We start from the raw sequence: 288,358 nt of genomic DNA, 5'->3' as shown, positions 1-288,358 counted from the left end.
ATGAGGCTGCGGATGCTGCAGCCAAGGCTGCAGTCCTCCAGCCTCGGCCAGCCTCCCATTGTGTCCCGTCATCTGACGTTTGTCGGGATGTATGTAAGAGGCTTGTGTCCTTGTGGTGGGATGCTTGGTCATCCCTCCAAGGAAACAAGCTCCAGGCAGTAAAACCGCTCCCAACTGCTTGGACAACTTCCTCCCGACCATCTCGGCGCGAGGAGGTCCTTCTGACCAGGTTGCGGATTGGGCATTGCCGGTTTAGCCACCGCTACCTGCTCTCTGGTGACCCAGCCCCGCAGTGCCCTTGTGGTCAGGCATTAACGGTGCGCCATGTTTTATTGTCGTGTCCCCGTTTTAGTCAATTTCGTGTTGTCCTGTCCCTGCCATCTACCTTACCGGATGTTTTAGCTGATGACGCTCGAGCAGCTGCTCGTCTTCTGCGTTTTATAACTTTAACTGGCTTGACCAAAGACATTTAACCTTTTTACTTATTTAATCTGCATCTTTGTCGGGTCCTTTTGATGTCCCCCCATCCCCTTGAGTTTTAGCAGGTTCCTTGTGCTCTAACACCAGTGACTGGGCGCTAATGACCTCAGCAGTTGAGCGCCCTTAAACCCTACCAAAAAAAAAAAAAAAAAAAAAAAAATATATTCAGACAGCACCATAAGCTGAAGTTTACGATGTGTAGAACAGTCACGTGACCTCAGTCGCTTGATTACAAGGGATGGAAAATAGGACGTCTGTGAACGTCAGCTAATGATGCTGTCTGCAGATGCCTAAGACTAGGCCGAAACCAGTCATTTTAATAAAATAACAATCGCGACCTAGACATCCTTTTTCACTGATTTTACTCAAGACTTTGTTTCCGAATAGATTAGCGGTACCGGAAAGCAATGTCATTTTGGTGCATGTCGATATTCGTTTGTCGTTTATCAGCTCATTGTGTACATTGTGTACTTTAGAGTAGTGCTAAAGACATTTCAAAGTTATTGACATGGTTACTCGTAAATAATTAAATCTGTTTTCATGATGAAAATGCCAGATATGTATATATCCGGCACTGTATGCTTAGAGTTTCGTGAGAATAGTAACTCAACATTCTCTGTCATCATTTACGATGTTCACTGGATTCCACTAGACGTTCGTAAATGCCGAAAGTGGTTTTCTAAGTTCAATTCCGGTAATTTTGATCCTTCGACTCGTATCGACCAGGAAGACCAACTTCATACAATGACGTGTTAAGGGCGAAAGTGGGAGCAAGTCTGTTCCTGAAAATTCAGGCACTGTTAAACACACTTAACAACTATGGTCGATAATCCAAGAACATCTACAGCGTATTGGTAAAGACAAAACTAACCGCTGCACCGCATGCAACTTTCTGCTTCAGCGGCACAGTACAGTAGCGTATTTTGATTGCTTGATTACTAGGGATTAAAAATGGGTCGTCTGTGATAATCCAAAGAGCAAAAGGCAGTGGCTCTCTCCGAATGAATCGCCCAAAGCACAACTATGCCAGGTTTACAGCCCAATAAAGGCGCTTTTGTGAGTTTGGTTCAGTGTTTAAAGTGATGAAACCTCAACAAACCGTGAATGCAATTGGATCAAGTAAATCAATCTTTAATTGAAACGTACCTAGCTATTGTGAACAGAAAAGGTGTTACTCTGCGACACAATAATGCAAAACGGCACGGCGCAAGACGAACGCTAGAAAAAAATGAATTGGACTGTGAGGTATTGCCTCACATATCACGCTCGCCAGGTATTATTCCATCGGATTTCCATTCATTCCTGTCACAAAAAAATTAAACGCGGCAAGAACTGTGAAAATGTTGATGACGCCCAAAATGCCATCTTCAGTTATTTTTCACAAAAACAAATTGATTTTTATGGACACGTCATTGAAAATTTCTACACTAGATGGCAAAAGGTTGCTGATAAACAGTGTGAATGCATCACTGACTAAAACTTCTTAAGAAGTAGATTAGCACTGTCTCCTTGAAGAATATGTGATCCCATAAACACGTTCTATATGTCCGGTAGGAAATCGACCTGCTTTGTATATAATACTGCTGAAGAAAGTATTGTAAGGGAAGACATGCTTGCTCAAAGACGACGTCTGATGATATGGTTTTGAAGACCTAGCTAAAATGTCACTCCTGAAGTTCTCGCAGCTGATACAAACGACGATATTGCTGTCAGATTATACGGCATAAAGTAGATAAACAAACGAAGCGCATATACTCATATATTCCCTGATCATATCAGTTACTTCAATAACATTAAAAATAAAAGAAATGCACCCATCATTTTTATGTTCGTATATTGTCAAATTCCTCGAACACTCGAAAAAGGTTTCGCTTGAAATTCTCTTTCTGTATAGCCAAATGCAACTGTGTATTGCCTAATGAATTTGGCTGTCCCTTTTACGGAGAAATTTTTATGGAAGGTCGTGCTGCTGCTTTTCCTTAAAGGTTTTTCTAAATAATCTGACATGATAGTATGAAAACTTCATTTGCGAAGCTTGTTTCCTGACTTTGGAAAACTGAAGTGAACGTCTGTGTATAGCACTTCTACTGTAACACGTCTGGAAGGGTTCTGTGAAGCCAAATTGTCAGTTGTTATGTTTTTGGATTCATATTGTCATGTCGGAACTTCACACGCTCCCAGTGAGGACAAATTTATGGTGTCAGCTTGGTGCATCTGTGTACTAGAGGTGTGTACAAGTACTGCATCTAGTGTCATAACGTTCTGAGCTAATGTGGGTAAAAGGCTGTTATGCACAATAATGAAACAAAAAATCTAATTAGCTGATAAACAGGCGAAGAATAAATATTTAGATCTCTACTGGGACGACCTCTCCCACGAAAGTGGCTATTGGGCGTTATCTCCGTCTAGAGAACACAGCGTCTACAGAAAAAGGCACAAGCAAAAAGCGCTTAATGGAGCTGCTCTTGTTAAACTTCTTGTACACGATGTGGATACGAAGAAATATTTGTGGTGACAGCAGCACAAATCCAGATGTCCTATAAGAAGACGTACTTACGAATCACAAGAGGAACGTATACTCCAAGCAATCTTAAAATTACAAAACAATATTTCTACCAGGTAATGTTCTGGGTGTAGGTATCGTGGTTTTCAGTGGTCATCATGCTCACATTGAAAGTATAGCCTGTTAAACCAGTCCTAAAGCAGTTCTCATTTGGCGGTGTAGACATTGATGAAAGAGGACGGCACCATCCTCCACTCGGCACAATCTTTCCTGCATGGCTGAAAAAGTCGTATCAGTAAGATGAATACGAAGGCTTCCATATAATGCTTAACTTCTGACACAAGAGCATACTTTTTATGTTCTATAAATCAACTACGTGCTTTGGCGTTTCACGGCCCACAACGTGGATTGTTTTATTGTAGGTGTCAGTTTGTGACCATTGGCAGTATTTCGAAGTGAAAAGAGAAATAAAAAGGACAGTTTAGATATTCAGAAGTCACTGTTGTGCCTAATATCTAATATTCAACTAAATATCTTAAAGTTCTTCGAATACATTTACTTGGTGGTTGGGCAGAGGTATGAACGTTCCTTACACCATTGCACAATTTCATTGGAAATGATTTGGAGTGAGTGAGTGCAGGCTGTGTATACGTATTTGCGTAGAAGAATTCTTGTTGACCACTTAGAGTTTAAACACGAAGTAAACAAATTTGTTACTGTGTTACACATTCTATCAGTGTTTTTAAATATTTGTCCATGGAATATATGATGCCCATTAGAAATGATTTCAGGTTATATTCAAAAAATTTGCTTCGCTACCTGTCAGACTTTAGTGACGAGTAATTGTTTTTCTCTTCATGTTGCAACTGTAGACATAACTATTCTTCTCAAGTTATAATGTGCTATTATAACTAATTTCATTATCGGATGTATAAACATTGCGAAAGTGGAATTACAGTGACTAATTCCTTGAAGTAGCGCGTAGGCTGTGACTGTGGACGAATACCATATATTCCTCGCTGCTCGATTTTGTGCCGTCAATAATTTCTTCTTACTAGTTACCCAGAGGCTATTGTGCAATGCAGGCAACATCTGATACATCACATGTAATCAATCTAAAGGGCTCAGCTAGTTTTGGATTACATCTACAACTACATGGATGCTCTGCAAATCACATTTAAGTGCCTGACAGAGGGTTCATCCAACCACATTCACAATTCTCTATTATTCCAATCTGGTATAGCGCGCGGAAAGAATGAACATCTATATCGTTCCGTACGAGCTCTGATTCCCCTTATTTTATCGTGGTGATCGTTCCTCCCTATGTAGGTCTGTGTCAACAAAATATTTTCGCATTCGGTGGAGAAAGCTGATGATTGGAATTTCGTGAGAAGATTCCGTCGCAACGAAAAACGCCTTTCTTTTAACGATTTCCAGCCCAAATCCTGTACTATTTCTGTGACACACTCTCCCATATTTCGCGACAATACAAAGCGTGCTGCCTTTCTTTGAACTTTTTCGATATACTCAGTCAGTCCTATCTGGTAAGGATCTCACACCGCGCAGCAGTACTCTAAAAAGGGACGGACAAGCGTAGTGTAGGCAGTCTCCTTAGTAGGTCTGTTACATTTTCTAAGTGTCCTGCCAATAAAACGCAGTCTTTGGTTAGCCCTCCCCACAACATTTTCTGTGTGTTCCTTCCAATTTAAGTTGTTCGTAATTGTAATACCCAGGTATTTAGTTGAATTTACGGCTTTTACATTAGACTGATTTATCATGTAACCGAAATTTAATGAGTTCCTTTTAGAACTCATGTGGATTATCTCTCACTTTTCGTCATTCAGGGTCAACTGCCACTTTTCGCACCATTCAGTTATTTTTTCTAAATCGTTTTGCAGTTGTTTTGATCTTCTGATGACTTTATTAGTCGATAACCGACAACGTCATCTACAAACAACCTAAGACGGCTGCTCAGATTGTCTCCCAAATCGTTTGTATAGATAAGGAACGGCAAAGGGCCTATAACATTACCTTGGGGAACGTCAGAAATCACTTCTGTTTTACACGATGACTTTCCCTCAATTACTACGAACTGTGACCTCTGTGACAGGAAATCACAAATCCAGTCACATAACTGAGACGATATTCCATAAGCACGCATTTTCAATACGAGCCGCTTGTGTGGTACAGTGTCAAAAGCCTTCCGGAAATCCAGAAATACGGAATCGATCTGAAATCCCTTGTCAATAGCACTCAACACTTCATGTGAATAAAGAGATAGTTGTGTTTCACAGGAACGATGTTTTCTAAAAACATGTTGACTGTGTGTCAATAGACCGTTTCCTTCGACGTAACTCATAATGTTCGAACACAATATATGTTTAAAATCCTGCTGCATATCGACGTTAACGATATGGGCCTGTAATTTAGTGGATTACTCACACTGCCTTTCTTGAATATTGGTGTTACCTGTGCAACTTTCCAGTCTTTGGGTACGGGTCTTTCGTCGAGCGAACGGTTGTATATGATTGTTAACTATGGAGCTAATGCATCAGCATACTCCGAAAGGAACCTAACTGGTATACAGTCTGGACCAGAAGACTTGCTTTTATTAAGTGATTTAAGTTGCTTCACTACTCCGAGGATATTTACTTGTACATTACTCATGTTGGCAGCTGTTCTTGATTCGAATTCTGGAATATTTACTTCGTCGTCTTTTGTGAAGGCATTTCGGAAGACTGTGTTTAGTATCTCTGCTTTGGCAGCACTGTCTTCGATAGTATCTCCATTGCTGTCGCGCAGAGAAGGCATTGATTGTTTCTTGCCGCTAACATACTTCACATACGACCAGAATCTCTCTGGATTTTCTGCCAGGTTTCGAGAAAACGTTTCATTGTGGAAACTGTTTAGGCATCTCGCATTGAAGTCCGCGCTAAATTCCGTATTTCTGTGAAAGATCGCTAATCTTGGGGATTTTGCGTCTGTTTAAATTTGGCATGTTTATTTCGTTGTCTGCAACAGTGTTTTAACCCGTTTTGTGTACCAAGGAGGATCTGCTCCGTCGTTTGTTAATTCATTTAGTATTAAATCGTATATCAAATACTTCACTAACAGGTTTTGGTAATTTGCTGTATGACCTGAACTTGCGAAGACATCGTCAGCGCTACCAGTGAAGTGGTGCCAATTGGTACGTCCTGGGTGGGCTCAGTGCTGGAGGTTGGGGTGGGGTGGGGGGGGGGGGGGAGTAGTGAAACGCATGTACGGTGCTATGGCGGGAGAGCTTTTATCAGGGGACTACAGTGAAGTACCTCTAAGAATGAAACGCCGTTCAGAGCACGCGAACGTGTCGGGGTACTATGGAAAATAAAGCTAACAAACCGTAGCGGCTGGAGAGTGGAGAACTGAAGACGACGAGAGAAAACCGGCTACGTCGAAAGCTTTGCAGGAGGGAAGAATTTTGATTACGCGCAACAATACAAGCGTCGGAAACGACTACAATTTTTAGTACGCGTTAGCGAAACAATAACAAGCCGAAGCGTCGAATCGGGCGGGTACTTTCACGGAAACCCGTTATTAGAGTTTCCTCTCGCCGCGTCATTAGCTGTCTCCCAGTCCGCTTCCGCTACGCCCCGCAGCTACTGCTGCGGATGGCTTCCTCTGTTATTGCGAAAGCGGCAACAAGATTGTTAAACAACGGCACAATTGAGTATGTCACATTCCTAACCCGTGACTCTGAACTGAGAAATGACATTTATGTTGAACTACCGCAATCCTTTTTAAACTGTAGTCATAAACTTGGTGCAGTAACAACTAACAACTCGAACACACACACACACACACACACACACACACACACACACATTAGCAGAGACACTGTGCACGTTCCATTGGTGAATGCTACGGCGCGTAATCTTGATATATTGCTAGAATACTCGCATACTGCGAATTATGAAGAGCCTTAAAAGGGAATATTTCAACTTAAGTTAAGTCTTCATCACAACACTTGTGTCTCGATAACATAGGTCACCGATTTCGGTTATATTTATATAATCATCTTCAGACCTGTGAATTAATTTTAGAAAATACTAGAGACCAGTCTTAAAATAAAATGAAAAGTGTCTAATGAAGACAAAATTTTTAACAAGATAAAATGAAACTTGTTATACCCGTAGCTTTTTTGGAAGCTGGTAGGCGGAGCTCTCCTCAGCTGCTACGAAGTCAACTGATGGTTATGAGTGCTGAGCATGAGCTTAAATAAGCACTTCCTCTCACACTACTTCATAACTGCCAATCAGCGATCATAATATGACCCTATCGTCAAAGTATAAAAGTACAAAATACACTAATAATATAAAATTGATTCATTTAAAATGTCTGATTAACAGATAGTTAGTATGTGTAAAACTTATTTGTATTTTAGATCAAAACGGTAAACCACAATGTGTAATAGCTGTGCCCTCTATGGGCAACCTTAATACTATTACAGTGTCAGTTAAATCAGAGATGTAAAAGTCCTTGCAGTTGTGGTATATATCGATTATACCGAGTCGCCTACATCACAATTCCATCTTTGATGGATGTTGCAGAATCGTCTTACTTTAACTGTAATTTTCATGGTGACATTCTTTATAACAGTAGGGTAGCAGCCAAGGGTACGTTCCGCATTACGTATGACTGAATAACTGATGAGACCGCTGATTAAATATTTAGAACTCATCGATCTAATAGTTTTTATAATAATCAATCTCAATTTAATAAAAGTTTTATGTTGTATAGCATATTTTTCATACTTAGCTTCATCAATTCGATCTCGTTATTTTTAGAGGAGAAACAAAAACACATGAGCTAGATGTCAACACCAGCAATCGATCTCACTCGAAAATTTGGGCCATTATGCAGATACTACGCAGATACTAGCTTCTCAACGTACAGCTTTTGAACGGTTTCGCTCGGTCAGGTTTCTTGTCACGCGCACAGCTTCACCGCGGCCGCGTAATGCCCGAACGCGAAGTACTGTGCAATGAAGTGACGACAGCGAGTTCCCCAAAATACTAAATGTGAAGAGTTAGGGAACTGAAGGAGGGAATAATACTATGAAATCCAACCCTTTACTCCACTTCGATGTCAGCTCTACATGTCAAAGAAAATAACGCGCATCGATGATATTCAAAATTAAATTACACTACATTAGTTGTTGAAAAAAAAAAAGTCTCATTCGTTTCCACTGCAGTTATGAATGGCAATATAAAATGTTCACTGCAAAGAGATCTTTAACACCAGCCACACGTTAGAAATCGCGCACTTTGACATAGTGAACATAACACATCACCAGTGCCAAAAAAGCCGGCCATGGTGGTCTCGCGGTTCTAGGCGTGCAGTCCGGAACCGTGCGACTGCTACGGTCGCAGGTTCGAATCCTGCCTCTGGCATGGATGTGTGTGATGTCCTTAGGTTTGTTAGGTTTAAGTAGTTCTAAGTTCTAGGGTACTGATGACCACAGCTGTTAAGTCCCATAGTGCTCAGAGCCATTTGAACCATTTTTGAACCAGCGCCAAAACAATATTTCACCGATCGTTCAGTCTTCTGGCCGGTCGCTAGTGTAGCCGATTCGATATCACGCGTGCTGGAAGACTGACCTAAACACTCGTTCGCGTAACTGCCTGTGAAGGAGCGATTGCATTTGCAAGATGATGATCAGCTGACCGAAATTTACATCTACACCCAGAAGTCATAGTGTGTTCGTAAACCTCTGGACAAAGCCTTGAACCTGCGGAATCCAAATACGTCTAGCACTTACCAGTATCTTGTGCCAACTGGTGGTATTATCGATGTGGAAATGGCTCTGTCTTCTACTCCATGTCCTTCATGCACTTACAAACTTATGTGACCAGAAAACGAGTCTACTATTAAAACTAATGTTATATCGGATGATTTTATAAAACACCTCTTCTCGTCACTTCTGTAACTGTTCCTTCTTCACTTTCCTAGAAGATGAGGCGACAACTGCAGTATTGGCCGCGTGAAACAAATTTTTTGACATGCAGCCCAGACGGTCCGGTCGGCTCTTTTAAAACAATAAGAGGTAGTTGCAAGTGTCCATCTCCAGATATCGTGGGCATTATTGTGTAGCCATGAGTCGTGTTACTGACGGACTGCACAACTGTGACGACATAGTTTGTCCATTTTTTTTTTCGCAAGAGTTCGACCTGATGTCATTTTTAAATTAAACCCACTGTGATCCATATTGTAAACATACTGCTTCCCGAGCTCTTCCGTAACTGCTCTGGTGTCGACGGCGAATTTTTCACACACAGTAATTACAGCTGTTCGTTACGTAGTTGTAACATGGTTTATCTTTCGTGAGACAATACCATATTTCTTCTTGCAATCCACCCAGCAGACGCCTTGAAATTATTTAGGCCCACATCCACTGCGGTTGAACGCCCCATTGCCGTACGTTAACGCCGCGGATCGGTAAGTTCTCGCTGTACGCATTGTAAAACTTATCTACACTGATTGTATTTACTTTTGCAAGCTTTTATCGATGCGTACCACGGTTTTCAACATATATATTCCAAGCATACAGATCCCTTTTCTATTTTAATAATTTAAAGCTCTAATTGATAGTCATGAAAGACCGATTTCTCTTCTTTCCACTTTCCCGAAAGGGAACGGCCCGTTGCATATATTCTTGTGACGGCCAAGGGCAAAGTGGCATTCGACAATTTTACATCGTCAAAGCCATGACTGACGTCGCAGGTTGCACGCCCCAGCCCCGTTGAAGCAGTGAGTGTGTTCGACGAATGTGACGGTTGTGAAATGGCAGCTTCGTTATCGCCGTCGTCATGCTCTTGTACACATGCACCGAACGTCAACCCACTATTTTCTTCTGTATCTAGCACGTCTTCGCCAGTGCAGTTGTCTATTATATCTGCAACGAAGTTGAGAGGTACCAGGAAAAGGATAAAGGTGTGCTTTCGCTTGCCGTGTATAGAATTTCGTCCAATTCGTCCAATAACCGCAAATATTGATGCCTACCGGTCACCAATTTGAAGAGTTCTAGTTCTTTGACATGTAATCGTTGCAGTTTAGTAGTCATTTCATACCGTTCCCGGAGGCGTCCAACGACAGTTTGTGGGTTCACCGACATCCCGAACACAAATGCCTTACAAAACTCCTCCCACGGTACTTCGCGTTCGGGCATTACGCGGCCGCAATGAAACGAGGCGCGTGACAAACAACCCGAACTCTTGAATGTTTGTAAGCTGTACGTTGAGGGGGCCCATATCTGCGTAGTACGTGCTTAATGGCCCGAATTTCCGTGGGAGATCGATTACTGGGGTTGATACCTAGCTCATGTGGTTTTTTCCCCCTCTTAAGAAAATAAGAGGTCTAGTTGGTGAAGTTCCGTTGTTAAATACAGTCTCTTCCGTGTAATGTAGATGCCCTTATTATTTCATAAACGGTTAAAGTAGCGTTCATCGAGATCTAATTCTCGATCTAAAAAACGCTCAGAGTAGAGGGCAAATAATAATTACTTTTTAACAACTCTGAGTAATTACTGGTTTTTAATTATAGTCTGGGTGTACCGCAGAGTTTAAAGTGTTACCATATTCATATGGTGTAACGTAGTGTGTTCCTTGTAATTCGATACAACCAGTATACCCTATTTGTTCAGGTACCTTTGCAAACTTGAAAATGATCTTGATTAGGGTCGAAAGCGCTAGCCGTTCTGTTAGTAATTGGGATGTTCCAGTAGTTTTCATGGTCAGCATTGTACTTTCTTTGTTTTACTTTCGTCTTAGCAACCGATAAATTTGTCGCGTGATTGTGACAGCAAGAATTTTGCGATTGTTCCACATAACACCTACTGTATTGATAGTGTGTGCTTCGTCATTGGCTCGTGTCTGAACAAAAATACCGGATACTGACACCTCTTTACACTTTCACAAAATTTTTGTATCTAAACTGGCTGTATGGGTCTTTGCTTGAGGCCAGTTATAAAACATTAAAATTACCTCGCGAGGACGAACTGTAGAAGTGCTAGGAAGTTAACCTGTATTGGAGAGGCCTGGTGACGATAGAGTCGTAGCATTGACAAACCAGGTTTGTCCGTCTCTTCCGCGGCAACGGTAACACTTACCAATAAATTGGTGGTTCACGTAGTTGCCTCAATGGCATCGTCGGTGCGTTACCGTTTGTTGTTGTTCGTGGGTGTTCATTGACTAATTTGCCGACCTCCGCTTTCTTTGATGTCTTCGCGCTACCCTCTCTGGGCCAACACCCAGGGGGACTGGCGCAGAGTCCGTCTGAGCTTTCGGCATAATCCTGGCGGCTCCCTTTACCTTTACAGCCTCTACCTTCTACCCCAAATCTCAAGGGACGCTTTGTTGTTGGCGACCGACTGGCGTCTGGAAAATAACACTAGGACACAGAGGTTTCCCGTTAAGGCGTGTTTCCCGTTAAGGCGTGTGACAGTTTTCTTCACAGTTGCTATAGATTGGAGCAGCAGAAACTTGTTTTCTGAGTAAACATATTGACTTCCAACAAATACGCGTATAATTGTGTCCGTTGTAAATTAGTAGGCTTCTTTTGCTACAGTACATGGCTCTTACAAATAAAAATGAAAATTGACGTCACTGATTTTAAAAATTTCATCAACTAAAATTTTGTAGGGCTTAATTTTTAGTTGGAGGTTTTTTGTTTCCTGTTGCAGAATAATATAACAGTGGCGTGCACATTGTCAACTTCCGAATCACTACACGTCGAATAATCAGTGTTGCCTCTCATATTTCTGAATTCACGGGCATGATTAGGTTAATCCAGGGTAACTACAGCATGCTCAGCGTTGCAACGAACTTAATCGCGCAGCGTGCTTAGTTGCAAACACGAAGAAATTTGTGCTCGCATTGTCCAGCACTTGAATATAGCTCTTCACAACAAACCTCAACAAATAAGCTACGTGATAACGGATGTGTGATGTAACCTGTACATTTCTAATATCTCGTAAACGGTATAAAATATCAAACATTTGATTGATACAACTACGCACTAGCATATCACTAAAACTTGCCCCCGTCTTGGCTCATACAAATTTTACTACTCAAACTTCGTATGAGCCAAGACAGTGGTAAATCATAGTAAAGTGCCATTGTACCGAAATATAAGTGTAAATCATCTATGTTTACCTTTCCCTTTAGTAATGGCGGTTTTATGAACCGAAACCGGTAGAGGAATAAACTCTGTTGGTACAGTTGATTGGTTTGTTATTTAAAGTGCTTGACAGCTGGTTTGCATTATTTCATATCACAGGTTTCTATTAGATAATCATCTCGGTCGTGGAATACACAATTTTAGTGGTATTGTAACTGATTTCAGACCCTGCTTTCAGATGCTTGCACTAGACGCAAACATAAACGTTCATCAGCTCAATGAAGGTCGTGCAGGTTTATTCCTTTAACATCTGTTCGATCTTTGTTATCCCAGATTTCCTCTAGGACTGCTGCATAAAATTCCTGCACGACACCGTGTCACTTAAAATTGCATGTAGTTATTGTAGCACCAGTGTTTTCGCAAATGACACGACAGAGGCGAAATATGACTCCCGGCTGTGTCCATAGGAGACACGCTAAGCTCCAACGCTAGAACAGGAAAAACAGAGACATAAATTTAAATCTCGTGTGTAAGACAGTGCTATAAATTGTGGTAAATTCTGTCGGTACTACGATTAGAAAACAAGCTTATACAATATAACAGCAGCCGAAAATGAATCTGCTGAACTCTCTTGCCGAGATATCCTGTTCAGGAATGGTGATAAGTTTCAAGAATTGTGTGAAAGTACAGTCGGTTGAAATCTTCCTATACAGTAGAACGTGTTCTGTCGAATTTGAGTTGCTTTGGTTATTCATAGATCCAACTCAACGGTATCTAATATAAATGTTATAAAACTTGAACTATAGACCTTTCCTTTCCTTTGATGCATGTTATCTGGCATTCAGCGTCACCTGATGGGCAACAGAGCCAGTAGAACTACGTATCTCATTATGCGATCATAAAACCTTCCAAAACACAAATTTTCTGCAAATCGTCAGATTACAAACGTCGTGCCAGTTTTGATAACTTGCAATGGACGAAGAATTTGCGTGGTGTTTAAAGAGAGATTTAGATGTCACAAAAGGTTGCCTCCGGAAATGTCGATAGGATTGGCAATAGTAAAATTGTGCACTACGATGCTCCACTGCTCGGAAACTTCTAGAATTATCTGAATATGTCAGAATGAACCACTCAAGGAATTCCCTAGCAGCACAGATCCACTGCCAGTCCTGCGGGGAAATTTTACGACAAAAACTTCTCAGAGCCGTTCTTTCTCCAACCGTCACTGCAAGTAACGCTACTATTCGTACAGTACAGAAACTAGTGGACAAAGACCAGTATGTGGCTTTTCAGCAGCACGTTATGCAGACGAGTCTACTGCGAAGAAACAGCTTTTTCTTTCGCCTCAGTCAGACTTGCATCTTTCCGAGTAACTGTCGTAGAGTGGTTATTAGTCGGTTTATTAAGTCTCTGACTTAACAAAACTTTCGCAAGAAAGATTTTTCACCATAGAAGTGAAAATTGTATCAACCAAAAATCACACAGCTTATGTGTAGATACATTGTCTGTTTACCGAGCAAACAACCGGTGTTTTCAAAAAAAGCACTTGTTGACATGGCATCTACTACTGGCATGCGCTCGGTCTGTTTCACAGCTCAAAAATATAGGCTTTAAACTGAGTGTGTTTCCTGGAAGAGAATCTTCAGCAAGATTTGTTATGTCTGTCAGCAAAGAGTGCGGTTCGAAGTCAATATCAGCAGAAACGTTGACGCAGGACGTGAAGAAACGTATCTGGTTTCTCGTGTTGTATTCACTCTGCTACAACATCGTAAGCCGAGAGGCAGAAAATGAGAAGCATTCTCAGTCTCACTGCATAGCTGCACACACTTAAAATATACCTGACATCGGTGTATGAGACTTTGTTCACTCTTCGCTAATTTCCTTCAACGGAAGCTAAACTGTACATTCTTGCAGAAGGTTCGCGAAATCGTTGTTTGCAGCTTTCTAAAACTTTCCTTAAAACAACTTGTTTACTAAGAGTATGAGCTGTTATTCCAGATCACGCAATAAAAAGAGTATTATGTGATCTGGGCTGTTAGTTCAATCGGGGAAAAACTGCTCGAGGGTACTCGTATTACCGCAGGACAGGAAACATTTCTTTTTTCTTCTGTAATAACTTTGTTAGTACTTCATAGTAGTCGGACGACGGAGTACGTAATTAATTCCTACTTTGTATCTATAGCACCATGTGAAACTATTGGTATTTAGTCGATATTAACCCATACCAACCTACTTTAAGATGTTTCTAAAAAAAAAAAAAAAAAAAAAAAAACTTTCCGATCCTGCAGCCGCTGTGAATCAAGACAGAGAAATTAAAGACATTGGCTGCCAGTGGGTATTGATTTATATCAATGGGGCAAGTTAAAAATTTGTACTACACCGGGATTTTTGCCTCGATTCATAATGGCTGCCAGATCAAAATGGTGTTCGTTCTTTCGGGCATGTGGTGAACACTGGGTCTGGATGGCATAGTAGTCAGCGCATGTGCCTAGTAAGGGTAATATGTCAGTGCCTGGTGGTAATTAATGCTTTTAATTCCTTTCTGTCTTTACATACACTCCTGGAAATGGAAAAAAGAACACATTGACACCGGTGTGTCAGACCCACCATACTTGCTCCGGACACTGCGAGAGGGCTGTACAAGCAATGATCACACGCACGGCACAGCGGACACACCAGGAACCGCGGTGTTGGCCGTCGAATGGCGCTAGCTGCGCATCATTTGTGCACCGCCGCCGTCAGTGTCAGCCAGTTTGCCGTGGCATACGGAGCTCCATCGCAGTCTTTAACACTGGTAGCATGCCGCGACAGCGTGGACGTGAACCGTATGTGCAGTTGACGGACTTTGAGCGAGGGCGTATAGTGGGCATGCGGGAGGCCGGGTGGACGTACCGCCGAATTGCTCAACACGTGGGGCGTGAGGTCTCCACAGTACATCGATGTTGTCGCCAGTGGTCGGCGGAAGGTGCACGTGCCCGTCGACCTGGGACCGGACCGCAGCGACGCACGGATGCGCGCCAAGACCGTAGGATCCTACGCAGTGCCGTAGGGGACCGCACCGCCACTTCCCAGCAAATTAGGGACACTGTTGCTCCTGGGGTATCGGCGAGGACCATTCGCAACCGTCTCCATGAAGCTGGGCTACGGTCCCGCACACCGTTAGGCCGTCTTCCGCTCACGCCCCAACATCGTGCAGCCCGCCTCCAGTGGTGTCGCGACAGGCGTGAATGGAGGGACGAATGGAGACGTGTCGTCTTCAGCGATGAGAGTCGCTTCTGCCTTGGTGCCAATGATGGTCGTATGCGTGTTTAGCGCGGTGCAGGTGAGCGCCACAATCAGGACTGCATACGACCGAGGCACACAGGACCAACACCCGGGATCATGGTGTGGGGAGCGATCTCCTACACTGGCCGTACACCACTGGTGATCGTCGAGGGGACACTGAATAGTGCACGGTACATCCAAACCGTCATCGAACCCATCGTTCTACCATTCCTAGACCGGCAAGGGATCTTGCTGTTCCAACAGGACAATGCACGTCCGCATGTATCCCGTGCCACCCAACGTGCTCTAGAAGGTGTAAGTCAACTACCCTGGCCAGCAAGATCTCCGGATCTGTCCCCCATTGAGCATGTTTGGGACTGGATGAAGCGTCGTCTCACGCGGTCTGCACGTCCAGCACGAACGCTGGTCCAACTGAGGCGCCAGGTGGAAATGGCATGGCAAGCCGTTCCACAGGACTACATCCAGCATCTCTACGATCGTCTCCATGGGAGAATAGCAGCCTGCATTGCTGCGAAAGGTGGATATACACTGTACTAGTGCCGACATTGTGCATGCTCTGTTGCCTGTGTCTATGTGCCTGTGGTTCTGTCAGTGTGATCATGTGATGTATCTGACCCCAGGAATGTGTCAATAAAGTTTCCCCTTCCTGGGACAATGAATTCACGGTGTTCTTATTTCAATTTCCAGGAGTGTATATGCGTGACGCAAAACTTTTATTGAAATTTTCATTTGGTGTTAATTATTACTACACGCGCGTAATACGAATATGAAGTTGTTATATGGTAATTGACGTAGTGGTTTAAGAGTACTTTGAGTCATTTAAGGTGTACATATTTAACTTTTAAGTAAACTGTGTGCTTCCGCTTGCAGCCTCCATGGCCAAAGACACTAAATTCTCCAAAATAATCCGGCTTCGTTTTTGAGCGCATCAGTCACGGGGCCCAGACGCAATCTGAAATGTGTAGATATAAGAAACTCGACGTAATTAATATGAAACAGTTACACAAATCCAGTTGTGGGGAAGGTAAATGCTCTATTGATGAAGGTCGCTCACAAAAAAGGTAAAAAGCAGTCATGGTTCGACCGATTCTTCGGTACTGTCAGTGTGGGACTCTTAAGAGTGCTGATTAGGAGTGGGGAGGGAGGGAGGGGGGGGGGGAGAGAGAGAGAGAGAGAGAGAGAGAGAGAGAGAGAGAGAGAGAGAGAGAGAGAGAGAAGGGGAGGAAGAAAAGCAGCACAATCGTTACGGATCCGTTTAGCCAGCGCTGGAGCGCCACGTAAGTGCTTAAGAAATAGCAGTGAAAGCTGCAACAAGATGATGCTGCATTTTACGGAAAGGCTCCCTCTGAAAATTACGAGAAGGAATGTTGCAAGACGAAGCACGGAACTTACTTCCTTCGACAAACCTCTCCAATGACCAAGGTAGCATACAAGAGAAAGTAATAGTTATTGCGTCAGTAACGTTTTTTAATACACGCGATGGGTTTCGAGGGCTTGCACCCTCGTCCTCAGATGCATGTATGTGTGTCACTGTCTCATCAACCATTCATCTGTTTCGAAACAGAACGTAAACCAGACGGCCGGCTGAAGAAAACAGTAACATACATGCAAGTCGCTATAAACACATGAGGACGAGAGGTCAAACCGTCTAAATGCATCGCGGACATTAATAAAAAAAATGACTGACGCAGCTAACTATTTTAATATGTCTTACAGTCTTTCCTGCATGAGCGAGACGCAATGACGGCGTATGTAGAGATATTGTGACATACAGGGAAGTAATTAATCATCTGCGACTAGATTCGAAATTTTGACGGAGGGGGATGGTAATTGTTCGCTGTATACATTCCGTCACTCACCATATGGCGGACTGCAAGTCGCAGAAATTTACGTAAAGCACCCTAGAGAGATAACTCCACACCTGGAGAACCCTGTTCAAATCAGGAGTGTGGCACTAATTCCCATCTCCAGACTTGCCCGGGGAGGGATGCAGAGTTATTTACTGCGATATGAATTACATGTTAACTCTGTCCTAAATACACTACTGGCCATTAAAATTGCTACACCAAGAAGAAATGCAGATGATGAACGGGTATTGATTGGACAAATATATTATTTCATCAAGAGTAGTGACTGGCGTATTGTGCCGAGCCAGTTGCTCGACCATCACTGACCAGACGTTTTCAATTGGAGAGAGATCTGGAGAATGTGCTGGCCAGGCCAACAGTCGAACATTTTCTTTATCCAGAAAGGCCCGTACAGGACCTGCAACATGCGCTCGTGCATTATCCTGCTGAAATGTAGGGTTTCGCAGGGATCGAATGAAGGGTAGAGCCACGGGTCGTAACACATCTGAAATGTATCGTCCACTGTTCAAAGTGCCGTCAGTATGAACAAGAGGTGACCGACACGTGTAACCGATGGCACCCCATACCATCAAGCCGGGTGATACGCCAGTATGGCGATGACGAATACACGCTTCCAATGTGCGTTCACCGAGATGTCGCCAAACACGGATGTGACCATCATGATGCTGTAAACAGAACCTGGATTCATCCGAAAAAATGACGTTTTGCCATTCGTGCAACCGGGTTCGTCGTTAAGTACACCGTCGCAGGCGCTCCTGTCTGTGATGCAGCGTCAAGGGTAACCGCAGCCATGATCTCCGAGCTGATAGTCCATGCTGCTGCAAACGTCGTCGAACCGTTCGTGCAGATGGTTGTTGTCTTGCAAACGTCCCCATCGGTTGACTCAGGGATCGAGACGTGGCTGCACGATCCGTTACAGCCATGCGGATAAGATGCATGTCATCTCGACTGCTAGTGATACGAGGCCGTTGGGATCCAGCATGGCGTTCCGTATTACCCTCCTAAACCACCGATTCCATATTCTGCTAACAGTCATTGGATCTCGACCAACGCTAGCAGCAATGTCGCGATACGATAAATCGCGATAGGATACAATCCGACCTTTATCAAAGTCGGAAACGTGGTGGTACGCATTTCTCCTCCTCACGAGGCATCACAACAACGTTTCACCAGGCAAAGCCGGTCAACTGCTTTTTGTGTATGAGAAATCGGTTTTGAAACTATCCTCATGTCTGCACGTGAATGCTCTGAAAAGCTAATCATCCTCGTGGTTTAGCAATTTTAATGGCCAGTAGTGGTATTTTTTTCGGTTTGTTAAGAAAAGCTGAAATGTCGCAAAGTTACCAATAGATGTAATACACTCAGCGTGAAACTATGTTGTGCGAAGACTGTAGAACGAAGGTCCAGATCTCAGTTTTTACCAGGACAACAGAAAGTACTCTCGCAGCACCTTCGCGCCCCAAAGAAATAGACGGGAATTCATACAGCTAAGGCATAGCGTGTGTAAGCTGTTTCCAGCAATAAGTGGGCGACAGGCGAGCGAAGCAACATTCTTCAGCCACGCAACAGCTTCTCCGTCGCTGCGCCACGGTGGGCAACTCGGCACACATCGTGGCTTCTGCTCGCGGGATGGCAGGAGGGAGACTGCGGAGATGAGATGTTAGAGACAAGGCGACAAGAGCGTCCCTGACACGACGAAGATAGCTCTGAAGATGAAGCAGATAGTCTCGCTTTCTTCTTGCGCACGTTTTTCTGCCTAGGACACTGTAATCTCTACGTGAGTTTCACGCGACGCTCTTGTAACGGAGTCCTACTAAGACGTTTAAGACTCTCACGAAAGACTTGTTTTCAGGACACCTTCTGTTGTTTAAAAATGAAAGTTCTGCTGATAATCACTTCATTCTTTTCCATGCAACTCAGTTCAAAAGCTGTAGTTTCTCACACAGCATGGAGATTACACCGTTTATCGCTACCGTAGACATTTCGAAAGAGCGGATGAAAGAATTATAACCGTTGCAGCTTCGCCACAGGGTATGACTAATACAAACCGTTCAAAAAACGCTTCGCCCGACCTGAATATCTGCGAACCTGTATGTATTAGTCTCGAGGGTACTAGGAATGAAATAATAAGCCTTACAAAAATAGGTTTACTGTGAAATAAAAATAAAACGGTAACCGAAAAAAATGCAGTCCTTTCGAAACTGCATCTCTACGAAATCAAAATAGCTGGTAAGAAACAATGAATATTTTGTTGTTACTCCATCTCGTGCGTTGTAACATGCTTAGATCCTGTTTGTCGTGCTGTCCACAAGCTGGTACAGAAAAAACTGCTAAAGCCTGCCCCGCTCTTAAACGGCGGCTCTCCGGGGGTCATAGAGTGCGACAGGAGAATTCCACTGAAACTTTCAATGGGTCCGAAGCATGCTTAGACCAGAGGGTGCGAACAGAGAGCAGCCTGACGATTCCTGCCGCGTGGCGAAAAGTGTTCACGTGGTGTCACAGCATTGAGCGGCCGACCGAGATCGGGCAGGTCTGCACGACCTTGTTTCGATGATGACAGACCCCTCGCCAATGACGCACCGTGCTTTCCTTCACTGTCAGGTCTCCGTAGACATGCTGTAAGCGCCTATGAATATCTGCGATGCTCTTGTTTCCCGCAGAAAAAAAAACCTCACAGACAGTTGTCTGCTTGGAACGCACCTCGACGGCCGTTGTGACCGAGCGGTTCTAGGCGCTTCCTTCCCGAGCCGCGCTGCTGCTACGGTCGCAGGTTCGAATCCTGCCTCGGGCATGGATGTGTGTGCTGTCCTTAGGTTAGGTAGGTTTAAGTAGTTCATAAGTCTAGGGGACTGATGACCTCAGATGTTAAGTCCCATAGTGCTCAGAGCCATTTGAACCATTTTGAACGCACCTCCTTTACAGACGGAATTTCGAAGGTCATGTATAGAACCACCAAGTATTGGAACTTCATGAAACTACAGGGCTTGAAACAAAAATTTTCCACGATTTCCCACAAAAAATTCAGCATTTTGTGAACCGAAATTGACAGAAAAAAAGTGTTTCATTACTTATTGAACGCTCCTCGCATAAATCATTTTTCGAGTAGTGTGTGTAAATTTGTCAATTTATCTTCAAACACTGCACGATTTCAGCCATGCATAGCACTGCAACGAACAAATAGTTGGGCACTCAAGAGGGGAGACCCAGTCACCTCATACGTTATTGACCAAGAAGTCTAGGCAAAGAAGCATCATCCGTAAAATGGGGCGGCGTTCGGTGTGAGAGGTCCAGCCACTTCGCGACAAGAGATCACTGTTAGCCATCTACGTTTCAACAACATTCTATGGCGCCGTGCCAGTTGACCACCGTCCAGAATGCTGGTCATCGGTTAACAACAATCGACCAGTTTTAAACGTGTTAACCTAGTCACAGGTTCACCTGTCACCGAAAAAATCCTCGGACTTGCCATGCATTCTTGCAACACCTCCGCAGATACTTTTAATGAATGTTTAGGAATTTTTCCCTCAGAGACAACTTTCGGTGAGACACAGAAAAGGTGTCCTCGCGAAGTAGGAACGAGAAGGTTGCGGGAGAAGAGAGCCATGGACAGTACAAAAAAGTATTCCAGCATTCGTCTAAAGAGACTGAGATGATCAGAATGACCAGACGGGAATTAAAACTTCGTCCTTGCCGAATACCAGAGTTTCCTAACCACTGCCCCACCTCGCTTGGTCACGACGCATTAACTGGTGGTGACGCGCACCTTCAGTCGATAAGTCATGTTAATATCTCTAAACGGTCGTTGCCCAGGGATTTAAAATACTGTACTTCTGCGTGTGTTTAGGGAAGTGGCACAATGATAGTATACTGTTCAGTGTTCCCAGTGCCAGCTGGGAGCTCGAAAAAGTAACTGAGAATACGAGAATGTAAGTGCTGAGGTCCCATAAACTGCAGACTAGGTAGGTAGAAGGAATGTCAGGGGAGTGTCGTCTTTCGCTGGCATTGTAGCCGTTGGCTCAGCCACTCAGAATAGGCCGGCCGTGGGCGCCGAACCACCTCCGCTTGTCAGTCAGCTCGCACCGCATGACTCACAGACTCCATTGGCTTCATTCATAGCGGCATTCCGCGGTTAAGCACATGCCCAGCATTGCCAGGGGCAACGAAACACCGAAAAACGAAACCTTGCAGTTTTCTGTACACCTTCCTCTCATTCGTTTATTAGTATCTTCATCTGCGGAGTTCGAAGGCACACACACATCCACTATTGTGGCGTGTGTCGCTTTTCTGAGCATCTTGGCTACGATGAAGTCTTCAGTGTACTGTTTGTAGCTGTTCACGCATATATGTTTTCCTATGCAATAGAAATCCTACTCGTGCGTTATTTCTCTCATCTTTAGTTGATATCCCTGTACTCATGTTATCAGAATTAAGTTCTTCCTGCTATCACCCTTATCAAGCGACGTGGCGCAGTGATCAGCTCACTGGACTCGCATTCGTACGGCCACGAAGCGTTAGGTTTTCCGTGATTTCCGTAAATTGCTTAACGCAGATGCATGGATGGTTCCCTTGAATGGGCACGGCCGGTTTCCTTCCCTAATATGAGCAGGTCCTGCGTCCTTAATGACCCCGTCGTAGCCGCGAATTTAGACGCTAATCTTCCTTCCTTCCTTCCCTACCGCACATCATCAGTTCCACTATACCAACTGCAGCCTATCTATTTCTCGTATAAAGGTATCTTAGCCTGCCTGCACGATTAAGGTATCTAACTTTCCACGGTCCAACACGTAACACGCCAAATCTATGTATTATAATAACCTACTATGGAGTAGTTGCCGCCTGGAGACCGGACTGGGGAACTACGAGGGTCACTCCAGAAGAAAAGCACACTTTTTAAAATCCATCTTTTATTCTACATGTTTGAAAGTTTTACAGTGCGTAGATACATCCTTTAGGAAAAATATTTTCATTTCTCCACATAATTTCCATCCCTCTCAACTGCCTTACACTATCTTGGAACCAGCGCCTGTATACCCGCACGGTAAAATTCTGGACCAACCTGTTGGAGCTAGTGTTTGGCAGCGTGCACAAAGGGAGTCATCATCTTCAAAATGATGGAGCCATGTTTCATCACCTGTCACAATTCTTCCAAGAAATTCATCTCCACCATTCTCGTACAGTTCCAAAAGTTCGCTGCATACCGTTTTTCTTGTTTCTTTGCGAGTCACTGTCAACATCCTGGGAACCCACCAGGCACAAACCTTTTTTAACGCCAACACTTTCAGTATTCTGCAAACACTTCCTCTCCTATCCCAACGTAGCGTAACAATTCGTTCACTGTGATGCGTCTGTCAGCAGTCACCAATTCGTGAACACACCGCACATTTGTCTGGATTGTGTGCAGTACGAGGCCTGCCGCTGCGAGGACAATCCTCAATATTGCCGTGCCCGCTTTCATCACGTAACCTTCTTGCCCACCGACTAACTGTACTGCGATCGACAGCAGCATCTCCATACACCTTTTTCAACCTCTTGTGGATGTTTCCCACTGTCTCGTTTTCACAGCACACGAGTTTTATGACAGCACGTTGCTTCTGACGAACGTCAAGTGTAACAGCCATCTTGAAGACATGCTGTGACGGTGCCACTCACGGGAACAGGTTGAACTAAGTTTGAAAACAAGCGGGAATGATGTATTTACACACTGTAAAACTTTCCAAAAAAAAATGTTCAAATGTGTGTGAAACCTTATGGGACTTTACTGCTAAGGTCATCAGTCCCTAAACTTACACACTACTTAACCGAAATCATACTAAGGACACACACACACATACACACACACACACACACACACACACACACACACACACACACACACACACACACACACACACACACACACACACACACGCCCGAGGGAGGACTCGAACCTCCGCCGGGACCAACCGCACAGTCCATGACTGCAGCGCCTTAGACCGCTCGGCTAATCCCGCGCGACAAAACTTTCACACATGCAGAAGGAAAACTATATTTTTACAAAAATAGTGTGCATTTCTTTGGAGTGACCCTCGTATTTACAAACTGGGTATTTACCGAGGAGGATTCCAGCATCATTGAATCATTTAGCAATGTTGCATGACATTGGGAAATACTCTAAGACACAGAAAAAGACGCACCACGAGGGAATTACGCGAATGGGACGGAAATCGGTAGATATGATGTACATGTGCAGGCAAACAAATTATCAGTTTCAGAAAAAATTGGATGACCTGTTAAAGATCGAGCGTTTCGCAAACTGAGCAAGTCCGTAACACATTAGTCCACCTCTAGCCCTTTTGCAAGCAGTTAATCAGCTTGAGATTGATTGATAGTTGTTGACTGTCCTTCTGAGGCATATCGTGCCAAATTCTGTCCAATTGGCGCGTTAGATCGTCAATGCCCCGTCTAGTTGGAGGTCCCTGCACATGATATTCCAAACGTACTCATCTGGGGAGAGGCCCAGCGACCTTGGTGACTAAGTGCGAAAACAAACAGCAGAAACTCTCGCCGTGTACAGGCGGGTATTATCTTGCTGAAATCTAAGCCCAGGATGACTTGCCATAAGAATTAACAAAACGCCGCGTGGAATATCGTCGGTGTACCGCATTGCTGTAAGGTTGTCGTAGATGACAACCAAAGTGGTCCTGCTATGAAACGAAATGGTGGCCCAGACAATCACTCCAGGATGTCGGGCAGTATAGCGGGCGACAAGCAGGGTGGTGTCTCACTGCTGTCCGGGGTGTCTCCAGACATGGCTTCACTGGTCATCCGAAGCGGGACTCGTCACTGAAGACAATTTTGTTCCAGTCAATGAGATTCCAGGCCGAAGACGTGTCTGGAGACGTCTCGTACAGCGATAGGGAAATCAACCTGACAGTCGACAGACATACCGCCAGACAACCAGGAATGATGGTCTGGGGTCCGATTTCTTATCATAGCAGGACCCCTTTAGTTGTCATCCTACAGCACGACGACTGTATCCTACGCCCCGTTTGGTTGCCCTTCGTGGCAAGCCATCCGGGACTTCAAATTCAATGAGATAATGTCCGCCCGCAAACTACGAGAGCTCCTACCGATAGTCTTCGTGTTAGCCAAACCGAACTCTGGCCGGAAAGGTCGCACAACTCCCCCCAATTGACAACGTTTGGAGCATTGAGGGCAGGACCCTCCAACTATCTTAGGATTTTGAAGATCTAACGCACCATTTGCACTTGTGAAGCTTTTTCTCTTGGAAAAAATCATCCATTTTTTCTGAAATTGTGATTGTTTCTCTGTTCAAGTAGTTTCGGGATGCTGTTGTTTTTTACACTGATGGCTCTAAATCTGCTGATCATATTGGGTATGCCCTCACGTCCTCTGTTGGAACGGAAAGTCATCTGCTGCCACCTACATGTGGGGTGTTTACTGCGGAATTAATGGCAATTTCCCAGGCCCTTACCTTTATTAAACAATCCCAACACAACCGCGTTTTGTTATGTACGGTCTCGATGAGTGGCCTTCTTGCTATTGACCGGTGTTTTTCGCGCCATCCCTTGGTCTCTGCCATCCATGACCATCTCGCTGATATTCACCGTGCTGCTTGTTCCATTGACTTCCTTTGGGTCCCTGGCCATGTGGGTATCCCGGGTAATGAGCTCGCTGATCGTTTGGCTGGGGGAGCAGTTACCTATCCCCCCGTTTTCTGTAACCCCTCCTGCAGCGGATTTACGGCTTCACATCAAATCCCACTTCGCACAGTCATGGGCCAATTCTTGGGAGGCTACTCCCCTGTCTAATAAACTTCGTGCAATTAAGGTGACACCGGGCCCGTGGCGTTCTTCCTTTCGCCTCTCCCGAAAGGACTCGACCACACTGTGTCGTCTCCGCATTGGCCATACCAGCCTGACCCATGGTTTTCTTTTGCGTGATGAGCCACCCCCACTATGTGGTTGTGGAGCCTTCCAGTCAGCAGCCCACATTTTGGTTGAATGCCCCCTTCTTTTGGCTCTGCGTGCTAAGTACAGACTCCCCCCCACTTTACCTTTGATGTTGGCTGACGATTCCCGGATGGTCTCTCTGGTTCTCGGTTTCCTCCGGGAGAGTGGTTTTTATTCTCAGTTTTAAGGTTTTTAATCTCTCTCTGGTGTTGGGGCAGGGCGGTGATTGTTTGGGTGACTCCCACTGTAGGCAGTGTTCGGAGATTCCCGATTCACCTCCCTGACCGGAATCCTCTTTTCTTCCCCTTTTACTCTGTTTTTACCCTTTTTTTAAGGCTTGGTTAGTCTTTCTATTCCCATACGTACTTTCTACATTATAGCAGTTGTACCTTTTAAGTCACAGGTGGTCTTGCCTATGCTGCTTCAGCATAGTGTTGGGTTCGTTCTCTTGCCGACTTCCCTCATTTTGTTTTTTTTACCAATGACAACGTGACTGCCCTTTTACGTTTTTCCCTTTTTCCGTTTTATTGTTCTGACTTTACTGAGATGTCCCATTAGCGGAATGGAGCCTATTTGAAACAAGGGACTGATGACCTTGCTGTTTGGTCCCTTAAACCTCAAACAACCATCTGTTCAAGTACATCACATCTACAGATTTCCGTCCCATTAGGATAATTCCTCCGTGGTGAGTCTTCTTTTTTTATATAAAAAGTTTATAAAGGCTGTCGTTTACTCTTTATTTCAGCCTTGCCAAAGTAGCAAAATACAAAGGCCTTCTTGGCTAGTGTTAAAAGGTCAGATTTTTCAATTACACAGACGGTTGCCCCTCTTTTAGGAACAACATACACGACATGAAAGCGAGACAGTAATGCAGAAGCAAATGAGTCAGGATTGCAACTTATCCCCGTGTTTCTCAAACGGTACACGAAGCAAGTGTTAAATGAAACCAAGGAAAAATTTGGAAAAGGAGTAAAGTTTAGAGAGAAGAACTTAAAACTTCGCGAATTGTCAGTGACTTAGTAATTCTGTTAGAGACGGCAAAAGACGGAGACGATCCACTGGACGGAATGCGTAGTGTCCTGAAAAGATGTTATTGGATGAACGTAAATAAAAGCAAAACAAGAGCAATGAAAGGCAGTCCAGTTACATCAATTGATGCTGAAGGAATTTAACTAGGAAATGAGACACTGACAGTATTACACGAGTTTCACTATTCGGCCTGCAAAGTAGCTGACAGGGGGCACAGTAAAGTAGATGCAAAATGTATATTGGAAATAACAAAAGAAGCTTGCCTGCAAAAAAGTTGAAACATCAAATACAAATTTGTTAGGATGTCGTTGATAGGACACACCCAGAGGCAAGAAGGAGGAGTGAATTTGGAAGTGGAGGCTAGAGTGGGGATGAACATTGTAGGTGATGTCCCAGGCGTGACAAAAATAATAAAGTTAAAATGGAAGTACTGTGCAGTAGTTACACAGATACGAAAAATACTTGCCCAAGACAGATCAGTATCAAGGAATGTGTTTGATCAGGCGTCGGACTGATGACCAAAACAGCAGCAGCTTGTATTAGAGACAACCAAAAACAATATCCTATATAATTACAAATTTGGTCGCACGTCTCTTTGCATCGCGAACCAAACTGTACTGGACCAAAAGAATCTATTATTGCTTGTTATCAAATATTAAGTTCATTGTATTGGGTATTACTTCCCAGGTTGGTCCTACAATTTGTTTCTGGCAATAACTTAACGTTGAGTTTGAATTCCTTGTTAAATTGTAGTTTTAAATCCCTTCGACGTTTTACTTACTTGTCTGGATGAACAGACATTCATGACGGTAGACAGCCGTCCGAAATTAAGTCGAAATAAATCCGCCGAATGTGAAATACTTGGCCTCAGCTGTGTTAGGTATAGATCTACCACCTATTAGTGACGTACGAAAATCTGTGCCGGCCTGTGACTAAAAGCCGTATTTCCCGCTTATCGCGAGCAGTCGCCTGTACCATTAGGCTAACTGTGCATGCCTCCCTGACCGACCCAAACTGCCACATGTTACATTGCCTACATCCCTATACCATATTGTAGTGTCGGTGAGGCAGAGTTATTCACATTCAGCGAATTTATTTCGAATTCCTTTTACTTTTAGAGTGAGAGTTCAGACACTTGAACAGTGTACTGCTGATTGTATAACTATTCGGGAAGAGGCTAAAATATTTAATAGAGTTCCATTATGTTGTATGTGGACGCAGCTGTTGTGTAATACAAAGGCCACTCTCAGTTCATGTTGTGAAGTTGTCGACATCGCTGCCGTTGGTTACAGAGGGCAAGCTATAATTGAACAAGAATGGGGAAGGAAATTGGCTGTAGCCTTGATTGCAAAACCGTCCCGGCTCTCAGCTAAAGTAATGTAGACACTGTTGTGTGCTCCACCGTAAACATGAATCAGAGCGAATAGCTGTGGAAACAGAGTTGTAATACTGTCACATGAACACTGATGTCAACTTGTGTACTGCTAAGAGAAAATTTACATTAGTGTATGAAGGATAGGTTGAGATGATGCGAACGGATGAAGCTGTCAGTTGGTGAAGAGACAATACAGAATAACGTCGGAGTACTAAGTGTAGTTGTCACTCCAAGCACCACTGATGTCCTGAATAGTTCCAACATCAATGGAAATTCTTGCGATGATGTTATCTCCTGATACGCTCATTGTTTCATACTATTATACAAACAGCTTGAATGCCCCATAGGGATAAAAACAACCCTCGGCGCCAATACCGTGTTCATCAAATGTCACATTTCACATTACTGCTGTCGTGGGAAGACAGCAAATAGGGTTCTAAGTTTAATTTACGTAAATCGTTCCGCCATTATAACAGAGCTTTGAGTAATACGCTATATTTTAGTTCTATGAGGCGGACAGGAAGAGTGCTAGGTTTAGAAAATTCGAATAACTTCATCTGTGTGGACACAGTAGCCGCCATAGATTTAAAGAAACCGTTTCCACCAGATTGTCAGTTTATAGTAGTACAGTACTTAATGAAGTACGATTAGCTGTGTCGAGTGTGTGTTCATACTCACGTGTACAGTGGATGTGGGGACATCGTCCTGCTAAGTAATGTGAACCGGAAATTGCATACTATGCACTCCGTTTTACGTTCCGACGGTGATGCATCACATCCGTTGGACAATTGACAATGAACTGTGCTCTTGACCAGCTAGTAGTGCTTAATAAAGTACTAACTTAGGAAAACAGGTATGTGGAGACGGGACATTCTTTAAGCCTTAGAAAAAAAATGGTGAAGTACAAGCGAACTCCACAGATAACCAACGCAACTGGCAGTTGACCTCAATGTAAGCAAAAAATGGCTCTGAGCACTATGGGACTTGACATATGAGGTCAATCAGTCCCCTAGAACTTACAACTACTTGAACCTAGCTAACCTAAGGACATCACACACATCCATGCCCGAGGCAGGATTCGAACCTGGGACCGTAGCGGTCGCGCGGTTCCAGACTGAAGCGCCTAGAACCGCTCGGCCACACTGTCCACCTAATGCAAGCAAAAGCAAGGCAATCACTCAATAGAGGGAAGTCCACTGGGCCTGACGGGATACCAATTCGATTCTACACAGAGTACGCGAAGGAACTTGCCCCCCTTCTAACAGCCGTGTACCGCAAGTCTCTAGAGGAACGGAGGGTTCCAAATGATTGGAAAAGAGCACAGGTAGTCCCAGTCTTCAAGAAGGGTCGTCGAGCAGATGCGCAAAACTATAGACCTATATCTCTGACGTCGATCTGTTGTAGAATTTTAGAACATGTTTTTTGCTCGAGTATCATGTCGCTTTTGGAAACCCAGAATCTACTATGTAGGAATCAACATGGATTCCGGAAACAGCGATCGTGTGAGACCCAACTCGCTTTATTTGTTCATGAGACCCAGAAAATGATACAGGCGCCCAGGTAGATGCTATTTTTCTTGACTTCCGGAAGGCGTTCGATACAGTTCCGCACTGTCGCCTGATAAACAAAGTAAGAGCCTACGGAATATCAGACCAGCTGTGTGGCTGGATTGAAGAGTTTTTGCAAACAGAACACAGCATGTTGTTATCAATGGAGAGACGTCTACAGACGTTAAAGTAACCTCTGGCGTGCCACAGGGGAGTGTTATGGGACCATTGCTTTTCACAATATATATAAATGACCTAGTAGATAGTGTCGGAAGTTCCATGCGGCTTTTCGCGGATGATGCTGTAGTACACAGAGAAGTTGCAGCATTAGAAAATTGTAGCGAAATGCAGGAAGATCTGCAGTGGATAGGCACTTGGTGCAGGGAGTAGCAACTGTCCCTTAACATAGACAAATGTAATGTATTGCGAATACATAGAAAGAAGGATCCTTTATTGTATGATTATATGATAGCGGAACAAACACTGGTAGCAGTTACTTCTGTAAAATATCTAGGAGTATGCGTGCGGAACGATTTGAAGTGGAATGATCATATACACTCCTGGAAATTGAAATAAGAACATCGTGAATTCATTGTCCCAGGAAGGGGAAACTTTATTGACACATTCCTGGGGTCAGATACATCACATGATCACACTGACAGAACCACAGGCACATAGACACAGGCAACAGAGCATGCACAATGTCGGCACTAGTACAGTGTATATCCACCTTTCGCAGCAATGCAGGCTGCTATTCTCCCATGGAGACGATCGTAGAGATGCTGGATGTAGTCCTGTGGAACGGCTTGCCATGCCATTTCCACCTGGCGCCTCAGTTGGACCAGCGTTCGTGCTGGACGTGCAGACCGCGTGAGACGACGCTTCATCCAGTCCCAAACATGCTCAATGGGGGACAGATCCGGAGATCTTGCTGGCCAGGGTAGTTGACTTACACCTTCTAGAGCACGTTGGGTGGCACGGGATACATGCGGACGTGCATTGTCCTGTTGGAACAGCAAGTTCCCTTGCCGGTCTAGGAATGGTAGAACGATGGCTTCGATGACGGTTTGGATGTACCGTGCACTATTCAGTGTCCCCTCGACGATCACCAGTGGTGTACGGCCAGTGTAGGAGATCGCTCCCCACACCATGATGCCGGGTGTTGGCCCTGTGTGCCTCGGTCGTATGCAGTCCTGATTGTGGCGCTCACCTGCACGGCGCCAAACACGCATACGACCATCATTGGCACCAAGGCAGAAGCGACTCTCATCGCTGAAGACGACACGTCTCCATTCGTCCCTCCATTCACGCCTGTCTCGACACCACTGGAGGCGGGCTGCACGATGTTGGGGCGTGAACGGAAGACGGCCTAACGGTGTGCGGGACCGTAGCCCAGCTTCATGGAGACGGTTGCGAATGGTCCTCGCCGATACCCCAGGAGCAACAGTGTCCCTAATTTGCTGGGAAGTGGCGGTGTGGTCCCCTACGGCACTGCGTAGGATCCTACGGTCTTGGCGTGCATCCGTGCGTCGCTGCGGTCCGGTCCCAGGTCGACGGGCACGTGCACCTTCCGCCGACCACTGGCGACAACATCGATGTACTGTGGAGACCTCACGCCCCACGTGTTGAGCAATTCGGCGGTACGTCCACCCGGCCTCCCGCATGCCCACTATACGCCCTCGCTCAAAGACTGTCAACTGCACATATGGTTCACGTCCACGCTGTCGCGGCATGCTACCAGTGTTAAAGACTGCGATGGAGCTCCGTATGCCACGGCAAACTGGCTGACACTGACGGCGGCGGTGCACAAATGCTGCGCAGCTAGCGCCATTCGACGGCCAACACCGCGGTTCCTGGTGTGTCCGCTGTGCCGTGCGTGTGATCATTGCTTGTACAGCCCTCTCGCAGTGTCCGGAAGCAAGTATGGTGGGTCTGACACACCGGTGTCAATGTGTTCTTTTTTCCATTTCCAGGAGTGTAAAATTAATTATTGGTAAGGCGGGTACCAGGTTGAGATTCATTGGGAGAGTGCTTAGAAAATGTAGTCCATCAACAAAGGTGGCTTACAAAACACTCGTTCGACCTATACTTGAGTATTGCTCATCAGTGTGGGATCCGTACCAGATCGGTTTGACGGAGGAGATAGAGAAGATCCAAAGAAGAGCGGCGCGTTTCGTCACAGGGTTATTTGGTAACCGTGATAGCGTTACGGAGATGTTTAATAAACTCAAGTGGCAGACTCTGCAAGAGAGGCGCTCTGCATCGCGGTGTAGCTTGCTCGCCAGGTTTCGAGAGGGTGCGTTTCTGGATGAGGTATCGAATATATTGCTTCCCCCTACTTATACCTCCCGAGGAGATCACGAATGTAAAATTAGAGAGATTAGAGCGCGCACGGAGGCTTTCAGACAGTCGTTCTTCCCGCGAACCATACGCGACTGGAACAGGAAAGGGAGGTAATGACAGTGGCACGTAAAGTGCCCTCCGGCACACAACGTTGGGTGGCTTGCGGAGTATAAATGTAGGTGTAGATGTAGATGTAGAATAATCGTAGACAGGTGAAAGGAGCCGACATAATTCAACTACAGCCGCACAATCACTGAAATCAGTCGACAGAGAAAAGGAGGACGTCTGTTTAACATTAAGCTAGCGTCTTAGTCTCATCATTCGACGAAAACCTCATAACAATATCTTCTGGCAACCATCTGGACGGAGGTAGCGTAAAAAGCGCTCGTCTCAACGGTTCTCGGATTTTGAGCTCTACCAAACTGGATTACAAGAAAATAGAGATCAGAATGAGATTTTCACTCTGCATCGGAGTGTGCGCTGAAATGAAACTTCCTGGCAGATTTAAACTGTGTGCCCGACCGAGACTCGAAATCGGGACCTTTGCCTTTCGCGGGCAAGTGCTCTACCAACTGAGCTACCGAAGCACGACTCACGCCCGGTCCTCACAGCTTTACTTCTGCCAGTATCTCGTCTCCTACCTTCCAAACTTTACAGAAGCTCTCCTGCGAACCGGGCGTGAGTCGTGCTTCGGTAGCTCAGTTGGTAGAGCACTTTCCCGCGAAAGGCAAAGGTCCCGAGTTCGAGTCTCGGTCGGGCACACAGTTTTAATCTGCCAGGAAGTTTCAAATAGAGATCAGATTCAAAGAATTAATGGGACTAAAGTAATGAGATACCTCCTAGTATGGTGTCGGACACGATTTTGCTCGGCGTTGTGGAGCATCTCGACGAGGTATGAACACAGCGTATCGTTGGAAGTCCCCTGCAGAAATATTGAGCCAGGCTGACTCTATAGCCGTACGTAATTGCGATGGTGTTGGCAGTGCAGGATTTTGAGCACGAACTCACCTCTCGATTATGTGCCATAGGTGTTCGATGGAATTCATGTCAGACTATCTGGATGGCCAGATTTTTCGCTCGAATTGTTCAGCATGTTCTTCAAACCACTGGCGAACACTTGTGGCCTGTTGACATGGCGCACTATCATTGATAAAAATTCCATCATTGAACGGTTGCATATGGCCTCCAAGCAACCGAACATAACCATTTTCTTCATTTTTGTTGCCATAGTGTGCGTAGTTGCTTTATAATTCATGAGGGTATTTTTGATCCGTCGTTGCAACTACTAAAATGCGTGATTTTGTTTCACTAGACGCGTTTCGCTTTATTGTTTTTGTGTACAGTACACAGAGACATAAATACTGTGTATAAAAACACAAGTTCACAATAGAAGAAGAAGAAGAAGAAGAAAACACAATTTTTTAGACATAACCACAAGAAAAGACAGTAATAAACACACATTCAACATACACAGAAAACCCACAAGTGTCATTATCTTAAATGAAACTTCAAACCACTCACAGAACGACAAACATGCAGCAAGCACATAAATGTTGAACAGGTTGAACAGGATCCCCCTAAACACTTCTAATTACCAAAAAGAATTAGCCATTATAGAACAAATAGCATTAAAAAAGGACACAAAGAAACTATGGTAGACAGACTAAACAAAAAATAAAGGGACAAATAAGGAAGAAACTAACCAAACCACACTAACTCTCACACTTGTACTACAACAAAAGAAATGACAAACGGTGACCTATCACAACAAATTCACTCATAAAATAGGAAACATATTCAAAAAACAAGACATAAACATTGCTTCCAAAACAAACAATTCCATACAAAAGCACATCCTAAAACTAAAATCAAAACTAAAATCAAAACTAGACAGATACCAACTATGTGGTATCTTTCAGCTCAGTTGCAGAAACTGTGAGAAGATATACATTGGAATGAGGGGCAGGACATTTGACACAAGATATAAAGAACACATCAGAGCATTCAAGTACGGTACAAATAATTCAACATTTTCGGATCATCGAAAAGAATACCACCATAGACCAAGCAGTATTGAAAACTATATGAATATCATAAAAATCAGTAAAGACCGACACCTCCTTCCTTTCTAAGAAAATTTCCACATACAAAAAGCATTAACACAAAATAAACAGCTGCTCAATGACAAGATAAATATTGGAAACCAGACTATCTATAGAATAATTGATGAAATCACATGAAAAAGAAAAGAGCCTTTTTCATCTGTAACCCCCTCCCCCCCACCCCAACTCAGTTTCATTTCACTCCTCGCTCCTTACCTTCTCTGCTAACCCACACTCCATTCCCCATCCCCCCCCCCCCAAAAAAAAAATCTCCATCGCTATTCCTTCTATACTCCTACACTGTACATAAATACACAAACCTACTTAAATAGAATTACACACATACAATAATGTAATTTAAAAGTTATATTTGTAGGTCAGAGACAAAGTAATGGTTCGAGTGGCTCTGAGCACTATGCGACTTAACTTCTGAGGTCATCAGTCGCCTAGAACTTAGAACTAATTAAACCTAACTAACCTAAGGACGTCACACACATCCATGCCCGAAGCAGGATTCGAACCTGCGAACGTAGCGGTCGCTCGGCTCCAGACTGTAGCGCCTAGAACCGCACGGCCACTCCGTCCGGCGACAAAGTAATGGAAAGGTTATGTTGGCAACACTACAAAACACAACTTAAAGAACGAAAACGAACATAATACAGTGGTGTGCATAAAAGTGAGTTGTGAGAAATGCATAGTGCTGCAGAACATCTAAGAAGTAGACGAAAATTCAGTGTCTAACACAACGATGTGCTAGCAGACGGCATTTCCCGATGTAAGCGTGAAATCAGCCGAAAAATCACCGAAAGTACAGACCAACCTATTCTTAACGAACTGTTCGTCGATCTAATAAGCTAATCAAAATGTAAATAAGCTTAATTACAGACCACTGATGATGCTTTACCCCAATAAAGCGAAACGCGTCTGTTGAGAAAATCACGCATTTTTGTAGCTGTAACGACGGATCAAAAATACCCTCATGAATATCCATTTCCAGTCAATGATTGGTTTGGTTGAACCAGGGGACCCAGCCCATTCCATGTAAACACACCATTATGGAGCCACCTCCAGCTTGCACTTTGCCTTGCTGACAACTTGGGTCCATGGCTTGGTGGAGTCTGAGCCACATTCGAAACCTACCGTCAGCTCTGACCAGACTACTGTTTCTCACTTGTCAAGGGTCCAACCAATATGGTCGCGACCCCAGGAGAGGCACTGCAAGCGATCCTGTGCTGTTAGCGAAAACACTTGCGTCGGTCGTCTGCTGCCATAGCCCATTAACGCAAAATTTCGACACTGTGTCCTTACGGGTACGTCGCACATTTGTTTCTGCTGTCATTTCACCCAGTGTTGCCCGTCTGTTAGCACTGACAAGTCTTCGCAAACGCCGGTGCTCTCGTCGTTAGGTGACAGCCATTGGCCACAGCGTTGTCCTTGGTGAGATGTAATGCCTGAACTTTGATGTTCTCGGCACACTCTTGACATCTGAGTATTATTGAATTTCGTAGAGATTGCCAAAATGGAATTTCTCATGAGTATAGCTCCAACTATCATTCCGCGTTCAAAGTTTTTGATGAACTGCTGTATGGCAACAGTGAAATACCAGAAATTAAAATAATTCAAAATTGTATATAATACTGCCCATTCTCGCAAAGAAATTATCATGGATCCGCAACTGACAGTGTTTCAGGAAACCAATCTTCCATAGTTAAGTTTAACGTTTTCGTTTATTGTGCAATAACTAGTTCAAAAATGCAATCAAATCTCAACCACTGCCGCTACCAACACCACCACCACGGCCATTTCATAATGAGTCTGGTTACGACTTAATAAGTAAATACATAAATTAATTTACTGTAGATAAGGAAGATTTATTACCGAAAAAATACACATTGCATACAGTACATGCCCTGTGCTGCAGTCTTGTCACCTGTGGAACCAGAAGAAACAGACTGCAATCCCCAGTAGCCAACGTCTTCACCATAAGGTTCTATTCTAATGTGTTGTGTTGGTATACTCGTTTTGCCTACTTTGCTGAACTGAACTTCGTTATTGCTTCTTTCAGGAATAAACTCTCGAAGTTCATCCTATAGCAGTCATAAATATGTGATAAAAATGCAGAGTGGCCTGCAAGCGATCAACGCCAGTTGCAAAGATCGGCGGCCGACTCTAAACATGAATAAATGTAATGAATGCCAGTAAATAGATGAAACGGTCGTGTTATCTTTTGACTAGGCAGTCGACAAACCGCCGCTGGAATCAGTCACCACTTTGTTGTCTGGGAGTTTGTGCCCTAGCAATTAAAGCAGGCAGGTAAGGATTAGGCACAGCTTTATTATAAAATTCCCGAGGAAATGTAATTTAAACACAAAACAGACCGCTTACAAGACGGTCGTTCTACCAGTTCTTCAGTATTATCAATCTGGGACCCTTAGGAAATTTTATTAAACTAAGAGATACGAAAGATTCAAAAGATAATCTGCACGATTGGTTATAGTTTTTTTAGTCATAGTGTGAAGGTGACGGAAATGGTAAACGATAATGAGACACATCACAATAAGCATCGGGTAGAGTTCACCTTGCAAAATAATGCAACAAATATAAAACTTCCTCCTTGGGTGTCACGTGATGGTCTGTGGTCCAAACGGAGGTACACTCTCCAGCACACAATCCGTGAATGGGTTGTGGTGTTGACATTTACTTACCTTCCTCCACCGGAGGCTCATGGAGTGCAGATACAGATATACAGTAGCGCCCTATGTAATAATGTCTATTGTATATACAAGCCGGAGGAAAAAAAAATGTTATCACCTGTCTACGATAATTCTACATCTACATCTACACCTACATTTATACTCCGCAAGCCACCCAACGGTGTGTGCCGGAGGGCACTTTACGTGCCACTGTCATTACCTCCCTTTCCTGTTCCAGTCGCGTACGGTTCGCGGGAAGAACTACAGCTGGAAAGCCTCCGTGCGCGCTCGAATCTCTCTAATTTTACAATTGTGATCGCCTCGGGAGGTATAAGTAGGGGGAAGCAATATATTCGACAACTCATTCAGAAACGCACGCTCTCGAAACCTGGACAGCAAGCTACACCGCGATGCAGAGCGCCTCTCTTGCAGAGTCTGCCATTTGAGTTTGCTTAACATCTCCGTAACGCTATCACGGTTACCAAATAACCCTGTGACGAAACGCGCCGAAATCTTTGGATCTTCTCTATCTCCTCTGTCAACACGACCTCGAACGGATCCCACATTGATGAGCAATACTCAAGTATAGGTCGAACGAGTATTTTCTAAGCCACCTCCTTTGTTGATAAACTACATTTTCTAACAAGGGAACCTCCCCATCGCACCACCCCCCCCCCCCCCTCAGATTTAGTTATAAGTTGGCACAGTGGATAGGCCTCGAAAAACAGAACACAGATCCACTGAGAAAACGGGAAGAAGTTGTGTGGAACTGTGAAAAAATATGCAAAATATACAAACTGAGTAGTTCATGGGAAGATAAGTAACATCAAGGACACTTGGAACGCAGGAGTGCCGTGGTCTCGTGGTAACGTGAGCAGCTGCGGAACGAAAGGTCCTTGGTTCAAATCTTCCATCGAGTGAAAAGTTTAATTTTTTATTTTCAGTTTATGTGACAAACTCTTATGTTTTCATCACTTTTTTGGGAGTGATTATCACATCCACAAGAAAACCTAAATCAGGCAAGGTAGAAGAATCTCTTTACCCATTCGCCAGGTGTGCAAGTTAGGTCGGTCGACAACATATTCCTGTCATGTGACGCACATGCCGTCACCAGTGTCGTATAGAATATATCAGATGTGTTTTCCTGTGGAGGAATCGGTTGACCTATGACCTTGCGATCAAATGTTTTCGGTTCTCATTGGAGAGGCACGTCCTTTCGTCTACTAATCGCACGGTTTTGCGATGCGGTCGCAAAACACAGACACTAAACTTATTACAGTGAACAGAGACGTCAATGAACGAACGGACAGGTAATAACTATGCAAAAATAAAGAAAGTAAAATTTTCACTCGAGGGAAGACTTGAACCAAGGACCTCTCGATCTGTAGCTGATCACGCTACCACGTGACCACGACGCTTCTGAGCTCAAACTGTCCATGATGTTGCATATGTGGCCCATGGACTACTCAGTTTGTATATTTTGCTTATTTTTTCACAGTTCCACACAACTTCTTCCTGTTTTCTCAATTGATCTGTGTTCAGTTTATCAAGGCCTATCCACTGTACCAACTTATAACTAAATCTGAGGGGGGTGCGATGGGGAGGTTCCCTTGTAAGGACTCTCCCAATGAATCCCAACCTGGCACCCGCCTTACCAACAATTAACATTTTGCCTATTTTGGCACAGATAGTAATCGTAACAGTAAAGAGCAAAATCACTAAATTAGCTGAAGGTAATGATTTCAACAAAAGTCAAAGCTAGGAAAATTGTAAATTACTATCCATGACTTGATAGTCTATGTATGTATCCAAAGCCACTGCAAATTTCTTAAAGAAAATCATTTTCTTCAGGGGCAGGTGGCGTTGTTCTTCAACAATAAGTTAGCATAATCACAGAAGTGGAAACACGCATGTCGTGGTTAACTTGTTAATGGTGGACGTGCTGTGGTACTGTCCCAAAATCCACATAAGAGTTGTACTTTCCTATATTTTGTATGCGGACTTACTATCTGATAGTTGTTCCCGTACCTATTATGGCTGTGCGAAACTCTTGCTAGGGATTAGCCACATGTTGTTTTACCCCCACATTGATACGTGGTATATAACACAATGTAAACGTAACATACTTCATTATGATGTAAACAGATAACGTCAAAGAGTGCAAAATTAGCTAACTGCTAAATGATAAAAAACACAGTACCTCTTTTCCTAGCTTGCAAACTTGACAGTTGTCCTGCATACCTTGCGAGGTTAGCACCACCGGAAGGAAGGATACTGCGAAATAATGGCTTACCCATTGCCTTGGTGATTTGTTTAGTTTCTTTATGGCATTAATTTTCACTCCGCAGCAGAGATTGTGCTGATATGGAAGTTCCTGGCACTTTAAAAATGTGTGCCAGACCGGGACTCGTACCTGGGAACTTTGCCTTTCGCGGGTCGGTGCTTTACAGACAGGGCACAGGTAGCGCACTTGCACGCGAAAGGCAAGGGTCCCAGGTTCGATGCCTGATACGGCAGGCAGTTGTAGTCCACCAGGAACTTCCAAATCACAATGAAATAAAGTGTTTATCGTGTGTCTGGGTGTGTGTGTGTGTGTGCGTGTGTGTGTGTGTGTGTGTGTGTGTGTGTGTGTGTGTGTATTTGTTTGTTTATAAGGCGTTTGTCCGACCTACTCTCGAGTATTGTTAATCTATCTGGGATCCCTACCAGATAGGGCTGATGTAGAGAAGATCCAACGAAGAGCGGTACGTTTCGTCACGGGAGCGTTTAGCTGGCACAAGAGCGTTACGCAGATGATCAATGAAGTCCACTGGCAGGCGTTAAAAGACAGGCGTTGTGTATCACGGAGAGATTCAAGATTTAAATTTCGAGAGAGCACTTCCCAGGAAGAGTCGGAGAACATATTACTTCCCTCCACGTAAGTCTCGTTTAATGACCACGAGGAGAAATTTCGAGAAACTGGAACCAATACAGAGGCTTACCGACAACCATTTTTCCCACGCATTATTCGCGAATGGAACCGGGTCGAATGCCTCAGTTAGTGATACCAAAATATCCTCCGCCACAAAGCATTAGGTGGCTTGCGGAATATGATGTAGATGAGCCTCGTGAAAATGAAACTGTAGGGCAAAATTCGCTGAAGACACAGGTGAAATATGTATACAAATACGTGTGAAATGCGTTAAATACAACAATATGGTTCAAATGGCTCTGAGCACTGTGGGACTTTACATATGAGGTCATCAGTCCCCTAGACTTAGAATTACTTAAACCTAACCAACCCAAGGACCTCACACACTTCCATGCCCGATGCAGGATTCGAACCTGCGACCGTAGCGGTCGCGCGGTGTTAAATACATGTGAAATATATTTGACGTGTGTACGCGGTCAAAGCCACGGCTAAACAGCTCACTCTAAACCACTGGAACAATTTCAGCCAATTCTGCTACAGACATTAGTTACGATCTGGAAAGAAATACTGTGGGAGTAAGAACCTCCAGTCTCCTACTAGGGTGGGGGTGATAGTGTGGAGAGAGAAGGGGGAAGGCGGCGATAGACAGACAGAGAAGGGAAGAGGTAAGGGATAGAGATATGGGCTGGAGGAGATGGAGAGAGATTGCGGGTGGAGGGGAGAAACTTATACAAGACCGGAATAAATACGTACTCGGCCAGTTCTGCGGCTAACACGGCGGCACGCACCCAGTTTGTGAATAACAGAACAACCTACGTAGAACAATGTCTTCCTTTTCGACATCGTTGATTACTTTACACGCGAATTTTCTGTGACATTCTTCAGAAGAAGCTTGTCCAGTATCGTAATGCCATTGATCGCTTAGTCTGACAAATGCATTCAGCTGGACGCAAATAAATACGGGAGAGACGTCCACCCGCTCGCGGCTGACTGCCTGACGTTTTATATCTGTAAATCCACCACGGTGCATTCGCTAAGTTATCTGGAAATTTTTGCCCGATTCGACGTTTCGTACACTCTCCCGCTGCGCTTTCGTCAAGCTGTTTTTTTTCTCCATCCAGTTTTTTTAGCTGTTAGTGACATTCGGGTAAGGGGTGAGAAAGAAGAGGAAGTGGGAGAATACAAGGTCTACCTGTCAGGAGTCAAAGCTGGAATAGCACAATGGGGTGTAGGGCTTTACATCAGGAAAGAAATGGAACCCAGCGTAGTTGCAATAAGGTATGTAAACGAACGACTGATGTGGATAGATTTGACAGTGTCTAGCAAGAAAATTAGGATTGTGTCAGTATATTCGCATTTTGAAGGGACAGATCAAGATAAGATGGATAGTTTTTATGAGGCACTCAGTGATGGAGGCCAACAGGAACGGGAAACAACTCTTGGATTTCTGAGCCAGTATGGGCCTAGTAATCACAAACTCCTTTTTCAAACATACGAACATTCACCGGTATGCTTGGGAAGGCAGGGGAACCAGATCTGTCATTGACTATATAATAACAGATCAGGAATTCAGGAAGGCTGTGAGGGACACACGTGTATTCAGGGGATTCTTTGATGACACTGATCATTATTTAATCTGCAGTGAAATTGGGATTGTGAAGCCGAAAGTGCAGGAGGTCAGGTCCATATGTAGGAGGATAAGAGTGGAGAAACTTCAGGATAAGGAAATCAGGCACAAGTACATAACAGCGATCTCAGAAAGGTACCAGTTAGTTGAATGTAGTCAATTACAGTCATTGGAAAAGGAATGGACAAGGTACAGGGACACAGTACTAGAAGTGGCCAAAGAATGTCTTGGAACAGTAGTGTGTAAAAGTAGGATCAAGCAAACAGCTTGGTGGAATGACACAGTCAAGGCAGCCTGTAAAAGGAAAAAGAAGGCGTATCAAAAATGGCTACATACTAGAACTCAGGTAGACAGAGAAAGTTATGCTGAAGAAAGAAACAAAGCCAAACAGATAATTGCAGCATCCAAGAAGAAATCTTGGGAAGACTTTGGAAACAGGTTGGAGACTATGGGTCGAGCCGCTGGAAAAACATTCTGGAGTGTCATTAGCAGTCTTCGAAAGGGAGGTAAGAAGGAAATAACTATTTTGGACAGGTCAGGAAACCTGCTGGTGAATCCTGTGGATGCCTTGGGCAGATGGAGGGAATATTTTGAAGAGTTGCTCAATGTAGGTGAAAATACGATCAGTAATGCTTCAGATTTCGAGATAGAATGGGATAGGAATGATGATGGAAATAGGATCACATTTGAGGAAGTGGAGAAAATGGTCAATAGATTGCAGTGCAATAAAGCAGCTGGGATGGATGAAATTAAGTCGGAACTCATCAAATACAGTGGAATGTCAGGTCTTAAATGGCTACACAGGATAATTGAAATGGCCTGGGAGTCGGGGCAGGTTCCATCAGACTGGACAAAAGCAGTAATCACACCAATCTTTAAACATGGAAACAGAAATGGTTGTAACAACTACAGAGGTATCTCTTTAATCAGCGTTGTGGGTAAAATCTTCACAGGTATTGTTGAAAGGAAAGTGCGAGTATTAGTTGAGGACCAATTGGATGAAAATCAGTGTGGGTTTAGGCCTCTTAGAGGTTGTCAGGACCAGATCTTTAGCTTACGGCAAATAATGGAGAAGTGTTACGAGTGGAACAGGGAATTGTATCTATGCTTTATAGATCTAGAAAAGGCATATGACCGGGTTCCTAGGAGGAAGTTATTGTCTGTTCTACGAGATTATGGAATAGGAGGCAAACTTTTGCAAGCAATTAAAGGTCTTTACATGGATAGTCAGGCAGCAGTTACAGTTGACGGTAAATTGAGTTCATGGTTCAGAGTAGTTTCAGGAGTAAGACGAGGCTGCAACCTGTCTCCACTGTTGTTCATATCATTTATGGATCATATGTTGAAAACACCCCCCCATGAACCATGGACCTTGCCGTTGGTGGGGAGGCTTGCGTGCCTCAGCGATACAGATAGCCGTACCGTAGGTGCAACCACAACGGAGGGGTATCTGTTGAGAGGCCAGACAAACGTGTGGTTCCTGAAGAGGGGCAGCAGCCTTTTCAGTAGTTGCAAGGGCAACAGTCTGGATGATTGACTGATCTGGCCTTGTAACAATAACCAAAACGGCCTTGCTGTGCTGGTACTGCGAACGGCTGAAAGCAAGGGGAAACTACAGCCGTAATTTTTCCCGAGGGCATGCAGCTTTACTGTATGATTACATGATGATGGCGTCCTCTTGGGTAAAATACTCCGGAGGTAAAATAGTCCCCCATTCGGATCTCCGGGCGGGGACTACTCAAGAGGATGTCGTTATCAGGAGAAAGAAAACTGGCGTTCTACGGATCGGAGCGTGGAATGTCAGATCCCTTAATCGGGCAGGTAGGTTAGAAAATTTAAAAAGGGAAATGGATAGGTTGAAGTTAGATATAGTAGGAATTAGTGAAGTTCGGTGGCAGGAGGAACAAGACTTCTGGTCAGGTGACTACAGGGTTATAAACACAAAATCAAATAGTGGTAATGCAGGAGTAGGTTTAATAATGAATAGGAAAATAGGAATGCGGGTAAGCTACTACAAACAGCATAGTGAACGCATTATTGTGGCCAAGATAGATACGAAGCCCACGCCTACTACAGTAATACAAGTTTATATGCCAACTAGCTCTGCAGATGACGAAGAAATTGAAGAAATGTATGATGAAATAAAAGAAATTATTCAGATTGTGAAGGGAGACGAAAATTTAATAGTCATGGGTGACTGGAATTCGAGTGTAGGAAAAGGGAGAGAAGGAAACATAGTAGGTGAATGTGGATTGGGGGACAGAAATGAAAGAGGAAGCCGCCTGGTCGAATTTTGCACAGAGCACAACATAATCATAACTAACACTTGGTTTAAGAATCATGAAAGAAGGTTGTATACATGGAAGAACCCTGGAGATACTAAAAGGTATCAGATAGATTATATAATGGTAAGACAGAGATTTAGGAACCAGGTTTTAAATTGTAAGACATTTCCAGGGGCAGATGTGGACTCTGACCACAATCTATTGGTTATGACCTGTAGATTAAAACTGAAGAAACTGCAAAAAGGTGGGAATTTAAGGAGATGGGACCTGGATAAACTAAAAGAACCAGAGGTTGTACAGAGATTCAGGCAGAGCATAAGGGAGCAAGTGACAGGAATGGGGGAAATAAATACAGTAGAAGAAGAATGGGTAGCTTTGAGGGATGAAGTAGTGAAGGCAGCAGAGGATCAAGTAGGTAAAAAGACGAGGGCTAGTAGAAATCCTTGGGTAACAGAAGAAATATTGAATTTAATTGATGAAAGGAGAAAATATAAAAATGCAGTAAGTGAAACAGGCAAAAAGGAATACAAACGTCTCAAAAATGAGATCGTCAGGAAGTGCAAAATGGCTAAGCAGGGATGGCTAGAGGACAAATGTAAGGATGTAGAGGCCTATCTCACTAGGGGTAAGATAGATACCGCCTACAGGAAAATTAAAGAGACCTTTGGAGATAAGAGAACGACTTGTATGAATATCAAGAGCTCAGATGGAAACCCAGTTCTAAGCAAAGAAGGGAAAGCAGAAAGGTGGATGGAGTATATAGAGGGTCTGTACAAGGGTGATGTACTTGAGGACAATATTATGGAAATGGAAGAGGATGTAGATGAAGATGAAATGGGAGGTATGATACTGCGTGAAGAGTTTGACAGAGCACTGAAAGACCTGAGTCGAAACAAGGCCCCCGGAGTAGACAATATTCCATTGGAACTACTGACGGCCGTGGGAGAGCCAGTCCTGACAAAACTCTACCATCTGGTGAGCAAGATGTATGAAACAGGCGAAATACCCTCAGACTTCAAGAAGAATATAATAATTCCAATCCCAAAGAAAGCAGGTGTTGACAGATGTGAAAATTACCGAACTATCAGCTTAATGAGTCACAGCTGCAAAATACTAACACGAATTCTTTACAGACGAATGGAAAAACTAGTAGAAGCCAACCTCGGGGAAGATCAGTTTGGATTCCGTAGAAACACGGGAACACGTGAGGCAATACTGACCTTACGACTTATCTTAGAAGAAAGATTAAGGAAAGGCAAACCTACGTTTCTAGCATTTGTAGACTTGGAGAAAGCTTTTGACAATGTTGACTGGAATACTCTCTTTCAAATTCTAAAGGTGGCAGGGGTAAAATACAGGGAGCGAAAAGCTATTTACAATTTGTACAGAAACCAGATGGCAGTTATAAGAGTCGAGGGACATGAAAGGGAAGCAGTGGTTGGGAAGGGAGTAAGACAGGGTTGTAGCCTCTCCCCGATGTTGTTCAATCTGTATATTGAGCAAGCAGTAAAGGAAACAAAAGAAAAATTCGGAGTAGGTATTAAAATTCATGGAGAAGAAATAAAAACTTTGAGGTTCGCCGATGACATTGTAATTCTGTCAGAGACGGCAAAGGACTTGGAAGAGCAGGTGAATGGAATGGACAGTGTCTTGAAAGGAGGATATAAGATGAACATCAACAAAAGCAAAACAAGGATAATGGAATGTAGTCTAATTAAGTCGGGTGATGCTGAGGGAATTAGATTAGGAAATGAGGCACTTAAAGTAGTTAAGGAGTTTTGCTATTTGGGGAGCAAAATAACTGATGATGGTCGAAGTAGAGAGGATATAAAATGTAGGCTGGCAATGGCAAGGAAAGCGTTTCTGAAGAAGAGAAATTTGTTAACATCGAGTATAGATTTAAGTGTCAGGAAGTCATTTCTGAAAGTATTCGTATGGAGTGTAGCCATGTATGGAAGTGAAACATGGACGATAAATAGTTTGGACAAGAAGAGAATAGAAGCTTTCGAAATGTGGTGCTACAGAAGAATGCTGAAGATTAGATGGGTAGATCACATAACTAATGAGGAAGTATTGAATAGGATTGGGGAGAAGAGAAGTTTGTGGCACAACTTGACCAGAAGAAGGGATCGGTTGGTAGGACATGTTCTGAGGCATCAAGGGATCACCAATTTAGTATTGGAGGGCAGCGTGGAGGGTAAAAATCGTAGAGGGAGACCAAGAGATGAATACACTAAGCAGATTCAGAAGGATGTAGGTTGCAGTAGGTACTGGGAGATGAAAAAGCTTGCACAGGATAGAGTAGCATGGAGAGCTGCATCAAACCAGTCTCAGGACTGAAGACAACAACAACAACACATGTTGAAAACAATAGACTGGCTGGGTGAGATTAAGATATGTGAACACAAAATAAGCAGTCTTGCATATGCGGATGACTTAGTTGTGATGGCAGATTCAGTTGAAAGTTTGCAAAGTAATATTTCAGAGCTAGATCAGAAATGTAAGGACTATTATCAACAAGGTTGAGGTTACGGACATGAAAGTAGCTAGGATGATTGCAGGTACTAGTAGATGGGAACAATGGCAGGAGGGTGTCCACAATGAGGAAATCAAAGAAAAACTGGGAATGAACTCTATAGATGTAGCAGTCAGGGCGAACAGGCTTAGATGGTGGGGTCATGTTACACGCATGGGAGAAGCAAGGTTACCCAAGAGACTCATGGGTTCAGCAGTAGAGGGTAGGAGGAATCGGGGCAGACCAAGGAGATGGATTCGGTTAAGAATGATTTTGAATTAATAGGTTTAACATCAGAAGAGGCACCAATGTTAGCACTGCATAGGGGATCATGGAGGAATTTTATAAGGGGGCTATGCTCCAAACTGAATGCTGAAAGGCATAATCAGTCTTAAATAATGATGATGATGATCCTGTACAAAAATCTCTCGGAAGAAATTTTTGTCGTTCCACAGTGATACCAGTTAGAGAGAAACACGGGACACACAGATTTAGAAAACATCGTTCTTGTGAAACACAACTAGGTCATTACTCACTCGATGTGTTCAATGCTATCGACATGGTTTTTGAAATTGATCCCGTATTTCTAGATTTCCAGAAGGTATTTGATAGCGAACCTTGCAAGCGGTTCGAAATAAAATACATGCTCATGGAATATCGTCTGTTACACGACTGGACTCGTGATTTTCTGTCAGAGGTCACAGCTCTTAGTAACTGCCGGAAAGCCAAAAAGTACAACAGAAGTGGTTTCTGCTGTTCCCCAAGGTAGTTATATAGGCCGTCTTCTGTTCCTTATCCATATAAATGGTGTAAGAGACAATCTGAGCAACCGTCTTAGGTTGTTTGAAGATGATGCTTTCGTTTATCTGCTAGTAAAATCCTCAGATGATCAAAATGAATTCTAAAAGGTTTAGATACCTGTGTGGTGCGAAAATTGGCAACTGACCCTACATAATGGAAAAGTGAGAGGTCATCCACATGAGTGCTAAAAGGATTCCGTTAAACTTCGGTTGCACTATAAATCCGTGAAATCTAAAAGCCGTAAATGAAACTAAATACCTAGGAATTACAATTACGAACAGCTTAAACTGGCAAAAACGCAAAGGAAAATTTTGTGGGGAAGGTGAACCAAAGACTGTTTTGTTGACAGAACACTTAGAAAATGCAACAGATCTACTAAAGAGACTGCCTACACTACGCTTGCCCGTCCTCTTCTGGAGTGCTGCTGCGTTCTGTGGGATCATTAACAGATAGAATTAACGAAGCACATCGTGAAAGTTCAAAGAAGGGCAGTACGTTTTGTATTATTGGGGAATAAAAGAGTGTCACGGTCATGATACAGGATTTGGGGTGGAAATCATTAAAACGAAGGCGTTTGTTGTTGCAGTGGATCTTTGCACGAAATTTATCTCACCAATTTTCTCTTCGGAACGCAAAAATATTTTGCCGACGCCGACCTAGACAGGGAGAAACTGTTGTTGTTGTTGTTGTTGTTCAAAAATGGTTCAAATGGCTCTGAGCACTATGGGACTTAACTTCTAAGGTCATCAGTCCCCTAGAACTTAGAACTACGTAAACCTAACTAACCTAAGGACATCACACACATCCATGCCCGAGGCAGGGTTCGAACCTGCGGCCGTAGCGGTCGCGCGGGTCCAGACGGTAGCGCCTAGAACCGCTCGGTCACCTCGGCCGGCTGTTGTTGTGGTCTTCAGTCCAGAGACTGGTTTGATGCAGCTCTCCATGCTACTCTATCCTGTGCAAACTGCATCTCCCAATACCTGCTGCAACCTACATCCTTCTGAATCTGCTTAGTGTATTCATCTCTTGCTCTCCCTCTATGATTTTTACCCTCCACACTGCCCTTCAATACTAAATTGGTGATCCTTTGATGCCTCAGAATATGTCCTACCAACCAATCCCTCCTTCTAGTCAAGTTGTGCCACAAATTTCTCTTCTCCCCAATTCAATACCACCTCATTAGTTACGTGATCTACCCACCGAATCTTCAGCATTCTTCTGTAGCACCACATTTCGAAAGCTTCTATTCTCTTCTTGTCTAAACTATTTATCGTCCACTTTTCACTTCCATACATGGCTATATTTCATACAAATACTTCCAGAAACGACTTCCTGACACTTAATCTATACTCGATGTTAACAAATTTCTCTTCTTCAGAAAGGCGTTCCTTGCCATTGCCAGTCTACATTTTATATCCTCTCTACATCGACCATCATCAGTTATTTTGCTCTCCAAATAGCAAAGCTCATTTACTACTTTAAGCGTCTCATTTCCTAATCTAATTCCCTCAGCATCACCCGATTTAATTCGACTACATTCCATTATCCTCGTTTTGGTTTTGTTGTTCATCTTACATCATCGTTTCAAGACACTTTGCATTGCGTTCAGCTGCTCTTCCAGGTCCTTTGCTGTCTCTGAGAGAATTACAATGTCATCGGCCAACCTCAAAGTTTTTATTTCTTCCCCATGAATTTTAATTCCTACTCCGAATTTTTCTTTTGTTTCCTTTACTGCTTGCTCAATATACAGATTGAATAACATCGGGGATAGGCTAAACCCCTGTCTCCCTCCCTTCCCAACCACTGCTTCCCTTTCATGCCCCCTCGACTCTGATATCTGGTTTCTGTACAAATTGTAAATAGCCATCGCTCCCTGTATTTTATCTTCATAAAGTAACAGAAATCAGGGCTCGCACGGAGAGATAGTTGTTATACAGGGTGTTACAAAAAGGTACGGCCAAACTTTCAGGAAACATTCCTCACACGCAAAGAAAGAAAATATGTTATGTGGTCTTGTGTCCGGAACGCTTACTTTCCATGTTAGAGCTCATTTTATTACTTCTCTTCAAACCACATTAATCATGGAATGGAAATACACAGCAACAGAACGTACCAGCGTGACTTCAAACACTTTGTTACAGGAAATGTTGAAAATGTCCTCCGTTAGCGAGGATACATGCATCCACCCTCCGTCGCATGGAATCCCTGATGCACTGATGCAGCCCTGGAGAATGGCGTATTGTATCACAGCCTTCCACAATACGAGCACGAAGAGTCTCTACATTTGGTACCGGGGTTGCGTAGACAAGAGCTTTCAAATGCCCCCATAAATGAAAGTCAAGAGGGTTGAGGTCAGGAGAGCGTGGAGGCCATGGAATTGATCCGCCTCTACCAATCCATCGGGCATCGAATCTGTTGTTGAGAAGCGTACGACCACTTCGACTGAAATGTGCAGGAGCTCCATCGTGCATGAACCACATGTTGTGTCGTACTTGTAAAGGCACATGTTCTAGCAGCACAGGTAGAGTATCCCGTATGAAATCATGATAACGTGCTCCATTGAGCGTAGGTGGAAGAACATGGGGCCCAATCAAGACATCACCAACAATGCCTGCCCAAACGTTCACAGAAAATGTGTGTTGATGACGTGATTGCACAATTGCGTGCGGATTTTCGTCAGCCCACACATGTTGATTGTGAAAATTTACAATTTGATCACGTTGGAATGAAGCCTCATCCGTAAAGAGAACATTTGCACTTAAATGAGGATTGACACATTGTTGGATGAACCATTCGCAGAAGTGTACCCGTGGAGGCCGATCAGCTGCTGATAGTGACTGCACACTCTGTACATGGTACGGAAACAACTGGTTCTCCCGTAGCACTCTCCATACAGTGACGTGGTCAACGTTACCTTGTACAGCAGCAACTTCTCTGACGCTGACATTAGGGTTATCGTCAACTGCACGAAGAATCGCCTCGTCCATTGCAGGTGTCCTCGTTGTTCTAGGTCTTCCCCACTCGCGAGTCATAGGCTGGAATGTTCCGTGCTCCCTAAGACGCCGATCAATTGCTTCGAACGTCTTCCTGTCGGGACACCTTCGTTCTGGAAATCTGTCTGGATACAAACGTACCGCGCCACGGCTATTGTCCCGTGCTAATCCATACATCAAATGCGCATCTGCCAACTCCACATTTGTAAACATTGCACTGACTGCAAAACCACGTTCGTGATGAACACCAACCTGTTGATGCTACGTACTGATGTGCTTGATGCTAGTACTGTAGAGCAATGAGTCGCATGTCAACATTACCTTCCTTCAATTGGGCCAACTGGCGGTGAATCGAGGAAGTACAGTACATACTGACGAAACTAAAACGAGCTCTAACATGGAAATTAAGCGTTTCCGGACACATGTCCACATAACATCTTTTCTTTATTTGTGTGTGAGGAATGTTTCCTGAAAGTTTGGCCGAACCTTTTTGTAACACCCTGTATATTTTCCGGATGCTGTTAGTGGGTGGAACAATAGAGAATTTGTGTGAAAATGGGTCGATGAACCCTCCGCTTAGCACTTCAGTGTGACTTCCAGAGTAGCCATGTAGATGCCAATGTATATTAGAGTTGTCTCTGCGGATGTGCAGAGTGGTAGAGAGCATTTCGGGGTGGAGGGAGTTGGTCAATGCATATTGTATGGCTCAGCTAAAAGTGGCGGCGCGGCGGGGATGCAGGTCGCAGGAGTGTGATTCAGTGGGCTGCTCCAGATTTAGACTCAGTACAAAGACAGCCTGCGACGCGGACGCTGCGCCGCGGCCGGCTCCATCCATCAGGTACAGCAGCAGCCTCGCCGCGCACGCCGCACTTTTTCCCGCACCGGAGGGAGGAGGAAGCGATTTACTGCTCCATTGGTCTCCCTCCATTGTCGCTCCGCAGGTGTCCGGACACTAAACAGGTGACTCCAGTGATTTCCGCGGAAAAGGTGCGAACTGTGGCGCAGGCAACATCAGTTCAGTATCGACGTGAAACAGTGAGAGAAACGAATCGTTTTTTCAGGATGCAGTTGAAACATTTTGATCTAGTCCCGATACCGGTGATTGATGTTTTTCTTCAGTGCATAGACTAGGTGGAGAGATGCATCAAACGAGTCTATGCTTTGCAGACGTCTTTGCATAACAAGCACAACCTACATCTCTTTTGAACCTGCTTACAATATTCGAGCCGTGGTCTCTCTCCACCCACACAATTTCTTCCATTACCAAAAAGATCATTCTAAGATGACTCTGTCGATCAGTCGAACCTTCCTTTTAACAGGGTTCTGGCATAAATTTATTTTTTACACCAATTCGATTCAGTACACGTTGATTAATAATCCGATCTACCTACGTAATCCTCGGCACTCTACTGTCGCACCCCATTTCAGAAGATGATTCTTGTCTGAGCTTTTTATCGTCCACACATAGCTTTCGTTGAAAGCTGCACTCCAGACAAATACCTTCATAAAAGGCATAACATTTCAATTTATACTCTATTTTAAAAGATTTGTCTTTTTTCGGAAATACATTTCTTGCATTTGCCGATTCAGCATTTTATATACTTTCTACTTCGGCAGTCGCCATTTATTTAAATAATCTCTTTTTAACACACTTTCCATTCCATTCAACTAATCTTCAAAGTCTCTTTACCTATGAAAGCAAAATTTTGTCAGACTTCGTTTCTTCTTCCTAAAAATGAATTTTGTTCCCATATTTCTCTTTGGTTTCGGTTACTGCTTACTCGATATTCGGTCTGAAGAGCATCGTGGATAGGCTAAAACCCTGTCTCTCTCCCTTATCAGCTATTGCTTCCCTTGCATGTACTGCACGACAATACGTTACTGAGTTTCTTGCAGTAAGTTAATGCTAAGAACGTGAGCTAATAACAGGATGATCATGGCGGTATACTTTCTAGATGTGACAAAAGATAACGATGATTTGGATAGAGCAAGGGCACAAACAACTGTTACATTAAAATTTCATTTTATGCATCCCTGAGAAATATTGCAATTTTTTGCCGCATTCCCAACTACTTTAAATATGATTGTTTTGTTGAAAGCTCCCAGAAATCGCAGTAAAAACCTATTGTGAGGAGGCAACTATTGTTAGCAACCTTTTCTGTTTTTTGTTTGTTTTTTGTTTTGTTTCGTGCGATGTAAGGAAAAACTCACTATATCCGAATGCGGTTCGTATATAGAAACTACTTCGTCTCTAGAGAAACTGATGATAAATGGACAATTGTGTTAATGTATGAAACATGTTAGGTGCAGTAACAGTAGTTGTAGCAGCAATGATCTGCGGTATCTACGTACACTTACACAACCTCCAAGCGCAATGACTATGTGAAAAATATCGGCAGAATTTCTTATTTGACATAAAACACACAAAGCTACTTCCGTATCAGTCTAAATTTTACTGCAGTTGACTTGTAAACTTGAGCTCGGGCATTACTAAATGAAAAAACGAAGTAATTACACATCAGACGTTCAGTGTTAGAATCCGATTCGTTCTCTTTGTGCTCTGGCAGCTCTGTAACCAATATGTAGCAACTGAAAAGCTGTAAAATTGAATTTTGGGTACAGCTATGCGAAATCAAATGTTTTATGTGATTTATGAAACTTTCTTACATGCACTGTGTGTGTTCAGAGTAGCAGCTGCTGCTTCTGTCTGCACACATAAAAAACTACTAAATAAGACAAAAATTATTATTGAACTATCTTTTATTGCAGTCTAACCTGGCAGTCTTTCTCTTTTCATTTTCATTCCTAGTATCTGTTTCGTTAAGGTACTCGGCACTTCAGATCAGAGTAGTTCGGAGATCAAGGACGGGCGTTCGTGATCCACTAGTGGTCGTATCAACAGCACCTGAAAATGACTTGCTTCCCTGCAGCTATGATCTGAATTGTCCAGTACTTGAATAAAACCGGGAACCAGTGTGAGGAAAAGAATGCGAGAACACAATGCTAAACATCAGTTTAGTTGTAAGAAATTTCTTCACTTTGTGGCGTTTCTACCTTTCGTAAAATTAATAACCGAGTATTCTATGATCCATTCTAGTAAAATTAACGAATTTCATATTCTCTTTTCATATTATCCTCTTTCCATATTATCCTCTTTCCATATTATCCTCTTTTCATATTATCCTCTTTTCATATTATCCTCTTTTCATATTATCCTCTTTTCATATTATCCTCTTTTCATATTATCCTCTTTTCATATTATCCTCTTTTCATATTATCCTCTTTTCATATTATCCTCTTTTCATATTATCCTCTTTTCATATTATCCTCTTTTCATATTAATCTCTTTTCATATTAATCTCTTTCCATATTAATCTCTTTCCATATTAATCTCTTTTCATATTAATCTCTTTTCATATTATTCTCTTTTCATATTACACTGGCATAACAAAATTCTTATGCGCTTCTACACTCACTGAAGTCGTCCAATTACCAACGTACATGGGACGAGTATGTTTAGAATAATGCTTTGTAACGGTTTAAACATCTTTTTTAAGGCATAAGAATGGTTGGCGAAAATTTTATTGGTTTGCTTAAATATTTTATGTCAATAATATATTTACTACCACGTGGAATTCGTGTTTAATTCAGCGTGTTCTTCCCATTGTTATTTCTTTAGGAATATAGTTCATGAATATAGCTGGTCTGTTGGATGCGTACCAGAGTTTTTCTTTGACTTACTTCAATCCTTCTGTGTTTGCTAATTAAGTGGTTAGTAGTACGTGAATTCTTCGGCTCTGTACAACCAGATTACTTACACCGACATTACCAAGAGTTTGTGTAGAATTTTGTAAGGGCAGAGGAAAATGTCACTGTAGATTCGTGTCGGATTCGCTGTAGAAGAAATTGTATGCAAACTAGAATATAGCAGTCAGTATATTTTGTAGTATAGGCCTACCTATTCAGAATCACGCATATTGAATTTTGAGCACATTTGAGAGCTGGAAGGCAAATATTAACACATTTCTTACATATTTCGTTTTAAATTGAAGAGAATATATCGTTGCTGTTGTGATGCATTAGTACCTAACATGTCATCTTGTTTAGAGGTGAAAAAGATCTGCACTTCAGCGTTATGGCACCATCATACCGAAAATACGGGACACTAAACAGCTATTAAGAGTCTGTAGCTACTGCAATGAAACTAAAAGTGTTACGTCGCGAAAATCAATGCTTTGCTCTAGATTTACGCTCGTACAGTGTTGAAAATATTAGTGCCCTCACAGACATCGTTCGGTAAGTATGGAATCTTCCATTACTGATATTTTCCAGCACTCTTGGCGTCTTCTCATTACTACGAGCATCTCTAGCAATGCTGCTGCTGCTGCTGCTACTACTACTACTACTACTACTACTACATGGTATACTTTATTAATAAATATCCGTAGCAACCCACTAAACTTATGCAAGCCTGTTGAAGGATGAGATATTAGAGATTGATTACAACTCGAAAATATAGGTTGAGTGAAAGTAAAACGCCTCAAAGAAAAAGGATATAATAGTGTAAACTAAAATAATGCCAGTGGGAAAAATTGGCAGTTACACAATTACAAAATGAGAAGAAAGAGATTAAAGTTCCTAAATTAACAGTAGTACTGACAAACTTTTCCTTAGAAACCATGAAACTGTTGTCTCATCATCGTCATAGCTCGTGTTATCCGTCACTGTAACCCCCATATTCGTGTAGTACGTAAAGAAATATGAATGTTTTAGTTGGACCACTTTTTTCGCTTTGTGATAGATGGTGCTGTAATAGTCACAAACGTATAAGTACGTGGTATCACGTAACATTCCGACAGTGCGGACGGTATTTGCTTCGTGATACATTACCCGTGTTAAAATGGTCCGTTTACCAACTGCGGAAAAGGTCGATATCGTGTTGATGTATGGCTACTGTGATCAAAATGCCCTACGGGCGTGTGCTATGTATGCTGCTCAGTATCCTGGACGACATCATCCTATTGTCCGGACCGTTCGCGGATAGTTATGTTATTTAAGGAAACAGGAAGTGTTCAGCCACACGTGAAACGTCAATTACGATCTGCAACAAACGATGATGTCCAAGTAGGTGTTTTAGCTGCTGTCGCGGCTAATCCGCACATCAGTGGCAGACAAATTGCGCGAGAATCGGGAATCTCAAAAACGTCGGTGCTGAGAATGCTACTTAAACGTCGATTGCACCCGTACCATATTTCTGTGCACCAGGAATTGCATGGCGACGACTTTGAACGTCGTGTACAGTTCTGCCACTGAGCACAAGAGAAATTACGGGACGATGACAGATTTTTTGCACGCGTTCTATTTAGCGACGAAGCGTCATTCACCAACAGCGGTAACGTAAACCGGCATAATATGCACTATTGGGCAACGAAAATCCACGATGGCTGTGACAAGTGGAACATCAGCGACCTTGGCGCGTTAACGTATGGGGCGGCATTATGGGAGAAAAGATAATTGGCCCACATTTCATCGATGGCAGTCTAAATGGTGCAATGTATGCTGATTTCCTACGTGATGGTCTACCGATGTCACTACAAGATGTTTCACTGCATGACAGAATGGCGATTTACTTCCAATATGATGGAGGTCCGGCAAATACCTTGCGTGCGGTTGAAGCGGTATTGAATAGCATATTTCATGACAGGTGGATTGGTCGTCGAAGCACGGCTCGCACGTTCACCGGATCTGACGTCCCCGGATTTCTTTCTGTGGGGAAAGTTGAAGGTTATTTGCTATCGTGATCCACCGACAACGCCTGACAACATTCATCAGCGCATTGTCAATGCATGTGCGAACATTACGGAAGGCGAACTACTCGCTGTTGAGAGGAATGTCGTTACACGTATTGCCAAATGCATTGAGGTTGACGGACATCATTTTGAGCATTTATTGCAGTAATGTGGTATTTACAGGTAATCACGCTGTAACAGCATGCGTTCTCAGAAATGGTAAGTTTACAAAGGTACATGTATCATATTGGAACAACCGAAATAAAATGTTCAAATATACCTACGTTCTGTATTTTAATTTAAAAAAATCTACCTGTTACCAACTGTTCGTCTAAAATTGTGAGCCATATGTTTGTGACTATTACAGCGCCATCTATCACAAAGCGAAAAAAGTGGTGCAACTAAAACACTCGCATTTCTTTACGTACTACCGGTACACGAATATGGAATAAAAATGGGGATTCCTATTTAAAGAAACGAAGGTGATATCCGTTTGACCTATGGCAACGCCATCTAGTGGGTCAACCATAGCGCCATCTGGTTCCCCCTTTCAAGCTAGACAAGTTTCGTTCTTTGTAGTTTTTTCGTTTGACGCTTATTTCTGGAGATTTTTGGCCCGGTCACTATCAACGGACCACCCTGTATATACTTCTGTAGCCGAACGCCATTCCTGAGGCCACATCACCTTAATGTACGAGGAGGAGAGTCGTGCACGTTGTTAGAGCATCGGGTTTGTTTGTATGTTTGTTTGTGTGTGGGGGGGGGGGGAGGGGGAGGGCGGAGGGGGAGTTCTGTGGTGGCGGGACGGGGGTGCTGCCTATCCTGATTTAGGTGTCCAGTATATTTCCTCAGTCAGTCCATGTAAATATGGGATGATTCCTGCCCACCCGTTTTCAGCCAGTTTGTACACAAACGAATGAACTTGACTTGCATGGGACGCTAAACACCAAAAGCGGACCGGTCTGATGGAACGGTCAGCCGTCTAGGTTTTTCTCAGTCAGCCTACGCGCCATGAGAGCGATTGCTTAGTATCATCTTGTTAGTTCTTCAAAGCGCTACGGTTTGTCAGCGTGGCGAATCAGACAAGTTGCTGCGACCGTCTGCCACACCTTCCTTTACTTTCCGTAACAGGATATTCATACATACGAATACTGACAGGATTGCTTTACCACGGAGAGGGCGTCACTGAAGTGCTAAAAGGCCTAAACAGGCAGACGCTTGAATATACGACGCCAACTATCCCGTGCAAGTCAGTTTACAAGATTCGTAAACCAACTTTGTGTGAACATGCTACAAACTCTTACTTACCGCCTCCGTAGGGACCGCGAAGCAAAGATTAGGCTGATTACAGCGTCCACAGTGGCAATTACGCAACGCTTCTCCCCGCGCTCCATACATGAAAGGAACACCAACAAACACTAACACGTGGTAGAGTGGGGAATTCGAGGGCGTGCTGAAAAGTAATGCCTCCGAATTTAATGTGAAAACTAAGACCGCTTATCAAAAAAAATCAAACGTTATTAACATTCTGCAACTTTATTCTTTATGTCTTCATATTTATTTCAAAGCAGTCACCCTGTCGACGAACACATTTCTCGTATCGAGGGACCATTTCGTTGATATCACCACAGTAGAAAGTTAGACTTCCATTACGGAGCCACAACTGCACCTCTGGCTCGCAAAGCTTTATCACTATCAGGGTAAAGTCCTCGTAAGGTGTTCTTTAAGTTCGGGAAACAGATGAAAATCGGATGGGGCCACGTCGGGACTGTATTGAGGACGATCGATGGCAGTGAACCCAAGGGGTCAGGTTGTTGCAGATGTCACAGTGCTCGTGTGTGTTCTAACGTTCTCGGGCTGAGAGTGAGGGTGCTACATGTGTGGACAAACTCTTCGAATTCGTGCTTTCAGTTTTCTCAGGGTCTCTGAGTACTTTACAGAGTTTGTGGTGGTGCCTATAGGCTTGAATTCCAAATGCACCACACCTTGAACATCCCAGAACACTGGAGTATGATTTCGCCGGCTGATGGCATGGTCTTGAACTTTTTTTGTGACCTTTTGTGGCGGAGCTCCAGTGATGCTCTCTTGTATTTGGGATCAAAATGGTGAACCTAGCTTTCATTGCTTTTCGAAGTGTTGTTAAGGAACCCATCACCCTCATGTTCAAAAGACAAAAGAAATTGACAGATGTCCAATCTCGTGTATTTCAATTCAGGAGTGAGAGCATTAGAGGCACCCACGGTGCACACAATTTTCTGTAACGCAGTTCTGCAATATTTGCGTGCACACCCCCTCGTGATATGTCACAATTTCCTTAGATCTGTGCCTTACGTTATCCGACGATTTACTCTGAGTTCATCAAACCGATTTCGATGAGTCTCGTTGGTTTCCGTAGGCGGTTGTCCACTCAGTGCTCTGTCACACACGTTGAGGTTAGCACCATCATTTCCTTCATTAAAAGCGCTAACAACGCAACGTCGCACATTACTGATGTCGATACAATCATCACTGCTCCCAGCGTTCACTCGTATATGGATTTCAATTGGAGGCACGGCACACTGTTTCTCACGCACTGATACAGTTCCATTACACATCGCCGGAGCCCTCTAGCGGCAGACGGTTGCAACTTGTCAGCAAAGCGGTAAGGTCGACCGAGCAGCGTGCATGACATGTAAATTCCTCAACCGTTATTGAGAACAGTATAAAAAAATTCGGATGCTTTAGTTTCAAGCCGATGGTTTGCAGAGTGTAGAAGTAGATGCAGATGCAGCTGTAGGGATCTACCAGCATGGTATTTGACAAACAGGATGTGAGGAAAGAATCGGATATAAAGAAGCCTGTTTAGCCAGAGAAAGCGTTTAACACTGGTCAGGGCCACCTTCATGCGCAGCTCCAACCATTACGCTATGCGGGCAGCAATACATTCAGGTGTTTCACATTACATACAAAGACCTGTCCAGTACAAGCATAAATATTTGACCTAGAAGCAAAGGCTTTCGTGGTACGAAAGTGACTTTATATTATTTGTAAAGGTTCTCGGTCTCAAGAATGCAGAAGCAGCTACAGATTAGCTGCGACAATAAAACGTATAATACAATTACGATAAAAACAGTACAGCAAGATACTGTATTATACCATATTGCAGTGCTTGTGGTGTTCCGATTACGATGCAAAGGTTTTTGGACATGCAATTGCGAATTCATTTCATGTGGTTTATGCTACTGTATTGTCCAGTGAAGATGGCTCTTAATGAAGAAGAGCCTACACTCCAGTTTGAGAGCTATCTTTGAGTTTATATGGTCACATGTACTCATAAGTAAAACAACACAATTTGGTAAAATAAATTAGAACACAAATTAAAATTCGTGTAAATTGCAGCCTCATTCATGGTACCAACACTTTCAATTTCATGTTGGAAAATGAGGCTGCCGGTTATGATTCAAGAATTTGGATGAAATTTTGCACAGGTTCTCGTAACTGAATGAGAAGTATTTCTTCATTTAGGTAGATTTTGAGAAAACAAAGTTTGGTGTGTCGCTATAGTCCTATATACTGTCATTGGTTGGGCTACGTTTTCTGGCAGGCGAATGATGCTAAATTCATACTACGAATTAGCGGACTCATGCTTAAGATTTCGTACCATTTCTGACACAGCGTTGTTATCTGCAGAAAGTGTGTGGCACAAAACAATCAGTATTTCAATATTATACGAATTTTTTATCTTTTTTATCATGTTGGAAAACGCAGAATATTTTTTAAAGAATCGCAGATATTTGACCGGCAGTTTCGCTATTGCAGGCTATAGTAAACTTCATTTGCAATTCGTAATTAATAAAAACTGCACTGCGCAATAATATAACAAAGTTTCGTATTTTTCATTGTCCGCTTCGCAACTGCTCCGACGGAACTTAGTGCAGCAGATAAATTATGCTGCTTACATTGAGAAATATTCCATAGGAGTGAGTACGGAAAACAGTCCTCTGTGGAATTATTAAAAAACCACCTTTCAGTGATCAGCTGTTATCAAATCAAACATAAGATAGCTGGGTGTACAATGCGTTCGAAAAGTTAATTAGGACCTAGCATATTGACACCAACCAAATCTGCCCTATCATGTAGTTTTCTCGTTCAATAAATTATCACTCTGTGCGTCACACTGTCCCCATTCAACCACTGCACCGGCTCACCAATTGGATATAGTCATTATAATTATAGTTTCACAGAAAGATTTTATATCGAGTTCCTCCGAAATTACTTAATGTCGAGCTAAAAGCCGAAATACGTATTTTTTTTATTTACCTATGTTAAAATTATCGGCTACAAATTTTGTTCCAATCAGTGGTCCACAGATGTCGACCTTGTTAGTTGGAAATTTTCGACCAGTACTAAGATGATGGCCAGGAGATTCTAGAATGTCGACCGAGCTCCATTGGGGAGGCTGCACGGTTACCCTTTCCTGAGGTCCCGACACACCCCTTCAGAGCCACAAAAACAGGGATTACGTTCCTTTCTGCTCTGTGTCGCCGGGACCTTTTGCTTCTCTCTTATTCAGAGTTCTTGAAGTGTGCAGGCAATAATATTCTTCTAGATATATGGTGACAGTTACGCCTGCTCGTGGCACGTTACTCTTATCCGGCCTTAACTGATTTCACCGTAGCGCATTTTCAGAGGAATTTTGTGGCCTTGCTTGAAGGAACACGTTAGTAACCACCCAGAATTATCTGATGAAACTAAATGTATGCAATCCGCTAGTATTCGAACCATTGTTCTCCGCATTTCGTTATCCTATACAGCCTCATTTTAGACTCGAAAGCACATGTTTGCAGCCAGAGATAACAGAGAATCTTGCAGTAATCAAACTCTTGTGTCCATAATCACTGCCATCTGTCTGTAGTTAGCTGCCAACTGAGGTGTCTAAGCAAGCATCACAAACGACCTCATAGTTCTAACTTGTCACTAGTTGTTCTCCGGACGTTACACATGCTCACAGTATTTTGTGCGCTCGACTAAACACAGACATGTCATTTCGTCTCAGTTCATGGTTGCAAGGTCTGTCCAATCCAAAATCAGCAGTTAGCAAGGTTTGATTATAATCAAGATGTAACTGTTTCAAATGATGTCTGCTGTAATGAAATGCTCGCATACTTACATAAGTCACTGCAAAAAGCACAGTAACAATAAGTGGAGAAATTTCTTACTACGTGATCGAGAAGGATGATCATTCAGTTTCTCTCCTTATACACGCGTTTAGCTGACTTTTATCACCTTACGTATTTTTCTGCCCGGGGGTTGGGTGTTTGTGTTGTCCTCATCATTTCACCATCATCATCATTTGTGACAGTGAATAGATCAGACTGTGTACAAAATTGGAGTGTGATAAAATTGGGATTTTGTACGGGCGCTGATGACCGCGCAGTTGAGCCCCCCGCAAACCAACCACCACCACCACCACATGTATAATTTAAATCGCTCTCTCCAGTCTAGTTCAATGGATAATAAAAAGTTTTTTTATTTATTCGTTATTCACTGTTTTTGAACATTTACGAGTGCCACGCATAAAATAATCCGTATGAGATCGACAGTTACATCCTTGATTCATGTTATTTTATCAACGATTGATTTTATTGAATTCCATGGCCATCGTATAGTTCATTGTTGTTGAGGGAAACAACCAACCAACCAACCAACCAAACTCTTTCAAAAAAGCTTTTCTTTCGTTACCATTGTACACCCTCTTAAAACGGCTACAGTTTTTATCCTACGATGTTTCATCACCAGTATCTTGTCTGTTAATGTGTTCCTGTGATGGACAAGAGTGACAGACATCTCCTTTGGTCAAACGAATTTCTGCGATACAGCACGAAACGTTGAAAGGGAAAAACCACGTATTTGAAAGCAACTTTTGTTGCTTGTTGCTCTTCCGAAACACTGTTCATCTGCGTATTCTACAAATTTCTCAAGCAGTATCTTGTTCGGAAAATCTTTTTCACTTAATGTCATTATACATTTTTATGAGTAACGTTGTGTTTTTACCTCTTATCGTTCGTTGTCTAGTCACGAACTGAAGTGTACCAAATCACACGCAAATAGGTTCATAATCTTGACGACTCGTACGATTAAAACCGTTTAGTAACCGTGGCATGTTTCACTAAAACGTGTGTATCCAGTGTGCACTACCTCGCGCGGTGCCGTAACATTTAGATTGTTTGTGTGCTTCAGATTTTGTCTTGTGGTATTTCTAAGAGGGGTTTCTTGTTTATGACAACTTACGGACATAAGTGCCATTGCGTATGCCGTTTCAGACCTTGAACTGAGCAACCCTGATTACCGTCAAGCGATTGGAAGCTCTTTCAACTTAGTTTCGGGCAAACTACGTATCAGAGATACTCGAAATACAAATACCGTCAACTCTCTCAAGGGTTCTTCCTGCCCAGTAGACTGGCTTGCAAACTGCTCATCTACTTGATTCTTAGCGGCGTGTCGGTGGTAGGATTCCATACTCTGTACAGGGAAGCAGAGAGCCCAGGATATAAATTGCTATTTCCCTTATCAACAAATACGATGTGCTTTTTGAAACTGACAGTAAGATTGAGTTAGTGGGACCTCTTACTACTACTACTACTACTACTACTACTACTACTACTGAAAGCTTTCAACATCGCATGCTAAATTAAAGCAAGTGTTAAGTGTCACGGGTCTACTAATCGGCGGTATTTCAACCGGATGGCGATTAATTGTGTCCATTATATAGTGGCACACGGCCGTTCGTCCCATGCTGTCAGAAATACGAGGCACAAGTCGAAGCCAATTGTTGATTCGGCCATAGTTTGCAGCCGGTATCCTGCTCCATACTTAACGTGTTTCTCGTAGTTTCTTGCAGTCTCCTTTAGAAGACAGCAACCACGGAAAATCTAAAAGAATGTAGCTGGACAGGGATTTTAACCGTGTTCCTCGCGTAGATCAGTCCATTTCGTTAATCATCAAATAGACGTATGAGCTTGTAGACCGTTACTTTCCTGCTCGTCAAATATGTATAAAATGCGCACCTTTTTATATGCACGAAAAGGAAATTTGAGGAGCGAATACGAATTATACACACCATCGCCTATACCGATGAGAGGAATTACACTGTCTCTTTAAATTGGGACAAAAGTCTGATTACGTGTGTAAAATGTCTGACAGCAGATAGCGCTTAGTGAAACAAGTGTTACTGCCCAGGATAGCAATGAATCTCATCTATACTCGGCAAGCCACTGGAGAGTGCATGACAGCAGGTACCTTTCACCAATATTAGCGATTCCTTGACCTATCCCATTCATTTACTGAGAGAGAGAGAGAGATAGATACTTGACTGTGTTTCTTCTGTACGAGGATGCCTACGTAGGACGGAGGAAGCATAATGGCTGCACACGTTTTCGCGAGAAATATGTATTTTTGCGGAGAATTCATATGCGAGTTCCCAGAGTATTTTTGCTACACGTTTGTTGGAGCTATACCGTCCTCTGAAGAACGAGCTTCCCATTAAATGAGCGTTATGAGACATAGCTATTAAAAGATTTGTGGCACCCGGTCGTAGTTATTAAAAGAAAAGGCTCCTGCGTAACATCCATGTACTAATGTACCGTTTTTTGCCTAGTCAGAGATGAAAACTGATTTTATGCAACTTGTTAGCTAGCTGTGTTCTTACGCTTGTGAACACGCGGTGCTGTAGACACGTCGAGTAGGTTGTAGACATTTTCAAGAGAATGATGTCAGTGTGAAATCCTTGTCCGCCGCATTCGGCAATAGCACTTTCTCCTGAAACTGGGCCCGAGGCTCTCATTCTGGAAAGTTGAGATTCTGGTTTCCGCTATGTAAATCCTTCTTGCTCTTCCTCAGTCATCCATGAATTACTCAAATAAGATTCTCAAACACAGCACACTTTGTTATGTTACGTCTTCATATCAGACCATAAACGTGGACTTCAATTAGTTTGATGTGTCTGAAAGCTACTGCATGACTATTTCCCGGTCTCGTGATTATAACAGAATTTCATTGCGCCGTGCTGATCACTAGCATGTAGAAACACTGTTCAGGAGCTCACTCTTCTGCGATTCTTATATTCAGGAAGCAAAAAATTATGATCAGTACCACCGCGAAACTGAAAGTCGTCTGTTGACGTTGCCGGCACTTGGTTGGTTGGTTGTTTGTTTCATTGATTAATCGCACGGTACGGTAGCCGTTATGATGTGGAACGTGTAAAGTGCACAAGAAATGCACATATGAAACAAGATTATATATTATAATACAGAGTTAAAGATTAATACTCCTATTGTTTACCCCATTCTCTTAAATGGCACAAAATGCATATACTAGATTTATAGATTTATTTATTCCTATTCAAGAATTCATCTATGGTATAGAAGGAGTTGTCAAGAAGATACGATTTCAATTTATTTTTGAAGCTATTACTGCTGTCAGACATTTTATTTCGTCTGGTAATTTGCCGAAAAATTTTATAGCAGCATATTGTACCCCTTTCTGTGCCAAAGATAGGTTGAGTAAAGGATAGTGTCTTTCTTTTTTCTGGTATTATAATCATCAATGTCACTGTTGTTTTTAAACTGGTCCATGTTGTTGGGAACAAATTTCATTACTGAGTAGGCCGAGCGATTCTAGGCGCTTCAGTCCGGAACCGCGCGACTGCTACGGTCGCAGGTTCGAATCCTGCCTCGGGCATCGATGTGTGTGATGTCCTTAGGTTGGTTAGGTTTAAGTAGTTCTAAGTTCTAGGGGACTGATGACCTCAGATGTTAAGTCCCATAGCGCTCAGAGCAATTTGAGCCATTAGTGAGTAAATGTACTGCGAGGCTGTTGTCTTTTAAAAAGATGCCTACAAGATGTGCGATTATGAACCCCACACATTCTTCTAACCACTTTCCTTTCAGCAGTAAATACTTTCTGTCTAAATGTTGAGGTACCCCAAAATATTATTCCGTATGACGTCAGAGAGTGAAAGTATGCAAAGTATGTTAGCTTACTAATTTCTATATCCTCAAAATTGGCAATTATTCGGATTGCAGAAGTTGCTGAACCTAGTCGTTTTAGAAGATCCAAAATATTAATTTTCCAATTAAGATTCTCATCTATATGTACACCCAAAAAATTATGTTCTACCCTATCTACTGGCGCGGTAAGGAAAGTATAGAAGCGGAACAGAAACGAATGGGGAATCATTTAGTGAAGATACACGCTGCTCATGGGGGGGAAAGCACCAACATAAGCGTCTTCGACAAAAGGCAGATAATTATGATCCGGTACCTACGAACGAGCATCTCGAAAAAGACGAAGCGGGTAGACTGTTCGCGTGCTACTGTCGTAAGGATCGATGAAAAGTGGATGACGGTGAAACCGCCAGTAGGCGACGATGTTGAACGTCGACGCCTCATCATGCAATGTTGGAGTCGGAGACTTGTCGGGTCTGTAAAGCGGCGACCGGTGGCGGATCTGCTGATACAGTACAATGTTAGTGCTGGTACGAGTCTCTCTTCGCACACCGTTCAACGCACATAATTGAACAAGGGGCTCGACAGCAGACGACCACTGCACGATCTCATGTTGACCCAGCGACATCGTCAGCTAAGAGTGCACTAGGCACAGCATCAGAGACACTGGACCATTGCCCAATGGAAACATGTCGTCAGGTCGAATGAATCAAGTTTCGTCTAACACCAGATCGATGGTAGTGTCCGGATCCGCCGTCATCCAGCGAACGGCTGGTCGCAACATACACTACGCCATAGATGAATGCCGGTGGGGGGGCAGTATTAAGCTATGGGATCTTCCATGTGGGATTCCATGGAACCTGTGGACTACACGAACATTCTTGCTAATCACCTTCATGTTGGATGTCTCCATGGCAGCAGTGGCATCTTCCAGCAAGATAACTTTCAGAGACACAAGGCCGTAATGGTTCTACAGTGATTTGAGGAGCCCGATAGACAAGTTACTTCGATGTCATGGCCACCAAATCGATCTGCAAGTCTTACAAAATCTACACTGACCGTTAATATAGCAAAATCCAACGGCTTTGAAACTTCCAGGCAGATTAAAACTGTGTACCGGACCGAGACTCGAACTTGGGACCTTTGCCTTTCGCGGGTAAGTGCTCTGCCATCTGAGCTACCCGTGCACGACTCACGCCCCATCCTCACAGCTTTACTTCTGCCAGTACCTCGTCTCCTACCCCAAATGGTAGAGCACTTGCCGGCGAAAGGCAAAGGTCCCGAGTTCGAGTCTCGGTCCGGCACACAGTTTTAATCTTCCAGGAAGTTTCACATCAGCGCACACTCCGCTGCAGAGTGAAAATCTCAGTCTGGATCCAACGGCTTTGTTCATAAAACGCTGAACAGAGCCACCTTCCTTAACTGAAAAACTGCATGCAGTGTCTAACGAAACTCGCGACAAGAGAAGGGCACAACTTCTTCGGCATAGAAGGCAGTGCAGATTTGTTTTCGTGTAACTGCATGCCGATTCCACATCCGTCGCAAAACCGTACAATAAATGGAAAATAACAACGAAGATCAAATCTGTGTGCAGCTCGTACATTTCGGTGAAAGACGCAGTTGAACGCTCATTCCTCTCGCGTAGTCGGAACACAATGGGAGGGAAGCAGCAGGAAATGAGGCAGCTTGCATTCAAATAAGGATTTCTTCGGGGGACTTCCCGCGCAACTGCAGGGTGGCGCAGTTGGAGGGGAGGCTGGAAGCCAGGGAAGAGGGGTATCAAAACTTCGTGCCGTTTACGGTGGGTACGTAACGTTTTCATTTGGGTTTTGTAACAATTTTAGACCTTAACACTGTCTACTGTCACTTATTCATTCCTGTTATTGCGATTGAAAGGCAACATTCTTTTAAATATGTAAACAGAACGATTTCAGATTGTGCGCCACTTGGAAGCGTGACAATTGGCGTTTCCCGAAAAAAATTAAGATTAGACAACTATGAACGAAAGAGCGACAGTGAAACTGCAGTATGGGCTAGGTGTTCGTTGGCAGGAGACACAGTTGATGCTTATTATTGCTACAGTATTTAGATAACAGATCTGCAGACAAATGTCGAATTACAACAGTTTTGTCGAAAATCGATGTATGGTGAGATAGTGGCTGTAAAGGTAAAACGATTTATTTTAAAAAAAGTTAAACAGCAACCATACACTGTTACCCGCCCCCCCCCCCCACCACCCCCATGAACGATGGCCTTTTCTGTGGTTGGGTGGCCTGCGTGCCTCAACGATACAGATAGCCGTACTATAGGTGCAACAACGGAGGGGTATTTGTTGGGCACCAGACAAATGTGTGGGTCCTGAATAGAGGCAGCAGCCTTCTCAGTAGTTGCAGTGGCAACGGTCTGGATGATCACCAACGTGGCCTTTCTGTGCTGGTACTACGAACGGCTGAGAGCAAGGGGAAACTACTATCACTGTCTGTGACTACAAAGTTCACATAAGTGTTGAATGCTGCTAACTATTGGCCGAAATATGAATCACCTCAGAAAGATAACGGTGCTATAAAATAACGTTTAATTTCGGGTGGAAAAAGCACTATGTCCGGCTGTTGCCAGGGAGGCGGCTCCGATCCCCACATACGCATGCGCTCATAGCGGGGCGCAAAAGCCAACTGAAACCTTATGAAGTAACGGTAACACATCGACTTAATCAGAAAAAGAACATTTCAGGATCAACCTTTTAATCAACAATGCACAGATGGCAATAGCCAGTTGCAGTACTGACGTAGAGTTGTTTTTAACAGGATACTACTGAGTCGGCGAAGAGAGACTAAACGTACATAGTGACACGTGAACTTTGCTCTTCGTATTGGGAATGTTTTCCACTTTAAATAGCTGGTTGCAGATGTAACACTTAGACCGTACAACGTGACAGTGGTACGACAATGGTTTCGTATTTGGGTGGATAGCGGATCAACTCCTCACCTGTCTATCAAGATGGAGTTTTTCGTAATTTTCGTGCATAAATCCATGTGAAAGCTAGGATGATTACAGTGAAAGGCTACTTTCTTCCTATCTTTCCCCAATCTGAGGTTGTCCCCAGTCTCTTATTATCCCACCGTTGGTAAGACATTAAACACTAATCTTCCTTCCTTCCTTTGAACAATTATCTTAAATAAATAAATCTTCCTGTAGCTTGAAAACGGTAAGCTTCCGAACGAGTTCATTTCGCAAATGTTAACTGTCCATTCCTTGGATCTGACTGGAAATTAGAAAAAGCCTATAGATAAGAAGTTCTGACACTTGCTAGGTCTCCACTCAGAGAATCTGGATAATTGTGTTAATACAGAAGAGAATTGTGCTCGTGAATGAAATAACTGAAAAAAGCTAGCAGTCATGTTCGTTCGCTGAACTGGGGTGGCTTGCAGTTTGAAGTTGGATAAAAAAAGAGTTTTTAAAGGATATCTATCTCGACCACGGGGTGAATGGTAAAATTGTAAGGTCAGAATGAAATTTTTCACTCTGCAGCAGTGTGCGCGCTGTTCTATTAACTTCCTGGCAAGATAGAACTTTGTGCCGGACTGAGACTTAAATAATCTCTAGGCCTTTGGTTTTCGCGGGCAAGTGCTCTACCAACTCAATTGCCCAAGCACGACTCCCGTCCTCACAATTTAGTGTCAGAGTCTCGGTCCCGCTCACACAGTTTTAATTTGCCAGGAAGTTTCAGATCAGCGCACACTCCGCTGCAGAGTGAAAATTTCATTCTGAATACATCGCGCAGACTGTGGCCAAGCAATTTCTTCGCAATAACATTTCTTCCAGGAGTGCCAGTATCGCAAGTTTCACAGAAGAGCTTCTGTGAAGTTTGGAAAGTAGGAGATGAGGTTCTGTCGGAAAAGCTGTGAGGATGGGTCGTGAGTCATGCTTGGATAGCTCATTTGACAGAGCATTTGTCTGCGAACAGCAAACGTCCCGAGTTAGTCTCGGTCTGGCACACAGTTTTACTCTGCTAGGAAGTTTCGAACTGTAAGGAATTTGCTGAAATGTTTTTCTCTCTTTATAAGAACAGAATCATTGGAACTGTATATGGATGACGGGTAGCGGCACGACAAACTACGCAACAGATTGATGGAATTAAGGAAGCAACAGTCTCTGGAAAAAGACAGTAAAACTAGATGTTCGTTTTTACAAGGCATCGAAGAGAATCACAAGCCCCTTTATTGTTGAAAGGACAAGCTGCAGTTACAAGCTGACTTAATGTTTGTCTTCTACTGTTTTATCATATGTGGAAGCAGTTCTTGTCGACGCAGAACGAGCAGTGCAAACAAACCGCACAAAAAATTATGACTGATGCATTCACTAGAATACACGAAAACACCCGTGCGTCTCATTAAAGAATTTTCCTGCTGAAGTCCTGGTGGTCATAGATTACTGGCTCGTAAAGATGATCGTGTATGTATACCCTTTACCCAGTATCATACAAGAAATAATTTAAATACTCTTTAGCCCAAGTGATTTGGACTGGTAACTTGGAGCTGTCAGCCCTTTTCACAGATAAATTCCGTCGATATCTTCCCAGATCAACGAGTATCATCATTCATCCTACATTAAATGAAGGTGACTAATATACATTCTCTGGTTTGTTCGTTTAAAAAAACTAAACTCCGCCCGAACAGGCCATGAAGGCCCAACGGTCGGTCTCTCTCTCTCTCTCTCTCTCTCTCTCTCTCTCTCTCTGCCGCCCCTCCCCCGTCCGATTGTGAACAATGGAACGTGCCTGCCGACGACGATGTCGTCAGTCAGTACACAAACTCGGATGAGACTTGAAATTGGCCCTGACCTTCACAAAAAAAAGCCAAGGCAAACGAAATGGGCATTACTACGTGTAAATCTGAACGCCCCTCCCGAATAAGAGTCTAGAGCAATAACTACTGCCCCGCGTCACTCGGGTTCCTTTTGGAAAGATTAACGCTAAAAAAGAAGATTGTGACCTCTTCAGCCATCGAATTAGACGATTAATTCAATCTATAGGTAACATGTGATACTATATAGCGTGATTTCTCCATTTGATCGAATGAGAGATTAAATCCGAAAAACCATCGGTACAGTTAGACAGGTCAGGTATACACGAACGTAAGGTTTATTTCTCTGTCCCTGACGTTCATAATCACACATCATATCACATCACTCTACAGCAAAGACCATCACCATCCAAGTAACACAGGTAGAGATTTAATACAAAACTGAGGAGAGAAGAAAGAATGCTTCCACATTATTTTAGCATAGCCTTGTTGGTAATAATGTTCATATTCGAATAATGGAATAGACACGTGAAGTGACCTACTCCCAAGTGTAGCACTATACAGAGGTAAACGATAACTGTTTACAACGGGTCACAGTAATGTAGAGGACGTCCAGAGGAAAAGTTTGGTACAGTATACCAGTGGTCTACGAGGTCTGGAAGCCACCTCAAATTGGCATTAATAAACCAACTAAGCCTATACAAGTCGCGAAAGATTTTCAGTATTCTCTCGCTCTCTTCGCACAAACTAATAGTCCTAAAGAAAAATAAATCGGACCCTTTCGTTAGGAAATTTAATTCAATTTTGTACTGGGATACGTTTCCGCTAGAGGCCGCAGGTTTCGAGCTAGTAAAGAAAAAGTACAAAAGTGACCTCCAAAGGCAAACAACCCGACTCCCCCCTCCCGCTCTCTACGCTCATCCCTGACCGATCAGGGTTCTTAGAATATTATTCATGGCAATTCCTCCAAACACTGTACAGAAACTTGAGACTACACCAATTATTTCCATATTTTACCTTTTTTGATCTTCATTCACTGCGCTACTATGCCACCATCTTAGTCGGCTCTTTCGTTAAAATTATTGATTTAAACTTCCCACGTCAGGTAGGGATTTATGATGTAGTGACGTAAACAACGAAATTAAATTATCTTCTCACAACAAGGCACTATCTTAATAATAAACTACAAAGATTGCAATAAACATCAGAATTTCCGAATGCTCGTTCTAAATGGTAAGACAAAACTCTTCTCTACTCTGTTAACGTAGTGAACAGGCTTTAGATACCTTCGTTTATCACACTGGAATCGCATTCGGAAGGACGACGGTTCAATCCCGTCTCCAGCCATCCTGATTTAGGTTTTCCGTGATTTCCCTAAATCGCTTCAGGCAAATGCCGGGATGGTTCCCTTGAAAGGGCACGGCCGATTTCCTTCCCAATCCTTCCCTAACCCGAGCATGAGCTCCGTCTCTAATGACCTCGTTGTCGACGGGACGTTAAACACTAACCACCACCACCACCACCTTCGTTTATTGCCCTCAGACAGCACTGCACGACTTATCTCGGGTTCATGTCAGAAGTATGAGTCTACTCAGACGCTAGCACAGATCACTCTCAGAATGATATTTTCACTTTTCAGTGGTGTGTGCGCTGATATGAAACTTCCTGGCAGATTAAAACTGTATGCCAGACCAAGACCCGAACTCGAGACCTTTGCCTTTCGTGGATAAGTGCTCTACCGACTGAAACCCCAACCCCTCCTCACAACTTCACTTTCACCAGTACTTTGTCTCCTACTTTCCAAACGTCGCAGAAATAGTTTGCGTAACTTGAAGAACTAGCACTCCTGGAAGAAAGGATGTTGCAGAGACATGGCTTATCCACAGCCTTAGTGATGTTTCCAGAATGCAATTTTCACTCTACAGCGAAGTGTGCTGTGGTAGAGCACTGTTACGCGAAAGGCAAAGGTCCTGAGTTCGAGTCTCGGCCCGGCCCACAGTTTTAATCTGCCGGGGATGCTTCATATCATCGCACACTCCACTGCAGAGTGAAAATTTCATACTCGAAACATCCCCCAAGCTTTGGCTATGTCATGTCCCGGCAGTATCCTTTCTCTTCTGCGAAGTTCGAAAGGTAGCAGGCAAGGTACTGGTGGAAGTAAAATTGTGAGAAAGGGTCGTGAGTCGTGCTTTGGTAGCCCAATTGGTAGAGCACTTGCGCGAAAGGTGACAGTCCAGAGTTAGTCTCAGTCTGTCATAGTTTCAATCTGCCGGAAGTTTCACTCTACTATCTAATCTATAGGACGTAAACGATTGCTGTTCCCAACGTACCACGGTGGTCATGCGTGGACCACAGGAATGTCTTTTTCCCCAAGAAATAACCGTGGTCTCACCTCCGCTTTTTCATCCTTCCCTAACTTGGAAACATACGTTACATGATGGCTGTCGAGGATCCAATCTTCCGGTAGCGCACGCCTCTGAATTGTTTCGATGTCTTCCTTTAATCCGACCTTGTGGGGATCCCAAACAGTTCAGCAGTACTCAGAATTGGTCGCACTAGCGTTGTATACGCCGTCTCCTTTATAGATCACATACACTTTCCCAAAATTCTCCCAACAAAACGAAGTCGAGCATTCGCCTTCCCGCTACCAGAACTGTCTTCCGTGGAAAATCCGCTGCAAAAAATGTACTACATATAATTCAATGAAAGGCCTCATCGAGAACAAAGCGTTGAGCCACAAAAAATGTCTCTCAGGGACAAAATGATAGTCTCATGGATTAGAACTTGATACCTTATATGTGAATCCTGCTGGTTGTTTATTCAGGTACAGTGACCATTTACGAACTTACATATATTCTGTTAACATGCGTTATGTATACAGATAATACCAGTATTGTCTGTTAGCAGAAAAGACGTACATTCTGGGAATAGGTCTGGAATACTGACGAGATCAGTTTTCTGTAATTTCTGAAGTAATATTTTGTCCTCAGCTCGTTCGCAAGGCAGTTAGAAAAATAAGGCATGTTGCATTTCATTGATGCCCGTGGTGTACCTGTGTTCAACTGTCTGCCATTGCCACCGGCCCATAGTTTTGCTGTCAAGTTTACACATATATATAGAAGAGACATAAGAAAACAAAGAGAGAACTTTGTTTGTAGATGTACAGTTTACTAAATACAGTGATGAACTGCCCAAAGATGATAAAAAAAGACTGGGTGGAATATAAACTATCCAACTACCATATACGCTGCCGTGTCCCTGTTAAGGTTTTCCTAAACAAAGTTGGATGTATGATGATGTGAATTTATTACTTTAAAAAACATTGCCGACAGCAGTGATTAACAGAATGACTGAACAACCTTCATAGACACGACATGCGCAGTGAGCCTCAATTCGTTTCGGAGAAGAAACAGCATTTAGTTCATGTAAAATTCATGATACGTTTCATTTCGGAGGTACCAGTTACTTACGTTCGTAATGCATACATGCTCTAAAACTGGCATACGTCATTAACTGGTACGTTGCGATGATTTTGTTCGCAGCCCTGTGCGCCGAAGACATCTGAAAGCACGGCCACACATTTGAAATACGGCCTTGGCGCCGTAGCCGCTGCCGATGACGAAACTGTACCTAGAAACAAAGAGATTCATTTCAGAATGTACCACAGAGAATTAGTCCGGCGTGACCAGTCGGTTTCGTCACATCCGGCGGTGGCGCCGTGACTTCTGTTGTTGCGGCGCACGGCAATTGTTCGCAACTTAAACGCCCCGGATACTTGCAGACGCGCCAGCCGGGTCGCGATTAACTGCTTCGCGCAGACCGCTTAATTGAAAACAGCGACAGGTGGGCAGGCTCGCGCCAATGTTTTTGCCAACTTCTCGTGTGTACTAGGAAATAGCGCCACTTCACAGTGGCTTCTATTATTTGTTGCGACAAAAATTGCCAACAGCCTACCTACTGTGAGAAATTTTTAAATAAGCGCTTGCTGTTGGGAAACCTGTGGACAGATTAAAAGTGAGCTCCTACTCGGACAGATAAAGACGTTTCACAGTCCATGTTATTGCCAAAGAGGTGTGTTTCACACATTGAACTCTCATTCGGGATCAGATGGTTCGAAATCTAGTTTTCGGTTTCCCTAAATCGATTAGGCGAATGCTTTGTCGGGGCATAGCTTCGTCGGGAAGCTTCAGTCTGCATCACTGTGTGTACGCCGCAGTCAACATTTATACTGATAATGTGTCATTTCAACACTGCTTGTCAACTTCCGCTCTAAGTTCTTTGTTTCAAAGAAACTTTCTTTCTGAAAAACGATATACAGTAATTGGCAATAGTATTTTAATCGCAACAAATTAGATGTGTATTTCGGTGCTAAATGAGAAACAGACTAAGTATGTTTCTGCATGTTTTTGTCAAAGCGAACGTCACTACGTCACTTCATTGTTATCGTGATAGCATTTTTGAATCAAACAGTAATAGAATAAGTGTCATCTTTCCAGTCCGTTACTAAAAACTGGGGCCGGCCGAAGTGGCCGCGCGGTTCTGGCGCTGCAGTCTGGAGCCGCGAGACCGCTACGGTCGCAGGTTCGAATCCTGCCTCGGGCATGGATGTGTGTGATGTCCTTAGGTTAGTTAGGTTTAACTAGTTCTAAGTTCTAGGGGACTAATGACTTCAGCAGTTGAGTCCCATAGTGCTCAGAGCCATTTGAACCATTTGAACTAAAAACTGGTAAGTAATTACCCAGTACCAGTTAAATTCAGCTTTTGATATCACGTCCACTGATGTAGGGTAATTAATACGAAATTCCCATACGAAATAAGAAAAAATTCATCGCACAGTCCCTTAGACGTGCGTACGAAAAGGAGATATTGTTACAAAAACTGTACAGTGAATGGTCCTACAGCATCCACTATGTCATCATCGTCATCTTCTGGTTTGTTACATAAAAGTGCTTCGTATGTGCAGGAAGTAGCTAAAAGGCTGCCAGTTCTTTGCATTACGGCGAGTAGCAGATATTCTCAAGCTGCCACCAGAGATATTGTCAGTTTCTTTCCGAAAGCTCTGTAAACACACTTAGAACGTAAGACAAGTCCGTGCACATTGGAAAAGAGGACATTTGGCGAAAAAAAGCATTTTCTGTAAGCCCTACTCGTAATCAAGGAATCTGAGAGCTGAAAACGTCGCACACGTATTCAGGATGGGCAAGATACACTGCCTGACAAAGAAAGGAGGTGGAGTCCCAAGATGGCAAGGAAGAAATGTAATGAAACTTCACAGGTTGAGACGGTATGTGACGTTGTCAGGGATTACGACAAGGAGTCGAATTTTCAAAGAGCTTGGCAGTACGTGCACAATTACCAGTATGACGTTGCACACACTATCTGGCTTGGATGCACTGATTCTGTTGGGAAGGGTGCATATAGGCCCTGTACTCTCTCCTGAGGCAAGATGGCGCACAACTGTTGTAAGTGATCCTCGGTGTTGGAGATACTGACACTAAGATGTTGTATCTCAGATAGATGTGGGGATCTTGCTGACCACAGGACTATCTTAAAATGAAAGAGACAGTTCATACACGTGCCATGCGTCGACGAGCATTGCCTGCTGAAAAATGTAAAGTCGATACTGTCACATTGGAGGTAACCCATGAGGCCGCACGATGACAGAGACTTACTGTGTGCCGTTAGTACCCTCCATCATCATCAGTAGTGACCTGCAGCTATACCCAGCCGATCCCCACACCGCAACGCCAGGAACAATACCGCAGTGCCCCTCGAGAACATTCGAAGAAGAGGACCTGTCGCCCGGTCACGCTGTACTCACCGACGATGATCATTTGGGACAGTGCAGAACCACGATTCATTGCTGAACACAATGCAACTTCATTAATAAGTAGTCCATGCTTCCTGGTCACAGAATTACTCCAAACGCAGCTATTTGTCTTGTGGTGATAACGCCAGCCTATGCATGGGACGTTAATTCCTTGGTCCGGCTGCTGCTACTCTGCGACCAATAGTGTAGGAAGACACAGAATGTTGCAGGGGGTCCATTAATTGTTCTACGATAGCAGCAGCATTTGTAAAGGGGTTAATATGCGCTTCGTGCGCAGTAAGGTGGTCCTGCCTTATGGTTATACATGATCAAAAGGAACTTTGGCGACGAGTGGACCTGTGCCTGCTCACACGCTTCCATGCAGTCCAATATCGGGCCACTGTCACATCCGAATGCCTCACAGTTCTGGATATTGTACGATGTGGCCAGCCGACGAAACGGAGCCCCACAATAAGGCCAATTTCCGACCGCATCAGGTGCCGATAACTCTGTCTCACCGGGGCAAACTGTATTTCCGTGATCAGTACACATCTGAAGCTGTTCATGCCCGTTATATATCCTACCAGGTCTGGTAATTAACACTAAAAACGCTGTTGCATTCTGGTGGCCGTTATGTTAACCGGGGACCTAGAAACGACGGAGAGGCTCCGTCCCCACCGCAGCCGAAGTGGTCCGCAACCCCACGACGACTACCGCAGTCCACTTCACACCTCCGCCACCCCACACCGAACCCAGGGTTATTGTGCGGTTCGGCCCCCGGTGGACCCCCCCAGGGAACGTCTGACACCAGACGAGTGTAGCCCCTATGTTTGCGTGGTAGAGTAATGGTGGTGTACGCGTACGTGGAGAACTTGTTTGCGCAGCAATAGCCGACATAGTGTAGCTGAGGAGGAATAAGGGGAACAAGCCCGCATTTGCCGAGGCAGATGGAAAACCGCCTAAAACCATCCACAGACTGGCCGGCTCTCCGGACCTCGACACAAACCTGCCGGGCGGATTCGTGCCGGGGACCGGCGCTCCTACCAGTCCGGAAAGTCGTGCGTTAGCCCGCACGGCCAACCGGGCGGGCTCTGGTGGCCGTAGTCACAGATAATTGCAACAATGATTCTCAGACACGCCGGTGGTGTGTACATGTACTAAGCTACTTTGAAGTCGTCCACGGCCGTATGGAACTCATCCTTGAGGGGTACGCGTAGGGACTCAGTTGTTCTCTGCCGTACAGTTGTTCTCTGGACATACACGGTTGACCCACAGCTATCTCCTTCGTCGTGAGAACCCGCCCAAGTGTCGCTGTGATGCAGGGCTGACAGTGGTCCATCTTCTGATGGTGACGATGTCTGTATAGCTGACTCAGTTTTACGTTTTATCCGTGCAACTGGGTTTTATCACTCGCTCTAGTGTGGGCGCTCTCGCATGATTTCTCAGGCAACACCCACTCCAGCGACTTTTAATTGTCACGTGGATGCCAAAATAGTGTCTTTTATGATAACAAGTTGTGTTGGTACCTCTATCAACACTTACCAGCTGGAGGTTCTTCGTTTGTAGTTCAGTGGTTGACCTTTTACCTGATTCATCAACCACTGTAGTCTGTTTTACTCCAGTCAACTATTTGCTCTGCTCCTTTTAAGTGTCCTCTATTTTGTGTTACTGCGGTGTTCATTTTAGCTCTGTACCCCTTGGTGTACCCTCCCTCTGGGTGAAGAGGGTACGCTTTTACTGTATAGGCCTTTTACAAGTATGTCTGGAACTGGGGACTGATGAGATTGATGTTTAGCCCCCATCAAACCCCAAAAGCAACCAACCAACTAAGCTACTTTGACATTCGACCCTGTCTCGTGGGTGCTTCACTCTTTTTGTCAGCATGGCCCTGTCCAGCCATTCTGATTTAAGTTCTGTGTTTTTACCTTGGAGCATTTCAAGCAAATGTCGGGATGGTTCCTTCGGAAGGACATTTTTCGATACCCTTCTTCAACCAAGCGCCATCTCTGATGTCGACGAAACGCTAGAATCTTCACTTTTATCTAGAAGTTAGTCTGGATGGAGGCCTAAATTTTGTTTACCCTTAACGCCTTCCCCTATCCCTCACTTTCTCCGTCGATCATTACCCTCCCCGCCTCTCTCTATCCCCCCTCTCTCTCCCCTCTCTCTCTCTCTCGCTCGCTCGCTCGCTCGCTCGCTCGCTCGCTCGCGTTAGCTGTACAGATGCAAATGTTTAGGAATTTCCCTAAATCAAAAGAGCTGAACCAGGTGTTCGATTTACAGTCATCTTAACCTCTACGGTTTACTATCGGTGCGTCACTTATTCGTCAGCTTACGAAAATAAGCTCTAGTTAACAACGACCATTGGTTTTCTGGAAATGAGCGGAACTCCTGTTTGTGAGAACGCTGTTAGGATACCTCCTGCGACAGGCGTCAGTCTTAAAAGCCGTTACGTGTGACCATCTTGTGTCTAATTTGGTCTGTTTAAATCTCCTTCCCTGATCACCTCTTTAAGCACCATCGGTTTCTAAATTGACTGCTGAAATACCTGCGCGAGGAGGAAGAGCGGCTGAGTAAAAAGAGGCCGCGGAGACAATGGCGGGCTTGTAAAAGTTGTGGTTAAATCGAGGCAGCTGTGGAGAGCTTCCGCGCAGGCATGAGGAACTAAGAATAGGCGCGCGCATCCCGCAGATGACTAAGGCAGCGCAAGGTCCTGCGGCGCGCTATTTAGCGCCCGGCTGGCTGCATGCCTGCTGTGCCAACAACCGCACACCGCACAGTGCGCTATGCACCACCACCCCGCGCTTGTTATCGCTGCGTCAGTGTGGGGCGAGTTCTGCTTCGGTGGGAGGTAGAGCGCGAGTGGGAAATGATCACTGCCCGCATTATTTTTCTTTTCCGGTAAAGGACGCACAACGGTGAGGAGTACATGCTACCTGGAACTATTCTACCTGAAACGGTTTCGAATGCAAAGTTAGCCCCTTCTACATGTACATCTACATGGATACTCCGCATATCACATTTAAGTGCCTGGCAGAGGGATCATCGAACCACCTTCACGATTCTCTATTATTCCAATCTCGTATAGCGCGCGGAAAGAATGAACACCTGTATCTTTCCGTACGAGCTCTGATTTCCCTTATTTTATCGTGGTGATCGTTCCTCCCTATGTAGGTCGGTGTCAACAGATTCTTTTCCTCCTCGGAAAAGAATTTGGGAAGTGGATAGCTGCATTCCTTTACGCGTGGCACCAGCTCGGCTAGAGCTCATGCGATGTGGATTTTAAGCTGTTACCTGTGGTCGTCCAGCAATCGCATATCCTGAATACCACATCCTGTTTTTGATAGTTTTCTCTATAGCCATTGATTTACTGTCGCTGCCTTTGTCTCCTGGAGCACTGAGGTGTATTCGGCCCCCTTTCCAGTTCCTGTATTCTTAGTCTACCAGTGGGACGCGCATTCTACTGTTCTCCCCTCAGCATCGCCTTTACAGACATCCTTCTACGTGACCACGCCACTAGAGGCACTTCCTACTCGAAATGTATAATGGCGGCCAAAAGTTTCCGTTTCAGGGCGTTGCTGCAGCGTATATGCAACGTAGCGGGACTCCAGCATGTAGGCAACGGATTAGAGTGGTATTCGTGACTGTCAGACGTGCTTGTGGTAAATGGGGAAACGTGAACTATGGCGACTGTAACACCTCGGCTCAGTTTATAGTGATAAAAGCTATAGAAAGAATAATTTAAAATTAAGAATAGAATTTTTAGAGGGGAAAATAGAGTTCGGTAATTGCAGATCAAAATTATAGTATATCAGCAAGTAGTTGAACGTCTAAGTACAGCGAAGCCACGGAAGCTCCGTCAGAAGTCAGTGACGTTAAACTCTTGTGATGAAAAACCTATAAAAAGGCCTGATCGTCATTGCCGCCTTTTTTCCTAGAGTGTTTCGTTAAAGGGTGGGAAACCCGCGTCAGTCAGCGAGACAATAATTAGATTGGACTTTATCGTGTTAAGATTCACGATAAACTGTTAGAATATTACGGAGATTAAAAGTGATGTAGTGTACGATCTATGACTGTTGGTAGCAACGGAGTATTAAGGGGATTTTAGGACTTTAGTGCTAGATTGTAACTTTACGGACATATAGACGACAGAAACTCAAATTATCTGCTGATAAGAGTGAATTCAGAGGTACCGGTATTCAGATATTAACGTGTGGACTTATGAAAGTGTCGTGTGCCGTTAGTTGCGAATCTGGACGTAGAGCGCGTGCATATCGGCATTTGTGGACTATTTAGATTCCTCCAGGCTAGGAACCTTTTAAATAGACCATCATCAATCACCATCTTAATCCTTGAACATAGGGTGAAAGTGAAATACAAGGGTGTTGTACTTATTTCATTTACCTAGTACTAATCAGTGAAGGTTTGACGGAACGAAGCTAATCAGCAGTAAGTCAGCACCATCTAGCGGAAAGCGTAGGCATTAACTCACACGCTAACTGAAGTGAACGTTTACGTGTTTTACGGACCGCTTAATATGAACTTTCGTTACTCTTTGACGTCCCCACTCCCTCCGAAAGGTGGCGCAGGCTGTCTTAATCATAAAAGAGGAGAGATGTAGCCGGGCAAATTACTAAATAAAGGCTCGCAGTAATAGCAAAACACAAGGCCCGCACTTCATCGGAGAGTCGTCGCTGTGACGTCGGGAAGTAAAGCCGGAAAACCTACCGACGATACGTATCTACGAGCAGACGTCGACTTGGAGTACCTAAAAAGGGAACCACAAGAGTTGGGGATGCTTCACGATATAATTACCAAATGCGTCCAAACAGGGTCAACGTGCTGTATTCCTTTCTTGGCGGCCGAAGCGCAAACACCGGCAGTATGTGTGTCGAAAACCACCGTTGTGGACGGGAAGTTGTGACGGGGGTTGTTGCTACTTCATGCTAATATACGACCCCGTATCGCAAATGACGTAACGCGTGAGTTACGCCAACTCGAGGGGGAGACACTCAGCACCCACCCTATAGTCCTCATCCCTCCCCATGCGATTATCGCACCTTCGGTTCCTTAAAAAAAAAAAAAAGGCCTTTAAAGATCGATGATTCCTGTCGGACGAGGATGTGCAGCTGGCAGGTACGGACTTCTTCACGCAACGGGACACTGTTCAATCAAACGGGTATCTTCCACCTGGTGTGTCAGTGGGATGATTGCCCCAATGATCGCGCGATTTTGCCTGATTGTCGTACTGATTCTGGCCTATACGGCCTTCGGACTGAAGCTTTTCGATCGCCTCCTTATTTATATTCTGATTTCCAGCCAACGTGCTTTCATTAGTTTCTGTGCTCTCACCCTTCTGCTTCTCTCATCTTCGTCAGATCCAAGTATTCTCCTCATACCGCTTCTAGAGAACAGACCGCCGTGTGCCTCCCAGAAGTCGTTCTCTCCATTATTTTGTGTTTAAGCAAGTGCAGTCTATCCAAAATTCTGGTCGGCTAAACTTTCTCCATAGCATTTCGTGGAAAGACGGTCCCCTCCATGGAAAGATTCCGATCAAAGCTTACAGACAGTTTCCATAACCGTCTCACACTTGCTTCGGTGCTTCCGTTTAATCTGATCGTGTGGGGATACCAAACACAGGAGCACTATTCTAGAATGGGTCGCGCAAACGTTTGTATGCGGTCTCTTTTGTACGTGAGCTATATCTCCCCAGAACTCGCCGAGTAAACGATAGTAAACTATATGCCTTCCCTGGAAATGACCTTACGTAATTGTTCCATTTGACGTCTTTCAACAACGTTGCGCATAAATAAACCGCCGTGACTCTCAAGAATTCTACCATTAAAAATATCATCGAATATTATTAGGCTGTTTCTCTTAACCATCCGTAATGACTTAAATTTATCCACATTTAAAGCGAAACATAGTCTTGTAGATTTTGATTTGTATTCTCTCTTAATCGGATCTATGTTTACTGTATGCTGAAGAAACGTCGCTCTTGCTTGCATCTTCTCCTTTGTGTTAAGGTCTAATTTACTGCGTGTGGTGTAGTATGTTGTCGTCAGTCCCCGCAGGCAGCAATGTATGGCATTATTGGTCGGGAGACTCCCTGTGGGGTAGTTCGGCCGCCAAGTGGCTCTATTAAACGCCATTTCGGCGACTTGCGCGTCGATAATTATGGAATGATAACACACTATACAGTACCCGAGCTGATAAAAAGAGGGATCCCATGATCTATAGGTAGTAACCTTCACAAACTTGTACAATCTCATAAATGCAACGTCATCTGCATCGGTTCGACATTTCTGGGCTCAGTTAGTGGAATACCAGGTCGTTCCACACCTTAAGCATCTATGAATTCTAATTATTAAGCACACAGCTTCCATTACAATAAGGATCACGTCATTGGCAAATATTGTTGTTCTGTTGTCCGAAGACGTCGCGGACTAAATTAAACGTGGATAAGCTTAACTGTTATCGAACTGCCTTGATCAGAATGTACGCGCAGTTCCTTACACCGTAGTACTGAAGGAATGTAATGTTTATGTCCTGCTGCCAGAGAGATAATATGGTAGACAAATTCACTTTTAGAATGGAGGGGGAAGAGATTGGATGTTCCATGTTTCCAGGAAACACCCCTGAATTCAGCGTAAAGGATTTAAGAAAGCTACAGAAAAGTTGACTCAAGTTTGCTGGACGGAGATCTGAACCCTGCTTTTCCATAATGTGTCAAATTGCGCCACCTCTTTCGGTCACAATATATTATAGTGGTGGTTTCTCGTTTTCTCTGAAACTTCGGTAAATTTTTTTCGTGAAGTATGTATCCGTCATATGCAACAAGACAAATCACATAAAAGTGATAAATACTTCAAGGAACACGTAAAGAATGAGGAGTAAAAGGCCTGGCACCTACAGAACATTATTACGTAAAATACATCATGAAATGCAAGAGGACAAGGCAGAGAGAAATTTCTGATGAGTCTTGAAGATCAAGGCCATTGCCTATTAATCAATAAATGAATGTATGAAATTGAGATAAAATACTAACAGCTGTATGGACCTTGATTTCTCTACAAGAAAGAGATAATAGGCAATGACACAGCGATATTAAATGTTTGCTGCATTGTTCTCTATCTTCTAGAATGCATTAAGTGCTTGAATGGATAAGTAGTTCATCAGGGTGCTTCCCATGTAGGAAGTAGTTTTTAACTAAATCTGGATTCTGAAACAAAAGTGTGACGGAGGCTATGAACTCATTTGGTGACCTACCTCCTTTTCATAGACTCTCGGGTAGCATATGACAGACTACATAGGGAAAACGTAAAACTGAGTTTAGGACTATGAAGAAGCAGAACGAACTTAGATTCCTGTTCAGGTGATACACACGTAAATTCAAACTACGCAGTAGATTGACCTGAAAATTCCAACGAGACTTATATAGTCACTTTGTTCTACGCATGAAAAACGGCCGTGTTGAAAATCTAACAACAAAATTAGTTAAGCATAGAAATTAAGGACGACTGTCTTATCAAATCTATGAGGATGACATTGTTTAACGCAGTCCGCTGTGTCACTTCCATCCTGTACCTGAATACCAGTTGCTTAGTGTCAACTATGGGAACTGAAGTAGTAGCTTTGCGGTATATCAAAATTAACCCACATGGAAAGCACGAAGCTTTCCGACGTAAGATTAGAACCCTTCCACTTCACGGCCTAAACTGCCCTTCGAGTAACACCGCTACTAACGGCTTTCAGTCTGAAGCCTTGTACGCTTGATTTACGTAATTTATCGGTTCGTCTCAATTAAATCGTGGACCTCAGTGTAAATCTCAAATAATACACATAAGAAATGGAGTAGTTTCCTCTGTGCCCTCAGACTCCTAACACGATGGATGTCTCCTCACACACTTCCCTACTTTACGTGGCCTCATAATTTGTCTGAGTACAAAGCTCTTCCGTAATCTGGACAGAATTGTTCTTTCCACTTGCTACAAATGTTTCTGATTTTGCCACCTGTTGCCATTACACTGTTATAACACTTTTCACGAAGTTCTGCCCATTATTTCCATTATTATTGTACTTCCGGATTTTCTGTCTTATTAAATGAATTATCACTTTCTGAGTTTCAATCCTTCTAACTCTTAGAAAAGTTACTTCTTTCTAGAGTGGGGCGAGTGCTGTGAAGTACTGTGACATGTATTGCTACCGCTAGTTTTAAAGCTAACTAGCTTACTGCCCACTGCTTCGCTCGCGTTGACAGTATGGTCTGCACAGTTATTTTAATCGAACTTTTATGTTGTTCACAAAGTGAAATGTCTTCTAAACTTTGCACGCTAATTACGGCCGTAGAAGTATGGTTTTTTCCAAATTTACTTCTGGCCAAAAAGCGATTCTGGCAGATATAGTTGGTCTATGTTAAACCTGCCTTTTGAGTGCTTCTGGTACTTCAAAAGAAACTTTTATCCCCTACCACATATATCTGTAAAAGTCAAATGCAGTGTTTCATAGATTCAACTTTAAAATTGTTTTAATGTAACAAAACATTTTCATTAAAATTTTCGTCTCATATTTCGCAAAAATCCTTCTTAAACGATGCGTACTGTGGAAAATCAATACCCTCTCCAAATTTCAATTTTCTTTCCTTAGCGGTTTGGACTGGGCGATGATGAAAAAAATGGTTCAAATGGCTCTGAGCACTGTGGGACTTAACATCTTAGGTCATCAGTCCCCTAGAACTTAGAACTACGTAAACCTAACTAACCTAAGGACATCACACACATCCATGCCCGAGGCAGGATTCGAACCTGCGGCCGTAGCAGTCCCGCGGTTCCGGACTGCAGCGCCTAGAACCGCACGGTCACAGCGGCCGGCTGGCGATGATGAGTCAGTCAGTTAGGATATCCACTTTATTTATAGGGATAAGCCCTGTAACATTCTAAATATCTCATAACGTCGTTCTTGCTTTCTTTCCACATTCTATAATGCGTCCAATTGTCTACTCGCAATAATCTTCCAGTCCTATGTCTCCATGAAAAGTCATGACATCTCACGCTTTCGGGCAAATACTCATCATCGGTTTTTAGTGCGTCATTTATCATGTCAGATATTTGTCCACTCACAAATCTCCGCGACTGTGCCTTGGTATTTCAGTCATTGAAATATAAGAGCAAGAAATAGAGTAAGATCTTCTCTAGTTCCTATCAGTTGATAATACACAAGCCCATTTGACTACCTCTTCTCGTAATTCAGCTTGAATCGTCACTTCTTCGCTGTCTGAAACGATTTCAATGGATTCTGTGTCCCAACTCCAAACTGTTGTACACTGAACTATATCAGAATCAGTTTAGTGTGCACTGAATATCATCTGTCCTCGTGACAGCGAACTTAACAAATAACATACAAAGAGTTAGAAATGCTCACGAAACAAAACTGCTGAAGCTACGCCTGGTGGCACACTGGTTAGGACAGAACACTCGTAATAGGCAGCAGTGAGGTTCAAAGCGATCTTGACGTCGTCGGGACGTTACATTACAACACGCCTCTCTTTATACACGCATTTATTTAGATGACGTCTAATGCATTATATAATGTCTCTGATCCCTCACCCTTTCAGACGCAGACTTATCATAGTGAAGTGAATGTTTGATCCCGAGCCATTTGAGAGAAAAAAATTCTGTATGACACCCTTTTGTCACACTGATAACGCCTTGAAACATTAGCAAGTATTGGATGTATGGTTTATTTTAATGCAGCTAGACACACTAACACAAAATTTCAGCGTACTTTTCTGGAGCAAGGCGTTCCCTTATTGGTTGTACAGTCATAAAATGTGCGTTGTTTCTTCGTAGTCATAAGAGCGTATGAAGTACCAGCTATATAGAACGCTTCGCAAGCGGTTTTTATTTGGTGAAGGGTGCAACCAGCCACAAATACTTTTTAAATGTTTTTAGTGTCCTAGCCCATTTCGAGCTACCATACCCATCTTCAGATGAGTAATATTTTTCATTACACAGGTGTTTTGATCAACAGCATATGTAGTGTAAAAAAAATTCCTGTGACATTTACAGTATGTGTGCTGTGTGGAATTCAAGAACATACACATCGAGCTAGAAAGCAACATGGACCTCAACGAAACAAATCGCCATCTACTGGAACTTATTGTGGAGCAGACGACATGCTGTTGATCAAAACACCTCAACGAAACAAATCGCCATCTACTGGAACGTATTGTGGAACAGACGACATGCTGTTGATCAAAACATCTGTGTAACGAAAAATATTAGCCATCTGAAGACGGGCATGGTAGCCCGAAACCAGTTATACCATTTAAAAAAAAAATTAAAACGCATTTGAGACGAGTTGCATTATTCACCAACTATCATTAGCGGCCGCGGAGTTAATAAGATGCAACATATATAAAATATCATTGGTTTTTGTTTTGTTTTCGATAGTAAACTGCATTGTCTTTCGAGCCTTCTTAATAGCCAAATAACTACACGACACTAAGGCGAAATCTGTTAGGTAATGTAAAAGCTGGCTGCCTACGACTACATTTCATTCCTGCCATGGAAGCGTCACTGAGAACTAAATTGGATGTTCCGCAGGGGAACCAATAAATCTCGTTACGGGTCCTGGGGTAACGCAACAGAGCAAGCGCTGAATGGTGTTAAGAGTATGTTGGCTGTGCACTAGGGTTTCAAACTTTCAACATCGCCTGCGTTTTGTTTTTGTCTTCCATGTTTCGATGAGCTTGGTGTTTTCTCTATCTTGAACCAATGAACTCATTTCCGTTCGTGTGCGACGCACGATATAGTGTTTAACCTCTCTTATTAATTAAAATTTTAACCCCTAACACTTATTTCCCTTCGTATCTAAATGTTTAATATACAGGATGAAGCAGAACTCCTCATCATTCAGAGGTTCTACAGGGATACCTTCTGAGTATTACTCTACAGCGAGCTGCCAGAGACCGTGGGTCACTTGTACCAAAATAGTGTAATTGTGATTATTCGGCTTGTTACCGCAGTCACCCTTGTTTCTGTAATTTATGAAACCTGTAATATTCAATGAAAAAAAAAGAAAACGTGCATCACACACAACACGGAGTAAAACCACAACCCTCGGTTGCAAAAGTGCTGTGATGTGGTTCCTATCGGTGCGGGGTCAGCTCAGTGTTCTTCCATTGTATTCAGTGAACCCATTGGTGCATATTGGCCATCTCTTCATCAGTAAATCTACCCATAGTACTAACCGCCAACGCTATTATTGCACTAGGTCTCCCGTGGCCGAACACGCGCTGACATTACAGCAAATAAATATAGTGGTGACTAAGGAAAAAGACATCGCACTGTCAGTATTTTCAGGTCAGTTGTGCATATACTAAAGACTAATTCTAAGACCCACAATGTAGATTCCTAAACGAAGGGGCCCTGCTGCGTTTCGTGACCGGATCTGAGATTTTCTCCGCTTGGGGACTGGGTATTGTTGTGTTACATTCGTATCTTACACTCTTAAGATAGCTGTATGGGCACGTCCCGAAAGACGATAAATTCACGGTAAGTTGACCGAAGCGCTCTCACTCCATAGTGCAAGTGCAATAATATTGTGGTAGACTAATACGGCTGTGTATCACTGTTAACGCACAACTAACACTTCCGGAAAACAAAACCCTTGACAGAGCCGAGCAGTACTGAATGCAAACTTGATAGCATATTACTGTTATCAACGGCAGGCACCGCGATCGAACAGAAACCAGAGACACTGCGCTTACCGTAGATGTTTGTACTGTTCTGCACTATTTTCAGTGCATTACAAATACAAAGCTAATTGGTGGCAATCCAAACGAAATATATTACCTCTGTAATGTGCCGTCGGAAACTGTGGGTATATGAAACCAGAATACTCGAAGTATCCCTGAACAACCTTTGAAAGTATGTCGGTGAAGCTCTGCTTCACCCTGCATGTTAGTGATACTCTCACGGTATACCACACTAACAATGCTTCCAGCTCTTTCCCTTTTATCAGTCACTCACGTCAATAAATTGCCGCATTTCACACATGGAGGTCTAGAAAATTTTCCAGTAACTGCCGCCACGGTGGAAGGAGAATGTCTCCTTTTTTGTTTTTCTTTGGTTTTGGAGTCCAAAACGTAATTTTCTTTCATAAGAGGAGAAAATCTATTTGTTACCAAGCTCGATCGTTTGAAATTACCAAGTATAACAGTATAATGAAACAATGTCGTTACAGTCAACGCCCTTCGCTGTACTTCTCCCTCTCGCGTTAATTTCGGACTTCGTGTCCGAAGAGTTGGGTTGGGTTGTTTTGGGGGAAGAGACCAAACAGCGAGGTCATCGGTCTCATCGGATTAGGGAAGGATGGGAAAGGAAGTCGGCCGTGCCCTTTCAAAGGAACCATCCCGGCATTTGCCTGGAGCGATTTAGGGAAATCATGGAAAACCTAAATCAGGATGGCCGGACGTGGGATTGAACCGTTGTCCTCCCGAATGAGAGTCCAGTGTGCTAACCACTGCGCCACCTCGCTCGGTGTATCCGAAGAGGAGCTTTGAAGTTAAGACGAGTGGAAAGTATACTAAAGCTAACGACTTCTTTTAGACTTCCATCGCTTTAATCGTCTCAAACGTTACTTAGATAAGACCTTTCTCTACATAAGACTCATCTTCTCGTTAGTTATGGCGTGAATTACAATCTTCGTGGAATATAGACTAAGGTGAAAGGTGAAACCATCATCATTTTTCAAACTGAAAAATACTGGCAGAACTGAAAGGTCGATTTAGTTTTTGCAGTTTAGATAATGTTATCACGTCAAGTTGGAGAGTATTCTCCAATGACTTACTTGCGATTTTCCTAAGCTTCAGTTCCCGACACATTTCAGCTCTAGAATCTTCCACGCTTTAGAGCGCGCTTTTAATTGTCTAAGCGAAGTATTAAGGAACTCAACAGGCTGCGATTCAGCGGTAGGACAGTGAGAAACTTCTGTTTGCTTAAAAAAGCTGTTGTTGACAAAAATCTTACATGGTCCATACTTCAACACTGCTCAACTGCGAGGATACATTTCATATCTGACTAGCAAGGAGACAAGGAGTATACCCAAAAGAAGGGCGGTGTGGAGTGTCACAGAATTGTAAGACTGGTAAGACAGTACAACAGATCTCTTGACAACGTTAAACATCAGATACTGGAAGTAGCACGCTGCCCATCTCGCTTTTAGAATATTTCAAGGATCGCCTTTCACGGCAGAAAAGACGAATGTTCCTGAGGCCCCTACGTATCCATCTCACAGATTTCGCTCAGATAAAATGACGCAAGTAGTAGTTCGCCCAAGAAGTTCTTTCCATGATCGATCCATGAATGAAACGCAGAAAAAGGATGCCATAGAAAGTACCCTCTGCCAAGCACTGCGGTGATTCCCAGACGACTGACACTGCACGAAACTGGACATTACTGCAAACGGAACCAGAACCGAAAGCAACTGAACTGACAAGCCAAATATCAGGAGTACCCCTACATTTGCTTTTGATAATGGTAACTGGAACAAACTCTTGTATTTTATCCCAGCTACAGTTACAGTTTCATAGAACGGAAGGTTATCTAAAACTTGTATAGAAGCCAGTCTTTGCTTTAAGAATTGCAGAACAATGGAGGGAAGCAATAACTGAGAAGAAAGTGAGACAGCAATATGACCGATCCCCGATCTCACTCAATCTGTACATGCAGTGAAGAAAACAAGGAGAAATTCGGGAAGAGAATTGAAGTTCATGCAAAAGAAAAGAAAACCTACCGGTTTCCCAATCACATAGTAACCCAGTTTGTGACGGCAAAGGACTAGGAAATTCTGTTGAACGGACTGGATAGTATCTTCAAAAACACCGACAGAAGAAAAATAAGGGTATGTCACGTAGTTAAATTAATTCAGGTGATGCTGACTGAATCAAATTAGGAAGTGCTACATTAAAAGCAGCGATGAGCTTTGTTACTTGGACAGCATTTGGGAGAAGTAGAGAGGATAAAAAATGTCGTGTGACTAGGGCCTCCCTTCGGGTAGACCGTTCGCCGGGTGCAAGTCTTTCGATTTGACGCCACTTCGGCGACTTGCGCGTCGATGGGGATGAAATGATGATGCGTCGATGGGGATGAAATGATGATGATTAGGAAAACACAACACCCAGTCCCTGAGCGGAGAAAATCTCCGACCCAGCCGGGAATCGAACCCGGGCCCTTAGGATCGACATTATGTCGCGCTGACCACTTTTTTTTTTTTTTTTTTTTTTTTTTTTTTTTTTCAGTTTGTTCGTTGTTGATCGTTGTTTGGTCGTTGCAGACGTCACATGACATCCGTTAAAGTTCGTTGTTGATCCTTTCACTCAGTTTTTTATTACAGAGGCCAACCAGCTCTCTGACCGTACACGCTGAGCTACCGTGCCGGCTAAGCCACTCAGCTACCGGGGGCGGACCATAGAGAGGATATAAAATGCACATTGGGAGTAGCAAGAATAGCGCTTCTGAGAATAGAACAATTTGTTAACATCCGATATAAACTGAAATATTAGGAATGCTTCTATGAAGGTATCTGTGCAGTTTCACATTGAGCGAAAGTCAAGCATGGACGATAAACAGGCTAGAGAACAAGAGAATTGAAGATTTTGAAACATGGTGCTACAGAAGAGTGCTGAAGCTTACTTGGGTAGATAGTTATTAAAGAACAGACACCGAATCGAATTGTGGAAAAGGAGATTTTGTGGACATGTCTTAAGACATAGAGGAATCTCAATTTGGTAATAGAAGAAAGAGCGAGCACGCGAATCGAAGAGAGAAACTAATACTAGATTACAGTGAGCAGGTTAAATGGAAGCAGGTAGCATCCTTCATTTAGAGGGTGTTCATGTAGGTCGCTTGCACAGAATAGACTGTTATGGAGGGCTGCATCAAACCTGTCTTCGGAATGACGACGACGACGCAAAGTGAACCATTTCTGATAGTTAAAAGATGAATGCTATAAAATACTGGGTGTTCAAAAAGTCAGTATAAATTTGAAAACTGAATAAATCACGGAATAATGTAGATAGAGAGGTACAAATTTACACACATGCTTGGAATGACACAGGGTTTTATTAGAACCAAAAAAATACAAATGTTCAAAAAATGTCCGACAGATGGCGCTTCATCTGATCAGAATAGCAATAATTAGCATAACAACGTAAGACAAAGCAAAGATGATTATCTTTACAGGAAATGCTCAATGCGTCCACCATCATTCCTCAACAATAGCTGTGGTCGAGGAATGATGTTGTGAATAGCACTGTAAAGCATGTCCGGAGTTACGGTGAGGCATTGGCGTCGGATGTTGTCTTTCAGCATCCCTAGAGATGTCGGTGGATCACGATACACTTGCGACTTCAGGTAACCCCAAAGCCAATAATTGCACGGACTGAGGTGTGGGGACCTGGGAGGCCAAGCATGACGAAAGTGGCGGCTGAGCACACGATCATGACCAAACGACGCGCGCGAAAGATCTTTCACGCGTCTAGCAATATGGGGTGTTTTTTCCTACTTCCCGCCCCCCTCTCTCTCTCTCTCTCTCTCTCTCTCTCTCTCTCTCTCTCTCATAAAACCCCATGTCATTCCAAACATGTGTGTCAATTTTTACCTCTCTATCTACATTATTCCGTGGTTTATTAAGTTTTCAAATGTATACGGACTTTTTGATCACCCGGTATAATTAAAATTTCCAGAGAAATGAAATATGGCGACTATAATAAAGCCACTAAGTCGACGTAATTTCTACTGGGTCACGATTCAACTTTATGAGTAAGTTGACTGTTCTGTGATAGTGTGTTTTATTGTAAGACGGCGTGTTGCAGAGGCAGACGGCAGCGTGACGCGAGATGCCGGCCACGGGAAGCGAACGCAGGTCCTCGGCTGTGGCGGGCGGCATGGACACCTCTCGCCGGCTCAGCGCCTCTTCCGACTGCTCGCTGCCCGACAGGGACCGACAGGTGAGTCCTCTCCTCTGCGTTCGAAAAAACGTTGCCTATATGTCAACGAAATTTGTCATGTTGATGTATGTTGCGCGACATTGAAGTAAAGCATCAATTTCCTCTTCGTAATACACTAGTGGCCATTAAAATTGCTACACCAAGAAGAAATGCAGATGATAAACGGGTATTCATTGGACAAATATATTATACTAGAACTGACATGTGATTACATTTTCAAGCAATTTGGGTTCTTAGACCCTGAGAAATCAGTACCCAGAACAACCACCTCTGCCCGTAATAAAGGCCTTGATACGCCTGGGCATTGAATCAAACAGAGCGTGGACGGCGTGTACAGGTACAGCTGCCCATGCAGCTTCAACACGATACCACAGTTCATCAAGAGTAGTGACTGGCGTATTGCGAGGAGCCAGTTGCTCGGCCACCGTTGACCAGACGTTTCCAATTGGTGAGAGACCTGGAGAATGTGCTGGCCAGGACAGCAGTCTAACATTTCCAGTATCCAGAAAGGCCCGTACAGGACCTGCAACATGCGGTAGTGCATTATCCTGCTGAAACGTAGGGTTTCGCAGGGACCGAATGAAGGGTAGAGCCACGGGTCGTAACACATCTGAAATGTAACGTCCACTGTTAAAAATGCCGTCAGTACGAACAAGAGGTGACAGACGTGTAACCAATGGCACACCATACCATCACGCCGGGTGATACGCCAGTATGGTGATGACGAAGACGCGCTTCCAATGTGCGTTCACCGCGATGTCGCCAAACACGGATGCGACCATCATGAGGCTGTAAACAGAACCTGGATTCATCCGAAAAAATGACATTTTGCCATTCGTGCACCCAGGTTCGTCGTTGAGTGCACCATCCGAGGCGCTCCTGTCTGTGATGCAGCGTCAAGGGTAACCGCAGCCATGGTCTCCGAGCTGATAGTCCATGCTGCTGCAAACGTCGTCGAATTGTTCGTGCAGATGGTTGTTGTCTCGCAAACGTCCCCATCTGTTGACTCAGGGATCGAGACGTGGCTGTACTATCCGTTACAGCCATGCGGATAAGATGCCTGTCATCTCAACTGCTAGTGATACGAGGCCGTTGGGATCCAGCACGGTGTTCCGTATTACTCTCCTAAACCCACCGATTCCATATTCTGCTTACAGTCATTGGATCTCGACCAACGCGAGCAACAATGTCGCGATACGATAAACCGCAATCGCGATAGGCTACAATCCGACCTTTATCAAAGTCTGAAACGTGATGGTACGCATTTCTCCTCCTTACATGAGGCATCACAACAACGTTTCACCAGGCAACGCCGGTCAACTGCTGTCTGTGTATGAGAAATCGGTTGGAAACTTCCCTCATGTCAGCACCTTGTAGGTGTCGCCACCGGCGTAAATGCTCTGAAAAGCTAATCATTTGCATATCACACCATCTTCTTCCTGTCGGTTAAATTTCGCGTCTGTATCACGTCATCTTCGTGGTGTAGCAATTTTAATGGCCAGTAGTGTAGTTTTTTTATACGGCTTTCGGAAAGCTGTCGTGTTATATGTATTTCATTAAAGTGGCTAAATTAGAATTCAGTGCGCAATAGAATTCTTTGCCGGCCGTTGTGGCCGAGCGGTTCTAGGCGCTTCAGTCCGGTACCGCGCTGCCGCTACGGTCGCAAGTTCGAATTCTGCCTCGGGCATGGATGTGTGTGCTATATTTAGGTTAGTTAGGCTTAAGAAGTTCTACGTCTTGGGGACTGAGGACCTCACATGTTAAGTCCCATAGTTGTTAGAGCCATTTGAACCATTTTTTTTAGAATTCTATTTGGAATGTTTATACTAAACGAAAACTCGCCTAAATTTGGTTCTATTTTATAAGGGGGTCTGCTTCTTCGTATAAAATAAGCCGTCTGACAGAAAAGGGAAGCACCAGAAGACATGGTCGAATGTCAATATAACTTGGTACACGTACACGCCGTCGGGGGTATGTGAATCAGAGTTGCAATTCTCTGTGACAGCTAGAACTGCCACCAGAGCACTGTAGTGTTTATTACCAGCCTGGTAAGGTATATAACAGCTTAGTTCAGTGATTACGGAAATGCTGTCTACTCCGGTGGGACAGTGTTAAGAGCACCTGACAGGGTCTGAAATTGGCCATATTGTGGGGCTCCATTTGGCCAGCTGGTCACATCGGGAAATATGCAGATCAGTGGGGCATTCGGATGTGACAGTGCCCCGATGATGGACTTCATACGAACGTGAGAGAAGCCATAGGTGTACCCGTCGTCCAGGTTCCGGTCGATCGCGTCTGAGGACTATAAGGGAGATTTCAGTATTATGCACATCGCAAGCCATACACATCTACGCCTGCCCAACTGGGAACAGGTAATGGACTCCCTGCATCGTTCTGTATCGTCCTGTGCCATTGGTCGGAAACTGAGAGCAGCTGGACTAGAGAATGACAGTCTCCTGCGTAGGCTGTCTTTAACACAACACAAACTACAGCCTACTTTGCATGCCTGAAAGAATCGGGCCTTAATGTCGATCTACAGCCGCACGAAATTATTCGAAATAAATTTGCTAATGCGAATATCTTGGCTTCAGCTGTATAAGGCGTTGGCATACTGCCTGTTAGTGACATCTGAAAATTTGTGCCCGATCGGGACTCGAACCCGGATTTCGGGCTTATCGCGAGCTGTCGACTTAACCCCTTCAGCCATTTTTGTACGCCCCTCGGACCAACACAAAATTCTGTGTATCACGCTGCCTCCATCCTTATTACATAGTACCTTACATTGATCATTTTATGCTCGCTGAATTATACTGCTGGCGCACAAGGACAGCCGGAGTAGTTAAGGCGACCGCTCGCGATAAGCGGGAAATATGGCTTCGAGTCCCGGCATAGATAATCATGTCGCTAATAGGCAGTATAGTATATCATTGAATAAAACGGCTGAAGCCAAGATGTTAGCATTAGCGAATTTGTTTCGAGCAAACAGCAGCGTCTGGAGTGGTGCCGAGACCGGAAAGCATGGACTTGTGATGAATGGTATCGCATTCTCGGCAAAGAATTCGTGGTTCTGGACTACCCTGAATAACCATCGTCAGTATGGTGATTTGTAGAGGGGTCCCATTCTGCCAATGTTCTACTGCTGGCGTAGTGGTGTGGGGGAACTTTCTGGAAGACTTCGTGTTACGGCTGGTATTGATCCAGGGAACTTTCGACAGCACAACAGTACCTCTCACAAGGTAAACTCTCCATCCCCCCCCCCACGGTTTAGTGGTAAGATGGCCCAGTGGATAGCCCGTCGAAAGCTAAACGCAAATCGAACATGGAAAGAGGCAGAAGATATGCTGAAGAAGAGACAAAACAGAAAAAGTGAACGGTCCAAGCTTACGATGCGAACGTAAAGAGCTGCGGCGTCTTTGTTGTGTAGTCACGGGTTGTCTTGCGAAGGGGTAGATCCGTGTACGAATCTCCCTCGTGCCCCACGCATTATTTTTTCCCCCCTCACAAAATTATGAACTTTCCGTCCGGTCATTGACGTGTCTGTTCGCTGTATTCAGATGGATGTCTGTGTCGTGGTGTAACGCCCGTTTGCAACAGTGAGGTGTAAGGAAGGGACCTTCAGATGTACGTACCTCCTACTTCTTCTACACCAGCACCACATGTTATGACTCTTGCGTTCCGTTTACGGATCTCTCACTTCGCAGTAGCCGGCCACTGTGGCCGAGCGATTCTAGGCACTTCAGTCCGGAACCGCGCACGTTAGAGTCTTGCCTCAGGCATGGATGTGTGTGATGTCCTTAGGTTAGTTAGGTTTAAGTAGTTCTAAGTTCTAGGGGACTGATGACCTCAGATGTTAAGTCCCATAGTGCTCCCAGCCATGTGAACCGTAGCACAACATAAACATGTCATTGTAATCCACATTAATCTACACTTCGAAACGCGTTGTGGAAATAGTGACTCGGAATAGTAAACTCGTTTCGTCCGGAATCGTAAAGCAGTTGTCTACCAAATTTACAAAGAAACTTCAGTGTGGCTGGTGTTACGAATACAGAGAATGGGGAAATCTACTGATTTAATGGGTTGTGACCAAGGGTACGATAGCTGGAAATAAATATCGTGGCAAAATCGAAACACGTCGGCCGTAAACATGCTGTTACTAGAATTTATTGTAAGTGATCGGATAACGTATGTACTGCTGGTAGACAAAACGTTGGATGTCCGTACCTCGTCAAAGGCCATGTACGTCGGAAGCTTTTCTGTACCGTAAAGCTATAGTTGGAATACATTGCAATCGATTGCACAAATGTTTCGATACACATTTATTGCACGTTATTGGATACGCGGCTGTTCAGCACACAAGTAGTTCTGGTCGTTTTCCATTGCATCACATCCGTGATCGAGTTAAGATACGCGGTATGCCAAGAGAGAATGTACTCCACACATTCCCCGCTTAAAGACAAGGTCTAATGGCTACCACATTGTAGTGTGCAGGGCATCAATCTGGGCATCTGACGCAGAAAGCGTCGTGAAAGTTCTGGACAACTAAGTGTTAAAGAGTTCTCCACACCGACGCGACTGTTTCGCGGCCGAAATGTGCCGCAGATTTAACAGAGCTAGGTGATCGACTTGACATCGCACACCATAGTCGAATATTTCCTGCAGTCTCTCGCTGTCGCACTAAGAACAGACCGTTATTAACTGCATTAGAAGACGAGGGAAAAGCGAGAGAAGGGTTCATTTATTTGAAAGTGGGACAGTAGTGGGATTAGAAGCATTAGCGGCAGACTTTAAATGTTTTCAACTAACGAAGGCAACTTTCAGAAATAAAGATGGTGGATAATTTCAATTTAGAGTAAGCGTGTCCAGCCCGCGGCCCGCGGGATGAATGTGACCCAAAGCAAGTTTGTGTGGCGCAGTTGATGCGTTAGAGCCCAGCACTGAAACACAAACGGCCACAATACAGCGATAGACACGTAAAGGTAATTTTGCAGCAGGTCAGTGCTCGATCCCATGTCTCAAAACCCGTCAAAATATGCAAGGAAACGTTGAAATGAGAAGTCCTACCCCACCGCCGTATTCTTCATACGTTGCTCTCTCTCTGACTACCACCTTTTTCGATCAGTGGTATACAGTCTGGCTGACCAGTACTTCCGATCATATAAACAAGTGCAAAATTGAATCGATTCATGGATCTCCACAAAAGACGCCTAGTTCTTCCGCCACGGGATTCGTATGCTCTCCGAAAGATGGGAGAATGTAGTGGCCAGCGATGGGCAATACTATGACTCATATTTTTTTATGTAAGGTTTTCACAATAAAGCCCCAAACTTCGAGAAAAAAACTGTGGAAGCAAAATTGTAGACCTAGTAGTTAATAATTATATATGCAAATGTAATACAAAACGCAGCACAGAACGGATTCCTTTTTTTTAATGTATAAAATAATTGTCTAGACAAATTACGAGCTCGCAGCAAGGTTGAGCAGACTGCGTATATTTTATAGGAATTACCGTACTAGTCCATTTGAGAATTTCATAGCCTTCACTGATAGTAAAGTCAGGTTGCTGAATGTATACGACATCGTTCAAAGTTGACAGTGTTACAGTGCTACTCCTGGCAACCTACAAACTTTCTTGGTTGAAATCTTCACCACAGGCATCTTTTTTTTCCAGCAGAACGCTCTGTTAATTCAGCCCGTGTACGCGGGGTTCATAATTAAGTGTGTACAAAATTAGTTCCTTAAAGCTTCATTCACATTCATCTTGTTCCGTCTTTTATTTCTGACTGATCTCATCAATGATAGGATCTGAGTGGCCTTATTTTTGGCTGGCAGGTGGGCAAGAATAAAGATACTGTGGGTGGGGGAAATTACGAACGCATATTAGTTGCCATTTTGGTCGCATATAATGACAAATAACGAACTTGACATACATCTGCATCTACGTGGATACTCTGCAAATCACATTTAAGTGCCTGGCAGAGGGTTCATCGAACCACCTTCACATTTCTCTATTATTCCAATTTCGTATGGCGCGCGGAAAGAATGAACACCTATATCTTTCCGTACGAGCTCTGATTTCCCTTAGTTTATCGTGGTGATCGTTCCTCCCTATGTAGGTCGGTGTCAACAAAATATTTTCGCATTCCGAGGAGAAAGTTGGTGATTGGAATTTCGTGAGAAGGTTACGTCGCAACGAAAAACCCTTTTCTTTTAACGATTTCCAGCCCAAATCCTGCATCATTTCTGTGACACTCTCTCCCATATTTCGCGATAATACAAAACGTGCTGCCCTCCTTCGAACTTTTTCGATGTACTCCGTCAGTCCTATCTGGTATGGATCCCACACCGCGCAGAAGTATTCTAAAAGAGGACGGACAAGCGTAGTGTAGGCAGTCTCCTTAGTAGATCTGTTACTTTCTCTAAGTGTCCTGCCAGTAAAACGTAATCTTTGGTTAGCCTTCCCCACAACATTTTCTGTGTGTTCCTTCCAATTTAAGTTGTTCGTAATTGTAATACCTAGGTATTTAGTTGAATTTACGGCTTTTAGATTAGACTGATTTATCGTGTAACCGAAGTGTAACGAATTCTTTTCAGCACTCATGTGGATGACCTCACACTTTTAGTTATTTAGGGTCAACTGCCACTTTTCGCGCCATTCAGATATTTTTTCTAAATCGTTTTGCAGTTTGTTTTGATCTTCTGATGACTTTATTAGGCGATAAACGACAGTCATATCTGCAAACGACCGAAGACGGTTGCTCACATTGTCCCCCAAGTCCATATATCGGAGGATCAGACATGAATTCTTGTTACTTTTGACACTTAGTTTTTTTTTTAAGTTATAAAGCTAGAATAATTTATGCTGGAGATGTTGTTTGGTTTTGTATGTAGTGTAACTGACTGCCGATGCGATCCTGTTGATAGAAAATGTAAACATTGACATGTAAAAAAAAAACAAAAAAAAAACACCTTCTGTAACATTCCTCAATTCCTGTTAAAGTGGATAACTCAATGCTTGTTGCACGAGGAAAATCAGAGCACGAATTATCAAGTCACTGTATGCGTACATCGTGATAAGACAAATCTAACTACATTATTAGAACAGATTGATAAGAAAAGCTGCTTTTATCCTCATGTTCTGATAAGTTGTCAAGTGAGTTCGACTACCTCGACTGTCATAACGGATCATTTGCTTATAGTGCTTTCTTCTTACCCGAGCCAGTGTAATTTTACATTACACCAACAAACGCTGTTGTGAAGTGGGAAGTTGAGTTGTAAGAAGGGCTGCAAACGCGGATTTTTTAAAAAAAGAAATGAGCGAATATCTTTTATGCGAAGATGGGGAAGTAGAGAATACTACTTCCAGCCTGAGATGTGTTCATTGTTCCGTCGCAGACAGATTTTTAGAGGAAATTGGAGTGAAACGGATAGGACGACTATCAGGCATCTGAAGCGGCCGGGGTCGTGCCCCAGGATGCTCTGGGAATCTACATCAAAAGATCCCGCTGAGTAAACAAGGCAGAAGTGAACGACTGAGCACGTCTCTATCGCACCCGCCGTAAACACGCCGGTATGTTGCCGTACACGCTTATTTGGACTTGAGGTCCCAAGACTTCACCTTGTTTATTAGCTTCCACGGACAGTAGCACAGCATCTAAGATCTGCACCTTTTATTATTTATTTCGAAATGTACCTACATGTGTGAACACGCTCCGTTTAAAGTCTGTAGAAGCCGGACTCGTGAAATCTGCACTAAATCAGTTCCAATGCGGGTATGTGAAATTTTCGTCTGACGTTCAACACAAGTATTGCAAACAGTTGTTTTTTCTCCCTCCAGAATATTTCAAGAAACAATTACCCCGCAGTAGAACTACTGTATGATTTCCCTATAGACTGGATTTACTAGCTGAGGGAAAAGTGTGTTCCAAAAACTACTGCACAAGATTAAGGCGGTCTGAATCTCATTGGAGAAAGGAGAGGCTACATCTGTACTCCGCAGCCATATTTCCGTGTGTGGCGGGGGGCACTTCGCGTACCACTGTCACTTTTCCTTCCTTGATCCAGTAGCGAATGTTCCAAAGGAACGACGATTGCTGATAAGCCTCCGCGTCTGCTCGAATGTCTTTAATTTTACCTTCGTGGACTTTCCACGAGATACTCGTAAGAGGAAGCAAAAATAGCGGTGGACTCCTCTAGGAACGTACGCACTCTGAATTTAAACCCTAAACCACACCGTGATGCTCGACGTATCTTTTGGAAAGTCTGTCACAGGAATTGGCTGGGCATTTCCACAACGCCTTCTCGCGAACTAAATTAACCTGTAAACTAGATGCGCTGCTCTTGCTTAGGATATTCTGTGTTTCCTCCAGCGGTCATATCTCGTACGGATCCCAGACGGACAAACAGTATTTAAGAGTTGGTCGAACGAGGGTTTTGTAAACTAACCTTTTTGTGGCTGAACTAAATTTCTTGACGATTCTTCCAGTTCCAGTGAATGTCTGGCATCTACCTTACCTGCGATACGGTTTGTGGTCATTACACTTCAACTCTTTCCGTACATTTACTCCGAGATTTTTATGGATATGACTGCTTTCAGTAATTGCTATGCAGTATGTAATCATAAGTCAGGCTCTTTCTGCGCAATATGTTAAATTTGTTTATACTGAGTAAACCACAAAGTCCCGTACCAAGCGTAGATCGTCCGCAGTTCTTCCTGCATGTAGCTGCGATTTTCTAGCGTTGTAACTTATCTGTATATAACAGCTCTATGGGCGAAAAGCGTGACGGGCGCTATCAACGAGGTTGTACATAGTGAAAAAAGTTGTTTCCGAACCACAGTGCAAAATCCCGTTATTCATAATACAAATTATAGCTAGAGGCGACAGAAGTGGTAAATTATTTTAAAAAATCATAGGGCCGAATGATACTGGAGCACCTAGAAATCTGAATTTGTAATTTCATTCAATCTTAGGCCATAAATTTTGCAGGAAGATGAGACAGGAAAATCGGCAACGGCTTTGTCGAAGGAACCATTTTAGCTATGGAGCCATCAGAGAATTCTCCCGAAATGATTATGGGAACCCATGAAAACCTGAAATTCCGATCAAAGAACTAGGATTCGAAGTTGACTCTTTCCAAACAAGAGTCAAGAGTTTTGAAAACAGCGACATGTCCAGTGGATCCCTCTGAAATGTGTTAAAATGTAGTTTGATGCTATTACTGTTCCTTAAATCAACGGAAAAATGTCATAAACCTAGGTTTCATAGTTGCTTAATTGTGCGATATCACTTGTTACATGAGTACTATGAGACACGGATACGTTCATTCTCATTAAATTTAAGGCAGTGTGCTATTTAGTAACTTATAAATGGCCAGTATGTACCCATACTCAAAATATGTTCAGGTACACATAGCTCGTGGAGATGCTGTATGGAGCACGTAACTAACTACAAATACACTTCAGGGTGAATTTCAAAAAAGACAAATCCGGTGACCAATTGTAGCCTCGCCCCCGTCTCGTATTTCTTGAGCATGATGGTGCAGCAGTAAGATTCTGGATTCACAATTGGAAGGACCGGAGTTCAACCCTTCGTTAGACCTTCCAGGTTACTTTCCCCTCCCCGTTCTCTAAATCGCTTATGGAAAATGACGGCATGGTCGCTATGGAAGGACACGGCGGTTGACCTTCCCCATCCCCGTTTACTACGAGTAAATGCTCAATCTGTAACGACTTCGTCGCCAGCGGTGCGTTAAATACTAATCTTCTTTTCTTCTTGAAAAGTTACAGTTGTGTGGCGCACCGGGACTCGACTTCTCATTTAAGACCTACTTTATCAGCTTATATTGCGCCTGCACCTCTCAACTAATTGACAAACGTCATAGAAGTCGTGCCGACCTGAAAGACCTTTGAGTATCTTTTACATTGAGTTACGAAGACGCTTATGTAGGAAAGTAAGCTTCTCCCAAAAGAATCATCACATGTTCAGCAAAGACTAGTCGCGTGAAACACGAATTATTTTAATCACACAACAAATATAGCAAATATTACAGGCACAGGTAAGTTACAAATGAAAGACTGCACTCCAGCAACTTACCCCTGAAAAACTAATGTAGAAAAAAGTTTCTACGTATGTTAAGACAGAACGCAAGTTAAAAAACATTGACACAAGTAGATTTTGTAGTGATTAGTACATAGAAGTGAATGCTTTTGAATTAATATTAAAAAAATAGTTAACTTCTAGTTCTAACTGTACATAGTTCCCCACTGGGAAACTTTTAACTATCTATGGGGAACATGGATTCCTTACCATGGTATCTGTCACACAGCAACAAACAATTAATAGTCTGTAGTGACTTAAATGTAGATTTTATAAAGGATTCTGATTGGAAAAATAATCTGGAAATCTTGTTTCGATCCTAAAATTTAATCTCGATAACTAACTTCCCAACACAGTTTTATAAAGACAGTAGAACCCTAACTGATGGTTTTCCTTGGTGAAGGCCGGCCCTGCTAGCCGAGCGGTTCTAGGCGCTTCAGTCTGGAACCGTGCGACCGTTATGGACGCAGGTTCGAATCCTGCCTCGGGCATGGATATGTGTGATGTCCTTAGGTTAGTTAGGTTTAAGTAGTTCTAAGTTCTAGGGGACTGATGACCTCAGATGTTAAGTCACATAGTGCTCAGAGCCATTTGAACCTTAGTGAAGCCCAAAGCAAGAAAATAACTGTTGACACAGTAACAATTGCTGTCTCTGCACAGTTAGTTACGATAAATAACAGTGCTTTATAGTATGGATACTCCTCAGTAGAAATCAGAGTAATTGACTCCAGAACAAATGTTTTAAGAACAGTTTACAAGAGATGAACTGAGATGAAATTTTTAATAAACCAAATGCTAACATACAACTTAATCTACTCCTTGATAAATAAATATCGTTATTTGAAAATAGCTTTCCACATACGCTAATCAGAAAGAATATTAAACAGGCATGTGAAATACCAAGGATCATTAGAGGGATTAAAGTATATTGCGAAAGGAAAAGGGAAATTACCAGAACAATTAGAGATGCTGCACTAGTTCCACGCTACAAAAACTACTCAAAATTACTAAGAAGAGTTATTAACAAATCTAGGAACATAGACATTACCAGAAAATAGTAAGCCCGTCGACAGACTCACGTCTATATGAGATGCAGTGAAACGAGAGACAGGACAACTGGGCTGAGAGCAGGATAACATACCCGTTGAATTGAATGGAAGCGGTATAAATGATGAGCCACATGCAGCAAATGTATTTAACAAATGACTATTAATTACAGTAAAAAATATAGGGATAAATAGTTAAAGAGGAAAAATAACAGCAGTATGTTGAAAAAGAAACTCTCATAAATTCAGTCATATGGCAGTATCACTAATTTTTTATTGTGAAGTTAAGAAAACTTTGTGTTCCCTTAGTTTCTGATGGTGTTTCCAGCAGAATACTAAAGACTGATTCCCATATCATAACCTTAAATATGTAATGCATCACTAACTCACGACTTTTTTTTCCAGAGAGATCGAAATACGCTGTTACTAAACCCCTCTTTAAGAAGGGTAATAGGAGAGGTGTCAATAGCTACCGATCTGTCCCACTGCTGACATTTTCCAAAATTTCTGAGAAGGTGATGTATTCCAGAATAGTATCCCATCTGAGCAACAATATCCTCAGCAAGTTACAATTTGGATTTAGGAAGAGTTGCTGTACTGAGAATGTTATTTACATGTTCACTCACCATTTTTACGATCTCTCTAAGGCATTTTACTCGGTGAATCGCAATGTTCTCCTAGATAAACTGAAGTTTTATGGGATTGACGGTATAGCCAATCAGCTGTCATATCCAACCTAAAGAATGCAGAAAGTTTTACTTCGTAATTCAGCCAATACAATCGGGGAACATCATTCGGAATGGGGACAAATCACGCATTTTGTTTCCCAAGGCTCGGTCTATTGTACTTCATACATGTAAACTATCTTCCGTCTAATACGCAATAAGCAGGATTAGTTCTTTACGCAGATGACGCAAGTATTGTAATCAGTCCAAACATTCATACAGCAACGGAAGAAACAGTAAACAGTGTTCTTAAAAGTATCCTTGACTAGCTTTCTGCGAATGGTTTCTCACTAAATTTCAAAAACACAACGTATTGAAGTTCGCGAATCTAGGGGTACAACAACAGTGATAAGTGTAACACCTGGTGGTAAAATAATAAATAGGTTGGAAACTTCAAAATTCTTAGGTGTTCATGTTGATGGAGAATTTAAGCTGGAGACACCACGTTTTGGAACTCCTAAAACAACATAGCTCAGCCACATTTGCACTTACGATGATTGCAAATCTTGGGAAGAGACAAATCAGTAAGTTGACATATTTTGCAAATTTTCATTCAATAATGTCATATGGAATAATGTTCTGGTATAACTTAACTTGAACAAAGTAAGTCTTCATCACGCAAAAACATGCTGCAAGAATATTATGTGATGCTCACCCTCACTCATCTTGCGCCCATCTGTTAGAGTTGGACATTCTGACCACTGCTTCACAGTAATTTTACCCTACTGGGGTTCGTTATAAACAATCTTCTGCAGTTCAAAAGGAAAAACCGTTGTACATAATTAGAACAGCAGAAGGAAAAGACACACATTGGTCCACGTTAAGGTTGTCTTCAGGACAATACAGGGTGGACAATGCCGTAACTGAAATTTTTGATAACTTAACCAGTGATATAAAATGTCTGATAGATAGCAAAGTTAAATTTGAAAACAAACTGAAAAAGTTTCTCCCTGACAACTCCTCCTATTCCATAGAAGAATTTCTGTTACTGTAATACGTGAAAGATGGTGGATAGGAATTACTAACTCACATCCGTGTATTTATGATGATGATGATGATGATAATAAATATTCAGGACTTAGCCGTATTTACAGATTAATTTGCGATGTGAAATGACTCTTTAGACGTAATTAATCTTTTATGGTGCAAATAATCCACGAAACTAATTGGATTCCGTCTGTTTAGATATCTGATTGGCATTACGCTGTACACATTGTCGACTCATGATGATAGGATCACACGGATTTCTCCACAAATACATGACTGATTTGAATTTCTGACAAGTCTAAGCTAATAAGTTAAAAGGTGTAGTCAAAAATATGGAAACAACAAAGTCACACCACATTACCGTACCTAATAACCCGTAGGAAAACTGTTGGCATTCAAAATAGAATACACTGGCCTCGAAATTTATAAATGCAAGTCCTGTATGGCTTAAAAATAAATTTTACACCTCTCTTCCTGCAAAATAATGGCAAGTTCAGGTACTGATGATGGAGGTGGATAGCGATGACGCACCCTTCTCTCCAAAGTAGATCACAGAGGTTCAATAATATTAAGATCTGCTGATTGGTGGCAAGGGTAACAATTCTTCATTGTGCTCCCAAAACCATTCCTGAATGCTGCGAGCTGTGTCAAGAGGGGTCCTGTTGTCTTGAAACACCGCATCACCATCGGTGAACACACATTGTACCATGGGAAGGACCTGACCAGCCAAGAGAGTCATATAGTTCTTAGTAGTAATGCGAACTTGCTGAGTAACCGTGGGAATACCGCGATATGACTGCCCATCTCATCACCGAACCCCCCGCCATGTTACACTCTGGGACGTAAACTTGAGTTAGGAACAGTATGAAACAAGACACATCCGACCAAGTGACATTCTTCCATTGCTCCACAGTCCAGCCTTTATGGCTTCGGCAGGAAGTTTTCCTGTCAGGGACATAAGCATCATTGATGACTGGGTGTGGAATTACAGCTTGCCCTGCAGTTCCCAGCTTGTGGAGCTCCCTCCTGGTTTTGGTGCTGTCAGGGTTCGCGAGTGCGGCATTCAGTTCTAGAGTGACGTTTGAAACTGTCTTTCCCTTTTGTTACAACCCTCTTCAATGGCCGTATGTCACGATCACTAAACACATTCTTTCGTTCACGTTGTTATTTAGCGGGTGATGTTCTTCCGCTTTCTCTGTCTTCGATACAGTGCCTCTGGAAACGCCAAGCACTTTGGCTACCCACCACAAGAGCAACAGTTTTCCCGCGTTCGAATTCACTTAACTCTGACGTAACACATTCACAACTACTCAGAATAATACTGACAACGACTAAGACTTGCAAAGTATTGATATTGGACAAGTGCCGTTCGTGATCAAATACAACAGCGCAACCTGCAGACTTCGCCAGCACCTGCATTTCTGTTCAAGCATGTATTCGTCGCGGTGTTTTCATATTTTTGCCCAACCCCTGTATACTAGAAGCAGAATGTTAAACAGGTTTCGGGCGTGCATCTAAGAAGAGTAATGGGACCAGTAAGGTACGGGATTTAAAGAAACTGTCAGATACATAACAGCATTATTATGTTTCCTGACGATGGTGTTGTCTGCAGGAAGGTCTAATCCTTGGGCGATGGTAAAGGAATATAGAAAGAGTGGGCTGTACTTTCTGCTCAAGGGTAATGCATAGCAGTTCTTTGCAAATGCGGATAGGTGTAAGGTAACGCCAGTAATAGGGAGACACAATAGTGTCTGATTACAAGGTTAGTAATAAACTTTACGAGTAAGAATGTAAAGCGGTATGGAATAAGGAAAATACACAGTATCTGGAAGGGGAGGTGAATGGAAAGTTTAAATTTTTGGACTGGTCGTGGGATAACACTTTGCCGTCAGCACGTCTCTTCCAAATTTATTCGCTTGGCGCCGGCAGCGCTAATTCGGATTACTTGGCTTGTCACCGGCCGCTTGTCACCTTTCCGCTGATGACAAGCTTCAAACACATTGACTTTTGCGCGTTTAATTTTTCCGGATATCCTCTATTCTGCCGTATCGTTCTACAAACTCGAATTTTCAAGTAACTTCTCTGCAAGTTCTACACTGGTATAATAATTATCCATGTAGAGGTGATGCCACTTTCCATAACAAGGCCGGCCGCGGTGGCCGAGCGGTTCTAGGCACTTCAGTCTGCAACCGCGCTGTTGCTACGTCGCAGGTTCGAATCCTGCCTCGGGCATGGATATGTGTGATGTCCTTAGGTTAGTTAGGTTTAAGTAGTTCTAAGTTCTAGGGGACTTATGACCTCAGAAGTTGAGTCCAATAGTGCTCAGAGCCATTTGAACCATCCATAAGATGATGTCAATAGTTCAATCACTGTTTTTGCTATAGGTTGTCCAGCGCCGGAATATATCTTGAATGGAGAAATGTATCCCGTACTCGAATCGCACAGCGTCCGAATGAGTATGCCATATTTAGTCATTTTCGACGGATTGTAAACTTTAAATTTTACTGTCCACGCCACGGTATCATTCCTTCATCAACTAAGATGTTTCGACTTAGATTAAACGTTTCTTTAAACTTTTTGAAAAAAAAATAATCAGTTACGAATTGCACTTTGAAAAGCCGGTGGGCATTATCCGGTTTATTGTTGGTGTAGGAAAAATGTAAAAATAATAGTTTTTGTCTGAATCGGTTGAGAGACATCGTTTCGCGAAATATCGGTGTGTCTATCAACGGATTCGTTGGACAGTAATCATCGAGCCTTGCTTTTTTTTTACAATTCCCATAAGGATAGCAAACCCAAACCATTTTCTAAGTTCGGGTCTCGTAACATAGACAAATTTTGCATTTTTTATCCAGTTTCCTTCTATTGCATTTTTTGGAATGCTTGTTGGGCTTCGTTGCTAATATATTCAAATAGATCGTTCCCAACATATAATTCTACGATATCCACGACCCTCTGTGTATCTATGGGAATTATGTGTGCACCCGGAGATCCTTCAAATTTATTATTGGTCCTCAGTCTGTCTTCTTCGTCCGATTCATCCGAATCGGTTGGCAACTGTAGGGTTTGCCGAATTCTTCTTGGACGTATTTCACTATCTTCCGACGATCATGCTTCATTTTCATTTCTTTTTTAAATCCAATATCTTCTTCTCAATCGGCCAAGTCGTCCGGAATGCCAGACAAGACGTCCGCGCATTCATCGTAAATAATCGTATCGTCTCTTTAGTCTGCCATAATGAAAGTGTGCAAGTGCTTATAAAAACAAACAAACTTGAAGTGTAACTCACTGTTACGTAAACAAAACACCAACAGAATGAAAAAGATACTTAAGTGCTGTCACCGGCCACAGCGCGACACCATGCTCACGACACTACTGTGGCGTCGCCGGGCGTTGACCGCCGTTTGGCGCACGATACCACTATGGTGTCGCCGGAGTATATCCCATGCGGAAGTTTAAGAGAGATGCTCAGGAAACTTAAATGGGAATATTTGGAAGAAAGGCAACGGCGTTGCCGTAGACCTCGCCCTACAATTCGTGAGAATAAGGTTAGGGTTTGTGCAACTGCATATAGACCGGCATTTTCCCGGTGCTCATTACGCGGATGGAATAGCACAGAAAATCGTTTATATTGATCGACAGTACCCTTGTCAGGCACTTCAGTCGCTTTAGGAGTATCTGTGTAGATGCGGAATTTAGGAGAGTATTTTCAGAATGGAAGCTGTCAGGGCGGAGCCGTAAGTTGTGTCCGGATATCTCAGTCTAGAACAACATTGCGCATCGGATGACAGGATCCGGGTGACCTCGATTTAACTTGTGAGAAAGTTTCTCACATAACTTTGTCGACTTCTTCTGCTAGAATGAACGTTTATGGAGTTGAATTGTGCCAACATCCGGAGAATACACATTTTGTCACGTAGTGTAGTTGCCGAAAGACTGCCCACTATCCCTTACTGTGCAAAATATATGAAAATTCGCTTCAGTGGTCTGCGCGACTCGGTAGGATTATGGTAACACCGAAGAGAGGAAATAAGAATTCAGTACAGTTGTGTTCTCGGATGTTTAACAGTCAGTCAGTCGGGACGGAAGTTTTATTCCTGTCTTTGTTTCGTTTTCGTCCAGAGGGCAACGGCAGATACAAACACAGATGTGAACGAAGCTGCCTTCCAGATCCTGGCCGCAGGAGCAACCAGTTATTCCTGGACACGACGCCGCAGCGTAGACGCAGAGCACACTGAAGGCTTCAGACAGTTTTCGCCTTATCTTTAAATTAAATTTTTTTCGCGGGTTAAGAACAGCTACTTTATCAGCGCTGGCTTGCAATTTTCGTACGAAAAATACTTCTTATAAAACCCGGCTTATACTGGGACATTGCTGAGGTACGAAAAGTATGCGGAAACTTATTAGTGGATATTTATTTATCTATTGTATGGTCATTTAAGTACAATATTACACACAGTACTGACAACACATTTAATTTATAGATAGACACCTAAATTTTTAGTTTAATGAGTTTCATTATTCGTTGCCGTCAGGAAATCGTCGCAAGTACGACAGGCCCTGTTGGGACATTCTGTAACTATGTGATGAACGGTTTGCCTGGCTGCTCCACAGTCGCAGTTTGGAGATGGAGCCTTACCTCAGCTATGAAGAGAGGCCATGCCTGTGGAATGATTGGTGCATATTCTGTTAAACCTTGTCCATTCCATGAGTGGTCAAAGGCAAGGGGTTTCTTTGTTAGGCAGGGCAAGTTCTGGCAACGTGGAGGGCAAGCCTCTGACCAGCCTCGTTCTCATGGGTCTGTTGGGTCGACCTGAGACGTGTGCAGTTAAATTGCTGTTTCCATAGATTTTTTTTTACCATAGCTGGTTTCTTTGTAGGATAACATCTTTATAGATGTAGTTACAGGTTGCCTTGTATGTATTTAAACTCACGGAGTAGAGCTGATTTTCGTCGAAGTCCAGCGGGCGGAATGTGGCTAAGTATGGACAGCCGTTCGCCGGGAGTTGATCTTAGTGTACCACTGATAATTCTCATTTTGTTGTTCACCTGTGCGTCTAGAGTGCGCCATACAGGAGCGGCCAAGTTCTGGAGGCCGCAGAGTTTCAGCAGCGGAGCCCCAGGTTGTCATACACAGCTTATGTAGAATGATGATCCTAGTTGGTATCTTAGCATGGTGATTTCCAGATGCTGCTTGTGTGATAGTGTCTAGTCCAATGTAACCCCTAGACATTTTGGGTGCTGATTATGGTGAAGCAATCTGTCGCCAAAATAGACCTGGAACTGTCTATTCGTCGCTATGTTGCATAAATGAAAGCAAGCCGTCCCTGTTTTAGTGGGGTTTGGTTTCAGTCTCCTCCTCCGAAAGTGTATTCCTGTTATCGCCAGATCAGATGTTAAGATGGCTTCATTTTATTCAAAATTTCGATGCTCCACTGCCAGCACCCAATTACTGGCGTATCCAGGCTGAAGAGGTACAGTTTTAGACATGTCTGAGATGCACAGATTAAACAGGAGTGGGGCAAGGACATATTCCTGAGATAGTCCATCATTTAGTGTCTTTGAAGACCTTATCCAATTTCCCAGTACGACCTGGAATGACCTTCCAGCAAGCATGATGCTAATGAGTTGGACTGTTTTTCTGCATGGGATTATTTGAATGAGTTTTTAGAGAAGACCGTGTCTCCATACTATATCATAAGCTGCTAAGAGATCTAAAAATATAGCAAATGTTTTTAAATTCTTTTAAAAGCTTGCTTCTATGTAGGTCGTGGGTGACATTATCTGGTCTGGACAAGTTCTTTCTTGGCGAAAACCAGCTCGTTCAATCGGAATTTTCTCAAGTACTAACTAAGGGTATTTCCACCATTCTTCTTTTACAGCTTGAACCATGCAGGGGATATTTTCAATGAAGTGTTTGAATGTCCGAGGAGAAATAGCAGCCCATTCTTCCCCAAGAGCCGAGGCCAGCGAAGGTAGTAGCGTTTACCGGTGGCATCTGGAGTGAAGTCGACATTTTAACTCGTCCAAAAATAGTTACGTTAGGTTTAGATAGGGATTTCGGGCAGGTCAGTCCATTTCAGGACAGTTACTTTCCACAAATCATTCTCTCTCTCAAGCTGCTTTGACATGCTCATACAGCCATAGTGCCCGACTGTTCCTCCATCGTACGGAGCACACAATGGTGTAAATTGTGCACACATCCTTCCACATTTAGCTTTTTTAAGCACAAGGAGACCAACCCTAACTTCAAAAAACACCCTCATACCATACCATACCATACCATACCATACCACCACCAGCACCACCACCACCTCCTCCTCCTCTGTATTTCACTGTTAGCTTTACATATGATGACGGGTAACATTATTCAGACAGTATCCAAATCGTTCCATCGGATTGCCACAAAGTATAGCGTCATTCATCCCTCCCAGTCACTCGTTTAGAGTCATCCACGGTCCAGTGGATTCGAGCATTACACCACCTCGAGCATCAGATAGCAGTAGGTACAGAAACGTGCAGCTTATGAGGAGCTGCACGATTATTGTAACTTTTCTTTCTTTAACTCTCTACGCAGTCATTATGCTATCTGGACTGCTAGTAGCTCTTCGGAGCTCACGAGTGATTTATTCGGCAGATTTCATGCGAACTTTTACAACCATCCTTTGCAAAGCTCCAAGCTCCCTTTCCGTCAGTACGTGAGGCCTGCCTGTACTTGGTTTATCTGAGGTCGTTCCTTCGTGTTTCCACTTCAGTTACATTACCAATAGTCGACTTGAACAGCTTTAGGAGGGTTGAATGTCTGTAACGGATTTGATACGCAGGTGACGTCGATTGATTAGTCCACGCCTGAAGTGACTGTGCCCACCTGACCGACCAATTCTACTGTCACTGCTTCATTGCTGCCAACACAACACTCCCTGCCTCCTTCCACATTGGCGGGTTTGTCTCTTGTAACATCCAGTGGTCAATTCCGCATGTCATATGGGTGTCCAAATGCTTCTCATCAGATAGAATATTTAAGGCAGAATCTTAAAATATTCTTCAAATCCTTGGTCGCTCTTCCCTATTCTCTACGTCCCTCCTAGAGTGAAGGCAATATTACACGAACAAAACATCGGTAATTCAGGTAACGTCTTAGGGAGTTGTTGGCTAGAAAGCCCGCGAAGAGTTGTTCAGTTGACTAATTGCGGTTGCGGGCGCAACGGTACATTTCTTAGTTGATATTGGTGTGTTTGAGTGTATCTTTCTAGCGTAGGTAACAGTGATGATAGCGTAAAGTACACACAAAAGCACAAAAACAGCCATTTCACAATCTCTGTCCAATAATGGAACCGGCCGCTGTGGCCGAGTGGTTCTAGGCGCTTCAGTTCGGAACCACGCTACTGCTACGGTCGTAGGTTCGAATCGTGCCTCGGGCATGGATGTGTGTGATGTCCGTAGGTTAGTTAGATTTAAGTAGTTCTAAGTCTCATGGTGCTTAGAGCCTTTTGAACCAGTAATGGAGCGAAATGAAGAATTAATGTATGACGCAATGAGGAGTACCTTCTGCCACGTATTTCCTATTCTTGCAGAGGGTCACGTATAGGCTCAAAATTATATCCACTGTAGGGGATTCTAAACGGAGTACTTGGAGATCAGGAAACGAAAATTTAGTTTTTGATTGTTGTCAACTTACTTCTTATAGAAAGAACCTATGCTCATAGCAACCGTTCAAAGTGACACACTCCCGTTTCGCTTATCGCAAAACAACGTGATGCATTAACTGAACTGAACTTTGTGTTCAAAATAGTTTAGTCGCATGAGCTGAAGACTGGTACTCACAACTCTCCTCTTCTCAAGCGTACATTTCATGGCAACGTGACTGTAGCTTATTAACGAATTTTATCAATTATTAGCTCTTCAAATTCTACTGTGCAACAAATAACCTGATAAGAATCTGTCAACCTTCTGTGACTTGAAGACCAATTTCTCCCAAGTTTCCGTCGACATCGATAAAATTCTTGCAATTTCGATTACACCTCTAGAGAAACATTCTTTCGTCTTTCCTGGTACTATTCTCTGCTGCACCACACACTAAACACATGCCTACATATTCATGTAAGGAATAATGCTCAATCTTCGATAACCTGTCACGAACAGCAAACTGCACCGTAGGTCCAGCGCAGATGATTTTGAATTTCTTTTAAAGGTAACACCACCACCGTGACAGCGGCAGCCAGTTGTGAAACATGACAAGTTTACAACCACATGCGTGGCAGGATGTCGGGTAAACTGTGCCCAGGGAAGATTGAGGCTACACTAATCCCCTCGTCCGAACTCTGCATTTTGCCCGACATACAGAACAGACAAAGGCTCACACGTGGTGTATCGATGAAGAGAACTAGATACTCGAACAAGAATTGTTACGCCATAATGTTTGCCATCCGAAGTGGCCATAATTCATTTTTCTGTCTGACGGACGCGATCACAAAATTTTACTTCCGCTCGAACTTTCGGAAACTGTAATGAAAAAACCTAGAAACCAAATTACTAACACGGAGTTTAAAAATTCTCTCCTCTACTACACTAAGCAGTCTTTCGAATAAATTTAAACGAAATAGGTCCAAACCCGTGGAACAGCACATGCCAACAATGATCGCAATCCACCTTGTTATCCTTATGACGATCAGTGTATATGGTACACGCTTAGATGATTCGCAAAGTATAGAAGTGGCAATAGACAACATCATTGCCATTGAAAAGTCTGACGATGCTGCTTGACACTATCTGTAAACTGTTTATTTATCTCTGGAATACTTGCATTCTTATTATGCTTCCTCGATGCACATTCCATGATAATTTCGCTTATGTTATCACCGCCCCCGGTATGATTTACTACATTCTACCAGCCAACATATTCTTTACACTTACCATAGATTTGCGAAGACGCTCTGGTATGGTCGCAACTTCATCATTTGATAACGTAGCACAATGCAGAATGCCTTTCGGAAATCTAGAAAAACTGCATCCACCTGTCCAACTGCATCTACTATTTGCAAGGTATCGTGTGTGAGAAAAGCGACTTGGCGTCGATAATAATGGTCTTCCCCGAATATCTGCTACTTCTTCGAGAAGTTTCTTTTCTTTTCTTTAGGCATGTTTATGTAGAGATGCTCTAGATTCCTTCCACAGAGACGTTAAAGACATTTTCATTTGAATTCAAAAGAAATTTTGCTTGGTTTTCTGAAAATGCTATCTTACTCTTACGAAATGGATAGCACAATAAATTCTCCACACCAGAGAGTACGACACCAAAGATGAAATTTTAAGCATTTAGTAGTTAGTGAGACAGAGTCTTAAAAATTGTTGGGTGTACATACTGATAATTTAAATTCGAAAAAAAATATAGTTTCGAGCTTTTTAAACCCTCACTTCAGCCACTTCCGCATTGAGAAATAAATTGGTTAGTCAGTGAACTTTTCATTCAGTAGTGTCAGACGGAATTCCTTCTAGGGTAATCCATCTCTTTGAATGCAAATTTTGATTGCGCGAAAGGATGTCATAAGAATAACATTTGTTGCTCAACTACGATCGCCTGGCACACGACTGTTTGCGTTTCGTAATTTAACCACAGCACTACAGTGCATATTTTCTCTCATTACATATGTTATACAGGGTGACAATTGGTTCAAATGGCTCTGAGCACTATGGGACTTAACATCTATGGTCATCAGTCCCCTAGAACTTAGAACTACTTAAACCTAACTAACCTAAGGACATCACACAACACCCAGCCATCACGAGGCAGAGAAAATCCCTGACCCCGCCGGGAATCGAACCCGGGAACCCGGGCGTGGGAAGCGAGAACGCTACCGCACGACCACGAGATGCGGGCAGGGTGACAATTATTGAACTATATGAAAAAAAAGTGAAATTAGTTACAAACTACGGCGTGCGCCCACTTAATTTAATATGAAACGTCACTACGGATATTCGGATTTAGGTTGACATATTCGATATGCTTGCCATCATTGGCGATGAGGTAGCGCAGATGAATAGAGAAATTCTACATGATCCGCTGAAGTGTCGGAACATTGATGCTGTCGATGACCTCCTGAATCGCTGTTTTCAATTCAGCAATGGTTTTGGAATTATTGCTGTACAACTTGTCTGTAACATAGCCCCACAAAAAGGAGTCGCATGTGTTCATATACGGAGAGTATGGAGGCCAATCGCGGCCCATGCCAGTGGCCTCTGCGTATCCCAGAGCCAGAATGCGGTCGCCAAAGTGCTCCTCCAGGACATCACACACTCTCCTGTTTCGCTGGGGTCGAGCTCCGTCTTGCATGAACCACATCTTGTCGAAATCGGGTCACTTCGGATAATGGAGATGAAATCCTCTTCTAAAGCCTTCACGTACCGTTCGGTAGGCACCGTGCCATTAAGGAATATCGCACAGATTATTCTGTGACGACATTGCACACCACGCAATCACCCGTTGACGGTGAAGAGACTTGTCGATCGCGAAATGCGGATTCTCAGTCCCCCAAATGCGCCGATATTGCTTATTGACGAACCCATCCAAGTGAAAGTGGGCTTCGTCGCTAAACCAAACAACACATGCGCATACTCATTATCATCGTGCCCCGCGGCCAACCGAGCAGTTTCAACGTCTGAACCCAATTGTCACCCCGTATATGTCCGCCCCAGTAGCTGAGTGGTCAGCGTGACGGATTGCCGTCCTCTGGGCCCGGGTTCGATTCCCGGCTGGGTCGGAGATTTTCTCCGCTCAGGGACTGGGTGTTGTGTTGTGTTCATCATCATTTCATCCCCATCTGGCGTGCAGGTCGCCCAATGTGGCGCCGAATGTAATAAGACCTGCGATATGGCGGCCGGACCTGCCCCGCGAAGGGCCTCCCGGCCAATGACGCCAAACGCTCATCATCATCATCATCATCATCACCACCCTGTATATTCCATTAGATTCTCGAAGGAATAAAAACGTTCATAATTGCAATACTGGAAGAAAAAAAAGACGTTCATTGCTCTGTAGTTCAGAAAGATGTGGCCAGGTTTGAGATTATTCTAAAATTTGCTTTGTTACCTATCACTAATTTTATGTTGTCGGACAAATAAGATTTTTTTGACTGCATATTTAACTCCATTCTAGCCATAAGAGTTTTAGTATTGAATAATGTCATTTTTCCATTTAGCGTTATAGCTGCAGACATAACTATTCTTCTCAAATTGATAATTATTTATAAGGAATTTTATTACAAAATAAGCATATTGTGTACAATCGTTTAAAATGCCTAACTCTTTGAGGCCTCTACGAGGGCAGTCAAATGAAAAACGAACAGCCGCCAAAACGGGGCCACAGGAATCACGCTGGGAGAAGAGACGATCAATTCCTGTTTCGTAGAACACGGTCGGCCGCTGACAGATCCTCAACCGCACCCACTCTTTCGCTTCCTCGTCCGACTGAAACTGACTGTCTTTCTTGAGGTCGCCAAAGGTGTGTAAAGCTCACGCTGATAGATCCGACCTGTACGGAGGATGGTGCAGTGTTTCCCAACTAAGTCGTCGAAACGTAGCCTTTGTCAGATTGGCAGTATGGGGTCGGGCGTTATCGTGCAACGAGATGATTCCGTCCGACAGCATTCCTGGGCAATTGAGCTTACGGCGCGTCGCAGTTTTGAACTCACATTGAGGTCTGGGTCAGAAAACCTGCCTATTCTGTGCCTATTGGAACACACGTCGGGCGCTAGCTACATGGCCACGAGCCACCATTCCGTAATTTGCAGGATTTACTTGACCTGTGTGTAGATACCTGGTGTCATACTCGTACTTCCGGAGTCCAGTCAAGGACTTGTAGAACTCATACCAAGCAGAATCACTGCTATATTGCGTTTGCATATTAAACCAACACGCTATTGAACAGGTCATAATGTTTTGGCTCATCGCTGTAATATCATTACTAATAATCAGTGGCGGCTCGTGCAAAATTTTAGCTGAGTGCTAAAATGGAGTGACACCTAATCTTAAAAGGGTGTAATCATAACTAACTTGAATATATTAATTTTATCTGTGCTGCTAGTCCCGGCGGAGGTTCGAGTCTTCCCACGGGCGTGCGTGTGTGTGTGTGTGTGTGTGTGTGTGTGTGTGTGTGTGTGTGTGTGTGTGTGTGTTTGTCCTTAGGATAATTTAGGTTGTGTGTAAGCTTAGGGAATGATGACCTTAGCAGTTAAGTTCCATAAGATTTCACACATTAGAACATTATTAATTTTATGTATAGAAATTAAACTTTAAATATAATCAAATTTTACAATTAATAGTTTCACTGAGAGGAATAAAATATAATGGAAAAAAATGTTGGCAATATTAATCTAACCCAAACCGACAAGCCGCCAGTCATGCATTTGACCACTCAGCCGCAATGTTTTACAGCCAGTATGCCTAAAAAAATTCCTCAAACTCCACTCTTGCAGAATAAGTGACATGCACTATCAAAGAAAAATACTGACCTTGTCCTGTGAGCAACTTTAGCTCTCATAGCATAGGAAGGGATGATGTTTCATCTGAGCATGTGCAGTCGAAAACGGACAGCTCCATCCCTACTTTACGTTGATCGTAGTGAGGCTCACCATTATTTCAGCACTCGACACTGGTTTCTAGTTACCGCTGAGAGCGCGCTACAAAACACGTTCTCGTCCGTTTTATTTGCATACCAGCGCACATTCGAAGCCAAATGGCATAACCTGTGACATTTACAGTGTGCCGTAGCACATTAGTACATGACAACCAACCGCCAATGCTAATAAAAAAATTGTAAAACTCTTGTCTGTCTGTTTTTGCGTTTGAACAAGTCAATCTCCAAAACTACTAGACGAATTTTCATCGTGTTTTCGCAGGTAACTTGAGTGTAGCTTGGGATTACACATAGACTAGATTTCATCGTAATTGGAACACACGAAAGTGACACAGTAATTTAGAGTTTTACCTAAGATCGTCTGTTCAGCTTAGTAGTTCAGATGTTCAATCATCATGGTGTAGTACGTCATAGAACCAACAGATGGCGCTGTTCCTTTTGAAAGTTTCAGTGACAGAATTAAGCGCCACAATCTTATTTACGAGTGCAAACTAACAGCGAATGTACTTGGCTAACACACATGAATTTACTGAGTTCGCTATGTGTATTAAAAAATGAACACTGTTTTGCTTCTTTCGACAGGTTTTATTTATATTCTTCGCTAGGGAAAAAGGTCTGGAGTTTGCTTCGTGATTTGGGTGCCTACTCATTAAATTGTAATTTCGTTTTGTCAACAAATAAAAATATCTAGAAAACAGTCTCTCTGAACACATCAGATTAGCTGGAAGACTGAGGACTGTGGGGTCTCAAAAATCCAATGACTATCATGAGGCGAGACTTGGTGTGGCTCGAGAAGATCAGGCTTCAACTCGTTCTTTGGAAACTACTTCTGAAAGTGAGGTATGACATAACTCTGACAGAGCATCATGCATTATGTCGTTCCTCACAACCGTTTACTTAGAACTTTTCTCCAACGTAACATCATAGAGCGGAGCTCTTGACTGAAGTGGCGCAGGGGAGCGAGCTATTTACACCCTGAATCGTGCTTATTCCTCAAAATATACCGTTTCTGTATAAATGTGTAAAATTCCCTGTGAGCTTATGTTACGACGCTGCGTGTTGCGGCCATGAACCTCGGAGCAGTCTGTGTATAAAGCAACTGACACCGTGTGGCTGTCTCCCATGTTAGTGAAACAACCAAGCTCCTCAGTCATGTCTCCAAACATACTACCAAACGTTGTATACAAAGAAGCTTTGTAGGAAAAAAAAATAAATGCCACGCATACGAAGTCTTGGGCAAAGCTATAAATAAATACCCGATCAGCGCCGGGTCTCTCAGCTTTTACTTTCAGAATTCGATGAAATTCTTGGTTGACGTTGCTATCTCTTGGCCGAGGGATTGATGACTTCGTCGTTTAGTCAACTAATCAATCCAAAGCTAGCAAGACGAGAAGAGCAGAAGCTGCTTAATGTAGTTCTTCGATCAGCTCAGTAATGTATTTCTTTCGTTACAAATTTTCATTAATATGTCCAGTAAAAATTTAGAGCACTCTAGGCTATTTACTGACTCTTATGTTATTGTAATGCGTGTATTTTTGGTGTTATTACATTCGTTGTACAGAAACTTCGTTTTTCCCCCTACATAATAAGGGGGAGTTCATTTTCAGAGAACCTCTAAATAATTCCTTGAAGTACATGGCCATCAAATGGCTCTGAGCACTATGCGACTTAACTTCTGAGGTTATCAGTCGCCTAGAACTTAGAACTAATTAAACCTAACTAACCTAAGGACAGCACACACATCCATTCCCGAGGCAGGATTCGAACCTGCGACCGTAACGATCGCTCGGTTCCAGACTGTAGCGCCTAGAACCGCACGGCCACTCCGGCCGGCACATGGCCATCAATTTGTTATTTTTTCGCCTCTGACAGGATTAATTATAACGATTTTATTCCTTGCCAGAAGTATTAACTCATCTTGATGTACAGGGTGATTCCGTGATGATACAAATTTTTAGGGATGATTGGAAGAGTAAATTTATCAGTTTGAGGTAAGGGACCCTGGTATGGAAACAACAGTCAAAAGTTGTCTTTTTGGTACATCTGATAGTGAAATTCATGTGCTGGTACTTCAGTTACTGAGATTATAGGGTAAGCACTCTTCGGAGTTGGCAGTATGGACCAAAACAAAAAAGTCTAGTAAACATGGCCTTTAAAATGCATACTTCAACAATTGTGAGGTATTCTTCGTCTTCGCTACTGTGAAACACCTCTCTTCAACTGGAAAAAGGTATAGCTCTTAAGGTACGCGTTTTAGAGCTCATGTTTACTTGGCAATTTTTTCTTGCCTGGGTTCGTACTACCATCTTCGAAGGTTGTCTACCCTACGATCTTAGTAGAAAATGTGCCGGTACACGTATTCCATGGTCGGAGGTATCAGAACGGTTTTCGCTTTAGACTCTGTCGTTTCCGGAGCATGATATCTTATTCCAAACTGATAAGTTTTCCCTTCTCCATAATCCCTGCACGTTTGTATCATCATCACGGAATCACCATGTAATTTACGTGGAAGGTCATCCACATAAATAAAGTGTAAAACTGTTTTCAAAATTGAATTAGACTCCGTAAGTGATTTCTCTCCAGTCACTAAAATCTCGTCTTTCCAGGCTTGATGAACTATTCATATCAGCCTTCTGCATTCTTTGAATCAGACTTAACAAAAACAACTATTTGTTTATCAAAGAATGGATTGCACAAACCTTGAGCTTTTCTAAGAGAAATCATGATCCACGCGAAGGTTCCTGGGCGGATCACAAGAAATACCAAATGTCAATGTTACTTTATTTAATGTTTGTAATATTTCATGAGAATAAATAGCGTTCTCAGTTGAGCAGTCTTTCTGGAATTCACACTACGGAGTGATAATAAAATTGTTTGTAGTTTGGTTTGACACTGCTCTTGAATACATCACTAGCTCGAATATTTTCTAAAATGAGGTCGGAAAGAAAACTGGATGAAAGTTATTTTGTACCTGTCCCGCACCTTTCTCATAAACATAGTTGACAGTGGCCTGCTTTTGATATCTGGAAAAAATGGCAGATGTAGCGATGCATTATATGTACCGTTAAGGACATGAATTATTAAGATGAAATAACTATTCAGAATTGTATATGAAATTGCCTCAAAACAAAATAAACTTTTGTTTTTCAGAACATTTCTTTTCCTAAAGGCTCTTGGTGTACTTATGGTTGCTTAAAGTTCTGTGGAATGTGATTTTGTAACATGCTCCCTTGCTTCGAATGAACAATTTGATCCTAGTCTAACTGATACATTTATGAAGTCAAGATTAAAATTACTTACCACTTGTGGTACATCAGTCACAATATATTCATTCAGTTTAGTTGTGATAGTATCTTTTTCACCGACCTGTTGTCTTGTGGAACTGCTGACCGTCCAAATCAATCGAAAGGCAACTTCACTCTTCTCTAAGAGGTTCCATAGCAGAAGAGTTGTGGTGTGTGTATCCATGTCATTGATGGTGCAGTATCGAAACGATTTGACAGACTCAAAAGTGGGCTGCTACTGAGTGGCAATGTTTAGCTATCGCCCGTGTTAAGTTTTATGCTTCGTAGAGAGGTTGGACGTCGGAGAGACCGGCAGAAAACGTCGGACAGCTAACACAAAGACTGTTGCAAGAGGAATGCAAGACAGTGGAACACCATCATGACCCGTGAAACGTTCTCTTGACATTCTGCAGGACCATCAGTTTAAGTGGGAAACAGTCTCGGCCACTTTGGTTCAGAATCCATCGTCAGAATTCACGCTTGACAGTTCTTTTACTTTGGAAAGACAGCATCATTCATAAAGATAATGCGCCAATGGCTGGAAGGGGCTAATCAAGCCTTCAAACGTACCACACCTTGAGAACCCTTCCATATTCCTTTTCCCCGAGTCTAGTAACACAACAAGATAACCTGAAGAGCGTTCGTCGAGACTGAAAATGTAGGAGTGGGGCAATGTGGGATTTAAGTACTGAGAGGATCTGCGAACCTACCATGTTGGAAATGCAGCGTTGCTGTTACCCCAGCTGATGAAATTATTCAGTGTGGCAGGTGTATGTGACAAATCTAGTCCTTCTAGTGGACTACTAAGTGATGGATTCTCTCTCTCTCTCTCTCTCTCTCACTCTCTCTCTCCCTCTCTCTCTCTCTCCCTCTCTCTCCCTCTCCCCCTCTCCCACTCTCCCCTCACGTACATATTACATATTTATTTTACTCTATCTCGCTATTGTCTTTGAATGTAATCTTCCAGCTTTTTAGTCATAGCTTCGGCGTCATGAAAGCTTTCGCGTGTCATGTGATACTTCTGATCGTCTGTACATAAATATTGGGAATATGTCAAAGTCTGGAAGACGCGTCTGGACTGTAGCGAGCGTAAGGTAGCACTTCTCAGCCGTATAAATACAGCTTTTCGGTTTCAGAATTCTCAATTGCGGGCTAGTGTTATCACGAAGAAGAAATAGCTGCCATCGAGCAACTACCCGGGTTCGATTCCCGGCCGGATTGGGGATTTTCTCTGCCCGGGGACTGGGTGTTCGTGGTTTCCTCATCATTTAATCATCATTCGTGAAAGCTGCTGGATCGTACTGTGTAAAGTTGGGACTCTGTACGGGCGCTGATGACCGCGCAGTTGAGCGCCCAACAAACCAAACATCATCGAGCAACTAAGGCAGAGTTTGCCTGCCCGGTTAGCCGTGTGGTCTAACGCATTGCTTTCCGGCCGGCACGAGTCCGCCGGCTGATTAGTGTCGAGGTCCGGTGTGCCGGCAAGTCTGTAGATGGTTTTCAAGGCGGTTTTCCATCTGCCTCGGCGAATGCGGACTGGTTCCCTTATTCCGCCTCAGTTACACTATGTCGGCGGTTGCTGTGCAGACATTTTCTCCACGTACGCATACACCATAATTAACATTGTGGTTACACTCGTCTGGTGCTCCGTCGTTTCTAGGTCCTCAGTTCCATACAGTACAATACAATCCAGTCGTATCTGTTCCTGCTCAGAAATAAACCATTAAGGGACATATCCTGCAGATTTTTTTAGGAGAATTTGGAATGTTGCCGTTTATGAAATCCCTGTGATCTCAAAAGTTCTGCACGTGCTACACGACAATCTTCTTAAAGGGCGTTTGTCACTAGTTTTAAACATAAACCATCTGTTTTTTGCTCTCTTGACGGTGGCTAATCATGTACACTTAGACGATTAACACGGAAACGAGAAAGCAGGCACGAAATTGTAATGTCGTCTATTGTTAACTCACCGCAGAATTCGCACAAAATGGTGCGGATTTTTGTCTAGTTTTTACCACATAAAATTTAGGTTCTAGTGTACATTCTTTGATCGTCAACTAACATTGCTCGAAATCCGTACAGGCAGAAGTTCAGGCTCCCAGTACTTAAAATCCGAGGACACTGGACGAAAGGATAAGTTTGCTTCTTCCTAAACTCTTCAACTGATATTGAGCAACGACTACTCCAGTCAATCCGTAATGTGGTCAACATGTGTGTTTTTCACGAAATGGCCTTCATAATGCAACACTTCAAAGTTGGCTAACATGGTAATCAGATAAATATAATGACCCATCTTCTCTGTATGGGATACAGGAGTGATCCTCCGAACCAGTAAGTCCACTGAGTGTGGAAGACAATAGCAATTAGTGAGTCAAAGAGCATTGCCATTGGATGTTCTTAGTGTTTAAAGGAAGAACGTCACTTGGAATTAAGAGTTACTTAACTAAATCTTTTCGGGCTTCCAGCCATCTTAGGTGGTTAAAATGCCACAAGCGTTAGAGTGAGCGCTCATCGACCATTGACAAGGGGAAAATGACCATTACCACATGACAATAGCCGAGGAGAGCTCTGTCAAAATACTTGTAGAATTTTAACCACCTGACGTGGCTGGAAGCCAGAGATCAACTTCTTAATTCATATCTCCACGAAGCCATATATTCATACATTACGAGTTACTTTTAAACTCTGTTAAAAAGCTACCAGGTATTAACGTCCAGCTGCCGTCTAGTCGTTACGTGTTATTTGGATGCATTACAGTTCTTTCCGTAATTTCCTGATAGTGTTTGCGATTGTTAGAAAAATATCGTGTTTTTCAGTTGTCATTCATTTCGTTCCTTCTACTGTCTAAACTTAAGTTCAGCGAATGTGTGTGTCAGGCTTACATTCTGGTGTTTACTTCCATCTCCACCTAGTAGTACCTGCGCAACTCATTAAAAGGTAAGTTCTCATTAAATCTCACTTAATTACAGTTTAAGTGAGTGTTAGTGCTTTTTAGTGTACGGAAAAAGTAGCGTCATGTGTGCCAAATGGGATGATGTTTGGGTTGGTATGGGAGAAACTTGTCAGGGCTGTGGGGTTGGAGTTTCATTGGGGTGATTGTAGCTGGGAAGGCAGTGAAGTATAACATGAGGCTCTTCCATGGAGTTGTAGCTTATGTAATCGAGATAAGAGAGTGGTGGAACAGGGAGGAAAGATTTGTGCCCTTCATGCGGAATTAGAAATGGCGTATTTTGGATTACATAGGCTGAAGGGGAAAGAGAGAATGTTACCTGGGAAAAGGCGACAAGTAATAAGCAAAGTTGAAAACCTTGGAATTCACATTTCACATTCCCAATAACAGTCAGTCTGACTTGTTACGTCAAAGAGAAGAGAAGCCACAACTGGCTTTTAAACAGAATGCAGCAGATTTGAAGGACTATCTCTAAGGCTAGGTCAGTAAAAAGTCAAATCGTCGACGAGTCATCCAGATAAGTAGCAATCGTGGGAGCGTTGTACACCAAATGCTACAGAAAAACCTGGGTGTAGAACAGTAGGTCACAAGCATTGTGGAACCTAGCGCCAAGCTTAGCCAGGTAACAGGGAACACAGGGGCTTTGTGTAGAGAAGAGGTTCAAGTAATTACAGTAGAGGAGCAGGAAACAGCCTGGATAGCAGCTTCGAGTATAGCATTACAGGTGACCCGGAGGAAACGTGCAGTTGTAGCACACAGTCATGTGGAGATTTTGCAGCGTCATGATAAACCCTGGGTTAACTCAGCTGACAGAGGTGTAAACAAGAAGCTGAGTGGGTTGCTGTTAGCTGTACCTGTTGCTACAATTGGGAGATAGGGATACACTAATCATGGTCTGCACCTGAACAGGAATTAGCTGAACATCTTGCAGAAAAAGTGAGAGGGGGGGGGAGGCAGGCACATGCACACAGGCAAAATTTCTGTGATTACTGGTGTCATAGGGCAGGTTTTTTTTTTAGCTTAGTCAAAGTGCAGAAAGTCCAGAAATAAATTAGAACAGAACAGGACCATAACATGTTTAACAGTTTCCAGAAAAGCAAAATTATTTTTTTTATCAGAACAATTTGTCAGTATTTGAAAGATGCTTTCCTATTAAGCTATTCAGAAGATTCATTAAAAAGCAAGCTATGGATAACTAAAGGGATTAAAAATTCGTGTACGAGGAAAAGGGAAATATCTATGGAGCCCAGAACAAGTCAAGATCCGGCGTTACATAGATTCTACAAAAAATACTGTAATATCATGATAGAAATCTGCCAAGGGCAGTACTTCTACTTATGACATGTATCGGTTAGAAAAATGCACCGATGATGACTGATGTCAGTCAAAATCGATTTACAGCAAGATAGATAAATTATGCTTCCGCGACTGGTTGCTACATTCTGTACAATTTTATTTCGCGGTCGCTGCACAGAAAGGGAAACTTACGGAGCCCAACATTCAAAAATCTATAAGTGATTCCATCAGAATTGGAGCTTTGTTCAGTTTTAACGATTTCAGCTGTTTCTCAGTACCACTGATACTAATACTTACTTCACTCATCTTTTCAATGGCGCGAGGATTCATTTGGGGCAGTTCTACATCTACATCTACATTGATACTCCGCAAGCCACCCAACGGTGTGTGGCGGAGGGCACTTTACGTGCCACTGTCATTACCTCCCTTTCCTGTTCCAGTCGCGTATGGTTCGCGGGAAGAACGACTGTCTGAAAGCCTCCGTGCGCGCTCTTATCTCTCTAATTTTACATTCGTGATCTCCTCGGGAAGTATAAGTAGGGGGAAGCAATATATTCGATACCTCATCCCGGACTTTCGTTTGTAAAGGAACATTTGAAACCGGAGTTAAGCAGTTCAGCTTTTGCTTTGCTACCTTCAGTTTGTTTCTCATTCGGTAGGGACTGGACACTAACTTTCTGCCACCAACAGCCTTTGCATACGATCAGGAATTCCTTTGGGCTCTGTGAAATATAATAGTCAATGAAAGCATTACACATTGCTCTCTTGACAGCCAAATGCAGTTCATTCAGCGTCTATCTATAGCCCTATGCTTTGTTTTACACGTATTATCCATTAATCTCCGTTTCTTGACAAGTTTCTTTACAGAGACTTTCCCAAGTGACAAATATTTTGTCATTGCTCGGTTACTCCAAAATATTACGTCATAGGACAACAATGAATAATAATAGCCAAAATAAGCAGCCTTAACAGCGTCAGTATTAGCAGTTGCTGCTATAATATGTAGAGCATCAGAGGTAGAGGTAAAATATTGAATGTGTGATCACCATGCTATAGCACTTTGGAATGCAGTTGTTGTAGGGCTGCCAAGATAGTATCACATGCAGCTTTACGCCACTACAATCTTCCAAATGCCCTTTATAAAAATACCTGCAGCACTCCGTGCGCATAAGGAGGGAGTTTATGGATGTGAGTGATATGTTGTTTCACACTAGTTTCTAAAATTGGCAATTCACAGTTCGCCAGACATGGTGACAGAAGCAGAAAGTCAGCGGAAAGGGCCAGGCATTCGCCGAGAACAATTTCCACCGAAGACTCCCACAAATTTCCTTAGTAGATAATACATATTCCCAGCAACATCCACGGGAGGGCTTAAGGCCACTGCGAGAAATGGCACGTCAGAACAGCCTGAAGCATATGGTGCCAACATTAGACTATTCCGGTATTTTGCAGGTGATACGCTGTAGTTAGAAAACTTTGGACTCCACGCAATCTGCACAACCCTGTAACAGATGGAACTCGACCTGTCGGCCCGGTCAGTAATTATCGAAGGTGGAATGTGCAAACCACATATGTACAAAGGCAAGAGGAGTCGATTCGGCTATTACGTCCATTATTGGAATTGCTTCCACCCAATGTGTCAGTCTATCAGTGTCACGTAACATATAGTGGAAACCATGAGATTATGCCAATGGTCCCACGAAATCCAAATGGATGCGCTGTTGTCAACCTTTTGGAAGGCAAAATTTTCCATGTTTTCGGAAGTGTGGCACCCGAACATAAGGCCAGCTGCCTGGACTGGCATTTCCGTAACACTAGGCTACATGAAACAAACTTTGTGGTAGGGTGGGGTTATCGAAACTAACTCTGTGGAACCTAGCTGGGACCAATGGGCGTATAATTTGTGTTGTGAAGTATCACACTGGAGGTGCGAGACGATGCCAGGAATCAGTATTAATTGTACTGTTAACCCAGTGGCGCTGTCTGTTAAGGTCAGTATTATCTTTTAAGCCTTCCTTAAGTGTTTTGCTATTTCATTTAAATCTGTCCACCCACTACAGGTGCTAATAAGGAACAAGTAGTCGGCAACCACACTGTAGGCCCTGTTGACGTGGCATATGTTGATAGCGAATTCCCCCATGTCATAAAGATGACAGAAGCAGCGAGGAGAGCAGTTCTTAATTGGGTGACATATCGCATGTACTAGAAGTCGGTGGTCAGTGAATATGGTAAGCAGATGCTCCTCAATATCATCCTGTAAATACTTCATGGCTTCTTACAAAGCCGATATTTCGCGGTCATAAGCAGACAACAGTGGTGTAGCAGTTGTTTTTGGCCATTTAGTTTGTTGCTGTTATGAACAGTCTTGCCGAAAGTGAAGGGTGTGCCGAAGCGATATTGTTGGGAAGGTCTTTTTTTTTTTTTTTTAGTGTCGGACGTATGTTGCAACCCGGAGGTCCGTTGCAGAGGCTGTTTACGTATTTTTACCTGCGAAGGCGTTAGTCTTTGCAGCAGGTGGGATGTGACGCCTGTAAGAGTTATCCATTGTAGGAATCTGTGAAGTTAATGGAATGTGGCAGTGTGTGGTGTCTGTCTGATGAGTCCTTTACATTCTTGCATTGGTCTGATTCCTTCTTGTCACAATGTCTTCTTGCATAACTGGCATTTGTCCTTGTTTAGTACGAGGGTCAGTCAAAAAGTAATACCTCCTATTTTGTTTTCTACGTTTAATTGTCAGGAAATTTAAATGCAATTACATAGGTTGAAAACCACAACATTGAGGATCATTTTGTCATTTTTCAATGTAATCTCCGCCCATCTCTACAGTTTTGGTCCATCTTTGAACAAGGGCATGTATCCCAGCACGGTAAAAATCACAGCTCTGCTTCCTAAGCCATTGACGCACGGATGTTTTGACGGCCTCCTCATCTTCAAAATGAATCCCACGATGAGTTTCTTTTAGTGGCCCGAACAGATGGAAGTCTGATGGTGCCAGGTCAGGGCTGTATGGGGGATGAGGCAAAACTTCCCATCCAATTTTGACAATCTCGTCAGAGGTGTGACGACTGGTGTGTGGTCTTGCATTGTCATGCAAAAGAAGAACATCTGCCATTGATTTTGTTGGGCGAACTCGCTGAAGACGTGCTTTAAGTTTGTTGAGGGTTGTGACGTATTGAACAGAATTTATTGTGCATCCCTGCTCCAAAAAATCAACCAGAATCACACCCTCTGTATCCCAGAAAACTGTTGCCATAACTTTCCCTGCCGATCGCACAGTTTTGAATTTTTTCTTCCTCGGCGAGCTTGTGTGACGCCACTCCATTGACTGCCTCTTTGATTCGGGTTCAAAAAAATGCACCCATGTTTCGTCCCCGGTCACAATTTTTTTCAGAAACTCATCTCCCTCCAAACGGAAGCGCTGCAAGTGTTGGGAGGCTATTGTTTTCCTTGCCTCTTTATTCTGATCGGTTAACATTCTTGGAACCCACCGTGCACAAACTTTTGAGTACCCCAATTGTTTAATAATCGTGATCACACTGCCTTTACTAAGAGAAATAATGCGACACACTTCATCTGCAGTCACCCGACGGTCACCACGAATGATGTCATCAACTTGCTGAATGTTGTGTGGAGTCACTGCACTCACCGGCCTGCCGCTCCGCTTTTCGTCAGTCAACGGTGTTTGCCCTTCAGCTTCCTTACAACGACGAACCCATCGTCTAACAGTGCTGACATCCACTGTCACAACACCATACACCTTCTTCAGTCTTTCATGAATGCGTATGGGCGTTTCACCTTCTGCATTCAAGAATTCAATCACACAACGCTGTCTCAAACGAACATCGATGTCGGCCATCTTACAAACTTCTGCTGTGCTGCCACCTGTTGACACAGAAAGTTACTACTGCAGTGGATTGCAGAAGAAGGTTTGAGGAATGGCGCCAAATTCAAATTTTTCACTTAATTTCTTTAAGTAGAAAAAAAATGGGAGGCATTACTTTTTGACCGACCCTCGTACTATCCGAAATTCTTCCAGTGCACAGAAGACCATCTGCAGCTACTCCTCATGTTGTTCAGGCAAAGAGGAAAAAATCAGTGTATCGTCTAGTTATGGGAAACAGAACGGGAAGTGACTGAGAGCCATACTGATAAAATGCTGCCAAGTCTGGGCAGAGATTTTTAATGCACGAATCTTGTACAAGTATTCACTTAATACGAAAGGAGTAATGATGGCAGTCTTGTAAATGTCCTCCATTGCCATTGGGATCTGTAGATACACCTTTTCACAATTAATAACACTAAATACTGAAGTACCAGCCAACAACTGAGCGAAGTTCTCATTATTTGGTATAGGATTTCTGTCTGGTACTGTTTGGGGGTTTAGTGCTCTGTAATCCTTGAAAATACTACATGTGCAATTCTTTTTAGACATTAAGTGGATGGAAGAGGCCCATGTACTGTATGAGGGTCACCCATTACCCTGTTTAATAGTTCATTAGCTGCTTTAGCGACGTATAACTTGGCTGGAGCTTCATGGTAGACTGTCGGTCCTTCAGAAGAGTTTATTCTGTGGACAGTATTATCCCAAATGCCACAAAATACTAGACAAAACACAAGCAACACTGCAAGAGTGAGGCTGGACTTTCACACAAACATCTAATTATGATCCACTTAACACATGTTCATAACTGTATATATTGAGCACCTTCCATAATGAAGTCGATAAGATATGGGGACTTTGTCAAATTACTTTGTTGCGCATATTTCACATGGTCGTTGACCCAAGTGGGAGGAGAAATGAAGTCGCTCTCTCTCTCTCTCTCTCTCTCTTTCTCTTTATCATCTCATAATTAAACCGCTCCATATTGTTTGTCGCACTTTGTAAACGGTTTGGTTTCTTAAGTGTTAATGAAAACTGTGTGCTTGTTCCCACTAAACCCTAGTTATCCTCCTTTAGCTCATCGATATGCAACAGGGTTTTGGAACAAATATTGTGCTCAAACATAATGAACTACCTCTGTCAACGCGGACTAAGAAAACATCGTTCTTGTGAAACACAACTAACTCTTTTACTCACACGAAGTGTTGAGCGCAATTGACAAGGGTCTTGAAATTGATTCCGTATTTCTAGATTTCCAGGAGGCTTTAGACACTGTAACACACAAGCGTCTTGTAGTGAAATTGCGTGCTTACGGAATATCGTCTGTCATGTGACTGGAATCGTGATTTCCTGTTGGAGAGGTCACAGTTCGTAGTAATGTACGGGAACTCATAGAGTAAAACAAAAGTTATTTCTGGCATTCGCCAAGATGATTATGTCTGTTGTCAAGTAATCAGAAGATCAAAATGAATTGCAAAACCGATTTAGAAAAGACATCTGTATGATGCGAAAATTGGCAGTTGACCTTAAATAATGAAAAGTGTGAGGTCATCCCCATGAGTGCTAAAAGGAATCCGTTACAAGTCGATTACACGATAAATCACTCAAATCTCAAGACCGTAAATTCAACTCCATACCTAGGCATTGCTATTACGAACAACTTAAAATGTAAAGAATACATAGTAGGCTGGTCGCGGCGGAGGTTAGTCCTCCCTCGGGCATGGGTGTGTGTGTGTGTGTGTGTGTGTGTGTGTGTGTGTGTCCTTAGGATAATTTAGATTAAGTAGTGTGTAAGCTTAGGGACTGATGACCTTAGCAGTTAAGTCCCGTAAGATTTCACACAATACGTAGTAAATGTTGCGGTGAAAACAAACCAAAGCTTGCTGTTTATTGGCGGACCACTTAGAAAATGTAACATATCTACTAAAGCGACTGCCTACATTACTCTTGTTCGTCCTCTTTCGGAGTTCCGCTGCTCAGTGTGGAATCCTTCCCGGATAGGATTGATGTAGTACATCGAGAAAATTCAAATAACGTTAGATTTAGTATTATTCCGAACTAGGACCTAGTGTGTCACGGACATGGTACGGGATTTGAGGGTGGACATGACTAAAACAAAGGCGTTTTTCGTTGCTGCAGAATCTTCTCACGAAATTTCAATCACAAATTTCTCCTCCGAATTCAAATTTTTTTTTATTGGCACGGATTTACATAGGGGTAACGTTCATCAAAATAGAATAAGGAAAATCAACACTCAAACGGAAAGATACAAGTGTTTGTTTTTTCCGCGCACTGTTAGAGATCGGAATAATAGAGAATTAGTGTGTAGGTGGTTCGATGAACCCTCTGCCGGGCACTTAAGTGTGATTTGCAGATAACCGTTGTGGATGTAGACGGAGTTTCAGAAGCTGTTCTTTAGACTGCTATCCGTTCACGTAACAGTGATCATACTGCTGGAAGCCAAATCTGAATGAACTCATGAAACAAATCTCCATCTCGGATATTTGCTGAGGCTGCATTGTGTATAGGCCTAAATTCTATCGTGATCAGTCACCCGATGTGTTCCAGCTAGCTACTTGGTTCAAGTATCTCCTTTGTAGCATATACAGTGAAAATTTAATCATGTAGTGGAAAAAAAAAGAAAAATTCACTATTATTGGAGACATGGCTTCAAAAAAGAATTGTTTTCTTCACTTAGTTTTTCTCATTAATTTACTCATGTGAACAGTCTCACAGCTATTTTGATACATGGAATGTGTAGAATAGTACAAAACAGAATAATAAGTCTCAGTCGTACTACACGCCTAAACGAAGTTGCCACAAGGCGCTGTGGCTGATGGGAGCAACCCTAAAGGCATTTTCCATTCACAGTCGCTCCCATCAGCCATCGCGTCGAGTGTCAAATTTGTTTAGGCGATTCATACGTACGGCCAGATTTAGTTCAATGTTGTTCTTGCCATTATAATGTTTACAATTTATTTCACATTGCTTTAAGTGTTTCCAGGAGCATGTGGAGACGATCCCGACTCGACTTCCAAAGCTGACGTCTTCAAAACCAGCGGCTAATCCACTTCAGTTCATCAAAGTTGGTCCCTGTGACTTGTATCGATCAGCGCAGGAGCAAATTCGAAAAGTAGAAGAAGTGAAGAAAATAAAGGAAAAGCGAGATGAAGCTGAGGATTGGCAATCGGTAACTTGAAGGATAAACAGTACTAACATTTTCAAATTCTTAGTTTCAGATTATTTGTTAATATATTAAATGCTTTCTGTCTGGAAGAGGTGGTTTTATGTTGTTAGGAAAGTAATTTTTATGTTGACGGAATCTTTCGTCGGTTCATGGTAGAAAACATTGTAAGAAATGAGAAGCACCAGTTTGCTTTTGTTCTACAGAATTACTTTTATTGTGTTAATCGGTTTTCGGCTTACAAAGCCTGCATCAGACATTTACTGAGTATTGTCACCAAAGAAGTTACAATGTTTGCAAACATTGGTCAAGAAATTACACGTCTAGATTTAAGTAGAAACATACAGTAAGTAACATCTTTGACAGTGTGGTGGCAATGCAATGAAAAAGTAAAAAATTTAACAGTAAACAAATAAAAATGGAGTAGACAGAAAAGCCTTAACACAAAATAGGAACAGCAACTCCATTCTCTCTTGACTCTTGTTTCCGTTATAAATTACTCTACAATCTTCTGATGTAAAGTACTATTTCCAGCCCAACTCCTCGCATAGTTCTAAAACTTGGCACTTTTTCATAGTCTTTTTGACTTCATCTTGTTTCCATATTTAATAGGATTCGCACATTCCATGTACCAATGTTCAATTTATCTTTCTCTTCTTTTTATAGTCTTCCTACTTCTCCTCTGCAAGGATTTCATTCAGTGATGACCTAATAAGCGTCGCCATTCCTCCTGCAGGACCATGGAATGATATTCGTATGCAGATTGGCACTGACAAGTGTAAACATGATCAGAGGGGAAACTTGTGAAGGCGGACCACACTCATTTAGATGAAGATCTTAGTACTGAAAACCTAGAGTCTGGGGAGACTTAAAGTAACCTTGGATAGAGGAAAATAATTCAGTTTGTTATAAAATAACTTTCTGCTGTCACACAAGATTTTCTTTTGTTTATTTCTTGTATGATACATCTGGGAAATGATTCCACTTCAGAAACAGAATTTATCTAGTTGCATCAAATAAGAAATAAGAGATCTATGAGTGGCAGCAGAAAAACTATTTTATAACAAACAGAAGCATTGTATTTACAGTAACAGTCTTTTGCCAACCATTTAAATGGGAAATCTGTACAGTGGGATGTAATTAGATTGCAAAAGAGAAAGTGAAGAAAAACAGTATTTCAAGAACACTGCAGGGGGGAAATTTGCTCTTACAAACTGAACTGAAATCAAAAAACCAAATTACAGCTGTAGGATAGACTGAACCCAATATGATATTTTATTTGGTAATTTGCTGAACGAAGGGAAAAACTCGATCAAAAACCTCAACCTCAAGTGGTGGAGAGCAGGCCATGCTTCAGGCAGCTAATGTAGGTTGGGACCAACTGTCTCTCAGAAAAAGGAGCCATTCTCTGTTAAGTGCCAGTGGTCTCCTTGGAGGAAAGATGAGTGGATAGAAGAGGTAGGGTACCCACTTTGTCTTAAGATGGAAAACTACGCATGAAGATTGCTGAGTGACCAAGGTTAGTGGTATGGAGGAAAAGCAACAGGAAACTACCACATTAAAGATCCACCTGGATATCCCACTTGTAGCAATGATGTATCTTTACTGAATGTGGGTTTCAGATCCCATCATCCGGCAGGAGGAATGGTGAGGCTTATTAGGTCATCACTGAATGAAATCCTTGCAGAGAAGAAGTAGGAAGACCATAAAAAGAAGAGAAAGATAAATTGAACATTGGTACATGGAATGTGTGAATACTACTAAATATGTAAACAAGATGAAGTCAAAAAGACTATGAAAAAGGCCAACTGAGTATTTTAGAACTATGTGAGAGGAGTTGGGCTAGAAATAATCACTTTACGTCAGAAGATTGTAGAGTAATTTATAACAGATACAAGAGTCAAGAGAGACTGGAGTTGCAGTTATATTAACAAAGAAGTGGATGCATAATTTAATGAACACATACTGTGTGAGTGATAGTATATAAATGGAAAAGGTAAAAGCTAGCCCAGTTGATATAAAAATAACTTAAATGTATATATACAAACAGTAATGATTAACAAATATGAAATATTCATGACTCCAGTGAAGAGCTGATGGAAATGATGCATCAAAAACAATGTTATTCTCATGGGAGATTTTAATGCACTGGTACCCATATAAGATACCTACAAGTATGCTGTTAAGTTTGGATTGGGAAGAATCAATTCAAGAGATAAGAAATTTTTAGAATTTTGTGAACATCATGAGATGGTTTTAACAAACACATATTCTGAAGCTCCAGAGGGAAGGTGCTACATGTGGAGATAGTGGGAGATACATGACTGATTATATAATAGTAAAGCAAAGGCACAGGAACCAAGTAAAATATTCACAGTTGCCCAGGTGCTAATAGAGATAGGGGCCATACAAATATTGTGGCAAAATGCAATGTAGGATTTAAGCAGCACCAGCTGAAATACCTAAGGGAAAGGTAATATATAAATTTAAGGTTACAGAGGCTGCGTAGGAATTAAAGCATGCAACGATGGAATCACACAGGGTCAAAAGGAGCTGGGATGCTTTCGTGTCAAATATAACTAATACAGACACTTTAGGAATTAGGTAGTTAGGACGGTGAAAACATTGGATGACCCCAGAAATATTGGAATTTGTTGATAAAAGGAGTAGACCAAAAGAGAGCCCTGATCAATGTAACACTATCAGAAACAAGATACCAACAATGTGACATTTAGAGAAAATAAAGTCTGGGAAAAATTGAACAAAGAAGTGAGTGGCCATTTTAAATATGGTTAACAGGATGAAGCTTACTTAAAGGTTAAACTGTTGCAGCGTAGACAGAGAACCAACAGTAATTCTGTGACAGATAAAAATGATAAGCTGTCTTTTGACACAGATGTGACATGTGAAGAGTTTATTGAAGACATGTACAGTAACACTAAATTTCCTTGCAGTAAATAGATGAAAATCAAATGAAGCAATGAGTGTACATTACCTCCCTGCAGAGCTCCTACAGCAAATAAGTGTCAACATTAAAAGCAAATTGTTTACCCTGGTATCTAAATGTTACAAAGAGGATATGTACCCCACCAGACTTCACAATTCTTAGAACTGTTGCAGACAGTACAAGTTCTGTCATGTGCATCAAAAGTATTACTGTGAATGATTAAAGAGATGATTAAAAAAAAACAAATTTTAAATTAGCCAATGATCAGTTTGACTTCAAATTACCACAATGAATGAGCAAAGAAATATTGGCACTGTGTCCAACTTTCTGAAGAAGATTAGAAGGAAACAGAAAAACATATTCACCACTTCTTGACCAGGAAATGGCATTTGATATGATTAATTGGAAGTTTATATTTAAAATGATGCGCAAAGCAGAACTTGACTGTAAAGATGGGCCATTGTACTTTAGAGCATGTACAAAAGTCAAAGTAAAGAATTGAATATTAATGATGGCAAGAAAGAAGCATAAAATCAGAAGGAGAATGAGACAGGGATGCCCTCCACTATATTACTTATTTAATATGTTCATCGAGCAGACAATAACAGTGAAAGCAATTAAGACTGGAATCAAAAGCAATTGTATAAATTTGCAACAGATTTACCAGTGGCACTATAATAGTGGCAGACTCGGGGAAACATCTAAATAAAATGCTTAAGGCCTTAAATAAAGAAATAACTAAGCTAAAAATATACTGGCTTGATAAGTCACAGTTATAGACAAGAAAGGAGGTGGAAGTAGCAGAATTTTGTTGCCTTAGTAGCAATGCGGAAGAAAACAAGCTATGTCTCAGTGAAATAGAGGAATACTACTGGCCAAGAGCATCATCCAAAGGAACCACCACCATCTGCTGAACAATCACATCAGCTTCCACACTAAGAAAAGATTTGTAAACATGTTTGTATAAAATTTGCTGGGCACTTAATCAGACATTATTATTATTATTATTATTATTATTATTATTATTATTATTATTATTATTATTATTATTTATTTTGAGATGCTAAAGTTGCTTACTGTATATGGTGTACTTCACTGAATAGCTGACCTTGACAGAGGATACGTGACACTTAAGGAAGGACGACAAAGTCTGAGGCAAATAAATGTGTATTACAGTGCTATAGTTGGATTTGTCAGGCATAAAATCCAGCACATACATGGTGCACTAATGCACAAATAATACAGTCTGACATGGCAAATGAAAAGGTATCATTGCCTAGATTAAGGAATGCTGAAAGGCAATTCAAACGGAATGCAGAAGGTACTCATACTGGCTCATTCCCACAAAGTAACCTCAAAATGGAAACTGAGAATAAGCTAAACAAAACCTGGGTCTGCATGTTGTTTACCAAAAAACCCTGGCGAACTGAAATATTGACAGATAAGATGCACATGTGGCAAAAGAGGAAGATTAAGAGCGGAGTCAGAAGCTCTCATAGTGGTTGCACAAGATCAGTCCTTAAAGAGGAGAAAAGATGAATATATAAGGAAAAGCACCCAAAATTATAAATGTTAACTTTGTGGAATATACTTCGATGCCACAGGCCACATGATACCAGGCTGTTCCATCTTCGTGAAGAATGAATACTTAGAGGCACAATCAATTGTGCTCATACAGTCATTAGTAAATACTCAGATCTCGCAACCAAATGGTATGACCATGTATGAAGCAGCTAAGACAGCTGGCCTTAATACTGACCCACATGATCAACAAATATGAACTGACTGAATGGTAGCAGCTAATAAGCCTGACATTGTTGTATTTCAACCAAATGAAAATATCATGCCCCTTAGTTGATGCTTCCATTCTGTGTGATGGATGATGATAATGATGACAACACACGCCCAGTCCCCAGGTAGAGAAAAAACCCCAACCCGGCTGTGAATCGAACCTGGGACCCCATGATCCAGAGGCAGCAACACTAGCCACTAGACCACAAGCTGTATCGTTGATGTTCTTGGATCAGTACTACGTAACCCAAAGAGCAGTCTGTCTTGGAACCCTAGAGCACAGTAAAGACACTGAAATACTAGGTACAGTACTCTTTGGAACAGTCCATCTCTCGGATGAAGTATTTTAAAATTGCTAAGTCACCAGACCTACTCTTGAGAAAGCTGGAAGTAACTTGGAGTAGACTTAGCTGTAGCCACTAATGTAATTTCTGTTGTGATAAATAAATTTGTTGTTGTAACTGGTGAAAATTGGTGAATAATACAGGTTGAGGAAGACTAAGAAATCATTCATGAACAGCATATCACACTGTCTCAAAGACATCTAGAACTTAGAGGCAAAAGTCAGTCCCATGTGTCATCTAATGCAGAAAGGACAAAACTCCAAAACTCAAACTGACCACAGAAAACAGCTGGCTCCACTGAACATTATTAATGCTGCTCTTTCTGTTATTCAAATAACAGAAGTGAAACTGCTCACATACGGTGAAGCACCAACAAAACTAGAACAAGTAAATTCACTGCAATGAAATCTTGCCAAACAATTAAAACCAAAGTGGAAGCTCAAACTGGGACTGAAAAATAAGTGTGATAGCTCGTGTAAGCAACTCGAAGAACATGAAAGAGCATAAGTTGAATGAAAAAAGAACAAAGGGGATCTTAAAATAAGTGCTGGCTGAATACAAGAAAAATTGAAGCTTTGGAAATTGTGAAGCAACAGCCAGAGAAATTGGAAGATCATAGACCAGGACCATCCAGTAGCTGCAGTTTCCAATCAAACAAGGAGCAGTTGTTACAGAGCCTTAATCAGCAAGCATATATACAAATTGAAAACCAGAGAAGTGGCCGCAACCCAGTGCTGGAAAAATGTCTGTAGAACTGAAAAAGAGCACAACAAACCTACAGAGAGGACAAAGGACTTAGAGAAGAAATTTTTTAAGAACAGATTGCAACAACTAGAGATAAAAACAGAAATGAGCAACTAAAAGAATAAAAGTCAAGAACAGGACATCTCCTCACAATGATCAACTGCACAGTTACTGGCTCAAGTACCTAACAGGTCTGCAGGTGAAAATGGCCAAACTGTTTAACATAATGTTGCAGACAAAAAAGGTCAGTGAATGGCTAAGAGCTATAAAAATGTATTTAATACATGATGACACAGCTAAAGTGACAATAACACATCTGCTCACAATGATAAAGTTGCTGAGAGGCATCACAGACAGCAACAGAATTTCTGGAAGAAAACATCATACTAGTAGAACAAAAAGATAACAAACAAAGAAGCAGGAGCACAAGAAACCAGCATATGATCAAGAAAATAAGTCTGGAAAACTGTAAAAGCTGGAAAACAAATCTAACTAGAAGCTGAATTGACTACAAAAAAGCCTTAGATCACTGCCACGCAGTTGGATCATAACATACACGGAAACCTTCAGGGTCAGGGGGGGGGGAAAAAAAAAAAAAAAAAAAAAAAACAGAACATGCTGTGGAGCACTAGAAAACGGTAGTACCTGTCGGTGATGAGTCACAGACTAGTTAACATCAAGAGAGGCATTTTCCACAGGGACTCACAGTCCCTAGTACTGTTAATGATCACTGTGATCCCACTGCCAACTATTGTACAGAAAGCAAATCTGAGCTATCAGACAGGGAGAAATTCTCAGATAATATCCCATCAGCTGTACATGGATGACTTGAAACTCTATGGAAGATGTAAAATTGAAATACAGCGTCTAAATAATACAGTCTGAATTGTCAGCATGGATTTCAGCTTAGACATATGTGCCACACTGACACTAAAGAAGGGCACAATCTCAGAAGGTGAAAGCATCGAAATGCCAGATGAGACACCCAACAAGTGCCACCAGCCAGAAGCCTACAAATGCATAAGTGCTTAAGAATTGGAAAACATGAAGCATGGGCATTTTGAAAAAAATACGATCAGCAGAGAGTACATGCAAAGCATCAGATACATTTTGAAAAGCAAACTACATGGTGGCAACAGTACCAAGGCAGTAAACGCCTGCCTGCATAGCTGAGCATGTTACCATGCCACTTCATGGAGACAACCCTGTCTTGAATCAAATCCATCTCGAGGATTAACAATCGGGGGTGGTGAGCTGACTGCCTGGATATGGTTTTTAGGCAGTGTCCAACATCCATTTAGGTAAATACTGAGTTGGTTCACACGACCCCCTCTCAGATACACGCTATGAAAACATTAGGAAAATGTTATCACACTTGAACATTAGGTTTACTCTACATGTTGACAGATAAGCTATGCAGATTCCGTCCTGGTGGAAGTGGTGGTGTCAGGAATGGCATGCAGGTACCACTTGTCACTAACAATCCCTCAACCCATATGACAATACTGACTCTGTTGAACACTGGAAAAGCAAGAAAGAAGAAAAACAGCTACTGTCAAGGGAATCAATATTCTAACTATACTAGTCACTAAAGACATTGCAGGCATTTTGAACTGGACAAAACTACAGCTCAATAATTGGGCCAGGACAACAAGAAAACATACAATAATTGACAATTCAGCCTTGCAGTGAGAGAGAGAGAGAGAGAGAGAGAAAAAGAAAGCTGTACACAGAAACACAGAAGAAAGAGGACTCTTGCAAATGAGGCAGAGAGTGGAAGAAGGTAAGCATGCAGTAGCAGACTGTGAGAAACATAGCGGAGACTCAGCTTTCAGTTGTTGACTTAAATCGGTGAATATCAGACCAAGAATTAATACCAGACACTTTCAGTCCAATGCCAAATTGACAGCTCCTGCAATAAAGCACTGCATGGGGAGTTTTCGAGGAGACCAAATGCAAAATAGATATGGCAAAGACTTAGTCTTGGCTGATCAATGGAACTGTAAAGAAGGAAACTGAAGGACTTTCTTTTACTGTGAAGAAACACATCATCAGAACTAATGCCATCAAAGCCAGAATTAAGTAGTCAGAAGAAGATTCAAAGTGCATACTATGCAAAGGAGCCGAGGGAATGACTGAGCCGTTCGTTCACTCAGACTGATTACAAGCAAAGGCATGACACTATGGCACAAATTAAACACTGTAGCTTGTGCCCAAATTACCATTTGCTGTGGGCAAATAACAGATGGGACAACGAGCCAGAAAAAGTTGTTAAAAATGAGAATGGTAAATTACTACAGAGCTTCAAACTTGAGACACATCAAATGTTGGAACACAATATGCCAGACATCATAATTGTGGAGGAATTGTGTGTTGATCATTGAAATTGTGATCCTAAGTGAGAGCTGAACTGACAAGAAATGACTTAAAAACTTGTCATATAGAAGGATTTGAAAATCAAACTAAATCCACTCTGGCATAAACCAGTGAAAGTGGCTCCAGTGGTTCTCGGCACACTGATAGCACTGCCAAAAGATCTTTGCGGGCACTTAAAAACCATTGGCACTGATAAAACATCCATCTGTCAGTGTCAAGACACTGCTTCTGGGGTCTACATGGATTATCCTCTGGCACATCATGCAGTTCTAAGTACTTGGAAAGTGTCAGACTAGTGATGAAACATGAAATCTTGAATAACACTCTCATTCTCTGTGTTTTTGGTGGTGGTGGTGGTGGTGGTGGTGGTGGTGGTGGTGGTGGTGGTGGTGGTGGTGCTGCTGCTGTGTGAAAGACTGAAATAAGATTTCAGCACTGGAGCATGTGTTACCCTCCCAGTCCATATTCATCCCCCAAACTCGATGCTGGTGCTCTTCATAGATCATGTACATTTTTAATCATTCTCATATCAATAATGTGTTTTAACCAACTAACATGATTTTGAAAGTCTCTTGGAAATATCTAGTTTCCTTAATTACTGTTTGGCACTGTTTACAGAAATAAATTACATACTTCCTTAAATTTCAGAACCTTGACAACTGGAAGAACAGCCGCAGAAAACGCCAAGAACATATTATTGAGAGAGTGGTAGAAGTTAAGAAATTTGAGCTGGAAGAATACGATCGAAATCGAAAACGCAGTAAAACTTTCAATGAAATGATGGAAGAACGGTTAGTAAATATCAAGCTTGTCATTCTGTTGAGCAGAGTGTTTTTTTACTTATAGTGTTTAAAATAGCTTCCACAGTTAATCATTACTGACTTTCACATCATTCATACATACTCTGCATTGCCACCATGTGATGCATGGTGGAGGATACCTTGTATCACCACTAGTTGTTCCGTTTCCTGTTCCACTCACATACATAGCAAGGGGAAAACATCACTCTAGAAACCTCTGTATTGCCCCCCTAACTTCTCTTAACTTGTATTCACAGTCCTTAAGTTAGATCTGCATTAGTGGCTGTAGAGTAATTTAGCAGTCAGTCACAGATGCAGCTTCTCCGAACTGTATAAATAGCGTTGCAAAAAAAGAACGTCTTCTTGTTTCCAAGTATTCACTTTTGATTTGTGAGGCATTTCCATCAAACTAGTGTATTGATGAAAAATACGGTAACAAATGCAGCAGTAGGTCTGTGAATTGCTTTGTCTTCTTGAATCCTGCCTGGTGGTGATCCTAAACACTCAAACAGTACTCAAGAATAGGTTGCACTAACATTCTGTATACAGTCTCCTTTACACTTCAGTAGAAATGTCCCCTTAAACCAGAGTTGACCATCTGCCTTCCTTAGTCGACCTCATGTGCTTTACCATTTCATATCACTTTGCAACATTATGCCTCAAAATTTAACTATTGTGATTGTGTCAAACAGTACAACACTAATACTGTATTTAAACATCACAGGATTGTTTTTCCTACTCATCTGTATTAAGTTGAATTCTTCTACATTTAGAGCAAGCTGCAATTCACCATACCAAATAGAAACTGTCCAAATCATCCTGTATCCTCCTACAGTCACTTGATAATGAAGCCTTCCTGTACACTACAGCATCATAAGCAAACAGTTGCAGATTCCTGTTCACCCTGTCTATCAATCAGTCATATCACATTTCCCTGGGACACTCGCGATGATACCCTTGTCTCTGATAAACACTCAGCATCTAGGATAACATAGTGTGTTCTGTTATTGAAGAAGTCTTTGGAGCCTTCAGATGTCTGAGAACCTAATCTGTATCCTCAGGTCTTCATTAACAATTCACAGTGGGGGCATTTTGTCGGATGCTTTCCAGAAATCTAGAAGTATAGAGCCTGTCTGCTAACCTTCAACCATTATTCAAGGATATCATGTGAGAGAAGAGGAAGTAAAGTTTCACAAGAGCAGTGCTCTCTACATAGTCCAGGCACATTACTGTGACTGCTACCAATATTCAATGTCAGCGTGCAATAACCACTCACAGACAACAGGTGGCAGCACTAGCAGAGGAGGGTATATAAAGAGACAGACCCAGTAAACAGTGCAGTCCTTGTAATCCAGAAATGAAGCCGTTATCTGGTATGAACACTGGCATTCAGGCCAAGCGTGTAAGCATTTCCAAAATGGGTAAGTTTTTAAACCGTTCATGTGCAACCATGGTTACGCTAAACTATGAATTGAAGAATAGCACTATAAAAAACTGGTGCCACAGCAACTGTGGTGCGCCACAGGCCACAGATGAAAGACAGCTGCAGAGGTGTCTACAGGCAAATAGATATCCAACTGTTGAACAGCTGACTGCCCAGATGAATCGAGAAGCTACGAACAGTGTCACGTCAATGACTGTTCAGCAGATGTTGCTGCATATGGGCCTCTGCAGCAGGCACCTGGTTCATGTACCCGTGTTGACTGCTGTTCATCAGGGATGAAGGCTGGGATTTACATGCCAGTACCACAAGTAGATATCCACTTAGTGGCAACAGGTGGCCTTTCCAGGTGAATCATGTTTTATGCTCCATCAGACTGAAACCAAACACCTTACAACAACTTTTGGAAGGGTCCAGGGTGAAGGAGGGAGTGTTACTGTCTGGGGAATGTTTTTGTGGCATTCCCTCAGTGACTACATAATTTTGGAAGATACAGTGGCTCAACACGAGTGTGCATCTATCCGTGGGGGCCATGTCCACCCCCACATACAGTTTCTTTTTCCTCAGGTTGATGGCATCTACCAGCAGGATAGTGGAACGTATCACACAGTTCTGTGTGTCCGTGCATGGTTCATAGTGTGCCAGGGGTAGTTTACCAAAGTCCCCCGGCCCCCAGACTCCCCGGCTTTAAACCCAATCAAGAATCTGTGCGACACTCTTGATCGGCCTGTTAACAATATGGATCCTCAACAGAGAGACGTAGTGCAGCCGGCCACAACACTGGAGTTGGCATAGCTGCACATCCCTGTCAGTACATTCCAGACACTCGCCGACTCGCTTCTTGCACATCCACACTGCAAAAGGTGTATTTGGGCTTTTGACTGGTGGTTAAATTAATGTGATTGGACACTGTGTAAGTTTGTAGTAATTTTTGAATAGAAGTTCTCCTCTCTCAGTGAAATTTATTGTGATTAAATGTTGAATATGCTCAAGAATTCTGCAACAAACTCATGTTAATGACACCAGTTTTACATACAGGAATCGCCTGTACTGTGCAAGGTATTTACAATAAATGCAAAGAGATCTTTCGCAAACATGTGACAGTGGAAGCTGTTCTATGCTTGTTAGATAACTTTTTTATACACACGCCAGTTTCTACTAACTCTTGCCTGTCGACATTTCTGCATTCTTTTGTGAATCAGGAGTGAAACAGTCTGTTTCCTCAGCATTTTAAATTTTATTATTAAATTATGGCAGCTCTTCCCTATCCTTAATCTTCTTACATGGCACAAACATCACTGTTAAAACTCCCATCATTGCTCTGTGTCCATAATAGTTACAACTAAGTGATGCCAATCCATTGTCTAAGTAAGAGGCTGACAACTACTTACCTGATCTTCCCAGCATAAAAATTTTCTTACCCTCCTTGATGGATTTATTAACTTCGATAACCATTGTCGCTATGATATCGTAATCGCTAATCCTTGTATATGTGCTGACATTGACAGAAAGGTAAGGCCTGTTAGTAGCGACAAGGCCTAAAATATTTCAATTGCATGTGGGTTTGAAACTAGCTGTCAAAGTGGCCAGAGCTGCTTCAGTTGACAGTCCATACCACCTGCACTGGATCTATAGATACCAGAGTTCATACTCAGTAGGCTGAAATTGCGTCTGAGTAAGATTGCATGTTCAGGGTACTTTCACGCTCCTGAGCATAGACTTCCTGTGAAAGATTCTGAAACTCTTACAGCGTAGTCAGATGGCCAGCAAAAACATCTGATTATTAACTTGAGTTCCCATAGGCTGATTACTCACATGCAAACTCAATTTCGAACTCCATAGAGACAAAATTTTTGTTAATTGCTATGAATGGGCTTCTCCGTATGGCATCCAATCTGTTTTTTCAGTATATGTTCCATGCCTCATTAAATATTTCAGTTTTATACTTTGTTTCATCCAGGTCTCACTTCAGACTATAATTTTAGTGCAACAAATTTCCTGGAGTGTGGTAAATCGTATCACAGACACAGTCCCTTCGACTGTTCAAAGATGTCATTAAACCCACCCAAAGATGTAAACAAACTTTTTTGGCCAGTGCCTATTAGACTGAGGGGGTTCAACAGCCGTTCAGTTCAGTTCATGTCATTCAATCAGGAAGGAGGTACATGGCTCGTGTTGTCTGTAGTTCAACCATGCCTAGATGGTCAATACTGCAGTTTGATCATGTCCGCATTGTTACTTTGTGCCGGGAAGGGCTCTCAACAACGGATGTATCCAGATGTCTTGGAGTGAACCAAAGCAATGTTGTTCGGACATTGAGGAGATACAGAGAGACAGAAATTGTCAATGACATGCCTCACTCAGGCGCCCAAGGGCTACTACTGCAGTGGATGACTGCTACCTATGGATAATGGCTAGGAGGAACCTTGACAGCAACGCCACCATGTTTGACAATGCTTTTTATGCAGCCACAGGACGCCGTGTTATGACTCAAACTGTGCATAATAGGCTGCATGATGAGCAACTTCACCCACGACATCCATGACGAGGTCCATGTTTGCAACCACAACACCATGCAGAGTGGTACAGATGGGCCCAACAACATCCTGAATGGACATCTCAAGATTGCTATCATGTTCTCTTCACTGATGCGTGTCACATATGCCTTGAACCAGACAATCGTCGGAGACGTTTTTGGAGGCAACCCGGTCAGGCTGAATGCCTTACACACACTGTCCAGTGAGTGCAGCAAGGTGAAAGTTCCCTGCTGTTTTGGGGTGGCATTTGTGGGGCCGACGTATGCTGCTAGTGGTCGTGGAAGGCGCCGTAACATCTGTGCGATGAGTGAATGCCATCCTCTGACTGATAGTGCAACCATATCGGTAGCATATTAGTGAGGCATTTGTCTTCATGGATGACAATTTGCACCCCCAGCACGCACATCTTGTGAATGACTTCCTTCAGGATAATGACATCGCTCAACTAGAATGGCCAGCATGTTCTCAAGACATGAAACCTATGGAACATGCCTGGGATAGATTGAAAAGGGCTGTTTATGGATGACATGGCTCACCAACCACTCTGAGGGATCTACGCCGAATCGCCGTTGAGGAGTGGGACAATCTGGACCAACAGTGGCTAGATGAACTTGTGGGTAGTATGCCACGACAAATACAGGCATGTATCAATGCAAGAGGACGTGCTACTGGGTATTAAAGGTACTGGTGTGTACAGCAGTCTGGACCACCACTTCCGAAGGTCTCGCTGTATGTGTGGTTTTCATGAGAAATAAAAAGGGCAGAAATGATGTTTATGTTGATCTCTGTACAGGTTATGGAACTCTCAGAACTGAGGTGATGCAAAACGTTTTTTGATGTGTTTATATGATCATTAAGGAGTCTGTCTTTACTTTAAAGTGTGTACACTTGGACTATGCATTACTTTAGTTTTACTGTTCACTTATGTTTTGAGGTTAAGTTCTTCATACCAGTACTCTCTCACCTCCTTGTGATGTCTATTTTTACTGCCAAAATCTCCGCACAGGATTCTACTTTTTATCAAATCACTAATACCTTTGATATGTTTTGAAATTTCCACATGTAGTACTAGACTTTCCATTCCACTTACCAGGTTAATTTATCCTGGGCAACTTGACTGACACAAGAGGACTGGATTCTAGAACTGTCAGTTTGATTTAACTTACTTGGTAAGTCTGAAAATATTCAGACTGCAAGAAGTACACAAATTGTGTTGCATCTCAAACACCTGTTAGTTATGCACTCATTACTTTTCAGGTAGTTCACTTTGATTTCTTTAAGCACTTTTCAATAGTATACATTTGTTAGTTAGTTACTAGTTAGTTACATGTTCCATGAATCATTTTACTCAGTAGATTGTCATGATGTGGAACAAGTCATTTTACATTTACATTGTAAATTAATTTTTACATACCACTATATTCTGAACATTTCTAAGCTCTATATTTTTAATTATTATTATTATTATTATTATTATTATTATTATTATTACCAAAAATTATATATAGATGTGAGTTGGTAATTTCTACCCACCACCTTTTACACATTACCATAATATAAATTTTTCTACATGATAGGAGTAGTTGTCAAGGAGAAACTTCCTCAGTTTGTTATCAAATTGTAGTTTGCTGTCTGTCAGACATTTTATCTCCCTAAGTAAGTAATCAAAAATTTTTGTTGCAGCATTGTGCGTCCCTTTTTGTGCTAAAGACAACCGTAACTGGAGTAATGAAAGTCATTTTTCCTTCTGGTATTGTAATTATGTACCTCATTGTTTCTCTTGAACTGTAATGGATTATTTACAACAAACTTCATGAGGGAATAAATATACTGTGAAGCCATAGTCAGAATACCCAATTCCTTAAACAGAGGTCTAAAAGTTGATTGTGGGTGAGCACCGCACATTATTCTTAGAGAACATTTTTGTGCAATGAAGAGTTCCTGTTTTAAAGATGAGCAACCCCAGTACATTATTCCATATGACCTTATTGAATGAAAATATACAAAATGTGTCAACTTACTCATTTGTCTCTCCCCAAGATTTGCAATGATTCTAAATGCAAATTTGGATGAATTAAGCTGTCGTAAGAGTTCCAAAATGTACTTTTTCCAATTTAAATGCTCATCAATATGGATGCCTATGCATATGTTCATATTATTAATAGGGATAGCATCACTTACATTCAATGATTTGAAATGCTGTCCTCATATTATTAAATTCAGCATACCCAGTTAGTTATGAAATAAAACTAGAAAATGTTCATAAACAATTAACATTCCCATAATGTTTGGTTGAAACTGAAAATTAAAAATTTTAAAGAGAAAAAAACTTAAAACTGTTCAGAAAATTCTGATAAATATCAACAAAAATACATTAAAAAAGCCGGCCGCGGTGGCCATGCGGTTCTAGGCGCTGTAGTCCGGAACCGCGTGACTGCTACGGTCGCAGGTTCGAATCATGCCTCGGGCATGGATGTGTGTGATGTCCTTTGGTTAGTTAGATTTAAGTAGTTCTAAGCTCTAGGGGACTGATTACCTCAGATGTTAAGTCCCATAGTGCTCAGAGCCATTTGAACGTTAAAAAAATACACGTCACTTTTCCTCAGAGAGAAGAAACAGGATATAAACTGAATGACATTTTTATCTGTGATGCCATCTACAGTCCTTTATTTGCTTCCAAAACTTGAGGTCTGTTCATAATAAGGAGCGAACGAATGCTAATTAAGAAACATTCACAATTACGAAGTCCATAATCAAACAGGGTAGCTACTTTGTTGGCAAGTCTCCGATGAGGTAGCCACCATTATTTTATTCTGCTTTTCTTTAATGTAACTGCATGTTACCTCTGAATCTCCAACAAAAACTCTAATTGTAATTACTCAAATTACTATCTAAAACTGTGGTAGTCCTCTGAATTTCATGCAACTAAATTGAAAGCTGTTTAGATCATACCTTGGCATAGTCTAAATAACTCAATGTAACACACTTTTGTCCCACAGAACTAATCGAGGGCGAAAAGTAAGTCTTGTCGTGTACAAAGATGATGATGATAAAGACTTGAGCGATTTGGGCCTTGGAGCAAATTCTGGCAGCAGAAACAATGACAGTGATGATAGTGAGATTCAAAGCATGGTGAGTTATTTACTAAATGAAAATAGGTACATATTTTTTGTCATATAACTTGTTTCTGTGAAAATAATTCAAGGAAAAATGTATAGTACAATAAAATAAACATGTTCATAAAGATTTTTCTGTATAATTAGCAGAATGTTCATGTGATTTAAGATGTATATACATTTTTATAAATTTTGGAAAGAGTGACATAAGAGAGGGAAATCTAATTATCAGCATTGCACATCAGATTAAATTGAAGAAATAATGTGTCCAAAACCTCTTGTGAAGGAACAAAAGGTGGAAGAGTAATAGTAGCAATGAAGCATAATAACAATATGGCCTTATAAAGCTAGATGCTGTTGTTTAGGTGAATTAGTAAATATTAGAAACCAATAACGACAGTTAAATACTATAAGATGACTCAAATATCTCGGGGAAAATTTAATTATAAGAACTAAAAGTATTGTTAGGCAGCATGTAAATAAATGTGTGATGTAAGTTCTAAAAAAAAAGTCCACTTGTTTACAGAAAACAATTCATTACTGCATTTTTAAAGATTTTTCTGTATTTTCTTGGTTTTTCAGCCTGGAAAAGAGTATGCTGCAGAGTCCCAGAGGGCCACCATCCAAACAAACAATGCAAATGATGGGCAGGATACTTCATTAACTTCGCAAGAGTCTCAAGAATTCACATATGAGCAAGCAATTCAGGGTTATGTTAATTTTGCTGAGACAAGAGTTAAGTCAAAGAATAGTTCCAGAAATGAACATCATTCAGTGAAGGAAGCAAACTGCAGTTTGAGGAGTGAAGAGAGACTTAATGATGATGGAAAGAAAGAAAAAACGCCACCTCCTGTGGCTCCAAAACCTAGAAAGTATTCATTAAAGTCAGAAGTTCCTATGACAGACAAAAAGAGCTTGGGTGCTGAAGGTAACGGTTGCATTTCTGATAGTACCAGAAAATTATCGTTGCCACAAGTAGATGTTCTGAAAAGAAGGGAAGTCTTTGAAAAATCTTCAACTTCAAAAGATCATTCCTCAAAGAACAAACCAGCAGAATTAATTGATACTAAAACAGTCAAAGAAAGATTGTCATCTCTTGGAATAAATTCTTCTGGGCTGAGCAGTAGGAAGAAAAGTTCTGAAACAGAAATAAAAACATCTAGACAGCTGCAGTTGCAAAATCCTAGAAAACAGCCATCCGAATCGTACATAAATGTTAATGATGATGGCAAACTTGAACAAAATGGTGACAACAATTTTGGAGAAAAGTGCTACAGAAGTGATTCTGAACTTTTAGAAGAGAGTGGAAGTGGTCTGAATTCGTATGATATGAATGGTAATAACTCGGATAATTCTCTGAAAGAGAGGTCCCTGAATTCTGCTACAGATGCAAGCACAAATAACAAATTTGAAATAATTGCAGATACTCACTCGAAAAATGAAGGTTATTACAGATATGAGGGTGATATTTCAGATAATAGAAGAACTTTAGATGATACAGAGCAATGTTGGATTCAGTCAGATAACACCAAGCATAGCAGACGAAAATTTCATCGTTCTTTAGACAGTTTGGACAAAAAATATTGTGATGATGTTGGTTCTGAGCTGCTTGAAAGAGTTCAAAGTTTTGAAGGCTTAGAACATTGTAATAGTGTCAAAGATTATCCACTGTCAGCATCATCAATAGAAATGCTTGGCTCTTCTTCAAATGGTGGTGATACTGATCGTGAAGACAGTGGCATTCACACAGCAGATGTCTCTTGTTCTATCAGTCAGACAGATGAAGCTGCAGAGTATGGAGATCCAAGTGCAGAAATTTCAAGTACTTTCTCTCATTTATTGTTAGATAAGACTGCGGGTAATTCTGATGACCATGATGTAAAATGTGTTGCTGAAGAGCAGGCATTTTCACATTTTGCCGCATCTGGTGCACAAGAGCCAAATGGGACTGCAGATACATCAAGAATATCATTGGAAACCTGTACTTCTTGTGAAAGAGAGGAAGTTTTGGTGTCACATGTGAGTACTGATGTAAGTTCTCAATCACTGGGTGGTATGGAAAATTCTGACAGCACTGTTTTACAAACAGACGCAGGAAACTATTCGTTATTGCATGACAACTCTATATGCACTCAAATTGTGAAGGGTGATGGGTATAACTGTCCTCAAATGCTACAGTTAGATGTTGACAGCTGTAAAGAAATTTCTAATCCCTCCACTGTCTCTGCCAAAGATGAGGAGTTTTTGTCAGATACTGGTAAAGAAGAAAGGGGTATGCAACTAGCAAAATCCACTGTAGAGTGTGAGGAAAGTGAGATGGTATTGTTTGATCCACAGACAAACAGTATGAAAGTTAGCATCAATTCATCAGAAAATCCTAGTTATGAAACTGAGGAATCAACGAAAGCTGTGTTGACACAGGTTGCTCAACCCGTAACTAATGGAGAAGATAGTGATCAGGAAATACAGAAGCATGAACAATTTCCTCCAACCCTACTGAAGTCTGATAGTTCAGGCATGCACTTGCCAGTGGAATTTACAGAATCATCTGATACTTGTTGTACTGAGAAGGGAGATACAAATGTGAACAAAACATTATCTGATGAACTTAATAATGAACACACACAAAGTTCTTTAGCACAATTTAACTTAGAACAAAAAACAATTTGTTTGAAAAGTATTGAGGATGAAAGTGTTTCTGAGAACATGTCTGTGTCAGACAAAAATATACTACTTCCAAATATAATTAATGGTAAACAATGTCATGAAAAAGCTGATGATGTGGAACAAGAAGAGAGAATTAATGTTTTGACAGAATCCTCTGACAGAAACTCCCTTCTTGATACTAATGCTATAGATGCTGACAGTAGTAATACGGTGGTGGCTGTTGCAAGAGTAACGGAAGAACAGAAAAATGAGCAAGATGGAAAGGAGCAGGATGAGGTGCTAGTACAGAAAATTGAAGCTAATGATGTAGAATTAGAATATGGTGATGGAAAATGTAGTGCTGCTCTTTCTGCCTGTATCAGCACCAAAGACTCGTCTATCGGCACTAAAGAATCCAAGGTTAGAAATGCTTGCTTCTGCAAACTAAAATTTCTTTGGTTCTATCCTATACAGTAGACTTACTTTCTTGCTAGAAAAATGTCTAAAACCTTCTGTCGCACTGTAATCTGATCCTTACATGACTTCCAATGTTGTTTAAAAATGAAGATAACACTGCATTAATTTATTTATTTTTGTAAAGGCATTTGACTGTTTTAGACTTCTACTGCCACCTTCTTCTTGTATGATTTGCCCCACCACAATCAATATTGTGTGTTAAAGGAGAAATACTTAAGTTAAGAAGTTAAGCACCAAAGGAAGACTCCCCACCCCCACCCCCACCCCCAGGGGGCTCACCAGTCTTTGGCAAGTTTGTGCTTGGCCACCATGGGGCTGCAGCCTTTGCAGCACCTTTCCCTTCCATGCTACATGTCTATCCTCTTGCTATTCTTTTTCCCCTCCCCTGGGGAACATGTCTGGGGTGTTATTGGGAATTTTCCACATTGTCAGTCATTATTGACGTAAGAACAGTCTCACCATTGTCTGTCGTTACCTTTTCCTTTCTTTGTTTCCCTTCTCCTCCCATTCCTCCACTTTGGCATCAGAGGTTCCTCTTTTTCTTCTTCCTCCCTGACGACCAGCCCATGTGTCTGACTCATAACAGGTGACTGGGTAACGAGTAATTTCCATCCCCGGGTTGACAGGTGAGGTTGGCATGTACCCTTTGGTACGAGCTAGGCCCAGGGAGGGGCAATTGCCTGAGCTGCTACCTTCCCAAATTGTCGATTGGCCCCTCTGTCAGGTGTTTGGGAGGTGTGACCTGAGGTGTGAACAATCACCTAAGGTGGGTGTGCTCCCTTGTGAAGGGGGCCCCAGTTGGAAGGAGCACACCATCGGACATGCTGGCAGTCATGGGGGATTTTCTTGCAATGAGCCAATCATCTTCACACTCAACATCTACGAAATGTAAACGGAATGGGAATGAGGCTAACAATTCGAAAGACCCTTCCAGCTGCACCATGGTTCCTCGTGGTTTCATGTACTGAAAAATGTCAGTCCTTTGCAATGGTAAATCCATTTATTATTCAGAAAGGTGTCAATGGCATTGCTGGCCCTGTGAAATCCTGCTCTCATTTATGGAATGCACTTTGCTTTGGGAGACTACTTCTGATTCTCAAACACAACTACTGCTTGCCGCCTTGCATCTCCACGATATCCTGTTTGTGTCAAGGCCCGTAGAATTCTGAATTCTTCCCATGGTGTTGTTTACACTAGGCTGCTTGATGACCTGACTGAGGCTGAAATCCTATCTTACCTCTCTGACCAGGGTGTCATTTCTATCCATTGGGCGATGAAAAAGGTAGATTCCTCCTTAGTGCCCACTGGCACCGTTTTTCTCACCTTTGATAGGGTAGTGCTTCTGTCGAAGATCAAAGCAGGCTATGAGATTATCACAATCTGACCGTACATTCCGAACCTGATGTGTTGCTATCAGTGTCATCGTTTCAACCACACTAGAATGTCTTGTCGACACCCAGCGAAATGTGTAACGTGCAGTAGGGATGCACATGGGGATGATTGTCCTCTTCCTTCTTCCCACTATATCAATTGCAATGGCAGTCATGCCATATCCTCTCGGGATTGTCCCATGTATCTCGATGAACAGGCTGCCCAGGAGATCAGGGTAAAGGAAAAAGTGCCTTACCCAGTCGCTCGCAGGTTATTGGCTAGTTGCAAACCCTGCGTTCTCCTGTCTGGCACTTATAGTTCTGTTCTTGTTACCTCTCACTCCATGAAGGATGTCGTCACACAGACATGTGATCTCAAATTCAGCTCTGAGGTTGTGGGTTGTGAAATTACCTAGTGTCAAGGCATCATGATCATCATCGTAATCCCCACCCCCATCCAGCAGTGCATCGAGCCATCAAACTCTTGCCTCAAGGGGTGAAGCCACCAGCTACACAACCGGTAGGCCAGAAAGGACAGGAGTAGTACCCCCGTGAAGACTTCCTGCTTCCCTCCAGCCAAACAACACCTGAGCCTTCCTCTGTTAACCGGAAAGGCTTGAAGAAGTTCAACAAAGATAGACGATCTTCTCTTTCAGCGACTCTAAGATCCTCTTCGACAGTATTGCCACGTGATACCTTAGCCTGGCTAGCCTCCATGTCGCCGGTGTGCACCACAAACTGTTTTTCTGTGTTGGACTCCACAGACTGACAGCACAAGCAAGTCAGTGTATCTGTGGACCCAATGGAGCAGGATCCTCCTGCTTCTGTGCCCTGTACCAGTGAATCTCCGCAGGCTGTCACTTCGCAGCTGCCGAGTTGACGCCCCTTCATTTCTTCCTCATCATGACTCTCCTCCAATGGAACATTCATGGCCTTCGGTCCCACAAAGAGGATTTACGGCCACTTTTAGCACCACAGCATCCCCTTTTACTCTGCCTTCAGGAAACAAAATTGTGTCCTCAAAACTGCTTTGAGCTTTCACATTTCTTCCTAGTTTGTTTTGACCTTCCCCCTGAGGTCAGCATTCCATCTCATGGGGATGTCGTGCTGCTCGTACGGGATGATGTTCATAGTCAACCCATCTTCCTGACTACCCATCTTCAAGCTGTTGCAGTTCACCTTTTCCTTCCTCACCTGACTTTTTCCCTCTGTACCATTTATATCCCTCAGTCATTCGATGTCACCAGGGGAGACTTCCTTTAGCTTATTGGGCAGCTATCTCCACAATTTCTGCTACTCATTGACTTTAATGCACATCATCCCCTTTGGGGTTCTCCTAGAACCTGTTAGACAGGTGTCCTCCTGGCTGACCTTCTTAACCTATTCTACCTTAACACTGGAGCACTCGCATACCTTTCTGACTCCTCACACACGTATTCCCACTTGGACTTATCTTTCTGCACTGCCCAGGATGCCCATTGTCTTGAATGGTCCGTTCTTTCTGACACCTACATGAGTGACCATTTCCCATTTGCTGACTCCTACCCCACATGTGTGGACACCCAAATGGCAGCTTACTAAGGCTGACTGGCAGATTTACTCCTCCCTGGTGACCTTCGAAGAAAAAGATTTCCCTGGTTGTGATGACCAGGTGGAAAATACCACAAACATTACCCTTACTACTGCAGAACATTCCATTCCTCGCACTTCCTCTTTGCCATACCGTGTCCCAGTCCATTGGTGGACTGAGGCATGCCATGACGCAGTTCGTGCATGGGGAGGTTTTTAACTGTCCCCCTATGATGGCAAACTGCATTCGTTATAAACAGATGCATGCAAAGTGTCTTCATGTTCTCTGGTATAGCAAAAAAGCTAGCTGGATTTCATTCACTATTCTTCTAACAATTCCACCCCTTCCTCTGTCATGTGGGCCATCCTCTGACGGCTCTCTGGAACCAAGATCTATTCACCAATTTCCGGCCTTACAGTGTGGATCCAGTTGCTATCTCCAACACCTTGGGCCACCATTTCGAGGAAATTTCGAGCTGTTCCCACTATCACCCCGCCTTCCTCCACTGGAAATGAGCATAGGCAGCTCAGGTGATATCTTTCTCTTCTCAAAATTGTGAGTGCTACAATGCCGCCTTAGTATGAGGGAGCTAGGTCATGCTCTGTTCATCCCAATCCTCCACCCCAGGGCCAGATACTGTCCACATGCAGATGTTGCAGCACTCTTCTTTTATGGGCAAGTACTTTCTGCTTAATACGTACAACTGCATCTGGGCAGAGGGCAACATTTCTGGATGTTGGCATGAAGTGACTGTCATACCCATACGTGAGCCCAGTAAGGACAAAAACCTTCCTTCTAGCTACCACCCAATCTCTTTCTCACCAGCTGTGTTTGCAAGGTGATGGAAAGTATGATTCATCCATACCTGGTATGGTTGATCAAGTCTCACAATTTACTTACGGCTGCTCAGTGTGGATTTTGGGCGTGGTGTTCTGCACGAGATCATCTTGGTACTTCATCCACCCATGTCATGAATCGTTTTCTGCAGAAATCCCAGACTTTGGTCCTGTTTTTCAATTTGGAGAAGGCCTACAACACTTGCTGGAGAACTGGTATCCTCTGTACTTTTTACATGTGGGGTTTCTCTAGCTGCCTGCCCTATTTGTTTCACGAATTCTTAAAAGGCTGAGTCTTCAAGATGTGTGTGAATTCTGCCTTGTTGGACACCTTTATCCAGCGAAGTGGCGTTTCTCCCACCGGGCATCTCTGGCTCCATTTTTATTGACGATTCTGCTATCTATTGCAATTCTCCATGAACCTGTCTCACTGAGTGTCGTCTTCAGCGATGTCTTGATTGTTTTTACTCCTGGAGCATTGACAATGGATTTCGTCTTTCCACAGACAAAACCATCTGTATGAATTTCTGGCACTGCAGTTGGTTTCTCCCACCATCTTTACGCCTTGGGCCTGTTCCTTTCATTGAAACTATGAAATTTTTGTGGCTCTTAGTCCTCCCATGTGTCTTACTGGCAGCCCAATGTACACAGACCCTCTGTGTCCTACGTGTCCTCAATTGTACTTCCTGGGGTGCAGATCGAACCACCCTCCTCTGTTTGTACTGGTCCCTTGTCTCTTTGATCTAGACTATGGGTGCTATGTTTATGCATCTGCACATCTGTCCCTCTTACTCCATCTCAACTCTATCCACCATCATGGCATCCATTTGGCCACTGGAGCCTCTTAAACTAGCCCGGTTTAGCGTCTGTTTGCTGATGCTGCTGAACTACCACTGTCATATTGTTATGACTTCCCCCTCAGCAGGTATTCATGCTGTTTGTCTGCCGTGTGTGGCCACCCATCATATGCCTCTTTCTTTGATGATTCGTTTGATCGGCAGTATGGGGCACATTCCTCCTGGGGTCTACTTTCGGCATTTGCTCTAGCGGTTTTAACTTCACACTACCTGCAACTTTTCTGGTGGGTGTGAACCCTTCACCAGTTTGGCTTTGTGAGGGGCCCCATGTTAACCTTGGCCTTCATTGGCTTCCTAAGGACACTACTCCAGCCTCAGTCTATCGCCTTCAGCTTCACAACCTTCACGTGGAACTTCGCGATAGTACCTTTGTGTACACTGATGGCTCTCAGACTGATCACGGTGTTGGGTGTGCCTTCATCATTGGCTTGGATATTGGCTTCCAGCACACTGCTCAGTATTTAGAGCGAAGCTCTTCGCCCTGAATCAGGCCACGGAGCAGATCTGGTGATGTAGACTTTTCAATTTTGTCCTCTGCTCACTCTCTCAGTGGCTTTCAAAGTCTATGTGCGCTGTACATCACCCATCCCTTAGTGCAATGGATCCAGGAAAACTGTCACTTGCACACTCTTGGTGGAGCCACTGTGATGTTTATGTGGGTTCCTAGTCATGTCGGTCTGCCAGGAAATGAGGCTGCGGACACTTTTGCCAAGGCTGCAGTCCTTGTCCCTCTGCCCACTAATACCCATATTCCCTCTAATGATACCTATTTTGCCGTCTGTCAGGAGATGGTGTCCCTTCGGCATCGCCATTGGTCCTCCTGTCATGGGAATAAGCTCTGGAGTATTAAGCTTCTCCCAGCAGCTTGGACGACCTCTTCTCGGCCCTCCCGCCAGGAGGAGGTCATTTTAACTAGGTTGCATATTGGGCACTGTCTTCTTAGCCATCGTCACTTTATAAGTGGCACTCCCTCACCACTTCGTAGCCATTGTGCCCAAGTTTTAACTGTCTGCCACTTCCTGATGGAATGCCCATTTTTTAATTTTTGCTTGAGTGTGGCGTCTGAGTTATCAGCCATTTTAGCAAATGACTTGCGGAGTGTCGACTGTGTTGTACTTTTATCCGTCAAAGTAATATGGTGAAGGCCATTTAATTTTTAGCTTTGGACCTCCATTTCTGTATGGTGTCTTGTAGTCGTTGGTCGATGTCCCTGTTATTAGCTGTCTTTTTCTTACATCAGTTGGACTTGACATATAGTCATTTTTTAACTCCTCTCTGTCTTCGTGTTCTATAGTTTTGACTTGGGCGTGTATGACTAGTTGTTTTTACAAAACAAAACAAAACAAAACAAGACAGACAAACCAAAGGAAGAATAGATGAGATAAAAATCAATATCAGTAACTGGGCTGGAGGGACTCTATGACTATACTGAAATACTGGTCACATTGTTATGGAAAATTTCTCCTTTTCATATGGTTTTATGGTGTTTAAATTGCTTCCCATATAGATGGTCACTGTTTGATAATGCTTAAATGTAATATGTGAAATGTTATGTACCTGTGGTCAATTTAACTATGAACATCACTCGAGAATAGTTTCAATGCAAGTTTTGACCAGTTTTAATATTTCAGGTGATCCAATGGGCTATCCCGCTGTTTACCACAAAGTGCACCAGTAGCACAAAACATTGCATAAACTCCATAAACCAAATGAGTATGAGCAGGAGGTGCTTGAAACTGAAATTAATTTCTTAATAAAATTATTGTAACATGACATGTTGATAAAACACATAGAAAATATACAATAGTTGTGTTTTGGCTTAAAGGACGGAGTTCTGGCTGGGTTAGAATGACTTAGTGAGATGGCACAGTGGTTGAAACACTGAAATCACTTTTGGGAGAATAGTGGTTCAAATCCATGTCTTGTAGTTCTAATTTAGGTTTTCACATTTTCCCAAAATCCCTTATGACACATTTTTGCTAAGGATGTGGTCAATTTCCTTGTCCATCCATCCATCCATCCATCCATCCATCCATCAGTCTAAATGTATCACTGCTTTTTCATTCTAATCTTAATTTGATTTAATCAGGGAGACAAAGCAAGTTAGCCCACTGCTACCCACACCGAAACTGCTTTTTTGTGCATTATCTCTCCCTGTCATTCTGGTAAAGCCAGCCAGTATCCTTGTAGTGTAGTGGGAGCCCCTTTACTAGGATTGCACTCTTAGTTTGGTTGTATATTTTATTGGATGAAAGACATGGGTACAATTTTGTATTTTTATTAATTCTCCAGTTATTGATTATTTAATCCAACATAACAGAGTAACAATGTGACATGGGGAATGAGTTGGCTAGAGGAACTATGGTAAAATAATGCTAAACTAATACACTATGGTAGGTGCTGGTGAGGTTAAATTAAATGCTTTTCTGGTTGGTAAAACCCATTTAGTGTTAAAAAATGACTTTCCAACTTCAGACGCAACTGCTGTATAGTAAATATGAGAGAAACTACCACTGGAATAAAAATCAAACATGGTTGGAGAATAAAAGTATATTCCTGCTGTGGAGACTTTGCCATGCAGACTTTTAATCCTTAAAGATAATTTTCTCTTTAGTTGTCATTGGCAGAAAGTCTCTACAAAAAATCTTAAGTTAATGAAGAACAGACCTGATATACCATAAAAGGTGGACATCGGGGGGACTGATTATTTTCTTTCTAACAGTTAATTTTATCTGAATTTTTATCTATTCAATCCATGTAACATCTTGTTTATTTCCCCATCATCATCATCCCCCCCCCCCTCCCTCCCTCTGTCTCTCTCTCTCTCTCTCTCTCTCTCTCTCTCTCTCTCTCTCTCTCTCTCTCTCTCTCTCTCTCTCTCTCTCTCTCTCTCTCTAATAGCATGACTGGATCGTTGGGGGAATGCAACTTTTCATAAGCTTAATGGTGCCTATGCCTTTGCATGATGTTTGTGTGCTAGCTATTACTGCAAATTGTAATACCTTGCCTAAAAATACTCACTACATTAGTTTCTGTATGTGTGTGTGTACGTAAAAAAAATATGGAAAAACTTTTGGAAATAAAAAATTAACCACAAAGTAAGAGAGAAAGTGTGTTTCTAATTCAGTTGAGACTGATTTCTAAGCTGGTGAGGATATTCTTATCTTCTCTCAATGTGAGTCTGTGATATCACTATAAGTGACTAGCCTCCAGCAACAAATAAATGATTGATGAAACAAATTTTTCAAAAATTTGTAGCATTTGAACCTCAGATTGTATACTAATTTTTTGTACTGATTAACCAAATACACATGTTTGCCTGTGCAAAAACTGCAGCTTATTTGGTTACTGTGCAGAGATAGCTACACTATCAGAGATTAGATAAAATTCTTGTGTTTAAATATGTGATAACATGATAAGGATCTACCTTGCCTGCTGTCAGTATCTCAGTTGCTCCTGCAACATGTACTCTTCTGTTGTAGAATGTGATGTTTATAGTGATGGAACAATCAACATTACTCGTTATTTTTCATGTAATCTTCCACAGGAGGAAATGAGGGATCCTGCTTGTGGTTATGCTGAAGGACAGAAAGATGATGCCAGTCATGAAAACCAGAAATTCCTCACTTCTGGCTTGCAAAGAAATGATAAAGTAGCTGAAACTATGCTCAATGATAGAGTATGTGTAGCATCTTTTAATGAACTGAGTAATGTTGTGTATGAAGATCATCCAACTCAGAAGCAACCAGATTTGCAAGAAGAACCTGTCAAAAGTTTTCTTACAACAGAAATAGTTACCAAAGACTTAAAAAATTTAAGGCTGTCAGAATCTCCTGAAAAAAAGTCTGAGTCTTTTGCCAGTACCACAGCAAAAATGATAGAATCTCCTATTACAGATACATCTCAAATAATACATCAGGTGAGTGAAAACTTTTTGCTTGTCAGTTTTTTATTTGGCATAAATAACCACTCAAAAAAGTGGATGGCTTGCAGAGAAATATGAATGACCTTCAGTGTGTTGAAGGCCAATGTAAATAAAATATTTGTAGCAAATGTTGTGTGTAGCCTGTTGTTAACTTCTTTTGATATTTGAGCAGGTACAGTAAATATATTTGTATATTTTGATGAAATTGTACGGTTTCTCAACATGTTCATAGAACACCTGAATCACTCTGATTATTATTGAATCACAGAATCAAAAATTACTATACCCAAGAACAATTTGATTGTAGCTCCCCTCTCCTTCTGAATATGCAACATATTGCTATGTTGAGACTCCCTGTTTATTTCATTACAGTTCATTTTATTCTAGTTATTTTACTGCGAAAGACAAATTGTTTACTTGCTGGTAAAGAGGAGGATCCTGTCCAGATATAGACAGCCAGTAAATCAAAATAATTGGGACCAGTGTTTTTTGCATTGACCTCCTTCTGTAAAATATTCTGAGTTTGTGACCTACAATATTAGAATAAAGACCTAAGCTTTGTATGGTAACCTCCATCTTCATAAAGAACAACTGCTGTTACGCTGCCAGAGATCTTGTCAGTGTCCATGATGCTAGTGGCACCTGCTGTAATGTAAGCAACTCACAGAATTCCTCTGTGGCCTCTCAGTATTGAGAACTTGTTTCCATGCACCACTAATTTTTTGGCTGCTGTCCTGGTTAAGACTTCTTCTGTGGGCAATGTCCCAGTACTATGGTGTTCAGAACTACATTTTGTGTAATTAAACATAATTTTATGGTCATTTATGTGACTAAGAATGTGGTCAGATATCACTAATTTTTGTAAATCAGTGATTTTAATGTATTTGGCATTCTGCAATGGATGCAAACTGGATTGATCAGTATAGTTGTTCTGATGCTGAGGAGAGGTGTTGTAAATTCTAGGCATCCTGAGGTAAGACTGTCATTAATGAAGTTCATCTACACTCTTATCTTCTTAGGCAGCTGAAAAATCATGTCATTTGCCTTCTCTGGCTGGGCTGCTAAGATTGGTTGTTCTTTATGAAGATGGAAACTGTTGCCATCAAGAGCTTGAGTTTTTATTCAGATTTGATGTGGTAGGAATATTGAATATTCGTATAAAATTTGAAAAACAGCTTAAACGTGTTACCTTCCACAAACGTCGTGTTACCTTCCACAAACGTCGTGTTACCTTCCACAAACGTCGTGTTACCTTCCACAAACGTCGTGTTACCTTCCACAAACGTCGTGTTACCTTCCACAAACGTCGTGTTACCTTCCACAAACGTCGTGTTACCTTCCACAAACGTCGTGTTACCTTCCACAAACGTCGTGTTACCTTCCACAAATTTGTGTACAGTACTAAAATATGATGTGGTTCTGTTGGTCGTATAAATCAAATAATGCAACTCTAAAACAGGGTAATTATCCAAAATAATAAACTAGAATAATGATTCCTTTCGTCTTAGTTACACAAACAGCCCCCCCCCTCCCCTCCTCCCCCCCTCCTCCGCCTCCTCCTCCCCCCCCCCCCCACCCCACCTGACCTGTTCTGGCATTCATTCTATCTAATGTATAGCAATTTGATATCAAACTGACTGTGTCAGTCACCTGAGTCATGATAATGTACCGGAACACCACTACACAGTTTAATTAGTACAATGAAATAGAACACTTATTTATTGCAGCATACATGTAAACCATATCATCCAGTTCAGGTTATTTACATACGTGAATCTGCCCGGGCTAATAACTAAGTTCCATAACATAACAGTCACTTCCAGAGGTACACCTGTCCAGAGACAAAGTCTGTTATCAACAACACTATTCCAAGAAATGTGCAGTTCCTATCCTTGTGGACTGTTCACTGTAGGTGGCTTAATCCAGACAGGCAGCTGCTGTCTTCAGACGATTGCTAAGCTCGAATTCTAGAATCTCTCTCGACAAACTCTGGCTCATAGTTCCTGCCGCCCAGTGAAGAACTGCCGCTGACTCAATGGGCTGTAAACTGTAAAGTGACACGTGTTAATGCCCTGAATCCATGCAATTGACTGTTGCAGCTTGCGATAACACTGGACCCACTCATTTGCTGTCCAAGTGGGGTAATGTCATTATCTTGCCCGGCCTCATGTGGATGCAGGCTACATTGGCATGCCATAAGAGATGAAAGGGTGGGCTATCTGGCAGTAGGAGTGGTGTGGGACAGAAGACTATCCCATACTCAACCCTCTCACCCTTTTTGGGTGGCATCTTGTCCCATTCTCTAACCCAGCATTTCCACACTTATAGTGTCTGCCTAATTTTCTTCATTCTTCTGTTTCCTTTCGTGTGTAATTCAGGGAGAAAGATCATGAAGATTTGAAAATTTCAGTATCATCTTTTATATCCACATATCACTATTAAACAAATGTGTGTGTGACACACACACACACACACACACACACACACACACACACACAAGAACTTAATGTCTGAGTTAAATATCAGTTTTTTTTTTCCTACCAGATTCCACCACTAAATCTTTCAAGTGAAATTGAAATTGTGGCTGGTCTCACGTTTCCACTTGGCCCTGTAACAGCAGCAGAACCACCAAAGGAAAAGCCTCCACCCCCGCCGCCGCCTCAGTCTGATAGTGATGATGAACATGTACAGAGAGTGAGTAGTGAACTATACTTAATAGTAAAAATGATCAGTGTCTTTAATTATCTGTTTTGTCTTCTTTCAAATCTTTTCCAACTTAAAAACCTCTTGTATTCCTGAAGAAGGAAGATGTTCTGAAATCTTAGTACAGTATTTCTCTACTTCAAAGTATTTCATTCAGCAAGTACTCAGCATTTTGCCTCCTTAAGGTAAGTACTAGCCAGAGTTTCTGTTGTATGGTAATTTTAATCAGCAATGGAAACTCCAGGTAGAAATATAAATAATGTAGGAAAAGATAGATTGCTACTTACTATAAAGAAGAAACATTAAGTTACAGGCACATGATTAAAAGATACGCACATAAAGGTTTCAACTGGTAATTTCATGGTTTCTGCAGCTGAATTTTTCCCCTGGATGCAATTAATATTCAGTATATAACTCACATATTTGCTTTGTTTAAGATACTAAGATTCTGTAATTTCATTTAGCTCTAGGTTCACACTTCTGATATAAGCACGTGTAACTTGCTTTTAGATGTATTCCTTTTATACTTGCAATTGTTAATTAACTGCTTGAATTTTAAAATATTCTTCAACAAGACATGCTATATTTTACCATATTATGACTAGGATTGTTACCAAATGCATATTTGCTTTTGTCTACAGCAGAACTGGCACACAGGACCGGTTGATGAGTGTTAAAACAGTTATCTCTGATAACATTTGCAGACAGCCAACTAACCAAGATTGACTTGAGCTTGTTAACAGAAGATCTATGACCCTGTTTATTGTATTAACTGACTCTGTTGACCACTGGTGCCTTGTAACTTCATTATGTTCTGTTCAACTTTTATCAGCATGGTTTATATTGATCAGAAGTATGATTTAGATGCACTTCCGTAATTATCTTTACCACCATCTTCATCAGGTCACATTGGCAATTCATTATCTCAAGTCTGTACAGTGCCAGGTAGCAATGGTCATCTACGGGCATTCAGTAATCACCTGAATACTAATATGAGTAAGGTTCAAAGTGCGTATGTTGCTTACCACAGCATCCCAGCTGTGCTCAAAATGGTCTGTATTAGATGTCCATGCCTGCTACATATGTAGTCACATCTCTGGAGCCATCGGTGTAACAATTCATCGTGGTTTTCAACTTAGGAACATCAACTTCTTGTTGAATGTAGAGGCATCCATTAGGGCAAAAAGCACTGCGCTGTATTTTTCTGTGCACTCTTGCCATATTATATGATGATGTAAACATGCTGTACCAGTCTCTTGTATCAATGTTTGAAATTACTTTTATTGCTAAGAAAGAACTGCAATATTTATGTTCTAACAGTTTATAATGCTGCAGCAGCATGGGTTCCAAACTTTAATCAGCAATGTTATGAGAAACATAAAGTTCTCGTAGCAAATTTGAAATTTGAAGAAGTTGCTGCATAGTAATTACATATTTGGAATTTCTTCAACTGATATTTTGGCAGTGTACCATCGTCGTTATGAAGAGAAATTTGAGACTGATCATTATGTTTGCTAGATAATGGCTGAAAGGTATATGTTTAGAATGTCTTGCTGAAATACTTCACTGTACAGGTTTGTTGCTAATATTTTTTATGTGGCATGTAGAAGAAAAATTTTCATATGGTGGAATGAAGAAACCAAATTTCTGAGAAGTTCCACCATAAAGTAAAATGCCAAGATCATTAACTGCACAAAGTTCTTGTACCTTAGCTCAGAAAGGTGAATCTGACTTAGTTTGAGTCTTTGAACAACAAAAAATTTCATGGGCTTAGGTTGCCAAACGCATTTGACAGAAGTTTTACATGTAAATAATAGATTTCAGCTACCAGTTGTCCTTTTGAAATTTTATTGACAGATCTAGATTTCAGCTAGAAACTAGCCATTCTCAATGCTAAGAATACAACACATACATAGTTAGATGATGTCATAAAAAAGTTGTAATTAATGGCTTAACTCATATGGTTTGTATATTACATACCACTATCATTTTTGATCAATGCATGTAATGCCTGTTGGTCAGGCTTCATCCACACTTAATTGAACACTAATATTTGTGGAAGGTGGGCTGTGTGGAGAACACCTCGGTTGGTTACATGGCGCCATCTGTGTGAGCTACATATAAACTTCAATGGAAGTAAACCACTTCAAATTTAATTACATAAAATGGAACATAAGTAAAATTCTTTCATTGTTGTCTGACTTATTTCTTATTTATCATCAAGTAATAAAATTTCCGTGTTCACTCCTTGTGAGTCCATTATTATTATTAAGACATTTAAATTACATCAGGTGGGTAAAACTTTTTTAATGTTTAAAAACATTTTTTAAATTTATGAAACACTGGAAGACACGTGCTGTATACATATATTGGTTGATATATTTAAGCCATATTTATTTTTATATTATGTCTCCCTTTATTAAAACATAATAAGTATATTGTTAGTCATATTTAGTAAATAGTTCGTAGATGGCGCCAAACATCAGTCAGATGCATGGTTGTCACAATTTGGTTATTCCGCTATAGACATAGAGGGTGCTAACCTCTTTCTTCCTTAAAGCCGATTTTCCTTGTAAGTGTAAAACAACCAGTATATGGAATTTCTGTTAATAATACTGTTTATGCATCTCACCTACTATACCATGGAAGAAGTTCTGTTGGTTCAGAATTATACTCATTGTACTCGTATAGTATAATGCAAATGGTTGCTACATATTGACAAGACGGTAGGTGTTACCTCATTCCCCCTGGCTCAGACCCTACAACAGTTCCCAGCAGCAAGTCCTCAAACAACTCCCAGAACCGTGCATTTTTCACAACAACCTGATCATTAATCAAGTTGATGCCGGTATTTTTGTGACGGCAGAATTCTGAACCAACAGAACAGTCACTGCGTGCAACAGCCTCTGAATGGAGGGTAACCTGATGAAGAAGTTTTACATAAAAATCCCATACAAATTTAGGAAGATTCTAGAGTAGCCAGACAGTTTCACCTTAGTACACCGTATAAAATCATGGAAATATCTCTGAATACACATAATGAAGTTCATATTATTAAAGATGACATGACACCTCGATGGCTTGCATACTCAAATGTCTAGTGATTTGTTTCTGTGTAGGCTAGGATCATAGGTTGAAGAGGAAATAGCAACAAAACTTGAACATGGATTGCACACTGCACCCATTTGAAATGTTGACTGATTTGTTGCTCTTCCATGAACTTAGCACACTCCTACTTCAACAAAGGTGCACTGTAAAGTTATCTACTCTGTAACATGGACTAAGTGAAAATTTACTCAGTGTTAAAGATTTTACGTAGCTAGTTTTACGTTTTTGTTCATTTCTAGGGCAGAGGGCTTCAGAGGATTGACTCCACTAAGAGAATAAAAAAAGAAATCAGAAGAAAACGCACCAATTTTTTGGGTATTGAGGGGAATGCTGATGACAGTTACTTGGAGCCAGGTAGGTAGCACTTAAGTTACTCAATTTTATATCGGAATATCTTTCTTACACTTGATTCATAGTAATGATAGAAAAGTTGCAAAAATGTATTGTTGCAGATGTTAAAGTGAGCATTTCATTACAAAAAAGATATTCTAGGAGTTTGCATTAAGTATTCTTACCTCAAGAATGCTCTGACAAAATGGAAATAAGGATCTTGACTGTAATTCCGAAAACTTGGCTTAACACATTTATGTTCATCACAGTGATGTATTATATGCCAAAATATTACTGCATTGGATGTTACGCAATAAAAACATGGTAAATGCCTAATTTACTACATTTTGTACCCTCAGCGTTGACACTTTATCTTATGGTAAAAGAAGATTCATAATAAGACAACCCCCCCCACCCCTCTGGGTCCGGGGTAAGAATAGGCCCAAGGTATTCCTGCCTGTTGTAAGAGGCGACTAAAAAGACCTGCACACATTTTGGCCTTTCTGATCATCCCCTGTAGGGTTTGATGTCCATTTTTCAAAATTTTCCCGAAGAGCGAGCCAATTGGGCAAGGGCGCCTTACATGGTGCACAGTATCCATCGTGCATTGAGATTTGTAGCCCACATTCTCGTCGTGGCATTGCAGTCCTTCTCATCTCTTGAGCAAGGACACCTTCCTGGGTGTGTTCCTCCACCCACTATGCAGTGTCATTTTATGTGCTGATGATGACCATAGACTTCTTTGTACCTCATATCCAGTATGGTAGCCAGTCCCTTGTGGTGGGGCCACCATGTACCCTGTTGGTTGTAGCCCCCCCCCCCCCCCCCCCCCCCGACAACATAGGTGTCGCTCTGCTGGTGCCTGCACTATTAACTCCCCATGTATGCCAAGGAGTAGATGCCCATCACCCTGGAGCATTGGGACTCCCGGGAATGGCCATCCTGCCAGGTGGCCTTTGCTGCAGCTGGGTGGTGCCTGTGGGGAGGGCCCCTGGCCAGAGTGGGTGGCATCAGGGCAGATGACATGCCATGAAGTGTAGTACATCATCTCTTGCTGGTGATCCACCACCAGCAGTCTCTAAACAGGCAAAGTCTAACTTCAATGCTAAGAAATATGACCCCAAGTCATTCCCCTCCCTGGCCACACCATGGGAGGAACGCCGGGCCAAGGATGGCAGTGAAGCTTATTCGCCCCAGTTCCTTGTATGTACGAGAGTTGATGGGGAATGTCCATGAAGCCTCAGTTTTTTGTGGAGCATTTGGAGGACAAGTTTGGGGAGGTGGAGGGCCTGTCCAAACTGTGCTCTGCGTCAGTTTTGATAAAAACAGCATCCTCTGCCCAGTCACAGGCATTACTCATTTTTGGCAAGTTGTTGGATGTTTGTTACCATCACGCCTCATAAGAGCTTAAATATGGTCCAGGGTATTATATTCCACAAGGACCTTCTTTTGCAGTCTGGCGACGAGCTGCATGCCAATTTAGAGTGGTGAGGTGTTTATTTTGTCTGGCACATCGCTCGGGGTCTGAGGGATAACCAGGTTGCCACCGGTGCCTTCATCTTGGCCTTAGAGTGTGACACATTGCCTGAGAAGGTCAAGGTGATGGTCTACACCTGTGATGTCAAGCCATGTATCCCTCTCCCGATGCAGTGCTTTAAGTGCTGGCATTTCGGTCATATGTCTTCCCGCTGTACTTGCAGTGTCACATGTCGAGATCATGGACGTCCATCACATCCCAACACCCCATGCATCCCACCTCCCATTTGTATCAACTGTAGAGAGCATCATTCATCTTGCTCGCCAGATTGCAGGATTTTACAGAAGGAAAGGAAAATCATGGAGTATAAGACCCTGGACTGACTGACCTACACTGAGGCTAAGAGGAAATTTGAGCACGTACATCCTGTGGCTATGACCTCCTTATGTGCCACCGCTACGAGAACAATTGTCACCCCATCAATTCGTGGAATTCCTGTCGCCTCTCAGAACTGCGAGACTACACCTGCCTCCTTGATGGTGGGGGGCAGTTCCCTCCTTGTTGCTCCTGCACCACCTACTTTAGGAGCAACAGCCCCCCAACCATTGAGGATTTCAGTCCCCACTTCTGACCCAGAGAAGTGTAAGGCTTCTTTGGCTCCTCTCGCTAGGAAGGGGTCTCTTGGGTCACTCCCTTCCCAGGTTACTGCTAGCGAGAAAGATGACACCTGCCAGCGGCTGATGAGCCCAAAAGCAGCTGGTCATAGGGCTTCGTGCTCATCCTCCATCCTGTAGACTGATTCAGTGAAGTCCTCCCAGCCAGGGACACCCAAGGAACAGCACGAGAAATCGAAAAAGAAAACCCCTAAGAACAAGGAACTTGCAGTGACACTTACACCACCACTACCTACAAGCTCTGCGTCTGAGGATGGGGTACAGATTCTGTCGTCCACTGAGGACCTGGATCTCGCCGAACCCTCAGACACAATGGATATAGACTGCTCAGGCAAAAGTCAGTGGCAGCAGGTGACCCTGAGGTGTAAACTGCCTCATTGAATTTTCCGTGCCTTCCCAGTCTCACGGTGATTTCATCCTCCAGTGGAATTGCGGCGGTTTTTTCCACTGCCTGGCCAAGCTATGGCAAATGTTATGCTCTACACTTGCTTTCTGCATTGCACTCCAGGAGACATGGTTCCTGGCAATGTGCACCCATGCCCTCCAGGGCTATAAGGGATACTACAGAAAGCGTGACGACTATAATTGAGTGTCAGGTGGAGTTTGCATTTATGTACTAAACTCAGTCTGTAGTGAACCTGTGCCCCTTCAAACCCCCTCCTGAAGCTGTGGCTGTCAGAATGTCGACGACGCAGGAAATAACTGTCTGCAATGTATATCTTCCTCCGGATGGTGCAGTACATCTGAATGTATTAGCTGCACTGATTGATCAATTCCCTAAACCTTTCCTACTTCTGGGAGATTTTAACGCCGGTAACCCTCTTGTGGGGTGACGCCGTGCTTACTGGCTGAGGCAAAGATGTCGAAACTTTACTGTCTCAGTTCGACTTCGACCTCTTCCTCATAGATACTGGGGCTGCCACTCATTTCAGTGTCTTGAGGTGGTTACTCGGCCACTGATTTATCAACTTGCTGCCCAGGACTTTTCCCATCTATTCACTGGAGAGCACATGGTGGCCTGTGTGATAGTGACCACTTCCCCATCTTCCTGTCACTGCCCCAGTGTCAGGCCCACGGACACCTGCCCAGATGGACTTTAAACAAGGCAGACTGGGAAACTTTCACCTCTGATGTCACCGTTGACTCTGCCCCACATGGTAACATGGATGTGATGGCTGAGCAGGTGACTACCACAATTGTTTACGTAGCAGAAAATGTGATCCCTTGCTCTTTAGGGTGCCCCCAGCGAAAGACAGTCCCTTGGTGGTCGCCAGAAGTCGCTGAGGCAATTACAGACTATCGGCGAGCTGTACAGTGACATAAGCAACACCCTGTTCTAGAGCAACTGATAGCTTTTAAGCGGCTCTGTCCCTGTGAATGCCAGCTTATAAAATGACTGAGACAGGAGTGTTGGGAGAGGTACGTGTCGACCATTGGGTGCCATATGTCATCTCCAAAGTCTGGACAAAAATCAGGTGTCTATTTGGGTACCAGACCCCAAAGTGTGCCACATAGACATGATCTAATCGAGGAATCATGTGTAAACAAAGAAATAAAGTCAACAAATAATAAATTCAGGAAGATCTGCTGTGCTTTTAAGTGTGCAACTTTTGTGGATGCAAACAGCTCAGTGAGAAATCATTTCACGAGGCATGGACAGCACAGGAACTATTATGGAAAAAAGATGATGGGTGAAAAGATACTAGAAGAAATAAGCCGCATAACAGTAGAAAAGTTCCCTAAAATCCCACTCCAAATGAGGGCAGAAGAAATGAAAACCTTAACAAGAGCAACATTTGCTGAAGCACTAAAAACATCATCATCTGCTATTGTAAATATTAAAATGTCATCAGCTGCCACAGCTAGTATAAACAATCAATCGGCATCATCCACTTCAAGTAGGAAAAGCAACAGAAACAAGAAACCTGTGGTACAACAGGATTTTTGGTATCCAGCCATAATGAAAACTCCAAGATAACAGTGTTAAACGAAAGGAGAAATACCACCAGTGCTCACTCCCCTGTTCTAAAGATTATGACTCTAAATGTGCAGTGCCTCAAGAACAAATATTGTGAACTTGAAATAGCAGTAAGTAACACCCAACCTGATGTCATGTGTATTACTGAACATTGGTGTAAGGACCAAGAAATTAGTAGTATTCATATTAATCCATTTAAACTGGCAAATAATTATAGTAGGAAAATTGCAAAAGGTGGTGGAGTCGGTATTTACCTTAGACAAGAGATAGAATTTAAGAAGAGATGTGAAGCAGAGAACTTAAGTATTGAAAAGTGTTTTGAAGCAGGTGCCGTCCAGCTATATGGCCTGATGAAAAAAGTCATAGTCATAAAAGTGTATAGATCACCATGTGGAAACATAGAAGTCTTTTTTGATAAATTAGAATTGTTGCTAAATACTATTTACAAAAAAGAAACTGTGATTATTCTTTGTGGTGATTTCAATATTAATCTTCTAGTTGAAAGGCAACAAAAAAGGCAATTTTTGGACATATTAAAGAGTTTCAACATGTCACCACACATAAACAATTCAACTAGAATAACAAACACCTCCAATAGCCTCATAGATAACATTTTCTCAAATATGTCAGAAACTGACATAGAGGTAACAAACATAGATTTAGGATTGTCTGACCACAATGCTCTCACCATTGAAATCCCTTTAAGGTCGAAGGAAGGTAAAGGTGTAAATAATATTTACAAAAGAAACTTCTCTGTGGACAGCTGTAATCAGTTCATAAGTATCTTAGAAAATGAAAATTGGTTAGATGTTATGAAACAGTCAAGTACAGATGAGGCATATAGTGTATTTGCATCGATTTATATGATAAACTTTGAGATGTGTTTTCCAAAGAAACTGACCGGAATCAAGTCTACTGCATACGTAAAATCAAGTTCTTGGATGACTCTTGGAATTAAGAAATCATGTGAAAACATGAAAAAACTGAATTCAGAGTTGAGGGAGTGTACAAATATTGATTTTATAGAATATGTAAAGAAGTATAGGAAAATATACCGCAGAGTAATTGCAAATGCAAAGTTATTAAGTAATAATATGGAAATAAAACAGTCCAGAAATAAAACTAAAATAGCATGCGAAATTGTGAGAAAAGAAACCGGGGTACCTACCAAAGACAAGGAAATTATTCTAAAAGATGAGGAGAATAAAATAGTAGATAAATATGCCATGCCTAATTATATAAATAATTACTTTTTAAATGTACCCCAGACATTAAGCAGGAATTTTGGGGAGCAAATTAAGATTGAAGCACCCAAGGCAGCCAGCAGTATGATGGCAGTTCCAACAAACGAAAAGGAAGTTTTAAAAGTGATTAAACGTCTGAAGTCAAAGATGTCAGCTGGAGTAGATGAGGTGCCAATAATATTAGTAAAGAAAACAGCTAATCAGATAGCGAAACCATTGGCGCACATAACAAACTTGTCAATGGCTGAGGGCGTGTTCCCACAAAAACTGAAAATTTCTAAAGTCATTCCCCTGTTAAAAAAGGGTGATAAACTTAAAATAGAAAACTACAGACCTGTCTCACTCCTCTCAACTTTCTCTAAAGTTTTAGAGATACTAACGAAATATAGAGTCACACATTATCTTAATATGCACAACCTGATAAACGGTAATCAGCATGGATTTCAAGCTGGGAGAAGTACCGAAACAGCTGTACTAGAATACACAAAAGAAATAATCACTAAATTGGAAGAGGGAAATAGTGTAGTTGGGATAAATCTAGATTTGTCAAAAGCCTTTGACACTGTTGACCACAGCATACTTTTGAAAAAGCTTGAAGCTATAGGTATCAGAGGACCGGTAAAAAAGTGATTTGAGTCTTATCTGGAAAAGAGGATACAGGTGGTTGAAATTACAGCACCAAATATTAATCAAAAAATTAAACTAAGATCAGATCCAAGGGAGGTCACAGTGGGAGTACCCCAAGGAAGTGTATTAGGCCCCCTGCTGTTCCTCATTTACATTAATGATATTCAGGTGTCAGAGAGAAAAGCTAGAATCATGTTATTTGCTGATGATACTAGTTTAATAGTTAGTGATACGAAGCAGTCATTGCACAGTACTGTGAACCATGTCCTACAAGATATACAAAAATGGTTTAGTGCTAACAAGCTAACACTGAATGCAAAAAAAACTAATTATGTACAATATGGAAAAATAAGTGAACAGGACGACCTGAATCCCACCATGGAGGGCAAACAACTTGAAAGAGTACAGTGTGCAAAATACCTGGGTATGCACATTGATGAGAAGATTAATTGGAAGGACCATGTGGTGAACTTAGCACTAAAACTAAATTCAGCATGTTTTGTGCTTAGAATAATTTCAAGAGTTTGTAGTAATGACTGTACCAGATTAGTATATTTTGGCTATTTTCAGTCCATTGCATCCTATGGGATAGTATTCTGGGGAAAAACAAATTGTCGTCTAAATGAGATTTTCAAATTACAAAAACGTGCTATTCGGGTAATGACCCACAGCCCACTAATTAGTTGTATATTGTATTAAACATAAGATAAATTAATATGAATTCAGCACAGATACAAATTTTGTAAAGATATTATATAGTTGTTAAAATGTACCCTGACAAATCCTATATCACAAATGTGATCATTGGGATGATATTAAATAAATAAATAAATAAATAAATAGGTGTCCGTGGCATTACCATCAATGGCGTGCTATGTACCTATGCAAACGTGAGTGCCAAGCACTATGCTTGAGCCTCTGCATCAGAGAACTACCCGCCCCCCCCCCCCCTCCCCCCTCTCCGCCAGCCTTTTGCACCCACAAACAGCGGATGGAAAGGAAAGTTCTCTTGTTCTCTGCATGCCACAGTGAACTCTATAACGCCCCATTTACAGAGTGGGGTCTCCTCAGTGCACTTACACATTGCCCTGACACAGCTCCTGGGCCGGATCAGATCCACAGTCAGGTGATCAGACATCTCTTGTCTGACTACAAGCACTATATCCTCATCATCTTCAACCGGATATGGTGCAATGGCATCTTTGCATCACAATGGCGGATGGACACCATCATTGTGGTGCTCACACCCAGCAAAAACTCACTTGATATGGATAGCTATCAGCCCATCAGTCTCAACAACATTGTTTGTAAGCTGCTGGACGTATGGTATGTCAACGGTTGGGTTGGGTCCTGGAGTCACGTGGCCTACTGACTCCATGTCAGTGTGTCTTCCTCCAGGGTTGCTCTACCACTGATGATCTTGTGTCCCTCGGGTCTGCCATCCAAACAGCCTTTTACAGATGCCAACACTTTGTTAGCATTTTTTTTGATCCATGCAAAGCTTATGACACCACCTGGTGACGTCATATCCTTGCCAAATTATACGGGTGGGGTCTCTGAGGCCCACTCCCGATTTTTTATCCAGAATTTCCTGTCGCTCTGTACTTTCCATGTCAAAAGTTGGTGCCTCCCATAGTGCCCGCCATATCCAGGAGAATGGGGTCCTGCAGGGCTCTGTATTGAGTGTATCACTATTTTTAGTGGCAATTAATGGTCTAGCAGCAGCAGCAGCAGCAGCAGTAGCAGCAGCTGTAGGGCCGTCCATCTCACCCTCTCTGTATGCAGATGCCTTCTGCATTTCATACTGTTCCACAAGCACTGGTGTTGGTGGAGCGGTCCCTACAGGGAGCCATCCACAAGGCACAGTCATGGGCTCTCGCCCACAGCTTCCAGTTTCCGGCCACTAAGTCGTGTGTCGTGCACTTCTGTCAGCATCATACCATTCATCCAGAACCAGAACTTTACCTTCATGACAATCCACTCACTGTAGTGGAGACATATTGATTCTTAGGGCTGGTTTTTGATGCCCGATTGACTTGGCTACCTCACCTTCGTCAGCTTAAGCAGATGTGTTGGCAGCACCTCAATGCCCTCCACTGCCTAAGCAACACCAATTGGGGTACAGATTGCTCTACTCTGCTGCAGCTCTACAAAGACCTTTTTCAATCCCGCTTTGTCTATGGGAGTCTGATCTATGGTTCGGCGGTGCCCTCAGTGTTGCGTGTACTCGACCCAGTGCACCATTGTGGAGTTCGCCTAGCGACAGGAGCTTTTAGAACGAGTCCGGTGACCGGTGACCAGTGCCCTGGTGGAGGCCGGAGTCCTGAGTCCTTCCATTGCAGATCCAACATACGCAACTGTTTGCCAGTTGCATTGGACACATTCGTAGTTCTCCTAAGCATCCGAATTACCGTCTCCTTTTTCCACCTGCAGCAGTTCATCTCCCGCATCAGCAGCTCAGGTCAGGGCTAATGATTGCGGTTCGCATGTGATCCCTTCTGTCTGAACTGGAATCCTTCCCTTTACCACATCCCATCCATTTCCATCAACATACACCTCCATGGTATACACCTAGCCTGCAGATTCGTCTGGACCTTTCACATGACCCTAAGGACTCAATTACTCCTGCTACTCCCTGCTGTTACTTCCTCTCGATTCTTGACGTGTTCTGGGGCTCTGAAGTGGTTTACACCGACAGTTCTATGACTGATGGTCATGTTGGCTTTGCCTACGTCCACAGAGGCCATTTTGAACAGCATTTCTTGCCTGATGGCTGCAGTGTATTAACTGCAGAGCTGGTGGCCATCTCTCGTGCACTTCAGTATATCCGTTCATGCCCCGGGCAATCATTTCTTCTGTGTACTGACTCCTTCAGTAGCCTACAAGCTATCGACCAGTGCTACCCTCGCCATCCTTTGGTAGCCTCCATCCAGGAGTCCATCTGTGCACTTGACTGGTCCCGTCATTCAGTCATGTTTGTGTGAGCCCCAGGACACATCGGCATCCCAGGCAACGAACTTGCTGACAGGCTGGCCCAACAGGCCATGCGGAAACCATTTCTGGAGATGGGCATCTCTGAACCTGACCTGCGTTCTGACTTTTGCCACAGGATTTTTCGGCTTTGGGAGACGGAATGGCATAACGGTACAGACAACCAACAGTGCGTCATTAAGGAGTCTACGAATGTGTGGAAGTCTTCCGTGCGGGCATCTCACAGGGAATCAGTCGTCCTCTGCTGGCTCCGCATTGGCCATGCTTGGACGACCCACGGTTACTTCCTGCGCCATGAAGACCTGCCTGAGTGTCGGTGTGGCACCCAGTTGACAGTGGACCATATTCTGGTGCACTGCTGCACTTTGACTGCCCAACGATGAAATCTTGGGTTACCCGATTTGTTGCTGCAGTTTTATCTGACAACGCCTCATCGGCTGATTTATTTTTACATTTTATTCGTGAGGGTGGGTTTTATTATTTTCCATCCATCCATCCATAATTAGACAATCCAATTTTAAGTTCTCAATAGTTGGTCTACCTATCCCCAAAACCTGGCACTTGACTGCATCGTTAACTGTTTTCTATGGGCATACTACTGTTATAGATGATATATTTGTACAGTACCAAAATAGAACAATTGTCCTTAATCAAAATTTAAAGGGAGCCCATGGTTACAACAATTAGTTCATAATATTGACAGAAAAATTATTTGCTCCATTTGTCTGCTGTAGTGGGTATAGAAATATAAGAATTCCCATCTTATTTCAAATAAAATTGTGGAGTACTGGGAATATTGTGAGAGGCTGTACACAACAAAAGATGGACGGTGCACTGTGCCAGTGTTGTGCTGAACTAAAACATTATTTACCCACATGCACCTTGGTGCATTCAACATTTTCTATGGGAGCATACAAGAGAAAAGCTGTAATTACTGTAGTGATTATGTTGCAATGCAGAAGCAAGGTCTTCGGTTTCCTTTCTGTGCATGAACCTAGGTAAACATAGTTTTGTAAATAAACTGCTACTCATACTGTTCATAATACATTATCCTTTGGTAGTTTCTGATATATTCAACAGATCCACTGAGAGAGTCTAAAGTGTTACATTATCATAGTTTCTAGATAAACAACAGCTGGTAAATGAACCAATGAATGGCTGAATGGGTGATTCATTTGATCATTTTCTAGTTTGAATCATTAGTCTTAGGCTATTTATTGAAAAGCAAAGTACTTCTGTTAGGATATTTTTAACCAATTAACTGCTGCAGAAGCAGCTGCTGCATGCTGTCTTGAGTTCTGTCATTATCAATTTTGGGCCACTTGTGCAGAGTGTCTTGTGTGCAGGCTATTACTAGTATTACTAGGTACAAAGTTAGCTGAGCAGCCGTTCTTTCTCAGCTCTGAATATCTTTTCTACTGCAGGCAGTGATTACGCTTGTCATTAGAGTTTCGCAACTGCTGAGACAAAACTAAATACACAGCTCATAACAAATGTTCAGACCATTAATTCCTTACCTTCTGGTTTTGACATTACAGTAACCAGTTTTTGGAGAAGCTTCATAGATCTTAAAACTTTTTTCACTAAGAATTATATGTTCGTTAGCAGTTTCCTACACAATTTTAATAACCTGTTACGAAAGTGATTTGTAATCACCAAATCATTTCAGTTGTTCACTATTCTTTCTCTTGTATCTAATTGTAGAACCTACTGTTCTGTGTCTATTCCTAAGGGCTGTAGTTCAAGAAATAAACAGATGTTTTAATAGTTATGTGGCTAGTTTTTGGTTCATGATAGACTACTGTGCAAATAATTGTTTTTCTGATGCTGGCTGTGATGGGACAGGACTTTGTGTTGTTCTGCAAAGCATTCTAGTGTTTCATACAGTGCGAAAGATAAACAGGCAATATATTACATTACTTTACCACATCAGCATTCACTGTGAACCACAGTAATAACCAATGAATGTTACCTGTTCAGTAGCTTTGTTCCTTAGACTGTAGCAGATGGAGTGCTTAGTCACAGGATGAGCACACATTAAGTATCTATAACACACACTTTGTGTAAACTGTAAGGTGACAAAACTTTCATCATCTTGTTCTGTAGCTTATCAAACACTGGCTTTGGTTCAAATATCTTCCTGTGACCCAGACAGACCACAGTCTGCAACTGAGTTACCAGAGATTCTAACGTCTTTCTGTGCTGATTATTTCTGGAGTTCTGGCTGTGATGCTCAAGTTTTTCTTCTTTCAGGTACCCCACAAAATAAATACCATAAAATCTGAAATATTGAAACTTTCCTGTCATTCTGCTAGCACAGTAATTAATGCATAGAACACTTTCAAAACTAAAACATTTATAAGTCAGCATAGTAAATAAGTAATGTACTAGTGTGTTTCCTGTAAGTGGGCACAGTAACTTGTATATAGGAAAACTTCAAAGCCAATATGTTAAGCTGTGTACTTTGTGTTTATATATGAATTGTTTCCTATCAGAAATAGACAATTACTTCAGTATCTTTCACAAAATATTTGTTTTGGAACCTGAAACAAAAAGTGCCTGGACTTCTTGTCGCAGTAATTCATCTTTTGAGAAGGTTCAAAATCGTTATCTGAATGCTATTTATGTGCACTACATGTATTTTCCATCTTATGTTTTGTTATAAATTTCAAACTGGCATTGATCAAGTTAAATGCTTCACTGTGTTTGGTTTTTGTGTATTATATGTTGTTGTTATTTCAATAATTTTAATAGTACTAGCAGATTTCCAATATAACTGATTTTTCTCAGTATTTTCTCCTGTTTTAAATCACAGAACAAGGTACAAAAGGTGATGGTTGATTCCATGTTTGTTTGAATCTGTATCTGGCTTCTTCGAGATGTTGTTTTGAGAATACAGTGCATCTATGCATTAGCATAATTTTCCTAGAGTCTTTCTGTCATACAACATTTTGAATATTTGGAAAATACTTCCCAGTATATAAAAGAACATGCTCATAATTAGGACACATTAATCTGTCAGATTTTCTAAAAGTTTTGTGAGTAGATGAAATTATGTTGTCAACACATTTCACCCAGTTACCATTCAGTTGAGGGAATGAGAAACCAAATTTTTCTTCAGTACATCCTGCAATTTTGATGTGTTACACCTGTTTCTAAAAACAAAAGCACAGGCAGTGTGTTCCTTGGTTGTGCAACTTGAGGGATGTCTGGACAAAAACGATTTTAAATGTAAAAACTGACTTCGTATGCATCATTTGAAAGATAAACACCTTTTAAAATACAATAAACTTTAGTCAGTGAAAAGCTTGTGCTAAAAATAAAATTCACTGTGGATGTCTTCAAACTATGCTAACAATGTTTCTAATTTCAAATAAATGTTGTCCACATACTAGCAGATTTGCTACTGAAGTGAAGAATTCTCAAAAGGAACACACAACAGATAGGCGAGTGTTAAGACATTCACAGCAACTTGTCAAGGGTACTGTGTTGCGTCTCTTAACATTCCACTGTAGTTAAAAGGAGATAAGATATATTTATACTATTAAAGTCCAAATCATGGCGCACACACACCTTGAAAGGACAATTTTTTGTTTTGACCATTCTGAATAACACTACACTTTATCAGACTATATTTAAATAACCTGAGAGGCACAGCTACTATTGCTATATTTTTTTCTGACTATACCCTGTTGGTGACTTTCAGAACATAACATTACTTGGTAGTACAGTATGTTTTACTTCTTTTTTTCCCCACCCTGAGTATTCCCTGTGTACCATCTCTTATCTTCAGTAGTTTTTACTCGACTTTGATAACAACCATTTGCTGCCTGTTGCTTTGAGAACTTTGTTCTTTATTTAGGCTTTATTATTCATGTGCACACATTTCTCTTTTTCTGTTCACTCTCTACTAATTTCACTTTTTTGTCATCATTCCTGATAACTTATTTCACACTAAGATTGTGTATTTCTTTTTCATTCTGTGGTTTGGTTTCTTTTGTGATCTGGGGTTTCTTTTTTAAATTTAACCCACATGGATAGTCTCTTTCACACTTAAATTTTTTTTCTATGTATGTAGTATTAAATTTTTATTGCTGTTTCTTCCTCTTCAAGGCACAAGGGATAAAGTTAAAATTGTGTTAAGTAAAATAAAGTTTCTTCCTGCTTCGCAGTTAAGCTTTTTCCTGGTCTGTGACTGCTTTTCTTAATTATTTAATGCATTCTACCAACTGCCATGCATTTCCACTATTGTAACAATATAGTGAGTCTTATATAAAGTATGACAGGCTTTAGGTCAAAATTTAAAGATCTTCTACAAGGACAGTAGGAAGAGAGAAATCTGGATAGATAGTTGGCCATGTATTCTAAATACTTATTACACAAATTGAGAGTAATTGTGCACAAGACTAGAGCTGCAAATTCTACAAAATATTCTCTCTTCATAAATTTTACCTCAAAAATTTTGTTTCAGAACTAAAAGTTGCACCACCTCCAGATATGACAACATTTTTGATGGAGGAACAGCGGCTACAGAAACAACTATACAGACAATCAATCTGTTCAGAATCAGACTCAAACCTTGGTGAGACCACTGACAGTCGCGATTCTGGGGTTGAGCTGGAGAAAGGAAATCCTGATGATATATGGGTTCCGAAGCCATCATCAACACCTGATGTTCTATCATTAGAACACAGCCGTCAGAATAGTGAGGTTAGTGTCTCTCTCTCTCTCTCTCTCTCTCTCTCTCTCTCTCTCTCTCTCTCTCTCTCCCTCCCTCCCCCCCCCTCCCCCCTCCCCCTCTCCCTCTCCCTCCCTCCCCCCCACCTCCTACCCCACCATCCCAACCCCCAAAGATATTTGTTAATGCAGTTAGACCTCATTTGCATTTACTACATTTCATTTTGTTATTTTATTTCAGATTTATGGAACTGCAAGTATTGCCTCAGAGGATGATGAAATAGCCAAAAAAGAAAGAGAAATAATAGAAACTCTGGAAAAAGAAGAGCAATGGCAACACGGACATAGTCCGCATAATCATGAAGAGAATATTGGTTTGTGCCAACTTAAGCATATTACTTGTTCTGTTAAATTCTGTTTAATTGGTGTCATAAAATCCCATGCAATTCTATCCCTATCATAACCTATATTCAGAAATAGGTGAAAAAATTTCTGAATGTATGAGGGCATAATACGAAAACTGTCGGTACCATTATTTTCTGTTCATAGCACACCATTCTGTTGGCATGGGCAGTATCAACAACAGGTTCATTTGTGGAAAGGGTTCATCTAAAGCAAAACACAATTTTTATTTTCATTTTAATTTCCCAGACATGTTTCCGTGAAGTTTCAGCATCATCAGTTTTTTATCATCTTGCTGTAAAACAGGAAAAATGCTTTTTACTACTTGTACACACAAAACTTCGAGTTTTTAACACGGTATTTATATATTTGAAAAAAGAGACTAAGTTCTGTATATATGTCTTGTTGCTATATGTTGTGGATTTCCTGGATGCAGTTTTTTTTGTTTCATAGTTGGTCGTCTACTTCCATATGGAACTTATTGTAGAACAGTCCTTTACTTTCCAATTTTACAAATGGGCACATTATGGTTGTACCTACCATTAACTAATACTATGTAGAAGATTGTGTGTGCGTGTATGCCCGCTTTTCATTTGTAAAATTTTGAAGTAAATAACTGTTCTACAGTAAGTTCTATATGGTTGTAGATGACATGGTGAAATTAAAAAAACTCCATTAAATAACTTAAAATCCAGGAATTCCACGACATACGGCAACAAGGTATATATACAAAACTTCGTCTATTTTTCAAATATGTAAATACTGTCTTAAAAACTCAAATTTATGTGTGTACAAGTAGTAAAAAGCTTTGCTCCTGTTTTATATAAATACAATAATAGAACCTACTGATAATGCTGAAACTTCAATGAAACATGCCAGGGGAATAAAAATAGTTTTTTTCTCAAGGTAGATCCCCAATAAATAAATAAATAAATCTCTTCATAAGCAAACATGGACAGAAGAGCTTAAACCTCAAGATGAGTATCAACAATATATGTTCACAGCATTATTTGTGCACACACAAGTTTTTTTACAGTATTGTACAATTATTTAATTTAAACTTGTGTTCAGAAGACCTTGAGGACCAGAGATATGATGTTCATATTCAAAGGACATGTACATTAGTATGTTCTACAGAAATGATAAACATTTCAGTCACCTCATTTCTGCATGGGTCCTGTTGTCTCGTAGGCACAGGGTCTGTCATGGGCCCTGATAACTTTTCCATGTATGATGGCATCAATGCATAAGAGGCGGGAGTGATGTCTTGTCATATAGCCATCTGCTCTGCATTCACCTGGTTTCCAAGTTCATCTGTGGTGGTTGGCATTTGGGTCACAATGCTGCACCTGTTGTTTTGCCATATCCCTCACATTTTCAGTTGGCGACAAGCCTGGTTATCTGAAAGGCCAGGGAAAAGGTGGACATCCTGTGACACCAAGGAGGAATGTGTTTGTGCAGCAACATGTGGTCATGCATTGTCTTGCTAAAAATGGCATCTATGGTGTTACACAGAAAGGGTATGACTACAGGTTGCAGAATGTCATTGACATATGTCACACAGGTCACAGTGCCCTAAACACACACCAACTGTGTGATTTGTGGTTGTACTCAAAGCACTCCACACCATAAGACCTTGAGTTGGCACCGTGTCTTGTATGAATGCCTTCACTGTGATGTTGCTCCACCACTGTGTGGCAAACCAAAACGAAGCCATCATTTTCAGATAGACAAAACCTGGGTTCGTCTGAAAACACAGTCTGATGCCATTCTTGTCCCTAGTGTCATCATTCCATACACGATTGCTGTCTAACATGTTTCTGCACATTCATTAAAGGTAGATGGAGAAGTGGATGAAGTGCATGTGACCCACACTGTAATAAATGGTGATGGACTGTCACCCCTGATAGTATACGTTGTGTTACACTGTTCCGTCAAAGCTTAGGAAGATGCAGATCTGTCCTGCAATGCCATGCGAATGAGATGTCGATCTTCTCTGGGAAGGGGGTGCGACATGATCCATTTTGTCATGTTCGATGGTCTTCCATGAACCATGCTGCACTGCCAAAACACTTTGTTGCACATAAGCAACAGTTTCATGGATGGATGCATCACATTCTCTCATGCCAGTAATGCGCCCTCTTTCAAATTCACTGATTTGATGGTCCAGTTTGTGCATGCATCTGCATAGTGACAATGAGGACTGCAGGCACATTTTACCAGTAGGTGGTGTTGAGCTGCAATATCAATGTTGACCTTGAACCTGCAGGTTGAAATGGTTCAAATGCTAATCATTTCTGCAGTACATACTGATGTACGCGTCCTGTGAATATAAAAGTCCTACCTGTAGTTGTTCAAGATGTTCAGTTTTTTTTCTGAACACGAGTGTATATGGGTAGGCAATAAATGATGTCATAGTGTAAGAATTGTTTTTATATGTAGTTTTGTAATACATTTGTTGCTAGGACAGGAGTGTCACATTATTAGTCTGGTTAGTTCAAAGTTATATGGGCATTTAAGAATAAGAGACAGCATTTTTAAAATTGTCTCCATTCAACATCTTATGATCATGTGGTTGGAAATTATGAAAGATAGCTCCTTTGACAGAAGTTTTTTCCTGTTAACATTAATATTCTGATAATCATAAAAAATTCTGTTTTGTGCCCCATATCATGGTTGTGAATTTGCATCTTCCTATTTGTGACCTTCGTGTCTTCTTTCACTGACATAATGGTTTGTAGTTATATGAGGGTAATTCAGTAATCAGACAGAAAATAACTTTATAGCAAAAATTGATTATTAATTCAGTACAGCTTTTTGATCTATTGTTCCATTTTCTACACACTTTCCCAATATTCTTAAGAGGGAAAAAATGTTTTGCATTGATTTCAAAGCCAATTTTGTACTTTTCCTTTATCTTTCCATTCCCATGGAACTTAATGCCATACAAAGCTTCTTTCATCAGACCAAATGTAAAAATCTGAAGGTGCAACAGCAGAGCTGTAAACGTGAGGTGGTAGGACCTCACAACCCACTTTGTCAATAGTTTCTGGAATCAGTTGTCCTGTATGAGTTTGAACATTCTCTTTAAGAAATACACAGTTCCTCTACCATCCTGTACATTTCCTGTTCAACATGGGCTTGATTTCATTCACACTCATGCCTGAGTAGTATAGGCTATTGTTCATGTGTTACTGCTGCAAGCAGATGATTGCATTTAGAATTTCTTATGGACGGAAGATCCAGGGTCTTTCCACTGCTTGCTTTGATGGCTCAGTCTCCAGTGCAGACCGATGTATCAAAGTTCCATCACAAGATTAAAACCTGTTCAAAGAGGCATCACTTTTGCTATAGAAAAGATTTTTGGGTTAATTGGAAATGGGAAATCTTTGTTCCTTGTGATGAACTGTAACCTCCCTGGGAATCCATCTTGCTAAAGTCTGATGGTAGTTCAGTTTGTTTTGAATGAATGATGGAATGAGCTGCACCAACACTTAGTCAACATATTTCAGCATTTTGCTTAACTGTAAGTCATAGATATTCTTCAATAAATGAATCAAAACACACTAGCAAATCCAAGGTCGATACTGCTACCAGTCGCCCATAGTGGTGCTGGAGGTTATGTATGTCTCCCACTTTTAAACTTTACTACCCATGTGTCGAAAACCACATGGTTCTTGCAACTACTTCTCTATTCTTTGTTCATATGAGAGAATATTTCTGTTAGTTATACACTTCCTGAAAGTAAGAATTGGATCACTGAACACTGTTCTTCAAAAACACTTTTTCAGAGTGTACAAATCATTGTAACTAAGCCCTTGGCCATTATGTTTATCTAAATGTTCATTGAGCCAATGAATAAAACTCTCTTCAGGGTTACCAACTAAAATATTAAATTCCTCACATTGTGTGTTGCATTCACTACCTACACTGATCAGTTAAAATGTAATGGCCAATTGCTTAACAGCATGTTGATCCACCTCTGAAAAGCATTACAGCAGCAATTTTGTGCAACACACATTCAACAGATCCTTCATAGATGTCTGAGAGTATGTGGCATCAGATGTCTATCCACAGGTCACACAGTTCACATAAATTATGGGTAGGTGGTGTGTGGGGATGCTAACTGGTGCCAAATAGTGTCCCAGATGTGGACCATCAGGTTCAGATCAAGTGAATTTGGTAGTAAAGAAATATTGCATTCACTATTGTGCTCCTCAAACCACTGTAGCAAAATTCTGGCTTTTCAACATGGACAGTTATCCTGCTATAAGATGCCATCACTGCCAGAGAGGACAAACATGGAGGGATGTGGGATATATCCAATAATGTTCACATAATATTCAGCTGTCATAGTGCTTTTGTTACCCCAAGTCCCATGGAAGTCCAGTTCAGTACCTGCCATAGCATAACAATGGTCCCACCAGCCTGCATCCACAGTGCAGTGCTCATTTCAAGCAGCCAGCATACTGAGGAGCACAACAGTGACATCTTGATAACAAAGTTCAGCTGATCTGAACCCAGTGGAACAAGTCTTGGATGCTGTGTGGTGCCAGTTATGTTCTCACAAACCACCAGCCGCTAAATTATGGGAATTTCCGACCTGTGCATAGATACTTGGTGTCTGCGTGCCTTTGGAAATCTACCAAGGACTTATTGAGTCGATGCCATGCAGAGTTGTGCTGTAGTGCATTCTGAAGGTGGACCAATACACTTTCAAGCAGGTGGTCATAATGCTTTGGCTCAACAGTTAATCATTTTTGTACACTGTTTCCTACCTTTTAAGTGTGTTTATAGTGATAGCACAAGTTTTTCACTAACACCACCTATTACAAATATTGATTGGAGTGCATGATGATGTACTCTGTCAAAAGCTTTGAGGCATCCAATAATACTCTTGCTGTTTCAGTTTATTTTTTCAAGTAGTGGAGAACCTGCACTCCTGATGATATGATACTCTGACCACTCCTGAAGCCATACATTAAACAGCCTGTTGCATCACTACTGTAATGTTCTAAGATGCTTTTTAACACTAGTTTCTCAGTACATTTGCAGAAAGTTAAGATTCAGACTGCAGATCTGTAGTTTCGAACATTCTTTTTCCCCTTCTTTGTGCAAACATTTGACTGCAGCCAGTTCCAACTATTCACAAAACACATCTCTTCAGGAATACAATTTATCAGACATGCTAATGGTTTCACTAACTCGGGTTTACATTTCATCAGTAGAAAAGGAGAAATTTGATCTGAGCTTAGTGATTACTTGTTTGAGGCTAGCAATAATCCACAGAATATCATCAATGGCTACTGCAAGTAGTGTACAGCACTTCCGTTTGCTAATAGTTTCACATGTATACTGTACATACTGTTTCATGCAGACATCACTTTCTCAACATCATTAAAAATACCATTAACTTCAAGAGGTTGATTTTTATGATCATCACTTTTTATGATGAGGTGACACTGTTTGCATCCTACCAGAACTTAGATGAAAACATTCCATTTATTATTGACCGTAGTAGTAGTAGTAGTAGTAGTAGTAGTAGTAGGTACAAGTACATCTACATCTATGTACATACTCCGCAGTCCCCCCAGGGAGCTCGTGGCTCTTTCATGAGTTGGCACAAGGTGCACACGGAGCCCCAAGCTACTGCATTCCATTCTTCCTTCCTGGACTGCATTTCCTTCCTGTACCTCTCCCTTGTCCCTCCTTCATTCCCTCTGCCCCCTTCCTCTCTCTCTCTCTCTCTCTCTCTCTCTCTCTCTCACTCTCACTCTCTCTCTCTCTCTTTCGTGTGTGTGTGTGTGTGTGTTTTTTTCTTACTTAGGTTGACCTGGCTTAAATTTTCTCTCCATTGTGTTGGCTACTTGGGGAAGAACTCCCTCTCTAGCATGATTCCTTTCCCTCTTCCTTCCCCTCATCCTTTCCCACTGTGGCTCCCCCTCTGTCCCACTAGGTCACCAGCACAGATAGCCAACCTGTGTGATAGGGCTGTTATGTGCCCATCTGGCTGAGCCCCCTGACAACACAGAGATCACACTTCCAGTTACTGAATTTTTGTGTGTGTGTGTGTGTGTGTGTGTGTGTGTGTGTGTGTGTGCGCACGCGCGCGCGCGCCTGCCTGGGATTGGTTGCTTGTCATTCTGGAGCATCAGAACTTCTGGCAATGTCCACCATGCCAGATGGCGCTTGCTGTGGCTGGACGGTGCCCATGGAGAGAGCCCCAATTGGAGTGTGTGGTATTGGGGCAGGTGCTTTGCATATGATACACATTAAGCCTCAAAAAACTGGCTGTTCTTCTTCGGCCAGATTTTTCATTGTCAGTGAATCATTTAATGCTGTTTCTTATGACCCTGCAGCTTTCCCTCCCCTGTCTACATCATGGGAGGAAGATCAGACTCGTCAGCTTGGTCTGAAACACTTTCAACACTACCTAGTGTGCACTAGGACTGACAGTGACATTTTACCACCACCAAGCAGTTATTTTTGTGAGAAATATTTAAAACAAGTTTGGCTAAGTGGAATCTCTCAGTACGCTGTGGTCGGGTTTACTGTTTATCGAAACTACATCTGCCACCCAACTGCAGCCCTCCATATTTTTGACCATCTTGGCTACATTCTGGTGTCCGTTACTCCTCACCAGCCACTGAATGTGATTCAGGGAGTCATTTTTCATAGGGACCTTATCCTTCAAACTGGTGAGAAACTTCAAACCAATCTGGAACAATAGTGTGTTCATTTTGTTCAGCGTGTTTAGAAAGATTGTACGGAAAATTGCACCACTACCAGCACCTCTATTCTGGCATTTGAAGGAGATACCATCCTGGAGAAGGTCAAGGTGATGTTCTATCAGTCATGTGTAGCCATACATCCTACCGCCAGTGAGGTGTTTCCAGTGTTTGCAATTTGGACCCATGTCTTTCTGCTGATCATCACATGATGACCTCTGCAACAGTGACCACTTGCTGTTAATTTTCTCATTCCCATCACACCTGCCAATTGCCAGGCTACCCATCCAGGCTTACCATCGTGCTTATTGTCCTCTGTACATCTACCAGGTCAGTTTTAAACCTCCTTTGTCAGGTTGTGTTGATGAAGTCATTAGTGATCTGTTGAGCAAGATAATTCGTGCTGCTGGCATTGCCATTCCTCGCTCAATGGGCTCTGTTTTGCACCGACCAGTTCCTTGGTGGAGCGCAACCATTTTCCACCACCACTTGTGATTACCATCACAGCCTGGAAAATTTTAAGCCATGTGGGTATCCCACTTAATGAACATGCTGATTGGCTGGGTGGGTGGAGGGGTGGCCACCAACCCTCCATTCTCTGTGACCTAACAGGTGGTGTTCCAGTACCAGAAAACCAAATTGTTCAATGCAATAAATTATTTAACTCCTTCCTTCAGTACACAAACCTCCTTCCACATTTCAACAGTGGAAATTGTCCTGCTGAGCTATGGTGCACTATTTATAGGTACTGAGTATTGTGATTACAGTGACATCTGTTAGCAGCTTTTTGAAGTATTTCATAACTTCTTTATAAAATTATGAAAGCTTTCACAATAAGCTCATCATTTGTTGCTTTTGTCTGTCAAGCTTAGTTTTTGAGATATTGGACTCCTTCATTTGATACCCAGTATTTCTTGTGTTCGGCAACTTCCACACGTGGAGCCAATCCTGTAATAAATGATTCAAAAGCATCTACTTTGTTGCCTAAGTCTTCTACATTATAGTGCACAAGCATCATGTGAATTTGTCTGTCTGAGCTGCAAATGAATCGCATTGTCATGTCGTAACCACAGTAAAGGCCAAACCAAAAAGCAAGGTCATCAGTGATGCACTGAAAGCACATTTATTATGGATGCCAACAAACAGATAGGACACAATGGCCTCCTGTGCAGAGAATGCTGCTGTTTATATAAACATTTCCAGAACACACTAACATAACAAACAAGAATTTTCAAAAAGCTTCTAGGGATGAGAAATACTAAACAACCAATATTTACTGGTGATAGGATTTGAACTTATGACCCGCAGCACACCATCTAGGGAATCTAACCACTATTCCACATTGCATGCAACAGAGCTTGTGGCATTGCTGCTCCTTTGCAGCTTCAGAAATTCTCATTGGAGCAGACTACAGCATCCTTGATCTAGAGCTTGCCATTGATCCTCTGTATGGCAGTGCTTGAGGGTTTCCTCATTCAGATCATTTCACATTCTCCTGACTGTCATGAGCATCAAAGGGTGCCCCTCTTGTCGAAGCTTTGGGATTGAGCAGTTGTCAAATGCCTTTGAGCCCTCTCAGGACAGTAATAGGGCTTCATAAGGGTGACATGGATAATGCCTTTTAGCTTTTTACCTTCTTGATGAAGGGTCATAATCCTAAATTGCATATGTAATATGTGATAAGCAAGAAAGAATACAATATTGCCCAAAGTAGCATTTTAGTAATTTTTCCTGTAGTATCACTTTCTGGACAGGCATAAAAATCCATACCAAGTCCCCTGGGGTGTACCTCACTGGTCATACTTGGCATTACAGCACTCCATCTTTCTCCTGGGCATTAATTGACCATATGAGTCAGCTGTCCTGCTTCTTTGATTCTGGTGATTAGACATTTCACATAGTCTTCCTGAGTATCATCTGGTTGATACAGGAACAGTGTATCCATTGTCATTTCAGCATCAAGGCTGTGCAGCAGAAAGAATGGCATGAAGCCTGTCGTGTCATACTTTGCTGTTATTAGGAGCACCACAATGGGCACTACTGTATTCCAATCTCTCTGTTTGACATCAACATCCATCAAGAACATATCTGCCAGTGTCTACTTAAAGTGTGCTGAGAGACCATTCATCTGTGAGTGTAAGGAATTTGTCACCCTGTAGGAGACTTTGCAATATGAAAGTACCTCTGATACGAGTTTCAACTGGAAAACATTTCTATGATCAATGATTATCACACAGGTTGCTCTGTGTTTAAAAATGGTGTCATCTACAAGAAACCTTGCGGTTTTTGGAGCTGTGGAGTTACCACAGCTTCAATAACAGCATAGCAGCTAAGGTGGTCAGTGCAGACTATGATCCATTGATTTCCATTGGTTGACTCTGGAAACCTCCCCAAGAGATGAATCCCAATCCAGTAGAATGATGCTGCTGCAGGTGGAATTGGCATTACATGGCCCAGAAATAATTGTGACATGTGCATTGATCACTGGCTTTCCATACAGTCGCTTGGCCGGAGGTAGGATGTGTGTCATTCTGTGTAGTCTTCATAAAACCTAGGTGATCAGATGTTGGAGCATCATGGAAATACTTCAACATAAATGGCTATAATGAGCTGGGATGATGATCAACCATTTCTGCCCCATTGCATCATATTTCCTCTTATACACTGTTCCACAATTCTTATTTGACTATTTCCTCCTCCAAGGCTTTTATGGTCGGTCTCTCTCTTGTCTCTCCTCTCCCCTCCCCCCCCTCCCCATCCCCCCCAGCCTGCCAGGCTGTCCACATGTGTGCGCTTCTTTTAATTTCGCGCGTCACCCAACCACATCAGTCCCCCACCTGCAGTCTCCATGAAATGGTCTTTTGTTCATGTCATTTTGGTGTATACCTTGGAAGAAATTGGATAATTGCACTTTCAAGGGTCTTAGAATAACTAATATCCTGTTGAAAAGCACACAGTTATTAAATTAAGTTGTTCTTGAACAGGAGAAGAACTAACAGAGAAGCTGTGGCAACTAGAACAAGACAATTTGAGGCTTGAGTGGGAAAAAGAAGCACAGAGGAGAGAATTGGAAGAGACTGTACAAAGACGTGAGGAAGAAATGAGACAGAAGGAGAGAGAATTTCAGCGACATGAAGTAAGTGTGTGTTGTCCATATTTAAAGATTAATGTTAAATTAAATAACTTCCAATACACCTTGTATACTGAGCAAAAAGTTACATTTTATAATGTAGATACAGTAGGAAAAAATTTATTAAAAGTATTGTAGTGGTACTAAAATTTCAGTTCTATGTATGTTACTGGAAGCTGATACTGTTAAAGCTTCATGCTAAGAGGCTGCATTCATTAAGTATCTTCATTAGTTACTGAATAATTCGGAGAAACAATTCTGGCCCTTGGCACTGCAAGACTGTCATAACCATCAACTTCAATGGAGGATCGCTTTAGGAATATGGGTAAACAGATTCTCTATGCCATCTCACATCTGTGTGCCAATACAACTAGATTAAAATGAACATTTAGAAAGTTCACATATTTTCAACTAAAAATGCCAAAGCTCTGCTTAATATTATTCAGAATGATGAAAACAAATGACCACACTGAAACAAATTAAGTTCAGAGTAGTGTATGGGATGTTAAATTGGGCAACATATCCTCGATAACAACCACAATGTAATTTGCCTACAGCCAATCAGTGACAAATACATGGCTGGGTGTGTTTAGTGATGCAGTTCTGTTCAAGCTACAGTTTTGTTGTACCGTGGTCGGTGTGTTGTGGTTGTTTTGTATCATGTCACTCCTTTCAGTATGGGAAGGACTTTAAATGGGGTGCACAAACAAGAAACTAGCAGTAATTTATATCCTTTACAGACAAGTCAGATTTAGTGATGCAAATGCAAAATAATGGTACGCTGAACATTTTGTAGACAAAAAGCTACCATTAGTCACATCCTTTGCTGATGGTAATCATTATAATTGTGTAACAGTGTGCAGTGTCCTTCTGTTTGGTATCAGTTAGTTACTCTGTAGCTTGTATTTATCTTTAGAGAAACATTTTGTTGTGCTGATCACCATCTAAAGGGTCTTCGTACTGTATGCTGCTGTAAGTGGTCCAAAGCTGTACTTCTAAAATAGTAGCTGCATCACAGCTGTGTAGTTCAAAAATCATAGGCTTGACAACCAGGCAAATTGGTGTGTGTGTGTGTGTGTGTGTGTGTGTGTGTGTGTGTGTGTGTGTGTGTGTGTGTGGACAGCAAACTTTATTGGTCTGGGGGAATGCCATAGTGCAGTTAGACTGTTGCAGCACTAAGCACAGTTCCTGAGAAGAAGGCAGCCAAAACTGTAAGCAAAGCTGGATCCAAAATGAGTTTTCGCTCTCTACCAGTGTGTGGGCTGATTTTCAAACTTTGTGGCAGAACATAGGACCTTTGCCTTTCATGGTAGTGTGCTGTGCCAACTGAGCTATCCGAGCGTAACTCACTACCTTTCCTCACAGATTTACTTTTTATAGTCCCTCATCTCCTACCTGCCTAACTTCACAGAAGTATCCCTTCATACCTTCAGGACTTGCATGGTTTGCCACAGCCTGGGGGCCTGCTTCCAGAAATAATTTTCACTCTGCAGTGGAGCATGTGCTTATTTTCAACTTCATGGTAAAAGTTAGGCTGCCAGAAGCAAAGCTGTGAGGGCAGGTCATGAGTCATTCTTGATTAGCTCAGGTGACTGAATGCTTGCCTGTGAAGTCCAAATGTCCCAGGTTTGAGTCTTGGTCTGGCACACGGCTTTACTCTGCCAGGAAGTTTCAAACCAGAGACGGATGTTTGGGTCACAAGTATTGTAACATTCACTACCGTTCACAAAAATATGACGGTCAAATCTGTAGTTAGTAGTCATAAGCAGACTGCCAAAGGTGTGCAGTATCATAATAAAATGCACAAACCTGATAGTCCAGAACAGCATATATGCGTCACCATAATGACTGAATCAGATAAACAAGAGACTGAATGCAGTAGAGACATAATTGATGTGAACTACATTAGTAATGTTAACGTAAGCCACAATGAACATGTGGTATATTCATGTGATTCATGGTGGTTGAACACTTGCGGGAATGTGCTGTTGTGGACAGAATCTCCATGTCAAGTAAATGCTGGGTACTCAAGCTGAGGTATCATCAATGGATCCAAAGAATTCTACATACCCCACCCCCTTCTTCCCAGATTTGTTGTAGTTTAAAAACACTCATTTTGTGCTACCTTTTGTGGGGAGGAAGAGAAATTAATGGCTCTGTCTCGACACCCACAGGAGTGTTATCATCTCCATCTGCTCTGTTATTGGAGCTACCAGTGGAACACTACTGCATACATGAACCTGATGCCAGTAGTAGTTGACAGGTTGACATATCAGTGATTTGTAAAATGCCTACAATGACACTAGTGACATAAAAGGAAACTACTGGCTGTGGAGATGTAGTTGGCTCTGGGGGTAATAGCTACAAGTGTCCTGAATGTCAACTGAATCAAAGCAGCAACTGTAAGTGTGGAATCTCTTGACTTACGCCCTTTGGGCTGGTAACCATATATGCTGTCCCAGATAGGGGCATGTGGCCTAAATCTACAACAGCAGTGTTCAGCAGGCTCCAACAGTGTGGAAACACAGAAGTGTGTGGTACTGTTGTCTATACAAGATGTCCACTAGACCATTTTTATCCATATTCATGGCTTTGCATGTAGTGCTTTGTTAGTGCCCCTTTTTGCAACATGTTTCCCCTAAAGCTGTGTAGCTTGTGCCCCACTTCACTGTGTGATTGCGAGTGAAATGGGTCTAGTAACAAATACTGAATGCCGTTTTTCCATGGAAATAAGAAATATATTGGCCTGTACATGAGGGACTGCCATAAAAGAAAAATACTACTGGGTAAGCCTCCAATCACAAAAATCTTTGTTAGGATGTGTGGCCTCAGTTTTTGTGAGCATCCTATATTTGAGGTAAAGAAATTTTAAACATGCATTGACCACAATGAGCCAGTCAAATTAAGGAAGAATACCTTCCGTGTTAAGATACAGTTATTGCCATAACTAATGATGGTGAGTAAGACAGCAGAGAAACAACTTGCTGCTGATTGCAGTACTGACAAAAAGATCAGGTGTTACAGTTCCAACTATTCCTAGTCAATATTTGTGGCAGTGAGCATGGTGATTCATCAGCATAACACCCCGATGACTGATGTGCAGTAACACTAATATGTGGGTATAAAATTGGTGGAAGAATGATGACACAATGCCCTGTGTGGTATGTTCTAAGGTGCAGTATCATATGCCATTTCCCCAATCTGATGGTGCAGACTGTTAGTAGTGTGAAGTGCCAGATCAACATTGGTTGGCATGTCACCTGTTCCATCGTATTAAATGAAATGTGCCATGAGCTAAAGAAAGGCATATTGAATCATAATATTAGACACTTAAATTGCAGTTAGTGGTAATGCTTCAACCATTTGTGCCATTCATCACTTAGGTGGAAGCATATAACTTCACAAGAGTCAGAAACAAGTCTGGACAGACAGGAAGTTTTGAAAGGAATTTACTTTTGTGTGTTGGCTTTTTGCCATATACAGTATTAGATAATTCTATAAATTGAGAAAGAGGTGCATTATTCTAAGTATTGTGCAATCTTTTCTGGCAGTTGTGTGATTACACTGAACAAATGTATTAATACATTACAATGCCTCACCCGGAGAGACTTGGTGCCATAGAGATATAAATGAAATCTATGAATAGTTATAGCTAATAACTGTACTTCTTTTTCAATCTGGAAATAATTTTATTAATTTATAGGCTATTAGATACACTGAATTACCTTTTAGTTCTAAAGATTGGCCCATTTGCTGTGCAGAAGTGAATCTGTTGCAAAAATAAGCATCTTCCCAGGGATTTACGTGGTAAGATGTTGTGAGAGTTTAATTGCTTCTTTCATCTGTTGGAAAATTTGGTCACATTCAGAGGATCGAAAATATGTTTCCCCTTTCTTGTAGCTGATACTGTAGGTGAGCTGGACTGATGTTGACTTGACTCGCAACAATTACAACCCTTTTAAGATGGAAGGCCAAGACGACTTGCGTATCAGCTCTACATGTTGCTGTGAGAGTGTTCTGCTCTATTTGCTTAACATGCTAAGTGCATATCAGTCATTAGTGACGGGCATTAATCTTTTTGTTCAGGTCATGGCAGTCACCAGTGACTGACAGTGTAAAATATGATATAAAACTAAAAAAAATTACACTGTTTTAAGGAATTATTTAAATAAAAATTAAGTAAAACTTGAATAAATTTTATTACAGGATTGTATCATTAATGCATGTAAATACTTAATAATCAAAAACTTTTAGTGGAATTTATTGAAGCACAGTAAATGTACAGGGTGATTATAATTAAAGTTAAACACAGACCGCTGTAGAAATAATACCACTGGTGAGAATGACATCAAATTGCAACAGGATATTATCGGAGAAGGGGGAAAATGTATGGCAGAAGAAAAATAAATAGTTACAAAATGTAGCAATAGACGGTGCTGTAAGCATCATAATTTAATAGTGGTAGTCTGCAAATGACAAATCATATAACAATACCTAAGGAGTATGTTTGACATTAAACAAATAGTACTACTCAGTGTGCATGGGAGTACAGTTGTGATACTGTTAGTTATGTAAGCCCACCCACCGCAGAAAGTTCGTATCACAACGGACGGGGAAAATCAGTTTTTAATTGTCCTGAGGCCAAAAACCACATAAAAAGCATCAATTAAAATAAATTTGGATTATTAATTTCCACGTGACTGGTGCAAAACATGTTAAATATGCTGTCCACCATTTTCTGCAACAAGTTGAAATGAGAAACAGCATGTTCCACAACTGATCAAAGTGTTTCTGGGGTCATGCTCAGAATGTGTTGCTCAATGTGTGCGTTCAGTGCAGATATGTTTGCAATCAGAACACTGAACACAACATCTTTCAGATAGCCACACAGCCAGAAGTCACATGGATTTAAGACCAGGTGATTGGGACAGCCAGGCTGTTAGGAAATGGCGACTGATAATTCTAGCATTTCCGAAATGGCGCTTCAGCAGCTGCTTAACTGGATTTGCAATGTGCGGAGGTGTGCCATCTTGCATAAAAATGATCCAATCCATGCTGTTGGAGAATTGGAATGATGTGATCATGCAAAAGACACTCGTAGTGCTTACCAGTGGCTGTACAGGTAACAGGATCGGAAGCAACCGTCTCTCCGGAAAAATATGGCCATATGATAACTGATGCCATAAACCCACACCACTCGGTGACCTTTTCAGGATGAAGTGGTCCTGGTTGATCTGCATGTGGATTTTCCGTTGCCCATTTTCGACAATTCTGTGCACTGACATATCCTGTCAGATGGAAGTGGGCTTTGTCTGTCTACAGAATCTTCCACGGCCAGTTATTGCCCACTTCCATGCGAACAAGAAATTCTAAAGCATAGGTCTCTCCTGCTGGCCGGTCAACAGGAAGCAACTTGTGCACATGGGTAATTTTGAATGGATAGCAAAGAAGGATGTTTAGTAGGATTTTACGCACCGTGCTCACACACATGTCCAATGTTCGGGCAATTCTCCTTGCACTACACGTTTGCACGCCACCATTCGTCTCTTCCTGCATTTCTGTGGCCACTGCTTCCACTGACGTCAAATCAGTTCATTTCCTTCCTCTACCAGGTTGCATTGTTTTTGACTACTTGCCTCAAATTGCCCTGTCAGTTTGAATGTAATGTCCCCAGTAAAATAATATTTTATCACTAAATTTATTCGCTAATTCTAAACTTTTATACTGTCTAGAAGTGGCTGTACTTTGGACAAATGATTGAAACCATTACTATCTCTGTTGTCTGCAAAATGTATCATTCTCAATATTTCAAATTTACTTCTGAATATGATTTCCTTCAGAAATGTTTGCATATGTGCAGCATCATGGGACTAATATGAGTCTAAGAATGGTAGTCTAACCAACCTCATCCCTAGAATTAGTCCAAAAATCATTTTATTTCACTTTTGTTTGTCACTGTCCATTTGTCCAAGTGCCTCCTTTGGTTGATTACATCTTGAATCATGCCATTTGTAAACTTTCTCCTCCTCTTCTTCCTCTGATGACGAGAACACAGCTTTCTACCCCATTTTTAGCACTAAAGATTTCACTGTTACTTTCACACTCTTAGACCGACATCTTCATGTTCAAGGCTGAAGATAGATGTTGGTTTGCCCTGGACCAAGAACCACAGAGAACTGAATGAACATACGTGTCAAATGGTTCTACAATGTTTGTTTTGCTTTGTGATAACCTAAACAGATACCTGACAGCAAGCTGATTTTTGACAAAATCTTAAATAGTGACCCGGATGATAAGCAAGACAAAACAGACTTCAAGTTTAGCATGTTGAATGAATACCCATAAATCTTTAATTGTAGCTGTGGTAAAAAAAAAAGCATTGGACATACTACATATGTTTGCAAATATGCATTGAGCAAATGTCAATGTTAGAAGTGCATTTGTCATAACCATAGCAAGTAGCAATGCCTTGCCACTGCACATCTAAGCAGCAGGTGTGGCCTGACGGGGATTTCCTTATAACATCATGTAGCAGTCAACATGTTAAGATAAACTCTAAATATTACATGCTAGACTGAAGAACCCCTTTGTTGTAGATTATTATTCAGGCCAGCTGTTTGTAGTGCGCTAAATAAAACCAGCATGTTTAACAAGTGTCCTTGGCATGAAGTTACCATTCTGTCTACCAAGTAATTTTGCAGAATGGTATGGAATAAACTAGCTGTTAAGGAAAATGTGGAAAGTTGCTGAGTCACTATCTGCAAAAACATGTAAATGCTTACACACTTTGAGTGGCACCACTTTGTTGCTGAATAACAGTTAATAATATTTTAAACAAACATCTGACAAGTCTGTGAAAAGTACTCACCCCATATCAGTGAAGTAAATGAAATGAATTTTACATGTGAGCTGTAGAATGTGAAAAGATTGCTAAATGAGAATTACTTGATGCTTTAGACTCGCAACGTGTCTTAATTTACTGTTACCTTTGTGAATGACCATTAAAGGCATGGTAAAAGTTCTGGCTGTGATTATATGACACAAAGGTTTGGTCATTACCTCATCCCTTAGACATTGAGACATGTGATGAATCTGAAAAAATTGCAAAGTCACGTAGCAAAACAGAAATATGGCCTTCAGACAAAAAATCCAAATAAAATTGGGGAATAAATCACTTTGAATATTCCCAACCAATATCTTTCAAAGTTTCAAGCCATACATCATTTTATATCAGATGTTCATTTTTCTGAATTAAGAACCCAAATGCAGAAAGAAGTAGCAGAAAACTGCTGACTGTGACGTAGTGTCAATGTGTTGTATTCGTTCATTCATTGTTTTTACACCTAACATTTATAACCAATCTGCTTCCTGCCACCCATTCAGCAAGGACCAGAAGGGTTACCAGCCATGAGAGTACAGCCAGGCTCATCCGGTTGGTGAATGTGATCCTATATGTATTTGCAGATTTTGAAGTTGTCTCCTCCAAACACATCTGCATATGGTCTTTGGAAGTGTACACTAGCTGCTCTACTTCACTGTTTAATTGTGGCTGAAATGGTACGGACCATATTTTTTTTTATTCAATTTCAGCCATGGAAGTTTTTACAGCATGCCAAAATGAACTGTAAGAAGTTCTCAGTAATGATCACTTGTTGTAGTTCAACTGTCAGTTCGTAAGTGGTTGCGGTCCTCGGACTGCCTGGAGATGCCACAGTCACAACCTTTGTGGGACAGCTGCCTGTTGCTCTGTGTACTGGGTACACAAGTGAATTATTACATGGTGGTAGTCTGTCAGTAACAAACAGTGACATTCTGTGTACCTTCATGAGCCTGCAATTAAGTAAGAAGGAAAAAAAAAAATGACGAAACCTTTCTGATTGACAGAAGTTTAGGCCAAACATTTTGCATGTAGTGCATTACTTGTTGAAGAATATCATTTTCCAATGTGGCCCTAACTACATTTTAAAATGCAATTTGAAGATTCGCTAAGCTTTCTTGTATTTCCATATCTGTTTGAAAATATGCTACTTCTGTCATACCAAAATCTGGGTTTGGATCTGGGTCCATGGGAAGTAGTGGCAGCGGTGGAAGTGTGTCCATGCGTTATACTGCTTATTTGTAATTATCTCATAGTGGTATGCACTTCAGAAGAGGGCCCCAACTTTGTGTGCTTTGCATTGTTTATTCTAAAAGCCATGGGTGCAGGCCAATAATAGCTTAAGGTCAGTGATCAATTGAAATTTGTTACTTCGTTAAAATTTTGTGAATAGTTTTGTCGTGTAGATGTTAAAGTTTTGGTGGCAAATGTGATCAGATGCTCTGGCATGTGGACATTTTAGTGTGCTGATATGGCTCACATATTGTACTCAAAGGTATCAGTTGCGAAAACGAGTTGTTTCCCAGGAATAAAAGTTGTCAGACATGACAACAACCTAAATTTAATCTTAAGTGCCTCAGATTCTTTGTCATATTCTGCTGTCCATTTAGAAAGAACATCTTTCTTCACACCCTACTTAATGACTGTTTTTATTCTGCTATGGGTGAGATGAGCCTTCCCTAGTAATTGATTTTCCCCAAAAATAATTGAAGTAGTGCAATGTTTTGTACCTTTGTTGGCTTAACAACAAAAATATGCTATTTAGTTAGTTTAATAATATTTTTATACGTGTGACTTAAGTATTCAACATGAATTTCTGCAAGCTACATATTACACCCTCTTGCTTCAACTTAATAAATAGCATCCTAGAATCTGTGATTTGTTCTTGGGTAATTAGTGCAGGATAGAATGGTTTGTGTAAGCTTTTATGAATATCTTTAGATCACCATCAGTGCACTGGCTACACCAAAAGGGAAGTGCTTGTAGTGATATAGACAGTGGTGTGGACAGTATAGTATGTTTCTTATCAGTATCTTTGTGAGGCTTCATATAGTGGCAGCTTCAAATATATTTTGTCTAAATCTATACTGGAGAAACTCTTTATCTCCAGCTAATCTTGCTAGTAGTTCTCGATGAAGACCAGCATGGATTCCATTCAGGGACAATTGTCAAGATCTAAACCTCGAAAGTAAACATATGGTTATTTCTCAATTGTGTCGCATAAATTCTAAAATAGAGCAGAAAAATTGTGTTTTGTTTTATTACAGGAAATGTAATTATTCTAGTATTAGAAATAGTATATTGCCATGGAAAATGTCTAGTCTCACTTTCATATGGATTACTGATTATAGCAGATAGTTGTTTGAACACTGCAGTGGCTTACTGAACAAGTTGATCTAATCATAGGTACCACATTATTAATAAAGAAACAATGTTCATTTAGGCCTGTTAGTTCTTCATGCCTTCAGCAGTTGCTGTACAAGAGTACTGCTGACATCCTGTTTTTCAACACTGTCATCAATTTTTTTCCACGGAGTGATGTAAATTGTAAGAGGTTAGTATACTTGCGAGCACTTGTGTGGAGAATGGGGTCCTGCAGGGCTCTGTATTGAGTGTCTCCCTATTTTTAGTGGCCATTACTGCTCTAGCAGCAGTTGTCGGGCCATCCGTCTCAACTTCTCTGTATGCAGACGACTTCTGCATTTCGTACTCCTCCACCAGTACCGGTGTTGCTGAGCAGCGTCTACAGGGAGCCATCCACAAGGCACAGTCATGGGGCTATAGCTCACAGTTTCCAGTTTTTGGCCACAAAGTCATGTGTTATGCACTTCCATCAGAATCATACCATCCATCCAGAACCAGAACTTTGCCTTAATGATGATCCACTCACTGTAGTGGAGACACATTGATTCTCACGACTGGTTTTTGATGCCCAACTGACTTGGCTTCCTCACCTTCTTCAGCTTAAGCCAAAGTGCTGGCAGCACCTCAATGTCCTCCACTGCCTGAGCAATACTAATCGGGGTGCAGATCGCTGTACACTGCTGCAGCTCTACAGAGTCTTTCTTCAATCCCACCTTGACTGTGGGAGTCAGATTTATGGTTCGGCGGTGTCTTCAGCATTGCATTTGCTCAACCCAGTGCACCATTGTGGTGTTCACCTTGCAACAGGAGCTTTTAGGACAAGTCTGGTGACCAGCCTCCTTGTGGAGGCCAGAGTCCCTCCATTGCAGGTTAGGCATGCTCAACTGTTGGCCAGTTACTTTGCACACATTCATAGTTCTCCTGCGCATCTGATTCACCATCTCCTTTTCCCACCCACACTGGTTCATCTCCCACATTTGTGGCCCAGGACAGGGCTTCCTATTGCAGTTCATGTTAGATCCCGTCTTTCTGAACTAGAGTCCTTGCCTTTACCACCTATACTTGAGGTCCATTCACGTACACCTCCATGGTGTACACCTTGGCCACAGCTTTGCCTGGACCTTCCAGATGGCCCTAAGTACCTGGTTAACCCCGCGGCTCTCCACTGCCAGTTCCTCTCGATGCTTGGCATGTACCGAGGCCCCGAAGTGGTTTACACTTACGGCTCTATGGCTGATGCACAAGTCAGCTTCACGTATGTCCATGGAGGACATACTGAACAGCATTCCTCGCCCGACTGCTGCAGTGTTTTCACTGCCAAGCTAGTGTCTATATCTCGTGTTCTTGAGCACATTGTTCGTGCCCTGGGGAGTTGTTTCTTCTGTGTACTGACTCCTTGAGCAGCCTACAAGCTATCGACCAATGCTACCCTTTTCATCCTTTGGTAGCGACCATCCAGGTGTCCATCTATGCCCTGGAATGGTCCAGTCATTCAGTGGTGTTTGTCTGGACCTCAGGTCACGTTGGAATCCCAGGCAATTAACTTGCTGACAGGCTGGCCAAATGGGCTACATGGAAACCGCTTACGGGGATCAGCTTCTCTGCAACTGACCTGCGTTCAGTACTATGCCACAAGGTTTTGCGGCCTTGGGAGACGAAATGGCATAACCTCAGCACGCACAACAAACTGTGTGCCATTAAGGGGACTATGAATGTGTGGCAGTCCTCCATGCAGGCCTCTCACAGGGACTCTGTGGTTCTCTGCCAGCTCCACATTGGCCACGCTTGGGTGACGCACTGATACCTCCTGTGCCGTGATGACCCACCTCAGTGTTGGTGCAGCGCCGGGCTGACAGTGGCCCATACCTCGGTGAGCTGTCCTTCTTTGGCTGCCCTGCTTTGGATTCTTCAGTTACCGGAGTTGTTGCCATTAATTTTAGCTGATAACGCCTCATTGGCTAATTTAGTTTTACGTTTCATACGCGACGGTGGGTTTTATTATTCTATATAAGTTTCAGCGCATGTCCTTTATCCCTTTGTGTTCTCCACTCTAATGCTTATAGGGTGGATGTTTTGATGTGTTGCAGAGTGGCTAGCTTTTCCTTTTTAGTCTTGTGGTCAGCCAGCCATTGTCATCTGCTATCTTGTTTTTGCCCCTTCCACCTGTTTCTTGCTTCTCTGTGTGGTTTTCTTTTCCTTTTTTGTCCATAGTAGTGTTGGTTGTCCTCCTGTCATTCTTCTGGTTCTTCCTTTCTTCTTTTATTGTGTTGTACGTCTCCTTTCTTTTCTTCTTTCCCTTGTGTAATTATTTTACCGGGAACAGGGGACCGATGGCCTCGCAGTTTGGTCCCTTCCCCTCCCTCTTTCAAACAAAACCAACCAACCAACCATCCTGTAGAAATATCTTGTGTTGTAGATATGGAAGTTGTCCTCTATGGAGTCCAACTGTTCTTTCATGAATTTTCTCTTGGCTTGTCTGATAATTTTTGTTATTGTTTTTCGTGTTTTGTTTAGAGCCTGTAAATTTTCTGGGGATTTTTTGCTGTTGTATTTCTGGTATGTAACTTTCATAGTGATGATGCATTCTTGCAGTCGGTGTCCCACCAAGGGTTCTTCTTTGGAGGAATGAGGGCTTGTGCTTTTCCTTTGATTTTTTCTGTGGGAATTTTGCCAGTCATTCATGTGTTCTTTTCTTCTGCAATCTTATTTGTGACAAATTTTGGTAAGGGGGTTTTCTGAAAGTTCTCTTTGGGGTGAATTTGACTTTTACACATGTTAGGTAATGATCAGAGTCAATGTTGGCTCCCCTGTGTACCTGCACGTTGTGGATCTCTTTCTGTACTGGGTACGAGATTGCCACATGGCCAATTTGGAAGTCACCTAACTGGTGGACTGGTGAGTGCCAGGTTTTCTGTTTTATGGGATCTTTTCAGAGGGATGTCAACATGAGCTTGAGGTTGTTCTGTTGGCAGAGTTCTATGAGCCATGTGCCATTTTTGTTAGTAAATTTATGCAATGGATAATGTCCGACTGTTTCCCTATGTTGTTTTTCTCTGCCGATCTGTGCATTAAAGTTGCCCAGGTGGAGTTTGACATCACCTCTGGGGACTTTGGACATCACTTTCTTGAGGGTTGACCAGAATTTTTCTGCAGACTGTGGGTCTTTCTCATTACTCTGGTTGGTGAGGCGTGTGCTTTGATCAGTGTGTACTTTTTGTTGACACGCTGAACCCGCATAGTCATCAGTCGGTTGTTAATAGGTGTAATTTCTTTTATGGATTTGACTATGGTCTTTTGAACCATGAAGGCCATCCCCAGTAGTGGAACACCTTTGGGAACGCACCTGTCAGTTTTGCTTTTGAAGCTGCGATATTTGCCGTAGTCCATGGTGTCTTCACCTGTGATGATGATAACATTATTATTATTTCTTTCTTGTCTCAGATGTTATGTCTGGTTAAAAATGGAAGGTGACGTGGACCTTGATCAAGCATGACTTCCTTTTAATTGTACGGTATATGTTACATTGCATTTAGGAACTTTCGGGTAATTGAACAAGTGTCAATAATTACAGATTTCTGTAGTTGTATATATAAGTTTGGATGTAGCTGTATTGCATTGATGTGCTGGTGGATATTGTGTGGTATGACTCCTGTAGTTGATAGTATAATTGGTATAATGTCAACTTTATCCTGATGCCACATGTCCTTGACTTCCTCAGCCAGTTGGATGTATTTTTCAATTTTTTCTCCTGTTTTCTTTTGTATATTTGTTGTATTGGGTATGGATATTTTGATTAGTTGTTAATTTCTTCTTTTTATTGGTGAGTATGATGTCAGGTTTGTTATGTGGTGTTGTTTTTATCTGTTATAATGGTTCTGTTCCAGTATATTTTGTATTCATCGTTCTCCAGTACATTTTGTGGTGCATACTTGTATGTGGGAACATGTTGTTTCATAAGTTTATGTTGTAAGGCAAGCTGTTGATGTATTATTTTTGCGACATTGTCATGTCTTCTGGGGTATTCTGTATTTGCTAGTATTGTACATCCGCTTGTGATGTGATCTACTGTTTCTATTTGTTGTTTGCAAAGTCTGCATTTATCTGTTGTGGTATTGGGATCTTTAATAATATGCTTGCTGTAATATCTGGTGTTTATTGTTTGATCCTGTATTGCAATCATGAATCCTTCCGTCTCACTGTATATATTGCCTTTTCTTAGCCATGTGTTGGATGCGTCTTGATCGATGTGTGGCTGTGTTAGATGATACGGGTGCTTGCCATGTAGTGTTTTCTTTTTCCAATTTACTTTCTTCGTATCTGTTGATGTTATGTGATCTAAAGGGTTGTAGAAGTGGTTATGAAATTGCAGTGGTGTAGCTGATGTATTTATATGAGTGATTGCTTTGTGTATTTTGCTAGTTTCTGCTCGTTCTAGAAAGAATTTTCTTAAATTGTCTACCTGTCCATAATGTTGGTTTTTTATGTCGATAAATCCCTTTCCTCCTTCCTTTCTGCTTAATGTGAATCTTTCAGTTGCTGAATGTATGTGATGTATTCTATATTTGTGGCATTGTGATCGTGTAGGTGTATTGAGTGCTTCTAGGTCTGTGTTACTCCATTTCACTACTCCAAATGAGTAGGTCAATATTGGTATTGCATAAGTATTTATAGCTTTTGTCTTGTTTCTTGGTGTCAATTCTGTTTGCAGTATTTTTGTTAGTATTTGTCTATATTTTTCTTTTAGTTCTTCTTTAATATTTGTATTATCTATTCCTATTTTTTGTCTGTATCCTAGATATTTATAGGCATCTGTTTTTTCCATTGCTTCTAAGCAGTTGCTGTGGTTATCCAATATGTAATCTTCTTGTTTAGTGTGTTTTCCCTTGACAATGCTATTTTTCTTACATTTGTCTGTTCCAAAAGCCATATTTATATCATTGCTGAATACTTCTGTTATCTTTAGTAATTGGTTGAGTTGTTGATTGGTTGCTGCCAGTAGTTTTAGATCATCCATACATAGCAAATGTGTGATTTTGTGTGGGTATGTTCCAGTAATATTGTATCCATAATTTGTATTATTTAGCATGTTGGATAGTGGGTTCAGAGCAAGGCAGAACCAGAAAGGACTTAATGAGTCTCCTTGGTATATTCCACGCTTAATCTGTATTGGCTGTGATGTGATGTTATTTGAATTTGTTTGGATATTAAGTGTGGTTTTTCAATTTTTCATTACTATGTTTAGGAACTGTATCAATTTAGGATCTACTTTGTATATTTCCAATATTTGTAGTAACCATGAGTGGGGTACACTATCAAAAGCTTTTCGGTAATCAATGTATGCATAGTGTAGCGACCTTTGTTTAGATTTAGCTTGATATGTCACCTCTGCATCTATTATCAGTTACTCTTTACATCCTCGTGCTCCTTTGCAACAGCCTTTTTATTCTTCATTTATAATTTTGTTCTGTGTTATATGTGTCATTAATTTCTACGTAATGACTGAAGTTAATATTTTGTATATTGTTGGTAGGCATGTTATGGGGCGATATTTTTCTGGGTTTGCTGTGTCTGCTTGGTCTTTAGGTTTCAGATAAGTTATTCCATGTGTAAGTGTATCAGGGAATGTGTATGGGTCTGCAATGTAACTGTTAAATAATTTAATATAATAGAGGGAAACATTCCACGTGGGACAAATATATCTAAAAACAAAGATGATGTGACTTACCAAACGAAAGCGCTGGCATGTCAATAGACACACAAACAAACACAAATATACACACAAAATTCTAGCTTTCGCAACAAACGGTTGCTTTGTCAGGAAAGAGGGAAGGAGAGGGAAAGACGAAAGGATGTGGGTTTTAAAGGAGAGGGTAAGGAGTCATTCCAATCCCGGGAGCGGAAAGACTTACCTTAGGGGGGAAAAAAGGACCGGTATACACTAGCGCGCGCACACACACACATATCCAGCCACACATATACAGACCTATGTATATGTGCGGATGGATATGTGTGTGTATGCTAGTGTATACCCGTCCTTTTTTCCCCCCCTAAGGTAAGTCTTTCCGCTCCCGGGATTGGAATGACTCCTTACCCTCTCCTTTAAAACCCACATCCTTTCATCTTTCCCTCTCCTTCCCCCTTTCCTGACGAAGCAACCGTTGGTTACGAAAGCTAGAATTTTGTGTACGAAAGCTAGAATTTTGTGTGTATATTTGTGTTTGTTTGTGTGTCTATCGACGTGCCAGTGCTTTCGTTTGGCAAGTCACATCATCTTTGTTTTTAGATATGTTAAATAATTTAGTTAGATGTGAATGTGTTGAGGTGAATTTCTTTAGCCAGAAATTTGCTATTTTATCTTTTCCAGGGGCTTTCCAATTGTGAGTAGAATTAATTGCTTGGGTGACTTCATGTTGCATTATTATTATTATTATTATTATTATTATTATTATTATTATTATTTAAAAAAATATTTTTATGTGTTGGTGATAAGTTAGTAAGAAATTTTGTTCATTGCATACAAAACTTGAATTATGTGGTGTCCAATATTATTGTAAAATATGATCTATGGACCAAGAAACTAAACTAAAAAGAAGTCACACTGCGTTGTAAAGTGCTTAAGTGAGAGTGATGTTTACACAGTGTTTGGTGTAATGGTGTTCATCTTTATTACTGGAACAGTTTGAATCTATTTTATTAGGGCAACACATTGAGAGTGGAGAATGAGATTTGTAAAACAATAGAGCACAGACAAATTTATCACTTTTCCGGTCACAATGTCACATCTCTCATTTGCTGCATTTTTCATGATAGTTTCATTGCCTGGTGATGCAGATCTCAACAACCGTTTCCTTAGATTATTTTAAACTGGTATGAAAGTACTCCCAACGTTAATTTACAGGCTGTGGTCATCTGGTAGGTTCCAAATCATTCTCTCAGCCACTAGCCCTTCAAACATTCAGAATGCAGTGCCGAGCATGTGTGCTGCTGTTTTGTATTTCTAATAATATCCAGATTTAGGTTTTCTGTGGCTTCCCTAAATAACTTGAAGCAAATTCCAGAATGGGTCATCTGAAAATGACGCAGATGATGTCCTTCCCCAACCTTTCCCCATCTGAGGTTCTCCATCCCTAATGACCTCATTATCATTGAGATGTTAAATCCTTATCTTCCTTTATTGTTATATCATGTTGTAAATATCCTGCAAGGTTCATGCAGTTAAAGTTCAACTTTTTTCTTAATTGGTAAGTTGTCATCTTCAGACCAGTCTCTTCGCATAATCGGATACAAATTGACATAAATTCTCTTCTTGTGCATAATTCCACAGTAAATAATTGAGATCCCAAGTACTGTGGAGCATAGTCCATGTAGTCAACATTTAACTTCAGTCGCAGATTTTTATAAACATGTCTCTTTGTTGTATGTTGGACATCAGAACTGCTGCAGTTCACGCATATCTGTGAATTGCATTTAGTGTTCATATTGTCTTTAAATACCCCAGCCAAGTGTGTACCTGATGATGAGGGCAGCACTGTGCTCTACTGTATTGCGAAGGAAAGTAAATGAAACTATTAATCTGCTAAGGACAAAGTGCACTGCAAATAATGTATGAATGGAAAATATACAGAACAATAGGGAACATCATTCATCTAGACATGGTGTATCTAAAGACTTTCCAAAATGCGTGGTTTTTGTTTTCCTTCATGAACACTTCACCTGGCCAAGCTACAGGTTGAGTAGCAACATACCAATTGGATGTATGTACTACTAAAAGTCAGTGACAGTTCTGTCAGGGGTGACTGTATCAGCTTTTCTAATTTAGTTGTCATGAATGAATTACCTTACTATTTGAATAAAGATTAAATATAACACATCTGGGGAAAATAAAGAGTTCACATAAATTAACATTACATGGGACCCATGTTACAGACATTCATATACTGGAAATACACCAGCTTTATCAATCAGATTGGTATCAGGAATTTACATCTATTTATTAGGATGATTCAATAAATTAATGATCCCAAAAATATGCAGTAGAAATAAAACTAGATTGTTTGAGAGAATGTAATGTGTGTGTTCTACATTCTACAGAACATGCCAGCACTAAACTATATATACAAAGGATGCACTTATGTAATTCATTTAAATTATTCATTTTTACTTAGTATTTTCTCACAATTTAAAGCCCTGTTGACAGTTCTAAGTGTTGACAGAGCTTCCTGTTACTAGCTTGGTTTCAATTTTTTTCTTTCTGTTTTATGTCAATTACATTTACATGATGGTGATGAAGGAAATCCATCAGCAGGAAATCAACAGCGATATGTGTTCATCACAACATCGTTATTGTCATTATTATTATTATTATTATTAGTAGTAGTAGTAGTAGTAGTAGTAGTAGTAGTAGTGAAAGTTGACCTAACAGAACTGATATCTTCACCAATTTTTATGGACTCTTGCAACTGCTAATAAGGCAGTAAACACACATGTATAGAAAAAAAAATTAGAACATTAATTCTGCAGTTCTCTGAGTTAACATTATTTTGTTTAGGCCATGCTACATATGGAACGAACGAGATTAGAGAGAGAAGCAGAAATCATTCCAAGGCATAAAGATAAATTACCACAACCACAACAATGGGGAAACAAAGGACGCCTGTCATTACAGGACATATCTGCAGTGAGACACATGCCTCAAAAGAACATAACTCAGTTTACTCCCAGGAGCATGCTTCCAGAGCACTGCCAATCCATGCCGGATCTTCAACAAAAGCGACCAGAACAGGAATGGAAACAACAGAATCCACCAAAGGTGGTCTCCACCCATCATTCTCAACCTGCACAGCAAGACTGGCAGGAAAAAGAGAATTACAGCAGGTAATAAATCGTATGTATGTGGCTGCAGTCACTGATTCACAGGGTGACCATGTACATTAAATTTCCTATTATGAAATGAAGTACTAGACTCATTTAAATATTTTATATTCATAATTTGATGAGGTGAATGTCATAATTACAAATGTCTCTAAATGAAGCACATGAACTAAAATAATTAAAGATTGGCATGTAATAAATGAGGTTAAAATTGGTTACACATCAAGCTGAATTCATGACAGCCCAGTAAACTGAATCAAAATAATTGACACATTTATACTCAGTGTGATGACATATTAAAAATGTCCTGTGTTGTTTTAGGAAACGTTGTTTGAAATTGAACATGAAATTAATGGATCCAAGTTGTGTGAAGTTTGAAACTGATTTCTAATTCATAATGGTTTATCTTTCAAGGAGCAGCTGGACACCAGTCTTCAGTCCTGTCACACAACAGAAAGACTTCCAAAGTTCAGGAACCAACCATATCCAGGGACAACAAATGACACGACAGACTTTGCAAGCACTGAGTGCTGTGCCTCGCCCTCGGCTTATCCCGACTGACAACTGGATACAAGCAAAGAGGAAACCAGAAAGTAAACGTGGCACTTTCAACAGTCAACATTGGCTGATACAGGTAGGAGATTTCTTGTTGTTGTAACATGCATCTCTTGTGGCAGCTTATTATTTTTTATGGGGAAGAGGTGGTTTTCAATTTTTTATAACTTACACTGAACAGTGTATTGCATGCCAAACTGTTTATACCAGAGAATGTGTTTCTTTGGGTATTCTGTGGCTAACAGCAGTAAATGGTGTCGTAGATGTAGTGATACATGGAAATACAATCATAATAAATAAATAACAAATCGTTGAGTGAAAGGTATTGCTCATTATGTTAATTATGAGAATTAGAGGCACAAGGATTCATAACATGCTGGCAAGCATCATCACATTTTTGACAGTGATCGTAAACTAAATTATGGCTAATCCGTTTTTCCTGCTTTCCAGTGGAGTTACTACTCTACCTCTAGTAACATCAGAGTTAAATGTCTTGTTAACTCGAAGAACCTGATGTTGAGGTGCTTAACGTAGAAAGAATGTAACCTGGTTAAATGATTCCTGTATGAATTAATAAAATGTCTGAATTTACATTTTATGTGTCAAAATTATTCATTTTGTGAAACAATTCAGAAAGTCTTAGAAAAACTATGGATAACAGTGCAATGTAAGCCTTGCCTTAAAGCAAGAAATTGTATTGTGATGCTTTCACCTGATGCCCTGATGCACAGTGAGCTTGCTCTCTCTCTCTCTCTCTCTCTCTCTCTCTCTCTCTCTCTCTCTCTCTCTCTCTCTATGGTGTTGAATCATACTCACAACTGTCTGTTTTCTAATAGGAAGCAGAACAAAGGAGGATCACTGAACAACAACAGAGAAATGCGATGGCTTCCCAGAAAATGCCATCTCAGTTGTCTCAGCCCCTGCTCTGGATGCATCAGCAACCACAGCAGAAAAAACCTTTGCCTGATTCTGTTATAAACACTCTGACACAGAGGGTTCAGAACAAAGTAGACAGCAAGAAATATCCGAACAGAACACGGTAAGATTTGGTACAGTTCTAATATGTTCAGCCTACATTTTCTCTGTTTTATATATGCTATTGCATAAGAAAGACGTGAATCTTAAATTTTTATGTTTCTTTAAATAAATCCACATAAAGAGAGGATTCACACTAATTCGTTCTCTATGGTTAAATTTGTATTAGGTAAGATAATTAACACTTAAAGTGAAACTACTATATAAATACACCACTGCTATTCCACTGAAATAACTGTGTGTAATAGTTTTCCTTCTCCTTCATTGGTATAAATGTTTGCCACCCCATACCTCATGGTAGACATAAAACTACATAATAAATTGAGTAGATTTATTCATTGTTATTCCCAAATAGTACATGCTCACACATTTTTCATTGTTTTGCTGGAAAAACCCTTTTGTCACACAAAGGTTTAAGAAAAATGCTACAAGTTGTGCAACATTAAGTCTCCAGTGTTGTTTAAATTGCTTCATTGAAACAACACTTGTAAATGGCGGTGCAGTAAACTGTATGGAATATCTATGACAACAGGAAGCTGTTAGTTCTCCTTTTGTAGATGACTTAGTATACCACTGATGCAACTGAGGTGGTGGTGTTTGTTTGCCATCGAAACTAAGAGTACCAGATAATGGTATGTAGACAGAGCATGTAGAAATAATGTGCCAGGGGAGTAAATGTCATAGGGGAGTTAGTCTATGGCAAGAAATGGTGATGTATCACTTGATGGGATTATGAAGAAATGAACAAATAAATGGAAGTATATGATGTCACCCAGCTAAGCACTGAGGGAAGAGCTCTTAATTTATGATGAGAGTTGAAGAAATCAACCAGGATTAATAAGCAATGGTCTAGATACTCTTTGTGCAGCTGTTAATATCCATAAGGTGGTGATCCCCATCATGTATGAGCTACTCACACTGTAAGGAATCATTGTCCAAAGCCCCTTAGGAAAAATGACTTATTAGTTACAGAATACTAAATGACCATAATGAATCAAGGGCTCTTACAGCAAGAGATCAGCAAGTGAAGTGGTTATGTGAGTCCATTCTCAGAGGTAAAACTCAGAGATCTGTTGTGGGAATAGTTACACTGATCCTTAGCAATATTCACATCTCTCAGCAACCTCTTTGGGTCCTGGCAGGTTAGTGCAGTATAAAAGAATATTGGGAGTAGTAGACCGAGAGACCCCCAGTGATAGTTGTAGGTTGTGGGATATACCCAGCTGTTTCTGCATCTGCCTGCACTTTACTCCAGGAAGTTCAGGTAACTAAACAATAACATAGACCTCAGAAATAAAGCATAGCCTCCATTTTTCTAATTAGTGTTAATTAATTACAGAACATCAGTTTGCAAAGATAGATTATTGAAGTGAAAAGAGGAATTAGATAAGACATAATGGTACATTGCAAAGTCATCAGAAATATGTCAAAACGTGAAGATGAAATATAATTAAAATTAGGTTATCTTGATCAGTACAGAACAACAGAGCAGAAGTGAATTTAAATGTAGGCTTTGTTGTACAACAGAAAATTAAATGTTATTGCAGTACTTAAATTAAATCACACAGAACAGCAAGATGTATGTAAAAAAAATTGACAATAAACATGCCATGAAAATTTTTCAAACCCATGCTCTAATATGCTCACATTCTGAAGAAGAGATAGGAGACCTTAGAGTTACAGAAATTGGAAAAAATTAAGACAAATCCCATTACAAAATGATGTTAGTTTTAATTTGGAAGGAGGTCAAAAAGTACAGAACACTTCTTCTGCAGGGAAACTTCATATTTGCACCAGAAATGGCAGGTACCATTACTATATTTTGCAGAGAAGGAAAACATGTTTATCATGCACATGCTTGCAGATGAAAACAAATGGAAAAGTGATTTGACAAGAACCAGATGAAACTAAAAATAAAGTGAATTAAATGTTACCAGCAATGAAGAAATGGCACACAATAGGACAGTCCTCAACCATTTTAAAAAATAAGGTAATCATAGGCTGTTAAGATGAAGTGTAAAAATACGTTCAAAGCAAGAAAGAAACCAACCATTCTTCAGGAAGTTAGTCAGAAATGGAGGTAATAAGAATGTATTTAAGAACAGTTAGATATTCAGATAAAATTATATATGAAGTTCAACATCTCAAAAAACAAAGATTATACAAATATTAACAAAAAGGACAATTTTTTAATAAAGATACTTAAACAAACACCAAAGGAGAAGCAGGTATGAAGAAGGTAAATTTTAATAAAATCTCAAATGGAGCAAGACAAATACACTATCTGATCAAAAGTATCCAGATACACCTAAGTAATTGGACTTGCTCACTAGATGTCACGAGAGGAAGAACTGCCTATATAACAGGAGGTGGGGAGTGTTGTGTTGTCAGTAGAGAAATAGTAACAGTAGACTGTTTTTGTGAGGAGAGCTTGGTGACTTCAAGTGTGGGCTAGTCTTTGGATGTCACCTGAATAAAATACACATCAGGGACATTTCAAACCTTCTAAAGATGTCAGAGTCAACTGTTGGTGATTGTGAAGTGGAAACACCAAGAACAACCTCAGTGAAACAAAGACCTTGCAGATGACATGCATCGATGTACAGAGGCCATTGAGGACTGTGGAGGGTGGTTGTAAAAAATTACAAATCAACACAATTAGTCGCTTGTGTATTCTGAAGTTATACCAGCAGTCCAGCTATCACAGTGACTCTCCGTAGGGAATTGGAAAGAATGAGGTAGAGTGGCCAAGCAGCTGCTCATAAGCCACACATTTCTGTAGTCAGTGCTAAGTGATGCTTGAGATGGTGTAAAGAGCAATCTCACTGGTCAGTGGATGACTGGAAATGAGTGATTTGGAGTGAAGGATCATACTATACCACGTGGCATTCCAATGGAAGTGTTTGTGTTTGGTCAATGCCTGGAGAATATTACCTGCCATCATGGGTAGTACCAACAGTGCAGATTGGAGGGAGTGATGTTGGTGTATGGGGGTCTTCTTTCTGGCTAGTGTGTGGTCCCCTTACTGCACTTCAGAAAATGCTGAATGATCGAGGATATGAACACATTTTATAGTATTGTGTACTGCGTATCGCAGACAAACAGTTTAAAAATGATACTTAGTGTAATCGTGAAAATGCGTGCTGTTGCAAAGCAGTGGACAAAAATAGACTGACCTTACCAGTCCCAATCAGAATCTAATGTAAGACGTTTGGGATGAGTTAGAACTTGGACTTCACTAAGACCCAGGTGTTCAACATTACTACCTTCTCTGGTTTTGGCTCCCGAGGAAAATGGGCTGCCATTTCTCCAGACATAGACACCTTATTAAAAATATTCGCAGCAGAGTTAGTCGTGAAAAAGGTGAGGAGTGGTCACATACCAGACTTATGTCTACTAATAGGTGTCCAAATAGTTTTGATCAGATAGTGTATTTGAGAGAAAAAGAGGACTATCAAGCTAAGCAAAAATTCTCTGAAATGTTGCCAATGGGATGTCAGAACGCACAATAAAAATCTGGTGACAGAAAATGCAAAACTCTTCATACTTGTATTGTTTTCAATGGCAGAAGACTGTATCAAACCTGAGGGAGACCTGCAAATGATGGATAATTGGTGCAGGGACAGGCAGTTGACAATGAACTTAACTATTTATGAGAAATACGTAATGTATATTTAACTACATCAATTACTGCTAGAATGCTTTGTTGCGGATCAGTTCCTGGAAATAGTAACAACTATAAAATATGTAGGAGTAAAACATTTGAAATGATCATATGAAACTAATTGTAAGAAAACCTGTCAACATTTCATTTTCAAATTGCCATTTTTATGGCAGATTCAGATTCTATGCCAAAAAGTCCTGAGGATACATCTGAAACCATTTATTTCTATTCATGGTATATGGTGCTGTACTTCACAAAATTCAATTTTTTTAGTTTTTGGAATTAAGAACAGTCTCACTTGATTCTGTTTTACAGTTCTGATAAAAATTTAAACTTTCTGTTCACAACAGCAGATATTATTGTTAACAACTTAATTTAGTTTTGTACATTTGATTGTACAGTAGAACCTTCACATTTAGACACTTAAATGTCTGGCAAATCAACTACATTAAATGTAATGTCATTTTTTCTTCCCGTCGCAACCGAGTTTGGTGTCTATCCACACCATCAGGATGCTTGATTGCATAGTGTCCCTTCAAATCTCACCATCGTGGTGACTTATGTTGGAGTGTTCTTTCATACAGCCACTGTAATTCTTGTGCTGATTAATCTCATCCACCATGAATGGAAAACAAATGTTTCAGTTAAAACCTAGGTGTTTTATGGTGTAGAATACGAATCTGCAAGATTGTAGTCCATCTGCACCCACATGTTCACTGTATTGTCTTTGTCTGTTTCGTAGGTGCATGCAGAACCTTATCAAGTATGCCTGGCTGTGCCCTGCCACTGCAATCTGCCAACCAAAAAATTATTTTATTAAAGATATAACTTTCCTGAAATCATTCAGTCTCAGTACACTGGCTGTATATACATTTTACCTTTGTCTTCTCAAATTTTGTGTTCTAATTTGTAGGAATTTTATATTGCTCATTCATTTTTTAAGTTAGATTGAGATTTATTTAAGACTGGCTAGCAGCATTGCAGTAAAATACAGGTTCAATCCAATATGGCAAAGGAAAATGCAATATATAAGGTGTAACACCTAGTGGGTTGGAGGGGGGAGGTGGTATGCTGACTATATTTGAATGTGTTCCCTGGCTCAAAAGGATTAAAATCCTAAAAGCTAGCAAATTGCAAATTTGTGTGTGTGTGCACAGTCATGTCTAAAAGCTCAACATTCATTGTAAATTAGCCAATGAAAGCTCAGATATCTGCACCACCTCACATAGTTGGACCAGTTGATTCATCGGCCAGGCCACTTGGTCAGCAGGCTATTCATGACTCTGTTGCACCTCTTGTGGAGGAAAGGAGTGTGATGGCATTAGAGTGACCTCAGAGGCTGGGGTCTGTATGGTTTACCTGAGTATATTGTGAGATTGTGGGTAAGACAATATTGAGATAATTAAGAATGTAGCAGGTGTGTGTGAACTGGACTCTTGTCTGTGATAATACTTGTCTAAAAGCATTAACATGTCACAGTAAAATATTTTGTCATAAGTGGCGCAATTAAAACTTGCTACTATGTTTCCAAGTTTGGTAAGATTTAATCTGGCTCCAGCTTTGGAGGCCAGTCCACAAAGCAAACATGCAACCATTAAGGAGAAGCTTCATGATGAATGTGGACTCAAACAGTTAGCATCCTTCAAGGATGATATAAGCTGTGACTGGCAGAACATAATAGTTTTGCCAAATCATTGTTTTACTCATCAAATTGGTATTAGTATTTGCCTCAGCAAATAAGGATCTTTTATTACTATATAGGCTGCTAGATGTGTGTTGCAATCCAAAATATATCCAGGAGTCGTCTTGTAGAAGCCAGATCCTATGGCAATATGGAGTTAGATTTGTGTTCCTATGGACTTAATATTTCACATGATATATCATAAACTTGATAGTGTCAAGTATACCCATATTACGAGTAATGAAATGATTGTAATTGCAACAGCTATTCTGAAGGACTTAATCTGTCTCCAATACAAATGTCAACAATAATGCAGGAATGGTTTTCAGTACAGGAAAGGGTTTATTTTCTCAGCTGGCTGCCTCCTGCACCAGACTTCTGTCCCATTTATATATACACATTAAATGGACCATGTGAGAAAGTTGGGCTAATTACATGCCAAAAAGCCTTGGTTGTCTGTAAAACATCAGCTTAGCTGTCTAGGAGGAGGTGGAAAAAATGTAGGATTTATTATGCACTTCATTAACTCCCTTCTTGCAGTGTGCTGATGGTCATTGAAGTTAGAGGCTTTTGAACAAAATATTAAGTGATAAAGAAACCACATTCTGTTCCCTTCTATTTATCAAAAATATATTACTCAAAACTACAAATACTTCTAACATTAATTCCATATTTTCTGCAGGTTAAACAGATAAATGCAATAGCACCAAAAATATAACCTAAGTGTGATTCATAACAAACCCTACCATTACATGGTTACTTTGCAGCCTGTAGACAATGATACTGACCTATGAACATAGTATATGAACTATCGAAACATCAATGTATCATCTTCCACTGTTCCCCCTCTTGACTTCATCTCACAGTATCAAATGCCTTTCCTAGGTGTGTGATTCAGAGACGTGCAGAACAGTTACTTGGGCATTTTTAGGGGGTGCATTGTTATGCTGACTGCCAAGAAGGTACTAATCTTTCAGTTGTACTCAGAATTGCAAGTGTTCATCATCTTCACCAGCACCACTGTACACTTTCTAACATGATTGTCTCCTGTATAACATGGCAGATTGTTCAAATTTTATATGTGGACATTTATTTGTGGTCTCACATTTACTGTGAATATGCTTATTTTTTCAGGTAGTAAATCCTTGTTGTGTTGAAAAGATATTTTTCAAAAGTGGTGTAAGAATTGGAAAAAGTCAGCTTCACATGTATTGATAGCCAGAACTCCATTGACTCTTGCTACTGATTTTTTTCCCTAAGCTTGTTCTGGGATCTGTCCTTTTAAAACCAGAGACCTAGTATTTTCCAGTGACTGGTAATATATTAATTGTGCTTAAGACCCAGGTTTTTGTTTTGGGCAGCATAATAAGCTATGTTCCCTGTAATGAACTGAGGTAATGCCAAAGGACAATTTTGCAAAGGTGTTCACATATTCAACTACTTTTCTTTGTGAAGAGTGAAATGATCTTCATCTCAAGACAGGTTTCTTGTCTTGGCATGTTCAACTCTCTTGATATGCTGTTCAGTAATCACAAAAACTTCATTAAAATCGTGTTACTCTTTGGGCAGTCTTCAGCAGTATAAATATTCTCTGGTTTTACTATTGATTTCAGTGTTTAAAAATAGCTGTGCATGGAATATTTTCTGTACTTATCTGTGGTGGAATTTCTGTGTTAATGCCATTTGATGATGATGGTGATGATGATGATGATGACGACGACGACCAAATGCTACACCAAACTTTTTGACTGCCTCACTTCTGAGTAAATGTTCTGACAGCCAATTAAAACAGTTTCAGGAATAAATGGGTATCTCTTCTGCTTGATAACAACTTTTGTATAGCTAAATTTCTATAGATGTCTGCAGCTGGGTAGCATTTATGAAATTATAGTGTAGAGTACAATAATCTGTATGTAGCCATATTTTCATCAAGATACATCTACCGTCATGTTCCACACCATAGCAAGTAACAACTAAAAATTAGTTATCCTAGATTCTTGTTGAAGAACAACATAAATACCATCCTCAGTATCTTACCTCTGAAGCTGACATCTGAGCAACAGAGGTTGGTTTTCTGTAACTACTTTTGAATTTTTAATCGGCATGCAGGGACTTCCATTTTCACTGCGATAAACCACCATGAAGAAAGTATCTACATCTACACTGTTACTTTTTTTGTTGTTTCATTTGTGTCATTTAAAACTCTATATGAATTGTTTGTTTTTCTAGGGCACAAGACAGCCAAAGCAGAGAGCAGATTGCTGGTCACCATAATATTCTCAGGCCTAATGGTAATCCTGTAACAATGAACTCTGACCAAACTACTGAGAAAATGCTTAGTGTCAGTGGAAAGAAAAAATGTTCTCATTGTGGAGAGGAACTAGGTGAGTGCTTAAACGCAAATGACAAAATTGCAGGATATCCCCATTTACCAACACATTATGTTTCCATGACACTAAAACAATGACACTGATACTGGTTTGCTCCAGGTCTCCATGCTATTATATCCTGTGCAAGCTTCATCATCTCTGATTAACTACTGCAACCTACAGCCTTCTCAATCTGCTTACTGTAGTCATCTCTTGGTCTCCATCTATGATTTTTACACCCCACACTTCCCTCCAGTACTAAACTGGTGATCCCTTGATGTCTCAGAATATGTCCTACCAATCAATCCCTTCTTCTAGTCAGGTTGTGCCACAAATTTCTCTCAGCTCCAATTCTGTTCAGTACCTCCTCATTAGTTACATGATCTAACCATCTAATCTTCAGCATTATTCTGTAGCACCACATTTCAAAAGCTTTTATTCTCTTCTTATCTAAACTGTTTATCATGCATATTTGACTTCCATACATGGCTACACTCCAGACATATGCCTAGACCAAGAACATCCAAACAGTTAAATCTTAATCAATGTTAATTAATTACTCATTTTCAAAAACACTTTTCTTGCCATTACCAGTCTGCATTTTGCATCCTATCTACTTCGACCACATCAGTTATTTTGCTGCCCAAATCGCAAAACTCATCTACTACTTTACGTATCTCATTTCCTAATCTCATTCCTTCAACATTACCTGATTTAAATTAACTACATTCCATTATCCTCGTGTTGCTTTTGTTTATGTTCATCTTATACACGCCTTTCAAGCCAACGTCTATTCCTTTCAACTGCTCTTCAAAGTCCTTTGCTGCCTCTGACAGTTACAATGTCATCGAAAAACCCCAAAATTTTTATTTATTTTCACTGGACCTTAATTCCTACTCCAAATTTTTCTTTGGATTCTTTAACTTGGGGGCAGACTATAACACTGTCTCACACCCTTTCCAAACACTTCTTCCCTTTCAGACCCATTGACACTGCCGTCTGGTTTCTGCTCAAGTTGTAAACAGCCTTTCGCTCCCTGTATTATACCCCTGCTACCATCAGAATTTCAAAGAGGGGAGAGAGGGGAAAATCATATACTGAGCATTAAAATTTGCATTAGAAGTATGTGTATATTTGATGGCATGATTGAATTTAATAACCACCACCACCACCAACAACAACAACAACAACAACAACATTAGTGCTACTACATTACCACCAGCTAATAAATTTTTGATTGTACATAACTGTGGAGGATTGAGCAGTTAAAGAATCAGTGTTTCATATACTGGAATCCAGGACTGCAAATACTTATTTTTAGATAGTATTTTCTTGGATGTACAGAGATGTGTAGATGAAAGATCATTCTGATAGTGGGGTACAGAAAAACAAATGGGATACTAAAAAGTAACAGTTAGGTCAGTAATAAGTACTCATTTTACTTCAAATTTTTTAGTTAAATGCAGTGTATTAATGGGTATTGTAGGTTACTTAAAATTACTATCATTTACGTACATTGATCTTGGAGTTATATAGGGAACATGGTCTGATTTATTCCATTTTGGTGTGATACTTCTGTGAAATGAGTGAATGAAGCTGCAATTATCTTTAAAATTATCATTGGAACAAACCTAGTTTTCAGAAAAACATTCTGTGACTAGATACCACTTTTTATAAGAAGTTTTTCTTTAAGAACTGAAGATATATTCCAAAATGTATGCTATCATTTTATGTCAGATTATATGTTATATTTAATGTAATTTAGAAATTTAAGCACATACAACAGAAATTTCAGAGAAAATACAATGTAAAGTAATCCTGTCATAAATTTTCAATATCTTAAACTTCTTGATGATTTTGTGATCATTCAATTTCAGGCAGAGGAGCTGCAATGATCATAGAGAGTTTGAGACTTTTCTATCACATTGACTGTTTTAAATGCTGTGTGTGCCACATCCAACTTGGTGATGGACTTATGGGCACAGATGTCAGAGTTCGCAATAACAAACTCCACTGCCATAATTGTTATTCCAGTGAAGATGGTAAGTATTGGTAATATAGTGTTGAATTAAGTTACTGTGTTCATCAGTTAATTTGTGACTTGGAATGAAATAAAAGAAAACTCTTAACAATGAGTAAAGTGGTAGTTTTCTTTTGAGATTCTCTCTGGTGTCCTGCTGTCTGGTGAATGAAAACTGGTTTGTGTGAATTGCTCCTGAAAATATAGTACTTGTCAGTGATTCAGAGAATTGTTATCAATGGCCTAATTAGCTACTGAAAACTAACAAACTAACAAAGATGTAGCTGAATTCTATAAGGTACAATTCAGATGTAGTAAAGTAATACAAATTAACAGGCCTTCTGAGGGAAAAAAATCTGTGTTTCATGAGCATTTTCCAAGTGCAAAGTTTTCCTTTTTTTAAAAAAATTCTCCAAGTCACTTAGTGAATGAATGTTAAATTTGTCAAAGCAGTTGCCATTAATCTTCACTCTGATCTCTCGTGGAGTGTGATCTCTGGCACTATACACTCTGTGTTAATATCTGTTTTCTTACAGATTATATGAATAATACCTTTCCTGATAAGAGTGCTACCCTTACTAATATTCATCTCAGTCCTTCAGAAACCCATCATCATTGTTTCCAAATATTTATCATATTGCTTATTTAATTTTTATGGGTATAATTTTCACATACTCCCATATATAGCTTACTTTCAAAGTTGCACAGTTTATATTAAATCAGTTGTGTATTGTCAGCTGTATTTGTCTTCCTCAATGTGTACAGCTCCAGGGATCTCAATGCTTTAAAGAATGTTCATTCTGCCATAAGCAGAACATGTAAATGCAGCTTTTAGTTCACGACCAGTTTAACACACACCATTTTTCATAAAGTTTACTTCCCACAGCAGTATTGGTAAAGTTTTTTATAGTTTACCCACCAAAAACCTCATATTAAATATCAAATGTTAGTTATTTTTATTTGCAAGGTAAAACGCCTTTCTCCAGCCTATTAATTTCTGACCAGGTTTGCTCTTTTTTTCCTGTTTTTCCTGTTTAGACATCAACCCAAATAATAAAATAAAATTTGAGACAATTGTGATGTGACAGAAAATATAGAGATTCAAATTATTCAGATAATTTTTCTTAATAGCTTATGTTTATAATTTAGACTGATCCATTATCATTTTCTGAAATTGCATGTTCAGACTTGAGCATCAGAATATGAATTTGGTTCACCCCTGCCACAGTGGTTGTTCAAAACATATTCTTTTCAGCTCAGACAATTTTAACTTGGTTACAAGTGCAATTTAGATTTGATTGTGTCATCATTGACATGCAATGATTTTTGTTTAATGTTCCTATGGATCTTATTAGGTTTCATTTTGACCTTTTTTAAATAATTGTTGCTCATTTCACCATATATTATTTCAGTTTATAGTTCTTGCCACTTAAAGGTTCCATTCACCTACTATATTAACTACTTAAACATTTCATTTTTGGGTCCCCTCTACTCCTCAATGGTTTATTCAAAATACGAAGTGACAATATGACAAAGTATACTGTTCTTTTGAATCAGGTTTATACAGTGTCTCTGCCCCACAATTATAATAATAATAATAAAATTATTATTATTATTATTATTATTATTATTTTATTATTATTATTTTATTTTTATTATTTTATTTTTATTATTATTATTATTATTATTACTAGCAGCATATGTAAACTTTGACGAAGCCAATTGTATGAAAAATACTGAATATTCTGTTCTGTTCTATTCTATTCTAATGTACACAAAGACCTGTTGCTTTCATAAAAAAATCTGTTTCACTGTTTCAAAAGAAAAGCAAAACTAAAACCCCTTTTTTAGTAAAATTATGGAAGTTTACAATGTGATATTAATTTTAACGAAAAGCGAATAGGGAAAAATGTGGTGAGAACTACCAATTTAACATAAAGATATTTTAACATAAAGCACAAGTTTGTGAATGAAATCTCTCCAATTTGATCTAGGTCATACATAGTTTAGAGCATGGATTTCATTATTATTTTGTATATCACATTTCGTGAAATCCCCATTGTATGAGTGATAAAAGGATTGATTTTTTTTCATCATTTTGCAGGTGTGAAATTCAGCTGTGTATGAGAAGCTTCAAACAGTGATCAGTTTTGGTATTTCCTCATGTAAGGGAGGCCTGTAAATCAGAAATAATGTAAATTCACAAATTTGTACAGCATTTTCTTCACCATGTTTATATTGTACACTATGTAAATTATGGTACATGTTCACAAATAAGTTAATGTTAACAAAGCAGCCTCTCTTTCTTCTTGTAAGAAGAGTGTTAAGTCTTTATTTTTGTGTGTAGTCGTGATGATATTAACACTGTAGAAGCTACAAAACTGGAATACAGAAATGTGATATTAGCCATATGTAACTATGTATCCAAGTGACTATGCCAAATGAAAGTATAATATTCTGAAACTGTTATTGTCGTTAGGTTCTCTTGCAGTTCAGTCACCAAATATTTGAGAAATATTTTTGTAAATTGAAATTTCTGAGTTGTATATTGTCAAAGTACTTTTTTCCATTACATACTGATGTTACCAAGCCTGATATTTTGTTTGGAGTATGTCTGGAAAACATTCTTCTAATTGTAATATGCATTAAACATGTGAAAAAATATTTTGTATTATATGGAGAGTGTACAGATATAGTAAAATTAGCTTTAACTTTTGTCACCTCAGTTGTTTTCATTGTACTAAATTGTACAGTACTGTTGTAAATTTGTAACATAAAAGAACTATATTAATGGTTTGTTAAATTTTTTTGTTATTATGTGAGTAATTTGTGTTTTCACCCAATGCTCTATTTTGAGTATGTCTTCGTATTTGTAGAGGTTAATATGGTGTTTAAAGGTAGTGATATTACAAATGATAACCTTAGATTACAGAGGAATTTTCACAAGTGCAGGTGTGTACTGTCAATTGGATATTGGTGAGGAGGAAATAGTATGGAAGAGGACAAACAATTAATACAGAATTGTCGCAGACATTTGATTTGAAAAGCAGTCTTGAGAGGAAAGTAAGATGGGTACATAAGCCCATAAAAATAACCAACATGAGAGATGAACAGTAGTATGGAGCTTGATATGGGAGTGAGGAGAAGCAGGAAATAGTTAGGGAACAGTGGCAAGACGTTGGAGAAGAGAGAGGTAACTTAAGCACAGGGACTTTGAGGTCAGGAAGATACTGAGAGTGGAGGATGTATTGGATAGACAGTTACCTTCTGCTTCATTCACAGAAGCATGTGTTGAAGGAAAACAGGAGGAATTCAGATGACACTCGTAATAAAGCGTACATTATAGCTGACAGTTGTGGGGCGGCGGGTGGAATATTGTTATATGTGTAATGTGTTCCTTTTATTTATTTAATGCTGTTGTTTGCCGTTCTCAACACTGGCTCTCTAACTACAATATTGGCAACCAGAAAGTGATTAGCAAAACGTGAAGCCTGTAATTAGAATTCCTAGTGCCCACTTCATCTGAGAAATACACTTATAGCTACAGCTTATAGCTCTGAGGAATTAGGAGATTGTCTGGGATTCATAATCAAAAACGATTCTCTTTAAAATGTTCACTATATTCTGAAAGTCACAGACCAAAAAAGAATCCACACAATCCAACTACCAGAGCAGTTTAGAGTCTAATGCGCTGATGCAACTATAACTGTTCAAATTAAAGGTTTAAGTGAATGCTCGCCATAATTTGATGATAATGTTCATCAAATGCCACGCTAAATAATGGTAGAATGTCTGTCCCGTTTCGGCACGTGAAAATACGACATATGCAAACTGAAGATAGATCATTAAAGTCATCCCAGAACTAACACTTCACTCGAAAACAATTTCATGGTTACGCATATCCCGAGTAACTTATTACGGCATCCGAGGCTGTTTATAGCAATGATACCGACGCGACACGACTCCCGGCACATGTGGTGCGCTAATCAGCGTCTGGAGAGAACTGGGGCCTTATTTCCTGACGCAGCATTCTTATATATAAAGCCGCGGTGCGGACGGCTAAGGGAACGCCTGATTAAATCCGCTCTCCCGACTAGCCTCTGGGCTAGTAATGCACCACTTTAAGTTATTGAATAAATCATTGCTTCCTTTGCTGATGTCCGATGAAGCTCTCAATTTAAATGTGCAATCAGCACACAGGTAAGTAATCATAATAAAAGTCTGACGTGGCTAAGTCAAATATTTTGGACGAGAGAATTAATTTAATTACACTACACGCAGTAGACGAGCTCTGAACTTGCCCTTTGGAGATACGCTGTCGCTATACTTTTATAGTTATTCAGTTGAAACTTCTCACATCTTTATGATTATAGCGGATCTCCCTTCTACTTAAACATCCAGCCTTATTTATTCACCTACTTAATCTATCTTGCTTCCTTAATTTTTAAGACAAAAACCAGAAAATCATTAATTTCAACTAAAATTTTAATTTGTGAGATCCAGAATACTGTTTCTACTAAATTATTATGAAAAAGGAATCTAATATAAATTTTTAAGTTTCTAGCTGTTTTCTGTTGCGCCTATGATTTTTACAGAAAAAATCCAAACTCCAAAAATGGTTAAATTTATTGAACTGATATTCAACACATATTGATTTAGTATTACTCCTGACATGCTAGAAACGTTTCAGGTTATTTACTTGATTTTTAAAGTATTGCGCAACATTTATGATGTCAGAGCTAGTTACAGCGGACTGGCTGGCACACAATGGAAATACTGATGTGAATTTTATACGGCATGAGTAGGCTGCTTCCCTACACAGTGTTGTACTGAGAAGGATGGCCCAGAACTCTTCGTAAATTAAATGGACAGAAGACTATTGCTTTGGGTGAAGCAGAAAACATTTTTGGGAGTACATTCTTCATTTTGGAGGATGAAGAAAGATTGTGATATCCATGACAGAGGAATGATTTAAGTATTTCCAATCCAGGATTTGGGGGGGGGGGGGGTTATGTAATCAGGGGGATAGTCTGTTTTGGTTGGTTAGCTTGTAATACTACCTACTACTGCAAGGCTGAAGTTTGTAGTGCAAGAAAATGAGGAAGCAGAAAACAAAATGTGTGGTATGGGTGAAATATTTGTAACGGGGTTGAAATTCTGGTATCTATTAGTGACTGAAATGGTCTGACGTGGGGAGGAAGGAAGGGAGGGAGGGAGAAGATGAAATTACCAGTAAGTATAAGCCAAAGAAAAAAAATGAAATAAATCAAAAGCTGCTGCACATTTACAATATTTATTGGAAAACATCCTCAAAAAACTGTCAAAAAGTACATATTCTTCAAAACATTCAGGAGATGTTGGAAGATGTCACATGTTAACTGAAGAGAGGGGGGGGAAAGCTGTATGAATAGGTGGAATGCTCACAAATTCAGAAATCGGATAATTTCAGAGTTGAGTTGGAGGAGTAAGTGTGCATGCATGTAGAGATTTATACATAACTTTAGCTGTATCTACACTAACAATTACTTTGTGGCTAAACAATATTGTCAGTACAATATTAACATCGTGATGGCCACAAGGCCCCTGCTGGCCACAGCAAAGCCTCACACCTGATGTCATGTGCCAGTGCCTGCTAGCAGCCACAGCAGAGCTTTATATCTCATATGTAATACCGTGTGCCTGGTCAGACCTGCTGAACATTCATCACCATGCATGTGGCTGTCAATGTATTAAAAAGAACTGGAATGTGTGTTAAAAGCCTTGGTAAGGAGACAGTGTAGAACACAGTTGGCAGGGAATGCTGCTGGATGTGGTCGATTAAAGCGCAAATTTGATTAAAAGAAATCACAATGTTTAATCTTCAGCATTTAAAAATAACTGGGATGCAAGAATTGGCACTAAACTTGACTAGATTTCTGGTTAAGTTTAGACAGGTAATTGAAGATCTAAAAGCCAAGAAACATTTAACAATACCACTTATGGTGATGCGTTATTATGAACTGAACTGTTGACAAAGTGCTCTGAACCTACATCAGAATTCTAGTTAAAATTATGTTTAACTTACCATTTGATTAGGCTTTCTGTATGACTAAAAATACAGAAATGACCAAAAGCATTCTGTAAGATAAATTGGAAGAAAGTGATAAACATTTGGTTGTGGTACAGCTGTGCTTTGGTATAAGAAATTTGGAGGAGGAGAAGGAAAAAAAAAAAGTGTAGTTTAGCAATTTACACAAGGTGTGATGAAAAAGTAATGGTAATTTTTTAATTTCATGGGATTTATACATCAATTTTCAAATTTTTTTTAATCTTCTTGGTACACATGTTCTCAATGTATGTTGGCATTTTCAGCTGTTTTGAGTATTTAGTTTGTTGTTGATAGTTGAAAAGGTTGTATGTGGTTGTCAGTGCTCGGTGAATTTTTACTTTCAAAAAGATGGTTCGAAAAATTTTCAGTAAATTTTGCTTGAAAAATGGAATCAAGTGCAGCACCATATTCAAAATGTTGTCTGTGGCTTCTGGCGAATGTACAAGACAAGAGTTTGACTGATATAAATATTTGAAAGAGGGTCATGATGATGATGATGATGATGATGATGATGATGATGATGATGATGATGAACACAATGGCTGTCCTGGATGCCCTAGCACATCAGTTATGGATGAAAGTGTGGAAGACGCAAAGAAACTGGTTCTGGAAAATTGAATCACCATCAAAGGGGTTGCTGATGATGTTGGCATATATCCTTTCCCTTAAGCCAAGTAATTTTTTATTTTTATTTTTTTTCTGGGGGCATGAAAAGTGTAGCAGCAAAGTCTGTTCAGAAATTATTGAAATTCAACTAATAAAGGCACTGTATAAACATCACTCCAGAATTGCCGAGTGAAGTTGACAAAGATGCAGAACTTCTAAAGGTCGTTGTAAAAGGTGGGTATATGGATATGACATAAAAATCAAAGGCCCATTTGTCCCAATGGAAACTACCTGAAGACACAAGACAAATAAAATGCACAATTTTGAACACTTGTGAGGTTCTTATCACTGTTTCCTTTGATTATAGTGCATCATGAGTTCTCGCCTTATGGTCCTAACGAATACTACCTGGAAGTTATGTGCCATTTACATGAAGCACTCAGAAGAAAATGACAAGAATTGTGGCAAAACCACTTTGGGACATTGCATGATGACAGGGAAGAAAAAAATTTGTTGCCTCAGGCACCATATATGGCAGTCATGGCCCACTGTCACTTGTTTCTATTCCCAAGGCTAATGACAACCATGAAATAATGTCATTTTGCCACCATTGATGAGATAAAAACAGAATTTCTGAAGAAGCCGAACACTGTAGTGAAAAGGGAGTTCCAGAAGTGCTTACAAGATTGTAAAAAGAACTGGAACATGTGTGTTACATCTGGGGCATTGCTTTGACAGGGATGAAGTTGATGTTGATGATCAAAAAAAGTTTATTTAAGGAAAATGAAAGTTTCCATTACTCGTAAGAGTTCTCCTAGGGCAGTGGTTACCAACAGGTGATCTGCAGACTCCCAGGGGTCCGCAAGATGCTATTAGAATAAATATATTACTTATGATAACAGATTTTTTGTTTTTTGTTTTGGCTGCTTCCTGCATGAACAGAGCTTTAGCGAATGCTAACTTCTGTGTTTAGTGTCTTCCTAGAACCAACTGACACCTAGAAAACATATAAAAAGACTCTTAATTTGGCCTTTTTTAGGTACTTGATACTGTGATATGATAAGGTACCAATCATGCTCGATGAGGGGATCCTCGAGAAAATTTTGTTGGGAACCCCTGTCCTAGAGCATATAAAACCACTGAATGAAAGATAAACTGAAATGATGAGTGCAGGGGAAATTTATCCATTTCCTGTTTTCCTCCAAAGTGCACACCATTAGAAGGAATTTTTCATTTTAATTCCTTAAATTGATGTTGGCGACAACTTTGTTTGTTGACACAGTGTCCATGATAACCAGGCCTACCTTAGATTTCTGACAGTGACACAACTAAGAACCTCCATGTACCTTTTGGGTAATTCTCATCTACATCTGAGCTGAAATGACTTGGTTATGACAGGGAAGCCAGACAGCGGGGACCAAACCCAGTTGCTTTCCTTAGGGAAATTATAGTAACACTGCCTTCCAAAACTGAATCGTCTTGAACGCATTTTAACCATTCCTAGTACTAGCTCTCCAGCGCAATCCAATTTCAGCTGCATAGGAATTGTCGTTGCAGAATAAGAGGAGTAAAGCCACTCCACAAAATATAAATTACATCTTACTCAAACCAAGTATTTAGCCCTACCAAAACTGATTAATATTTGTGATTATATTTATGACAGTAAAAATAATTAACTTGTTTTAACACATTGACTGGCACACATTTAGTGACGGACCTTTCAGCACCTTACCAGACCACAGTGTTAGTTATGAGGTTCTGCTGTGGCTACTGGTGGGTACATGGCATCAAGCAAGCAGTTTTTCTGTGGCTGCTGGTGGCCACACAGCAGTCAATACATTAAGAATGGTCACAATATACACACGCTAAAAGAAATCTGAGCTTCCTGCTAAAAGCTGTAATGTGAACAATACTTGTTTATTAATTAGTTTTATAATTGAAAGAAATTTCTAACTATTTCTCATTGAATTTATTTATTTACTTACGTATGTATTTTATTATCTAGCCAGAGATAGCAAATGCTGTATAGATGCTGTCCAAATGAACATAAAAATTTTACATGAAATCATTACAAAGAAATGGGGCATCCAAATATACACACAAAGTAAGACATGCATTACATACATACAATATATAAGACAAAGATGATATACAAAATAATACAAATTTATATCCATATACAGTTTTGTCATTAAAAATCATAGACAGTTCTTGAGAGATATTTACTTTTATCTTCCTCAGATAGCAAATATTTTTATACAGCAATGATTAAGTAACAGTTTTACATTGAAGAATAGCTGCCCTTTATGTATGCAAATACAGTTAAAATGTTGAGGGGAAAGAGGACAATATATTTGGTTTTGACTTAAGACAAATATTACCAGGTAAATGTTATTGGTCTACATAGCCATTTTCTATAGTGTCACATTAGCTGCTGTAAGTAGGTTGTATATTCATTTATACATCAGCCCTACAATCTCTGTGAGATTACATGCATATTCAGATCACGTTTTGCCACACTCTTGAATACCTAGGGCTTCCAGTTTATCTAAAAGAATGTCACAATTGACAGTATCAGATGCTTTGGAGAGGTCTGAATCAACTTCTACACTGAAATTCCAAAGAAACTGGCATAGGAATGTGTATTCAAAAACAAAGATGTGAAAACAGGCAGAATATGGTGCTTTGCTTGGCAATGCCTATATAAGGCAACAAGTGTCTGGCACAATTTTTAGATCGGTTACTGCTGCTACACTGGCAGGTTACCAACATTTAAGTGAGATGAACATGGTGTTACAGTTGGCGCACGAGTGATGAGAGACAGCATCTCCAAGGTAGCGATGAAGTGGGGATTTTCCTGTACAACCATTTCACAAGTGTACCGTGACTATCAGGAATCCAGTAAAACATCAAATTTCTGACATTGCTGTGGCCAGAAAAGGATCCTGCAAGAACAGGACCAATGACAACTGATGAGAATCATTCAATGTGACAGAAGTGCAACCCTTCCACAGATTGCTGCAGATTTCAATGCTGGGCCATCAACAAGTGTCAGCCTGTGAACCATTCAACAAAATGTCATTGATATGGGCTTTCAGAGCTGAAGGCCCACTTGTGTACCCTTGATGACTGCATGAAAAAAAGCTTTATGCCTCACCTGGGCCCATCAACACCAGCATTGGACTGTTGGTGACTGGAAACATATTGCCTGGTTGGACGAGTCTCGTTTCAAATTCTATTGAGCAGATGGACATGTACGGTTATGGAGACGACCTCATGAATCCATGGACCCTGTATGTCAGTAGGGGATTGTTCAAGCAGATGGAGGCGCTGTAATGGTGTGGAGTGTGTTCAGTTAGAGTGATATGGGACCACTGACATGTCTAGACATGACTGACAGGTGACACGTATGTAAGCATCCTGTCTGATCGCCTGCATCCATTCATGTCCATTGTGCATCGCGACAGACTTAAGCAATTCCAGCAGGACAATGCGACACCCAACATGTCCAGAATTGCTACAGAGTGGCTCCAGGAACACACTTCTGAGATTAAACACTTCTGCTGGCGACCATACTCCCCAGATGTGAACATTATTGAGCATATCTGCGATGTCGTGCAATGTGCTGTTCAGAAGAGATCTCCACCTTCTCGTACTCTTATGAACTTATGGACAGTCCTGCAGGATTAATGGTGTCAGTTCCCTCCAGCACTACTTCAGACATTAGTTGATTCCATGCCATGTCGTGTTGTGGCACTTCTGCATGCTTGTGGGGGCCCTACACAACATTAGGCAGGTGTACCAGTTTCTTTGGCTCTTCAGTGTATTATACTATTGGTTTTTTCCCTTCATGATTTTTTATTGTTTGTTGATATAGCACATTACTGTTGTTTCTGTGTTTTTACCTGCTTGAGAGCAATTTTGATTACTGTTTAGTAGCTTAAGGTCACTTAGATATTTGTTGATTCAGTGCTTCACCAATTGATTATAACATGCAGCAGCACGTTATTTACTCATGATGACAATTTATGTTTCTAGCTTTTTATCACTTTAACACTTCATGTTCATATGTTGGATGTATGTTCATGCTATAAGCAGCTCTTAAGCATTCTAGATTGCCTGGCTTTGTGAACTTCGAGCATAATGAATTTGCAAAATAATACAATTATTTTGCTGCTGCAACAAGCAGTGAAATAATTGTATTATTTTACAAATTTTGTTTTTTAATGTTTTTCACATATTATTCTTGCTCCAGTACTCATAGTACACAAAATAACTTAAGATTCAATTTCAGATGATCTGTCATTATTAAGAAATTTAGCCTTAGTGATTGCTTTTCATTATACCCTCTTGCGGTTGGTTGGTTGGTTGGTTGGTTGACTTATTTGGGGGGAAGGGACCTAACAGTGAGGTCATTAATCCCATCAAATTAGGGAAGGATGTGGGAGGAAGTCAGCCAAGCCCTTTCAAAGGAATCATCCCAGCATTTGCCTGAATCAATTTAGGGAAATCACGGAAAACGTAAATCAGGATGGCCAGACGCCGGTTTGAACCATCGTCCTCCTGAATGAGAGTCCAGTGTGCTAACAACTGCACCACCTCACTCAATTCCTCGTAGTTCGTAACATACACTGAGTTGACAAGAGTCATGGGATAGCAAAATGCACATCTACAGATGGTGATAGTATTTCATAACCAAGGTATAAAAGGCAATGCTTTGCAGAGCTGTCTGCAGCGAATAGGCACTTGGTGCAGGGAGTGGCAACTGACCCTTAACATAGACAAATGTAATGTATTGTGAATACATAGAAAGAAAGATCCTTTATTGTATGATAATACGATAGTGGAACAAACACTGGTAGCTGTTACTTCTGTAAAATATCTGGGAGTATGCGTACGGAACGATTTGAAGTGGAATGGTCATATAAAATTAATTGTTGGTAAGGCGGGTGCCAGGTTGAGATTCATTGGAAGAGTCCTTAGAAAATGTAGTCCATCAACAAAGGAGGTTTCTTGCAAAACACTCGTTCGACCTATACTTGAGTATTGCTCATCAGTGTGGGATCCGTACCAGGTCGGGTTGACAGAGGAAATAGAGAAGATCCAAAGAAGAGCGGCATGTTTCATCACAGGATTATTTGGTAAGCGTGATAGTGTTACGGAGATGTTTAGAAAACTCAAGTGGCAGACTCTGCAAGAGATGCACTCTGCATAGCGGTGTAGCTTGCTGTCCAGCTTTCGAGAGGGTGCGTTTCTGGATGAGGTATCGAATATATTGCTTCCCCCTACTTATACCTCCCGAGGAGATCACGAATGTAAAATTAGAGAGATTCGAGCATGCACAGAGGCTTTCTGGCAGTCGTTCTTCCCGCGAACCATACGCGACTGGAACAGGAAAGGGAGGTATTGACAGTGGAACGTAAAGTGCCTTCCGCCACACACCGTTGGGTGGCTTGCAGATTATAAATGTAAATGTAGATGTAAATTTGTACTTGGGGGATTATTGTGAATAAATTTCCCGTGTGATTATGGCCACATGACTAGAATTAAGACATTGAACATGAAATGGTAGTTGGAGCTAAACACATAGGACATTCCATTTCAGAAATTGTTAGGGAATTCGTTGTTCTGAGATCCACAGTGTCAAGAGTGTGCTGAGAATGCCACGTTTCAGGCATTACCTTGCATCACAGACATCACAGCGGCCCATGGCCTTCACTTAATGACTGAGAGTAGTGGTGTTTGTGTAGATTTGTCAGTGCTAACAGACAAGCAATGCTTCCTGAAGTAACCTCAGAAATCAATGTGGACATATGATGAATGTACATTTTAACACAGTGTGGCAAAATTTGGTGTTAATGAGCTATGGCAGCAGACAACCGGTGAGAGTCCCTTTCCTAACAGCACAACATCACCTGCAGTGACTCTCCTTGGACTGTGATGATATTGATTGGATCCTAGATGACTGGGAAACTGTGGCCTGGTCAGATGAGTCCCAGTTTCAGTTGGTAAGAGCTGATAGGGTTTGAGTGTGGCACAGACCCCATGAAGCCATGGGCGCAATCTGTCAACAAGAAACTACCCAAGCTGGTGGTGGCTCCATAATGGTGTGGCCTGTGTTTACGTGATCTGGAGTGGATCCTCTGGTCAAACTGAACTGACCACTGACTGGAAATGGTTATGTTCTGCTACTTGGAGAGCATTTTCAGTCATTCACAGACTTCATTTTTCCATGACAATGTGCCATGTCACGGAGCCCAATTGTTCCAGACTGGTTTGATGAATATTTTGTACAATTTGAGTGAGTCATTTGGCCAGCCATACCACATGACATAAATACCATCAAACATTTAAAGGACATAATTGAGAGGTAAGTTTGTGCACAAAATCCTGCACCTGCAACACTTTTGCTATTATGGACAGCTATAGAGGTAGCACGGTTCAGTATTTTTGCAGGGACTAGCAGCAACTTGTTGAGTCAATGCCATGTTGAGTTGCTGCGCTACACCAGACAAAAGGAGGTACAACACAATATTAGGAGGTATCTCATGACTTTTGTCTCCTATTGTATTATGTAATCTGTAAATTTGTGTATGTTTCCATTTGTCTCATTGGTATTTGTTTGAGACAGCATTTCTGTCCAACACTCAGTACTTAGGGTATTTGTGAGGTCTACACAACCTTCTGTAGAAAAATTCTTTATTCCATGAAGTGTATTTTTGTTTCTTTCAATGACATTGAAGGAGCATTGTAATCTGATAACACTAAGATAGTATTTCTTATCTCCACTTCTACAGGTCCTACTTTTAACAAGTAGGTCCTACAAGTTCTACCCCTGTAGGTTATAAATGTGAGAAAATAGGTTAAAAGTACATAACAGATTTAAGAATCAATGTTTCAGCCTACTGTCATTAATAAGGTTTATATTAGTGCAGATGAATTTTTTTTTCAGCCTGGCCAGGTCTTCTGAGATCTAGATTAACTGGGCAATATTGGTTATCTCTGTCTGTGGTATGGGATCCCAGGTAGAGGAATATTAATGGGCAAGCAAGTAGCTAGCTTGTAAGGAACATGGCATGGCAGCAATGGCAGGCTGAGGCAAGCCAGCAGTCAGCTGGGCATAGCTCTGATAATGTATACTGCAAGTACAGTTTCATCACTCACTCCATCAGTTTTATCTGAATATGTCAAGGTTAACCACTATTGTTTCAAGGTGCATATATACATACAAAACCCAATGGGGCAATTTAATTGCCAAATATTTGGTCACACTCTTGTAACTGTATTTACAAATAATCTTTTTTTAGCAAATACTAACAATTGCAGGTGCAGCTTGGTATCTAATACAATTTTATACAGGGAAAGTATAATTCCCCTGTAAAGACCATTAACTATCACTGTCAACTTATCAGAGGTTCCAGTTGCTTTGCGGCAGGAGATTACAATAATGAGATTAACATTACTGTCAGTAGCAGATGATGCTCCAGCTTTCTCTCAGAAAGGAAAAAGTTTTAAAACACACAAATGTAGAAAGAATAAATTGAAGCTGAAATGCCCTAAACCTAAAGCTATGTAAAGTTAGGGAAAGTTTACGAGGGACTTCTGCAACCGATGTTAATATATAGCTTGGCAGGGAAGGGGAAGAAGGCTGTTAAATATGCCTTGTGGCAGCAGTGTGCAGGAGGTCAAGCAGTCAGGATTTTATAGTGGACATCCAGGGCTGCTGTTAAATGACAAAACAGGAAATTAAGTACAATGAGCAGGATATATTTCAATATACGGAGTACAAAGAGTGTGCCTATGGTTGGAAGTTAGCAGGTTTAGGCCAGTTTAGGAGGTCGAATAATTAATTAAAATGGGCAATGGAAGGGGAAGTGGTTCATGTTAACTTACGTTGATGGCCGGTTACGAAAGGCAGAGCCTCCAGCTCTGCCTTCCAAAAAGACATCTGTTCTGCTCGAGGTCTGGATTACAAGAGAGAGAAGCAAGTGTGTTCTGCTCCTCAGGATGTTCTGGTTTCCACACACGTGATCGGTATCCCGCGCACACTATTGGCTAAATCAATGGCGTGAATTTGCTAGCAGTTGCAGCAGAGGGCTCAGGGTGTCTCCTGTCAGCAGCTTTAACTGGACAGAACCGCCTCGGTTTTGAAAGGCAAGTGACTTGTGTCACGTAGACACGGCATGAATTACTCTGGGAGAAAACTTTTAAAGGTTCAACTGGGCCTTTGAAATAAATTTCTTAAACCAATTCCCTAAAATATTCCTTGACTGGCTGCCACCCTGTACAGCTACCAGCAACCCAGGAGAGTGAGTGTACAATTGAAAAGGTTGACACAAATGAAAAGGAATCAGCTAGTCCTTTTAGTCTACCTCAAAAGAAAATTTAAAAAATATATTTAAAAATTCTTGCCAAGAGTGGTTGCCATATTCCAGTGGAATGTTGTTGGGTCCAAAATATGTATGGGAGAACTGAAGTGTCTAACAAATGATAGGACCTGTTTGTCTATGTCTGAGGGAGATATGTTTAAGGTGTTCAGAAGTACCTTTGGTTAGAATTTACAGGCTACAAAAGGATGAATGAAGTAGTGACATAGCTAAGGATAGTGTGACTATATCGATTAATTAAACATACTGCACTGCTCCTGTCTACCTTACAATGTGGTCACGAGCAGACACAACTGAAATAACTGGGCTTGTCAGTAATGCAGCATGTTGGTGCACTTGTCATCAGATGGTAACCAAGAACAAGTTCATACAGGACCTATTGTGGTATCACTTTGTCCTTACTTATAGTTCAGTTGTTTTATACATGTACTGTGTTGTGGAACTCAGTTTTCACCTGCCTCAGGTACCTTGTCATTCAGGCACCTATACAGTGAGAAGATGTATTATTTAGAATTCGAGGCATTTGAGGCACTAAATAGCAATTTCTAGGTCATTCTCCAACATTAGTCTGTCATTATATTCTGCTGCTCTTGCAGATACATTTTACTGAGAGTTTACACGTGATTGCCACTCTAACAATCAATTTTCAGTTCTTTGGCACTAAACCTTAAAAAAAACACACTATATGCAGCTCAGAACTTGTAATATTGTACGATGACAAGCAGATAGAAGATGTTGATAGTGTTAAATTCATGGGATAACAACTTGATAATAAATTCAACTTGGAGAAGCATACCAGCACTGAAGTGCCTAAAAAAAAATCTCTGTTTGCATTGTGAATGTTGTTAGACATCGGTGAAGGCACTAATGTTTTTTATTTGCTTGATATTGTTTAGAAGGCAGGTGAACAGAAACATCGACATGTATGTTACACTATTCACATAACGCCTCATCCTGTGCTGGATTGTTCTCTGTTTCCCGATCGCGTCCGTCAGATAGAAAAATGAATTATGGCCACTTCGGATGGCAAACATTATGGCGTAACAATTCTTGTTCGAGTATCTAGTTCTCTTCATCGATACACCACGTGCGAGCCTTTGTCTGTTCTGTATGTCGGGCAAAATGCAGAGTTCGGACGAGGGGATTAGTGTAGCCTCAGTCTTCCCTGGGCACAGTTTACCTGACATCCTGCCACGCATGTGGTTGTAAACTTGTCATGTTTCACAACTGGCTACCGCTGTCACGGTGGTGGTGCTACCTTTAAAAGAAATTCAATATCATCTGTGCTGGACCTACGGTGCAGTTTGCTGTTCGTGACACGTTATCGAAGATTGAGCATTATTCCTTACATGAATATGTAGGCATGTGTTTAGTGTGTGGTGCAGCAGAGAATAGTACCAGGAAAGACGGAAGAATGTTTCTCTAGAGGTGTAATCGAAATTGCAAGAATTTTATCGATGTCGACGGAAACTTGGGAGAAATTGGTCTTCAAGTCACAGAAGGTTGACAGATTCTTGTCAGGTTATTTGTTGCACAGTAGAATTTGAAGAGCTAATAATTGATAAGATTCGTTAATAAGCTACAGTCACGTTGCCATGAAATGTACGCTTGAGAAGAGGAGAGTTGTGAGTACCAGTCTTCAGCTCATGTGACTAAACTATTTTAAACACAAAGTTCAGTTCAGTTAATGCATCACGTTGTTTTGCGATAAGCGAAACGGGAGTGTGTCATTTTGAACGGTTGCTATGAGCATAGGTTCTTTCTACAAGAAGTAAGTTGACAACAATCAATAACTAAATTTTCGTTTCCTGATCTCCAAGTACTCCGTTTAGAATCCCCTACCGTGGATATAATTTTGAGCCTATACGTGATACAGAGAAGATGTGTCATTGTATTTATCTGATTACCATGTTAGCCAACTTTGAAGTGTTGCATTATGAAGGCATTTCGTGAAAAACACACATGTTGACCACACTAAGGATTGACTGGAGTAGTCGTTGCTCAATATCAGTTGAAGAGTTTAGGAAGAAGCAAACTTTTCCTTTTGTCCAGTGTCCTCGGATTTTAAGTTCTGGGAGCCTGAACTTCTGCCTGTACGGATTTCGAGCAATGTTAGTTGACGATCAAAGAATATACACTAGAACCTAAATTTTATGTGGTAAAAACTAGACAAAAATCCGCACCATTTTGTGCGAATTCTGCGGTGAGTTAACAATAGACGACATTACAATTTCGTGCCTGCTTACTCGTTTCCGTGTTAATCGTCGAAGTGTACATGATTAGCCATGGTCAGGAGAGCAAAATACAGATGGTTTATGTTTAAAACTAGTGACAAACGCCCTTTAAGAAGATTGTCGTGTAGCACGTGCAGAACTTTTGAGATCACAGGGATTTCATAAACGGCAACATTCCGAATTCTCCTACAAAAAACTGCAGGATATGTCCCTTAATGGTTTATTTCTGAGCAGGAACAGATACGACTGGATTGTATTGTACTGTATGGAACTGAGAACCTAGAAACGACGGAGCACCAGACGAGTGTAACCACAATGTTAATTATGGTCGTACGTGGAGAAAGTGTCTGCACAGCAACCGCCGACATAGTGTAACTGAGGCGGAATAAGGGAACCAGTCCGCATTCGCCGAGGCAGATGGAAAACCGCCTTGAAAACCATCTACAGACTTGCCGGCACACCGGACCTCGACACTAATCCGCCGGAGGACTCGTGCCGGCCGGAAAGCAATGCGTTGACCACACGGCTAACCGGGCGGGCAAACTCTGCCTTAGTTGCTCGATGATGTTTGGTTTGTGGGGCGCTCAACTGCGCGGTCATCAGCGCCCGTACAGAGTCCCAATCTTTACACAGTACGATCCAGCAACTTTCACGAATGATGATTGAATGACGAGGAAACCACGAACACCCAGTCCGAGAAAATCCCCAATCCGGCCGGGAATCGAACCCGGGTAGTTGCTCGATGGCAGCTATTTCTTCTTCGTGATAACACTAGCCCGCAACTGAGAATTCTGTAACCGAAAAGCTGCATTTATACGGCTGAGAAGTGCTACCTTACGCTCGCTACAGTCCAGACGCGTCTTCCAGACTTCGAAATATTCCCAATATTTATGTACAGACGATCAGAAGTATCACATGACACGCGAAAGCTTTCATGACGCCGAAGCTATGACTAAAAAGCTGGAAGATTACATTCAAAGACAATAGCGAGATAGAGTAAAATAAATATGTAATATGTACGTGGGGGGGGGGGGGGGGGTAGGAGGGAGAGGGAATCCATCACTTAGTAGTCCACTAGAAGGACTAGATTTGTCACATACACCTGCCACACTGAATAATTTCATCAGCTGGGGTAACAGCAACGCTGCATTTCCAACATGGCAGGTTCACAGATCCTCTCAGTACTTAAGTCCCACATTGCCCCACTCCTACATTTTCAGTCTCGACGAACGCTCTTCAGGTTATCTTGTTGTGTTACTAGACTCGGGGAAAAGGAATATGGAAGGGTTCTCAAGGTGTGGTACGTTCCAAGGCTTGATTAGCCCCTTCCAGCCATTGGCGCATTATCTTTATGAATGATGCTGTCTTTCCAAAGTAAAAGAACTGTCAAGCGTGAATTCTGACGATGGATTCTGAACCAAAGTGGCCGAGACTGCTTCCCACTTAAACTAATGGTCCTGCAGAATGTCAAGAGAACGTTTCACGGGTCATGATGGTGTTCCACTGTCTTGCATTCCTCTTGCAACAGTCCTTGTGTTAGCTGTCCGACGTTTTCTGCCGGTCTCTCCGACGTCCAACCTCTCTACGAAGCATAAAACTTAACACGGGCGATAGCTAAACATTGCCACTCAGTAGCAGCCCACTTTAGGGTCTGTCAAATCGTTTCGTTACTGCACCATCAATGACATGGATACACACACCACAACTCTTCTGCTTTGGAACCTCTTAGAGAAGAGTGAAGTTGCCTTTCGATTGATTTGGACGGTCAGCAGTTCCACAAGACAACAGGTCGGTGAAAAAGATACTATCACAACTAAACTGAATGAATATATTGTGACTGATGTACCACAAGTGGTAAGTAATTTTAATCTTGACTTCATAAATGTATCAGTTAAACTAGGATCAAATTGTTCATTCGAAGCAAGGGAGCATGTTACAAAATCACATTCCACAGAAATTTAAGCAACCATAAGTACACCAAGAGCCTTTAGGAAAAGAAATGTTCTGAAAAACAAAAGTTTATTTTGTTTTGAGACAATTTCATATACAATTCTGAATAGTTATTTCATCTTAATAATTCATGTCCTTAGCGGTACATATAATGCATCGCTACATCTGCCATTTTTTTCCAGATATCAAAAGCAGGCCACTGTCAACTATGTTTATGAGAAAGGTGCGAGACAGGTACAAAATAACTCATCCAGTTTTCTTTCCGACCTCATTTTAGAAAATATTCGAGCTAGTGATGTATTCAAGAGCGGTGTCAAACCAAACTACAAACAATTTTATTATCACTCCGTAGTGTGAATTCCAGAAAGACTGCTCAACTGAGAACGCTATTTATTCTCATGAAATATTACAAACATTAAATAAAGTAACATTGACATTTGGTATTTCTTGTGATCCGCCCAGGAACCTTCGCGTGGATCACGATTTCTCTTAGAAAAGCTCAAGGTTTGTGCAATTCATTGTTTGATAAACAAATAGTTGTTTTTGTTAAGTCTGATTCAAAGAATGCAGAAGGCTGATATGAATAGTTCATCAAGCCTGGAAAGACGAAATTTTAGTGACTGGAGAGAAATCACTTACGGAGTCTAATTCAATTTTGACAACAGTTTTACACTTTATTTATGTGGATGACCTTCCACGTAAAATATATGGTGATTCCGTGATGATGATACAAACGTGCAGGGATTATGGAGAAGGGAAAACGTATCAGTTTGGAATAAGATATCATGCTCCCGAAACGACAGAGTCTAAAGCGAAAACCGTTCCGATACCTCCGGCCATGGAATGCGTGTACCGGCACATTTTCTACTAAGATCGTAGGGTAGACAACCTTCGAAGATGTTAGTATGAACCCAGGCAAGAAAAAAAATGCCAAGTAAACATGAGCTCTAAAACGTGTACCATAAGAGCTATACCTTTTTCCAGTTGAAGAGAGGTGTTTCACAGTAGCGAAGACGAAGAATACCTCACAATTGTTGAAGTATGCATTTTAAAGGCCATGTTTACTAGACTTTTTTGTTTTGGTCCATACTACCAACTCCGAAGAGTGCTTACCCTACAATCTCAGTAACTGAAGTACCAGCACATGAATTTCACTATCAGATGTACCAAAAAGACAACTTTTGACTGTTGTTTCTATAGCAGGGTCCCTTACCTCAAACTGATAAATTTACTCTTCCAATCATCCCTAAAAATTTGCATCATCACGGAATCGCCCTGTACATCAAGATGAGTTAATACTTCTGGCAAGTAATAAAATCATTATAATTAATCCTGTCAGAGGCGAAAAAATAACAAATTGATGGCCATGTGCCGGCCGGAGTGGCCGTGCGGTTCTAGGCGCTACAGTCTGGAACCGAGCGATCGTTACGGTCGCAGGTTCGAATCCTGCCTCGGGCATGGATGTGTGTGCTGTGCTTAGGTTAGTTAGGTTTAATTAGTTCTAAGTTCTAGGCGACTGATAACCTCAGAAGTTAAGTCGCATAGTGCTCAGAGCCATTTGATGGCCATGTACTTCAAGGAATTATTTAGAGGTTCTCTGAAAATGAACTCCCCCTTATTATGTAGGGGAAGAAACGAAGTTTCTGTACAACGAATGTAATAACACCAAAAATACACGCATTACAATAACGTAAGAGTCAGTAAATAGCCTAGAGTGCTCTAAATTTTTACTGCACATATTAGTGAAAATTTGTAACGAAAGAAATACATTACTGAGCTGATCGAAGAACTACATTAAGCAGCTTCTGCTCTTCTCGTCTTGCTAGCTTTGGATTGATTAGTTGACTAAACGACGAAGTCATCAATCCCTCGGCCAAGAGATAGCAACGTCAGCCAAGAATTTCATCGAATTCTGAAAGTAAAAGCTGAGAGACCCGGCGCTGATCGGGTATTTATTTATAGCCTTGCCCAAGACTTCGTTTGCGTGGCATTTATTTTTTTTCCTACAAAGCTTCTTTGTATACAACGTTTGGTAGTATGTTTGGAGACATGACTGAGGAGCTTGGTTGTTTCACTAACATGAGAGACAGCCACACGGTGTCAGTTGCTTTATACACAGACTGCTCCGAGGTTCATGGCCGCAACACGCAGCGTCGTAACATAAGCTCACAGGGAATTTTACACATTTATACAGAAACGGTATATTTTGAGGAATAAGCACGATTCAGGGTGTAAATAGCTCGCTCCCCTGCGCCACTTCAGTCAAAAGTTCCGCTCTACGATGTTACGTTGGAGAAAAGTTCTAAGTAAACGGTTGTGAGGAACGACATAATGCATGATGCTCTGTCAGAGTTATGTCATACCTCACTTTCAGAAGTAGTTTCCAAAGAACGAGTTGAAGCCTGATCTTCTCGAGCCACACCAAGTCTCGCCTCATGATAGTCATTGGATTTTTGAGACCCCACAGTCCTCAGTCTTCCAGCTAATCTGATGTGTTCAGAGAGACTGTTTTCTAGATATTTTTATTTGTTGACAAAACGAAATTAAAATTTAATGAGTAGGCACCCAAATCACGAAGCAAACTCCAGACCTTTTTCCCTAGCGAAGAATATAAATAAAACCTGTCGAAAGAAGCAAAACAGTGTTCATTTTTTAATACACATAGCGAACTCAGTAAATTCATGTGTGTTAGCCAAGTACATTCGCTGTTAGTTTGCACTCGTAAATAAGATTGTGGCGCTTAATTCTGTCATTGAAACTTTGGTTCTATGACGTACTACACCATGATGATTGAACATCCAAACTACTAAGCTGAACAGACGATCTTAGGTAAAACTCTAAATTACTGTGTCACTTTCGTGTGTTCCAATTACGATGAAATCTAGTCTATATGTAATCCCAAGCTACACTCAAGTTACCTGCGAAAACACGATGAAAATTCGTCCAGTAGTTTTGGAGATTGACGTGTTCAAACGCAAAAACAGACAGACAAGAGTTTTACAATTTTTTATTAGCATTGGCGGTTGGTTGTCATGTACTAATGTGCTACGGCACACTGTAAATGTCACAGGTTATGCCATTTCGCTTCGAATGTGCGCTGTTATGCAAATAAAACGGACGAGAACGTGTTTTGTAGCGCGCTCTCAGCGGTAACTGGAAACCAGTGTCGAGTGCTGAAATAATGGTCAGCCTCACTACGATCAACGTAGAGTAGGGATGGAGCTGTCCGTTTTCGACTGCACATGCTCTGATGAAACATCATCCCTTCCTGTGCTATGAGAGCTGAAGTTGCTCACAGGACAAGGTCAGTATTTTTCTTTGATAGTGCATGTCACTTATTCTGCAAGAGTGGAGTTTGAGGAATTTTTTTAGGCATACTGGCTGTAAAACATTGCGGCCGAGTGGTCAAATGCATGACTGGCGGCTTGTCGGTTTGGGTTAGATTAATATTGCCAACATTTTTTTTCATTATATTTTATTCCTCTCAGTGAAACTATTAATTATAAAATTTGATTATATTTAAAGTTTAATTTCTATACATAAAATTAATAATGTTCTAATGTGTGAAATCTTATGGAACTTAACTGCTAAGGTCATCAGTCCCTAAGCTTACACACTACTTAACCTAAATTATCCGAAAGACAAACACACACACACACACACACACACACACACACACACACACACACCCATGCCCGCGGGAAGACTCGAACCTCCGCCACGACTAGCAGCACAGATAAAATTAATATATTCAAGTTAGTTATGATTACACCCTTTTAAGAGTATGGGTCACTCCATTTTAGCACTCAGCTAAAATTTTGCACAAGCCGCCACTGATTATTAGTAAAGATATTACAGCGATGAGCCAAAACATTATGACCTGTTCAATAGCGTGTTGGTTTAATATGCAAACGCAATATAGCAGTGATTCTGCTTGGTATGGGTTCTACAAGTCCTTGGCAGGACTCCGGAAGTACGAGTATGACACCAGGTATCTACACACAGGTCAAGTAAATCCTGCAAATTACGGAATGGTGGCTCGTGGGCATGTAGCTAGCGCCCGACGTGTGTTCCAATAGGTTCAGAATAGGCAGTTTTTCTGACCCAGACCTCAATGTGAGTTCAAAACTGCGACGCGCCGTAAGCTCAATTGCCCAGGAACGCTGTCTGACGGAATCATCTCGTTGCACGATAACGCCCGACCCCATACTGCCAATCTGACAAAGGCTGAACCATCCTCCGTACAGGTCGGGTCTATCAGCGTGTGCTTTACACACCTTTGGCGACCTCAAGAAAGACAGTCAGTTTCAGTCGGACGAGGAAGCGCAAGAGTGGGAGCGGTTGAGGAAATGGCTCTGAGCACTATGCGACTCAACTGCTGAGGTCATCAGTCGCCTAGAACTTAGAACTAATTAAACCTAACTAACCTAAGGACAGCACACAACACCCAGCCATCACGAGGCAGAGAAAATTCCTGACCCCGCCGGGAATCGAACCCGGGAACCCGGGCGTGGGAAGCGAGAACGCTACCGCACGACCACGAGATGCGGGCTACCATCACAAAAACTTTTCACCAGACAACGCCGGTCAAAGCTGTTTGTGTATGAGAAATCGTTTGGAAACTTTCCTCATGTCAACACGTTGTAGGTGTCGCCACCGGCGCCAACCTTGTGTGAATGCTCTGAAAGGATAATCATTTGCATATCACAGCATCTTCTTCCTGTCGGTTAAATTTCGCGTCTGTAGCACGTCATCTTCGTGGTGTAGCAATTTTAATGGCCAGTAGTGTATCTGTAGCGTGATAATCAGATTTAATGAACGTAGTCCTCAATTCATGAACTGCTAAACGATACATAAATGACAACACAGTTCACTGTTGTAATTCTGCAGATAATTGCATAGCAAATATTATCGTCTGCTATGCAGCACAAATGGCCATCAGTTCACAGGTTCTATTTGCTAAATTTAGTTAAGTAATATACTCGCTGCAATCCTGTTTCCACTGTCCTGAAATATAATGACCGTTAGTTATTTGAATTGGTAGGCACTGCACTGTAATTCACAAATATGCTGTAATCTGGCTAACAATGACCACTGTTAAAGCAGTGCTAGTTAGGCGTCATGAATCAACAGCTTGAGGATACTCTTTTCTAATTGTAGGACCGTCTGCCCATCTATGCTGTTGCACTACACCTTGATAATTCTCATATGAATATTGTGGTAGATTAGATGCATCTTTCGTATGAAACCATCAGGGATTAAATTTATGAATAAATTAAAAGCACTCCGTCTTCAGGCCACGAGTGAACTACCGGGACCATCAGATCGCCGAGTGATCTCAGTGGAGGATGCTGATAGGATGTGCGTGGGGTCAGCACACCGCTCTCCCGGTCGTTATGATGGTATTCTTGACCGAAGCCGCTACTATACGGTCGAGTACCTCCTGAATTGGCATCACGAGGCTGAGTGCACCCCGAAAAATGGCAACAGCGCATGACGGCCTGGATGGTCACCCATCCAAGTGCCGAACACGCCCGAAAGCGCTTAACTTCGGTGATCTCACGGGAACCGGTGTAGCCACTGCGGCAAGGTCGTTGCCTAATAAATAAATTAACAATTAATTATTACTAAATAATAATAATAAAAATAATAAATAATTAATAAACTCTGGGCTGACTGTGAGATGGTGCACAGAAAATCAGCCTCACGCTGAGCTTGGTAAATTCATTAGTATTTCGGATCCTCTCTGTCTGGAGGAAACTGCAAGTGGAGTAGCACTCCCACATAAGCCCTTTTCACATCCATCTGTAATGGACACATCCCTGGGGAGGAGTTTATAGTGCGCAACGCTATTTTTGTGCCACCAGTTGCAAAGTATTATCTGTTGAGACTATCTTAGAAAACATTATCTGTTGACACAGCCTTTTGCTCGACGAGATGTCTTTTATAAGGTGTCAGCCATTAACTTCTTCTTGAGTAGTTAGTGTAAAGGCATCATAATGCGTCAATAGTGATAATATTGCAAAGGATGCTCAGTGAGAGAACCGATGACATTCAAAAAAAATGCAGTAATAGACATACGTTTGATTTTCATTGCTTTGAGTTGGAGTATGTAGTATTCTTACACTCGACTTCTGAACATTGCCTGTTGAATGAAACTGTCATACGAAGGTCAAATGGTCGCAGTTTATCACATATGTCAATTATCGAGAGTTTCTGAATGTAAAAAATCGCTCATGCAGGAACGATCTTTCTTGAAACAAGAAAATTATTTCTTGATTTGATTTTTCCGATAACGTTCGTCCAACACACGATAAAATGTTTCAAGCTGTGTCCGCTGCCTTCACCTCTCTATTAAACCCAAAATGAACAATGTGCCGCAAATATTAGACCTTTCCGACGTGTGAGTATTTTATAACGCTTAAACAACGTTCATAAGACTGAAGTATGAAAAATACAATTCGTAACTGCAAGACAAGTACTAGGAATTCAAATAAGAAAATGGTAACTGATAAATACACTCATAATAACCTATGCATTCTGTGTAACTACACGGTGTTCACTTGGTTTATCGAAATTATTTCGCGCGGAAAATCATACTACAATAAGCAACAAGTGATTCTTGAGCTCACTGGAGCTCAGTCCGTCAGTTCACCTGATGATGGCGACATGTACGATCGCTGAAATATTGTGCCCGTCGGACACTGTAGACCGGCAGTACACCCGTGGATATTTTGATTAATAAGCAACAAGTTTATGATTACCAATGCGATAGCAGAGACATGCTTCAGATGCGCCATGTTCAGCTGGTGGGATGGCGGCCGCCGTCAAGCTGCCGGTGGCAGGTAGTCTGTTGCCGGTTGCCGCTGTGATGTGCGGACATTTGTCACGTCGGACATTTGCCACGATTTTACTTGCTCCAAAGGGTTGCGTTCCTTGTCTCCTCCTCCTCCTCCTCCTCATCCTCCCCATCGCTTACTGAGCCTTTCCGCTGGTTTACTTAACATAGAACCAGAATCTCTTTGGATTTTCCGCCACATGTCTAGAGAGAGTTTCGTTGTGGAAACTATGAAGTGCATCTCGCATTGAAATCCGCACCAAATTTCGAGCCTAAGTAAAACTTCGCCCATCTTGGTGATTTTGCGTTCGTCTAAATTATACTTGCCTTTTTCGGTGCTCCTGCAGCACCTTTCTGTCGTGTTTTGTGCACCATGGGGGATCAGTTCCGTCTCTTATTAATTTATTTAGTATGAATCTCTCGAGTGCTGTTAATACTATTTCACTGAAGTTAAGCCACATATGGTTTTCACTTACATAGTTTGGAAGGATTGGAGACTGTCTCTTAGAAAGACGTCAACCGAATTTTTAGTTGCTTTTATAAACAGATATATTTCGCGTTTAGTTTTGGTGAAGTTCTTTGTTACGGAATTGAGCCTCGCTACGACTGTGTTCATTAATCCCTGTATCCGTCGTGATGCTCAGCATTATTGGTGGCTAGGAGGTCAAGTGTGTTTTCGTAACCGTTTACAATATCAATGGCCTCGTGAACTCATTCTTCAAAATAATTTAAAAAAACATTTAAAACAATTACGGAAGTTGTTTTCTATCTACAATAGGGTCTGAAAATGTATTTTTGTCAACATACGGAAGGTAGATTGAAGTCACTGCCAACTATAATTGTATGAGTAGGGTACCTATTTGCGATGAGACCTCTGCCCATACTAAGTCACAGGAACTATCTGCTTCAGTGTCGCTTGTGAGCTAGAACACACATTACATTATTTTCCCTTAAGTTGTGCTTCTTGTTTCTGTTGTAGTGCAGATCTTTACAATTACGGCTTTTCCCTCCAAAACCTAGGATGCTTTCTCTGTGACCCTGTAAATACCAGAGATAAACAATATAGAACAACAACGTACGTTACAAGCATAGCATTCTGTATTACTTCATTTCCTTATTTCTAACATTTTAAAATTATACGTCGACTTTAGATGACATGTCAATCATAGATGTTCTTATCTCTATTTAGTGAACGTATTTTCAGTCATGTTTCAAACATTGTCCGGCTACACTTTATTAACTAATGTTTCACCGCAAGGGAAATCGCATTTTAGAGAGTAAATTAATATGGAGGATGTCCTTCTTTTCAAACATTCACATACCCATTTCTTCTTTCCTTGTTGTCTTTTGGGCATGCAATTGTAGTAATTAAAGTAGGCACAAATGCAGTGATTAAAAAAGAAATGATTAGCGTACATTCGCATTCTCTTTATATTGTTCCTTTCTTGTTGCTCCCATGACAATGGACTGTTTCTATCGCAATCAGTAAGCGTGAATGGTAGCTACCGTACAGACAGAGGAATCTATATTTATACTTGGCAGAACTAATTACATACTGACATAATCGTCGGTATTATTTTCGTTTCCCAAAAGTTATAAATATTTCGATTTCGGAAAAGAAGCTCTGTATGATGTCGAAGAAGAAGGACCCTTACGTACTGGTTGTATCGAGTGAGATGTGGAGACGGCGGTTTGAAAGCGGACAGAAGAAGTACGAGGAAGGGCGTCCCTTACCTGAGGGATCGCTACCTGGCGAAGGGGCAAGTGTGGCAAATGTCCGGCGTTGCAAATGTCCGGCATTCGCCGCTGTAGGAAGAGGAACTTCTCGAGCACAGTGATGTTCTGACCTTGATGTTGGACGTTTTTACTGTTACTGGTGGGTCAAAAAGTGAAGCAAATTATCTTTCGAGTTACATCAGTCTGATACCTTTAGCAGACAGCCGAAATGAGGTTTAAAAAATTAAAGAAGGACTAAACTCGAACTCACAACTTTGAGTCAATATTGCGCGACGTTTGCCATTAGACCACGCACGGATACACCATTATAACAGCTCGAGCAAAAGACCACAATTCTTCCAGACACTTCCGAGCCTTACAGGGTTGGCAGATCAGACGGTCAATTTTTGTGCTGCCAAGTGTATATCCACTTAAATCCACGACCGGTGGATGAATGTTCATTTGGAAGCTACGCTACTGGCCATTAAATTGCTACACCACGAAGATGACGTGCTACAGACACCAAATTTAACCGACAGGAAAAAGATGTTGTGATATGCATTCACACAATGGTGGCGCCGTTCAACGTGCTGACATGAGGAAACTTTCCAACCGATCTGTCATACACAAACAGCAGTTCACCGGCGTTGCCTGATGAAACGTTGTTGTGATGCCTCGTGTAAGGAGGAGAAATGCGTACCATCACGTTTCCGACTTTGATAATGGTCGGATTTTAGCCTATCGAGATTGCGGTTTATCGTATCGCGACATTGCTGCTCGCGTTGGTCGAGATCCAGTGACTGTTAGCAGAATATGGAATCGGTGCGTTCAGGAGGGTAATACGGAACGCCGTGCTGGATCCCAACGGCCTCGTATCACTAGCAGTCGACACGACAGGCATCTTATCCGCATGGCTGTAACGGATCGTGCAGCCACGTGTCGATCCCTGAGTCAACAGATGGGGACGTTTGCAAGACAACAACCACCTGCACGAACAGTTCGACGACGTTTGCAGCAGCATGGACTATCAGCTCGGAGACCGTGGCTGCGGTTGCCCTTGACGCTGCATCACCTGCGATGGTGTACTCAACGACGAACCTGGGTGCACGAATGGCAAACGTCATTTTTTCGGATGAATCCAGGTTCTGTTTACAGCATCATGATGGTCGCATCCGTGTTTGGCGACATTGCGGTGAACGCACATTGGAAGCGTGTATTCGTCATCGCCATACTGGCGTATCACCCGGCGTAATGGTATGGGGTGCCATTGGTTACACGTCTCGGTCATCTCTTGTTCGCATTCACGGCACTTTGAGCAGTGGACGTTACATTTCAGATGTGTTACGACCCGTGGCTCCACCCTTCATTCGATCTCTGCGAAACCCTACATTTCAACAGGATAATGCACGACCGCATGTTGTAGGTCCTGTACGGGCCTTTCTGGATACAGAAAATGTTCGCCTGCTGCCCTGGCCAGCACATTTTCTCATCAATTGAAAACTTCTGGTCAATGGTGGCCAAGCAACTGGCTCGTCACAATACGCCAGTCACTATTCTTGATGAACTGTGGTATCGTGTTGAAGCTGCATGGGCAGCTGTACCTGTACACGCCATCCAAGCTCTGTTTGACTCAATGCCCAGGCGTATCAAGGCCGTTATTACGGCCAGAGGTGGTTGTTCTGGGTACTGATTTCTCAGGATCTATGCATCCAAATTACGTGAAAATGTAGTCACATGTCAGTTCTACTATCATATATTTGTCCAATGAATACCCGTTTCTCATCTGCATTTCTTCTTGGTGTAGCAATTTTAATAGCCAGTAGTGTATGTATCAATGTTTTGAGCATCCCATTCTTCTGCACCGAGTGGTGGCAGCTGTCCAAGTTTAGCTATAGTCGGCATGTCTTGCATATCTTGGCGTCAAAATGATTTCTTTTCGACCGTGGCTACAACCAGCAGATGGAAGGAGTAGCCACTGGGAGTCCACTTTTACCAGCTGTCGCCAATATGTAAAGTACCTAGGGGAAGGTGCCATACCATTTGCTTCTATATGAAATTATGACAAGAATTTTGAGATTTTCAAAACGAAGTTGATGACACGTGTTTGCAAGGTTTCTTCAAGATGTATGTGATAAAATCATAACTTTCACGTCCCGTAGTAATTTTGTTATAGGTTGAACTATAGAAGATCGTGGTAAGATGGTAAAATTTATCACCAATTTAATTAGATACAGGTATTTTATTGCCAAATAATACAAACCAAAAACTGGTAATGCAATTACCGACCATTCTACGGTTGATATTTACTGTATCACAGCACAGTCGTTTCACATATCTGCTTCATCTGTGCGTGTTTTATGAAGCCACTTCTTACAGTAAATGCCCTGAATCCAGTCCACTTAAGGGCTGTTTTTTCGTAGTAGTTTCTTCTACTCACAACACAGTCATTGTCTTCAGAAATTGGATTTACTTCTCTCCCTCGTTTGGTGGTTGGTGAACTTTTTTTTTGCCAGTCCTTTTCTGTTGCGATGCTTTCAAAGTTTGTAGCATTTCCTGGTCTGTCAACAGCCATAAAGTTTTCTTCCTCCTTTTCTCTGGTGTTTCCGAAATTGGCATCGGTGCAATCTTTTCAAATAAAGTAGAGATCCAGTCTTTAGCTGCAGCACGCGCATTAGATGCAACTTCTGCAAACATGGATTCATTAGGAGTGTTGCGCTCTGATGTCATATCCACCAAGAATGTTGGTTCTTTTAGAATGCTTCTGCGTAATCTCAAGGCATTGCCTGAAAATAAGTAAATGTGGCAAAAAGGTATTACGTGTGTCCATCTTATCCGAAGGAAAATACGGCGTATTTCCCAGGTATCGTGATGAGATGGAAGTTGAAACACGGGTTCCATTATGGCAGCAAACGGGACGTAACTGGACGCACACATAGTTCAAGACACAGAGTACGTGATAAACTTATTGTTAGAATTGCTACAAATGTATAGAAATCACTATTATTGTTTTTAAAAATATCTGATTTTATTTTACGGAGTAGATTTTAACACATAGCACAGTTTTTTGGTTCCCAGGGACTAAAAATGTCCGCTATAACAGCAGCTACCGCTAGCCACTCGAAACTTGGACTCGAGGAAGCAGCGGACGGCTGAGTGTTGCGCTCTCTTGACACAGTGAAGTAACACTAGCAAATACGCGTCATACACCGATTACCATCTTCCTCCGATTCGCTCTATGTGGAAGATTTCAAGGAGGAAGCCAAACCCATGTGTTTTTTGCAGTATGTAGACGGCATATGGAAGAATCAAGCTGAATGACTTCCTCATACATCTCAGTTGCATATACCAGAACATCAGCTTTACAATGGACGTCTAATCTGATGGAGTGCTCCACTTTCTGGATACCCTGGTAAAAAGGAGAACGGAGGGCACATTGAGCTATAGTATGTATCATAAGAATATGCGCACCAACTTACAAACACGCGAGGACAGTCGCCACCACCCGAGGAATGGAGTGCTCAAACACTGGTACATTGGGGCCGGCCGGAGTGGCCGAGCGGTTCTAGGCGCTACAGTCTGGAGCCGCGCGACCGCTGCGGCCGCAGGTTCGAATCCTGCCTCGGGCATGGATGTGTGTGATGTCCTTAGGTTAGTTAGGTTTAAGTAGTTCTAAGTTCTAGGGGACTGATGACCTCAGATGTTAAGTCCCATAGTGCTCAGAACCATTTGAACTGATGCATTGGGCTGCAACCTCCCTGACAATGAAAGTCTCAACAAAGAACGGGGTTTCGGAAGAACAGCTACAAAAATTCGGAGAGCCCTACGTCCTACATCCACTGTACATCCGGCTAAAACAGAAGTGAAACCTGAGGAAAATTCGGTCATTGCGTTTATTTCTTTTTGTAGCGCATTATTCGGAAAATAGCACGAATTCTCCAGAAACACCAACTGAGGACAGTCTATCGCCCACCAGCTAAAACAGAGGCACGGCTTGATAGTGCCATAGACGACCTCGGACTACGGAAATCTGGGGTCAGACACCTCGCCAATGTGCAAGACATGTGTTGGTCAAACGGTGCGCACTGTCGGAGATCGTTGCCGAGAACGTCAATGACATACCAGACTGCAGCACCATAACGCGTCGGCAGTAGCAGAACTGTGTCTATTAGGATTACGAGGAATGGATTACGATACTAAGTTTCGGACACAAACGTCTAACTTCTGGTATTATTAAATAATCTGCCGAGATTAGAGTAAGAAAACCGCTGATCAGTCGCGGTAGTGGCTACACCCTTGGTAAGGCCTGGAAACACACAATTAGCCTGTTTATGAAGAGGAAGGAGATATCCCACAACGGACTGACTTCAGATGCAGTTGGAGGAACAGCGGAGGCGCCGCCAGCACGCATATCTGGGTGCGAACCGTAGACGGAGCAACGATGTCGACGGAAGGAATGGGTTGGGATGGTTGGGGGGGGGGGGAGGGGGGAGGTGCTGGGCGCAGACGGCAGGCACAGAGGCAGGTCGGAGGGTGGGGAGTTCAAAAATGTGTGTGAAATCTTATGGGACTTAACTGCTAAGGTCATCAGTCCCTAAGCTTACACACTACTTAACCTAAATTGTCCTAAGGACAAACACACACACCCATGCCCGAGGGAGGACTCGAACCTCCACCGGGACCAGCTGCACAGTCCATGACTGCAGCGCCCGAGACCGTTCGGCTAATCCCGCGCGGCGAGGGTGGGGAGTGGAGGTGGGTGATGGTCAGATAAAAGTGCTCCATCCAGTGTGGCAGAATTTTGGTCGAGTTCCGCGCCAGTGCAAGATCATTAACCCACCTTACACGTCATATGAAGTTCTGAGCTGTGGTCTTATTGTCTCACGTATTGACTCCTTGCTGTTTAAAGCGTCGTCGAACCCGAGGGTGACGTCGCAGGGCGCCACGATTTCACACCATTAGAAAGGAAGGTCGTACACACCTTTGAGACAAATTTCAAACTTATATGTCGCAGTGGGAGACAATTACGTGGATTCGAAAAAGTAATCCTTTAATTCTGTTGCGCAGTGTAGAAAAAGGCGTATGCCGCTCGGACTGAACTAAGATGAGAAAGAGAAAATTTCAAAGAATTGCAGCTCGTTTTTTTTTACCATCACGAAATAGGGGAGCGAATGACACGGATGCGATAAGTGAGATGCGGCTCCAATCATTAGGACAAATGTGAGTTTCGTTAAGACAAAACCTTTCCACGAAATTTCAATCATCAGCTTTCGCTTCGTAATGCCGAAATATTTTGTTGACTCCCACCAACTTATGGAGAAATTGTCATCGTAATAAGACAAATCAGTGTTCGTGTGGGGAGATTCAGGTGTTCATTTTTCCAAGCGCTATTCCAGAGTGGGACGGTAGAGAAATAGTCTGAAAGCGGTTTTATGAACCCTCTGCCAAACACTTAGTGTGAATTGCAGAGTAATCGTGTAGATGCAGATATGGATGAAATGGATGAAAGTGACCATCCTGGCATCAGCTGTTATAGTTTTTGGGAATCCACATAAAACGTTAAACTCGATTATCAGATGGGGATTTGAAGCCGTTTCCTTCGACATACATATAACAATGTTTCAGCCTTTATGCCACCTGAGCCCCCCCCCCCCCCCCGCAAGATTCCGTAAACACTGCGAAACATAGGACTTAAAATTTAAAAAAAGGTTCATACCTAATAACGGGCTCCATTTGTAACGGGATCTTACTAACAGGAAAAACCCAACAGGTCTCATCGAAGAGGAAATGCGAAAAGAGTAAGTAGTGTCGGGCGTGTGATAGGTCCGTTTCTGTTCACACTATACAGAGTGATTCCATGATGATGTTACAAACTTTCAGGGATGATGGAGAAGGGTAAATGTATCAATTTTAGGTAAGGGACCCTGGTCCGGAAACGGCCGGGTCAAAAGCCATGAGCGAAAATCGTTCCACTACCTCCGATAGTGTGTATCAAAGACCCAGGCATCTGGAATATATCCGACTTGCTATTCGTGAACGGATGTGGATCCAACGTGATGGAGCCGCATCTCACTTTCGACTGAGGGTTTGTAAGCACCTGGATCAGACATTCTCTGAAAAGTAGGCAGGCAGAGGAGATCTTGAAACTTCCTGGCAGATTAAAATTGTGTGCCGGACTGAGACTCGAACTCGGGACGTTTGCCTTTCGCGGACAAGTGCTCTACCAACTGAGCTACCCACGCACGACTCACGCCCCGTCCTCACAGCTTTACTTCTGCCAGTACCTCGTGTTCTGCCTTCCAAACTTTACAGAAGCTCTCCTGCGAACCTTGCAGAACTAGCACTCCTGAAAGAAAGGAGTGGTAGAGCACTTGCCCGCGAATGACAAAGGTCCCGAGTTCTAGTTTCGGTCCGGCACACAGTTTTAATCTGCCAGGAAGTTTCATATCAGCGCACACTCCGCTGCAGAGTGAAAATCTCATTCTGGAAACATCCCCCAGGCTGTGGCTAAGCCATGTTTCCGCAATACCCTTTCTTTCAGGACTGCTAGTTCTGCAAGGTTCGCAGGAGAGCTTCTGTAAAGTTTGGAAGGTAGGAGACGAGGTACTGGCAGAAGCAAAGCTGTGAGGACAAAGCGTGAGTCGTGCTTGGGTAGGTCAGTTGGCGCCGGCACGGTAGCTCAGCGTGTTCGGTCAGAGGGTTAGCAACCCTCTGTAATAAAAAAAACTGAGCTAATCGATCAACAAAGAACTTAAACGGATGTCGTACGACGTCCGCCCCGAGCTAATGCAACGAACAAAAGCGAACAAAATGAGATTTTATAAAAAAGTTCGTAGAGCACTTGCTCGTGAAAGGCAAAGGTCCCGAGTTCAAGTCTCTGTCCGGCACATAGTTTTAATCTTCCAGGAAGTTTCATATCAGTGCACACTCCGCTGCAGAGTGAAAATCTCATTCTGGAGGAGATCTTGTTTGATGGCCAGCACGTTCATCTGTTCTCAAACCACTTGATTTCTTCTTGGTTCCATGTGAAAAGTCTTGTGCACGAGACGCCTGTCCAGACCGAAGAGGATCTCCTGGGAAGAATTCTCGCTGTCTGCAACACTGTTCAGATGGCATCAGGGCTATTAGAAAGGGTACGACAGAACTATGTGCTACGATGCCATGCCTGCATTAACGCTTGGGGACGCCAATTTTGGACAACTATTGATATTGAAGTGGCTTGTGAAACTTATGTAGATAAATGGAATTCGTTATTACTGTATCGTAACAATACGAGTCCCTGACTACCAATCCATGCTCTGGCCTCTCTGAATCTAGTTACGTGCACCATAACTAATTTATCAACAGGGGAAATTATCTGAGGGTTTTGAAGAGTATTCAACGAGAATTTTGTACGTCATGATCAGCTTTTGGAAGCTCGGGTCTTTCGCCTGAGCACTACGGAAGATTAAGGTGGAACGTGAGTAGAGTTTCTCTTATATATTTCAACTCGATAGTTTCTTGCCTAGAGTCCTTTACCTCAGATTCATACGTTTACCCTTCTCCATCATCCCTCAAAGTTTGTAACGGAATCAGCCTGTATACATGGTGAATTACCAGGTGAATTAACTAAAATTTGTACCACAAATATTGCGGAAATGAAAAGTGCTATTGATGTGCGGTTTTCACAGCATAGATTGGAAGGCAGGAGCTGGTATTGTTAGCCAATCAACAGATTGTAACAATACTCAGTAAGTGTATGTTTTGTGCACACACACACTTTTTAAATGGAACCATGCCTATTGACATTAAGAAACTAAAATTAGGGTAAATTAGAGTATCAGTGGTGTTTGTTGCAGTATTCTTGGGCGATTTGTTTACTAGATATTGTATTTTGAAAAGTTCCCACACCAACACTTGCACAATACGTGTGGTAATACGCACTAAATAACAACACAAGTTACGTGGATTCTGACCAGTAACGAAACAATTGCCCGTAACAGGTTGTGTTCAAAACAACCACTGACAGCGGCAATACATGCTTCCTGTCTTGTATGGAACGACTGCTGCACACGTGCTAGCATTTCAGCGGAGATGTAAGAGCAGGCTGCAGTACTACGTCATTGTATATCATTGGGTGTAGTTGGCATGATCTTGCAGACAGCGTCTTTCAGCTATCCCCACAGGAAAAGGTCTACAGGCGTCAAATCCGGGGAACAGGCCGGCCAAGGTACAGATTCTCTGGGTCAAATCCGACGATTTGAAAAAAATTTGTCAAAACATACTATAGTACTTCGTGCAGTGTGGGCTGGACCGCCATCATGTTGGTACCATAGGTTCCTCTTAGTCTGCAGAGGAACGTCTTCTAGCATCCGTGGAAGATGGTCTGTTAGAAGACTGCGATACATATGCGCATTCAGTGTTCCGTCTAAGAAAATCCGGCCTACGAGCTGATGGTTCACCATCCCACACCACACGTTTACATTCCATGGACGCTGACATTCCACCTGACGAATCCATCGGGGATTGTCAACAGATCAACAGTGCATGTTTCGGCGGTTTATCTGGCTATGATTGGTAAATGTGACTTCATCACTATCAAGATACTTCATACATCTGGAGTAGCCTGTCTTAATGCCTCAGTACAGAAGTTAACATGATTCTCATAATCATTTCCATGCAGCTCTTGATGGAGAGAGATGTGATAGGGACGGAACCTTTGTCAATGGACAATGTGTAGGACACTTTCCTGACTCATACCACTGCCTCATGCGACTGCCCAGGAGTTAACGTGCAGATCAACCGCAACAGCAACAAGAAGATTAATTTCTCTCTCTTCTGTCGTCACTTGTTTCCTTCTGTGAAGCTGTCTAGGTGTTATATTACCACTTTCATACAGCTGGTTGAAGAGGTTGATGAACAATTGCTGAGAAGATTGACATCTATTGAGTTATCTTGCCGCACACACCACATAAGAACGAACTGCTTTCTTCTTACACCCTCCCTCTCCATACACTATGAGCATGTTGGCTTCTTCTGCATTGGTAAATCCCATAGTCAACTCACGATCTACTGCTTGAACTGTCACACGCTGACTAGCAACATGCAGTGCACTCAAGGAACACACAAGTAAACTATAAGCAAACAACAACATCGTTCCTAGCAACTACGCAGGCTGAATGACACAAACAAGTGTCAGTGTCGCAACTTTTCTAAATACGATATCCCGTAACGACTCTCACAAGAATCCTGCAACAAACGCCACTGGCATTCTAATTTACCCCATTTTTAATGTGCCATTGTTCCATTTAAGGAAGCGTATATTTGCACAGAAATGCGCTTCCTAAATGTTATTACAGTCTGTTGATTGGCTAACAATACGAGTCCCTGACTACCAATCCATGCCGTGAAACCTGCACATCGATAACACTTTCCATTTCCACAATATATGCAGTGCAAGTTTTAGGCAATTCACACTGGTGGCTGTTAACATTGCCACACGAGGAAGGTGGCGTGTAATAAACGTAAAATTGGCATTAAGTGTACTACATGCTAGAATAAGCAACACACAACCACACAAAGGATTTCCTTCTTGGGGCCTTGGTCCTGCGTCACGCGGGTTCGGCCGTATTACTATTGATTTGGCAGTGTTAGTTGCAGAGGGTGGCCAGATGCCCTTGCTGCCGCCACCCCGAACCCCCTGGGACAGAATGAGTGTACTGCAGCTGTCAGTGTCTAGTGTAAGCCATGGAATAGTGCGAATGGGCTCAAATGTCTGCGAGTCGTGTAACTGAGGCGAAACGTGGGGACCAGTCCGGTATTCACCTAGCGGGATGTGGAAAACCGCCTAAAATCGACATCCAGGCTGGCCGGCATACCGGCCCTCGTCGGTAATCCACCAGGCGAATTCGACCTGGAGCTGGCGCGCCTACCCGAGTCCAGGAAGCAGCGCATTAGCGCTCTCGGCTACCCCAGCGGGTAACCACACAAAGGATGTAGGAATAATATTTTGTATATAAGAAAAGACTACTCAGTGGGATTTTCAATCACAAATCGCATTTGAGTGTTGTTTGTTTGTGAGAAGATACTGTTATGCCTCATGTTAAAAGGAGAAAAGTTTACCAGCACATATCAAAATTCGACAGCAGCAGAATCGCTGCTTATCGAAACTGCAGTTTGTCGTTCTGTACTATTGCTGCTCCCATTCGTTGGATCCAGAGATCACTGGTTGGATCCCACGACAGCGATGTGCATGTGGAGCCGATGGGTTCAGGAGGCCCATACTCAATGTCATAAAGGATATCAGCTGCCCGAGCGACTAGCGCCTGAGAGAACAGCGTAGGATCTTGCAGGCACGTCGCGCACCTTGAATCAGGAAATGGGCTTTCTTACAGCAAGACAAGTATCCACACAGACAGTGCAATGATGTCTGGAGCACCATAGACTGTCAGCACAGCAACCATTGTTACAGCTTCCCTTGATGTGGCAGCAAAGAGAGAAGCACACCAATAGTGGTGCACCCAATGGCAACACCAGGTACAGGATGGCGGCCTATCGAGTCTGGTACACATGATCATAATGGACACACACATGTCTCAATGCTCATAATACAGGCCAAGCACCTGGTGTATGGAGTGTCACAGGGTACATAAAACGATCACCTCTGGTTCACTCAGCCAGTAATTCAGACAGCAGGACTTACCTTTATAACTGTTGAGGCCGATGGCTGCGCTGTGTTTTCGAGATCTCTGACGTTATCTTCCAACCAGATAACGGAAGTATATATGTTGCCCATTCTGTCTGTGTTGGTCCGTTGCCCTGGTCAGTATGAGTACTGTAATCCCCAAATCCTCGAAAAATAAGCGAAAAATATACCAATTCGAAAAAGCAGATAAAAATTCACTTGACGCCTTCCTGAGAGACAATCTCCACTCAGTCCAAATTAATTATATAAGTGTAGACAAGATGTGCCTTAAATTCAAAGAAATAGTATCTGCAGCAATTGAGAGATTTATACCAAATAAATTAACAAACGACGGACTGATCTGCCTTGGTACACAAAACGGGTTAGAAAACTGTTGCAGAAACAACGAAATAAACATGCCAAATTTAAACAGACGCAAAATCCCCAAGATTGGCGATCTTTTACAGAAGCTCGAAATTTAGGGCGGACTTCAATGCGAGATGCCTATAACAGTTTCCACAACGAAACTTTGTCTCGAAACCTGGCACAAAATGCAAAGAGATTCTGGTCGTATCTGAAGAATGTTACCGGCAAGAAACAATCAATGCCTTCTCTGCACGATAGCAATGGAGATACTATCGAAGACAGCGCTTCCAAAGCAAAGTTAATCAACACAGTCTTCCTAATTGCCTTCACAAAAGAGGACGAAGTATATATTCGAGAATTTGAATCGAGAACAGCTGCCAACATGAGTAACGTAGAAGTAAATGTCCTCGGAGTAGTGAAGCAACTTAAATCACTTAATAAAAGCAAGTCTTCTGGTCCAGACTGTTTACCAATTAAGTTCCTTTCGGAGTATGCTGATGCATCCTTCATACTAAACAATCATATACAACCGTTCGACCGGCGAAAGATTGGAACCCAATGACTGGAAAGTTGCACAGGTCGCACCAATATTCAAGAAAGGTAGTAGGAGTAATCCACTAAATTACAGGCCCATATCGTTAACGTCGATGTGCAGCAGGATTTTAGAAAATACACTACTGGCCATAAAAATTGCTACACTACGAAGATGAAGTGCTACAGTCGGGAAATTTAACCGACAGGAAGAAGATGCTGTGATATGCTAATGATTAGCTTTTCAGAGCATTCACACAAGGTTGGCGCCGGTGGCGACACCTACAACGTGCTGACATGAGGAAAGTTTCCAACCGATTTCTCATACACAAACAGCAGTTGACCGGCGTTGCCTGGTGAAACGTTGTTGTCATGCCTTGTATAAGGAGGAGAAATGTATACCATCACGTTTCCGACTTTGATAAAGGTCGGATTGTAGCCTATCGCGATTACGGTTTATCGTATCGCGACATTGCTGCTCGCGTTGGTCGAGATCCAATGACTGTTAGCAGAATATGGAATCGGTGGGTTCAGCAGGGTAATACGGAACGGCGTGCTGGATCCCAACGGCCTCGTATCACTAGCAGTCGACACGACAGGCATCTTATCCGCATGGCTGTAACGGATCCTGCAGCCACGTCTCGATCCCTCAGTCAACAGATGGGGACGTTTGCAAGACAACAACCATCTTCACGAACAGTTCGACGACGTTTGCAGCAGCATGGACTATCACCTCGGAGACCATGGCTGCGGTTACCTTGACGCTGCATCACAGACAGGAGCGACTGCGATGGTGTACTCAACGACGAACCTGGGTGCACGAAAGGCAAAACGTCATTTTTTCGGATGAATCCAGGTTCTGTTTACAGCATCATGATGGTTGCATCCGTGTTTGGCGACCGCGGTGAACGCACATTGGAAGAGTTTATTCGTCATCGCCATACTGGCGTTATCACCTGGCGTGACGGTATGGGGTGACATTAGTTACACGTCTCGGTCGCTTCTTCTTCGCATTGACGGCACTTTGAACAGTGGACGTTACATTTCAGATGTGGCTCTACCCTTCATTCGGTCCCTGCGAAACCCTACATTTGAGCAGGAAAATGCACTACCGCATGTTGCAGGTCCTGTACGGGCCTTTCTGGATACAGAAAATGTTCGACTGCTGCGCTGGCCAGCACATTCTCCAGATCTCTCACCAATTGAAAACGCCTGATCAATGGTGGTCGAGCAAGTGGCTCGTCACAATACGCCAATCACTACTCGTGATGAACTGTGGTATCGTGTTGAAGCTGCAAGGGCAGCTGTACCTGTACACGCCATCCAAGCTCTGTTTGACTCAATGCCCAGGCGTATCAAGGCCGTTATTATGGCCAGAGGTGGTTGTTCTGGGTACTGATTTCTCAGGATCTATGCGCCCAAATTGCGTGAAAATCTAATCACATGTCAGTTTCAGTATAATATACTTGTCCAATGAATACCCGTTTATCATCTCATTTCTTCTTGGTGTAGCAATTTTAATGGCCAGTAGTGTATATTGTGTGTCGAACATTATGAATTACCTCGAAGAAAACGGTCTATTGACACACAGTCAACATGGGTTTAGAAAACACAACTATCTCTTTATTCACATGCAGTTTTGAGTGATATTGACAAGGGGTTTCATATCGATTCCGCATTGCTGGATTTCCGGCAGGATTTTGACACTGTTCCACTCATGCGGCTCGTAGTGAAATTGCATGCTTATAAAATATCGTCTCATTTATGTGACTGGATTTGTGATTTCCTGTCAGAGAGGTCACAGTTCGTAGTAATTGACGGAAAGTCATCGAGTAGAACAGAAGTGATTTCTGGCGTTCCCCAAGGTAGGGTTATAGGCCCTTTGCTGTTCCTTATCTATATTAACGATTTTGGAGACAATCTGAGCAGCCGTTTTCAGTTTTTTGCAGATGACGCTGTCGTTTATCGACTAATAAAGTCATCAGAAGACCAAAACAAACTGCAAGACGATTTAGAAAAGATATCTGAATGGTGCGAAAAGTGGCAGTTGACTCTAAATAACGAAAGTGTGAGGTCATTCACATGAGTGCTAAAAGTAACTCGTTAAACTTCGGTTACACAACAAATCAGTCTTATCTAAAAGCCGTAAATTCAACTAAATACCTAGGTATTACAATTACGAACAACTTAAATTGGAAGGAACATATAGAATGTATTGTGGGTAAGGCTAACCAAAGACTGCGTTTTATTGGCAGGACACTTAGAAAATGTAACAGTTCTACTATGGAGACTGCCTTCACTACGCTTGTCGATCCTCTTTTAGAGTACTGCTGCGCGATGTGGGATCCTTACCAGATAGGACTGACGGAGTACATCGAAAAAGTTCAAAGAAAGGCAGCACATTTTGTATCATCGCGAAATATGTGAGAGAGTGTCAGAGAAATGATACAGGATTTGGGCTGGACATCATTAAAAGAAAGGCGTCTTTCGTTGCGACGGAATCTTCTCACAAAATTCCTATCACCAACTTTCTCCTCCGAATGCGAAAATATTTTGTTGAAACCGACCTACATAGGGAGGAACGATCACCAAGATAAAATAAAGGAAATCTGAGCTCGTACGGAAAGATATAGGTGTTCATTCTTTCCGCGCTCTGTACGAGATTGGAATAATAGAGAATTGTGAAGGTGGTTCGATGAACCCTCCGACAGGGACTTAAATGTGATTTGTAGAGTACCCATGTAGATGTAGATGTAGATGTTCTCCAAAGCTCTCACCCAATTACGCGATCTGGACACAGGTTGCCGGGAAACTGTCATGCAACCACTCGCCAGCCACTGCAAATGATGAGCTCTGGCTTAGCATTGAAGTAGTTTGGAATGACGTATCTGTATCTGCCATCCAAGCTCAGTTTAGCTTGATGTGTAGCCAGGTTAGAGCTATAGTTGCTGGCAGCTCTGTGTACCAAATTTCGCATCCTCTATACTCCGCAAATCACCTCCAAATTTAATCGCGCATTCTTTCTTCTACAGTTTAACACATAATAAGCAAAATTTCGCTATTTACTGCCTTTCCTGTCGTTGCAGTTTAATGATCAACAGTGTAATTGTTCTAGTATCAACCTGAGATCGTTCTTAGACAATACTGTTTATTCGTATACTGATATGTGACGCGAGCATTGCATGGGAAATTTTCCAGAGGAGAACTGTATCCAGCAGTGTGTGTCAATTGGATGATGATCATGATGATGATGATGATGATGAACATCTTAAGGAAATCTTACTTAATGTGCAAAGTCTTTTGATTAATCTAGCCACTCATCTGGAATAATTGTAAGTCCGAAAATGGTCCTATACTCTCTGGCAGCACAAGTCCGAACTGCCTAAAAGTCAGTTCTTCTTTCTAACTCACAATACGTGAATACACTATTTGATAAAAGGTATCCGAATATCTAATAGTGGTCATTAATATGAGGTGTGTCCACACGTCACCGTTGTGGCGGATCGAACTCTACTTGGAACACATTCAGTGAGGTGTGTGAATGCTTGTGAATGAACGGCAGGCCATTCTTCACCGAGAACCAAAACTAGAAAAGGTAATGATGTTGGACACTGCTATCTTGAGTGAAGTCGACGTTCTCATTCACCCCAGAGGTGTTCCACTGGGTTCAGATCGGGTCTCTGGGCATGCCAGTCCATTTTAGGAATATTGTTGTCCACAAACCATTTCCTCAGAGATGCTGTTTCATAACAAGGGGCGTTGCCCTGCTGCTACGAACAGTCATCGTCTCTGAACTGTTCTTCAACTGTACGCAGTAGACAATACTGTAACATGTTTTCCTATCCTTCCGCATTTCGCACTTTTAAGCGCAACAGGGGGATCTCACCCCAACCGTGAAGAACACCCCCATTCCATTACACCACCTCCTCCATACTTCACTGTTGGCACTACACACGATAACTGAGCGAGGTGGCGCAGTGGTTAGCACATTGGACTCGCATTCGAGAGGACGACGGTTCAATCCCGCGTCCGGCCATCCTTATTTGGGTTTTCCGTGATTTCCCTAAATCGCTTCAGGCAAATGCCGGGATGGTGCCTTTGAAAGGGCAGGGCCTACTTCCTCTCCCATCCTTCCCTAATCCGATGAGACCGATGACCCGGCTGTTTGGTCTCTTCCCCTCATATCAACCCAACTACACACGATAGCAGCTAATGTTCTCCATGCATTCGCCAAACCCATTTCCTTCGAGCGGATTGCTACATGGTATAGCATAACGCATCATACCAAATCCCTCGTTTCCAGTCATCCACACTGTCAAGTGGCAACGCTCTTTAAGTCACGTCAAGCGTTGCTTAGCATTGACTACAGAAATGTGTGGCGTATGACGAGCTACTCGACCATTGTTCCCCATCCCTGTCCGTCAGTACAAGTTTTCTGGTTGGTCCTCGGGATAGCTGTGGCTGTTTCTTTTCGTTCACACTTCACGATCACGTCACAAACAGTCGCGTTTGGCAGCTGTAGAAGGGTTGAAATGTTTCTGATGGTTCTGTTACTCAGATGACATCCGATGACCTTCGAAGTCACTGAGCTCTTATGACCAACCCATTCTGTCGTTGTGATGAAGAAGTGAACTTCAGCACTGGAAACTCTTCACTCCCAGTTTAAGATGAAGTTTTAACACTTTGTGTTTTACTTTATTTATTCAGTTTTTGTTGTTTTTTTTTTAAATTATCGCACAGTACTAGTCCCGAATGTGTTGTGGCCACTGTTCAATGAGCCGGTACTTGCCATTGTTGGCTGCGTTTCTGATGTGTATGTTTGCAGATTTGGCAGTCTGTTGGTAAAACTTTCTGGCAGTTTCTCAATATCGTTCTTTCAGTCGTGGTACATCAGCGAACAGATGCAGTTCGTACTGTGGATAATCCTGAGGAAGGTGGAGGGTCAGTCGCTATCCCTGCTCTGAATTTGTTGCAGCCGTCGGACGTGGGTGTCTGCAACACTGCCCCAAGTAGCTACTGCATATTCGAGGAAAGATCATATGAGGCATTTGTAGATATCAAGACCGGCGTGAGAGGGTAGCGTCGAATGTAGGCTGAGAGTTGGATATAGGTCCCTGAGTCGTCCAACGGCCCTGTGTTGACGCCAAGTAGATGTCTGTCTGGCGCGAAGCCAAAGTATCTGGCAGATGATGCCCGGTTCACGGCTGTTCCTCTGACGATGGCGGTGGCAGAGATCCTGGCGCCACCCATTTCATAATGATGACGGCCTTCATTTTTTTGGGTTGAAAGCTAGTCACCATTGTGTCGCCTAGCTGCCGAGTTGATTTATGTGCATCTGAACTCCTCGTTACGGTATCCATGCATTAAGGCTATTGGTGCGTAAGGCTGTTTCATCAGCGTATAAGGCCAGATTCATCAGTGGTGTTGTGGGGATATCTACTGTATAAAATGTATACTGGATCAGGTCAGACACCGACCCATGCTGTACACTGGTGGCAGTGGGATACCGACAACACAATACTGCCCTGGCGAGTCCACCTCACGTGACGCCTAGTGGTCAGTTCTGCATTATGTAACGGTGTCCGTAAACTTGTCATCAGATAGTGTATATCCTGTTGTTGGGAGACACGCTTGTGCTTCAGATGTTAAGTCCCATAGTGCTCAGAGCCATTTGAACCATTTTTGAACATGCTTGTAGGTGGTGTATACTGAGAAGACTCTCTTCAGCAGAATATGGTGATATCTATATTCTACTAACTTTCCCAAGGCCTGTGACAATGACAGGGAACTAATATGGTGGGTGACAATATTAATTAATGTGGCTGATGTACTGGTATCACATACAGTCAAATTTAAAACAACCTAGGCATGGTTTACCTGGGTCTAATACGAGGGTAATCCCAAAAGTAAGGTCTCCTATTTTTTTATAAGTACATAGATCTGTTTATTTCTACAATGGTTTACATCAGTTTACAGCTCGAACATTTAGTTATTTTTCGATATAATCACCACTTCTGTCGATGCATTTTTGTAGACGCTGTGGCAGTTTTTGAATGCCCAAGCCATACCAGCTCGTCGCCATGCTGTTTCTGGACTCAGTTGTCACGGGTGACGAAACCTGGGCATACAACTTAACACCTGAGACCAAGCAACAATCACGCCATTGGCGGCATCCTTCTTCGCCAAAGCCGCGGAAATTCAAACAAACACAGTCTGCCGGTAAAGTCATGACAAAGTTTTTTGGGATGGGAAAGGGGTATTGTTGGTCGACTTTACGCCCACTGGGACCACAATTAACGCTGACAGGTACTGTGAGACTCTGAAAAAACTCAAACCGGCAATTCAGAACCGAAGAAGAGGAATGTTGGGCAACGGCGTACACATTCTCCATGACAACGCTCTCCTGCAACAGTTTCAGTGGAACACAATCACCCACGCACCCTATAGTCCTGATTTGGCGCCCATTGACTATCACCTGTTCCCTAGGTTAACAGAACATTTGGCCGCAAAGCGATTCAGCTCCGACGGCGATGTGAAAGAAGAGGTTCATAACTGAAACTTCCTGGCAGATTACAACTGTGTGCCGGACCGAGACAGGAACTCGGGACCTTTGCCTTTCGCGGGCAAGTGCTCTACCAACTGAGCTATCCAAGCACGACTCACGCCCCGTCCTCACAGCTCCACTACTGCCAGTACCTCGTCTCCTACCTTCCAAACTTCACAGAAGCTCTTCTGCGAACCTTGCAGAACTAGCACTCCTGGAAGAAAGGATATTGCGGAGACATGGCTTAGCCACAGCCTCGGGGATGTTTCCAGAATGAGATTTTCACTCTACAGCGGAGTGTGTGCTGATATGAAACTTCCTGGCAGATTAAAACTGTGTGCCGGACCGAGACTCGAACTCGGGACCTTTGCCTTGCCCGCGAAAGGCAAAGGTCCCGAGTTCGAGTCTCGGCCCGGCACACAGTTTTAATCTGCCAGGAAGTTTCATATCAGCGCATACTCCGCTGCAGAGTGAAAATCTCATTCAGGCCCATAGCTTTCTGAACAGCATGGCGGCGAGCTGGAATGACATGCCACAGCTTCTACAAAAATGCATCGACAGAAATGGTGATTATGTCGAAAAATATCTAAATGTTCAAGCTGAAAACTGATGTAAACCATTGTAGAAATAAACAGGTCCATGTACTTATAAAAAATAGGAGACCTTACTTTTGGGATTACCCTCGTACTATTGACTTACACATGTTCCAAGCGAGTTGTCAATTGATAAGAGTGGGCACAACTATGATGACACAGCAGCAAGGCACTATTGTCGCCCACATTTTACACAGAATTCTTGGTAGTGTGAACAATTGACCTCATGAGTCTGTCGAATAGGAAGCCCTAAGATGCAATGAAAAAATGTACGTTGCCAGACAAGGTCGCACTGTGCATCTCACCATGTGCCACTGTACCTGTGAGAGTGACCTTACGCATTGGAGCTTCACAAAGTCAGCGAAGATAGTGCACAGTGGACACTCCAGGGCCCACTGACATTACGATCCAACAGTATGCATGACTGAGGGAGGATCTGCAAACTAAAGACTGCTCTGTAAAGAGTGCAAGGGGAACAATCATTGGAAAATGTGTGTTTTATGGTGCGACAAAAGAAAGCGTTACTCAGGAGCAAGGAAAGTTACTACCAAATAATTCTATTGGTGGCACGACGTTATGAGTTCACCAAACAAAAATAAAGAAACCTCCAGGGCAAAATTTTGTAGAAGCTTAGGGGAGACAAGAAGTTTCTGTATGCTCCAACTGGGAGACATTTCGTTGTGATGCTTGATGATAGACACTTAAACACCTGCTGTAGGGTCACGTACTTCGCCGGTGATGACAGAGTTTTGGTATCAAACGCATGGTCCGGACCAACCCAGCCACATGCATGCAACATCCAGCATGTGGAGGTGCAGCCGTCTCACGTGGACTGCTTGAAAGCCGACAGTCGCTTGACACCACTACACCAGACACGCACAACCTGGTAAAGACAAGCACTGTTTGCCTCTCAGTCGTCAATAAGTAACTGGATAACCACCCTGGGATGATTAATAAGTAAATGGACATACACTACTGGCCATTAAAATTCCTACACCAAGAAGAAATGCAGATGATAAACGGGTATTCATTGGACAATTATATTATACTAGAACTGACATGTGATTACATTTTCACGCAATTTGGGTGCATAGATCCTGAGAAATCAGTACCCAGAACAACCACCTCTGGCCGTGATAACGGCCTTGATACGCCTGGGCATTGAGTCAAACAGAGCTTGGATAGAGTGTACAGGTACAGCTGCCCATGCAGCTTCAACACGATACCGCAGTTCATCATGAGTAGTGACTGACGTATTGTGACGAGCCAGTTGCTCGGCCACCATTGACCAGACGTTTTCAATTGGTGAGAGATCTGGAGAATGTGTTGGCCAGCGCAGCAGTCGAACATTTTCTGTATCCAGAAAGGCCCGTACAGGACCTGCAATATGCGGTCGTGCATTATCCTGCTGAAATGTAAATTATCCTAAGAACAAACACACACACCCATGCCTGAGGGAGGACTCGAACCTCCGCCGGGACCAGCTGCTGTCGCGATACGATAAACCGCAATCGCGATAGACTACAGTCCGACCTTTATCAAAGTCGGAAACGTGATGGTACGCATTTCTCCTGCATACACGAGGCATTACAACAACGTTTCACCAGGCAACGCCAGTCAGCTGCTGTTTGTGTATGAGAAATCGGTTGGAAACTTCCCTCATGTCAGCACGTTGTAGGTGTCGCCACCGGCACCAACTTTGTGTGGATGCTCTGGAAAGCTAAATCATTTGCATATCACAGCATCTTCTTCCTGTCAGTTAAATTTCGCGTCTGTAGCACGTCATCTTCGTGGTGTAGCAATTTTAATGGCCAGTAGTGTGTTATGGTTTTTCAAACACGTTTGTGATGAAAGGATATTAATTGTCTGGTTTACACACTTCAGAGCAAGATGTAATATATAATTTTGTAAAGGGTATCTAACGGAGTGAAAGATACCAGTAAACCCACGATATCGTAAAGAAGCGAACTCCCGTGCATAAAAAAGTTTCATAGGTCTGACTGCTTTACAAATGAGTTCATGTATTAAATATTTGGCCTTAAGCGTGTAAGTGAGGATAGCTTTAGAAAAGCTTTGAAAGTATGCTTAAGGTTCGTTGGAAGTCGCTAACTACTCTCAATTTGAAATACTGGATGAATGTGGTCTGGGTAATTTGCACTCCATTTTAAGCAAAAGCAGTTTTCCACTGAGCTCATTGCTAATGACGTGACATCTCCTTAACTACGTGTCACACAATGATATAATTTTTCAGGTACATTTACTGATATGTGGAATACTTTCTGCAAAGTGAGATGCCAATAGAGTTTTCAGTAAAGAAGTAATACATTAAAATGTCATGCCTGATGTTGAACTTCTACTGCGCACTATTTCTAAGCAAAAGCTAGTTTTCGCGCGTCTAAATATCTATGACGTCCTATCTCCTGAACTGTATATCGTACGGTGATTTAATTTTGCAGGTACATTTAGTGGTACTTGTCTTCAAATTGTGTTGTGAGTGTAGACGGTAGTAAAGAAGTAATAACTTTCCGTCATGTCTGATGCTAAAGTCGCACGGCATGAACAGAGAAAATGTAGTAAGCGATAAACTTCTTTCATCATTTTACGGCGGATGTCAGTGAGAAAAAGTTTCATAAGCATTCAGTACTATGTGTACAGTTTTTTGGAAGTCGCTAAGCTCTCTGGTTCTCAGTTACTAAAACTAAACTCTGCCAGAACAGGTCATGCAGTACAGCTTAAATTGGAGCTCCATGAGGCGCCCACTGTCACCACAAAGCAACAGTTTGGAACTAAAAGAATAATGTATAATGACAACATAAATAGACTAAACTGCATGCTAGCACATATAAAATGGTTTGAAAATAATAGCTTTTCATATGATAGCTTTGCTGCTGACTTCTATTACTGCCTTGATACCACATGCCCAGTTGTAATCACAAAAATGAAACAAACAAAAAATATAAACAAAAATATTTGGGTAAAGCTAGGGAAAAATTAAAACTACTCCATAGTGCAATGCTGAATAATAGAGAGATTCCTGAGCTAAAGGAAGCCTTCAAAACATATCAAGCACACTATAAGGACTTAGTCACACAGACCAGGAGCAACTATGTTGCAAATAAACTTCAAAACTCACACAACGTAACTGCTGGCATCTGGGCAGTCATAAACAGTTTTAGAACCTTCAATGACAAATCCTGTATGGACTTTACTATTAACCACAATGGCATGCTCATAAAAGACAAAAGACCAACTGGAAATTGTAAATATTTTTAATGAATATTTTTCTTCTGTAGGGGAAGCCATAAATGACAAACATAAAAACATGCACTAAAGTTTTAAAGGTAATACATGTGACTATAGTAGATATCCAGCCCCCACAAACTGTGCAGGAATAATGGGCATCATTAGCTCTCTAAAACCCTCTAATTCAGCTGGGCATGATGGCCTAAATATTAATGTTTTAAAAGCCTGTAGCCAAAATGTGTCTGTACCTCTGTTTGTAGCAGTCAGCAATATAATAGAATCAGGCACCTTTCCAGACAGACTAAAAATAGCACAGGTAACACCCATTTTTAAGAAAAGTGACAACAAAAAAATAGAAAACTACAGACCAGTCTCAATCCTTCCTGTCTTTTCCAAAATAGTTGAGATAGTTATATACAACAGGATTAGAAACTTTCTTAACAAACACAACCTGATGTTTGAAAATCAAAATGGATTCCTAAAAGGTAAATCAACTAGCACTGCAGCAGCTCAACTAATTGAAGAGGTGTTAGGGGGTATCGAAAGCAAGGAACGTGTGGCACGTGTATACCTAGACCTGGAAAAAGCCTTTGATTGTGTGAATGTTGACATGCTATGAGACAAGCTATGGAACATGGGCATTAGAGGCGCTGATTATGACCTAATAAAGTGTTATGTGAGCAATAGAAAACAGTTTGTTCTGCTTAAAACGGAAAGTGGTGTCTCCAAATCAGGGATCACTTGCATAAAATATGGCATGCGCCAGGGCTCGGTGGTGGGCCACCTTCTGTTCTTGATCTATGTAAATGATATTAAATACTGTACTATAAATTCCAAAATTGTTCTTTATGCCAATGACATGTCCATTGTGTGTAAAAAGGAATCATGTAATGAACTAGAGGCCAAGTGTAAAAATGTGACAAAAGAAATTGTTCAGTTTTTTAATGAAAGCCACTTAATGTAAGCACCAGTAAAACATGTTTGATGGAGTTTAACAGAAGTAGTTTGAATAATGAAATTAAATTATACATTGGCAACGAATTGGTAAAGAAAGAGTCTAGTGTAAAATTCCTTGGTGTAACAATCCAAAGCAGCCTGAAATTGGACACACATATTGACTTCCTAGCAACTAAGTTGTCAAAAAATATATTTGCAATCAGTACTATTAACAAGTTCTATAAAGACACTGTAGTCCTAAAAATTGCATACCATGCTCTTTTCTCCTCTCACTTGAACTACAGTATTGAAATTTGGGGGGCAACAACCGAAGCTAATCTAGATAAGCTACTCATTCTTCAAAAAAGGGGTGTGAGAATAATCTGTGGGGCAAAATATAGGGAATCTTGTGGCAACTTGTTTCCAAAAACAGAGGTGTTAACTGTTATAAACACATACATTCTAAAAGCCATATTGCTTGTGAAAAGACTGCACCCAAACACTTATTCATATTTCCACCAATACAATACTAGAAATAAGGAAAGATTTTACATTGGCAGCCACAGAACAGCACTTTATGAAAAGGGGCCTCAGTATGCAGGTATAAAATTAGCTAATGCACTGCCTAGTGCAGTCATGGCTCTTCCTACAATTAAACTGAAACATCAGCTTAAGAAATGTTTAGTAAAACACCCTTTCTACACATTAGAAGGGTACCATACTTATATGAAGAACAACAAATGCTTTGTGAAATCGTGTGAGTAGAAATTAGTAAACATCTTATTGTAATTTTGTTGTAAATTAATGACGTATTCAGAAGAATGTGTCTTGTGTATTGTACAAATAACTTTAATCATTACTGTTTCTTTGTACATGTGCAGTGTACCATTCGATGTTGAATAAAGCTATTATTATTTCTTTCTTGTCTCAGACGTTATGTCTGGTTAAAAATGGAAGGTGACGCGGACCATGATCAAGCGTGACTTTCTTTTAACTGTATGGTATATGTTACATTGCATTTAGGAACTTTCGGGTAATTGAACAGGTGTCAATAATTACAGATTTCTGTAGTTGTATATGTAAGTTTGTATGTAGCTGTATTGCATTGATGTACTGGTGGATATTGTGTGGTATGACTCCTGTAGTTGATAGTATAATTGGAATAATGTCAACTTTATCCTGATGCCACATGTCCTTGACTTCCTCAGCCAGTTGGATGTATTTTTCAATTTTTTCTCCTGTTTTCTTTTGTATATTTGTTGTATTGGGTATGGATATTTCGATTAGTTGTGTTAATTTCTTCTGTTTATTGGTGAGTATGATGTCAGGTTTGTTATGTGGTGTTGTTTTATCTGTTATAATGGGTCTGTTCCAGTATAATTTGTATTCATCATTCTCCAGTACATTTTGTGGTGCATACTTGTATGTGGGAACATGTTGTTTTATAAGTTTATGTTGTAAGGCAAGCTGTTGATGTATTATTTTTGCTACATTGTCATGTCTTCTGGGGTATTCTGTATTTGCTAGTATTGTACATCCACTTGTGATGTGATCTACTGTTTCTATTTGTTGTTTGCAAAGTCTGCATTTATCTGTTGTGGTATTGGTATCTTTAATAATATGCTTGCTGTAATATCTGGTGTTTATTGTTTGATCCTGTATTGCAATCATGAATCCTTCCATCTCACTGTATATATTGCCTTTTCTTAGCCATGTGTTGGATGTGTCTTGATCTATGTGTGGCTGTGTTAGATGATACGGGTGCTAGCCATGTAGTGTTTTCTTTTTCCAATTTACTTTCTTCGTATCTGTTGATGTTATGTGATCTAAAGGGTTGTAGAAGTGGTTATGAAATTGCAGTGGTGTAGCCGATGTATTTATATGAGTGATTGCTTTGTGTATTTTGCTAGTTTCTGTTCGTTCTATAAAGAATTTTCTTAAATTGTCTACCTGTCCATAATGTAGGTTTTTTATGTCAATAAATCCCCTTCCTCCTTCCTTTCTGCTTAAAGTGAATCTTTCAGTTGCTGAATGTATGTGATGTATTCTATATTTGCGGCATTGTGATTGTGTAAGTGTATTGAGTGCTTCTAGGTCTGTGTTACTCCATTTCACTACTCCAAATGAGTAGGTCAATATTGGTATAGCATAAGTATTTATAGCTTTTGTCATGTTTCTTGCTGTCAATTCTGTTTTCCGTATTTTTGTTAGTCTTTGTCTATATTTTTCTTTTAGTTCTTCTTTAATATTTGTATTATCTATTCCTATTTTTTGTCTGTATCCTAGATATTTATAGGCATCTGTTTTTTCCATCGCTTCTATGCAGTCGCTGTGGTTATCCAATATGTAATCTTCTTGTTTAGTGTGTTTTCCCTTGACTATGCTATTTTTCTTACATTTGTCTGTTCCAAAAGCCATATTTATATCATTGCTGAATACTTCTGTTATCTTTAGTAATTGGTTGAATTGTTGATTTGTTGCTGCCAGTAGTTTTAGATCATCCATGTATAGCAGATGTGTGATTTTGTGTGGGTATGTTCCAGTAATATTGTATCCATAATTTGTATTATTTAGCATGTTGGATAGTGGGTTCAGAGCAAGGCAGAACCAGAAAGGACTTAATGAGTCTCTTTGGTATATTCCACGCTTAATCTGTATTGGCTGTGATGTGATATTATTTGAATTTGTTTGGATATTAAGTGTGGTTTTCCAATTTTTCATTACTATGTTAAGAACTGTATCAATTTAGGATCTACTTCGTATATTTCCAATATTTGTAGTAACCATGAGTGGGGTACACTATCAAAAGCTTTTTGGTAATCAATGTATGCATAGTGTAGTGACCTTTGTTTAGTTTTAGCTTGATATGTCACCTCTGCATCTATTATCAGTTGCTCTTTACATCCTCGTGCTCCTTTGCAACAGCCTTTTTGTTCTTCATTTATAATTTTGTTCTGTGTTGTATGTGTCATTAATTTCTGTGTAATGACTGAAGTTAATATTTTGTATATTGTTGTTAGGCATGTTATGGGGCGATATTTAGCTGGTTTGCTGTGTCTGCTTGATCTTTAGGTTTCAGATAAGTTATTCCATGTGTAAGTGTATCAGGGAATGTGTATGGGTCTGCAATGTAACTGTTAAATAATTTAGTTAGATGTGAGTGTGTTGAGGTGAATTTCTTTAGCCAGAAATTTGCTATTTTATCTTTCCCAGGGGCTTTCCAATTGTGAGTAGAATTAATTGCTTGGGTGACTTCATGCTGCAAAATTATCACTTCAGGCATTTGTGGTATCATCTTGTATGTATCTGTTTCTGCTTGTATCCACCGTGCATGCCTGTTATGTTGTACCAGGTTTGACCATATGTTGCTCCAGAAGTGTTCCATGTCTGTTATGTTTGGTGGATTGTCTATTTTAATGTGTGTGTTATCTATTGTCTGGTAAAATTTCTTTTGGTTTGTGTTGAATGTTTGGTTTTGTTTCCTTCTATTTTCACTTTTTTTGTATCTTCTAAGTCGTTTGGCCAATGCTTGTAATTTCTGCTTCTTTTCATCTAATTGCTCTATCACTTCTTGTTGTGAGATTCTACCTAACCTTTTTCGTTTTCTTTCTGACATTTCATTTCTTATAAATTGTGTTAGCTGACCGATGTCTTTTCTCAGTTTTTCTATTCTGATCTGTAGCCTGTGTTGCCATGCTGGTTTTGTGGGTTTCTTCTGTGTGTTGGTTGGTTCTGATCTCTGCCTAGTGTGTATATTTAGTGTAGTGAGTACTCCTATATAAACCAGTAGTTGTAACTTTTCCATAGTTGTGTTTTCATTTATTTTGTTGTGTATCATTGTGTTGATAGTTTTTATTGTTGTTTCGATTTGTGGGTTATTTGGCGGTCTATGCAAGAATGGTCTAATGTCTGTATTTGTGTCTTGTGTTGAATAAAGCTATTATTATTATTATTATTATGAAGACTCAGTGATACCGACTGGCTGCCATGTTATCCTCAGCCCACATGCATCATATGGAGGGGCATGTGGTCAGCACACTACTCTCCCAGCTGTATGTCAGTTTACGAGACCAGCGCCGCTACTTTCAGTCAAGTAGCTCCTCAGTTTGCCTCACAAGGAGTGAGTGCACCCCGCTTGCCAACAGCACTTGGCAGACCAGATGGTCACACATCCAGCTCCCTAGCCCAGCGTGATAGAGCTTAACTTCGGTAATCTAACCGGAACCGGTGTTACCTCTGCGGTACGGCCGTTGTCGCCATTCTCACTTACTGGATGACTACAATAGGGTACTTGCACGCAGTCAATCATGCTACCTTAAGACCAAAACACAGTTTGCAATTGTAATACTCACAGGTCAGCACTTCACATAATCTGTGAGCAGTTTAACACAATTTTTCAAATGGCAACACAGTGAAGTAGCATACTTCAATAGGTGGACAAAAATATGCGAACACCACAGCCACAACACATTACCATGCCTGTTGTCATATAGGAAAACCCTTGGCATTCGAAACAGCTTCCAGTCACCTCGGAATGGATAATACAGGTCCTGTATGGTTTTTAAGAGAATATCGTACCATTTGTCCTGAAAAATAGTGACAACTTTAGGCAGTGATGATGAAGCTAAATAGCGATCGTGCACCCTTCTCTCTAAAGTAGACCACAAAGATCTGGTGACTGTGGTGCCCAGGGGAGATGTGAGAGTTCATTTTCGTGCTCACAAAACCAGTCCTGAGCTATTCGCCACAGTCTCCTTCAATCATCTTCCCTCATGATCATTCAACACACGCTTTTGTCCTCACTGTGACTTAGCAGATGATTTATTTCCGCTTGCCCTTTATGCAGTATAAAACTTTGATACAGTGTCTCTTGAAACACCAAACACTCCAGCTCCCTTGGTTACAGAAACACTCATCATACTATCACCAACTATTTTCCCACGTTTGAGTTTACTTAGCTCTGACATAATGTACTGACAATAACACAGAACACTGTTCTGACCATGATTGACACTTGCAGTGTATTGAGGGCCTTGCACAGATGCCATTCATGGACAAATACAACAGCATGACATGCAGGCTTGGCTAGCATCTGCATTTATGTTCAAGGATGCATTTCTCACTGTGTTTCAATATTTTTAGTCCAATCTCTACACTTTACGCTATAACTGCACAATCACGACTTACAACAACTAAATGATTTTTACATACTGAATGCTTGCTAGCCACTGACTGTGGTTTTATGGATGATGTCTGAAAACCCCAGTTGACCCAAAAAGTTTCAGGACTGGGTTAATAGAAAAAACAGAGAACAGTTAAGATGGCAACTATAACATTTTAGACATTCTATGTAGTCTCCCCTCAGTTGACTACAACAAACAGAACATTCATACCACCATGTGAAACTGTCAGAAAAGTCCTTCTTAGGGATACTGTTTAACTTGCATATCACATTGGCTTCAATGTCAGTTATGACTTCAAAGCATTGATGCTTCATGTGAACTTCTGCACTTTGTCATACTTTGGTAGGTTGGTGTTGATAACACCAGGTCTTGTCACCTGTGATGCTTTTTTACAGAATAGAGTTGCTCACATCTTGCATTTAGCCAAGTCATGGCAGGCATCCATTCATCATTGTTTTTGTTTTGGAGTCAAAGTGTGCCTGTCAAAGTTTGCGCACATCTTTCTCTGCTTCAAAACATTCTGAAGAATATATTGAGCACTTGATTTATAGACATTGCTCCATCGCAATTTGTGATACAACATTGTTGACATATTGTGGCTGCATATCCAATATTGAATGCTGCCTGCTCAGTCACTTAGTTATAGTACTTGTTCCATAGATCAAATTCACGATAAATGTTATGATGTGGAATGTGTCAACAGAACAAACATAGAACACTTATATGCAACTAAGTAAAAAATAAACAATAATTATTATATTGTTGCATACTGGCCATTTATGGTATTGTCATAAGTAATTATCTCTACTCAAGAATTCTTCTATGGTATAGAAGGAGTTGTTAAGCAGAAAACCCTTTAATCTACATTCGAAGATATTTTTGCTATCTGCCAGACATTTTATGTCCATGGGTATATTGTCAAAGAGTTTAATAACTGCATATTTGTTGCTTTCTGTGGCAGAGCTAGATTCAATAAAGGGTAATGCAGATCATTTTTCCCTCTAGTGCTGTAAATACGAATATCTTTATTACTCTCAAACTCAGATGGATTGTTGATAACAGATTATATAAATGAATAAATGTACTGTGAGGCCATGGTTAATATTCCAAGCTGCTTAATCCTCATTATTAAACCCTTACAAAATTTACAAACGCAGTAGAGTGTAACACGACATTTTGTTCTTAATTTGGAGCGCTCATACTGGTAATTAGCTAACAAATAACCAATAAATTGACTACCTTTAATAAAATGCGGAGTAGCAAACTTTATGATAGTTTAGTAGCAATGTTCTAGGATTAGAGGGACACCTGCAAGATGTATGTGTATGAACTCCACACATAATATCTTCTTTTGTGTGATGAATACTTTTAGCCTAAGTGAGGAGTTGCCATACAATATTATCCCATAAGACATCAGTGAACAAAAATACGCAAAATATAGTAACTTACATACTTCTATATCCCCAAAGCTGCTTGGTCTAATGCACGTTTGTTGTTTACAGTTGTCAGTTTAAGCTGCTACTATACAGTAGCTGTGTCAATGTTGCTTATATGCCAGGAATAAAAAGATGCACATATTACAGAAATCCTGAGAAGGGAAAGGACTGTACCATTTAATTTCAGACATTAACATAAAAAAACAGACAAAGAGAAAGTTTCAAAGATACAATAGATTTATTTAATCAGAATCTGTATAATTTAAAAATGGTACTACTTTACTACAGGGAAGTTTTAATATGCTCAGGGGTTCCCAAGATTTGCCAAGCATTTTCCAGACAAGGCCTGCCATTAGTGAAATTTTCTAAGTGGAATAATTTATAAACTGTCAGATTGTTTCAATAAGAGTATACATTTTTTGAAGTAGAAAAATCAGGGCTACAAAATTATACCAGTGGATGTTGGAAAGTTTTTTAAAATCAGGATATTCTGGAAAACAAACATTTTGAATATGAGTAACTTTTGGAATATTAAGTTTTTAGAAATTGTAAAACATTTGCTTGAATGAGAAGAATAAGAGCTTTCAAATAAACGAAGTCAATTTTAAAACAATTTCCATCAGGATAGAATTTTGATGATTATTTCTTTAAATAAAATGTTCCTGTATGAACTCCTTACACTATTGACATCAACAGACTGTAAATTATACTGTGTATAACAAAATTTAATGAAATGCAAATTTCGTAATTTCCTGTAGATCCCTATACGTTGCTGTGTCTATATGCATTATTAATGAAAACGGTTTCTAAAAGAAAAAAATAATTAATATTAGCAGCAAGAGTTGTATAAGATCATGGAGAATAATCCACCTTTTTCTATTACTGGCTGCAGACTGTGCCTGACGTTATTTGATGTGTACATTGAGCAAGCTGTGAAGGAAACCAAGGAGACATTTGTAACAGGACTTAAAATTCAGGGAGAGGAATTTAAAATTTTGAGATTTACCAATAACACGAAGTCCTGTCAGAGACAGCAAATGCCTTGGAAGACTAGCTGAACAGAATAGGCAGCATTTTGGTTAAAGGTTATAAGATGAACATGAACAAAAGCAAAACAAGCGTAATGGAATATAGTCAGATTAAATGAGGTGATGGTGAGGGAATTATTTTAGTAAATGAGACACTAATAGTAGTAGGTGAGTTTTGTTATTTGTGCAGAAAAATAACAAATGATGACCAAATTAGGGAGGATATAAAGTCCAAACTGGCAATAGCAAGGAAAGCATTTCTGAAAAAGTGAAATGTGTTAAAATCAAATATAAATGTTAGGAGGTCTTTTCTAGAGGTATTTGTCTGGAGTGCAGCCTAGTATGGAAGTGAAGTGTGGATGATAAACAGTTCAGTCTAAAAAAAAAAGTGAAATGTGGTATAACAGGGGAGTGCTGAAGATTAGATGAGAAGATACTGAACGAAATTGGGGAGGGAAAAAAAATGACAGAGCTTGACTAAAATAGGGAATCAGTTTGATAGGTATCATGGAATCGTCAGTTTGGTAATGGAGGGAATTGTGGAGGGTAAAAATTCTAGATGGGTATTAAGGCTTGACAACAGCAAGGAGGTTCAAATGGTTGTAAGTTGCAGTAGTTGTGCACAGATGAAGAGCCTTGCACAGGATAGATTGGTGTGGGATGAAGCCTCAAACCTGTCCTTGAAGTGACAACTGCAAAACAACAACCACTACCAATACCATCAACTTAGCTGTGGTCCAAAGTTGGTAATTCATGTACTTTAATTGCTTTCATGCAGCTACCACACCTAACCCTTTATTTTTCTTGTGTGCAGTTTGTTGCATTTTAGTGCACTGTTTGTAATGAACAGATATAATTAATGTAAATTATCTCCCTTGGCTGCTTAATAAAGCTATCATCTCATAAATGGCTTGCCCAAAGTGGGCCTAACAAGGAACACTACAAAATTTGACATAATGTAAAATAGTCCTTACACATTGGTAGGAAACTGCACTGGGATTCAGTTTCTGAGCCATCCATTGTAGAGAACAGTGTTGTTAGATAGGCAAAACAATGCGAAAGCCATGATTTGACCTCAGCTACTTCTGTGGCAGCTAGCATCTGCAGGCTTGCACCCTGTGAGACTCTGATGATACTATACATTAAACATCTTCCAGTATAGGATCTGTAAGTGTTAATACCTCACAACAGAATTCCGTTCACCATGAGTTGATTAGGTTGGCAAAAGGACATAAAATCAGCCTGATTTCCAGACTGTGTCAATGGTAACAAGCTGCCACTTGTGATCTAATGGCATCTTCTCATGTTGTATCATTCGTATGACCTAGTATCAATTGCAGAGTTTCCAACATTTTACATTCTTGCTTAGCCTAAAATGTAATGATTATTTATGAAGTGACCATAACCAGTGAGGTCATTGGGATTCACACTATACAGAACTTAGAGGCATGTGGTATGGGTCATATCACTGATCATAACCCACTGTCAAGTCATTCATCAGTCTTGTTGATAAGGAGGCCCAGAATTAATTTAGATGTATTTGGATAGAGAAAGAATTGGATCACAGGCTCCATTTATGTCTATGTATTATAAAATTTGTTTTTAAATTGTCAGCTGAGAAAATTGATAAACTGAGAAACAATTTCATTACATTCACATTTTAAATAGTCAATTAAATGCCTTCATCTCTGTAGTTTACAACTATGAATAAAGCTAAATATTTTCTGCTCTGTTTCAGCTCTGCCACATTCCTGCTGGCTCCGAAAATATGTTTTCCTCTGCACAGCATGTGGAGGACTGTCTGTACTCTTGGGAATACTGTTTCTCACAGTATACTTCATGCTACGATCATACACTTCTTCACTGAATTACTTTGAGACTGTACCAACTTATGTACCAGCAACTATGGTAAGATGTAATTGAATGTGTATATAAATTTTTATCTGTCACACGGCTCCAGTTTGATCATAACATATGAGTGGAAGAATTTCACTAATAAATAAAATTTTAAACTAAAAAATAACATATGAACACAGTTTGTAGAGACAATTTAGACTGAGGTGACAAAAGTCATGAGATACCTCCTATTATCATGATGGATTTCCTTTTGCCCAGTGTAGTGCAGCAGCTCAGTGTGTCATGGACTCAACAAGTTGTTGGAAGTTCCCTGCAGATATATTATGCCATGCAACCTCTACAGCCATACATAATTGTAAAAGTGTTGCCATTGCAGGATGATGTGCACAATGTGACCTCTCGATTATGTCCCATAAATGACTGATGGTATTCATGTTGGATGATCTGGGTGGTCAAACCATTCACTCAAATTGACCAGAATGTTCCCCAAACCAATCACAAACAATTGTGACCTGGTGACATGAAACTGTTGTTTGAGAATGTGAAGTCAATGAGTGACTGTGAATGGTCTCCTAGTAGACAAACATAATCATTTCCAGTCAATGATTCACTCAGTTGGACTAGAGGACCCAGTCCATTCCATGTAAATACAGTCCAAACCATTACAGTGTCACCACCAGCTCATACAGTGCCTTGTTGGCAACTTGGGTCTGTGGTCAAGGGTCTGTACCACACTCAAAACTGTATCATCAGTTCTTACCAACTGAAATTGGAACTCATCTGACCAGGCCATAGTTTTCCAGTCATCAAGGGTCCAATGACATGGTCATGAACCGAGGTGGGGCAGTGCAGGAAATGTCATGTCGTGTCAGTTTTCTGCTGTCATAGCCCATTAACAGCAAATTTTGTCACACTGTCCTAACAGCTAAGTTTGTCATATGTCCCACATTGATTTCTGTGGTTTTTTCACACAGTGTTGTGTGAATAACTGATAATTCTGTGAAAGTGCTGCTGCTCTTGGTCATTAAGTGAAGGCTGTTGGACTGTGTGTTGTCCATGGTCAGAGGTAATGCCTGAAATTTGGTATTCTTGGCACACTGTTGACACTGTGAATCTCAGAAAGTTGAATTTCTTAATGAATACCAAAGTGGAATATCCCATCCATCTAGGTCCAATTACCATTCTGTGTTCAAAGTCTGCTAATTCCTGTTTCATGGCCATAATGACATGGGAAGCCTTTTCACATGAATTAGCTGAGTACAAATGACATCTCTGCCAATGCACTACCCTTTTATACCTTGTGTACATTACACTATCACCACCTGAATATGTACATGTCGCTATCCCATGAATTTTGTCACCTCAGTGTATGTTAGGCACTTCAGTTCACAAAAAATTTTTTAAAAATTCAAATCTTGATATTCTCAACAGTGTTGAATGTCCTTGTTCATCTGCAGTTCCATGGAAAACACATTTTGAGGAACAATTTTTGTAACTAGTGAACACACAATGTATTCACACCACATTCTGAGGTCCTGTTTTATTTAGTACTAATTCCACATGTCCTGGATTTTTATCATTTACCAAAACTAGTTAGGCCTTTCCTTTTTGTTCTCATTTTATTTTGATAGTATGAGATCTGAGAGCAGTTCTTTTGACAAACATTACAAAATAAAGAAGAAGCATATTACAAAAGCATAGCATTTCACAGAATTATTTATTTGCAGCAACACAAGAATCTTAACACTTAAATATGTTCTGCTGGTGGGATTTTATTTGGAAAACATATTATAGTAAGCATTACTTATGTCTTGACAGCTGGATGTTCCCATACAACAGGAAAACGTATTAACTTGTTTTTCAAGTCTTCAGTTGCAATGAGATGCCTTCCTTGTATTTAACACTAACAAAAAGCAAATTACTCAGTGCTTTAACATACATTTTCAAAAACTATGATGACAACTAAAGGAAAATTTTTATGGATAGCAAACTGAAGTGCTGCCAAAAGTATTATACTGCAATAACCAGTATAGTTGAGATTCTTCAGGTGGGACATCTCTCCATGTGAAAATGATTAAATAACATGAGAAAAGACAAAGAAACAGAATATAAGATGAGAAATTAAGTCTCAGAAACTTCTAGGTTATTATTTTTTGGTACATTTCGCAGATTGAACCTATAATCTGAAATACTGGCTACAGTTATGTTTCTTTATGCAAACGATTTAATTATTTTTTGTTAGATAACCTAATGTTTTAGTAGTGGCTGCAAGTGTCCATGGTCAAAACATATAATTAAGATTGAGCTATTTTTTCATATGAACTGAGAATTTAGTGATAATTTATTTATACCATTTTTGTCACTTGATTATGATTAGTGGAAAGTACACACAGAAAGTGTGTATTGATTCAATCATACATCAATTTCTTGATGTTTATTTTTGTTGGTAGGTTCTTTCACTGTGGAGAACAATAATTCATTAAATTTTACGTGACTGGTTACATCACATTTAAAATAACAGGAATATCACTTCATGCATAATGCAATACAACTAAAACAAGCTTCCTCTCTTATTTCTTTCCAGCTCATTGTCACTGGATTAATTGTGATGTGTTTGGCAAGTAGGAAGAATCGTTACGAATACCTGGTAAGCAAAACACTGCACTGAAGTACCTTAAATGGCAGGGAACTTTTCCTCCTTAGCACCAATTATTTGTATTAGAAACTCTTTAGAACTACTTAGCGAATATTATTAAGTGTACGTAAAGGTACTTATAAATGTACATTATTTATATTGATCTGCCTAAAGCTGTGAGTGATTGCAAACATACAAATGGAGCCTGTGCACATGCAGGCACATGCATGTATGCATGAGCACATTCACCCAAATCTAATTTGCATTATATGTGAGTGTGCTGCATTCTGTATAAGAATGAAAGTTGGAAACTTGAGTTAGATTGTTCAGCATTTTGTACTGGTCTTCCCATTACTAATATGTTTCACTAAAAGATGAGTAGTTGTCACCATAACATAATTTGTAATTGTTTGTATCCCGTCCTGGTTTTCTGTTATTGTGACAATGTGTATGATTATAATTGTTTCATCAAGTCTTTTAACCACAAGAATTTCCTAGTGGAAAAAATGTGGCCTTTCAAATTCTGACAATTCTACGAAAATCATGTCATTTCTGCTTCAGTTTAACAATAATGGACAGCTCCCATTGTATTTGCAATGCTAGTGATGTGGATACATGAGTAGGTAACTAAAGAGGCTATTGCAGCAATTTATTGATGATATAGGGAATGCACAAACAAGTGTAGCCACTATGTGAAGTACTGGTACTAATAAAAAATATTTGTCTTTAAATGCTAATAATTAAATAACTGGGGAATCTCTCATTGTTGTCTTCATTTGTATTGTGAGCTACACACAGTATAAATTTAAATTCCAACTTTATGATACTACTGACAAGGGAACATGGCCTCATATTTTGTGGAGAAAAAAGTGCCCCTGCAAGATATCAGCCCCGAGCAGTTGACCCCATGCAAAAAGTTGGGCCATAGTTTTGATACTACGTAGTTATGATGTGTAGTTATCATGGCTGTCAGCGCTGTCTGTGCAGTGTGATGCATGTGTGGTGTGATTTTTATGTTTATAAACTTTGTGCTGTTAAAACAATTTTTGCGCTAGCTTCCAGGACTGCAGAATTCCTATTATGTTTCCTATGTTCTGTTTATTCTCAGGCCTATAAGTTTTATGTTTTGTGTACACTCTTTCTTCAACAAAGAATTATCATTGTCTTGGGTCATTTTAGTTACGGTAAACAGAACAGTTTTGTTCATTCCTGACTAGCACATATATCTGCATTCATGATGCTCACGAGTTTCACTGTTTTGTCCAGATTCAACAATGAACAAAGTTATTATTACTTCAGAATGAAGGTGTCATTTGTACAAATTAATCATAACTCTATGTGAGATTTACAGTTGGATTGGCAGGATCACAGCTCAATGGCTAAAGTGATGACCCCAAAATGATCTGCCTGCATAATGCATGAATTTGACATGTTACTATCAAAGGTAATTTGTGAGATGATGGAATGCTTGGTAGTGATGAATCCCCCTGTGTTAAGACACACAGCTCGATTGCTGCCCTTCTGGTCTCACAATCCAGCCTTCTGATTCACACAAGTTGAAACTAGCTTCTTCTACTTGGGTATCACTGCGGAGTCTGTGAAGTTCACATTGGTCAAGTCAACTCGACCACTGCTATGTCACTGAGGTGCAGGAGAACCAACAGTTCAAGGCTAACTCCTTCAAGGAAATTATTTAAACAGCTGAATATTCTACCCCTACCGTGCCTCTATATACAGAAAAGCGTAATTAATGTAAAACGAAATATTAACAATTTCCAATCCAACTCGGATCTACATACTTACAACACAAGAAAGTGCAATGACATTCATATAAAAAGAGTTAACAAGGCTTTGGCGCAGAAACAAACAAACATACAAGGAAGCAGATTGTATAACAAACTACCGGTAAAGATAAAAGAAATAAAAAAATTGTCTTCATTTAAAGAAGCAGTATTCATATTTTTAATGACCAACTGCTATTATAGTGTAAAAGAATACCTGGAATAGTTTCATCCTAAACAACTATATTGATGTACTCTGTGCCAATAGTAATTTTTATCTGACTGTTGCTATGATCTAAATAAATAATATGTACAAAAGTGCTAGAATTGTATGTGTTATATCTAAATGTCAACTGTGTATTCCATGTAAAAAGTCTTTCTCATACATCAATGTAAATAATCAAAGTTGTACATGCTATTTCAATGTGGTCTGATGTTATGTAGTCCACTATGCACATCTGTATTTTGTATAGTATTGTTCACCCTATATATATATATATATATATATATATATATATATATATATATATATATATATATATATATATATATATATATATATATATATACACACACACTATGTATTTTTTGACGAAATCCATGCAATGTAAATTGTCTCTGGATGAATAAACTACTACTACTACTACTATTACCACACCACCTGAAAGCAATTCATATGACTGGCTGAAGACATAGTTAATCAGAAAGTATCAGCTTCACTAGAAGAATGCCTCCATCAGGTTTTAACACAAGAGGGCATTGTGGACCACAAACCATCCCAGTACCTGCAGAGTAAGATCAATGCTGGTACAGATCCAGACAGCCTGCTATGAACTATTTGGAGTATCTGTTTGCTGTCTCCAATTAAGGGGATTATAGCATCTGAGTTAGATATCTCTCCAGATGCAGTGGTGGACCTGGTGGATAAAGTACAAGATGCTATGTCTGCGGCGCCCATCAATATGGTAACCATACAGTGCACAAGCACATGAACAACTGCATTGTGTGTAGACTATGATGCACTGACAGCTAAAGTGGACGTGTTGACCCAGCACATGAGTCAATAATTATCTCAGTGTGATGCAAGTAGTGATCGAGGCTGGCCAAGTCACTGAGGATGCTCCACCACTTCTGCACCAGTCACTGAACCACAACAAAAATTTGTTGGTATCATAGTAAATTTGGAAAACAGGTGTGCCACTGTATGTAGGTACTTCATCTGATCTATGCTGCAGCATCTGTTCAAAACTGCCCAACGGACAGGTTTGAAATATTTAGTGGACACAGGGTCCAATCTGTGCATCTGCTCCTGTACACCCGCGTACCATGATATGCCGTTGTAGGCAGCCAATGTCGTTCTGACTAACTGTTATCAACAGTTTCTCCATAGCAACATATGGCATGCAGTGTTTTTAATTGCATTTGGTTCAAAGAAGTGTGGCCCATGGCAGCTTTATGGTGATTACAGAGCATTCAATGCCCATACAGTGCCAGATTGAGACCCGGTGCCATTACTCTGCAACTACAACCATGTGATGAGTGGCACCTGCCTGTACAGTGTGCACCAAGGCCTACATACAAATATTCTGAAGACAGCCATAATAACCTTGTTCAGCCTATTTGAGAGCTAGTTCATAATATTTTGCCTCCAGAAAGTCATGCAAACTTGGGAGAGATCCATCAGTTCTATGTTACAAGGGCTCTCCTTTTGTTTCGCCTACTTAGATGACATGCTGATATTTTCAGTCTCACTAGAACAGCACTGTCAACATATCGTTGAGGTATTCAGGTGGCTAGAACAGTATGAGGTGGTACTGAACATGATAAAATGATCTTCAGTCAACCGCAAGTGGACTTTCCTGGCCATCATATTTTCCCGTCTGGCTCCTTGCCACTACCTCACAAAGTGAAAGCCATCCACCAGATCTCTTGGCCAACCACAGTCAAAGAATTACAGTATTTTCTCAGAATTCTGCATTTTCACTGCTGCCACGTGCTATACCGACCCAGATCTGGAGGGGTGGGAGGGGGGGGCACAAACGAAGGTATCTGCTCTGGGCAGCAATTTCAGGGGGTGCCAAATTAATATTCTTGAAGAAAAAGAAACCTTTTTTTGCAAAGCGCCTAGCATCTAGCACATGTTGGTCTATCAGTTGTTCATACGATATTCAAATGCATCCATATTGGATTTTGAACATCTGTGAACACATTCTAAGTTACTATCTGAACAGATCATAAGTTAATTTTTGAATTTGTGCATAGTTTATGTGACATCTCTGCCAAGGGAATCCCCATAGCATCTAGAAATAAAAACTTTCCTACAGACAAAAGGGGTAAGGTCTATAAGAGCTGAGCTGAATAAACCTGCATGGGTGAATGCTAATCACTGTTTGTTTATGTGGTTGATTGGGTATGAGAATGATCAACATTGCTATAATTACTAGCGAAATCCATAGATTCAGACTACTGAATGGAAATTTTAAGATTTAAGAAAGATTACATATGAAATGAAATTTTGACAGAAAATTTTTGCCAGATTGCTACACTACTAGGCCCCAGTTATACAGTCCATGGTTAGCAGCCACTTAAGTTCTATTCTCAGAATAGCATGGAAATGTGTTGTATGAACACATATTAAAAAAAAAATTAAAACAAATGGAGAATAAATGCAGGATAACTAAACTGGTGATTCTGGCAGGGTTAGTGAAGCTAACCAGAGAATAAGTTTTGACAATGGCAGGAATATTACAGAATCACACAAATTGTATGGAAGAATTATGACAATTCCAAATTTATATAAAATTTTGTACTACTACTTTTTGATCTCATGCTTGATAAACTGGAGCATATGAATGAAATCTGAAACTGTTTCCTAACATAAAACTTTTTGCTTGTAGTAGGTCTATTAAGCATTTGATATTGGTACTTCATGAATTATATTCTATCATGTTATTTATGTAAATATGGTAGATAAAAATGACCATTTCTTCTGAAACAGTTTCGCTTATTTGGCATGTGTTACAATTGCTGCAATATTAGAAAGGCCTACTTCATTTTATCTAGCAACACTGAGAAAATAGACATAATCAAATTGAGAAACCACACCAGTCTTCGGTACTATTTGTATTAACAGCTTTTTCAGTATTAGACAATGACATTTTGATTTTTCATGTAGAAAAGTGTTTGACAAATGTTGATGAGATAAGAGGTTCTTTCACAGAAAGGAAAGCATGCTGTATAAAGCTGTAGCAAGATTACAGAGAGAGAAAATGCTGGGACATAAGGATTGAAAAAATGTCTACTGCCTTACCTGTCTCTTGTCTTTGCTGGTTTAATCTTTCCTATGAGGGTTTCCAGGAAGTAATACACTGCATTTTTTTCTCACCCAAAAACGATGCTAGAAATGCAAAACATTATGTATGTCTTATTTAAAGTCTCCTGAATGAGTGGACCAAGTTTTCATCACTACTGACAAATAGTGAAGCTGCTACAGTTTCAAAATGGCATCTGTAGGTGATGTATGTTACAAGCAATGTGCCATCATTAAAGTTCTCACTGCAGAGAAAGAAACTGTGGGGAATATTCACAAACACTTGTGCAAAATCTATGGAGCATCTGCTGTTGACAGAAGTACAGTTAGTCACTGGGCATGAGGTTGAGATCATCAGAAGGCAGTTTGTCGGAGCCCCACAATTTGCAATGGCTGGGGAGACCATCCACGTCCATCACACCTGACATATTGCTGCAAATCCTTGGGCTTCCACTTGCTTTGGCCATTAAAGGTTGCCATTTGTGGAAGACATTTTGAGGATGATGAGGAGGTGATTCACACAGTGAAGCACAGGCTCCAACACCAGGACAAGGATTGGTACCGACAAGGCATAGATGCCCTTGTTTTGCGCTCGAGAAAGGCTATAGAATGGGAAGGAGATTACGTGGGAAAATTGAATGTGTAGATAAAACATCATTCTTTCATATGTGTAATTCTCATTACATTCAATAAAGGATTGTTGAAGAAAAAAAATCCGTTCATTACATTGTGGGCAACACTCATATACTAAATTTTATGGCACTCAAAACAGAAAGTTGTTAGCTAACAGACAATAAAGAAAGCAAAGTTTCTGAAGATTTATTACTCTCCTGGTTACAAATAATCCCACCCGGTATTAATTATTAGTTTTTTTTAAGGGGGTTACAATGTCAGACCAGTCAATGGGAGCAGGAGAGGCACTATAGGACATTTTAATTTCCACTGTCCTGAATATAGGTTTCATGGCTTCCATTACAAAATATACATGCTTGAATTCCACAGAGTGAAATACAGTGATGTGAGATAGAAGAATGTTGTGTGAAGAGGCATAGCACTGCACTTTGGCACACTTAAGACCAAATAACATCTTCCATTTTCTTGAACATATATGTTTTATGCATCAAACTCTTCAGGAAGAAGTGGGCTACAAAGTGAACATATTTTTGAAAAATCAAATTTTTGTTAAATTTTGATGTCCTATCTCAAACACTCGAGGGGAAAGGGGGGAGGGGGGGGGGGGGTGCCACTATCAAGTTTTTGCCCTGTTCTGAAATATACTAGATCTGGGGCTGCTGTCACATGCAACAAAAATGCAAGGACCTGTAACAATAGTGCTCACATGTCATAAATCCAAAGGAAACACAGCAATTTCATGGACAGACCACATGACTGCTGTATTCCTAATTACTAATGAACATGCTTTATGGAATGATTCACAGTTATTTCACTATAAAGAGTTTCCAACACTAATACTATTTTACATGGAAGTTGTTGGTGATCAAATATTATTAAGCAACATGAATAAAAACCTTTTTACGAATTTTCTATGTCATAACTTGCCGCAACTAAGAAAGTAATCTCATATAGTCTTTGAAAACTGGATTATCCACACCGAAAATTCACTATTATAACCATTAGGAGGCAAAACCACAACCTAATGGTCTGTCTCTTCATAACAGTTTATGTTGAACTGAGCTTTGTAAAGTCTGCAAATAGTACACTAGAAAATGATGGACTATATCAAAGCTCACATCATACAAAGTAAGACAGACACTGATCCTGGTGTTATCCTAGATTGTTATAAAATTATATTTACCATATGCTTGTTACATAAGTACTGCCAGTTGTGTCTGTAAAACAACCTGGGAAATAATGTACAAAGACTGTAGGAAAAGCAATATCATAAACACAACAGCGCAGTACTAAAAGCAAATGATGAAATAATAAATGGCCTGAAAGAAAGTTGTAAGAAATTCATACAAAAGTGCAGTATAATGGGCACAAATTAAGTACAAGACTTCACACCCAATTTTGAAATTTTTTTGGAGTCGTTAGTCTCCTGATTGGTTTGATGCAGCCTGTGAGGGATTCCAATCCTTCACTAATCTCTTGATATCAGGCTAACACTTGCACCCTATGTCCTCAATTATTTGTTGGATGTATTCAAATCTCTGTCTTCCCCTACAGTTTTTACCCTCTACAGCTCCCTCTAGTACCAT

At 41.3% G+C, this 288,358-nt stretch overlaps 1 protein-coding gene across 4 annotated transcripts; it reads left to right on the top strand.

Annotated features, from left to right (window-relative positions):
* Window positions 1-50,193: 50,193 nt before the first annotated feature.
* Window positions 50,194-221,020, top strand: LOC124721418. 4 transcript variants are annotated; one of them, XM_047246389.1, is made up of 18 exons: window positions 50,194-50,300; window positions 90,724-90,858; window positions 130,756-130,941; window positions 139,786-139,928; window positions 146,915-147,047; window positions 147,614-150,097; window positions 158,335-158,706; window positions 161,257-161,406; window positions 164,763-164,877; window positions 178,316-178,554; window positions 178,763-178,895; window positions 188,636-188,787; window positions 206,571-206,896; window positions 207,308-207,527; window positions 208,285-208,487; window positions 216,058-216,212; window positions 218,075-218,239; window positions 220,322-221,020. In XM_047246389.1, exons 2-18 carry the CDS (start codon window positions 90,748-90,750, stop codon window positions 220,342-220,344), a joined length of 5,310 nt encoding a protein of 1,769 aa, XP_047102345.1. In that variant the 5' UTR covers window positions 50,194-50,300; window positions 90,724-90,747; the 3' UTR covers window positions 220,345-221,020. The 4 variants fall into 4 exon arrangements, with proteins under 4 accessions (XP_047102345.1, XP_047102347.1, XP_047102346.1 ...); XM_047246391.1 differs by having other exon boundaries at window positions 130,747-130,941; window positions 147,614-149,050; XM_047246390.1 differs by having other exon boundaries at window positions 130,747-130,941; window positions 147,614-149,062.
* Window positions 221,021-288,358: the final 67,338 nt, after the last annotated feature.

Source organism: Schistocerca piceifrons, chromosome X (assembly GCF_021461385.2).
Source record: "Schistocerca piceifrons isolate TAMUIC-IGC-003096 chromosome X, iqSchPice1.1, whole genome shotgun sequence".
In the NCBI taxonomy this organism is placed as follows: Eukaryota; Metazoa; Arthropoda; class Insecta; order Orthoptera; family Acrididae; genus Schistocerca; species Schistocerca piceifrons.
This window is presented reverse-complemented; position numbering and strand designations above follow the sequence as displayed.

Coding starts and splice junctions, on each gene's coding strand:
- LOC124721418 (XM_047246388.1), top strand. CDS start 90,748: ATGCCGGCCACGGGAAGCGAACGCAGGTCCTCGGCTGTGGCGGGCGGC. Junction 90,859..130,746: donor TGCCCGACAGGGACCGACAG/GTGAGTCCTCTC, acceptor CATTGCTTTAAG/TGTTTCCAGGAGCATGTGGA. Junction 208,488..216,057: donor AAATATCCGAACAGAACACG/GTAAGATTTGGT, acceptor TTGTTTTTCTAG/GGCACAAGACAGCCAAAGCA.